Genomic DNA, 252,223 nt, shown 5'->3' with positions numbered 1-252,223 from the left:
ATTAAACCATCTTAAACCTGTCACTGCTGAAGCGTTTGCATAGAGAGAGTGTTTTACATGAGCGACACACGCTTCAGTGCTCTGCATGTGTTTATAACTCTGTCAAACATCAAACATGATCAACAACTGTTTTTCACTAGAACTGAACCTACAACCAACAAAAATGACTTTCAGCACCATATTGATCTGGACGCTGGCAGTATTATGTCGAGGTTTGTGTCAGTAAAGATTACAGACATTATTTACTTGTTATTTTTATGTGTTGTGAAGATATATGGTTGTTAAAGTGTTTGTGATTTCTAATCTTTCTCTCTTGTCAGAATCTGTTGGTCAGGTGACAGTGACTCAAACTCCCTCAGAGCTGCTCTCTCAAACTGGACAATCAGTCACTGTGACCTGTAAATTTAACAGTGATGTTAACTGCTGTCACAATGGACACCATTTTCTTAGCTGGTACTTAAAAAAACCTGGAGAAGCTCCTAAACTCCTGATTTATGGAGCAATCAGTCGGCAGTCGATAATTCCATCTAGATTCAGTGGCAGTGGATCTAACAGTGATTTCACTCTGACCATCAGTGGAGTCCAGACTGAAGATGCTGGACATTATTACTGTATGAGTGAACACTACATCAGTGGCTATGTGTTCACACAGTGATAAAGAGTCGTACAAAAACCTCCGTCAGTCAGAGTCACAGTGACTGAACTGATACTGCAGCTGCTCAAAACAACATCGTCACACAAACATCTGAAATAAAATCATCTAAATTAATCTTTTTTTATAAATTATTGAGGTCAGAATTCAAAGCATTAGATGAGAGAAACAACTAGACAAAGTCCATCAGTGTTACTGTTAAATTTCCTCATATTCATACCCTCTTCAGACTAAAAATGTTGTGGAAAATGTATATCTGCCTTGAGATTTTGTGCTCTTATAGATCAGTGACATGATTGAGATCTACATGTGAGTCGTCCACCATATTGGATCGGTCAGATCTGGTCCGTGAACACTGGAGAGCAAGTGAACTCCTGACTGCATCTGCAACCTCTGTAATAAAGTTTCATGAGAACTAGTTAAATAGTAAAATCACTGTGGGGCATCGATTATAAAACACAAAGTTCCATTAATTGCTTTTATTTGAGATATGGATCAACATGTGGATCAAGGTGTGGTTATTATACAAAAGAACAACAATACTGACATAAATCACAAGTATAAAAACATCAAACACTCATAAATAGTGGCAGAAACAAGCAGGTTCTGCTCCTTATAAAACAATCAGTACAGAAACAACTTACACTTGATTAAAACACATGGTCAGAATACAGTCCAGTAGTGATGGATGATTTCAAAACACTTGGTTCATGAAGCTTCGAAACCTTTATGAATCTTTTGTTTTGAATCTTCTTCTTCGGTAACACTTTACAATAACAGTACATGAATAACCATGAACTAATACCTGAGTTAATAGTTACTTCAACATGAACTCATGATTAGTTAAGATATGAACTAATGAAGAGTGATCCTTAACTACGACAGGAGTCATAGGGATTCATGCATGAAAACAGAAGCCTTAACTACGCGTTAATACATGTTTGATAATTAATGAATTAATTAAATTTAGGGTAAACTAAATCAAAGAGTCTCTATAAGAAGGAATAATACATATTTGGACTTTGAAATAAATTTAAACAATTTATTAATGTCAGAATTTAAACTACTGACATCAGCAGCTTCATTATAAACATCACTGAAAGGCACAGGATTAGTTTGTAATTATTTTCACTGACCCTCCTTATCAAACATATAAAATACTAAATACACTATTTATCTTAAGAGGTCTTAATCTGTTTTGTGATATTCTTTCCTATCAAACTAAACTACTGTGACTTACATCAGTTCCTGAGGAATCGGTTCCCAAAAAAATAACCAAACAGGAAACATGAACTAAGGTCAGGGAGTGTTTGCTGGGATCAGATTCAGAAGTTCACTCTCCATCCAGACACAGGCCGTGATCATACTGTACCTCCATTCTCTGACTTTTTGAAAAGTCACACAACATCACTTAACTGGGCTGATTACTTATATAGTTGTGTTACTACAAGTGTATTTGATAGTAAGTTAATGATAATAATGAGCTGAATTTGGTAAGTAGTTAACAGTGAATTAATTATGATTGTGCCCCCTCAAGTAAAGTCATGACATAAGTATACATTAACAAACCATTAGTTGATGTTAGTATATGCTTAGTTAATAATGAGTTAATTATGATTGTGCCCCCTCAAGTAAAGTCATGACATGATGCACATATCACACATCATTAACTAATATATGAATAATCACTAAGAGTGCCATCCTTAATCCTTTACACCCCGGTACAAAAAAACTAAAATAAAAAGTAGGGGAGACCGGGTATAGTTGTAACACGGGGAGAGTTGTAACACTACCAATTCCACGAATCAGGGATAAGATAGGAGTCATGTGACAGTTTCAGTCTCATCAGGCTTCCTTTACGATCCCACACGGAGGTTTTCCAGTCTGTGTTGCTATCTCTCCTGAAGCTACAGCAGAAAATCTAATTCTGAGGTAAGAAAGTTAAAAAAATTAACAAGATAATATTTTGTTTAGTACTTCTACCATTGTAGATAATGTTGTATGAGTTATATCAGGTCAAACTGTAGTTTCTCTTGTAAAGAATCGTGTATCAACATCCTGCCAATTTCAAAGCACCATGCTAATACAGCTAGCTAAACAATGGGTGACAGTGGCGGGGTAGGTTGTAACACTTGTTTTAACTGAGGTCTGAAAACGCGCCGGCGCGTTTTGCAGGTTTTTTTCACATTGCAGCAAAACTTAAAATACTCCGTCATTTTTTGTCATAGAGACATAAGTAATACATCAACTGAAACTATAGAATATCTCCTTTTATTTGTATACACTCAGAGTAAAAACAAAATGTTGTGATTTTTGTAAAATAAAGAAAACTAACATGATGCGTGATCTCTCGTCTCCCTCTGAACGAAGTCCAATCTGATAGTTCTCAGAAAATGAACTGTAACTTAGTGAATACTACTGACAAAAAAATTACACTTATGTCTAAAGAAACGTTGAAATGTCAGGTTTTAAATTGTGTAAGTCAAATCGAAAACAAACATTCTGTGTTTATTTAATCTGTATGAAAAGAGAGCCATGTCAGAAGTCCGTGATTCAGCTCATTACCCGCTAATGTGGCCACGCCCACGGAGCCAGCGCTATTCAGAGGCAAATTCAGAGGCAATACATGCATACATCGTCTCAATCGTGTATTTATTGTCTTGAAAAGTGTTTATCTGGATGTAAAAGCCATGGTTAGCGACCTCTGGAAGACATGCAGTTAGTTCCTGTTTTCTTTTCTTCTATTGATGAATTTTAGATGAGTTTTTGTTTCTTTAGCGCCCTCCGGCTGCAGTATGAATTGAAAAACACCATTCATGGAATAGCCTCTTCTTCTTTAGATGAATTTGTGGACTAAAAATGCGCAGAGAGCGCCCTCCGGCTGCAGTATGAATTGAAAACACCAGCGCTCATAGAGATAACAATGAATATTAAATAAATATAACTCCTCTGTATAGAAAATTGACATAAATATAGAATATTGACATTTGTGCTGAATACAGTGTAATGACACTTGTGTCATTAATATGTTTATGAACAACTGAAAAAAGCACAAATGTCAGGGCATATCAAAACTTCTCCAGGCCCCAAATCAGCCTCAGACTCCAGAGGGTTAAAAGTGTTACAACCATCCCCTTATATACAACTAAGAACATTTTTGTGATTTTAATAATTTTACAGAATGCCTAGAACTTGGGTGAGAAAAACAGATCGTGGAGTCGATGCCAGCCTTTTAAAAAGAGCAGCAGAGGAAGTTAGGAAAGGAAGGTCTGTTAGGGCAGTGGCAAAATCCCATGGAATCTGCCATGTAACCTTGAACAGATATTGGCAGAAATATAAAGAACTGAAAGAGCAGGGATCGAGGGACCTTCCTCGTGTAGGATACTACAGTCCTCACCAGGTCTTCACTAGGGAGCAGGAGGAGACTTTGTCACAGTATATAAGCCAGGCAGCCGATATATACTATGGGCTAACTCCACGTGAGGTGAGCATGATGGATAAGCATCTTGATAACAGGGTAGAAAAGGCAAGATTCAAGACCTCTTAATGTGTATTAGACCTTTCATGCAAACGCAATTTAATGTTTGTGAATGATGAATAAAATATTTAAAATCAGGTAAAAGTTAAATTAATACCAACACATACATTTAGACAATTTCTAAAAAATGTGTGTCCCTACTCAGACATCATGTTATGATTTCTTTTAGATCAGAAAGTTTGCCTATCAACTCGCGGTGGAATTCAACATACAGCATCCACAAACCTGGGATGAGAAGAAAATGGCGGGGCCTGATTGGTTTAGCTCGTTTATGAAGCGGAACCCCAGACTTTCAGTGAGGAGTCCACAGGCAACTAGCCTTTCAAGAGCTACCAGTTTTAATCGTGCTAATGTGGAACTCTTCTTCAGTCAACTGGGGGAGGTGATTGATAAAAATGGGTTTGATGGCAGTGACATATGGAATGTCGACGAAACCGGCGTGACAACTGTCCAGGCACCATCCCGAGTCGTAGCACGCCGGGGTATGAAGCAGGTTGGTGCCATGACGTCAGGGGAGAGGGGCACACTTGTTTCAGTTGCATATGCTGTGCAAGCTCTGGGGAATACCATTCCTCCATTCTTTGTGTTCCCTCGTAAGAATTTTAAAGATCACTTTGTTCAGAGCGGGCCATTGGGGAGTGCAGGAAGTGCTAATTCATCAGGCTGGATGCAGGAAGAGGATTTTCTATCATTCCTCGTTCACTTTGTGAAGCATACAAAGGTCAGTCCAGAAAGAAAGGTGTTGCTTCTGCTTGATAACCACTCTTCCCACATCTCTGTGAGAGCTGTGGATTTTTGCAAAGGCCATGGAATTGTACTACTTACGTTCCCACCACATTGCAGCCATAAACTCCAACCACTTGATCGTAGTGTGTTTGGTCCGTTTAAAAGGATGGTGTATTCGGCGAGCGATGACTGGATGAGGGGGAAATCCAGGTAAAACTATGAGTATTTACGACATTCCAGGCATTGTGAGGATCGCCCTGCCTACAGCCGCAACACAGAAAAACATACAGGCCGGCTTCCAGTGTACAGGCATATGGCCATACAATTGTAACATTTTTCAGGACTATGACTTTGCGCCTTCTCAAGTCACAGATCGTCCTGATCCATCTGGGGCTCTTCAACAGAACTCCTCTCCAGCTCACCTGCCACCCGGCTCCTCTCCAGCTCACCTGCCACCCGGCTCCTCTCCAGCTCACCTGCTGCCTGGCTCCTCTCCTCCTTACCTGCCGCCCGGCTCCTCTCCAGCTCACCTGCCGCCCGGCTCCTCTCCAGCTCACCTGCTGCCTGGCTCCTATCCAGCTCACCTGCCTCCCGGCTCCTCTCCAGCTCACCTGCCGCCCGGCTCCTCTCCAGCTCACCTGCCGCCCGGCTTCTCTCCAGCTCACCTGCTGCCTGGCTCCTATCCAGCTCACCTGCCGCCCGGCTCCTCTCCAGCTCACCTGCCGCCCGGCTCCTCTCCTCCTTACCTGCCGCCCGGCTCCTATCCAGCTCACCTGCCGCCCGGCTCCTCTCCAGCTCACCTGCCGCCCGGCTCCTCTCCAGCTCACCTGCCGCCCGGCTCCTCTTCAGCTCACCTGCCGCCCGGCTCCTCTCCAGCTCACCTGCCGCCCGGCTCCTCTTCAGCTCACCTGCCGCCCGGCTCCTCTCCAGCTCACCTGCCGCCCAGCTCCTCTTCAGCTCACCTGCCGCCCGGCTCCTCTTCAGCTCACCTGCCGCCCGGCTCCTCTCCAGCTCACCTGCCGCCCAGCTCCTCTTCAGCTCACCTGCCGCCCGGCTCCTCTCCAGCTCACCTGCCGCCCAGCTCCTCTTCAGCTCACCTGCCACCCAGCTCCTCTTCAGCTCACCTGCCACCCAGCTCCTCTTCAGCTCACCTGCCACCCAGCTCCTCTCCAGCTCACCTGCCACCCAGCTCCTCTTCAGCTCACCTGCCGCCCGGCTCCTCTTCAGCTCACCTGCCACCCAGCTCCTCTTCAGCTCACCTGCCACCCAGCTCCTCTTCAGCTCACCTGCCGCCCGGCTCCTCTCCAGCTCACCTGCCGCCCAGCTCCTCTTCAGCTCACCTGCCGCCCGGCTCCTCTTCAGCTCACCTGCCACCCAGCTCCTCTTCAGCTCACCTGCCACCCAGCTCCTCTTCAGCTCACCTGCCGCCCGGCTCCTCTCCAGCTCACCTGCCACCCAGCTCCTCTTCAGCTCACCTGCCGCCCGGCTCCTCTTCAGCTCACCTGCCACCCAGCTCCTCTTCAGCTCACCTGCCACCCAGCTCCTCTTCAGCTCACCTGCCGCCCGGCTCCTCTCCAGCTCACCTGCCGCCCGGCTCCTCTCCAGCTCACCTGCCGCCCAGCTCCTCTCCAGCTCACCTGCCGCCCAGCTCCTCTTCAGCTCACCTGCCGCCCGGCTCCTCTCCAGCTCACCTGCCGCCCAGCTCCTCTTCAGCTCACCTGCCGCCCGGCTCCTCTCCAGCTCACCTGCCGCCTGGCTCCTCTCCAGCCATTCATGCTGTCCACCTGCACTCTGATGAGATGCCGAGCACCTCAGGGTCTATCGTAGGTCAGTCGTTCAGCCCATCACTCATTAGGCCATTTCCAAAAGCAGGCCCAAGGAAAGAGACAGGTAGGGGTAGGAAGAAGAGGCGCTCGGAAATCCTCACTGATACACCAGTGAAGCTGGCATTGGAAGAGGAGGAGCGTCGAAAAGGGAAAAACATCAGAAAATAATCTTGGGGAGTGAGAAAAGCAAAAACAAGAAGGTAAAAAAACCTGCCGGGAAAAGGGTGAAGGCTGATAACTCCTCTTCAGAAGAGGAAGATTTCTGTGTCGTCTGCATGGAACCATTCAGAAATTCAAGATCCAAAGAAGTGTGGGTCAAGTGTGTTTTATGTAGCTTTTGGGCCCACCAGGCATGCACTCCAGGCCTGACCAATTTTATTTGTCACCATTGTGACTCTGATTAAGTATGCATTTAATTTGTTTGTTCTTGTCACCATTGTGACTGATAAAGAATGCATTTCATTTGTTCATTCTGTGGAGTGGGGGTAAATATGTTTATGTTAATTTGCTCTCACTCACACACACAGACATGCACACACAAACGTACACGTGTGCATGCACAAAAACACACAATGTGCTCATACACTCCCCATATTCACACATATTTTATTGTTGCAGCCATTCATTTAAAATAAAACGGTTGTTGTGGCATATCACTTGGAGTACCCTTAGTTTTTGTGCATTTTGTCTACCTGTTACAACTTACCCCAGTATGTGTTACAACCTACCCCAGTAGTGGGGTAGGTTGTAACAAAGGACCACCTTGTATTTGTCATCATCTCACAAAGTCTGTGACGTAGTTGAATATCACTTGATATTCACACTGAAAAAAGTGCAGGCAAGACGGACAATTCTCCGTTCTCGTAGTGCATCAGACACCTGCGAGATTAAGGCGGATATCGCGGGATTCACACTTGTGTGCTGTGTTGCTGATAAACTGGATGTAATTTACGTTCTGTTGCTTTTATATGAAAATAAACATAATGAAGAAGCCACCCAAAGTACTTGTTATTTATTTCCATTCGAAGGATGTGTGTATCAATCATTTTTATTTTAATTACAGACATGTTTTTATATATTTTTATAAATATGATAACAATCACATAGAGAGATCACACTGTCAGAGACTTTTGGAATATTCACACATAATTTATACGCGTAAAATCATGGTGTTAGTGTTTTAAAATCAAACATTTTTTAAAAGAGATCAATACATCACGGTTGTTTAAACCAATAAGCTTTAAGCTGTGTCGTCAGCAAGTCGTTTCCCATCATGCTTTTGGTCAGCGCAGTCGGTGGAGAGCAACTGTGCTCGACTGCAGAATCCGATGAGGCCGCCTCGCCCTCGCGAGAGGTTTTTGACACACGTCAGCATGACATCAGAGCAAGGCGGCCCACCCTCGGACACATTTCTAACCGGCATGCATCTCGCGATGATCACCGGTGATCGGTTCTGCGCAGAATTTGCTCATCTCAAACAAGCCTATTGTGATAATAACAAGATTGTGATGTCACACAGATGATGTTCTGTTCCTGTCTGTGGAAAAACATCATCTCCAGGGGCATGTACCATGATAGTAGTTGAACAAACTAAGGGTTATAGGATAAGTTTCGAGTTGACAAAACCAAACCGATGCAATCAGGGATAATTGGTACCATGACACAGCTCATCAACTTTCTCTGTCAACTCAGGCTTTGATTCTTAAAGTACACATGAAAGTAAAATTGACCTAATTTATTTTGTTAACTGAAATTGCTAGTTTGTTTGGTGAACAATTAATCCGTGCAAGTAAATCCACACAAAAAAATTGTTAGGCTTCGTAATCTTTAATCAGAACCTGAAAATGCTCCTCCCCTCTGCAACGATGCCCCTTCTCTAATGACGTCAGTTTGACGGCTTGGGTTGAAAACGCTTAAACCACTCCCCTCCAACCGTTAGTCTGCTATGAGCAAGAGATGGAGAGGAGGAGCACTGAAGTGAAACCTTGCCCTCTATTCAATATTCCGTTTCATTTGGAAATACGTCACAACACTGGAGAAAAGTCGTTTGCAACTTCCGGTTCACGTGCACTTTAACTCTTGTTCAATATGGAAAGAGCAAGAGCATTGTATGTATATATATATATATATATATATATATATATATAGATATATATATATATATATATAGTATATATGTATATACAGAGTGTGTAAATTAATATGTAGATTCATACACTACACTACACTAAAGTCATGGTGTATCAGTAACATGCAGATGTTTTTCAAGCAGCTCCTTCATCTAAAGCTGTTTCTAAATGTATTACTCATAACTCATTTCTCATGAGCAGAAGTGAAAGTGTTCCAGTTGAGAGCGTTGAACCAATCAAAGAGTGAAACTGTGAGTTTGAGGTGAAAATCACATTTGCATTGGCAGGTTTAGTGATTGTGATCCTCTCAGAATAGAGCAGCTCCGTCTCCAGTGACCATGTTCAAACCCCAAGAGCTTCATTTGACATTTCCTGCTAAATGCAGCTGTTCTCAACTATTACAATCAATCAAAAGCAGCTGAAACTTTAGTGCAGGACTTTGAATGAACGACACACTGATCAATGATGCAGTCGGACACAAATGTAACGCGTTCAGAAGCTTTATTGAATGAACAGCAATGGCAGCACATTGAAAGACTGCTTCAGTATTGAGCTGTAAATCACGTGACTGCTGCGAATCCTGCCGGATGCTCGGATACGGCTCGTCTGGACCGGAGAAACATCAGCACTGGGAGCTCTTGAGGAACGAGGCCTCGTGATCAGCTCCGTCATGTCTTACTCTGCAGACGAAGCGATCCGCGCCTTCCCAGCGTGCTTTGCTGAGGCTCAGGACGCTGCTGCGGCTGTAGCGTCCGTCCCGCTCGCTCTCTGCGCTGGTCTGAACCCCCTCGGTGACCTCTGACCCGTCCAGCGTCCAGCTCACCGTCGCCCCCTGTGGAGAGTAAGAGCTGAGCAGGCAGAGCAGTGCGGCTGAGTCTCCAGAGATCTGCAGAGAAGAGGGCGGCAGCAGAGACACGGAGGGCTTCACTGCGGGACCAGCTGCACAAACACACACAAACAACACCAACGTCTTTAGATCATCAATTAGTCAGATGTCACACACAGTAATGGAGGAAAAATCACAATCATTTCATCTTTACAGAAATTCCACATCACTGCTTTCTTTCATAAACCACATAGTAATGATCCTGCATTTACATTTCAATATTCTCAGTTCAAATAAAATATTCACTGCTACTAAATATATGAAGTATAAGATATTTGAAAAAATATAAATCAGTTCTCTGAAGCAGACATGATATACAGCAAATATTACAGTCATTTCATCTTTTCTGAATAAGGTTCAGTTTAATCTCAAACTGATTTTAAAAACATTGTCCACAAACTGATGATTTATATGTAGAAAACAAATTTAAATGATCATTTCATTATTAACTTAAGACACTCACAATCATAATTATCAGCAAATGTAAGATAAAATTATGGTTTGTTTCAAATCTTTCTCTCTGTCTGATGAAGACGCCTACAAAATTATAATTATTTTGTCAGTATCATCAAACTTTTGTTTCATGCATTACAAAATGTCTGAATTATTAAATTTACCAAGAATTATGGACACAATTAAGTATTTTAAGAAATAATTGAAAATGTCAGAAAATATTGCAATCAATATATTAAAATACAAACAATGTTAGTTAATATAATATCTGAAATTACTCTTGTAAAAAGAAATATATATATAAAAGCAACATAAATTATACCTTGCAATGAAAAAAGATAAATATCATGAAATATCACTGAATATAAACATGTATTTGTAAAACAGCAGACAAATTTAAAGAAGTTATGAAACAATTAAATTCACCATGAAATATTGCAGCAGTTAATATTTTTTTTAATTTAAACTATTTTATAATATTTAAAACCCTGTTGCAAAATGCTTGCATGAATAATCTAAAAACAAAACAATTATATATAAACATTTTTTAGAGAATTTTAGAGACTTACTGATGGTTAGTTTAGTTCCTCCACCGAAAGTGTACCACAGTGCTTCATTCTAGTGAAAGCGTCGTACAAAAACCTCCGTCACACTCAAATGAACACAAACTCCAGCAGAGAAAGAGACGAACGACACTCACACACACTGATATGAGACTCAACAGCAGCTCTTCTCAACATCAACATGATTGAGCTGAAAACACACACTAAATATTCATCTTTAAATGAAATACTTGTTATTGCATGAAGGAGGAAATTTTATAATCAGTTAAAAACTACATTGATCACATTTACAAACACGTGTGATTTAAACTCTGCTAATTCTAATGATCTGCTTTATAATGAAATCTTCAGCCAGATTGAGATGGTCATTCTCTATTGGATGCCCTTTGACCTGTTCTACAGTATCATGATGATATCAAATCTGCAGCACAGGTATTAAATGCTCTCAGCATCAAAGTCTGAATGAAACTGATCATTAAAACAGTGTTTAGAGGGAGAAGATCCACCCAAAATAACATGAAGTAAATCAGGAGTGTCTGTTTCTGAAAATGATCAATAGAAATTTATTAGCAAAGATACTAAATGACAAAACAGTGTTTCTGCTGTCTTCAGGTAAATGATCTGGAGTGTGTTTGCATATTGATCAGATGCTTCAGTGCTCTGAGAGTGTTTATAGTGCTGTGAGTTTAACACTTCATCACTGACACACACAACAATCTTCATCAACATGACCTTCATCATCATCTGGACGCTCTTATACTGCTTTATACTACAAGGTGAACAGTATGTATTTGGAAGAAGTTAAATTATATAATTTTAACACAATTTTAAAATGTGAAAAATAATATATATTTTAATGACTGATAAATGATTTGTTTTTCAGGCTGTAGAGCTCAGATCACAGTGACTCAGACTGCAGTGAAAACCTCCGTCAGTCAGAGTCACAGTGACTGAACTGATACTGCAGCTGCTCACACACTTTCACACACTTTCACACACTTTCACACACACTCAACAGTGAAGATTTTCATTAGTATTAAATTAAATATGAAGCTTTCATTAAGTTTTTTCACAAGGTAAATACTTAAACTATAACACTCTTTATCTTATTAAATGAATCTAACACTGTATCTGTGAGGTTCATAATTTGGCCAAATGAAAGACCTGAAACAAAAATGACACAAAAAAGGACACACTGACATAAAGCTACATTTGTATTTTATTTATTTACTGAATATAACAGTGACTGAATGATAAAGCACTGACAAATGCGAATGGACCACAGCTATCAATCAGTTGTTAAAAGGAATGGAGATGTGAGGATTTGTGGAGATTTGAAGGTAACAGTGAATCCGGGCCTTTGTGTTGAACGTTACCCGATTCCACGAATAGAGGATTTATTCACATCATTGGCAGGGGCCAACGCTTCACCAAACTGAACCTCTCCAGTGCATACTTACAAGTGCCCTTGACAGAAGATTCACACAAATGCCTCACTATCACCACATCAAAGAGGCTCTTCTGTTACAATCGATTACCAATTCACGAGTTCACACTTACAAATAATCAGATAGTAAATAGTATGTGTAGTAGTATGCGTATTTGGCATGCTGTCTGAGGAGAGGGCTCCGAGCTCGCTATTTTGGCCCGAACCCAGAGTACTCCCCCCTATTCTGGTTAGGAAATCAGGCAGATGTGAGGAGACGGGGTGGTGGAGGAATGCTGTCAAACTGTCAGGTGATATGGGTGAGTCGACCGTGTCTTATATATATGCTTTCACTCATGCTGATTGGGTAGATATGTTGATTACTGTTTGCTGACAGCTGGACGAAATGACGTAATGATTAGTCAGATTATTTGAATGTTGCTCCTCCCGAATTTTGTTTACTAAACATCATTTGGTATTGCTTCGGCTCCTGCAATTTTTCCCAATGTTCATTGCTATCTAAATGATATATTAGTGACTAGATCAAATGACAAGCAACATCTCAAGAGTGTAGACGCAGTCCTCAGTCGTCTGGATGAGTTTGGGCTGTGTGTCCAACACAAGAAATGTGAATTCTTTAAAGATTTGCTGCAGTATTTGGGGCACATCATTCATGCTCAGGGTCTTCATAAGATACCAGAAAAGGTCAGGACAATCGTGGATGTGTCTGCACCGAATAACGTCAGTCAACTTCGTTCATTTCTGGGACTATTATAGTCGATTTATCCCTAACCTTGCATCAGTGTTAGCAAGAAATAACACAAGAAAGTACTGAATTTCTACCAATATCTGTACGGGTGAAAGTTTACAACGCTTACAGACCACCGTCTGCTGACAACAATCTTCAGTCCAACAAAAGCCATTTGGATGCAGAGAAAGACAAATACATCATTCACCTGTTAAAGTCACCATGAAATCAAAATTGACAATTCTTGTTTTGTTTTGTTTTTTCTCTTTTTTTATGGGATGTTGCAGTATTTATTATAAAAGGCTTATCAATGTACATCAATATTTTTTAATATTCAGTTTTTAAAGTTCACACTTATATTTGATGTTGTGATTGACAGGATGAGATGAACGAGCTCCTCCTGAACCTTCATTTAGAGCCTCATTTAAATACAGAATGAGTTCATTTGCATATTGATCAGATGCTTCAGTGCTCTGAGAGTGTTTATAGTGCTGTGAGTTTAACACTTCATCACTGACACACACAACAATCTTCATCAACATGACCTTCATCATCATCTTCATCTGGACTCTCACAGCGTTTGCTCAAGGTTTGTGGAGCACAAGTTTGATATCAATTCATTTCTTCAAGTATATTGTCAAAGTTTTGAGTTGATTTTCTTCTTGTTGTGTGTTTCAGAGTGTAGAGGACAGATCACCGTCACTCAGAGTCCCTCAATGACAGCAGCTCAACCAGGACAAACTGTCAACATCAACTGTAAAACCAGCAGTAATGTGTACAAGGATAGGTGGGGGGACGAATCTTTAGCCTGGTACTTACAGAAACCTGGAGAAGCTCCTAAACTCCTGATTTATGAAGCAAAAAAACTCCAGTCAGGAACTCCATCTAGATTCAGTGGCAGTGGATCTAACAGTGATTTCACTCTGACCATCAGTGGAGTCCAGACTGAAGATGCTGGACATTATTACTGTCAGAGTTTCCATTGCAGAAAAAGTGGTAGTTCTTGTGTGGGTGATTATGTGTTCACACAGTGATAAAGAGTCGTACAAAAACCTCCGTCAGTCAGAGTCACAGTGACTGAACTGATACTGCAGCTGCTCACACACTTTCACACACTTTCACACACACTCAACAGTGAAGATTTTCTTGGATATTAACTAAAATATAAAGAATTAACTTCAGTTTTTCAAGTTAAGTATTTTAACACTTTATCTTATTAAATCAATCTAACACTATATCTGTGAGGTTCATAATTTGGCCGCATGTTCTCGTTTCATCATGTATCTGCAGGTGTTTTCATGCTCCATTGAGTGAAGTTTATTTATAAAATATGAGCTAAAGCCCTGATCCAATGAAAGAGCCGAAACAAAAATGACACAAAGAAGAGCTCAAAGACACAATTATATTTTATTTAATGACTGAAGTTTAATAAAATCACACACATAGTCTTGTGTGAAAGGCAGAAAGCAGATGCAGATGAAGCGACTGAAGCTGATGGAGAATGAATGAGTCCCTCATGTGCTGCAGAGAAACACACTGTTGGTCTCCATGAGTGAGAAGAGCAGCAGATCTCCTCTGAACACTGCCGTCTCCTCACACAGGCCGGCCGCTCCGTGTGTCCTCACAGTGTCTCCATCCACTCCTGCTGCTGCTCCAGCTGTACAGACCGTCCTTCTCCAGGAGCCCAGCGCTGCTCTCCTGAGACCTGCTGCTCCCGTCCACCTTCAGCTCAGGCTCCAGTCTGACGGGAAGCCCTTGTTGGCCACACACACCAGTGTCGCTGTGTTCAGAGAGGAGATCTCTGCGCTGGAGGGCGGCAGGACGCTCACTTTAGGAGGAGTGACGCCTGAGAGAAGCACAGAGAAATCAGTTACCAGTGGCTTTCCATTAGGATTCAACAGAAAACTAGGAGAAATTCTCCAACAGCGAGAGAAACAACATGAAGAAAACAGTCAAAGAAAATCCCATCATTATTCCTTTAACACATTAATGCTCACAAACTCCTGCACATGAAAAGAGAAAATGTTCAGAATTCATTTCACATTCTGGTAAATATGCTGATTCATTATTAAAGCTGCAGTCTGTAAGTTTGCCTCTTTGTCTCCATCTCTGTTTGAAACCTGCAATTGCAGTTATTTGTGGAATGATCTTCCTCACATGGGTTGTGCGTCGGCACGGCTCCTCAGCGCGGACGAATCTGATGTTTTGAGGTGTTTGTGTGGCTGTCAGTCACCGCACCAGTGTGGATCTTCACTTACTTCACAATTACAGATTCACGTCTTGGAAGTTTGTTCAAAATAATAAGTTTCACCGGAAAATGTCATCTGAACAAGTACGAAACATGTCTGCCACTTTTGTTCTGAACGACTGAGGAAAAAAAGTTTTATGATAAACCACGCTACCAATGGCAGGGCTCTACAGTGCGACCATTTCAGTCGAAATTACTGTGTGTGACTGTGAAAAAGTATTTAGAAGTACCAGTGCGACAGACCCGGTTCTACAGGAGTGCTAGAGGGTACAAAACAGGACAAAAAGATTTTGCAAACACGATGCGTCAGTGTGTATTTGTGTTTTCAGTCTGGAGAGTGTGGAGAGAAAACGTGTTGTTGCAGCGCTGAGCAATGTAGCCAATCACTGATGATTTCTTGAATACAGTGGCCAATCAGAGGCATTTAAGTTATACTGTTCAAAACGCTGGGGTTTTGAATACAAAATTATATAAAAAAAAAAAATTCTTTTGTTTTAACAAGTTGGAAAAAGAAAATTTTGACTGAGAAAAAAAACGACTTTTCAGGTCATTGTGCATCAATTTTACAAACAAGAACCTACAGTGTCTGTCTTCAGATAAATGATCTGGAGTGTGTTTGCATATTGATCAGATGCTTCAGTGCTCTGAGAGTGTTTATAGTGCTGTGAGTTTAACACTTCATCACTGACACACACAACAATCTTCATCAACATGACCTTCATCATCATCTGGACGCTCTTATACTGCTTTATACTACAAGGTGAACAGCATGTATTTTGAACAAGTTAAATTAATAATAATAATTTTAACACAATTTTAAAATGTGAAAAATAATATATATTTTAATGACTGATAAATGATTTGTTTTTCAGGCTGTAGAGCTCAGATCACAGTGACTCAAACTGCAGTGAAAACTGCAACATCAGGAGAAACTGTTACGATGAGTTGTAAATTCAGTACAGCTCCAGGCTGCAGCCCGAATCCCTGTGTGTCCTGGTACTTACAGAAACCTGGAGAAGCTCCTAAACTCCTGATTTATAGAACAAGCACCCTCCAGTCAGGAACTCCATCTAGATTCAGTGGCAGTGGATCTAACAGTGATTTCACTCTGACCATCAGTGGAGTCCAGACTGAAGATGCTGGACATTATTACTGTCAGAGTTATCACTACATCAACAGTAAAGATGTGTTCACACAGTGATAAAGAGTCGTACAAAAACCTCCGTCAGTCAGAGTCACAGTGACTGAACTGATACTGCAGCTGCTCACACACTTTCACACACTTTCACACACTTTCACACACACTCAACAGTGAAGATTTTCATAAATATTAAATTATATATAAAGCATTCAAGTTTTTTCTCATTGTACATATTTAAACTATAAAACTCTTTATCTTATTAAATGAATCTAACACTGTATCTGTGAGGTTCATAATTTGGCCGCATGTTCTTGTTTCATCATGTACCTGCAGGTGTTTTCATGCTCCATTGAGTGAAGTTTATTTATGAAATATGAGCTAAAGCCCTGATCCAATGAAAGAGCCGAAACAAAAATGACACAAAGAAGAGCTCAAAGACACAATTATGTTTTATTTAATGACTGAAGTTTAATAAAATCACACACATAGTCTTGTGTGAAAGGCAGAAAGCAGAGCAGATGAAGCGACTGAAGCTGATGGAGAATGAATGAGTCCCTCATGTGCTGCAGAGAAACACACTGTTGGTCTCCATGAGTGAGAAGAGCAGCAGATCTCCTCTGAACACTGCCGTCTCCTCACACAGGCCGGCCGCTCCGTGTGTCCTCACAGTGTCTCCATCCACTCCTGCTGCTGCTCCAGCTGTACAGACCGTCCTTCTCCAGGAGCCCAGCGCTGCTCTCCTGAGACCTGCTGCTCCCGTCCACCTTCAGCTCAGGCTCCAGTCTGACGGGAAGCCCTTGTTGGCCACACACACCAGTGTCGCTGTGTTCAGAGAGGAGATCTCTGCGCTGACGCTCACAGAGAAATCACACTGACCAGCGGCTTTCCTTTAGGATTCAACAGAAAACTGACATGGGAGAAATTCTCCAACAGCGAGAGAAACAACATGAAGAAGAAAATAACATCATTATTAGATAAACACATTAATGATCACAAACTCCTATATATATGAAAAGAGAAAATATTCAGAATATGGTTCATATTCTGGTAAATATGCTGATTGATTATGAAATAACTTAAAAAGGAAAATATCATTGAGTTTCAAACTGATACTTGAGATCTTAAACTGTTCCTAAAATACGATTCAATAATCACGTTTAAAGCAATAAAGTGTATTTAAGATGAAGAAACCTTCATTTAACACAATTCTGCCACCATATTTTATTTTCACCTTTTTATATCTTCTATTTAATATACTTCACCAGCTAACACATTTTTGTTCTGAGAACGTTTTCCTCCAACGTTATGAGAACATTTAAAACTCTTCTGCAAACAATGTATAAATAATGTTTTTGTGCTAACCTTTTGAGAACATTATTAAAGACCAGATAACGTTGAACAAACACTCTATTAATGTTACTGGAAGAACGTTTGTTCATAACTTTGAGAGAACATTGCCAGAACGTTAGCCAAAGTTACGAGAGCGTTGCCTGTTAGCTGTAGGAGCTTGTTCGAGTTCACTGAGAGAGCTCCACTGATCGGAGAAAGAGGTTTACCAAATCACCAAACAAATAACTAATCTAAGCACATATATGCAGTATAAAGCAGTAGTGCAGTTATAGTCCACAATAATCACAAGACTGGAATACTGTGTTTCACACTCACACACCCTTCTGATGAAACTGACCATCCTTTCCTCACTTTCTCCTCAACTGAAACTTTGTGCACAATGGTGCAAATACCAGTAAATTGACTAGCACAAACCTTAGTAAATCACCTTGCGTGATTCATTTAAATATTCTCCTCCCATAAATGTCTGAAAGGGAAACTCCTACAAATGCATGTGCAATAATGTCAGGTGCAGAAATAACTGTGTTAACGCTTTTCGGCTCTAATTTTTCCACTGCGTGTCTTTAGTAAATCCTGACAGTAGTGTTTTAACACCAAAAGAGGGTTTGCGCTTGTGCTAGCTGTTAGTAAATCTGACCCTTACTGTGATCTGATCTGTGACAGACGGGTTTGACTCAACTAGAATCAGAGAAACTGAGAGAGTAAACTGATATCAGATCAAACAACCATAGCTTATTTTTTTATTTATTTATTTATTTTTTTGTACATCAAACTCTGCACTGATCTGAACCTTCTCTGTGACCTCTGACCCCTCCAGCATCCAGCTCACCTGCATGTAAGGGAATATGTGTGTGTTTTCAATGTTCAATGTTGTGATCACGTTATCTGACATGACACAGTTCAGAAAGACTCAGAGAAGGTCTGATGATGTTCTTTCTACAGAATAAACTCCACCTGTATTCAACCCCTGATGTGTTTTATACACGTTTGTTTCTCACAGCTATAGAAAGTGTTTCTGGATTGATGTTTCTGAGCTGTAAAGGATCCCAAAGACAATTCAAGCTACATGCTAAACCTATTATGCTAGGTAGTGTACACGTACATTGAAGCTATCCAAAGGCCAAGAGTTTGTCTTATGTTGGCCATATACCCTGTTAAGTACACTTTGCAGGGCTTGTACTCTTTGGCTCAAACAATGACTCTAGGTCAGAACTAAAGTACTGTTTGTGACTTTTGCAGTCGTTACAGTTACACACACAGGAGCCCCATTGAATAATTCATCACTGTATTAACGGTAACACTTTACAATAACAGTACATGAATAACCATGAACTAATACCTGAGTTAATAGTTACTTCAACATGAACTCATGATTAGTTGAGATATGAACTAATGAAGAGTGATCCTTAACTACGACAGGAGTCATAGGGATTCATGCATGAAAACAGCAGCCTTAACTACGCGTTAATACATGTTTGATAATTAATGCATTAATTAACATTTAGGGTAAACTAAATCAAACAGTCTCTATAAGAAGGAATAATACATATTTGGACTTTGTAATAAATTTAAACAATTTATTAATGTCAGAATTTAAACTACTGACATCAGCAGCTTCATTATAAACATCACTGAAAGGCACAGGATTAGTTTGCCATTATTTTCACTTATCCTCCTTATCAAACATATAAAATACTAAATACACTATTTATCTTAAAAGGTCTTAATCTGTTTTGTGATATTCTTTCCTATCAAACTAAACTACTGTGACTTACATCAGTTCCTGAGGAATCGGTTCCCAAAAAAATAACCAAACAGGAAACATGAACTAAGGTCAGGGAGTGTTTGCTGGGATCAGATTCAGAAGTTCACTCTCCATCCAGACGCAGGCCGTGATCATATACTGTACCTCCATTCTCTGACTTTTTGAAAAGTCACACAACATCACTTAACTGGGCTGATTACTTATATAGTTGTGTTAGTACATGTGTGTTTGATAGTAAGTTAATGATAATCATGAGCTGAATTTGGTAAGTAGTTAACAGTGAATTAATTATGATGTGCCCCCTCAAGTAAAGTCATGACATAAGTATACATTAACAAACCATTAGTTGATGTTAGTATATGCTTAGTTAATAATGAATTAATTATGATTGTGCCCCCTCAAGTAAAGTCATGACATAAGTATACATTAACAAACCATTAGTTGATGTTAGTATATGCTTAGTTAATAATGAATTAATTATGATTGTGCCCCCTCAAGTAAAGTCATGACATAAGTATACATTAACAAACCATTAGTTGATGTTAGTATATGCTTAGTTAATAATGAGTTAATTATGATTGTGCCCCCTCAAGTAAAGTCATGACATGATGCACATATCACACATCATTAACTAATATATGAATAAATACTATAGAGTGCCATCCTTATGCCATCCTTATTCCTTTACATCCTAAACAGTTTCTGTTTCTGTACAAAAAAACTAAAATAAAAAGTATTTGTATTTTATTTTTATTTATATAATTAAACATATATGGACTTGAAAGCAAGCCATAAACATACCTGTAAAGACACACATAAGGCACATTTACATGTAAAATAGCGCGCATCCACAAGCTAAAGTTAATCAAAGCATATACATTTAAATGACAAAAATACAAATACAGTTAATAACTGCACATAACCTCCTGAAAATCCCAATAAAACATACACGTAAATATGTCTTAAATTATTAATTCGGCTTACCAAAGCAGTCAACATTTATTAGTTTAAAATGCCAGCAACACAACAAACGCGCCAAGAGAACACCTAGCGTGCGCCACTAATGAGTGTCCCGCCAGAAACAAACCCTACATACTTTAGTTCCGGGAATAAACTAGGCCTATGACTATTTAGCTATGACTAAATATAAATGAACTGTAAAAATCAGAAAACAGTTTAGATCAAATTAAATTTATTAGTGGTAGTTAGTCTATTTTCCACATTTGATTAGACAGATCTATGTAATTAATGGCTAAATAATCATGTGCCATTGCAATTATTTGTCACAAAGCTGCAGATGGCAGATTATGATATTACAGTGTAAATTATGACAGCATTAAATCACGTTTAATTCAAATTCAGAGTACTTCTTGTTTACTCTTATTTAGGATGATTTATTTAGTTTACCCCTAAATGTTAATTAATGCATTAATTATCAAACATGTATTAACGCGTAGTTAAGGCTGCTATTTTCATGCATGAATCCCTATGACTCCTGTCGTAGTTAAGGATCACTCTTCATTAGTTCATGATTAGTTCATATCTTATCTAATCATGAGTTCATGTGGAAGTAACTATTAATTTAGCCATTAGTTCATGGTTATTCATGTACTGTTATTGTAAAGTGTTACCGTATTAACTGTCCTTGTTAATCTCTTTATGATCCTGTTCTTCAGTGTGTCTGTCTGTTCACACCGCCCTCTAGTGGCACAGTGATGTAGTGCAAGATAACATGAATAAAACTGTTGAAGGGTTTCTGTCATCAGTACAGCTGTGATCACCTGCGGTCTCGTACCTGCAGCCGAATTACAGTCGAGCTGATGATGCTTAGATGATGATAATATAGTTTTAAAACATTTCATCTTCACAATTTAAATTGGTCCTAAATTGTATGCTACATTTAGAGCCTCATTTAAATACAGAATGAGTTCATTTGCATATTGATCAGATGCTTCAGTGCTCTGAGAGTGTTTATAGTGCTGTGAGTTTAACACTTCATCACTGACACACACAACAATCTTCATCAACATGACCTTCATCATCATCTGGACGCTCTTATACTGCTTTATACTACAAGGTGAACAGAGTATATCTTAAATAAATTATTTAAATATGATTTTAACACAACCTTAAAACTGACTAATAAAGAATAAACTCTATGGACTAATAAATGATTTGTTTTTCAGGCTGTAGAGCTCAGATCACAGTGACTCAGACTCCTGCAGTGAAAACTGTTAAACCAGGAGAAAATGTTGAGATGAGTTGTAAACTCAGTACTGCTGCTACAAGCTGTAGCCCAGCCTGTGTGAGCTGGTACTTACAGAAACCTGGAGAAGCTCCTAAACTCCTGATTAAATATGTAAACACCCTCCATTCAGGAACTCCATCTAGATTCAGTGGCAGTGGATCTAACAGTGATTTCACTCTGACCATCAGTGGAGTCCAGACTGAAGATGCTGGACATTATTACTGTATGAGTGAACACTACATCAACAGTAAAAATGTGTTCACACAGTGATAAAGAGTCGTACAAAAACCTCCATCAGTCAGAGTCACAGTGACTGAACTGATACTGCAGCTGCTCACACACTTTCACACACTTTCACATACACTCAACAGTGAAGAAAACTCAATATGAGTTATTAACATCACTTTTGTTGAGCTTCATCATTATACTTTTTGATTATGATTTTTCAGCAGTAATTTTTGTCTCCTCTTATCCTATTAGATCCTTTATGTAGAAATTCAGTCACTTTTGATCTTCGCTTCAGTGGATATTTTTTCCCATTCTTCACCACATTTTTGATTTTCTGCATTTATAATTTATCCTCATTCTTCTTTCTAAACTGAATCATCATCATCATCATAAACATGTTCTGCTTGATCAGTTTAATAATCTATTGATTTATTCGCTTCATCCCTCATAATGCAGATATTAACAGCATCATATAAACACATTCCTCAACTTCAGAAAAGATGATAATAATTTATATTAATATCTATGTATAGAGGAATTATCAGTTATATTTAAAAAAAAAATTAAAGACCAGATTACCCAACAGGTGTTGTCCATGATCAAAAACAGCACATGTATGTCACCAAAAATGTTTTTTTTTTTTTGGATGAAGAGACAGGATTTAGTGCCAGACACAAATCCAAATAAATTAAAAACTAATTATTAGATTAAATGAATTTTTAAAGCTTTGAATACATTATGGGTATGATTATAATGTTTATGTATCATTATATCTATTTCCAGTGTGATCAATGTCAGTATATTATAATAATAACAATGCATTGATGAAGGATTGATCCCGACTTTATTTGAGGCCTCTTGATAATAAATTCTTGTGAGCTTTTATGGCCATTTTTCATGTGCATTTTTCATGTTTTTTCTTTGCGTTTAAAAAAGATAAAAGAAATTAATCCAACACCATGGTACAGTGAGCACACTCGGGCCCTAAAAACTGCAGCCAGAAAAATGGAGCGCAGCTGGAAGAAAACAAAACTAGAAGTATTTCGCATTTCGTGGAAAGAGAAAATGATTGAGTACAGAAAGGCCTTAAAAACTGCTAGATCTGCCTATTTTTCAAAACTCTTAGAAGAAAATAAACACAACCCTAGGTATTTATTTGATACAGTGGCTAAATTAACAAGAAATAAAGCTTCAACTTCTGATGTTCCCAAAGAGCACAGCAGTTACGACTTTATGAACTTCTTTACTTGCAAGATTGATCATATTACACTCTAAAGAAAAATGGTGCTATATAGCACCAAAAATGGTTCTTTGGCACGTAATCATAGCGGAACCTTTTTTGGTGCTATATAGCACCTATCTTTAAAGGTGCTATATGGCACCTTGTCGTATGGTGCTATATAGAACCAGCAGTGGTTCTTTGGCTCGTTATGATAGGGGAACCTTTTCTGGTGCTATATAGCACCTATTCTTAAAGTTTTCTAGCACATTTGTCAAATTAGAGGTGCCATATATTGTTTTTTGAGCTAGCAGGGCCTGTTATCATGCCAGGTACTACTGTAGATGAGTCAATATGCTTCTAAATTACACTTTTATGAATGATAATTAATAATTTCTTACCAAATCATGACTTCAAAGATTCAAAATCATGTACTAAATGCTTACTGAAAAACAAAATGAAATTATAACCATGCAACCGTCTACTACAGTCTTGTGTCAGACAGTGCATTGTAGTGTCCCTGAGGAAAAATTCATTTCATTTACTGCTTTAGGAGAGGAAGAATTGTCTAAACTTGTTAAATCATCAAAATCAACAACATGTATGTTAGACCCATACCAACTAAGCTATTGAAAGAGATGCTTCCAGAGGTCATAGATCCTCTTCTTAATATTGTTAATTCATCTTTATCATTAGGATACATACCAAAAACCTTTAAGCTGGCTGTTATTAAACCTCTTATTAAAAAACCACAACTTGAGCAATCTAATGTGCTGGAAAAGACAGAGGCAATAGTTTTTGTTGCAACATCGAGGTCTTCTAAGCTGTCTGGTATGCTAAGGCGATGAAACTGATCAGGAAGATTATTTATAAAGCAATCTTTAGTGGTAGAAGTGATGGTTCTACCATATTTATGGCAGGGAGGCAGTTTAGCCGCTTTCACTAAATGTAGTATACACGAGACTAGATAATGATCTGAGATGTCGTCACTCTGCTGCAGAATTTCAGCAGCATCAATATCGATTCCATGTGACAATATTAGATCTAAAGTATGATTACGACAATGAGTGGGTCCTGACACGTGTTGTCTAACACCAATAGAATTTAGAATGTCCGTAAATGCCAATCCCAATGAGTCTTTTTTATTATCTACATGGATATTAAAATCACCAACAACAAGGACTTTATCTGCAGCTAGTACTAACTCTGATAGAAAATCAGCAAATTCTTTGATAAAGTCAGTATTGTGTCCTGGTGGCCTGTATACAGTAGCCAACACAAATGTCAACTTACATAATGTTACGTAAAGCACCATCACTTCGAAGGAATTATATTTGAAAGACTTTTGACTAATACTGTAAATATTACTATAAATTACAGCAAAATTACTTTTCCTTTCTGTCGAGGATTGTGTCGATAATCATAACCTTGAGGACTAGACTCATTTAAAGTAGTGTAATCGTCCGGTTTTAGCCAGGTTTCTGTCAAACACAGCACATCTAGATTATTGTCTGTGATAATATCATTTACAATAAGTGCTTTTGAAGAAAGTGATCTAATATTTAACAATCCAAGCTTTATCATTTGTTTATCATTATTATCTCGATTTTTTATTTGTTGAACATCAATTAAATTTTTACCATTTTTTTGCATGATGCACCCAGAATGCATTGTGTCATGAAGCATGTAACCATTGTTGAGATTCATACGCTGATTCTAGATGTCTGTGTGTGAGGAAGTTCTGTTGGAGTTTTAAAGTGTTTAGTGTACAATGTGTTTAAAACTCATTCAGTTTTTCTGATTAAAACCGTTTTATCATTGTATTTCTAGAAGAGATCCAACACAAACACAACATTTTACTCATATAAATCTCAGTCATTAGTGAATTAAGCCACTACATGACAATTATATTCTTATCATAAAGCAGTTGACCACATTTTCTCTTGTCATTATTGCCATAAAAAACAGCTACAACAACCAGAGAGAAACTTACACTAATAAAATCAAGAGTAAAACTGCCTAACTAAAGCAAACACTGACCTCGATCATGATATTATTTTCAACAAATCATCAACATCTAAACCTCTGGTAATTCTCAATAAGAGCTTCTGTAAAAAAAAAAAAAAAAAAAAAAAAAACTAACATTAACTAACAAGGAACAATACAATCGTAATGGTATTTAATCATCTTTGTTAAAGTTAATAAAGAAAAATACAACTGTTCAAAAAAAATAAAAAAAAAAATAAGAGCTTCTGTAGACATCTAACAAAAATAAAGTCAGTCTGGTTAGTAACAAGTGAAGCTGGTAATGCTGTTTGTGGAGATGTTTAATCAGATCTTCAGTGATTTAATGTCTTTTATCTTCAGTTGATTTCATTGAAGGCTGTGGCTGAAGTCGTAGTTCTTGTTGTTTCTCTGTCCTTCAGTGATTCTGCTCGTTATCACCTAATTATCTCATTAACTCCAGCATGTTTCTGTGTTACATTTAACAGCCTGTAGTGTGCACACTGAGCAGTTCAGTTCATCTGGGCAAACCCATGTGCTAAACATGGGTGTGCTGGTTGGGAGGCGTCCGGCCAGCGGGACCGTGAGGGTTAAAGGGGTCATAACATGAGAAATTATTCTTGGTCTTCTGGCATATAAGAGGTCTTTTTATCATTATTACATCCTGCAAGTTCCATAACTTAAAACATCCTCATCGTCAATAAAAATAATTTATATAATCAAGCTGTAAAAAAGCTTCGTTTGGAACAGAGGTGCGTGTGACGTCACATGGGCACAATCATTTGCATACGACTTTTACATCATCACGTCATTGGCCCCGCCCACTGGTGTTCAGCCGATCAGCAGCGAGTGGATCTAAAGTAGGCCGAGATGTTTACGATAAGATTGTGATAATAACAAGATTGTGATGTCACACAGATGTTGTGCTGTTCCTGTCTGTGGAAAAACATCATCTTTACATAAGCTGCTGAAGGCTCCTGATGTCAGAGAAAAATGAATTCAGTTTATTTTAACGAAGTTTATCAGTTTATCAGTCACATCAGCGCTGACTTGTTTGTATTGTACATTTTACCAGCGACTGTTGTGATTGATGGTAAAAATCAGCCTAAGAAGGACCAAACCAGTTCCTCAACACCAAAACAAAGAGACTTCCATGTGGAATCAAAGAAATCTCATGGAAAATACTGATAAACTAAGAGGAGTTAAGCGTGTTGACGTCCACACAAGAGAAAATACATCATTCACCTCTCTGTGTTTAAAGTCACTGAGAAATCGAAATGGACAATTATTGTTTTTATGGAATGTTGCAGTATTTATTATAAATGATTTATCAATGCACATCATTATTTGTTAATATTCAGCTAAATTTTTAAAGTTCACACTTACATTTGATGATGTGATTAACAGGATGAGATGAACGAGCTCCTCCTGAACCTTCATTTAGAGCCTCATTTAAATACAGAATGAGCTCATTTGCATATTGATCAGATGCTTCAGTGCTCTGAGAGTGTTTATAGTGCTGTGAGTTTAACACTTCATCACTGACACACACAACAATCTTCATCAACATGACCTTCATCATCATCTTCATCTGGACTCTCACAGCGTTTGCTCAAGGTTTGTGGAGCACAAGTTTGAGATCAATTCATTTCTTCAAGTATATTGTCAAAGTTTTGAGTTGATTTTCTTCTTGTTGTGTGTTTCAGAGTGTAGAGGACAGATCACCGTCACTCAGAGTCCCTCAATGACAGCAGCTCAACCAGGACAAACTGTGAACCTCAACTGTAAAACCAGCAGAGATGTGAACAGTCTTTATGGAAAGTACATTTTCAACTGGTACTTACAGAAACCTGGAGAAGCTCCTAAACTCCTGATTTATAATACAAACACTCTCCGGTCAGGAACTCCATCTAGATTCAGTGGCAGTGGATCTAACAGTGATTTCACTCTGACCATCAGTGGAGTCCAGACTGAAGATGCTGGACATTATTACTGTCAGAGTTTTAATTGCAAAAAAAATAATTATGGTCATTGTGTGGGTGACTATGTGTTCACACAGTGATAAAGAGTCGTACAAAAACCTCCGTCAGTCAGAGTCACAGTGACTGAACTGATACTGCAGCTGCTCACACACTTTTACACACTTTTACACACACTCAACAGAGAAGAAAAACTCAATATGAATCAGTTTTTAACCTTTTTGATTATGATTTTTTAGAATTCATATTTGTCTCCTGTTATCCTATAACATCCTTTATGTAGAAATTCAGTCACTTTTGATCTTCACTTCAGTGGATATTTTTCCATTCTTCACCACATTTTTGATTTTCTGCATTTATAATTTATCCTCATTCTTCTTTCTAAACTGAATCATCATCATCATCATAAACATGTTCTGCTTGATCAGTTTAATAATCTATTGATTTATTAACTTCATCCCTCATAATGCAGATATTAACAGAATCATATAAACACATTCCTCAACTTCAGAACAGATGATAATAATTTATATTAATATCTATGTATGGAAGAATGATCAATTATATTAAAAAAAGTTAAAGACCAGATTACCCATCAGGTACTGTCCATGATCAAAAACAGCACATGTATGTCACAAAAATTGTTTTGTTTTTTTGGATGAATATAGTTCCAGACACAAATCCAAATAAATTAAAAACTCATTATTAAATTAAATTAATTTTTAAAGCTTTGAATACAGTATGGGTATGATTGTAATGTTTATGTATCATTGTATCTATTTCCGGTGTGATCAATGTCAGTGTATTATAATAATAACACGGCACTAATGAAGGATTGATCCTGAAAACATTTTGCATTCTTTGTACTTTATTTGAGGCCTCTGGATAATAAACTCTTGTGAGCTTTTATTGCCATTTTTCATGTGCAGATCTTATTTGTTTTTTAATCTTGGAGCTATTTTTGGATCTACACACCGCCAGAAGTTTTTTAGACTTAATGTATGTCTTTTGCTATGCTTTTCCAGTCACATGCTCACACTCCTCTCCAATCATCATCTGCCACATCCACCCTTGCACACCACACTAATCACCACACCCAGCTGCAGCTCATTACCAGGACTATAAAGGACTGTCACACACACCACCTCACCGCGAAGTCTTGATTACCCAGTGTGTCATTTCTGAGCGTTTCCTTGTTTCCTGTCTGCCTGTGTTTGATCTTGCCTGTTCCTGTTTATTGACCCGTTGCTGCCTGTCCTGACTTTTGCCTTGTATACTGTTCTGTGAATGATATCCATCTGCCTCGATCTACTGCCTGTACCCTGACTACGTTTCTGCCTGTTCCTTACTGTTCCTGTTTGCCCCTGATCGACCCAGCCTGTACGACTATGCTCACTGTAAATAAAAGCTTGCATATGGATCTCTGCCTCAGTCCCGCTACGTTACATTTTTATTATTTTATAAAGATTTCTAAAAGTGAAGATGTTTCTATCATGTGACTCACAATCAAACTCAGTTGATTCAGTGATTGACAGAGACTCGTGTGTGATGATCCTCATGTCTGTTCAGAAACTGCAGGAACACACATGGATTTGGTGTAAATTTGGGGATTAACAGTGATGTTTCAATCCAACTAAAATATTCTCAGAGTCTCACAGCAGATATTCAGATTAATAAACTGAAGTTGGTCTTGTAGATTTATTCAGAATTGAATTATACATTTTTTAAATAGTTTGCTATTAGAAGATTGAATGATATGAAAAAGACTGATTTTTACTAGATGTTCACTTCAGTAATTGTATTTTGTGTCTGTTAATGAGTGTCTGTCTTCAGGTAAATGATCTGGAGTGTGTTTGCATATTGATCAGATGCTTCAGTGCTCTGAGAGTGTTTATAGTGCTGTGAGTTTAACACTTCATCACTGACACACACAACAATCTTCATCAACATGACCTTCATCATCATCTTCATCTGGACTCTCACAGCGTTTGCTCAAGGTTTGTGGAGCACAAGTTTGAGATCAATTCATTTCTTCAAGTATATTGTCAAAGTTTTGAGTTGATTTTCTTCTTGTTGTGTGTTTCAGAGTGTAGAGGACAGATCACCGTCACTCAGAGTCCCTCAATGACAGCAGCTCAACCAGGACAAACTGTGAACATCAACTGTAAAACCAGCAGTAATGTGTTTTATTATAGTTCTTATGGACATTATTTAGCCTGGTACTTACAGAAACCTGGAGAAGCTCCTAAACTCCTGATTTATTATGCAAGCACCCTCCAGTCAGGAACTCCATCTAGATTCAGTGGCAGTGGATCTAACAGTGATTTCACTCTGACCATCAGTGGAGTCCAGACTGAAGATGCTGGACATTATTACTGTCAGAGTTATCACTACATCCACAGTAAAAATGTGTTCACACAGTGATAAAGAGTCGTACAAAAACCTCCGTCAGTCAGAGTCACAGTGACTGAACTGATACTGCAGCTGCTCACACACTTTCACACACTTTCACACACTACTGACACACAGAGGACAAACACAGGAACTACACATGTGCTCAAAACTGACGTATGACTGAAATCAGCTCTATTAGACAGTGATCTGTCCTGTGACAGACGGGTTTGACTCAAATATGCTCAGAATCAGAGAAAACAGAGTGTGTAAATTAATATGTAGATTCATATGTTGTTTTGTTTTTGTACATTAAACTACACTAAAGTCATGGTGTATCAGTAACATGCAGATGTTTTTCAAGCAGCTCCTTCATCTAAAGCTGTTTCTAAATGTATTACTCATAACTCATTTCTCATGAGCAGAAGTGAAAGTGTTCCAGTTGAGAGCGTTGAACCAATCAAAGAGTGAAACTGTGAGTTTGAGGTGAAAATCACATTTGCATTGGCAGGTTTAGTGATTGTGATCCTCTCAGAATAGAGCAGCTCCGTCTCCAGTGACCATGTTCAAACCCCAAGAGCTTCATTTGACATTTCCTGCTAAATGCAGCTGTTCTCAACTATTACAATCAATCAAAAGCAGCTGAAACTTTAGTGCAGGACTTTGAATGAACGACACACTGATCAATGATGCAGTCGGACACAAATGTAACGCGTTCAGAAGCTTTATTGAATGAACAGCAATGGCAGCACATTGAAAGACTGCTTCAGTATTGAGCTGTAAATCACGTGACTGCTGCGAATCCTGCCGGACGCTCGGATACGGCTCGTCTGGACCGGAGAAACATCAGCACTGGGAGCTCTTGAGGAACGAGGCCTCGTGATCAGCTCCGTCATGTCTTACTCTGCAGACGAAGCGATCCGCGCCTTCCCAGCGTGCTTTGCTGAGGCTCAGGACGCTGCTGCGGCTGTAGCGTCCGTCCCGCTCGCTCTCTGCGCTGGTCTGAACCCCCTCGGTGACCTCTGACCCGTCCAGCGTCCAGCTCACCGTCGCCCCCTGTGGAGAGTAAGAGCTGAGCAGGCAGAGCAGTGCGGCTGAGTCTCCAGAGATCTGCAGAGAAGAGGGCGGCAGCAGAGACACGGAGGGCTTCACTGCGGGACCAGCTGCACAAACACACACAAACACACACAAACACACATGAACAACTGCAGAAATGATGATTTGACTTCAAATATAAGTTCAAATTTAAATGATCCTCAGAATGATTTTGAAAAACATTATTCAAGTAAATTGATGATTATATTGTGATGTCGTTATAAGAAAACAAATTTAAATGATAATTTCAGTATTAATTATTAAAATATTCTGCTATTCAAACATCAGATTCAAATTTGATATTTTAAATAGTTTAAATGACAAATTTTCAAAATGCTCTTCAACTAAGTTTCTTTTTGTCTGATGACCCTAACAAAATTATATTTTTGTCCATATTATAAAACTTTTTTTCATGCATTTAAAAAACTCTTAATTTTTAAATTTACCAAGAATTACATAAAGAAAATTATGTATATAATGTTAGCAATAATACGGTTTTAAATTATTCATGTAAAATTAAAAATCACATTTAAAAACTATATGAAAATATAAAATTTAAATAATGAAAAGAATGAAAAAATATATTAATATGATTTTTTTCAGAAGTTACAAAACTTTTTAATATCAATCTATTTTTTAAAAACATTGTCCAAATGAAAAATGATTAATATATTGTGATTTCTTCATAAGATTTGGAAAAAAAAAATCATTATTTCAGTATTAATTACATATATACACATATATATATATATATATATATATATATATATATATATATATATATATATATATATATATATATATATATATATATATATATTAAAATTCTTCATGTTTTTTTTGATACAATCAATCATAATTTTCAACAGTTTCAATAACACATTTTTCATAATTTTGTTAAGACACACAATCATAATCATCATTAAACTTAATAATTTAAATGATTGATTTTTAAAAGGCTCAATAATTAAATTTGTCTTTGTCTGACGATGACACACAATTAAATTTATTTTGTCTGTATTATTAAACTTTGGTGTCATGACTTTAAAAACCCTTAATTTAAATTTACCATTAATTATAGACATAATTACATATATCAAGAAATAATTATAATATAATTAATATTAATATAATTAATTAATAATATCATATCATAAAATACTGCAATCCATACATTAAAATACAATCAAATGTTACCAATAAGTTAAATTATTCATGTAAAATGAAAAATAACGTAAATGAATTATTAAGGAACCTTTTCAAAAACCTATTTTTCTCTAATAAATGAATAATCTTTTTAACAAATGTTTGCTGAAATAATCAAAAAACAAAATAAAACTAATTAATTAAAATATCATGAATTTTTTAGATAATTTAAGAAAGACTTACTTCTGATCACCAGTTCAGTTCCTCCACCGAAAGTCCACCACAGTGCTTCATTCTAGTGAAAGCGTCGTACAAAAACCTCCGTCACACTCAAATGAACACAAACTCCAGCAGAGAAAGAGACGAACGACACTCACACACACTGATATGAGACTCAACAGCAGCTCTTCTCAACATCAACATGATTGAGCTGAAAACACACACTAAATATTCATCTTTAAAAGAAATACTTGTTATTGCATGAAGGAGGAAATTTTATAATTAGTCAAAAACTACATTCATCACATTTACAAAAACGTGATTTAAACTCTGCCAATTCTAATGACCTGCTTTATAATGAAATCTTCAGCCAGATTTAGATGGTCATTCTCTATTGGATGACCTTTGACCTGTTCTACAGTATCATGATGATATCAAATCTGCAGCACAGGTATTAAATGCTCTCAGCATCAAAGTCTGAATGAAACTGATCATTAAAACAGTGTTTAGAGGGAGAAGATCCACCCAAAATAACATGAAGTCAATCAGGAGTGTCTGTTTCTGAAAATGATCAATAGAAATTTATTAGCAAAGATACTAAATGACAAAACAGTGTTTCTGCTGTCTTCAGGTAAATGATCTGGAGTGTGTTTGCATATTGATCAGATGCTTCAGTGCTCTGAGAGTGTTTATAGTGCTGTGAGTTTAACACTTCATCACTGACACACACAACAATCTTCATCAACATGACCTTCATCATCATCTTCATCTGGACTCTCACAGCGTTTGCTCAAGGTTTGTGGAGCACAAGTTTGATATCAATTCATTTCTTCAAGTATATTGTCAAAGTTTTGAGTTGATTTTCTTCTTGTTGTGTGTTTCAGAGTGTAGAGGACAGATCACCGTCACTCAGAGTCCCTCAATGACAGCAGCTCAACCAGGACAAACTGTGAACATCAACTGTAAAACCAGCACAGATGTGGCCAGTTATTCCGGAACATACTTTTTCAGCTGGTACTTACAGAAACCTGGAGAAGCTCCTAAACTCTGGATTTATGGAACAAGCACCCTCCAGTCAGGAACTCCATCTAGATTCAGTGGCAGTGGATCTAACAGTGATTTCACTCTGACCATCAGTGGAGTCCAGACTGAAGATGCTGGACATTATTACTGTCTGAGTGAACACTACATCAACAGTAAAGCAATGTTCACACAGTGATAAAGAGTCGTACAAAAACCTCCGTCAGTCAGAGTCACAGTGACTGAACTGATACTGCAGCTGCTCACACACTTTCACACACTTTCACACACTTTCACACACACTCAACAGCAGAAGGTTTTCAAACACACAGATCTAAACATTCTTCTACAAACGTTTTCTCTCTCATAAACTTTCATCAAGTCAAGTCAGCAGACCAAACACATCTGAAACCTGAAAATGGACCTGATGGACTTCTGTTTATGATAATCATTTATCTTTGGCCACATTAAGCATATGACAAAGATTGGGTATGTGAATGTGTTCAGAGATTTTGACTATAGGAAAAAGAAATATTGAATTTAACTCTATTCAAATAAACAAAATGAACAAAATGACTGAACATAATCTGTTCATGTTCAGTAAAAAGCCTGTACCACACATCAGGAAAACAGATTGAGAAAACAGATTGAGAAAGTGAACAATCTAATGAAATGATCTTGAAGTAATTAAATCCACAATTTCTTTTATGGCTTAATTTAAACAGATTTCAGATGAGGTCGTGTGAAAACAACAACGTCACATACTATCGTTTGCAAAGATTACTTTCAGGTTTATACTTCGTAGTATTCAGTAGGTTCTCCTCATCTTTTGATCAATGAATTTCCATGACTTTTCATCTGTCATCATGAAAATCATATTTGCACTCATTCATTCACATAAAGCAAATTCTAACCACTAAAATATTTAGAGTTCAGTCTTTGGCTTTGTTTTACATTAACATACTTTTATCTTCTCTGTTCCTGATTATTGGTTTTTGCTGCCCCCCTGTTGGTCATTGGTCCCATGAGCACCACATATTCACAATGCATGCATTCAAACAAAAATTAAGACATTTTTCAAAATTATGCAGTAGAAATGAAAATCATACAGGTTTGGAACATGCATATGAGAGAGAATAACAGATTTTTAGGTTAAATATCCCTTCAAGACTCTGAGAAGAACCTCTTCTCTGTTTGAACCCTTCACTGTTCCCTACATTACTCCACCCAAATGTGCCGCACAAGTCCTGAAAAGTGAAGCCAAAGCATCTCGATGGCTGGATGCAGTATAGATCATAAACCCCGCCCTCTCCATGTAATCAAATGAGACGTGAGACAAACTAAACAATGAAATTACACTTAAAATAATTTTTTCCAAAGATGGTTCCTGTCATTTTATATAGACATAATGGGTTGTTCTGCAGTAAAGGAGGACAAAACAGGACAAACAAAAACAGTGAAAATACTGCAGAGCTCAAAACAAGCAGTCATCTTGATACCAACTCTCTGCAGGATCACTTCTGCATTTTGTCTCAGCTCAGTAACATCTGGCACAGCGCTGGAAGCTGTTTTCACTAGTGGTTAATTGTGGATACATCACAGAAGAATATGATATTTTACACTCGCTGTTTAAAGGGGTCATGACATGAGAAATTATTCTTGGTCTTCTGGCATATAAGAGGTCTTTGTATCATTATTACATCCTGCAAGTTCCATAACTTAAAACGTCCTCATCGTCAATAAAAATAATTTATATAATCAAGCTGTAAAAAAGCTTCGTTTGGAACAGAGGTGCGTGTGACGTCACATGGGCACAATCATTTGCATACGACTTTTACATCATCGCATCATTGGCCCCGCCCACTGGTGTTCAGCCGATGAGCAGCGAGTGGATCTAAAGTAGGCCGAGATGTTTTTGATAAGATTGATAATAACAAGATTGTGATGTCACACAGATGTTGTGCTGTTCCTGTCTGTGGAAAAACATCATCTTTACATAAGCTGCCGAAGGCTCCTGATGTCAGAGAAAAATGGATTCAGTTTATTTTAACGAACGTCCTATAGTCACATTAGCGTACATTTTACCAGCGTCTGTTGTGATTGATGGTAAAAATCAGCCTAAGAAGGACCAAACCAGTTCCTCAACACCAAAACAAAGAGACTTCCATGTGGAATCAAAGAAATCTCATGGAAAATACTGATAAACTAAGAAGCTTTGAGTGTGTTGACGTCCAAGAGAAAATACATCATTCACCTCTCTGTGTTTAAAGTCACTGAGAAATCAGAATGGACAATTATTGTTTTTATGGAATGTTGCAATATTTATTCTAAATGATTTATCAATGCACATCATTAATTTTTAATAATCAGCTAAGTTTTTAAAGTTCACACTTATATTTGATGTTGTGATTGACAGGATGAGATGAACGAGCTCCTCCTGAACCTTCATTTAGAGCCTCATTTAAATATAGAATGAGTTCATTTGCATATTGATCAGATGCTTCAGTGCTCTGAGAGTGTTTATAGTGCTGTGAGTTTAACACTTCATCACTGACACACACAACAATCTTCATCAACATGACCTTCATCATCATCTGGACGCTCTTATATTGCTTTATACTACAAGGTGAACAGCATGTATTTGGAACAAGTTAAATTATATAAATTTAACACAATTTTAAAATGTGAAAAATAATATATATTTTAATGACTGATAAATGATTTGTTTTTCAGGCTGTAGAGCTCAGATCACAGTGACTCAGACTGCAGTGAAAACTGCAACACCAGGAGAAACTGTTACGATGAGCTGTAAACTCAGTAGAGCTGCTACAGACTGCAGCCCACCCTGTGTGTCCTGGTACTTACAGAAACCTGGAGAAGCTCCTAAACTCCTGATTTATTGGACCAACACCCGTCAGTCAGGAACTCCATCTAGATTCAGTGGCAGTGGATCTAACAGTGATTTCACTCTGACCATCAGTGGAGTCCAGACTGAAGATGCTGGACATTATTACTGTCAGAGTTACCATGAAATCAACAGTAAAGATGTGTTCACACAGTGATAAAGAGTCGTACAAAAACCTCCGTCAGTCAGAGTCACAGTGACTGAACTGATACTGCAGCTGCTCACACACTTTCACACACTTTCACACACACTCAACAGCAGAAACACAAATATGATCTTAATATCATCTTTGTTGAGCTTCATCAGTATTTGTTCAGATAATTAGAAATTCTTTTGATGTTATCATCATTTTTAGATCATTTATGGTTTATTTATCCTCATTTCCACTCACTCAATATTTTAAAGTCATTGATATTTTTGATCATGTACTTTTATTATTTTTTCTTCCTAATCTTAGTTATACAGTAAAGATCTGAGGAACTGAAGCTGTCGATCACACAGCGAGAGTTTATCTGGACACTTCCCAAAACTCCTGTTATAATCAGTGACGCTCTTACACTACACAATCAATCTCTGACTGGATTTACATCGTGTTTGCATTGTTAGTTATGGTGAAAGCATTTCTGGAGTGCAGAAATTTAGTTGTAATGACGAGATCACTGCATTCACACCATCAACAGACTGTCTGTCATCTGCTCAGTTTCTCATCACTGCAACCTTCCCTGTGATGAACAGATCGAAATATAAGGCAATAATCAACACTTTTCACCATTCGTTCATTTAGACAGCTGTAATAGTAAAAATGTAGTGATAGTATTCGAGAAGGTTTCACATGTAAACAATCAGAGCGCTAAAATCAGAGTGAAAATAGCCATTTATTTCTAAATTATGACAATTATTTGATGTAAAAATCATATTAACATTATAAGTGCACCTCAGGAAACATTATAAATAATCATAAATCAGTTGGTGAAGCGACTCAGACGCCTGCAGTGAAATCTGTTCATCTAGGAAACACATTCACCATGTCCTGTAAAAGCAGTCCTGATGTCTATCAGAGTTGGGATCATCAACCTCTATACTGGTTCAGTGATAAAGAGTCAAAAACCTCCGTCAGTCAGAGTCACAGTGATTTGTGCTAGAAACACTGAATAAGTTCATTCACAAATATGAGGGCTGCAGCAGATGAGAAGATTTGAAGTCAATAACATCATTTTAGTGCTTCAGACGACTGAGAATATCGAGCACAGGTGAGATTATCAGAGATCCAAACACTGAAGGGTTCATCCTAGACCATTTGTCTATTTAACCCCAAATTTATCTGTGTATCATCTAGATACCCTGAAGACATCAAACAAGTGATCAACAGAATTTGGATTCATCAGATTGTTGAAGAATATAGTTTCATAAGTATATTGAGCCATGGCTAAATGAACTATCTTCTAAACGCTTTGACTAATTAAAATCCTTTTGATAACTTTTGTCATTAGAGTCTATAGATGACGTGCAAAATTTCGTGTGAATCAGTCAAGTGGTTTAGGAGATCAAAAAAAGTTTTAGCAACTCAAAATGGCTGACGGACTACAACATGTTGTACTAATGTTGTCCACTAGAGGGAACCACAGGAGAAGAAATCTATTTTTCTATCAGTTTCCATCAGTTTGAATCCAAAATTCACAGAACTTCATACACATGGACAACAAGACTTTCTGAGTAAACATGACGAGTTCCAGGAACTTTTTTTTTTTTTAAATCAGTCATTTATATGAATGGGATTCAGAGATGAAGGTCATAACACTAATGCTGTCCACCAGAGGGAGCCACAGGACAACAAATCCTTTCAGATCTCTTTATGAAAGTCTGTGTAAATGGTTCAATAGATTGACTTGTAGTATAAAAAATGCATATAGGCCTAAATTCATTATAGTTTCATAAAGTTTAATAAAGACCAATATAATTAGTTTGCAAAAAAAAAAAAAAACTGTAATCTCCAAAATACTTACAGATCATTCATTTTTATATTAATATTCATTTTATACTATACTATTGAAAACATATTTGTCAAGTTATCAGATGCGACTGAATGTATTGCCGTCCGATTGAAGGAAAGAGACAATATTTTTTTGTCTATTTTAATATAGTACATAGAATAATACTTCCATAAAGAGACACTTAAAGACTCATATTTTATTTGGAAAGACACATGGCCATCGCTGTACCATCTACTACACGATTCAAAGTGTTTCTGGATTGAAGTTTCTGAGCTGTAAAAGATCCCAATAACAATTCAAGCTACAAGTTAATCCTATTATGCTAGAGGATGTTCATGTGCATTAAAGCTGTCTAAAGACCAAGAGTTTGTCTTACATTGGCCATATAACCTGTTACGGCCAGAACTACAGTACCTGTTTGTTACTTTGGCTGGCGAAATTGCATATAGTGCTATAATATATAAATATATATATATAAGTCATTGAATAAACTTCCTGTTCATCAGTGTGTCTGTCTGTTTACACCGCCCTCTAGTGGCGCAGTGATGTAGTGCAAGATAACATGAATAAAACTGTTGAAGGGTTTCTGTCATCAGTACAGCTGTGATCACCTGCGGTCTCGTACCTGCAGCCGAATTACAGTCGAGCTGATGATCACTAAAGCACTTTTGCTCATGTGATTTTGATTAGATGATGATAAGTTTCATCTACATTTCATTTTCACTGTTTTTTCACACGTGGTTTGAATTGTTCTAAATGTTATGCTATTTTATGCTTTTTAAAGTTCACACTTATATTTGATGTTGTGATTGACCTGATGAGATGAACGAGCTCCTCCTGAACCTTCATTTAGAGCCTCATTTAAATACAGAATGAGTTCATTTGCATATTGATCAGATGCTTCAGTGCTCTGAGAGTGTTTATAGTGCTGTGAGTTTAACACTTCATCACTGACACACACAACAATCTTCATCAACATGACCTTCATCATCATCTTCATCTGGACTCTCACAGCGTTTGCTCAAGGTTTGTGGAGCACAAGATTGATATCAATTCATTTCTTCAAGTATATTGTCAAAGTTTTGAGTTGATTTTCTTCTTGTTGTGTGTTTCAGAGTGTAGAGGACAGATCACCGTCACTCAGAGTCCCTCAATGACAGCAGCTCAACCAGGACAAACTGTGAACATCAACTGTAAAACCAGCAGTAGAGTGTATGGTGGTGATCGTTTAGCCTGGTACTTACAGAAATCTGGAGAAGCTCCTAAACTCCTGATTTATTTAGCAAACACCCGTCAGTCAGGAACTCCATCTAGATTCAGTGGCAGTGGATCTAACAGTGATTTCACTCTGACCATCAGTGGAGTCCAGACTGAAGATGCTGGACATTATTACTGTCAGAGTTTCCATTGCAGAACAAATTCTTATAATCAATGTGTGGGTGACTATGTGTTCACACAGTGATAAAGAGTCGTACAAAAACCTCCGTCAGTCAGAGTCACAGTGACTGAACTGATACTGCAGCTGCTCAAAGGAGGATCTGAAACAACATCGTCACACAATCAACTGAAATAAAACCATCTAAATTAACCTCCTTTATATATTAAGATCTTTTATATTGAGGTCAGAAATCAAAGCATTAGTTGAGAGAAACAACTAGACAAAAGAGTCGCTTCCCGAATCTCCCGAACTAACAGATTTTTATTATAAGAACGTTCTCCAAATATTCAGTGTTGGTTCTGGGAATGTAAAACATGTCCAGTTTTCTTGACGTTAGAGAAACGTGTTTTAAAAGGTATGATGTTCCTCAAACGTTCTTTCAACTTAATTTTGATTAACAATTTAACATTCTTTCAATCATTCAAACACCTGCTGTGAACAAACACTGAAAGAAAGAGAAATAAGAACACAAACTTTCTTCAGCCACAGCCTTAGATGAAATCAATTGAAGATAAAAAATACACATAAAATCTCTGAAGATCTGATTAAACAATTTCACAAACAGCATTGTTTTTTATGTTTTTTTCATCTAAGGCTGTTGCTGAAGAAAGTTGTAGTTTGTGTTTTTATTTCTCTTTCTTTCAGTGCTTGTTCAGAAGGTGTTTGAATGATTGAAAAAATGTTTCAGGAGCATCATATTACATTTTCATTCAACATCCAGTAAGACGAGACCCGGTCTGACATTTATCTTGTTTCATGAGTTCACATATCCATATAATTAAATAGAGTAAAGTTATGCGTATTTGGCATGCTGTCCGGGGAGAGGGCCGCCTCTGACGGGATCGTGCATCGCCAGGTAGACGGGCCCTCCCGACCAATTGACGGGGAGCGCGTGATTTGGAGCGGCCGATTGGGAGGGCTCTGGTTATGTCCGACAGGAGACCAATGCTCAGTGTCAAACGGGTGAGCCCTACCAACCGAAAGACGAGGGGCAACGTGGTTTAGGAATGACCAGCCAAAAGGGACACACTCAGCTTCTGCCGGGAGCGGCCCCCAGCAACAGGTGAGTGGGTTCCTTTGGCTGATGGCGGGATGAAAGAAATAGGAATGCCTGGCCAGGAGAGCTCTCGCAGCATCCGATGGGAGACCAAGGCTCCAGGAGACTAATGCTCATGGCATCGGATGGGTAAACCTCACTAGCACACAGGGGTAAAGTAAAGAGCAGAGGCTCGACCGGGCGACTCTCGCGGCGTCCGACGGGAGACCAAGGCTCCAGGAGACCAATGCTCAAGGCCTCGGATGGGTAAGCCTCGCCGGATGAGGAAAGAAGCACTGACCGGGAGGCTCTCGCAGCGTCAGATGGGAGACCAAGGCTCCAGGAAAGCAATGCTTGTGGCATCAGACGGGTAAGCCTCGCTGGACAGAGAAGGATAGCAAGATGGAAGCTGACAGGGAGGGCTCTCGCTGCATCCGACGGGAGATCAAGACTCACTCTGTCGGACGGGTAAGCCTCATTGGACGGAAGAAATTAAAAAGATGGAAACTGACCGGGAGGGCTCTCGCTGCATCTGACAGGAGATCAATACTCATGGCATAGGACGGGTAAGCCTCGCCGGACAAAGGAGGAGAAAAGATGGAAACTGATCAGGAGGGCTCTTGCAGCATCTGATGGGAAATCAAGACTCGCAGCATCAGATGGGTAAGCCTCATCAGCAGTGGAGAGAAAGGTTTTTTTTTTTTCCCCTCTTCTTCTCCTTTCCTTTCCCTCCTCAGAAAACTGAGCTCCAGCAGAAGCAGAGGGGACATTACTGCTGCAGCAGAGGACAAATTTAGCTATAGAACTGGGCTCCTATGGGAGTGGAGGGGACATCATTGCTGCTGCAGTGGAAGGATCAGCCAGACATACTGAGCTCCTGCGAGAGCATGGAGATAACGTTGCTGCACCGTGAAGGCAAGGTTTGCCAGGGAAGGAGCTCCTGTGGGAGCGGCAATGTAAGAACAGAGTGGGCTCCTGCGGAATCAGGTGAGAAGATGCTGCTGCAGAGAGACTATTTTAGTGGATTGATGGTGTTAATTGCGGTGGATATGGTGAGCTTGTAGGATTGAGCGAGAGAACAAACTGAAGCTGAAGAATTTGGTTGGAAAAGGTTTGCTGAGCTTCTTTAACATGGAAGCGATTGGATTAGATAGGATATAGATCTTTAAAGCCTCTGATGGAAAGCGACTAGAGTGTTTGAATCTGATGCTTGGAGAGGCCTTTTGGGGGAGCTGTGGTTCCTTGCCACTGTTGCTTCTGGCTTGCTTAGATGGGGACACTTGATATTCAACAATGTTTTGATCTGCCTTGATTGTCTTCACTGCACACCACTGTATGCAAACTGAACTATTTGGAAAAGTGAATAGGTTGGGTCAGGGTCCACCTTTGGAGCCAGCGGCCTGAATTTCAGATCAAATCTGTGCTCTGATCTTGCTGGCGACCTTCATAAAGCAAACAAAACAAGATAATTGTAACAACAATTTAATAAAATAACACATAATACTGACATTTCATATTCATTATATCTTTATATAAGAATGAATTCTCAATTTTCCTGCTGCTCATTTGACCACTTCTGGAACAGGTGTAATTGTTTATTTATAAAAACATCTTTGCTAAGACGATTCAGACAAATGCAATTCCATTCATCAATATAGCGGCTTTGCACTCGTTATTTTTATTTATTTATTTATTTTTAATATATATATATATAAACGTATTATGTTTTAGTACTGCTCTCCAGTCAAGGTTGGAAATTTCATGCCATGTTGGGTGCTTTCTTCAGTTACCAGTTTAGTAACCGTAGCTTTCTGCCAGCAGCAGATGTCATCAGGTGGTACCCAACCTTCCTTGAGTGTTTCGACCCTTAACCACAACACTCTCCAGTTGGTGGGTCGGCAGTGGTGGCCAAATCACTGCCCATCTACTCCTGGCTTCCAGCTTTCTTCCTCTCTCTTACTCCATATCCAGCATGAAGCTCGTTCAGCCTCCTATCCCATCCTATGAGTCACATGCTTCTTGCTCCTCTCATCCATGCCTAAAGCTGACAGCAACCGCCATGCTGATTTGGCAGGAAAGCCTCTACAACCTATTTCCACAGGGAACAACCATGCCTGCCACCCTCTTGTTTTTGCAGTCTTGGATTAACGGCTGATATTTCAAGGCTTTTCCCTCATGTGCATCCTCACAGCCCTCCTCCCATGGCACGGTCAGCTCAACTAGGATGATTTTATGATCTTTGTCTGACCACAGAGCGATATCCGGGCGAAGAGCTGTGTGGACCACTTCCGGGAACTGCAGCCTCCTTCTGACATCAACTCTCATTTCCCAAGAGTTTGTGGCCTGTAGCAGATTGGGTTTTGCTGACACATTAGGGCCTAGATCCCTCCTTGATGAAGGTGATAATTTTCCCCTCACCTGTGCCACTTGGCCTCTTCTTGCACCTCTCTCGCTCTGTTGTGTCAGCGAGGGACAAGAGTACCTTGTTGTGGCGCCACCTATAGCGCCCTTGGGTTAAAGACGTTTTGCACCCTGACAGTATATGTGCCAGTGTCCCCAATTGACCGCAGAGCTTGCAGTAGGGGTCGTCCCTCAGCCGCATGTGTGCAGATGAGATGGTGAAAAAGTAATAGTTATACTTTACAAAAAGTGTGATGCATATTTTTTACACATTACTGGAGCTCCTCTCTTGCCTGCCAAACTCCCATTGCAAGTTTTCAGAAACTCACAGATTCTGTTGCATTTAGTCACCATGAAATCAAAAAGGACAATTTATGTTCTTTTATGGAATACTATGATATTGTTATAAAAGATTTATGAATGCAAATCATTATTTTTTAACTTCATGTGCCTTGTAATCTACATGCAGCGACATCTGTTCTCTGAAAGGAGAATGGGGCAACCTGTCACTCACATGAGATCCACCAACAGCAAACCACAACCATCCAATCAATTCCCCACAGACAAAATCAAGCCCCGCCCTACATTTATTAACTTCATTAGGATATATATCACAACAATAGGGAAGAAAATATGAGAGCAACATTTTAATGTTGCAAGGTTCATCATTTATGAAGCAAACTCAATTCAAATAATAATAAAATGGTACAGTAATGAAATGAGAATAGCACATAAATATTAATAAAAACATTATCTATGAACTTATTTCAGAATCTTGATGATTTGATATATTTGATGTTGTGATTGACAGGATGAGATGAACGAGCTCCTCCTGAACCTTCATTTAGAGCCTCATTTAAATACAGAATGAGTTCATTTGCATATTGATCAGATGCTTCAGTGCTCTGAGAGTGTTTATAGTGCTGTGAGTTTAACACTTCATCACTGACACACACAACAATCTTCATCAACATGACCTTCATCATCATCTTCATCTGGACTCTCACAGCGTTTGCTCAAGGTTTGTGGAGCACAAGTTTGATATCATTTCATTTCTTCAAGTATATTGTCAAAGTTTTGAGTTGATTTTCTTCTTGTTGTGTGTTTCAGAGTGTAGAGGACAGATCACCGTCACTCAGAGTCCCTCAATGACAGCAGCTCAACCAGGACAAACTGTGAACATCAACTGTAAAACCAGCAGAGATGTGTCCAATTGTAGTGGGAATGATAAATGTATATCCTGGTACTTACAGAAACCTGGAGAAGCTCCTAAACTCCTGATTTATTATACAAAAAGCCTCCATTCAGGAACTCCATCTAGATTCAGTGGCAGTGGATCTAACAGTGATTTCACTCTGACCATCAGTGGAGTCCAGACTGAAGATGCTGGACATTATTACTGTCAGAGTTTCCACTACATCAACAGTAAAGATGTGTTCACACAGTGATAAAGAGTCGTACAAAAACCTCCGTCAGTCAGAGTCACAGTGACTAAAATGATACTGCAGCTGCTCACACACTATCACACACTACTGACACACAGAGGACAAACACAGGAACTACACATGTGTTCAAAACTGACTTATGACTGAAATCAGCTCTATTAGACTGTGATCTGTCCTGTGACAGACGGGTTTGACTCAAATATGCTCAGAATCAGAGAAAACAGAGTGTGTAAATTGATATGTAGATTCATATGTTGTTTTGTTTTTGTACATTAAACTACACTAAAGTCATGGTGTATCAGTAACATGCAGATGTTTTTCAAGCAGCTCCTTCATCTAAAGCTGTTTCTAAATGTATTACTCATAACTCATTTCTCATGAGCAGAAGTGAAAGTGTTCCAGTTGAGAGCGTTGAACCAATCAAAGAGTGAAACTGTGAGTTTGAGGTGAAAATCACATTTGCATTGGCAGGTTTAGTGATTGTGATCCTCTCAGAATAGAGCAGCTCCGTCTCCAGTGACCATGTTCAAACCCCAAGAGCTTCATTTGACATTTCCTGCTAAATGCAGCTGTTCTCAACTATTACAATCAATCAAAATCAGCTGAAACTTTAGTGCAGGACTTTGAATGAACGACACACTGATCAATGATGCAGTCGGACACAAATGTAACGCGTTCAGAAGCTTTATTGAATGAACAGCAATGGCAGCACATTGAAAGACTGCTTCAGTATTGAGCTGTAAATCACGTGACTGCTGCGAATCCTGCCGGACGCTCAGATACGGCTCGTCTGGACCGGAGAAACATCAGCACTGGGAGCTCTTGAGGAACGAGGCCTCGTGATCAGCTCCGTCATGTCTTACTCTGCAGACGAAGCGATCCGCGCCTTCCCAGCGTGCTTTGCTGAGGCTCAGGACGCTGCTGCGGCTGTAGCGTCCGTCCCGCTCGCTCTCTGCGCTGGTCTGAACCCCCTCGGTGACCTCTGACCCGTCCAGCGTCCAGCTCACCGTCGCCCCCTGTGGAGAGTAAGAGCTGAGCAGGCAGAGCAGTGCGGCTGAGTCTCCAGAGATCTGCAGAGAAGAGGGCGGCAGCAGAGACACGGAGGGCTTCACTGCGGGACCAGCTGCACAAACACACACAAACAACACCAACGTCTTTAGATCATCCATTAGTCAGATGTCACACACAGTAATGGAGGAAAAATCACAATCATTTCATCTTTACAGAAATTCCACATCACTGCTTTCTTTCATAAACCACATAGTAATGATCCTGCATTTAAATTTCAATATTCTCAGTTCAAATAAAATATTCACTGCTACTAAATATATGAAGTACAAGATATATGAATAAATATAAATCAGTTCTCTGAAGCAGACATGATATACAGCAAATATTACAGTCATTTCATCTTTTCTGAATAAGGTTCAGTTTAATCTCAAACTGATTTAAAAAACATTGTCCACAAACTGATGATTTATATGTAGAAAACAAATTTAAATGATCATTATTAATGTTAATCATAATCATAATTATCAGTAAATGTAAGCTCAAATTATGATTTTTTCAGATCTTTTTCTTTGTCTGATGATGACGTCTACAAAATTATAATTATTTTGTCAGTATCATCAAACTTTTGTTTCATGCATTACAAAATTTGTAAATGATTAAATTTACCAAAAATTATGGACACAATTATGTATTTTAAGAAATAATTGAAAAGATCAGAAAATATTGCAATCAATACATTAAAAAACAAACAATGTTAGTTATTATAATATCTGAAATACACATGTAAAAATAAATAAATATATAAAAGCAACATAAAATATGCCTTGCAGTGAAAAAAGATAAATATCATGAAATATCACTGAATATGAATATGTATTTCTTAAATAGTAGATAGATTATTATGAAACAAATTCGCCATGAAATATTACAGTTAATATTTTTTATTTAAACTATTTTATAATTTTTAAAACCTTGTTGCAAAATGCTTGTTTGAATAATCTAAAAACAAAACAATTATATATGAACATTTTTAGAGAATTTTAGAGACTTACTGATGGTCAGTTTAGTTCCTCCACCGAAAGTGTACCACAGTGCTTCATTCTAGTGAAAGCGTCGTACAAAAACCTCCGTCACACTCAAATGAACACAAACTCCAGCAGAGAAAGAGACGAACGACACTCACACACACTGATATGAGACTCAACAGCAGCTCTTCTCAACATTAAATAATGATTATTGGACTGAAGTGACTTTCACAGAAACAGCCTCATCATCTCTAAATGTCTCTTGATGCATGAAAACTATTAAATCTGAATTAATAATATAATCAGAAAGACTCTGTACTGATCATCACACATCTGAACTGTGAGTTTCTAAATGATCATGTGTTTCTCAAAGCATTTTAATAAGTTTTGATGACCTGTGACCTCTGGAATGACCTTTGACCTCTCATGGAGTTCACAGTGAAATACTTGTTTCTTTTAGAGATTCAACTCTGTCATTTGATTCATCAGAAAGCTGTAGTCTGAACCAGAGACTGAATGAAAAAGAAATGATTTATGAAAACACTCGTCTGTTGGATCATGAGAATAAAACACATTTAAAGCCTCAAAACTGATCAGTTTCATCTGCTTGTGCTCATTTTCACGTGTGTTTTACTCCAGCAGGGTTTTTGCTCAGAGAGTCACTTTGCATCGGCTCATGCTTCAGCGCTCCGAGTGTTTATAGCGTTCAGACTCAAACACTTTATAACACACTGCTGTTTACCACGGTACAAACCCAACAAACACCATGAATCTCTTCAGCAGCTTCATCTGGATTCTGGCAGCTTTTATTCCAGGTAACAGACGTGAAAGCTCGTCATTTTTGAGTCTTTAATGTTCATTTCATCTGATTAAACACATTAATGTTGTTGTCGACAGCATCCAGAGGAATCACTGTGACTCAGCCTGAAGCTGTGACTGTTTCTGAAGGACAAAACGCCAAAATAGAGTGTAAAACTGATACTGGGATAGATGGCTGGGGTTTAGCTTGGTATCAGCAGAAACATGGAGAAGCTCCTAAACTCATTATTTATGCTGTAAATGATCGATATGGTACCAGTTTCAGTCGATTCAGTGGGAATGGAAGATCTGGAGGGACTGATTTCACTCTGACCATCAGTGGAGTCCAGACTGAAGATGCTGGACATTATTACTGTCAGAGTTTACACAGTATCAGTGGTAACTATGTGTTCACACAGTGATAAAGAGTCGTACAAAAACCTCCGTCAGTCAGAGTCACAGTGACTGAACTGATACTGCAGCTGCTCAAAGGAGGATCTGAAACAACATCGTCACACAATCATCTGAAATAAAACCATCTAAATTAACCTCCTTTATATATTAAGCTCTTTAATATTGAGGTCAGAAATCAAAGCATTAGTTGAGAGAAACAACTAGACAAAATCTGTCAGAGTCGCTTCCCGAATCTCCCGAACTAACAGATTTTTGTTATAAGAACGTTCTCCAAATATTCAGTGTTGGTTCTGGGAATGTAAAACATGTCCAGTTTTCTTGACGTTAGAGAAACGTGTTTTAAAAGGTATGATGTTCCTCAAACGTTCTTTAAACTTAATTTTGATTAACAATTCAACATTCTTTCAATCATTCAAACACCTGCTGTGAACAAACACTGAAAGAAAGAGAAATAAGAACACAAACTTTCTTCAGCCACAGCCTTAGATGAAATCAATTGAAGATAAAAAAAACAAAAAACACATCAAATCTCTGAAGATCTGATTAAACAATTTCACAAACAGCATTGTTTTTTTTTTGTTTTTTCATCTAAGGCTGTTGCTGAAGAAAGTTGTAGTTTGTGTTTTTATTTCTCTTTCTTTCAGTGCTTGTTCAGAAGGTGTTTGAATGATTGAAAGAATGTTTCAGGAGCATCATATTACATTTTCATTCAACATCCAGTAAGATGAGACCCAGTCTGACATTTATCTTGTTTCATGAGTTCACATATCCATATAATTAAATAAAGTAAAGTTATGCGTATTTGGCATGCTGTCCAGGGAGAGGGCTCCGAGCTCAAAATTTTGGCCCGAACCCAGAGTACTCCCCCCAGTGTAATAAAAGTAGATAGAACTATATGAGGAGATGGGGTGGAGGAGGGATGCTGATAAACTCTCAGATGAAGTCAGTCTGCTGAATTTATACCTTTTGACATTGGTTGAGTTGATTAACTGAATGCTCACCACCTGTGCTTAATTAGGTTAATTATCTGAACTTGCTCCTCCCGAATTTTGTTAATAAACATCATTTCACGAGATCACATATCCATATAATTAAATAGAGTAAAGTTATGCGTATTTGGCGTGCTGTCCAGGGAGAGGGCTCCGAGCTCAGAATTTTGGCCTGAACCCAGAGTACTCCCCCCAAAAAGCAAAACAGCAAAAAGGACAGCTGCGAGACTAAAGACCCCCAAAAGACACCGAGAATAGGCGGACTGGCATTTCAAGAAGCCCATGTTGCCACTGACAGGAGCGCATCACTGTACCAGGTGGACGGGGCCTACTAGCCGACAAAGGATGGGTAGCTGAAATTTGGAACGACCGATCGGGAGGGTTCTTGTGACATCTGATGGGAGACCAAGGCTCCAGGAGACCAATGCTCATTGTATCGAATGCGTAAAGCCCAATGCTCAGTGTCAAACGGGTGAGCCCTACCAACCGAAAGACGAGGGGCAACGTGGTTTAGGAATGACCAGCCAAAAGGGACACACTCAGCTTCTTTCCGGCAACAGGTGAGTGGGTTCCATTGGCTGATGGCGGGATGAAAGAAATTGGAATGCCTGGCCAGGAGAGCTCTCACAGCATCCGATGGGAGACCAAGGCTCCAGGAGACTAATGCTCATGGCATCGGATGGGTAAACCTCACTAGCACACAGGGGTAAAGTAAAGAGCAGAGGCTCGACCGGGCGACTCTCGCGGCGTCCGACGGGAGACCAAGGCTCCAGGAGACCAATGCTCAAGGCCTCGGACGGGTAAGCCTCACCGGACAAGGAAAGAAGCATGGACCAGGAGGCTCTCACGGCATCAGATGGGAGACCAATGATCATGACATCAGATGGGTAAGCCTCGCTGGTAGACGGCAGAAAGTAAAGCACAGAAGAACGACCGGGAGGCTCTCGCGGCATCCAACGGGAGACCAAGGCTCCAGGAGACCAATGCTCAAGGCCTCGGACGGGTAAGCCTCGCCGGATGAGGAAAGAAGCACTGACCGGGAGGCTCTCGCAGTGTCAGATGGGAGACCAAGGCTCCAGGAAAGCAATGCTTGTGGCATCAGACGGGTAAGCCTCGCCGGACAAAGAAGGATAGCAAGAAGGAAGCTGACAGGGAGGACTCTCGCTGTATCCGACGGGAGATCAAGACTCACTCTGTCGGACGGGTAAGCCTCACTGGACGGAAGAAATTAAAAAGATGGAAACTGACCGGGAGGGCTCTCGCTGCATCTGACAGGAGATCAATACTCGTGGCATCGGACGGGTAAGCCTCGCCGGACAAAGAATGAGAAAAGATGGAAACTGATCAGAAGGGCTCTCGCTGCATCCGACGGGAGATCAAGACTCAATGTGTCGGATGGGTAAGCCTCACTGGACGGAAAAAGTTAAAAAGATGGAAACTGACCGGGAGGGCTCTCGCTGCATCTGACAGGAGATCAATACTCATGGCATAGGACGGGTAAGCCTCGCCGGACAAAGGAGGAGAAAAGATGGAAACTGACCGGGAGGGCTCTCACAGCATGATATGGGAAATCAAGACTCGCAGCATCAGATGGGTAAGCCTCGTCAGCGGTGGAGAGAAAGGTTTTTTTCTCCCCCTCTTCTTCTCCTTTCCTTTCCCTCCTCAGAAAACTGAGCTCCAGCAGAAGCAGAGGGGACATTACTGCTGCAGCAGAGGACAAATTTAGCTATAGAACTGGGCTCCTATGGGAGTGGAGGAGACATCGTTGCTGCTGCAGTGGAAGGATCAGCCAGACATACTGAGCTCCTGCGAGAGCATGGAGATAACGTTGCTGCACCGTGAAGGCAAGGTTTGCCAGGGAAGGAGCTCCTGTGGGAGCGGCAATGTAAGAACAGAGTGGGCTCCTGCGGAATCAGGTGAGAAGATGCTGCTGCAGCGAGACTATTTTAGTGGATTGATGGTGTTAATTGCGGTGGATATGGTGAGCTTGTAGGATTGAGCGAGAGAACAATCTGAAGCTGAAGAATTTGGCTGGAAAGGGTTTGCTGAGCTTCTTTAACATGGAAGTGATTGGATTAGATAGGATATAGATCTTTAAAGCCTCTGATGGCCAGCGACTAGAGTGTTTGAATCTGATGCTTGGAGAGGCCTTTTGGGGGAGCTGTGGTTCCTTGCCACTGTTGCTTCTGGCTTGCTTAGATGGGGACACTTGATATTCAACAATGTTTTGATCTGCCTTCATTGTCTTCACTGCACACCACTGTATGCAAACTGAACTATTTGGAAAAGTGAATAGGTTGGGTCAGGGTCCACCTTTGGAGCCATCCTGAATTTCAGATCAAATCTGTGCTCTGATCTTGCTGGCGACCTTCATAAAGCAAACAAAACAAGATAATTGTAACAACAATTTAATAAAATAACACATAATACCGACATTTCATATTCATTATATCTTTATATAAGAATGAATTCTCAGTTTTCCTGCTGCTCATTTGACCACTTCTGGAACAGGTGTAATTGTTTATTTATAAAAACATCTTTGCTAAGACGATTCAGACAAATGCAATTCCATTCATCAATATAGCGGCTTTGCACTCGTTATTTTTATTTATTTATTTATTTTTAATATATATATATATATATATATATATATATATATATATATATATATATATATATATATATATATAAACGTATTATGTTTTAGTACTGCTCTCCAGTCAAGGTTGGAAATTTCATGCCATGTTGGGTGCTTTCTTCATTTACCAGTTTAGTAACCGTAGCTTTCTGCCAGCAGCAGATGTCATCAGGTGGTACCCAACCTTCCTTGAGTGTTTCGACCCTTAACCACAACACTCTCCAGTTGGTGGGTCGGCAGTGGTGGCCAAATCACTGCCCATCTACTCCTGGCTTCCATCTTTCTTCCTCTCTCTTACTCCATATCCAGCATGAAGCTCGTTCAGCCTCCTATCCCATCCTATGAGTCACATGCTTCTTGCTCCTCTCATCCATGCCTAAAGCTGACAGCAACCGCCATGCTGATTTGACAGGAAAGCCTCTACAACCTATTTCCACAGGGAACAACCATGCCTGCCACCCTCTTGTTTTTGCAGTCTTGGATTAACGGCTGATATTTCAAGGCTTTTCCCTCATGTGCATCCTCACAGCCCTCCTCCCATGGCACGGTCAGCTCAACTAGGATGATTTTACGATCTTTGTCTGACCACAGAGCGATATCCGGGCGAAGAGCTGTGTGGATCACTTCCGGGAACTGCAGCCTCCTTCTGACATCAACTCTCATTTCCCAAGAGTTTGTGGCCTGCAGCAGATTGGGTTTTGCTGACGCATTAGGGCCTAGATCCCTCCTTGATGAAGGTGATAATTTTCCCCTCACCTGTGCCACTTGGCCTCTTCTTGCACCTCTCTCGCTCTGTTGTGTCAGCGAGGGACAAGAGTACCTTGTTGTGGCGCCACCTATAGCGCCCTTGGGTTAAAGACGTTTTGCACCCTGACAGTATATGTGCCAGTGTCCCCAATTGACCGCAGAGCTTGCAGTAGGGGTCGTCCCTCAGCCCCCATGTGTGCAGATGAGATGGTGAAAAAGTAATAGTTATACTTTACAAAAAGTGTGATGCATATTTTTTACACATTACTGGAGCTCCTCTCTTGCCTGCCAAACTTCCATTGCAAGTTTTCAAAAACTCACAGATTCTGTTGCATTTAGTCACCATGAAATCAAAAAGGACAATTTATGTTCTTTTATGGAATACTATGATATTGATTATAAAAGATTTATGAATGCAAATCATTATTTTTTAACTTCATGTGCCTTGTAATCTACATGCAGCGACATCTGTTCTCTGAAAGGAGAATGGGGCAACCTGTCACTCACATGAGATCCACCAACAGCAAACCACAACCATCCAATCAATTCCACACAGACAAAATCAAGCCCCGCCCTACATTTATTAATTTCACTAGGATATATATCACAACAATAGGGAAGAAAATATGATGTTTTAATGTTGCACACACTACTGACACACAGAGGACAAACACAGGAACTACACATGTGCTCAAAACTGACTTATGACTGAAATCAGCTCTATTAGACTGTGATCTGTCCTGTGACAGACGGGTTTGACTCAAATATGATCAGATTCAGAGAAACCAGAGTGTGTAAATTGATATGAAATCAAACTAACAATAATGGCGTCATATGTTGTTTTGTTTTTGTACATTAAACTACACTAAAGTCATGGTGTATCAGTAACATGCAGATGTTTTTCAAGCAGCTCCTTCATCTAAAGCTGTTTCTAAATGTATTACTCATAACTCATTTCTCATGAGCAGAAGTGAAAGTGTTCCAGTTGAGAGCGTTGAACCAATCAAAGAGTGAAACTGTGAGTTTGAGGTGAAAATCACATTTGCATTGGCAGGTTTAGTGATTGTGATCCTCTCAGAATAGAGCAGCTCCGTCTCCAGTGACCATGTTCAAACCCCAAGAGCTTCATTTGACATTTCCTGCTAAATGCAGCTGTTCTCAACTATTACAATCAATCAAAAGCAGCTGAAACTTTAGTGCAGGACTTTGAATGAACGACACACTGATCAATGATGCAGTCGGACACAAATGTAACGCGTTCAGAAGCTTTATTGAATGAACAGCAATGGCAGCACATTGAAAGACTGCTTCAGTATTGAGCTGTAAATCACGTGACTGCTGCGAATCCTGCCGGACGCTCGGATACGGCTCGTCTGGACCGGAGAAACATCAGCACTGGGAGCTCTTGAGGAACGAGGCCTCGTGATCAGCTCCGTCATGTCTTACTCTGCAAACGAAGCGATCCGCGCCTTCCCAGCGTGCTTTGCTGAGGCTCAGGACGCTGCTGCGGCTGTAGCGTCCGTCCCGCTCGCTCTCTGCGCTGGTCTGAACCCCCTCGGTGACCTCTGACCCGTCCAGCGTCCAGCTCACCGTCGCCCCCTGTGGAGAGTAAGAGCTGAGCAGGCAGAGCAGTGCGGCTGAGTCTCCAGAGATCTGCAGAGAAGAGGGCGGCAGCAGAGACACGGAGGGCTTCACTGCGGGACCAGCTGCACAAACACACACAAACACTATGAAATTCCATATCTCTGCTTTAATTCATTAAGCAATTCATACAAACTATCTCAAATTAATTTTAGAAATATTCTCCATTAAAAATTCTCCATATAAAATATTCACAATTTCACAGCTACTGAATATATATCTATACTTAAAAGATATATGTATAGATCTAAGTTAGACCAGTTCTCTGAAGCAGACATGATACTGTAAAATATATTTTAATTTGTACTTTTATGAATTAAGTAAAATGTTTAATCTAATTTTAAAAAACATTTTTTTTCCCATTGCAAATGGATAATTTTATTACAGTATTTTTGAGATATAGGAAAAAAAAATGTAAGGATCATAAAATAATCACCATTCATGACAGAATTAAAGTAAACTTAATTGTATAAAATCATTAATTTGAACATGTTTATCAAATGAATTTCTTTTTGATGACACAGATTCATTTAAATGTGTCTATACTATCCAACTTTTGTATCATGCACAAAATAAAATTAATTAAGAAATCATTTTAAATATTACATTTAGTTAAATACAATGAAATATTAGCATACATTTGGGGTGAATTTATTAATGTAAATCATGAAATATGCCTTGCAACATAAAAAAAATACCAAATATGCCATATTTATAATATAGCAGACAAATTTAAATATTTAAATACTTCAGTTTGTGCAATTAATCAATACAATAGTGTGACAGTAAGATTTGAAATGTAAGTAATGCTTTTCAGTAATACATTTTTGTAGTAAATTACAAGGTAACACTTTATAATAAGGTTCATTAAACATTAATGTATTAACTAACATGATCTAACCATGAGCAATATGTGTTACTGTATTTACTAATCCTCATTGACGTTAGTTAATGAAAATACTCTTGTTTATTGTTCATGTTAGTTCACAGTGCATTACTAATTTTAACAAGATTTTAATAATGTATTAGTAAATGTTGAAATTAACTGTCACGGTTTTCAGATGCATTGTTTCCTTCTTGTCACGTGTTCTTTGTTTTGACAGTTGTGCGCGTGTTGAGTGTGTGCGAGTGTGTTTGTGGGTGTGTCCAGGCCACGACAATCATCATTGGATCCAGCTGCCACTCATCACCTTCCCCACCTGATGCTCATTCAGTCACCCTTCAAATACTCACCTCATTCCCCCATCCATTGTCAGATCGTTGTTTGGTGTCCTGTCTTGTGGTGTCCGTTCATGACCGATATTCCTGTGTTCGTCGTTCCAGTTCCTGTTCTCTTCTTCGTGTCTTCGTTCACCGTCTGGATTGGATTATCACCGTCACCACGCTTCATCACACCAGCACCATCCACGCAGCGATCACCTCAGTTCCTGTTGTCTGCCACGCCTGCCTGTCTCAGACCATTATTGTCTATCTCCTTCAATATTATAATAAACGGAGTTAACTTGCACTTGCTTCCTGTGATTCATCATGACAGAACGATCTGACCAAGGAACGGAAGCAGCAAGCTCGTCACAGTCTACGCTGGAGGATTTTGTCAACGGTAGCATCCGCCGCATGGAGTCGCAGGAGAGAGACCTGAACAAGACAGGTAGAGCAGTGCAGGCGTTGGCAGCGCAGGTGTCCGAGCTCACCCAGCAATTCCAGCTGTTTCGTGGTCCCGCTGCGCCACCCACACCGCCTGTTCGCTCACCATCACCAGAGGGCGCCCCCAGTTTGGAACCACGTCTTCCGATCCCGGAGTCTTATGGAGGTGAACCCAAATATTGCAGAGCGTTTCTCACACGCTGTTCTATGTACTTTGCTTTGCAGCCACGGACTTTCAGTACGGAGCAGAGTAAAGTGGCGTTTGTTCTCACCCTTCTGACGGGGAGGGCAGCCCTCTGGGGAACGGCAGTGTGGGAGAACCAGGACATCTGCTGCACCTCGTTCCAGGCACTTTCGGCTGAGATGAGAGGAGTGTTCGATCGATCGGTCGCGGGGAAAGAAGCCGCTAGACAACTAGCTGAACTGCACCAAGGAGAGAAGTCGGTGTCTGATTATTCCATCGAATTTCGCACACTTGCAGCTGAGTGCCATTGGAACGAGGAAGCGCAGTGGGACATGTTCCTGCATGGGCTGGCTGATCGCGTCCAGCGGGAGATCTACGCGCTGGACCTCCCCCGACTTTCAATGGACTCGTGGATTTGGCACTTCGGGTGGACGCTCGGCTGACCAGGGCCGAGCAGCGTGACCCGATTCTAAGGAACACGGAGTATTTGAGGTCCAGCAGCGGGGACGCGGTCAGCCCAGCTCAAGATCCCGAGCCCATGCAGGTGGGTCGAGCTCGGCTTTCCCGGGAGGAGCGGGAAAGGCGGAGGTCCCAAGGACTGTGCCTATATTGTGGTAGACCTGGACATGTTGCGTATAGTTGTCCGTTAAAAAGGGCTAACCCGGCAGTAAATTTGAGGCTACTGTCGGGTGGGATCTCCGCCGGGAAGTCCTCAACCACCTCCACCCTCCTCCCGGTGAGACTGGGGTGGTCCACTCACGTTCACCAGTGTCGTGCACTTCTGGACTCGGGGGCAGAGGGTAATTTTCTGGACAGAGCTCTTGCTAACAAGCTTCACATCCCACTCAAACCCCTCTCCGACAGGATTACAGTTCACGCACTCAATGGACAACGCCTACCCACCATTTCGCACATCACAGATGACATCACCATGACCATCGCCGGCAACCATTCAGAACTCACCTCATTTTTTGTTTTTGATTCCCCCAACTCTCCGGTTGTACTTGGTCACCCCTGGCTCACGAAACACAATCCCCGGGTAGACTGGATCCAGAACTCCATCGTGGCCTGGAGCGAAAGCTGTCATAAGTCTTGTCTCGTTTCTGCCTGTTCGTCTGTCTCTGGTTCTGTGTTGCAGGAGGAAGCGGTGGATCTGTCTAACGTGCCTGTCGAGTACCACGACCTGAAGGAGGTGTTCAGTAAGTCCAGGGCTGCTTCTCTCCCTCCGCATCGTCCCTATGACTGTGCTATAGATTTATTACCAGGTAAATCTCCGCCTAAGGGCAAGTTATATTCACTTTCAGTTCCTGAAAGAGAGGCTATGGAGAAATATATTTCTGATTCACTAGCAACCGGGTTTATTCGCCATTCCTCTTCTCCAGCGGGGGCGGGATTCTTTTTTGTGGGGAAAAAGGATGGATCTCTGCGACCTTGTATTGATTACCGGGGGTTGAATAACATTACGGTAAAGAATACTTATCCTTTGCCGTTAATGTCTTCGGCCTTCGAGAGATTGCAGGGAGCCTCCGTTTTCACAAAATTGGATTTAAGAAATGCTTATCATTTGGTCCGCATCAGGGAGGGCGATGAATGGAAGACTGCTTTTAATACCCCTAGGGGGCACTTTGAATACTTGGTTATGCCGTTCGGGCTTTCCAACTCCCCAGCAGTCTTCCAGGCACTCGTCAATGACGTGCTGAGAGACATGGTCGATCAGTTCATATATGTCTACCTGGACGACATATTGATTTTTTCCTCGTCTCTCCAGGAGCATGTTCAGCACGTTCGACGAGTACTTCAGAGGTTGCTAGTGAATGGGCTTTTTGTCAAGGCGGAGAAATGCGTTTTTCATGCACAGTCTGTTCCTTTTCTAGGGTACATCGTGTCGACTGAGGGAGTGCGCATGGATCCTGAGAAAGTAAAGGCTGTGGTAGATTGGCCAAGTCCAGATTCCCGTAAGGCCCTACAGCGGTTTCTGGGGTTCGCCAATTTTTACCGTCGGTTTATCCGCAACTTCAGCCAACTAGCCTCACCTCTGACTGCCTTGACCTCCCCCAGGACTACGTTCAGGTGGTCAGACGCAGCAGAGGCTGCGTTTGCCAAACTGAAGGCTCGCTTTGTTTCGGCCCCCATTCTTGTTGCCCCTGATCCATCACGGCAGTTTGTGGTGGAGGTCGACGCGTCAGAGGTGGGGGTAGGTGCAGTGTTGTCCCAGCGCTCTTCTTCAGACGATAAGATGCATCCCTGCGCGTTTTTGTCTCATCGTTTGTCTCCTGCCGAACGTAATTACGACATTGGTAACAGGGAGTTGCTGGCAGTCAAGTTGGCCTTGGAAGAGTGGCGTCACTGGTTAGAGGGTTCTGGGGTACCCTTTATAGTCTGGACCGATCACAAGAACCTGGAATATATTAGAACAGCCAAAAGATTGAACTCCAGGCAGGCTCGGTGGGCACTTTTTCGGACGTTTTGATTTTACCATCTCGTACCGCCCGGGTTCCAAAAACATCAAACCCGATTCTTTGTCACGTATTTTTGATCGTTCCGAACGCCCGTCTACTCCCGAGTGTATTTTACCTGAGACATTAGTGGTCTCCACTCTGACATGGGAGGTCGAAGAGAGAGTCAAAGCGGCTCTAGAAGGGGTAACGCCTCCGCCCGAGTGTCCACCTAACCGCTTATTTGTGCCGGAGGAACTACGGTCCAGAGTTATCCAGTGGGGTCATTGTTCCAATGTAGCGTGTCATCCAGGAGTCTGTCGAACTAAATTTTTAGTCAAGCAACGATTCTGGTGGCCCCGCATGGCTCGTGACGTTCGTGATTTTGTGTTGGCTTGTTCAGTCTGCGCTGTTGGTAAGACTTCCAATCGTGCTCCAGATGGGTTGCTCCAACCGCTGTCAGTCCCTTCGAGACCCTGGTCCCACATTTCGCTCGATTTTATCACCGCCCTCCCACCCTCCCAAGGGTATACGGTTGTTTTGACCGTAGTGGACCGGTTCTCGAAGGCAGCTCATTTTATCCCCTTGCCCAAATTACCATCAGCCAAGGAGACAGCGGTTACCGTCATTGACCACGTCTTTCGGCTTCATGGCCTCCCGGTAGACGTGGTCTCTGACAGGGGTCCCCAATTTGTATCCAAATTTTGGCAGGAGTTTTGTAGATTGCTGGGGGCGACTGTTAGTTTGTCCTCTGGGTTCCATCCCCAGAGCAATGGTCAGACTGAGAGAGCCAATCAAGATTTGGAGCGAACGTTACGATGTTTGGTCTCTAAGAATCCTTCCTCGTGGAGTCAGCAGCTCTCAATGGTGGAGTACGCCCACAATACGTTACCAGTGTCGTCCACGGGCCTTTCTCCGTTTGAGTGTAGCGTAGGTTACCAGCCACCAATCTTTCCCGGTCTGGAATCCGAAGTCGCGGTCCCCTCCGCACACGCCTTTGTCCAGAGGTGTCACCGTACCTGGACGAGAGCCCGTGAGACTCTCCTCCGGGTAAGGGAGCGCACCAAGGCCAAGGCCGATCGCCACCGGTCAAGGCCTCCCGTGTACGTCGTTGGTCAAAGAGTGTGGCTTTCTACTAAGGATATTCCTCTCCGCTCCGTCTCTAACAAGCTTGCTCCTAAATTTATTGGTCCGTTCACTGTTACCAAGATTGTTAGCCCGGTAGCAGTCCGCCTCAAACTTCCTCCTGCGTACAGGAGGGTTCATTCCGTCTTCCATGTGTCCAAGATTAAGCCCGTTTTTCACTCGGCCATTAATCCGCCTGTTCCGGTTCCCCCACCGCCGCGACTCGTAGATGGGGAACCGTCTTATTCGGTTAATCGGATTCTGGACTCTAGGCGGAGGGGACGCGGATTTCAGTACTTGGTGGACTGGGAAGGTTACGGTCCGGAGGAGAGGAGTTGGGTACCTGCCAGGGACATTCTGGATCACACCCTTATCGATGATTACAATCGACAGGTAAGGGAGTCGGGGAACGCCGGGAGGCGTTCCTAGGAGGAGGGGTACTGTCACGGTTTTCAGATGCATTGTTTCCTTCTTGTCACGTGTTCTTTGTTTTGACAGTTGTGCGCGTGTTGAGTGTGTGCGAGTGTGTTTGTGGGTGTGTCCAGGCCACGACAATCATCATTGGATCCAGCTGCCACTCATCACCTTCCCCACCTGATGCTCATTCAGTCACCCTTCAAATACTCACCTCATTCCCCCATCCATTGTCAGATCGTTGTTTGGTGTCCTGTCTTGTGGTGTCCGTTCATGACCGATATTCCTGTGTTCGTCGTTCCAGTTCCTGTTCTCTTCTTCGTGTCTTCGTTCACCGTCTGGATTGGATTATCACCGTCACCACGCTTCATCACACCAGCACCATCCACGCAGCGATCACCTCAGTTCCTGTTGTCTGCCACGCCTGCCTGTCTCAGACCATTATTGTCTATCTCCTTCAATATTATAATAAACGGAGTTAACTTGCACTTGCTTCCTGTGATTCATCATGACATTAACATTAACAAAGATTAATAAATGCTGTAGAAGTGCAGATCATTATTAGTTCATGTTAACTAATGAACTTTATTGTAAAGTGTTACCAATTACAAATATTGTTGCCAAATCTTCTTCAAAAACCTTAAACCTCCATTTAAAACACACACATCATACATTTTTAATTAAACAGTTTAAGAAAGACTTACTTCTGATCACCAGTTCAGTTCCTCCACCGAAAGTCCACCACAGTGCTTCATTCTAGTGAAAGCGTCGTACAAAAACCTCCGTCACACTCAAATGAACACAAACTCCAGCAGAGAAAGAGACGAACGACACTCACACACACTGATATGAGACTCAACAGCAGCTCTTCTCAACATTAAATAATGATTATTGGACTGATTTTCACAAAAACAAGCTTCTAAATCTCTAAATGTCTCTTGATGCATGAAAAATAAGAATTTAACTGTAAATAATTAACAAATCAAAGTAAATAAATGTTTTTAAACTAAATTAAATAATTGAGAAAATATGTTCTGATCACACATTAGATATCCTAATTATGGGTTTTTAAATGATCATGTATTTCTCAAAGTAATTTTTAATGATTAAAGCAATTTTAAGTTTTGATGACCTGTGACCTCTGGAATGACCTTTGCCCTCGCATGGAGTTCACAGTGATGTTGTTTCTTTTAGTGATGCAACTTCAGAAAATCCTCAGAAAGCCTCTAAACTCATAATTTCATGTTTCTGAATCATAACATGAGAAAAGATCCTAAACACTGTTAGTTTTATTTGCATTATCTGTTGTAACCCTTACACAGATTTACATAGAGATTATTTGCATCGCAGCACAAGCTTCAGGAGGATTTATAACTCTGTTTTTATAAGAACTTTATAACTCTGTGAATCTGAACCAACAGCAACCATGAGCTTCATCACCATCTTCATCTGGATATTAACTGTCTACTGTTTCACAGGTGAGGAAATCTGAAGTTAAACAAACTCTATTAGAACTGATTATTTGTGCTAGAAATATTGTGAAAATATTTAAATCTGAATTCTTCTTGATGTAGAATCAAGAGGTGAAGTGACAGTCACTCAGACGCCTGCAGTGAAATCTGTTCGTCCAGGAGACTCAGTTACTGTATCCTGTAAAACCAGTCCTGACGTCTATCAGGGTTGGAGTGTTCAGCCTCTACACTGGTACTTACAGAAACCTGGAGAAGCTCCTAAACTCCTGATTTATTTAGCAAGCACCCTCCAGTCAGGAACTCCATCTAGATTCAGTGGCAGTGGATCTAACAGTGATTTCACTCTGACCATCAGTGGAGTCCAGACTGAAGATGCTGGACATTATTACTGTCAGAGTTTCCACTACATCAACAGTAAAGATGTGTTCACACAGTGATAAAGAGTCGTACAAAAACCTCCGTCAGTCAGAGTCACAGTGACTGGACTGAACTGATACTGCAGCTGCTCACACACTTTCACACACTTTCACACACACTCAACAGTGAAGATTTTCATAAATATTAAATTATATATAAAGCATTCAAGTTTTTTCTCATGGTACATATTTAAACTATAACACTCTTTATCTTATAAAATAATCTATAATCTAACACTACATCTGTGAGGTTCATAATTTGGCCGCATGTTCTCGTTTCATCATGTATCTGCAGGTGTTTTCATGCTCCATTGAGTGAAGTTTATTTATGAAATATGAGCTAAAGCCCTGATCCAATGAAAGAGCCGAAACAAAAATGACACAAAGAAGAGCTCAAAGACACAATTATATTTTATATAATGACTGAAGTTTAATAAAATCACACACATAGTCTTGTGTGAAAGGCAGAAAGCAGATGCAGATGAAGCGACTGAAGCTGATGGAGAATGAATGAGTCCCTCATGTGCTGCAGAGAAACACACTGTTGGTCTCCATGAGTGAGAAGAGCAGCAGATCTCCTCTGAACACTGCCGTCTCCTCACACAGGCCGGCCGCTCCGTGTGTCCTCACAGTGTCTCCATCCACTCCTGCTGCTGCTCCAGCTGTACAGACCGTCCTTCTCCAGGAGCCCAGCGCTGCTCTCCTGAGACCTGCTGCTCCCGTCCACCTTCAGCTCAGGCTCCAGTCTGACGGGAAGCCCTTGTTGGCCACACACACCAGTGTCGCTGTGTTCAGAGAGGAGATCTCTGCACTGACGCTCACAGAGAAATCACACTGACCAGCGGCTTTCCTTTAGGATTCGAGAGAAAACTGGGAGAAATTCTCCAACAGTGAGAGAAACAACATGAAGAAGAAAATCACATCATTATTCCATAAACACATTAATGCTCACAAACTCCTACACATGAAAAGAGAAAATGTTGAAAATAACTTTCACATTATGGTAAATATTAATTATGATATAACATAAAAAGTATCTATCATGGAGTTTTGAATCACCACAAAAAATGCAGGAATTCATGCAATTCAGGACTACAACATTTAAAATTGTGGGTAAAACTTTGTTTAAAATCACAAAGGAAACATTGTGTGTCTCATCCATTATAACTTTTAATTTCCTCAAATATAAACCTTTTTTTCTCCTGATGTATCCGACAGAGCTGCTTCATTAAGACAAAATACAATAATGAACATAATTTGCAGTTTGGAAATATTAAAGTTAATTTAACAATCTATTAAATCTATTAAAAAATCCATCAATTTGCACTTTTAAAACAGCTTTAGTAAAAAATCAACACACTAAAATTGACATTTTAAGTTTAATTGTTGTCAAGTGGTGCCAAAATACCAGGTGTTATCCTGGTGTTATTTTCTTTCAGTTTTAACCATTTATAATTTTTAAATTATCTGTGAGGAAAAAAGAGCTGAAAATTCATACAATCAAGTAGAAATGACAGAAATGATTGTTATTAGTTCAGAATGAAAACAAAGATCCAATGAAAATAAAAAAAATCATCTTTACAGTGTTTACTGACAAACATTCAATGTGTAACTGCATAAAAAATATTTAAAAATATGAACAAGCTGAAAGTGCTTCATTTCTATAAAGTGCTACAAAGTATTTATTGTTGTATTAATAATATTGATATTAATATCTGATGATTTACTTACTGCCAACATCCAGTTTGGTTTCTAAATATCTCACAGCAGATATTCAGATTAATATACTGAAGTTGGTCTTGATCTGTTCAGAATTGAACTGAATGATTTTATAACAGTTTGTCTATTAGAAGATTGAATGATATTAAAAAGACTGATTTTTACTAGATGTTCACTTCACTGTTAATGAGTGACTGTCTTCAGGTAAATGATCTGGAGTGTGTTTGCATATTGATCAGATGCTTCAGTGCTCTGAGAGTGTTTATAGTGCTGTGAGTTTAACACTTCATCACTGACACACACAACAATCTTCATCAACATGACCTTCATCATCATCTTCATCTGGACTCTCACAGCGTTTGCTCAAGGTTTGTGGAGCACAAGTTTGATATCGATTCATTTCTTCAAGTATATTGTCAAAGTTTTGAGTTGATTTTCTTCTTGTTGTGTGTTTCAGAGTGTAGAGGACAGATCACCGTCACTCAGAGTCCCTCAATGACAGCAGCTCAACCAGGACAAACTGTGAACATCAACTGTAAAACCAGCACAGATGTGTATTATAGTAGTTCTTATGGACATTATTTAGCCTGGTACTTACAGAAACCTGGAGAAGCTCCTAAACTCCTGATTTATTTAGCAAGCACCCTCCAGTCAGGAACTCCATCTAGATTCAGTGGCAGTGGATCTAACAGTGATTTCACTCTGACCATCAGTGGAGTCCAGACTGAAGATGCTGGACATTATTACTGTCAGAGTTATCACTACATCAACAGTAAAGATGTGTTCACACAGTGATAAAGAGTCGTACAAAAACCTCCGTCAGTCAGAGTCACAGTGACTGAACTGATACTGCAGCTGCTCACACACTTTCACACACACTCAACAACAGACACTAAATCATAAAGAGATTCTCTCAGAAAGGTTTCTTTAGATCACTGTAAACTGAACACAATCACAAACTTCAGCAAATGTAGTTGTAAACAGAAGCATGTATGTTCATTCATCTTCAGCTGTCAATCATAACACAAGAGCAGCATATATAAACAGCAGCTTACGTCACTCCAGTGAGAATAAGTTCGTTCTGAAGATCAACCAATGAAATGATCCTTCACAGCCGCACTGAAATGTTATTGGTTCACGCTATAGTCAGTCTCTGAAATCAACTCCTTTTTTCCCCTTATTAATTTAATTATTGCCTCCAGTCCTCTTGACATCATAAAATTTAATATATTAAATTATCTAAAATATTTTATTTCATATATATATGGCTCAGAATATGAAGTCAAACAGTGAAACTGAGTGGAGTTAAACTCATTTGCGTCACATTTGTGATTGTGTTCCTCTGAGAATTGAGCAGATCTCGTTTCATCATGTATCTGCAGGTGTTTTCATGCTCCATTGAGTGAAGTTTATTTATAAAATATGAGCTAAAGCCCTGATCCAATGAAAGAGCCGAAACAAAAATGACACAAAAAAGGACATAATGTTACAATTATGTTTTATTGACTGAATTGTAATAAAATCAAGAGTGAAAAAGCACACATATAGTCATCAGATCTACTCTGAACACTGCTGTCTCCTCACAGTGTCTCCAGTGGACGCAGACTGGCCGCTCCGTGTGTCCTCACAGCTCACCGAGACGCTCTTCATCCACTCCTCCTCAGAGAGAGTCAGGCTGCTGCTCCAGCTGTACAGACCGTCCTTCTCCAGGAGCCCAGCGCTGCTCTCCTGAGACCTGCTGCTCCCGTCCACCTTCAGCTCAGGCTCCAGTCTGACGGGAAGCCCTTGTTGGCCACACACACCAGTGTCGCTGTGTTCAGAGAGGAGATCTCTGCGCTGGAGGGCGGCAGGACGCTCACTTTAGGAGGAGTGACGCCTGAGAGAAGCACAGAGAAATCAGTTACCAGTGGCTTTCCATTAGGATTCAAGAGAAAACTAGGAGAAATTCTCCAACAGCGAGAGAAACAACATGAAGAAAACAGTCAAAGAAAATCCCATCATTATTCCTTTAACACATTAATGCTCACAAACTCCTACACATGAAAAGAGAAAATGTTCAGAATTCATTTCACATTCTGGTAAATATGCTGATTAATTATTAAAGCTGCAGTCTGTAAGTTTGCCTCTTTGTCTCCATCTCTGTTTGAAACCTGCAATTGCAGTTATTTGTGGAATGATCTTCCTCACATGGGTTGTGCGTCGGCACGGCTCCTCAGCGCGGACGAATCTGATGTTTTGAGGTGTTTGTGTGGCTGTCAGTCACCGCACCAGTGTGGATCTTCACTTACTTCACAATTACTGATTCACGTCTTGGAAGTTTGTTCAAAATAAAAAGTTTCACCGGAAAATGTCATCTGAACAAGTACGTAACATGTCTGCCACTTTTGTTCTGAACGACTGAGGAAAAAAAGTTTTATAATAAACCATGCTACCAATGGCAGGACTCTACAGTGTGACTGTGAAAAAGTGTTTAGAAGCACCAGTGCGACTGACTCGATCAGACCCGGTTCTACAGGGGTGCTAGAGGGTACAAAACAGGACAAAAAGATTTTGCAAACGCGATGCATCAGTGTGTATTTGTGTTTCAGTCTGGAGAGTGTGGAGAGAGAAGGTGTTGTTGCAGCGCTGAGCAATGTAGCCAATCACTGATGATTTCTTGAATACTGTGGCCAATCAGAGGCATTTAAGTTACTGTTCAAAACGCTGGGGTTTTGAATATAAATTTATAAATTATTTTTTTTCTTTTGTTTTAACAAGTTGGAAAAAGAAAATTTTGACTGAGAAAAAAACGACTTTTCAGGTCATTGTGCATCAGTTTTACAAACAAGAACCTGTCCTATACTCTAAAAAATGTTTTTTTTTTTTTTGAGTGACTGTCTTCAGGTAAATGATCTGGAGTGTGTTTGCATATTGATCAGATGCTTCAGTGCTCTGAGAGTGTTTATAGTGCTGTGAGTTTAACACTTCATCACTGACACACACAACAATCTTCATCAACATGACCTTCATCATCATCTTCATCTGGACTCTCACAGCGTTTGCTCAAGGTTTGTGGAGCACAAGTTTGATATCAATTCATTTCTTCAAGTATATTGTCAAAGTTTTGAGTTGATTTTCTTCTTGTTGTGTGTTTCAGAGTGTAGAGGACAGATCACCGTCACTCAGAGTCCCTCAATGACAGCAGCTCAACCAGGACAAACTGTGAACATCAACTGTAAAACCAGCAGAGATTTGTACAGTTTTTCTGGGATATACTTATTCAGCTGGTACTTACAGAAACCTGGAGAAGCTCCTAAACTCCTGATTTATAAAGCAAGCACCCTCCAGTCAGGAACTCCATCTAGATTCAGTGGCAGTGGATCTAACAGTGATTTTACTCTGACCATCAGTGGAGTCCAGACTGAAGATGCTGGACATTATTACTGTCAGAGTTTCCATTGCAGAACAAGTGGTAGTTCTTGTGTGGGTGACTATGTGTTCACACAGTGATAAAGAGTCGTACAAAAACCTCCATCAGTCAGAGTCACAGTGACTGAACTGATACTGCAGCTGCTCACACACTTTCACACAATGCAAAGTGCATTTGCAGCTTTTGACCGCTGAGTGGCGCTTTAACCACATGTTATCCAACAAATGCATCAAAGCACATTTATCGTTATGCAAAATGTCAATTTACTCACATATTAAGCCTATATTTATCACAAATACATTTTTTATTTATATTTTAAACTCCTTTAATAAAACAACATGCATTTTTGACACACACATGCTTTGTTGTCCTTTATTTTAACAGATAACTACTTGGGAAAAATATATCTGTTTGGACACTGATTAAGAAATTGTTGCATGTTTCATGAATTATACCCTTTATTTTAGTAAAACGTGAGTCACTGAATAATTTTGCTCCCATTATTAAGGCCTAACTAAAACAAGAAACGAAATAAATTACACCTGCACGATTTAGCTAAATCATTGAAACTAAAAAGAATGGACGGTTTAATAAAACGTCATAAAAAAACTGCAACTCCTGCAGCCGCATTTAAATGCAGGAGTGTATTCTATTCCTCCGCGCACTTTGAAAAACAATTAAAACAATTAGCTTTAATGCATATTCAAAATGTGAATTTTATTCGCAATCAATAGCATTTTGTAATTATTTGTACATTCATATTTACGCAAATATTTGTACTTATATACGCAAATTTGTGTCTAACTTAGAATTTAGACCAGCTAAAATATATTGTTAGACCAAAAACATCTTATCAATTAATGAAGTAATAAAGACATGTAATAAAGTTGTCACAGATACGTCAGTCTGCACCCAGCCAGTCACGTCACACTCCCTCACCAGAATACTGATCACTTGCACCTGACACTCATCACCAGTCCAATCAGCAGCACCATAAAAGACACTCACAGTCACTCAGTCATTGTCCGGTCTCGTTAATGCATCCTAACCTGCATGCTTACCTTACGGACTCCTTACCTTACGGACTCCTTACCTTACGGACTCCTTACCTTACGGACTCCTTACCTTACGGACTCCTTACCTTACGGACTCCTTACCTGTTTCCAGTGTGTTCCCGTTCTCCTCCACGTCTCCAGTCCTTCGTGAGTGTTTCCCTGAAATCTCTGCTCTCAGCCTCCTATCATCGTTGAATCTGGTGTGAAGATCAAGTGCAGTTCTCCTGTCTTGATATATCCTCTGTCTGGCTCCTCGTCTCTCCGCTTACGTCAAACCTGGTGTGAAGATCAAGTCAACTATTACTGTCTTGATATATACTCTGTCTGGAAAACTCCATCTGCACAACTCACCTGATACTGCTCTGGTTGTCTCAATAAACACCATAACCTTTACCTGTGTCTGTGACCTCCTGTGTACTGTAACAAAAGTAATAAATAAATGTAATAAAAGAAGAAAGACGTCTATCGCTTCAGCCTTATTCAAAGGCCGTGGAAACATGGGTTCGTTTGGTACGCACTTCAATCCATTCCACACCTGACGTTTTTGGTTTTCATCCTATTTATTAAATATAGGCAATTGGTTGATGAAACATTGATTGAAATTAAGATACAATTTCTACAAAATGAAATTCACTTCAAAGAAATACTTACTATAAAACAAAACTTAATGAAGTGGTCAAACTCATGTCTGACCCGCTACATGTCTCCCGACATTGCGCATCCGTCATGCTATTCACTTTTCATAATCAACATAGGTGACATTTAAAAAATAATAATATTAGGCTATAGCCCAATATTTAAATATATGAAACTAAATTGGCTACATTTTTATCACTCTGGCCGACGAACGCGCCGGCGCTTTCTGATGGATTTTTTCCTCATGACAGAAATGACTTAAAACAGGCCTTCCGTCATTTTTGGCGATAGCCTACAGATTAGTGCAAGACTACAAATTTTCTACTTTTATTTGTGTACGCTCACAATAACAACAAAACCTTGTACTTGGCAAATAATTGTACCTAAAAGAAAGAAGCATCTCCATTCGACAAGAAATTCATAGGTCTGTGTTAAATAAGAGGCGATCTATCTGCTGGAATGTGTTGTTCAAAGTATAAAAAATTCTTATATCGGTCATACTTTCAAGATGTAGAATCTGTGATTCTGAAGTACAGTATCCACACCGGTGTAGTGATTGACAGCAAACATTAGATTCATCTGCTGAGGAGCCGTGCCGATGCACAACGCATGTAACGATAACTATTCCACATATGACTGCAATCGCAGGTTTCAAACAGAAGATGGCGACAAATAGGAAAAATGGCGGACTGCAGCTTTAAATATCCCTTCAAGACTCTGAAAAGAACCTGATCTCTGTTCGAAATCGCCCTTTATTCCCTACATTACTCCACCCAAATGTGCCACACAAGTCCTGAAAGCATCTTGATCGCCCCCAGGTGGCTGGATGCAGTATAGATCATAAATCCGCCCTCTCCATGTAATCAAATGAGACATGAGACAAACTAAACAATTAAATTACACTTCAGATATATTTTTTCAAAAGATGGTTTCTGTCATTTTATGTAGACATAATGGGTTGTTCTTCAGTTCTTCAGCCGTTTTCGCTAGTGGTTAATTGTGGATACATCGCAGAAGAATATGATATTTTACACTCGCTGTTTAAAGGGGTCATGACATGAGAAATTATTCTTGGTCTTTTGGCATATAAGAGGACTTTGTATCATTATTACATCCTTAAATGTACATAACTTAAAACATCCTCGTCATCAATAAAAAAGCATTTATATAATCAAGCTGTAAAAAAGCTTTGTTTGGAACAGAGGTGGCGTGTGACGTCACATGGGCACAATCATTTGCATAAGACTCTCTGGACCTCGGGAGCAAGAGTGATTGATGGTAAAAATCAGCCTAAGAAGGACCAAACCAGTTCCTCAACACCAAAACAAAGAGACTTCCATGTGGGATCAAAGAAATTTCATGGAAAATACTGATAAACTAAGAGGAGTTAAATGTGTTGATGTCCAAGGGAAAATACATCATTCACCTCTCTGTGTTTAAAGCCACTGAGAAATCAAAATGGACAATTATTGTTTTTTTTTCTGGAATGCTGCAGTATTCATTATAAATTATTTATCAATGCACATTCATTTTTAATATTCAGCTAAGTTTTTAAAGTTCACACTAATATTTGATGTTGTGATTGACAGGATGAGATGAACGAGCTCCTCCTGAACCTTCATTTAGAGCCTCATTTAAATACAGAATGAGTTCATTTGCATATTGATCAGATGCTTCAGTGCTCTGAGAGTGTTTATAGTGCTGTGAGTTTAACACTTCATCACTGACACACACAACAATCTTCATCAACATGACCTTGATCATCATCTTCATCTGGACTCTCACAGCGTTTGCTCAAGGTTTGTGGAGCACAAGTTTGAGATCAATTCATTTCTTCAAGTATATTGTCAAAGTTTTGAGTTGATTTTCTTCTTGTTGTGTGTTTCAGAGTGTAGAGGACAGATCACCGTCACTCAGAGTCCCTCAATGACAGCAGCTCAACCAGGACAAACTGTGAACATCAACTGTAAAACCAGCACAGATGTGTACAGATGGAGTGGTGGGGAGGAAGGTTTATTCTGGTACTTACAGAAACCTGGAGAAGCTCCTAAACTCCTGATTTATTATGCAAACCGCCTCCAGTCAGGAACTCCATCTAGATTCAGTGGCAGTGGATCTAACAGTGATTTCACTCTGACCATCAGTGGAGTCCAGACTGAAGATGCTGGACATTATTACTGTCAGAGTTATCACAGTGGTGGTGTGTTCACACAGTGATAAAGAGTCGTACAAAAACCTCCGTCAGTCAGAGTCACAGTGACTGAACTGATACTGCAGCTGCTCAAAGGAGGATCTGAAACAACATCTGAAATAAAATCATCTGAATTAATATTTTTTTTATAAATTATTGAGGTCAGAAATCAAAGCATTAGATGAGAGAAACAGACAAAGTCCATCACTGTCACTTAAATTTCCTCATATTCATACCCTCTTTAGACTAAAAATGTTGTGGAAAATGTATATCTGCCTTGAGATTTTGTGCTCTTCTAGATCAGTGACATGATTGAGATCTACATGTGAGTCGTCCACCATATTGGATCAGTCAGATCTGGTCCGTGAACACTGGAGAGCAAGTGAACTCCTGACTGCATCTGCAACCTCTGTAATAAAGTTTCATGAGAACTAGTTAAATAGTAAAATCACTGTGGGGCATCGATTATAAAACACAAAGTTCATTAGTTGCTTTTATTTGAGATATGGATCAACATGTGGATCAAGGTGTGGTTATTATACAAAAGAACAACAATACTGACATAAATCACAAGTATAAAAACATCAAACACTCATAAATAGTTGCAGAAACCTCAAGCAGCAAAACAATCAAATCAACTTCCACTTGATGAACACACACAGTCCTCTATCAGAACACAGTCCAGACCTCAACTCTCATTCTAGTGATTTCCAGCATGTCCACGAGCTCCAAGAGGAAGATGTGTGGCAGATATTTGAGGAATAATCAGTATCGCCCTCTACTGCCTCATTCCCTTCATAACCTCATTCACATATGAATATCTATATATGCAATAGACATTAGCTGCTATTTTCACAGCATTTAGTTGATCATTAATGTGATTTTACATATTGAGTTATACTAAAACACAAACCAGCACATCCTCACCTCTGAAAGGTTTTCCTCTGTCCGTCTGGAGTTTAAAGCTCAGTGGTTTATATGCTGCACAATGCTGTGATATTTTTGATGAAAGTCATTGATTTGTAAGTGATGACCAGCGTCATGTTGACCGTTGTGTCGATGTGTCCGGAGCGGTCGAATGGGCCTCTATGACACCACCTTATGTTTAACATCATTTTTAAATTCAGTGTGTGTCTTCCGGTATGATCCGCTTACACTTATTTTTAGATGTATAAAACAGCTCATTGTGCTGCTTGATATTGCAAACTGCTGTATTATTTTAATGTATTGTCTTAATTATAAACACACTGGTCTGTAGTGTGAATAGTTTCACTGTTTACTGCACTTTATTATTCTTCTCGTTATTTCACTAATGAATCTGAAATCTTGTTCATTCACAGAAAACAGTCTATATCTGCACTGAAAAATAAGAAGGATACATATCTAAGCCTCTGAAATAATTACTTTATTTATGTATGCATGCATTCATATTTATGCAATTATTTATGCATAACTATACAAATTAAATATATAAATGCATTATTTATGGACTTAACTAGACATGTATTTATTTAAGCATGTATTTTGTGTTTTATTTAACTTACTTACACCAAGTTTTAACTGATAAGCAAGATAAGAATATTAATTTACACTTTTAACTGAATTTATGTTTCAGATGTAAACTAATAAATATGAACAAACCTCGTCTCTCTGTTAGTCAAACTCAACTGTCTCAAAGTTTGATGATCCTGTGACACCAGAAACACTCAAAATAACTATAAATGTGTTTGTCATGCATGTGTACCTAAAAAAATACATTTATATATTCTCTGTGAGGTTCATAATTTGGCCGCATGTTCTTGTTTCATCATGTATCTGCAGGTGTTTTCATGCTCCATTGAGTGAAGTTTATTTATGAAATGAAGGTGGCTTTAAAATAATAAATGTAATCGTGAGAGTCAAAATAAAGACAAAAATTTCCAAATTTAGTTTTAAACATCCAGTTTGCTGCAGCAGTGTTTGATCAGGGAAATTTAATTTCTTAACATTTCTGCTCTGCTGTCAGTGACTGAGACACATTTGAGAGGAAACGCTTTGAATTTGTGTCCCACCCCTGTGATTGGAGCTCAATATCAGAGCGTCTGTCAGTCCGACTGTAAATCCATCATCACTGTCCTTCAGTTTCACTCATTCCCAGTAAAGATGAGGACACACGCTCTGATCATCTGCTCTCTGCTGCTGCTGCTCAACGGTGACACTCACTTTACTGCATTTACTACATTTACTACAGTACATGAACTTGTTCTGGTAAAGATCATTAATGTCTTCTGCTGATTTTCTTCTTGTTGTGTGTTTCAGAGTGTAGAGGACAGATCACCGTCACTCAGAGTCCCTCAATGACAGCAGCTCAACCAGGACAAACTGTGAACATCAACTGTAAAACCAGCAGTGATGTGTACAGATCGAGTGGTTATGATTTTTTAGCCTGGTACTTACAGAAACCCGGAGAAGCTCCTAAACTCCTGATTTATTATGCAAACACCCTCCAGTCAGGAACTCCATCTAGATTCAGTGGCAGTGGATCTAACAGTGATTTCACTCTGACCATCAGTGGAGTCCAGACTGAAGATGCTGGACATTATTACTGTCAGAGTGCACACAGTATCAGTGGCTGGGTGTTCACACAGTGATAAAGAGTCGTACAAAAACCTCCGTCAGTCAGAGTCACAGTGACTGAACTGATACTGCAGCTGCTCACAGGAGGATCTGAAACAACATCGTCACACAAACATCTGAAATAAAATCATCTATATTAAGCTGTTTCTCTGAATAATCATAGTGTCACGTTCCCTGTCATTCCCGGACTACATTTCCCACAATCCTTCCTGGCAATCACCTGCACTCACTTCACCAATCAGTAATCACCACACACAGCTGCAGCACATTATCTGGAATATTTAAGTCTCTCACTTCCCGTCATACTTTGCAAGGTCTTGTTAACGTACTCGGTTACTAACGTAACCTCGGTTCCCTGAGATACGGAACGAGTACTGCGTATGGGGAAAGGTCTCCTTTTTCCCCGTTACTGAAGCCTTTTTCAATAACGCAGTGTAACTGCATCGTCATTGGTTCACTCATAGACAAGTTGTTGAACCAATGACGGCGCGGCATAGCTGCGCAACCTATGGCGACAGAGCACGCGAATATTCCCGCCGAAATGGGCGGGGTTTAGGGCTATATAAGCGGGCGTTTCGCCATAGGATTTCAGGTCATTCGACTGAAGCGACGACACTGAAGCCGCAGCCTCGTGGCACGGCAAGTAACGCAGTACTCGTTCCGTATCTTTGGGAACCGAGGTTACGTTAGTAACCGAGTACATTCCCTTTCGATACTTCACTCGTACTGCGTATGGGGAACGAATTCAACCGCGACGTGCCACAGCAGGGAACTACTGGACTTGTCTTGGGCACCGTGAGGGAACCAGAGGACAAGTGAGAAGGCCGGAGCCGTCGAACCCTCGTTACACTACAAAAAGGTAGTTAACTCCCAGAGTGGCATGAAGCGGAGCTCGATAGAGGCCGCTGGATCATACCGAGAGGACCCGAGCTTGTAAGGTCGGAACGTCCAAATGATAAAATCTGACAAAAGTAGACGGCGAGGACCAGCCGGCCACCTCACAGATGTCTTTAATCGAAACTCCACTAGACCAGGCCCAAGAGGAAGCCATTCCTCTAGTAGAGTGAGCTCTAACTCCTATGGGGCAGTCGAGGCCCATAGAGGTGTAACAAAGAGCAATAGCGTCGACTATCCAACGCGAAAGACGTTGCTTTGAGACCGAAGACCCCTTGGTGCAGCCACCAAAGCAGATAAAGAGCTGATCAGATTGCCGAAAAGGCTGTGATCGATCAACGTAGATCCTTAATGCCCTGACAGGGCAGAGTAGTTCCAACTCTCGCTCGTCCGACGAGGGAGGAAGCGCTGAGAGGGAAATAACCTGTGCTCTGAATGGAGTCGAGAGCACCTTAGGCACGTAGCCATGCCTAGGTTTCAAAACGACTTTGGAGTCGTTGGGCCCGAACTCAAGGCATGCAGGGCTCACGGAGAGGGCCTGCAAGTCACCAACTCGCTTAACTGATGCTAATGCAAGTAGCAGAGCGGTTTTGAGCGTCAGGGGCCTGAGGTCAGCTGAACGCAGTGGCTCAAAGGGAGGCCCTTTAAGAGCTCTGAGGACCAAAGAGAGGTCCCAGGTGGGAACAGTGAGAGGACGAGGAGGATTTAATCGCCTAGAACCTCTCAAGAAACGCACCACGAGGTTGTTTCATCCCACTGCTTGGCCAGCGATAGGAGCGTGAAACACTGCAATGGCTGCTACGTAAACTTTGAGCGTTGAAGGGGTGCGACCCAGATTCAAACGCTCCTGGAGAAAAGACAGTATCGGGGATACGTCACACTCCACTGGGTCTATGTTGCGTGTAGAACACCAGTATACAAAGACCGACCATTTCTGGGCGTAGAGGCGTCTTGTGGACGGAGCTCTCGCCTGAGAAATGGTATTCAGCACGTCCCCGGGGAGGTTGGCAGGCTCCCGTTGAGGGACCAGAGGTGCAGAGCCCAGAGTTCTGGCTGGGGATGCCAAATCGTCCTGTTCGCCTGAGAGAGGAGGTCCCGTCTCAGGGGGATCGGCCACGGAGCTTTTGTGGAAAGCCTGAACAGCTCTGAGGACCAAACTTGGCTCCTCCAGAGCGGGGCCACCAGGAGGACTCTGTGCTTGTCTTCCCGGATTCGTCTGATGACCTGTGGGATCAGAGCGATCGGGGGAAAAGCGTAAAGGAGGGTGCTGGGCCAGACATGGGCCAGCGCATCTTTCTCCTTCGAGAAATAAATTGGGCAGTGAGAGTTGCCTTCTGAAGCGAAGAGGTCTACCTCTGCCTTCCCGAAGAACTCCCAGATCATGAGAACCGTCTGGGGGTGGAGCATCCACTCGTTTGTTCTCCCGGGTATGTGAGTCGCCCTGAGCGACTGAAACCTCGGTGATGCCCATTCCAGAAGACGCTTCGCCAGAGCGCATAAGCGGCTGGACGAAAGACCGCCCTGGTGATTTATGTATGACACCACTGTCATGCTGTCCGACTGGACTAAGACGTGGCGCCCTGTCAGGTGTTCCTGGAATGCATGAAGGGCTCGAATCACTGCCAACATCTCGAGGCAGTTGATGTGCAGATGGCATTCCTCGTGAGACCACGAGCCGAAGGCCGGTCTGCCCTCGCAAAGAGCGCCCCAACCTGTGTTGGACGCATCCGTTGAGAGCACCGTCCTTCTGGACACCGCCTGTAGGGGTACTCCTTGGCTGAACCATACAGGGTTCATCCAGGGTTTCAGAGCTGCCAAACAGGCCTGATTGACCCTGAGACGCAGGCGGCCGTGCCGCCAGGCGTGAGGAGGGACCCGGAACTTCAACCAGTACTGCAGAGGCCGCATCTGAAGAAGGCCGAGCTGCAGAACCGGGGAGGCGGAAGCCATCAGCCCTAGCATCCTCTGGAAAAACTTCAGAGGGAAATAGGCTCTGTTCCTGACCGATGCCGCGAGCTACTGAATGGCCAGAGCGCGCTCTGGAGATACTACAGCCATCATACGGACTGAGTTGAAAACTGCACCCAGGAACGTTATACGCTGGCTGGGGAGCAGTGAGCTCTTGGCAAAGTTGACCCTGAGACCCAGGCACTCCAAGTGGCTGATAACACGGATCTGTGATGCTCCAGCTCGGCTCGTGACTGGGCTAGGATGAGCCAGTCGTCGAGGTAATTGAGAACCCGGATTCCCATCTGTCTCAGTGGGGAAAGCGCAGCGTTCATGCACTTGGTAAAAGTGCGAGGAGCTAGGGACAGTCCGAAAGGAAGGACTGTATATTGGTAAGCCACACCCTCGAACGCGAATCTCAAGAATCACCTGTGATGGGGGGCTATCTGGATGTGAAAGTACTCTTTCAGGTCTAGCGAGCAGAACCAGTCCCCGGGGCAAACCTGCGCGAGGATCTGCTTCAGCGTTAGCATCTTGAACTTCCGTCTCATGAGGGAGAGGTTCAAGAGCCTGAGATCTAAGATGGGTCTGAGACCGCCATCTTTTTTGGGAACTAGAAAATAACGGCTGTAGAACCCCGAATTGCTCTCTGAGGGGGCCCGTGCACTGGAGAGAGTGGAAGAGGAACTTTGCTCTTTCTTAGAGAAGGTAGAATATTCATAGTGTTCGCCATAAGAATAGCGTTTTGCATGGACCCAGCACTGGGCCCAGTTAGCACAACACTGAACATATCTCCTACACCCGGAGCTGAACGAGGCGGAGGGGGGGTGGAACGAAAGAGCTTTTGGGGTGGTCCGGCTGTGGCGAGACTTTGCCCCATCCTCTTCCTTCCTGAAATATCAGGAGGGCTTAGGAGGCGTCGGGTCCAGCGTAATCTTAGGCCGGGGTCCCTGACATTGCCTCGGGAAGGAGGAGCGCTTACAATGGCGCTGCTCCTTGAGTGGTGCTGCCTGAGAGGTAGAGGGGGCAGGTTTGTTCTGCTGAGCCGGCGCAGACTTGGGGTGGCTGGAAGCAGACGTGGAGCTAGGGCGTTTAGGCAGGAAGTGTCGCATAGCCTGAGACGACTCTTGTGCTGCAGTAAAACGCTCTGTAAAGCCCTCTACTGCTGGCCCGAAGAGACCAGAAGGAGAGACCGGGGCATCCAAAAAGGCCGTCTTGTCCATCTCCTTAATCTCGGTCAGGTTGAGCCACAAATGGCGCTCAAGCACGACCAGGCTGGCCTTGGATCGTCCAATAGCCTGAGCTGTGGCTTTTGTGGCACGCAGGGCTAAGTCAGTGGCGCTGCGGAGGTCACGGAAGGCAGGTGCATCGACGCCAGACTCATCCAGAGAACGGAGGAGCTTCGCTTGAAACACCTGGAGAATAGCCATGGCGTGCAGCGCTGAGGCAGCTTGGCCCGCGGACGTATATGCTCTGCCAGCCAGGGCAGAAGTGGTCCCGCAGGGCTTGGATGGAAGGGCCCTCTTAGTGTTCCAACCCACAGCCGTGGGGGAACAGAGGTGAGCCGCCACCGCTTCGTCCAGGGGCGGTAGATGCTTGTAACCCTTCTCTTCAGAGCCATCCACAGAGGTGAGAGCTGAATAATTCATAGTACATAGGCGGGCAGAATACGGGGCGCGCCACGACTTCGTCGGCTCGTTGTGAACCTCTGGGAAAAACGGCACGGCGCGTTGACGAGGGGCCTGGCGGGAACCCGGCAGGAACCACTCATCGAGCCTGCTCCATGATGGCTCCTCTGGCGGAGCCCATTCGAGGTCCAAAACCTCTACTGCTTTTGAAAGGATCCCGTTGAGCGCGGCCTCTGCATGGGGTCAGCAGTCCGCTGCGGGAGCCTCTTCGACGGCGGCGAGAGCTTCTTTCCAGGCGAGCTTCTTCCAGGCGGCGAAGGCTTCAGCCGGAGATCAGTGAGGAGCGATGTGAAGTCGTCGCTGAAGGAGAGAGAACTGAAATCCTATGGCGAAACGCCCACTTATATAGCCCTAAACCCCGCCCATTTCGGCAGGAATATTCGCACGCTCTGTCGCCATAGGTCGCGCAGCTATGCCGCGCCGTCATTGGTTCAACAACTTGTCTATGAGTGAACCAATGACGATGCAGTTACACTGCGTTATTGAAAAAGGCTTCAGTAACGGGGAAAAAGGAGACCTTTCCCCATACGCAGTACGAGTGAAGTATCGAAAGGGAACTCGTTACATTTCTGAGCGTTCATCATTCTTGTTTGTCTGCCTGTTTCTGATCCTCCCTGCGTTCCATTCGGAAGGGCTCATCCCTATGCCCTAATCCCTTCAGAGGGTTTACCCTCTGGAGTGAGAGCTTCGAAGGGATGAAGGGTGTAGGGGTAACAAAAACTGTTCTTTTGGAACGCACTTCAGCGTCATCTTAACGAGACAATCAAGGAGGATAAATTGTGCAAGCTGCGCCTTTTGTTTAACGTTATTATTTATTTATTTATTTTAGGTGAAACATTTGAATGGACTGATAAATGAGCTGTAAAGTATTTTTTTTTTTGAAGTACAATGTCATTTTGACCATAATAATGTACCAAATCTAACTCGTATAAATATTACAGTAGTACAGAAAAATATTATACATACATTTATAGTTAAAATCGAACTCCTAACCTCCTGTACCCATTCTGTGATGTCAAACAACTTCCCTGTGCAAAGGATCATGGGGGCCCGAAGTGTCCATCAGTTGTTCCCTTCGAAATCCTTCATTCCGAAGGGCCCTTTGAAGTGGCCAGTTTTGAGCACTTTGGTTTGGAACGACCCTTCAATATGGCGGCCATGATTATTTTCACTCCGAAGTGCCCTTCGGAGGGCGATATATCCCGTTTGGAACGCACCGCCTGTCTGTTCCCTGTGTATATGATTCTCTGCTGCCTGCCCTTTGGACCTTTTGCTTTGTTTTGGATTTACGATTGTTATCTGCCAGCCCTGACCCATTGCCTGTTCCTCGACTACGATTCTGCCTGCTCTCTGCCATACCTGTTTGCCACTGTTTGACCGTTGCCTGTTTTACTATGAACATTGTTTAATAAAAGCTTGCAGATGGATTTTACCCTGAGTCCCACCTTGTTACAGATAGAGGTCAGAAGTCAAAGTATTAGTTGAGAGAAACAGCAAGACAAAAAGTCCATCAATGTCTCTATCAGACTCACTTATATTGTTTTATTATTATTATTATTATTATTTGTGTCTTTTCCTTCTCTTATACTTTGAATTTGTTTTGTTTGTGAGATTTTGTGCTCTTATAGATCAGTTACATGATTGAGATCTGAGTGATTTCAGTTTGTCCTAATTACCTCTTATTATCAATAACACTTTCATTTTCATGATATTCAAGAGTGAAAAAATCCAATCATGAAGCAATAAAGGCACAGAAATATCTAAAAATGACTAAATGTTAAATTATGGTGTAAAATTGTGTTTTCAGAGCCGTCAAGCACTGTCACATCTTCAACTTGACCTGTGACCTCTGAGATGACCTCTGACCTCTGCCAAAACAGAGTTCGTCATGATGCTTGTTTTACAAATCCTTAAATCCTCACAGAAGGACTGAGATCAAAGTTTATAGTTCAGATATAACGGTAGAGATTAAAAAAGAGCAAATCACCTTTTGAAAGTCACTTGATGCTTCAAATAACGATTGCATCGATTAGATTGTTACACCAGCAGATGGAGACAAGAGACTGTTAAAAATGAATTCATCACTGAATCATTCAAGAGATTCATTCAAAAATGCTGAATCATCCAGTAATGAAACAAGTGAAGCATTTATGCGAATCATTTGATTCAAAACCAATTATTTAAAAAATAAATAATTAAACAATTTTAAATTCATATTTTGTAAGAACCTCTAGTAGTCTACATTGTATGTTATTTTGTTTAGTTGTCTGTTCAGAATGGTGGAAGAATTTCTATTTTAAACAAAAGAAGATTGTGATTCTCAATATATCTAGAATCGTGTCGCTCTAATCAAACATTGATTTATTCAGGAATGTGTTGAACCATTTCAGCTGGACTGAAAAACAAAGTTACTACTCTTAATACTGAGTCTAAAGAGTAAATTACTCATTAGTAACTTTGTGTTTTCTGAACTATTGTAGAAAAGCAATATCATCGTTGTGCTGTTGATCTGACAATCACACTAAACAGAGCTCTTGCTCATTATACTGCTTTATATCAATAAATGATTATATTATTGTGAACTCATGAAATGTTTTGTGAAATCTCAATGAAACCACATTAAACCATCTTAAACCTGTCACTCCTGCAGCGTTTGCATAGAGAGAGTGTTTTACATGAGCGACACACGCTTCAGTGCTCTGCATGTGTTTATAACTCTGTCAAACATCAAACATGATCAACAACTGTTTTTCACTAGAACTGAACCTACAACCAACAAAAATGACTTTCAGCACCATATTGATCTGGACGCTGGCAGTATTATGTCGAGGTTTGTGTCAGTCAAGATTACAGACATTATTTACTTGTTATTTTTATGTGTTGTGAAGATATATGGTTGTAAAAGTGTTTGTGATTTCTAATCTTTCTCTCTTGTCAGAATCTGTTGGTCAGGTGACAGTGACTCAAACTCCCTCAGAGCTGCTCTCTCAAACTGGACAATCAGTCACTGTGACCTGTAAAACTAGCAGTGATCCAGCCTGCTGTTATAGTAATGGACAACCCGGTCTGAGCTGGTACTTACAGAAACCTGGAGAAGCTCCTAAACTCCTGATTTATGCAACAAACAGTCGCCAGTCAGGAATTTCATCTAGATTCAGTGGCAGTAAATCATCTAGGAGAGATTTCACTCTGACCATCAGTGGAGTCCAGACTGAAGATGCTGGACATTATTACTGTCAGAGTGAACACTACATCAGTGGCTATGTGTTCACACAGTGATAAAGAGTCGTACAAAAACCTCCGTCAGTCAGAGTCACAGTGACTGAACTGATACTGCAGCTGCTCACACACTTTCACACACTTTCACACACACTCAACAACAGACACACTAAATCATAAAGAGATTCTCTCAGAAAGGTTTCTTTAGATCACTGTAAACTGAACACAATCACAAACTTCAGCAAATGTAGTTGTAAACAGAAGCATGTATGTTCATTCATCTTCAGCTGTCAATCATAACACAAGAGCAGCATATATAAACAGCAGCTTACGTCACTCCAGTGAGAATATTCTTCCTGCGTCCCTCCATCACTCCATCTCCACCTTTATGTCCTTTTTAATTCATTTCAGAAGTCCTGATGTTCATAGTCGAGTCTTGTGACAGAAACAGCTCCTCCATCATGGACATGACAGATGTGTTTACCTGCAGCATTAGTGCTGGTGATTTACAGACTCTTTCTGCAAGTTACATCGTTACGCCAGTAGATGGAGACAAGAGACTGACTTTATGAGTGAATCAATCAATTATTAATCAACTGATTTGTTCAAAACACTGAATCATTCAGGAAAGAAACAAGCATATTTGATGGCTCTGTCCCAATGAAGAGGCTGCATGTTCGTTCTGAAGATCAACCAATGAAATGATCCTTCACAGCCGCACTGAAATGTTATTGGTTCACGCTATAGTCAGTCTCTGAAGGAAGGAAATCAACTCCTTTTTTCCCTTATTAATTTAATTATTGCCTCCAATCCTCTTGACATCATATCATTTTATTTTCTTTCATATATATATGGCTCAGAATATCAAGTCAAACAGTGAAACTGAGTGGAGTTAAACTCATTTGAATCACATTTGTGATTGTGTTCCTCTGAGAATTGAGCAGATCTCGTTTCATCATGTATCTGCAGGTGTTTTCATGCTCCATTGAGTGAAGTTTAGTTATAAAATAATAAGCCCTGATCCAATGAAAGAGCCGAAACAAAAATGACACAAAAAAGGACATAATGTTACAATTATGTTTTATTGACTGAATTGTAATAAAATCAAGAGTGAAAAAGCACACATATAGTCATCAGATCTACTCTGAACACTGCTGTCTCCTCACAGTGTCTCCAGTGGACGCAGACTGGCCGCTCCGTGTGTCCTCACAGCTCACCGAGACGCTCTTCATCCACTCCTCCTCAGAGAGAGTCAGGCTGCTGCTCCAGCTGTACAGACCGTCCTTCTCCAGGAGCCCAGCGCTGCTCTCCTGAGACCTGCTGCTCCCGTCCACCTTCAGCTCAGGCTCCAGTCTGACGGGAAGCCCTTGTTGGCCACACACACCAGTGTCGCTGTGTTCTTAGAGCTGAAACATGACAAACCAGGGCCCAGATCAGGACGCAGACAAACTGGCTAAACCGACCGTCTGCTAGCCGCCTCACGTCACAGAACTCAGATAATTCACAGCACATAGAAACACTTTCACCTAGATATTATCACATAGAGACTGTGTCTGTACCTCGAACTAGTAAATACAAAAAACTTCCAAAACCTTTTAAGGGTAAAAATTTAATTGATGTTCAAAAAATGAAAATCACAGATAAATCAGATAAACAAATGATAAAGCTTGGGTTACTGAATATTAGATCTATTTCTTCAAAAGCACTTATTGTAAATGAAACTATCACAGACAATAAACTAGACTTGCTGTGTTTGACAGAAACCTGGCTAAAACCAGACGATTACATTACTTTAAATGAATCTAGTCCTCAAGGTTATGATTATCGACACAATCCTCGACAGAAAGGCAAAGGGGGAGGTGTTGCTGTAATTTATAGTAATATATTCAGAATCATTCAAAAGAATTTCAAATATAATTCCTTTGAAGTGATGGTGCTTTATGTAACATTATGTAAGTTGACATTTGTGCTGGCTACTGTATACAGGCCACCAGGGCACCATACTGACTTTATCAAAGAATTTGCTGAGTTTCTATCAGAGTTAGTACTGGCTGCGGATAAAGTCCTTGTTGTTGGTGATTTTAATATCCATGTAGATAATAATAAAGACGCATTTGGATTGGCATTTGCAGATATTTTAAACTCTATTGGAGTTAAACAACACGTGTCAGGACCCACTCATTGTCGTAATCATACCCTAGATCTAATACTGTCGCATGGAATAGATATTGATGCTGTTGAAATTCTACAGCAGAGCGATGATATATCAGATCATTATTTAGTCTCGTGTATAATACAATTAGCCAAGGCTACAAAACCACCACCCAGCCATAAATATTATAGAACAATCACGTCTGCCACTAAAGATTGCTTTATAAATAATCTCCCCGAGCAGTTTCATCGTCTTAGTATACCTGACAACTTAGAAGAACTCGATGCTGCAACAGAAACTATTGGCTCTCTCTTTTCCAGCACATTAGATGCGGTCGCTCCTTTACGTCTAAAGAAGATTAAGGAAACTAATCCAACGCCGTGGTATGATGAGCACACTCGGGCTCTAAAACGAGCTGTTAGAAAAGCTGAACGTAGTTGGAAGAAAACAAAACTAGAAGTTTTTCGCCTTTCGTGGAAAGAAAAAATGATTGAGTACAGAACAGCCATAAGAAATGCTAGATCTACTTATTTTTCAAATCTCTTAATAGAAAACAAACATAATCCTAGGTATTTATTTGACACAGTGGCTAAATTAACTAGAAACAGAGATTCAACTGCTGACGTTTCCATAGAGCACAGCAGTAATGACTTTATGAACTTCTTTACTTGCAAGATTGATAATATTAGAGAGAAAATTATAAACATGCAACCGTCTACAGTTTCTCTTCAGACAGTGCACTGTAGTGTCCCTGAGGTAAAACTAGAATCATTCGCCGCTATAGGAGAGGAAGAATTATCTAAACTTATCAAATCATCAAAATCAACGACATGTATGTTAGACCCAATGCCGACTAAACTACTGAAAGAAATGCTTCCAGAGGTCGTAGGTCCACTTCTTGATATAATTAATTCATCTTTAACACTAGGACACGTGCCAAAAACCTTTAAGCAGGCTATTATCAAACCTCTTATTAAAAAACCTCACCTAGATCCGAGAGATTTAGTAAATTACAGGCCAATCTCGAATCTACCTTTTCTGTCAAAGATACTAGAAAAGGCAGTTTCAACACAACTGTGTTCCTTTTTAGAAAGAAATGGAATCTGTGAGGATTTCCAGTCAGGATTTAGACCATACCATAGTACTGAGACTGCTCTCGTTAGAGTTAAAAACGATCTACTCCTATCATCCGATCGTGGCTGTATTTCTCTATTAGTGTTATTAGATCTCAGTGCTGCTTTTGACACTATCGATCATAACATTCTTTTAAAAAGACTTGAAAACTATATTGGCATTAGTGGAATTGCTTTGGCATGGTTCAAATCATACTTATCTGACCGTTATCAGTCTGTGGTAGTTAATGAAGAGATGTCGTATCGATCACAGGTTAAATATGGGGTACCACAAGGCTCAGTATTAGGACCGTTGCTTTTCACTCTGTACATGCTGCCCTTAGGAGAGATAATTAGGAAGCATGGTGTTAGTTTTCACTGCTACGCTGACGATACTCAGCTCTATATTTCCTCGCGCCCTGACGAAACCTACAAATTCACAAAACTAACAGAATGCATAGCTGACATTTTTTTTTCTTTTTTCTTTTTTTTTTTTCTGTGCTTCTAATATGTAAAGCTGCTTTGAAACAATTACCAATTGTAAAAGCGCTATATAAATAAATTTGACTTGACTTGACTTGACTTGTTCAGAGAGGAGTCATCACTAGATGTTCACTTCAGTAATTGATTTTTGTGTCTGTTAATGAGTGACTGTCTTCAGGTAAATGATCTGGAGTGTGTTTGCATATTGATCAGATGCTTCAGTGCTCTGAGAGTGTTTATAGTGCTGTGAGTTTAACACTTCATCACTGACACACACAACAATCTTCATCAACATGACCTTCATCATCATCTGGACACTTTTATACTGCTTTATACTACAAGGTAAACACTATAAATTTAAAATAAATAATTTAAGTTGTATAGCCTAATTTAATACATCTTAAAAATGTCAAATAATTTATTTTTTGGACTCATAAATGATTTGTTTTTCAGTGTGTAGAGCTCAGATCACTGTGACTCAGACTTCTGTGAAAACTGTTAAACCAGGAGAAACTGTTGTGATGAGTTGTAAACTCAGTAGAAGTGCTGCTGGCTGCAGCTCAGCATACTGTGTGTCCTGGTACTTACAGAAACATGGAGAAGCTCCTAAACTCCTGATTTATGCAACAAACCTCCTCCAGTCAGGAACTCCATCTAGATTCAGTGGCAGTGGATCTAACAGTGATTTCACTCTGACCATCAGTGGAGTCCAGACTGAAGATGCTGGACATTATTACTGTCAGAGTTACCACAGTGGTGGTGTGTTCACACAGTGATAAAGAGTCGTACAAAAACCTCCGTCAGTCAGAGTCACAGTGACTGAACTGATACTGCAGCTGCTCACACACTTTCACACACTTTCACACACAGAGGACAAACACAGGAACTACACATGTGCTCAAAACTGACTTATGACTGAAATCAGCTCTATTAGACTGTGATCTGTCCTGTGACAGACGGGTTTTGCTCAGCTATGTTTAGAATTTGAGACTAACTGATATCAAATCAAACAAAAAAATAATTTTCATTATTCTTGCCTTATAAAACTACAACTGAAACTCTATAACGGTCTCATCACTCCATGAGCAGAAGTGAAAGTGTTCCAGTTGAGAGCGTTGAACCAATCAAAGAGTGAAACTGTGAGTTTGAGGTGAAAATCACATTTGCATTGGCAGGTTTAGTGATTGTGATCCTCTCAGAATAGAGCAGCTCCGTCTCCAGTGACCATGTTCAAACCCCAAGAGCTTCATTTGACATTTCCTGCTAAATGCAGCTGTTCTCAACTATTACAATCAATCAAAAGCAGCTGAAACTTTAGTGCAGGACTTTGAATGAACGACACACTGATCAATGATGCAGTCGGACACAAATGTAACGCGTTCAGAAGCTTTATTGAATGAACAGCAATGGCAGCACATTGAAAGACTGCTTCAGTATTGAGCTGTAAATCACGTGACTGCTGCGAATCCTGCCGGACGCTCGGATACGGCTCGTCTGGACCGGAGAAACATCAGCACTGGGAGCTCTTGAGGAACGAGGCCTCGTGATCAGCTCCGTCATGTCTTACTCTGCAGACGAAGCGATCCGCGCCTTCCCAGCGTGCTTTGCTGAGGCTCAGGACGCTGCTGCGGCTGTAGCGTCCGTCCCGCTCGCTCTCTGCGCTGGTCTGAACCCCCTCGGTGACCTCTGACCCGTCCAGCGTCCAGCTCACCGTCGCCCCCTGTGGAGAGTAAGAGCTGAGCAGGCAGAGCAGTGCGGCTGAGTCTCCAGAGATCTGCAGAGAAGAGGGCGGCAGCAGAGACACGGAGGGCTTCACTGCGGGACCAGCTGCACAAACACACACAAACAACACCAACGTCTTTAGATCATCCATTAGTCAGATGTCACACACAGTAATGGAGGAAAAATCACAATCATTTCATCTTTACAGAAATCCCACATCACTGCTTTCTTTCATAAACCACATAGTAATGATCCTGCATTTAAATTTCAATATTCTCAGTTCAAATAAAATATTCACTGCTACTAAATATATGAAGTATAAGATATATGAATAAATATAAATCAGTTCTCTGAAGCAGACATGATATACAGCAAATATTACAGTCATTTCATCTTTTCTGAATAAGGTTCAGTTTAATCTCAAACTCATTTTAAAAACATTGTCCACAAACTGATGATTTATATGTAGAAAACAAATTTAAATGATCATTTCATTATTAATTTAAGACACTCACAATCATAATTATCAGCAAATGTAAGATAAAATTATGAATTTTTCCAAATCTTTCTCTTTGTCTGATGATGACGCCTACAAAACTAAATTATTTTGTCAGTATCATCAAACTTTTGTTTCATGCATTACAAGATTTCTGAATTATTAAATTTACCAAAAATTATGGACACAATTATGTATTTTAAGAAATAATTGAAAATGTCAGAAAATATTGCAATCAATATATTTTATAATATCTGAAATTACTCTTGTAAAAAGAAATAAATATATAAAAGCAACATAAAATATGCCTTGCAATGAAAAAAGATAAATATCATGAAATATCACTGAATATAAACATGTAATTATGAAACAGCAGACAAATTTAAAGAAACTATGAAACAATTAAATTTACTATGAAATATTGCAGTTAATTTGTTTTCAAACTATTTTATAATTTTTAAAACCTTGTTGCAAAATGCTTGTTTGAATAATCTAAAAACAAAACAATTATTTATAAACATTTTTAGAGAATTTTAGAGACTTACTGATGGTCAGTTTAGTTCCTCCACCGAAAGTGTACCACAGTGCTTCATTCTAGTGAAAGCGTCGTACAAAAACCTCCGTCACACTCAAATGAACACAAACTCCAGCAGAGAAAGAGACGAACGACACTCACACACACTGATATGAGACTCAACAGCAGCTCTTCTCAACATTAAATAATGATTATTGGACTGAAGTGACTTTCACAGAAACAGCCTCATCATCTCTAAATGTCTCTTGATGCATGAAAACTATTAAATCTGAATAAATAATATAATCAGAAAGACTCTGTACTGATCATCACACATCTGAACTGTGAGTTTCTAAATGATCATGTATTTCTCAAAGCATTTTAATAAGTTTTGATGACCTGTGACCTCTGGAATGACCTTTGACCTCTCATGGAGTTCACAGTGAAATACTTGTTTCTTTAGAGATTCAACTCTGTCATTTGATTCATCAGAAACCTGTAGTCTGAACCAGAGACTGAATGAAAAAGAAATGATTTATGAAAACACTCGTCTGTTGGATCATGAGAATAAAACACATTTAAAGCCTCAAAACTGATCAGTTTCATCTGCTTGTGCTCATTTTCACGTGTGTTTTACTCCAGCAGGGTTTTTGCTCAGAGAGTCACTTTGCATCGGCTCATGCTTCAGCGCTCCGAGTGTTTATAGCGTTCAGACTCAAACACTTTATAACACACTGCTGTTTACCACGGTACAAACCCAACAAACACCATGAATCTCTTCAGCAGCTTCATCTGGATTCTGGCAGCTTTTATTCCAGGTAACAGACGTGAAAGCTCGTCATTTCTGAGTCTTTAATGTTCATTTCATCTGATTAAACACATTAATGTTGTTGTCGACAGCATCCAGAGGAATCACTGTGACTCAGCCTGAAGCTGTGACTGTTTCTGAAGGACAAAACGCCAAAATAGAGTGTAAAACTGATACTGGGATAGATGGCTGGGGTTTAGCTTGGTATCAGCAGAAACATGGAGAAGCTCCTAAACTCATCATTTATCTGGTAAATGACCTCTATGATGAGAGTTTAAGCCGATTCAGTGGGAATGGAGAAGAAGATGGCACTGATTTCTCTCTGACCATCAGTGGAGTCCAGACTGAAGATGCTGGACATTATTACTGTCAGAGTTATCACAGTGGTGGTGTGTTCACACAGTGATAAAGAGTCGTACAAAAACCTCCGTCAGTCAGAGTCACAGTGACTGAACTGATACTGCAGCTGCTCACACACTTTCACACACACTCAACAGTGAAGAAAAACTCAATATGATCTTATTGAACATCACTTTTATTGAGCTTCACCAGTTTTTAACCTTTTTTTTGATTGTGATTTTTAGAAGACATGTTTTTCTCCTGCTAACATTCTTTATGTAGAAATTCAGTCACTTTTGATCTTCATTGATCTTCGGATATTTTCCCATTCTTCACCACATTTTTTGATTTTCTGCATTTATAATTTATCCTCATTCTTCTTTCTAAACTGAATCATCATCAGCATCATAAACATGTTCTGCTTGATCAGTTTAATAAGTCTATTGATTTATTAACTTCATTCCTCATAATGCAGATATTAACAGCATCATATAAACACATTCCTCAATTTCAGAGCAGATGATAATGAATATAATTGATATAAATATCTATGTATGAAAGAATTAACAATGATATAAAAATTAATTTTAAAATTAAAGACCAGATTACCCAACAGCTGTTGTCCACCATCAAAAACATATGCATGTCACCATATATTTTTACATTTATTTTATAAAGATTCATAAAAGTGAAGATGTCAAAGTCATGGATTTGATGTAAATTTGGGGATTAACAGTGACTTTTCAATCCAACTACAGTAAAAATATTCTCAGAGTCTCACAGCAGATATTCAGATTAATATACTGAAGTTGGTCTTGATCTATTCAGAATTGAATGATACATTTTTTTAACAGTTTGTCTATTAGAAGATTGAATGATATGAAAAAGACTGATTTTTACTAGATGTTCACTTCAGTGATTGTATTTTGTGTCTGTTAATGAGTGACTGTCTTCAGGTAAATGATCTGGAGTGTGTTTGCATATTGATCAGATGCTTCAGTGCTCTGAGAGTGTTTATAGTGCTGTGAGTTTAACACTTCATCACTGACACACACAACAATCTTCATCAACATGACCTTCATCATCATCTTCATCTGGACTCTCACAGCGTTTGCTCAAGGTTTGTGGAGCACAAGTTTGATATCAATTCATTTCTTCAAGTATATTGTCAAAGTTTTGAGTTGATTTTCTTCTTGTTGTGTGTTTCAGAGTGTAGAGGACAGATCACCGTCACTCAGAGTCCCTCAATGACAGCAGCTCAACCAGGACAAACTGTGAACATCAACTGTAAAACCAGCAGTAATGTGTACAAGACTAGTTATGGGGAGCGTTTGGCCTGGTACTTACAGAAACCTGGAGAAGCTCCTGAACTCCTGATTTATTCCACAAACTGCCTCAACAGTGTCATTTACTGAAGTCAAACAGTGAATCTGAGCGAGTTAAACTCATATTTCATCATCAGGTGGAGTGATTGTGTTTCTCTCAGAATAGAGCAGATGTTCATCGTCCTCAGAGGAGTTTGATGATCCTGTGACTCCAGAAACACTCAAAATAACTATTGAGCAGAAAAACATATAGAAAAATGTTTTTCAAACTCAAATCAAATCAAACTTTATAAAGCACTTTAAAACAACCGAAGTTGACCAAAGTGCTGTACAGAAAAATATATAAAACATAAAATACTCAACTCATGCAAGACATAAAAACAAAAACAAATTAAGAAACAAATGTCAAAATCAGTCAAAGGCCAAAGAGAAAAGGTGGGTTTTAAGAAGTGACTTAAAAGAAGACAATGAAGAGGCCCGTCTAACGGGCAGAGGCAGATCATTCCACAGTTTAGGAGCTGCTGCAGCAAAGGCACGGTCCCCTCTGAGCATCCGTTTGTTTTGGGCACATTCAGGAGCAGCTGATCAGCTGACCTGAGAGAACGGGTGGGTGTATAAGGGTGTAGCAGCTCAGAAACGTAGGGTGGAGCAAGACCATTTAGAGATTTAAAAACAAATAAGAGAATTTTAAAATGGATCCTAAAGTGAAGTGAGGCTAAAATAGGGGAAATGTGCTCGTATTTGCGTTAACAGACGTGCTGCAGCGTTTTGAACCATCTGCAGACGAGCAACAGAAGACCCACTAACCCCCACATACAGTGCGTTACAGTAATCCAGCCGAGTGGTAACAAAGGTGTGGATTACTGTCTCAAAGTGTTGCCTCGAAAGAAATGGCTTTACTTTGGCCAGCTGCGTCAATTGAAAAAAGCTTGATTTAACGACTGCCCTGATCTGACTGTCAAGCTTGAGGTCAGCATCGATTTTAACCCCTAGGTTAGTGATTGTTTGCTTGTTGTACTGGGCCAAGGCCCCCAAATCAACAGAAGGGGTCCCAATGGTGCCACCAAAAACCATCACCTCTGTCTTTTTTACATTAAAACTTAAAAAAGTAAGAGACATCCAGGCCTGTATATCAGCAAGACACTCGAGTAACGGTCCGACAGTGTCGTTCTTTTTAAGAGGCGCATAAATCATCTGCGTAAAAGTGGAAAGACATGCCATGCTTCCTGATTATTGAACCTAGTGGGAGCAAATACAAAGAGAAGAGAAGTGGGCCTAAAACTGAGCCCTGTGGGACCCCACACACTCAAAAAAATAACTTGTTGGTCTAACTTAATTCAATTATGACACCTATTTCCACACAGTTGAACTGATTTATTTGAACTTAAGCTAGGTTAATTGTACTAATGAGTGAAATTCATCCTAATTGAATGAGATCACACCAGTTTCATTTGACGTATTCTGTGTATGTTTCCTGAACATAATTCATTCTTGTTGATCCAACCAGTGCTTTTTTTTTTGTTACCATCATGGTGAAGATGTGCGCTTGTGCTTAGGTTTTGAGTAGCTGTTGTACACAGACATACATGTTTCATGACCATTGAGAGGGGAAAAGCTGATGACCATATGTAGACTGTGTAAAATTTGTGCTGGCCCTCCAAGTAATTTATTTATATTTCTATAAAAACTAAACTAAAATAACACTTATTCATATGCTAAGTAACATTTATAGCATGCAAGTAATGATCAGATAAAGAACTTCTCATTACTGGCTTGAGCACAGTTAATGCTCGTTGAAAACAATATAAATTTGTTTTACATAGCCACCTAGAGCCTAACCACAAGGTCTACACTTCAGCATAATGGTAACCTCAAAAAATCGACATAACATAAACTCTTTTAAATGTCAAATATAACTGAACTTCAAACTTTAAAAGGTATTTCCCTTTACTAAAAAACACATTAAACAGCACTTAAGTTCAACATTTACTGTCCCAATCTTTCCCTATGCAAAGCATGCTGGGAACTAGAAATCCACTGCCCAGGTTCAATCAATGCAACATAAATGATTCATGTAGTCCCAACACAAATGGTTTAGGTTGACCTAACATTTTGCAAATTTAATTTCATTTAACATAATACAATTGAGTGCGAATGCCAATTAAGTAAAAAACTAAAGATTTGTGTTGGTTCAGCTTATTTTATTTAAATAAACTGAACAAGCAGCTAGAATCATTTTTTTGAGTGCAAGAGAGAGGAGCAGAGGAGGACTCAGAGTCACCACAACTGACACAGAAAGTCCAACCATCCAGGTAGGACCGAAACCATTCAAGTGCTAATGCTTGATGCCCACCCACTGCTCCAAACGTGAGATCAGCATTTCATGGTCCAGCAGTTAAATCAAGAAGCACAAGAACAACACAATCACCAGAGTCAGTAGCTAAAAATATATCATTAAACACTTTTAAAAGAGCAGATTCTGTGCTGTGCAAAGTTTTAAAACCGGACTGGAACATTATTACGGCTTTCAAAAAGGCCATTAATTGACTGCAGACTATCTTTTCAAGGATTTTTGAAAGAAAAGGTAGTTTGGAGATAGGCCTAAAATTTGCAAGATCTACAGGATCCAGACCAGGTTTTTTAATCAGAGGTTGCACTACTGCATGTTTAAAATTTTTAGGAACCACACCTGAAGACAGACTGCTATTAACAACTGCAAGAACATATGGCCCTACAGTAGGAAAGACCTCTTTAAAAAAGCCGAGGAGGAACAGCATCATGTGGAGAACCTGAGGGCTTCAAATGATCAACAGTCTCCTGTAACACAGACAAGGTCACAGGCTCAAACCTGTCAAGAACAGAGGACAGGGATTGAGGGGTCATAAGCAGAAGGTGAAATAAGAGCTCTAGTAGTAGTGACCTTATGTCACGGAATAATAAGGCGGATGCAAATGCAAGTACAATCTCATTTATTGAGCTTCACTCCAGAAAGTAAACACAAGATACAATGGGCTGGCAGCAGGAGAGGGGTGATCACAGGGACTTCGATGGGCCGTGAAGCAGATGAGATGAGGTGGTGAAACAGGTCCGTGGTGATGCAGATCAGTGGAAGTCCGGGGAGAGTGTAATCCAGCGTGGGTGCGTGGAAACAGGAACACGAAGACACGAAGACTCCACTCACAGGCAAACTCACGAGGAACACGAGGGGAAAACACACGCGGGACTCCAAACAACGATCTGACAACAAGAGACGAAAGACAGGGCATTAAGTAGGCTGAGGTGATGAGATACAGCTGATGAGGTATCTCACTATCTCATCACCTCATCACACGAACAGATTACGTGACAAACCACACTGACGCCAGCAGTCCCTTAGCATTTGAAGTGATACATGCAGTCTGTCTTTTTTCCATTTGCGCTCAGCTCTACGGCACTCGCGTCTGACAGCACGAGCCGTGTCATTCAACCAAGGCTCAGATTTAGTTTTAGGTTGCCTAATTTTTTGCATTTTGAAATGTAGAATCTATAAATGTTCAATAATATAAAAGCAATATCACACTTGTAATCGTGATGTTGGTCTGATATTGGGATTAAACAGCGCTCCTGTTCATCTGATGTTGCTTTATCAATAAAGGATTATATTAACATGTGAAATGTTTTGTGAAATCTCAATGAAACCACATTAAACCATCTTAAACCTGTCACTGCTGAAGCGTTTGCATAGAGAGAGTGTTTTACATGAGCGACACACGCTTCAGTGCTCTGCATGTGTTTATAACTCTGTCAAACATCAAACATGATCAACAACTGTTTTTCACTAGAACTGAACCTACAACCAACAAAAATGACTTTCAGCACCATATTGATCTGGACGCTGGCAGTATTATGTAGAGGTTTGTGTCAGTCAAGATTACAGACATTATTTACTTGTTATTTTTATGTGTTGTGAAGATATATGGTTGTAAAAGTGTTTGTGATTTCTAATCTTTCTCTCTTGTCAGAATCTGTTGGTCAGGTGACAGTGACTCAAACTCCCTCAGAGCTGCTCTCTCAAACTGGACAATCAGTCACTGTGACCTGTAAAACTAGCAGAGATCCAGAATCCTGGTGTAGTGGACAGTGTCTCAGCTGGTACTTACAGAAACCTGGAGAAGCTCCTAAACTCTTGATTTATGGAACAAACAACCTCCAGTCAGGAACTCCATCTAGATTCAGTGGCAGTGGATCTAACAGAGATTTCACTCTGACCATCAGTGGAGTCCAGACTGAAGATGCTGGACATTATTACTGTCAGAGTTATCACAGTGGTCCAGTGTTCACACAGTGATAAAGAGTCGTACAAAAACCTCCGTCAGTCAGAGTCACAGTGACTGAACTGATACTGCAGCTGCTCACACACTTTCACACACTTTCACACACAGTCAACAGCAGAAACACAAATATGATCTTAATATCAGCTTTGTTGAGCTTCATCAGTATTTCTTCAGATAATTAGAAATTATTTTGATATTATCATCATTTTTAGATCATTTATGGTTTATTTATCCTCATTTCCACTCACTCAATATTTTAAAGTCATTGATATTTTTGATCATGTACTTTTATTATTTTTTCTTCCTAATCTTAGTTATACAGTAAAGATCTGAGGAACTGAAGCTGTCGATCACACAGCGAGAGTTTATCTGGACACTTCCCAAAACTCCTGTTATAATCAGTGACGCTCTTACACTACACAATCAATCTCTGACTGGATTTACATCGTGTTTGCATTGTTAGTTATGATGAAAGCATTTCTGGAGTGCAGAAATGTAGTTGTAATGACGAGATCACTGCATTCACACCATCAACAGACTGTCTGTCATCTGCTCAGTTTCTCATCACTGCAACCTTCCCTGTGATGAACAGATCTAAATATAAGGCAATAATCAACACTTTTCACCATTCGTTCATTTAGACAGCTGTAATAGTTTTGCAGTAATTTATTTCTAAATTATGACAATTATTTGATGTAAAAATCATATGAACATTATAAGTGCACCTCAGGAAACATTATAAATAATAATAAATCAGTTGGTGAAGCGACTCAGACGCCTGCAGTGAAATCTGTTCATCTAGGAAACACATTCACCATGTCCTGTAAAAGCAGTCCTGACGTCTATCAGAGTTGGGATCATCAACCTCTATCCTGGTTCAGTGATAAAGAGTCAAAAACCTCCGTCAGTCAGAGTCACAGTGATTTGTGCTAGAAACACTGAATAAGTTCATTCACAAATATGAGGCTGCAGCAGATGAGAAGATTTGAAGTCAATAACATCATTTTAGAGCTTCAGACGACTGAGAATATCGAGCACAGGTGAGATTATCAGAGATCCAAACACTGAAGGGTTCATCCTAGACCATTTGTCTATTTAATCCCAAATTTATCTGTGTATCATCTAGATACCCTGAAGACATCAAACAAGTGATCAACAGAATTTGGATTCATCAGATTGTTGAGAAGATATAGTTTTATAAGTGTATTGATCCATGGCTAAATGAACTATCTTCTAAACGCTTTGACTAATTAAAATCCTTTTGATAACTTTTGTCATTAGTGTCTATAGATGACATGCAAAATTTCGTGTGAATCGGTCAAGTGGTTTAGGAGATCGAAAAAAAAAAAAAAAGTTTTAGCAACTCAAAATGGCCGACGGACTACAACATGTTGTACTAATGTTGTCCACTAGAGGGAACCACAGGAGAAGAAATACATTTTTCTATCAGTTTCCATCAGTTTGAATGTTCGAATCCAAAATTCACAGAACTTCATACACATGGACAACAAGACTTTCTGAGTAAACATGCCGAGTTTCAGAAACTTTTTTTAAATCAGTCATTTATATGAATGGGATTCAGAGATGAAGGTCATAATACTAATGCTGTCCACCAGAGGGAGCCACAGGACAACAAATCCTTTCAGATCTCGTTTTGAAAGTCTGTGTAAATGGTTCAATAGATTGACTTGTGGTATAAAAAATGCAATCCTAAATTCATTATAGTTTCATAAAGTATAATAAAGCCCAATATAATTTGTTCGCAAAAAAACTGTAATCTCCAAAATACTTACAGATCATTCATTTTTATATTAATATTCATTTTATACTATACTATTGAAAACATATTTGTTGTTGCCAGACGTGACTGAATGTATTGCCGTTCAATTGAAGGAAAGAGACAATATTATCTGTCTATTTTAAAACAGTACAGTAGAATAATACTTCATAAAGACTCATATTTTATTTGGAAAGACACATGGCCATTGCTGTACCGTCTACTACACGATTCAAAGTGTTTCTGGATTGAAGTTTCTGAGCTGTAAAAGATCCCAATAACAATTCAAGCTACAAGTTAATCCTATTATGCTAGAGGATGTTCATGTGCATTAAAGCTGTCTAAAGACCAAGAGTTTGTCTTACATTGACCATATAACCTGTTATGGCCAGGACTACAGTACCTGTTTGTCACTTTGGGTGGCGCAATTGCATATAGTGCTATAATATATAGTGTTTAACCATTTAAATACACACTGGAGCCCCATCGAATAAATTCATCACTGCATTAACTCATTATTATTCACCTCGTCCGTTCCTGTTCTTCAGTGTGTCTGTCTGTTCACACCGCCCTCTAGTGGCACAGTGATGTAGTGCAAGATAACATGAATAAAACTGTTGAAGAGTTTCTGTCATCAGTACAGCTGTGATCACCTGCGGTCTCGTACCTGCAGCCGAATTACAGTCGAGCTGATGATCACTAAAGCACTTTTGCTCATGTGATTTTGATTAGATGATGATAAGTTTCATCTATATTTAATTTTCACTGTTTTTTCACATGTGGTTTAAATTATTCTAAATTTTATGCTACATTTTTAAAGTTCACAGTATATTGATGATTACATGATACATATTTGATGTTGTGATTGACAGGATGAGATGAACGAGCTCCTCCTGAACCTTCATTTAGAGCCTCATTTAAATACAGAATGAGTTCATTTGCATATTGATCAGATGCTTCAGTGCTCTGAGAGTGTTTATAGTGCTGTGAGTTTAACACTTCATCACTGACACACACAACAATCTTCATCAACATGACCTTCATCATCATCTGGACACTTTTATACTGCTTTATTCTACAAGGTGAAATAAATAATTTAAATTGTATAATTTTAACACAGCTTAAAAATATACTGAACAATATATATTTTTATGGACTAATAAATTAATTGTTTTTCAGGATGTAGAGCTCAGATCACAGTGACTCAAACTCCTGCAGTGAAAACTGTTAAACCAGGAGAAAATGTTGAGATGAGCTGTAAACTCAGTACTGCTTCAACCTGCAGTACACCCTGTGTGTCCTGGTACTTACAGAGACCTGGAGAAGCTCCTAAACTCCTGATTTATTATGCAAGCACCCTCCAGTCAGGAACTCCATCTAGATTCAGTGGCAGTGGATCTAACAGTGATTTCACTCTGACCATCAGTGGAGTCCAGACTGAAGATGCTGGACATTATTACTGTCAGAGTTATCACTACATCAACAGTAAAGATGTGTTCACACAGTGATAAAGAGTCGTACAAAAACCTCCGTCAGTCAGAGTCACAGTGACTGAACTGATACTGCAGCTGCTCACACACTTTCACACACTTTCACACACACTCAACAACAGACACTAAATCATAAAGAGATTCTCTCAGAAAGGTTTCTTTAGATCACTGTAAACTGAACACAATCACAAACTTCAGCAAATGTAGTTGTAAACAGAAGCATGTATGTTCATTCATCTTCAGCTGTCAATCATAACACAAGAGCAGCATATATAAACAGCAGCTTACGTCACTCCAGTGAGAATATTCTTCCTGCGTCCCTCCATCACTCCATCTCCACCTTTATGTCCATTTTAATTCATTTCAGAAGTCCTGATGTTCATAGTCGAGTCTTGTGACAGAAACAGATCCTCCATCATGGACACGACAGATGTGTTTACCTGCAGCATTAGTGCTGGTGATTTACAGACTCTTTCTGCAAGTTACATCGTTACGCCAGTAGATGGAGACAAGAGACTGACTTTATGAGTGAATCAATCAATTATTAATCAACTGATTTGTTCAAAACACTGAATCATTCAGGAAAGAAACAAGCATATTTGATGGCTCTGTCCCAATGAAGAGGCTGCATGTTCCTTCTGAAGATCAACCAATGAAATGATCCTTCACAGCCGCACTGAAATGTTATTGGTTCACGCTATAGTCAGTCTCTGAAGGAAGGAAATCAACTCCTTTTTCCCCTTATTAATTTAATTATTGCCTCCAATCCTCTTGACATCATATAATTGTATTTTATTTCATATATATATGGCTCAGAATATCAAGTCAAACAGTGAAACTGAGTGGAGTTAAACTCATTTGCATCACATTTGTGATTGTGTTCCTCTGAGAATTGAGCAGATCTCGTTTCATCATGTATCTGCAGGTGTTTTCATGCTCCACTGAGTGAAGTTTATTTATAAAATATGAGCTAAAGCCCTGATCCAATGAAAGAGCCGAAACAAAAATGACACAAAAAAGGACATAATGTTACAATTATGTTTTATTGACTGAATTGTAATAAAATCAAGACTGAAAAAGCACACATATAGTCATCAGATCGACTCTGAACACTGCTGTCTCCTCACAGTGTCTCCAGTGGACGCAGACTGGCCGCTCCGTGTGGCCTCACAGCTCACCGAGACGCTCTTCATCCACTCCTCCTCAGAGAGAGTCAGGCTGCTGCTCCAGCTGTACAGACCGTCCTTCTCCAGGAGCCCAGCGCTGCTCTCCTGAGACCTGCTGCTCCCGTCCACCTTCAGCTCAGGCTCCAGTCTGACGGGAAGCCCTTGTTGGCCACACACACCAGTGTCGCTGTGTTCAGAGAGGAGATCTCTGCGCTGGAGGGCGGCAGGACGCTCACTTTAGGAGGAGTGACGCCTGAGAGAAGCACAGAGAAATCAGTTACCAGTGGCTTTCCATTAGGATTCAAGAGAAAACTAGGAGAAATTCTCCAACAGCGAGAGAAACAACATGAAGAAAACAGTCAAAGAAAATCCCATCATTATTCCTTCAACACATTAATGCTCACAAACTCCTACACATGAAAAGAGAAAATGTTCAGAATTCATTTCACATTCTGGTAAATATGCTGATTAATTATTAAAGCTGCAGTCTGTAAGTTTGTCTCTTTGTCTCCATCTCTGTTTGAAACCTGCAATTGCAGTTATTTGTGGAATGATCTTCCTCACATGGGTTGTGCGTCGGCACGGCTCCTCAGCGCGGACGAATCTGATGTTTTGAGGTGTTTGTGTGGCTGTCAGTCACCGCACCAGTGTGGATCTTCACTTACTTCACAATTACAGATTCCACGTCTTGGAAGTTTGTTCAAAATAATAAGTTTCACCGGAAAATGTCATCTGAACAAGTACGAAACATGTCTGCCACTTTTGTTCTGAACGACTGAAAAAAGACGTTTACAATAAACCTCGCTACCAATGGCAGGACTCTACAGTGTGACCATTTCAGTCACAATTACTGCGTGTGACTGTGAAAAAGTGTTTAGAAGCACCAGTGCGACTGACCCGATCAGACCCGGTTCTACAGGGGTGCTAGAGGGTACAAAACAGCACAAAAATTTAGCAAATGTGACGCGTCAGTGTGTATTTGTGTTTCCAGTCTGGAGAGTGTGGAGAGAGAAGATGTTGTTGCAGCGCTGAGCAATGAAGCCAATCACTGATCAGAGGCCAATCAGACGCATTTAAGTTCAAACGCTAGGGTTTTGAATATAAAATTATAAAAAAAAAAAAATTTCTTTTGTTTTAAAAAGTTGGAAAAAGAAAATTTTGGCTGAGAAAAAAATGACTTTTCAGGTCACTGTGCATCAGTTTTACAAACAAGAACCTACAGTGTCTGTCTTCAGATAAATGATCTGGAGTGTGTTTGCATATTGATCAGATGCTTCAGTGCTCTGAGAGTGTTTATAGTGCTGTGAGTTTAACACTTCATCACTGACACACACAACAATCTTCATCAACATGACCTTCATCATCATCTGGACACTCTTATGCCTCTTTATACTACAAGGTGCAGCATGTATTTGGAACAAGTTAAATTATATAATTTTAACACAATTTTAAAATGTGAAAAATAATATTTTAATGACTTATAATTTTTTTTTTTTTCAGACTGTAGAGCTCAGATCACAGTGACTCAGACTGCAGTGAAAACTGCAACACCAGGAGAAACTGTTGAGATGAGTTGTAAATTCAGTACAGCTCCAGCCTGCAGTCCACCATGTGTTGCCTGGTACTTACAGAAACCTGGAGAAGCTCCTAAACTCCTGATTTATTGGACCAACACCCGTCAGTCAGGAACTCCATCTAGATTCAGTGGCAGTGGATCTAACAGTGATTTCACTCTGACCATCAGTGGAGTCCAGACTGAAGATGCTGGACATTATTACTGTCAGAGTTATCACAGTGGTTATGTGTTCACACAGTGATAAAGAGTCGTACAAAAACCTCCGTCAGTCAGAGTCACAGTGACTGAACTGATACTGCAGCTGCTCACACACTTTCACACACTTTCACACACACTCAACAGCAGAAACACAAATATGATCTTAATATCAGCTTTGTTGAGTTTCATCAGTATTTCTTCAGATAATTAGAAATTCTTTTGATGTTATCATCATTTTTAGATCATTTATGGTTTATTTATCCTCATTTCCACTCACTCAATATTTTAAAGTCATTGATATTTTTGATCATGTACTTTTATTATTTTTTCTTCCTAATCTTAGTTATACAGTAAATATCTGAGGAACTGAAGCTGTCGATCACACAGCGAGAGTTTATCTGGACACTTCCCAAAACTCCTGTTATAATCAGTGACGCTCTTACACTACACAATCAATCTCTGACTGGATTTACATCGTGTTTGCATTGTTAGTTATGGTGAAAGCATTTCTGGAGTGCAGAAATGTAGTTGTAATGACGAGATCACTGCATTCACACCATCAACAGACTGTCTGTCATCTGCTCAGTTTCTCATCACTGCAACCTTCCCTGTGATGAACAGATCTAAATATAAGACAATAATCAACACTTTTCACCATTCGTTCATTTAGACAGCTGTAATAGTGAAAATGTAGTGATAGTATTCGAGAAGGTTTCACATGTAAACAATCAGAGCGCTAAAATCAGAGTGGAAATAGCCATTTATTTCTAAATTATGACAATTATTTGATGTAAAAATCATATTAACATTATAAGTGCACCTCAGGAAACATTATAAATAATAATAAATCAGTTGGTGAAGCGACTCAGACGCCTGCAGTGAAATCTGTTCATCTAGGAAACACATTCACCATGTCCTGTAAAAGCAGTCCTGACGTCTATCAGAGTTGGGATCATCAACCTCTATCCTGGTTCAGTGATAAAGAGTCAAAAACCTCCGTCAGTCAGAGTCACAGTGATTTGTGCTAGAAACACTGAATAAGTTCATTCACAAATATGAGGGCTGCAGCAGATGAGAAGATTTGAAGTCAATAACATCATTTTAGAGCTTCAGACGACTGAGAATATCGAGCACAGGTGAGATTATCAGAGATCCAAACACTGAAGGGTTCATCCTAGACCATTTGTCTATTTAACCCCAAATTTATCTGTGTATCATCTAGATACCCTGAAGACATCAAACAAGTGATCAACAGAATTTGGATTCATCAGATTGTTGAGAAGATATAGTTTTATAAGTGTATTGAGCCATGGCTAAATGAACTATCTTCTAAACGCTTTGACTGATTAAAATCCTTTTGATAACTTTTGTCATTAGTGTCTATAGATGACGTGCAAAATTTCGTGTGAATCAGTCAAGTGGTTTAGGAGATCGAAAAATAAAGTTTTTGGCAACTCAAAATGGCTGACGGACTACAACATGTTGTACTAATGTTGTCCACTAGAGGGAACCACAGGATAAGAAATACATTTTTCTATCAGTTTCCATCAGTTTGAATGTTTGAATCCAAAATTCACAGAAATTCATATACATGGACAACAAGACTTTCTGAGTAAACATGCCGAGATTCAGGAACTTTTTTTTTTTAAATCAGTCATTTATATGAATGGGATTCAGAGATGAAGGTCATAACACTAATGCTGTCCACCAGAGGGAGCCACAGGACAACAAATCCTTTCAGATCTCTTTATGGAAGTCTGTGTAAATGATTCAATAGATTGACTTGAATGAATGGCCTAAATTCATTATAGTTTCATAAAGTTTAATAAAGCCCAATATAATTAGTTTTGCAAAAAAATGTAATCTCCAAAATACTTACAGATCATTCATTTTTATATTAATATTCATTTTATACTATAATATTGAAAACACAATTCAAAGTGTTTCTGGATTGAAGTTTCTGAGCTGTAAAAGATCCCAATAACAATTCAAGCTACAAGTTAATCCTATTATGCTAGAGGATGTTCATGTGCATTAAAGCTGTCTAAAGACCAAGAGTTTGTCTTACAATTACAGTCGCGCTGATGATCACTAAAGCACTTTTGCTCATGTGATTTTGCTTAGATGATGATAAGTTTCATCTACTTTTCATTTTCACAGTGTTTTTTCACATGCTTTGAATTGTTCTAAATTTTATGCTACATTTTAAAGTTCACAATTATTGATGATTACATGATTCATCTTTGATGTTGTGATTGACAGGATGAGATGAACGAGCTCCTCCTGAACCTTCATTTAGAGCCTCATTTAAATACAGAATGAGTTCATTTGCATATTGATCAGATGCTTCAGTGCTCTGAGAGTGTTTATAGTGCTGTGAGTTTAACACTTCATCACTGACACACACAACAATCTTCATCAACATGACCTTCATCATCATCTTCATCTGGACTCTCACAGCGTTTGCTCAAGGTTTGTGGAGCACAAGTTTGATATCAATTCATTTCTTCAAGTATATTGTCAAAGTTTTGAGTTGATTTTCTTCTTGTTGTGTGTTTCAGAGTGTAGAGGACAGATCACCGTCACTCAGAGTCCCTCAATGACAGCAGCTCAACCAGGACAAACTGTGAACATCAACTGTAAAACCAGCAGTAGAGTGTATGGTGGTAATCATTTAGCCTGGTATTTACAGAAACCTGGAGAAGCTCCTAAACTCCTGATTTATTACACAAACACCCTCCAGTCAGGAACTCCATCTAGATTCAGTGGCAGTGGATCTAACAGTGATTTCACTCTGACCATCAGTGGAGTCCAGACTGAAGATGCTGGACATTATTACTGTCAGAGTTTCTACTGGCCTGAGAGCATTCGGTGGTTCACACAGTGATAAAGAGTCGTACAAAAACCTCCGTCAGTCAGAGTCACAGTGACTGAACTGATACTGCAGCTGCTCAAAGGAGGATCTGAAACAACATCGTCACACAAACATCTGAAATAAAATCATCTAAATTAAGCTTTTTTATAAATTATTGAGGTCAGAATCAGCTGAGAAACAACTAGACAAAGTCCATCAGTGTCACTGTTAAATTTCCTCATATTCATACCCTCTTTAGACTAAAAATGTTGTGGAAAATGTATATCTGCCTTGAGATTTTGTGCTCTTATAGATTAGTGACATGATTGAGATCTACATGTGAGTCGTCCACCATCTTGGATCAGTCAGATCTGGTCCGTGAACACTGGAGAGCAAGTGAACTCCTGACTGCATCTGCAACCTCTGTAATAAAGTTTCATGAGAACTAGTTAAATAGTAAAATCACTGTGGGGCATCGATTATAAAACACAAAGTTCATTAGTTGCTTTTATTTGAGATATGGATCAACATGTGGATCAAGGTGTGGTTATTATACAAAAGAACAACAATACTGACATAAATCACAAGTATAAAAACATCAAACACTCATAAATAGTTGCAGAAACCTCAAGCAGCAAAACAATCAAATCAACTTCCACTTGATGAACACACACAGTCCTCTATCAGAACACAGTCCAGACCTCAACTCTCATTCTAGTGATTTCCAGCATGTCCACGAGCTCCAAGAGGAAGATGTGTGGCAGATATTTAAGGAATAATCAGTATCGCCCTCTACTGCCTCATTCCCTTCATAACCTCATTCACATATGAATATCTATATATGCAATAGACATTAGCTGCTATTTTCACAGCATTTAGTTGATCATTAATGTGATTTTACATATTGAGTTATACAAAAACACAAACCAGCACATCCTCACCTCTGAAAGGTTTTCCTCTGTCCGTCTGGAGTTTAAAGCTCAGTGGTTTATATGCTGCACAATGCTGTGATATTTTTGATGAAAGTCATTGATTTGTAAGTGTGAGTGATGAACAGCGTCATGTTGACCGTTGTGTCGATGTGTCCGGAGCGGTCGAATGGGCCTCTATGACACCACCTTATGTTTAACATCATCTTTAAATTCAGTGTGTGTCTTCCGGTATGATCCGCTTACACTTATTTTCAGATGTATAAAACAGCTCATTGTGCTGCTTGATATTGCAAACTGACATATTATTTTAATGTATTGTCTTCATTATAAACACACTGGTCTGTAGTGTGAATAGTTTCACTGTTTACTGCACTTTATTATTCTTCTCGTTATTTCACTAATGAATCTGAAATCTTGTACATTCACAGAAAACAGTCTATATCTGCACTGAAAAATAAGAAGGATACATATCTAAGCCTCTGGAACAATTACTTTATTTGTTTATGTATGCATGCATTCATATTTATGCAATTATTTATGCATAACTCTATAAATTAAAAATATAAATGCATTATTTATGGATTTAACTACACATGTATTTATTTAATCATGTATTTTGTGTTTTATTTACTTACTGACACCAAGTTTTAACTGATGAGCAAGATAAGAATTGTAATTTACACTTTTAACTGAATTTATGTTTCAGATGTAAACTAATGAATATGAACAAACCTTGTCTCTCTGTTAGTCAAACTCAACTGTCTCAAAGTTTGATGATCCTGTGACACCAGAAACACTCAAAATAACTATAAATGTGTTTGTCATGCATGTGCACCTCAAAAAAAAATACATTTATATATTCTTTTATCTGTGAGGTTCATAATTTGGCCACATGTTCTTGTTTTTTCATCATGTATCTGCAGGTGTTTTCCTGCTCCTGTAAGACTGATGCCAGAGTGCCTGGACCAAGAAAGGGCTACTCTTTGAGAAAACAAAGGAAATTAACATTTGAACTCTCTCTTGCAAAATTAGCGTCCCCATTCGAGACGCAATCACCCTGAGTCGATCACACCTCAGCAATGCCTTAATCTACATGTCCCTTCCTTCACCCTCTTCCCCATCTCTTCTCTCTACATATGGAGATGACCTGAAATTCACCCAAAATCTATATGGCTCAATGTGAACAGTTATCATACAATACTATACATGTTTGGTATCATTTGAAATGTCTCAGTGCGACTGGTACAAGGGTCTCATTCCCATAGAAGTAAACCAGAAGGTAATAAAGGTTTAAAGACTTTAGAGATATTTTGCTCTCTGTAATGGGTGTGTCCACCTTCACCGGGTCTTTCATGCAAATGGACTTCTGTCCCTAAAAGGTGTAAACTACTCAGTCTGGGACCCTGATTAATGCAAATTACCATTGTGAAGTCATGTTTCCATTTGAAAGAAGTTTCTGTCTTGGTCTGAGTATTTAAAGAGATGTTGCAGGAGGCTCAGGGCTTGATCCTGTGCAGATGAGCCCACATTGCAATGTGCATTTTTCTAATGTCAGGTATTCATCTTTTACTCTGTTTCTGAGCATTTGATGTTTGTATTGATCATCTTTGAGATGATTATGTAATTGGCATGATACATTTACCTGACTAATAAATTGTCACATTTGACTTTATTCTGACTTACTCTGAAATTATTGACTCCAGTAGATTACGTTAAGTCCATAACCCCACTAGTCTACGCTCAGGTTAGTAACGGACTAAAGTACAGTTTAGGTGGAGCAGTGGGGCACACCAGCTGATGTTTTAGAGCTCCGACTAACACATTGGCATTAGTTAAGTATACTTAGACTGTGTAGGCTAATAATGGGTTTTTTCCTTTTAGAGCAACAGAGTGTTGCTAGATCAATCTAAACAGGATGAGCCTCAACCTCTGGTTATGGTGAGATTACTCTAAGTGTCTGTGGGTAAACCACTGCGTGATTATGTAAAGTTACCACTAGAGGAAGCTAAATTGGTCAGCCTGATTTTATGGTAATGGTCACGGCCCCTAGTTAAAGTAATCTTACCTTAATTCGGTGTGTTCAGATCTATGGGGACTAAATAAACATATTCTAGAATGAGCAAAGTGGGTACGGCCTCTAGAATATTAGTCATCGCCTCTGTCTAATGACCAAGACTGACGAGATTGTGCGTATGAGATCGTGCCCGAGACTCAAAGCGTTATAGGAATCCGAGTACAAAAAAGAGTAAAGAGTTAAATAGAGTAATCAAATGTATAGCTAAATTGTTATACAAATGACCAATAATCAATTGACATTCTAAACTAAATTCGAGGTCATAATAACATGGAGTCAGATAAAAGTTTACTTGGAATTAAACTACTTTGCCACAATGAAAAGACTGAATGCACAAGAAACCTTCCCCGCCCGGTGGAAAACTGCCATCAGGCCAATTGGGCGGGCCTTACACTACATTTGAATTCAAACTTATTTTGCGATCATTCAAAAAGTATGTTTTATATGTGTAGTATTAATTTAATCCAGAAGTACTACATTCGCCATGTTGTCATTATCATGTGACCTACCAGCGTCAGTTGCGTCACTTCACCTCCATTCATAAATCCTCTCCCGTGGCCTCATGGGATAGTAAAGTGTCCATCGAATGCACACAACAGAATCTCGCTGGAAGTAGTAGGTCATCCAGGGACTTTTCGCCTAGAGATTTTCAAATACTATGTATTCGGACATAACATGTTGGTGTACTGTTTTTCACCTACTATATAGGGAAGTATTCGATTTCAGACGCAGAGCATCTTTGTATATTTCATTTCACAGGAAATGAAGGACGCATTCGAAGGAGCCTTCGTTGCACAGCAGAGACGCAACTGACCTCTGAATGTGGCCTTTGAAGGATGCAGCCTCTGAATTGGGACACAGCCATAGGGTTCTTCTCATTTATTATTTTTGCATCCTCATTTCCTCCTCTCACTACTTTTCCTCACGTCTTAGCTCCACCCCTCAGGATGCGAGGGAAGGATACACCTGTGTATCTTCACTCATGACTCCTCATGGAAGGTTCCTCGCTCCTTATTCCTCGCCTCCTTGAGCTGTTCGATCGGTTTCCGGGTCACGGGCTGGAGGATGGAGGAGTGAGGAAATGAGGAAGCATCAATTTTTAGTATTGAGAAGCACCAATTATGTCTTTGGAAACAAGGGACAGTCTTCATGAGTGAATAATTGATTCATTCACTCAAATGATTCATTCAAAACACTATTTCATTCAGGAACTATTATGAGTCGCACTGCGGTTTTTTTGCAAATATTTCAGTTGGCCGTACAAAAACAGACCAAGTAACTGTTAATATTGTGTCTAAATTTTAAGCTTCTTGTTTATTGAACTGTTGTACAGCAGCAAATTCACAATTAAAGTTGTGCAGATTTTCTGAAAAAAAAGGGGCTCTGGATTATTAACATGTTTCTGAAGTCTGAATGAAACCGAATATTAAACCATCTTGAACCTGTCACTGCTGAAGCATTTGCATAGAGAGAGTGTTTTACATGAGCGACACACGCTTCAGTGCTCTGCATGTGTTTATAACTCTGTCAAACATCAAACATGATCAACAACTGTTTTTCACTAGAACTGAACCTACAACCAACAAAAATGACTTTCAGCACCATATTGATCTGGACGCTGGCAGTATTATGTCGAGGTTTGTGTCAGTCAAGATTACAGACATTATTTACTTGTTATTTTTATGTGTTGTGAAGATATATGGTTGTAAAAGTGTTTGTGATTTCTAATCTTTCTCTCTTGTCAGAATCTGTTGGTCAGGTGACAGTGACTCAAACTCCCTCAGAGCTGCTCTCTCAAACTGGACAATCAGTCACTGTGACCTGTAAAACTAGCAGAGATCCAGAGTGCTGTTATGCTTTAGCCTGGTACTTACAGAAACCTGGAGAAGCTCCTAAACTCTTGATTTATGCAACAAGCACCCTCCAGTCAGGAACTCCATCTAGATTCAGTGGCAGTGGATCTAACAGTGATTTCACTCTGACCATCAGTGGAGTCCAGACTGAAGATGCTGGACATTATTACTGTCAGAGTAGACATTACATCAACAGTAAACATGTGTTCACACAGTGATAAAGAGTCGTACAAAAACCTCCGTCAGTCAGAGTCACAGTGACTGAACTGATACTGCAGCTGCTCACACACTTTCACACACTATCACACACTACTGACACACAGAGGACAAACACAGGAACTACACATGTGCTCAAAACTGACTTATGACTGAAATCAGCTCTATTAGACTGTGATCTGTCTTGTGACAGACGGGTTTGACTCAAATATGCTCAGAATCAGAGAAAACAGAGTGTGTAAATTAATATGTAGATTCATATGTTGTTTTGTTTTTGTACATTAATCTACACTAAAGTCATGGTGTATCAGTAACATGCAGATGTTTTTCAAGCAGCTCCTTCATCTAAAGCTGTTTCTAAATGTATTACTCATAACTCATTTCTCATGAGCAGAAGTGAAAGTGTTCCAGTTGAGAGCGTTGAACCAATCAAAGAGTGAAACTGTGAGTTTGAGGTGAAAATCACATTTGCATTGGCAGGTTTAGTGATTGTGTTCCTCTCAGAATAGAGCAGCTCCGTCTCCAGTGACCATGTTCAAACCCCAAGAGCTTCATTTGACATTTCCTGCTAAATGCAGCTGTTCTCAACTATTACAATCAATCAAAAGCAGCTGAAACTTTAGTGCAGGACTTTGAATGAACGACACACTGATCAATGATGCAGTCGGACACAAATGTAACGCGTTCAGAAGCTTTATTGAATGAACAGCAATGGCAGCACATTGAAAGACTGCTTCAGTATTGAGCTGTAAATCACGTGACTGCTGCGAATCCTGCCGGACGCTCGGATACGGCTCGTCTGGACCGGAGAAACATCAGCACTGGGAGCTCTTGAGGAACGAGGCCTCGTGATCAGCTCCGTCATGTCTTACTCTGCAGACGAAGCGATCCGCGCCTTCCCAGCGTGCTTTGCTGAGGCTCAGGACGCTGCTGCGGCTGTAGCGTCCGTCCCGCTCGCTCTCTGCGCTGGTCTGAACCCCCTCGCTGACCTCTGACCCGTCCAGCGTCCAGCTCACCGTCGCCCCCTGTGGAGAGTAAGAGCTGAGCAGGCAGAGCAGTGCGGCTGAGTCTCCAGAGATCTGCAGAGAAGAGGGCGGCAGCAGAGACACGGAGGGCTTCACTGCGGGACCAGCTGCACAAACACACACAAACAACACCAACGTCTTTAGATCATCAATTAGTCAGATGTCACACACAGTAATGGAGGAAAAATCACAATCATTTCATCTTTACAGAAATTCCACATCACTGCTTTCTTTCATAAACCACATAGTAATGATCCTGCATTTAAATTTCAATATTCTCAGTTCAAATAAAATATTCACTGCTACTAAATATATGAAGTATAAGATATATGAATAAATATAAATCAGTTCTCTGAAGCAGACATGATATACAGCAAATATTACAGTCATTTCATCTTTTCTGAATAAGGTTCAGTTTAATCTCAAACTGATTTTAAAAACATTGTCCACAAACTGATGATTTATATGTAGAAAACAAATTTAAATGATCATTTCATTATTAACTTAAGACACAATCATAATTATCAGCAAATGTAAGATAAAATTATGAATTTTTCAAATCTTTCTCTCTGTCTGATGATGACGCCTACAAAATTATAATTATTTTGTCCGTATCATCAAACTTTTGTTTCATGCATTACAAAATTTCTAAATTATTAAATTTACCCAGAATTATGGACACAATTATGTATTTTATTAAATAATTGAAAATGTTAAAAAATATTGCAAACAATATATTAAAAAAAAGAATGTTAGTTATTATAATATCTGAAATTACTCTTGTAAAAAGAAATAAATATTTAAAAGCAACATAAAATATGCCTTGCAATGAAAAATAAAATAAATATCATGAAATATCACTGAATATAAACATGTAATTGTGAAACAGCAGACAAATTTAAAGAAACTATGAAACAAATAACTTCACCATGAAATTTTGTAGTTAATTATTTTTCAAACTATTTTATAGGCCTAATTTTTAAAACCTTTTTGCAAAATGCTTGTTTGAATAATCTAAAAACAAAACAATTAAATATAAAGATTTTTAGAGAATTTTAGAGACTTACTGATGGTCAGTTTAGTTCCTCCACCGAAAGTCCACCACAGTGCTTCATTCTAGTGAAAGCGTCGTACAAAAACCTCCGTCACACTCAAATGAACACAAACTCCAGCAGAGAAAGAGACGAACGACACTCACACACACTGATATGAGACTCAACAGCAGCTCTTCTCAACATCAACATGATTGAGCTGAAAACACACACTAAATATTCATCTTTAAAAGAAATACTTGTTATTGCATGAAGGAGGAAATTTTATAATCAGTCAAAAACTACATTCATCACATTTACAAACACATGTGTGATTTAAATTCTGCCTAATCTAATTAATGGCTTTATGATTAAATCTTTAGCCAGATTTAGATGGTCATTCTCTATTGGATGACCTTTGACCTGTTCTACAGTATCATGATGATATCAAATCTGCAGCACAGGTATTAAATGCTCTCAGCATCAAAGTCTGAATGAAACTGATCATTAAAACAGTGTTTAGAGGGAGAAGATCCACCCAAAATAACATGAAGTAAATCAGGAGTGTCTGTTTCTGAAAATGATCAATAGAAATGTATTAGCAAAGATACTAAATGACAAAACAGTGTTTCTGCTGTCTTCAGGTAAATGATCTGGAGTGTGTTTGCATATTGATCAGATGCTTCAGTGCTCTGAGAGTGTTTATAGTGCTGTGAGTTTAACACTTCATCACTGACACACACAACAATCTTCATCAACATGACCTTCATCATCATCTTCATCTGGACTCTCACAGCATTTGCTCAAGGTTTGTGGAGCACAAGTTTGATATCAATTCATTTCTTCAAGTATATTGTCAAAGTTTTGAGTTGATTTTCTTCTTGTTGTGTGTTTCAGAGTGTAGAGGACAGATCACCGTCACTCAGAGTCCCTCAATGACAGCAGCTCAACCAGGACAAACTGTGAACATCAACTGTAAAACCAGCACAGATGTGTACAGATGGAGTGGGAATGATTGTTTAGCCTGGTACTTACAGAAACCTGGAGAAGCTTCTAAACTCCTGATTTATTTTGTAAACACCCTCCAGTCAGGAACTCCATCTAGATTCAGTGGCAGTGGATCTAACAGTGATTTCACTCTGACCATCAGTGGAGTCCAGACTGAAGATGCTGGACATTATTACTGTCAGAGTTTACACAGTGGTCCAGTGATCACACAGTGATAAAGAGTCGTACAAAAACCTCCGTCAGTCAGAGTCACAGTGACTGAACTGATACTGCAGCTGCTCACACACTTTCACACACTTTCACACACACTCAACAACAGACACTAAATCATAAAGAGATTCTCTCAGAAAGGTTTCTTTAGATCACTGTAAACTGAACACAATCACAAACTTCAGCAAATGTAGTTGTAAACAGAAGCATGTATGTTCATTCATCTTCAGCTGTCAATCATAACACAAGAGCAGCATATATAAACAGCAGCTTACGTCACTCCAGTGAGAATATTCTTCCTGCATCCCTCCATCACTCCATCTCCACCTTTATGTCCATTTTAATTCATTTCAGAAGTCCTGATGTTCATAGTCGAGTCTTGTGACAGAAACAGATCCTCCATCATGGACACGACAGATGTGTTTACCTGCAGCATTAGTGCTGGTGATTTACAGACTCTTTCTGCAAGTTACATCGTTACGCCAGTAGATGGAGACAAGAGACTGACTTTATGAGTGAATCAATCAATTATTAATCAACTGATTTGTTCAAAACACTGAATCATTCAGGAAAGAAACAAGCATATTTGATGGCTCTGTCCCAATGAAGAGGCTGCATGTTCGTTCTGAAGATCAACCAATGAAATGATCCTTCACAGCCGCACTGAAATGTTATTGGTTCACGCTATAGTCAGTCTCTGAAGGCAGGAAATCAACTCCTTTTTTTCCTTATTAATTTAATTATTGCTACAATCCTCTTGACATCATATCATTTTATTTTATTTCATATATATATGGTTCAGAATATCAAGTCAAACAGTGAAACTGAGTTAAACTCATTTGCGTCACATTTGTGATTGTGTTCCTCTGAGAATTGAGCAGATCTCGTTTCATCATGTATCTGCAGGTGTTTTCATGCTCCACTGAGTGAAGTTTAGTTATAAAATATGAGCTAAAGCCCTGATCCAATGAAAGAGCCGAAACAAAAATGACACAAAAAAGGACATAATGTTACAATTATGTTTTATTGACTGAATTGTAATAAAATCAAGAGTGAAAAAGCACACATATAGTCATCAGATCTACTCTGAACACTGCTGTCTCCTCACAGTGTCTCCAGTGGACGCAGACTGGCCGCTCCGTGTGTCCTCACAGCTCACCGAGACGCTCTTCATCCACTCCTCCTCAGAGAGAGTCAGGCTGCTGCTCCAGCTGTACAGACCGTCCTTCTCCAGGAGCCCAGCGCTGCTCTCCTGAGACCTGCTGCTCCCGTCCACCTTCAGCTCAGGCTCCAGTCTGACGGGAAGCCCTTGTTGGCCACACACACCAGTGTCGCTGTGTTCAGAGAGGAGATCTCTGCGCTGGAGGGCGGCAGGACGCTCACTTTAGGAGGAGTGACGCCTGAGAGAAGCACAGAGAAATCAGTTACCAGTGGCTTTCCACTGGGATTCAAGAGAAAACTAGGAGAAATTCTCCAACAGCGAGAGAAACAACATGAAGAAAACAGTCAAAGAAAATCCCATCATTATTCCTTCAACACATTAATGCTCACAAACTCCTACACATGAAAAGAGAAAATGTTCAGAATTCATTTCACATTCTGGTAAATATGCTGATTAATTATTAAAGCTGCAGTCTGTAAGTTTGCCTCTTTGTCTCCATCTCTGTTTGAAACCTGCAATTGCAGTTATTTGTGGAATGATCTTCCTCACATGGGTTGTGCGTCGGCACGGCTCCTCAGCGCGGACGAATCTGATGTTTTGAGGTGTTTGTGTGGCTGTCAGTCACCGCACCAGTGTGGATCTTCACTTACTTCACAATTACAGATTCACGTCTTGGAAGTTTGTTCAAAATAAGAAGTTTCAACGGAAAATGTCATCTGAACAAGTACGTAACATGTCTGCCACTTTTGTTCTGAGCGACTGAGGAAAAAAAAGGTTTTACAATAAATCGCACTACCAGCCTTCTTTATGAATACAGACGTGACGTAATGACGCAAACTCCAATTTCCCACAGAAACTGACCCGAACCTCAAATCACAAAACATTATTACAATCTTACCGCTGTGAATCGAGCTAATGTAAGAATAGTTTTCAACACTGATTGGTTATGTACTTGCTCAGTAATTGATTTGGGATAAATTTTAACCAAAAAAAGATACGGACAGCAGCTTTAAATAAATTTAAATGAAAATATCATGAAGTTTTGAATCGCCACAAAAACTCAAGCTTTCAGTCTATATGGAAACTTAAAAGAAACGCAGCATTTTTAGAGTGAAAAAGACAAATAAGAGTCTGAACAAAACAACAGATTAGAAACAGAAGTACTATTATTTCTCTATAATGTTTGTACTTGATTCACTTTATCAGCATTAAACTTTCAATAAGTTGATCTGAATGTTTTTAGAGAAGAATTTGATGAAAGTCATATTGCAGTAATAGATTTGAAGTGTCATTTTCATGATCAACTTCACTGAAACTCGCTTTGGTTAAAAGAGTCAAAGATCAGATGTGAAGAAACACAAGAACTGCAGGAATTCACTACAATTTAAGATGGACAAAGAAATCATGAAGGAAACATTGTGTGTCTCGTCCACTAGAACTTTAAACTTCATTTCCACAAATATAAACCTTTTCACTCCTCAGACAGAGACGCTTTATTAAGAGAAAATACAGTCAAGAGTTTGGAAATATTGAGTTCATTTAACAACAGACTAAAACAATTATCATTTTTGTCCACCGAAAGTCCACCACAGTGCTTCATTCTAGTGAAAGCGTCGTACAAAAACCTCCATCACACTCAAATGAACACAAACTCCAGCAGAGAAAGAGACGAACGACACTCACACACACTGATATGAGACTCAACAGCAGCTCTTCTCAACATCAACATGATTGAGCTGAAAACACACACTAAATATTCATCTTTAAATGAAATACTTGTTATTGCATGAAGGAGGAAATTTTATAATCAGTCAAAAACGTCTCGGGTTACGAGTGTAACCCTTGTTCCCTGAGTAAGGGAACGAGACGCTACGTCGGATGACGTGATGGGAACCCTCTGTATTTTTGTGTTCGTGAAGCACCTCTGTATCCAACCAATGAAAAGACGCGACGTCAGAGGCGGGTGACGTCACGGATCAGGAAGCTATAAAGCACACCTGAACACAAAGCACGCCAGCTTCTGTAGGTTGTCTGAAGCAAGCGCACCAGGTATGCAGGAGATACGGCCACGTGACGTAGCGTCTCGTTCCCTTACTCAGGGAACAAGGGTTACACTCGTAACCCGAGACGTTCCCTTTCGTGGGAACTATCGACGCTACGTCGGATGACGTGATGGGAACGCAATCCCAACTACGCCGTCTCTCCAAGTGTCTGGCTGCTATCTTGTAGCACCCTGGCCCCCGGAGTGATATTAAGGTGAAGATTGTAAAATCTGATAAAGGTGTGCTGGGATGACCATCCAGCCGCACCACAAATGTCGTCCATAGAGACACCAGATAGAAGAGCTCTGGACGCGGCCATACCTCTCGTGGAGTGAGCCCGCACCATCAAAGGACACGGGCGCCCCACCGTCTCATATGCAAGTGAGATGGCCTCGACCACCCACTTGCTCATCCGCTGTTTAGATGCTGGGCCCCCCTTCTTAGGGGACCCATAACACACAAACAATTGTTCTGTTTTTCTCCACAGGGCAGCTCTGTGGACATACGCATCTAACGCTCTTACAGGGCAAAGCAGATTCTTCCTTTCCTGATCCAAGTTTGCAAAAGGAGGCGGGCAGAAAGCCTCAAGTACAATGGGGCCTGGGACCCTCGTCGGAACCTTTGGAACATAGCCCGGCCTGGTATGCAAAAAGGCTTTCACCATACCAGGCGCAAACTCAAGACAAGATGGAGCTATTGACAGCGCTTGTAAATCACCAATTCTCTTCAAAGAAGAGACGGCCAAGAGAAAGATGGTTTTAAGTGTCAGGAATTTGTCTGACACCTCCTCTATTGGCTCGAAGGGAGCCTCAGCCAGCCCTTGGAGCACAATAGTGAGGTCCCAGGTCGGGGTCTTTGTGCGCACCACAGGCCTCAACCTGAGTGCACCACGGAGGAAGCGTACTACTAGAGGGTCTCGACCCAGCGAGGAGCCCCCTACAGGAATATGATGAGCCGAAATAGCGGCCACATATACTTTCAGCGTGGAAGGGGTTAAACCTTCCGAGAACTTTTCCTGAAGGAACCGAAGCACGTCTGAGACTGAAGAATGGACCGGGTCCAAATTATGTTGTTCACACCACACAGAGAACAATTTCCATTTGTATAAGTACAACTTCCTCGTGGAGGGAGCTCTGGAATGAAGGATGGTCTCCACAACCTCAGTTGGGAGACCAGATCCTATGAGCCTTGCCCCCTCAGGGGCCAGGCCCACAGTTTCCACATTTCTGGGCGGGGATGGAGAATCGTGCCGCCCACTTGAGACAGGAGATCCTGCCTGAGGGGAAGCTCTAAGGGAGAGCCGTGCAGAAGAGACATTATGTCCGAAAACCATATTCTGGTCGGCCAGTAAGGGGCCACCAATATTAGGTCGACCTTCTCCTGGCGAACCTTTTCCAGAACTCCCGGGAGCATTGAGACTGGGGGAAATGCATACAGACGTAGCCTCGGCCACGTCTGTAGCATGGCATCCAGCCCTAGAGGTGCTGGGTGTTGAAGTGAGTACCACAGAGGACACTGAGCTGACTCCTCTGTGGCAAAAAGATCGACTTGAGCTCGACCGAAAGTTTTCCATATTAACTCCACCACCTTGGTGTGGAGTTTCCATTCCCCGATCTCGCGCCCTGCCTCGACAGGGCGTCCGCTCCCACATTCAACCGCCCGGGGATGTAGGCTGCTCTCAGCGAGAGGAGCTTTCCCTGGGACCAGAGGAGGATGCGACTGGCCAACTTTGATAATGGGCGAGACCGCAAACCCCCCTGATGGTTGATATACGAGACCACCGTAGTGTTGTCCGTTCGGACCAGCACATGATGGTCTCTCAGGTCGGGGAGGAAGTGTTTCAGTGCAAGAAGCACCGCCATCATCTCCAGCCGATTTATGTGCCAGGAGAGCTGATGGTCCTCCCAAAGACCCTGAGCCGAGCGACCACTCATGATCGCCCCCAGCCCGTGAGGGAAGCATCTGTCGTAAGCATTACACGACGACCAGAAGTCCCCAGCACGGGTCCCTGGGTTAGGAACCAAGGCTTCTTCCACATGACCAGAGCACGAAGGCATCGCCGCGTGACTTTGATCATGCGAAAAGGATTTCCCCTCGGGGAAAACCCCTTGGTCCTGAGCCACCACTGTAAGGGTCTCATGTGCAGGAGGCCAAAAGTAATGACGTTGGACGCAGCTGCCATCAAACCCAACAGTCTCTGACACTGTTTTACAGTGAGTGACTGGCCTAATTTCACCCCTTTCACGGCCCCGAGAATGGAACTCACACGAGCAGGGGACAACTGCGCCTGCATCGTGGTGGAATCCCAGATTACACCTAAATAGTTTGCAACCTGACTTGGGACCAGCACACTCTTTTTGGCGTTGAGCCTCAGCCCAAGCCTTTTCATGTGCGACAGAACAACATCTCGATGTTGAACTGCCAATTGTTCTGTTTGAGCTAGTATCAACCAATCGTCGATATAGTTCAGCACGCGGATGCCCTGGAGTCTCAGCGGAGCCAGCGCTGCATCCACGCACTTCGTGAACGTGCGGGGTGAGAGGGATAGGCCGAACGGAAGAACCCTGTATTGGTAAGCTTCGCCCCCGAAAGCAAACCTGAGGAACTTCCTGTGTGAAGGATGGATGGATACATGAAAGTATGCGTCTTTCAGATCTATCGCTACAAACCAGTCCTCGGACCTGATCTGAGGGATGATCTGTCTGAGTGTAAGCATTTTGAACTTCAACTTCCTTACTGATCGATTTAACACACGTAAATCTATGATCGGACGCAACCCTCCATCCTTCTTCGGAACAATGAAGTAGCGGCTGTAAAAGCCCGACATTTTGCTGGGAGGGGAAACCCTTTCTATAGCCCCTTTTTGCAAAAGCGTCGTTACTTCTTGCTCCATCACCAGAGACTGCTCTGGGGTTACCACCGTAGGAAGCACCCCATTGAACTTGGGCGGTCGTGAACCGAACTGAATTCTGTAGCCCTGTTCTACCATGAGCAGTACCCACTTCGAAACATTCGGGAGATTTTTCCACTCTTCCAAATATTCTACTAAGGGAACCAGTCTCTCGAGACTGGTCTCTGGTGTTTTTTGAGCACTTGGCTCGTCCATCTGACGCGGCGCACCGGCAGACAGGCGAATCACGTGCTGGCCAACCCTCCTCGGAGGATCGGCGGAGACCGCTGTGCCCTGACGCACGCTGGGTGGCAGGGTTGACAGGACGGTCCCCTGAGGGCACCGGGAGGGACCCGATATCCGAATCCCCCCGGAGGGGCTGCCCTCGAGAGATCCTGCACTATAAAGGTCAGGACCTCTTCTTTGAAGCCTTCCGGGAGATAATGACGGTCCTCAGATCCGTCCTACCTCCGGAAGGCTTCGCCTGTGCCACCCGCCCCGGCCCCCCAAATCTTTGTGGGGGAGCGCGGGAGGCGACACTGGCTCTTTGTTGCACCCTGTGTGCTGAGGAGCTGGCTGTCGGCCGAGGCTGCTCCCGCCCAGCAGCCTCGGGGGGATGAGAGCGGCGGGGAATAATTTTAGAAAATGCCGCTGTCTGCTTTCGTGTCTCCTGAAACCTGTCGACGACAGTTGACACTGCGTCGCCGAACAGGCCATCAGGAGACAGCGGCGCGTCCATGAGAACATTTTTATCTCTCTCCTTGATGTCTGAGAGGTTGAGCCAGAGATGCCTCTCCGTGGCCACCAGGGCTGCCATAGAGCGGCCGATGGATTTGGCCGTCTCCTTGGTGGCCTGGAGAGCTAAATCTGTTGCCTTTCTGAGCTCGTGAATAGCCTCAAAGGACGCTTCCCCAGTGTCATCAATTTCCCCCAGCAGGTCGGCTTGGTATGCCTGTAAGATAGACATGGTATGAAGGCATGCCGCCGCCTGACCTGCCGCCGAATAAGCCTTGCCCACCAAGCTGGAAGTTGTCTTTAGGGGCTTGGTGGGCAGCGTCGGGGTCTTAAGGGACGATGTGGGCTCGGGTGAGAGATGGCTCGCGAGCGTCTCCTCGACCCGAGGCATCGCCCCATAGCCGTGACGTTTCAGCCCAACTATATTGCTATATAGTGACGTCTGCGGGCTGTACAGTCTGTATTGTACTGGCCTCTTCCACGACCTCGACACCTCGGTGTGGAGGTCGGGAAAACGGCAGACCCCGGCGCTGAGGTAGTGACCGCGCGGGAAGAAACCTTTCATCAAGCTTACTTTTTGGTTTATTTTCAGCTTTTTCCGCGGGCCAGTCGATTTTTAACTTTTCTACTGCCCTGGTCACTACCTCTAATAGCTCCTCATAAGCAGGGGATGAGGATGGCGGTTCCTCATCGACGCTCTCCACATCAACCTCCTCGGAGGAAGATATGTTAAGCATCGGTGCCTCTCTTCGGGGGGAAGAAACCGCTACGCGTGCTTCCGCCACCAAAGGAGAGACACTGGGTCTAGCAGGTAAGGGAAGCGATAGGGCAGTGCCCGTCTCTTCCCCCTCTGCTAGATCCATCTGTGAACCCCACGAGTGCAGCCTTCGCTGTGCCTCGGCAACAGCGGGACCAGACCCGCGGGGAACACTCGCCTCGGCGCCCTCCTCAAAGAGCGCCCGGCGAGATCGCAGCACTCTGAGGGTGAGCTGATCGCAGTGTACACAGACGGCTCCCTCGAGAGCCGCCTGTGCATGCTCAACCCCCAGGCATTTCACACACATATCGTGTGAATCTCCTGTCACTATGTAGCGTGGACAAGGAGGAGTACACTTTTTAAACTGTTGCTGCTTTTCCGCCATAATGCTTTTTGTCTTATTTTTGTGCTTTGAAACTCTTGTCCTCGGACGAAGAGATCACTGTGTGAATATGTATATATATATATCAGACAGACAACAATAAATAAGACAGACAAGATACAGAGAACGCTTGCTGAAGACAACAGAAGCTGGCGTGCTTTGTGTTCAGGTGTGCTTTATAGCTTCCTGATCCGTGACGTCACCCGCCTCTGACGTCGCGTCTTTTCATTGGTTGGATACAGAGGTGCTTCACGAACACAAAAATACAGAGGGTTCCCATCACGTCATCCGACGTAGCGTCGATAGTTCCCACGAAAGGGAACTACATTCATCACATTTACAAAACATGTGTGATTTAAATTCTGCCAAATCTAATTAACAGCTTTATAATGAAATCTTCAGCCAGATTTAGATGGTCATTCTCTATTGGATGACCTTTGACCTGTTCTACAGTATCATGATGATATCAAATCTGCAGCACAGGTATTAAATGCTCTCAGCATCAAAGTCTGAATGAAACTGATCATTAAAACAGTGTTTAGAGGGAGAAGATCCACCCAAAATAACATGAAGTCAATCAGGAGTGTCTGTTTCTGAAAATGATCAACAGAAATTTATTAGCAAAGATACTAAATGACAAAACAGTGTTTCTGCTGTCTTCAGGTAAATGATCTGGAGTGTGTTTGCATATTGATCTACATACAGACTGTCTGTCATCTGCTCAGTTTCTCATCACTGCAACCTTCCCTGTGATGAACAGATCGAAATATAAGGCAATAATCAACACTTTTCACCATTCGTTCATTTAGACAGCTGTAATAGTAAAAATGTAGTGATAGTATTCGAGAAGGTTTCACATGTAAACAATCAGAGCGCTAAAATCAGAGTGGAAATAGCCATTTATTTCTAAATTATGACAATTATTTGATGTAAAAATCATATTAACATTATAAGTAACTCCTGAACCTTCATTTAGAGCCTCATTTAAATACAGAATGAGTTCATTTGCATATTGATCAGATGCTTCAGTGCTCTGAGAGTGTTTATAGTGCTGTGAGTTTAACACTTCATCACTGACACACACAACAATCTTCATCAACATGACCTTCATCATCATCTTCATCTGGACTCTCACAGCGTTTGCTCAAGGTTTGTGGAGCACAAGTTTGATATCAATTCATTTCTTCAAGAATATTGTCAAAGTTTTGAGTTGATTTTCTTCTTGTTGTGTGTTTCAGAGTGTAGAGGACAGATCACCGTCACTCAGAGTCCCTCAATGACAGCAGCTCAACCAGGACAAACTGTGAACATCAACTGTAAAACCAGGAGTGATGTGCAGAGATGGAATAATGGGAATGAAGGTTTAGCCTGGCACTTACAGAAACCTGGAGAAGCTCCTAAACTTCTGATTTATTATGCAAAAATACTCCACACAGGAACTCCATCTAGATTCAGTGGCAGTGGATCTAACAGTGATTTCACTCTGACCATCAGTGGAGTCCAGACTGAAGATGCTGGACATTATTACTGTCTGAGTCTTCATTGCAGAAAAGGTTCTGATGGTGGTTGTGTGGGTGATGTAACATTCACACAGTGATAAAAAGTCGTACAAAAACCTCCGTCAGTCAGAGTCACAGTGACTGAACTGATACACATCACACATCACACATCACACATCGCTGCACTGTTAAAAAATAAACGTTAAAAAACAGTGAAATGCAGGGCAGCACAGGGCGACAAACATTTATCATTAATGAAAATAACGGTCAATGACTGGCAAAAGTGTCTGCCAAACAAAAACATCCTAATTCATATCCTAATTTTCTTTGAAGATTTTTCTAGAATTAATTTTGTGAAACATTCTCTGCAAAAAGTACATCTCTTGCACTTAACCATTAGCCAACAACAGCACACACGAGCTGATATAACTATCACTGCATCAACAACTATACAGTTACCGCTTTTAAATAAGACAAAACAACATCCCTAACTTTCATTCCTTTGCTGGACTGAAGCACAGGCTCTACTCTTCTGCACAATGATGACCTAAAAATCTCAGACATCAGAACATTAAACACTAAGGCTGAAAAGGTAACACTGAATCAGTGTTGAAGTAAAGTAGATAATTATGTGATTAATTAAGTAATGATTGAGCATTAGTGATGAACACCTGCTGTTAACAAGCAGAATCACTGAAGGAAAGAGAAACACAAGAACTATAACTGATTTCAGTCAGATGAAATCAACTGAAGATAAAAGACATTAAATCTCTCAAGATCTGATTGAACATCTCTACAAACAGCATTACCAGCTTCATTTATTACTAACCAGACTGACTTTATTTCTGTCAGATGTCTACAGCAGTTCTTATTGAGAATTAACAGAGGTTTAGATGTTGATGTCTTATTGAAAATAAGTTCTGGTTGAGGTCACCATTATGGTTGTTAGTGCTTGCTTTAGTTAAGCAGTTTGACTCTTGACTTTTTAATGTTACTTTTTCTTTGGCTGTTTTAACTGTGTTTGTAATGGCAAGAACAGCAAAAGAAAATGTGATCTGATGATGCTGGCTTGATGATAAGAATGTAATCAACATGTAATACTCTCATTTACTGATCTCATTCAGAGTCTAGTTTCTGATTATATAGGCTATGTTTTAAAAACTACACATCATTGATAACAGTAGCCTTGTGACTGCATCTCTTGATACTCATCCCTGGTGATCATAACTTGAAAAATATGAATAATTGTTCATTTTTTTTTTTTAAAACAGACACTCTGAATACACATAGATATCAAGAATCAGCATACGAATCTCAACAATGGTGACATGTTTCATGCCTAAAACATATGGCTCCAGTGATACATAAAGCTTGAGTTGAGTTTCGTGACAGAAACAGATCATCACAGGACAGATGTGTTTACCTGCAGCATTAGTGCTGATGATTTTATAGTGATTCTTTCTGCAAGTTACATCATTACACCAGTAGATGGAGACAAGAGACTGACTTTATGAGTGAGTCAATGGATCATTAACTGAACTGATTAAAAACAGGAATTATTGTGTTTCTCAGAGTCGCTGCAGTTTGTTCTTCTCTGGCTTCGTTTGGAAATATTTCAGTTAGCCGAACAAAAACTGACAATATAAATTACTAAAATGTAAAATACTCAATAATAGATTCCTGTTCATTAAACTGTTGTATAAAAGCAATATCACACTTGAAATCGTGATGTTGGTCTGATATTCAGATTAAACAGCGCTCTTGTTCATCTGATGTTGCTTTATCAATAAAGGATTATATTAACATGTGAAATGTTTTGTGAAATCTCAATGAAACCACATTAAACCATCTTAAACCTGTCACTGCTGAAGCGTTTGCATAGAGAGAGTGTTTTACATGAGCGACATACGCTTCAGTGCTCTGTGTGTTTATAACTCTGTCAAACATCAAACATGATCAACAACTGTTTTTCACTAGAACTGAACCTACAACCAACAAAAATGACTTTCAGCACCATATTGATCTGGACGCTGGCAGTATTATGTCGAGGTTTGTGTCAGTAAAGATTACAGACATTATTTACTTGTTATTTTTATGTGTTGTGAAGATATATGGTTGTAAAAGTGTTTGTGATTTCTAATCTTTCTCTCTTGTCAGAATCTGTTGGTCAGGTGACAGTGACTCAAACTCCCTCAGAGCTGCTCTCTCAAACTGGACAATCAGTCACTGTGACCTGTAAAACTAGCAGTGATCCAGCCTGTTGTTGTAATAGCAAACAGTGTCTCAGCTGGTACTTACAGAAATCTGGAGAAGCTCCTAAACTCCTGATTTATGGAACAAGCACCCGTCAGTCAGGAACTCCATCTAGATTCAGTGGCAGTGGATCTAACAGTGATTTCACTCTGACCATCAGTGGAGTCCAGACTGAAGATGCTGGACATTATTACTGTCAGAGTGTACATGTCATCAACAGTCAAAATGTGTTCACACAGTGATAAAGAGTCGTACAAAAACCTCCGTCAGTCAGAGTCACAGTGACTGAACTGATACTGCAGCTGCTCACACACTTTCACACACTTTCACACACTACTGACACACAGAGGACAAACACAGGAACTACATTAACTACATTTGGAACTACATTTGTACATTAAACTACACTAAAGTCATGGTGTATCAGTAACATGCAGATGTTTTTCAAGCAGCTCCTTCATCTAAAGCTGTTTCTAAATGTATTACTCATAACTCATTTCTCATGAGCAGAAGTGAAAGTGTTCCAGTTGAGAGCGTTGAACCAATCAAAGAGTGAAACTGTGAGTTTGAGGTGAAAATCACATTTGCATTGGCAGGTTTAGTGATTGTGATCCTCTCAGAATAGAGCAGCTCCGTCTCCAGTGACCATGTTCAAACCCCAAGAGCTTCATTTGACATTTCCTGCTAAATGCAGCTGTTCTCAACTATTACAATCAATCAAAAGCAGCTGAAACTTTAGTGCAGGACTTTGAATGAACGACACACTGATCAATGATGCAGTCCGACACAAATGTAACGCGTTCAGAAGCTTTATTGAATGAACAGCAATGGCAGCACATTGAAAGACTGCTTCAGTATTGAGCTGTAAATCACGTGACTGCTGTGAATCCTGCCGGACGCTCGGATACGGCTCGTCTGGACCGGAGAAACATCAGCACTGGGAGCTCTTGAGGAACGAGGCCTCGTGATCAGCTCCATCATGTCTTCCCAACATGCTTTGCTGAGGTTCAAGACTCCTACATTACAGCAGCCAAATAAACTCTGACATTAAAATATCAAGTCAAAGTACCCGACTAAAGAAAACGTACTCGGTTACGTACGTAACCTCGGTTCCCTGAGATACGGGAACGAGTACTGCGTATGGGGAAAAGCTCCTTTTTCCTCCTTGCTGAAGCCTTTTACAATAGCGCAGTGAAAACTGCACGTCTATTGGCTCAAAGGAATGAAACTCTTTGAGCCAATGACGAAATAGCGCGCCAACAAGCCCGCCAAAACGGGCGTGGCTTATGGCTATATAAGCCGACGTTTCGCCGTTGGATTCAGTTTTAGCTCGACTGAAGCGACGATACTAAGCCGCAGTGTCAGGGCACGGCATAATACGCAGTACTCGTTCCCGTATCTCAGGGAACCGAGGTTACGTACGTAACCGAGTACGTTCCCTTTCGATACTCTCACTCATACTGCGTATGGGGAACGAATACAATCACGCCGTGCCGCGACAGGGAACGACAAAACATAACTTGAGCGCCGAGGGGCCCAGAGGATATGTGAAGGGCTGAAAGCCGTTGAACCCTGGACACAGGGGGCCCCTGAGAGCGTGTGATGACAGTGCTCAGGGAGGGCGTCTTTTCACACTGAGAGGACCCGAGCATGTAAGGTCGGGATGTCCAAGTTATAAAATCTGACAAAAGTGGACGGCGAGGACCAGCCGGCCGCCTCACAGATGTCTTTGAGAGAAACGCCACTAGACCATGCCTCTAGTGGAGTGGGCTCTTACTCTTATGGGGTAGTCCAGGCCCATAGAGGAGTAGCATAGAGCAATTGCGTCGACTATCCAATGCGAGAGGCGTTGCTTTGAGACCGGAGACCCTTTGGTGCGGCCGCCAAAGCAGATGAAGAGCTGGTCTGACTGCCTGAATGGCTGAGACCGCTCAGTATAGATTCTCAATGCCCTGACGGGGCAGAGTAAATGCACCTCTTGCTCGTCCGTGGAAGGAGGTAGCGCTGAGAGGGAAATAACCTGGGCTCTGAACGGGGTTGAGAGCACCTTGGGGACATAACCATGTCTGGGTTTTAGAACGACTTTGGAGTCGTTGGGCCCGAACTCAAGGCATGCAGGGCTCACAGAGAGGGCCTGCAGGTCGCCGATGCGCTTAACCGATGCTAGCGCAAGTAGAAGAGCTGTTTTAAGCGTTAAGGGCCGAAGGTCAGTTGACTGCAGTGGCTCGAAGGGCGGACCCTTGAGGGCTGCAAGGACAGTGGAAAGGTCCCAAGAGGGAACAGTAAGTGGTCTAGGGGGATTAAGCCGCCTAGCGCCTCTTAGGAAACGGACAACGAGGCCGTTTCTGCCCATCGTCTGGCCAGCGATAGGTGCGTGAAACGCTCCAATGGCTGCAACGTAGACTTTGAGCGTGGAAGGGGTGAGACCGCTATCCAGCCGCTCTTGGAGGAAAGACAGTATCTGGGATACGTCACTCTCCACAGGGTCGACGCTGCGCGTTGAGCACCAGTCAACAAAGACAGACCATTTCTGGGCGTAGAGACGCCTGGTGGACGGAGCTCTAGCCTGAGAAATGGTATGTAAAATGTTCCCGTGCAAGGGACTCCCATCGAGGGACCATAGGTGCAGAGCCCACAGCTGGGGCTGGGGGTGCCAGATTGTCCCGTTCGCCTGAGAGAGGAGGTCTCTTCTCAGGGGGATAGGCCATGGATCTCTTGTGGAGAGCCTGAACAGCTTCCGGTTCGGGTCCTCCAGAGTGGGGCCACCAGCAGGACTCTGTGTTTGTCCTCCCTGATTCGTCTGATCACGCAAGGGATCATTGCAATCGGGGGAAAAGCATAAAGGAGGAGCCTGGGCCAGGTCTGGGCCAGGGCATCCGTCTGTTTTGAAAAGAAGGTTGGGCAGTGAGAGTTGTCTTCTGAGGCGAAGAGGTCGACCTCTGCCTTCCCGAAGATCTCCCAAATCTTTCGTACCGTTTGAGGGTGGAGCATCCACTCATCTGAGGGGACGTTGCTCCGCGATAGCATGTCTGCCCCAAGGTTCGACTTGCCAGGAATGTGTGTCGCTTTGAGCGACTGCAACCTGGGTGTTGCCCATTCGAGGAGGCGCTTTGTCAGGGCGCAAAGGCGGCTGGACGAAAGGCCTCCTTGGTGGTTTATATACGACACGACCGTCATGCTGTCCGACTGGACTAGGACGTGGTGTCCTTTCAGGAACACCTGAAAAGAGTTCAGGGCATGCTCTACTGCCAGCATCTCGAGGCAGTTGATGTGCAGATGGCTCTGATCGCGAGTCCACGAGCCGAAGGCTGGTCTGCCCTCGAAAACGGTGCCCCAACCCGTGTTGGAGGCGTCCGTCGAAAGCACCTTCCTTCTTGTTACCGCCTGAAGGGGGACTCCATGCTTGAACCAGCTGGGGTTCGTCCAAGGTCTCAGGGCTGTAACGCAGGCCTGATTGACCCTGATAAGGAAGCGGCTGTGCCGCCAAGCATGTATTGGAACCCTGAGTTTCAGCCAGTGTTGCAGAGGCCGCATTCGTAGGAGGCCGAGCTGCAGTACTGGGGAGGCGGAAGCCATCAGCCCTAACATCCTCTGGAAAGTCTTCAGAGGGTGACGGGCATTGTTCCTGACTGATGCCGAGAGCTTCTGAATCATCAGAGCGCGCTCTGGAGAGACTACAGCCCTCATGCGGACTGAGTCGAAGACTGCGCCCAGGAACGTGATACGCTGGCTGGGGAGCAGTGAGCTCTTGGCAAAATTGACCCTGAGTCCCAGGCACTGAAGGTGGCTGAGGAGCACGGATCTGTGGTATTCTAGCTCGGTACGAGACTGGGCCAGTACGAGCCAGTCGTCGAGGTAATTGAAAACTCGGATCCCCATCTGCCTTAGAGGGAGAAGCGCCGAGTCCATGCACTTGGTAAACATGCGGGGAGCTAGAGACAGCCCGAAGGGCAGGACCTTGTATTGATAAGCCACACCCTCGAAGGCGAATCTCAAGAAAGGCCTGTGGCGAGGGGCTATTTGGATGTGGAAGTACGCATCCTTCAGGTCCAGTGAGAAGAACCAGTCCCCGGGGCGTATTTGCACGAGGATCTGCTTCAATGTCAACATTCTGAACTTCCGTCTCATGAGGGAGAGGTTCAGAAGTCTTAAGTCTAAGATGGGTCTGAGACCGCCATCTTTCTTGGGGACAACAAAGTTGGGGAGTCGGGGGGAACGATTTCTATGGCTCCCTTCTGTAGCAGAGACGTCACTTCTGCGCGGAGGACATGAGCATCGTCCGTTTTGACCGAAGTGGTGACCACACCGCTGAAGCGCGGCGGCCTGCAGGCGAACTGTAGGGAGTAGCCATTGGATATAGTCCCGATGACCCACTGTGACACTCCGGGGATGGCTTGCCAGGCCTCGACCCGTGTGGCCAGGGGTTGAATAGCGTCCGGTGACAGACCGCTGTGCAGGGGTCTTTGCACCGTCGTTATAGGATGAGGAAATTTGCTCTCTTTTTGGTAATGTAAAAATATTGGGTTCGCCATTAGAACGGCGGTTTGTGTGGGCGCAGTCATTGTGGGCCCAGGGGACATAACCCGATGAATTCCAGCACCCGGAGCTAAGCGAGGTGGTAGGGAATGTAAGCGAGAGAGCTTTTGGGGCGGTCCGGCCGTGGCGAGACCTAACCCCATCCTCTTTCTTCCTGCGTGATCAGGAAGACGCCGGAGGCGTTGGGTCCAGCACTATCTTAGGGCGGGGACCCTGGCGTCTCGGGAGCGTGGAGCGTTTCGCTGGGCGGGCCCGTAGGCGCTGCTCCTTGGGTGGCGCTGGCTGTGATGCGGAAGGGGCAGGCTTGCTCTGAGGCTGGGTCGGTGCAGGTTTGGACCGACTTGCAGCAGAAGAAGAGCTGGAGCGTTTCGGCAAGAAATGTCGCATTGCCTGGGACGATTTCTGCGCGGCCGAGAAGCGCTCAGTGAACCCCTCCACGGCTGACCCGAAGAGACCTAAGGGCGAGACAGGGGCATCTAAGAAGGCCATCTTGTCTGCGTCTTTGATCTCTGTGAGGTTAAGCCAGAGATGGCGCTCCAACACAACCAGGTTGGCCATGGACCTGCCTATGGCCTGGGCCGTGGTCTTCGTGGCGCGCAGGGCCAGGTCTGTGGCGCTGCGGAGGTCACGGAAGGCCGGCGCGTCGATTCCAGACTCGTCCAGGGAGCGGAGGAGTTTGGCCTGGAAGACCTGGAGGACGGCCATTGAGTGGAGCGCTGAAGCCGCTTGCCCTGCGGAGGAGTACGCTCGGCCGGCAATGGCGGAGGTCGTACGGCAGGGCTTAAAGGGAAGGGCCCTCTTGCTCTTCCAGCCCATGGCAGCGGGCGGGCAGAGGTGAGCGGCCACGGCTTCGTCGAGCGGCGGCATCTGCTCGTAGCCCTTCTCACGGGAGCCGTCAACCGAGGTGAGAGCCACGGGTGAAGAAGTGCGAAGGCGGGCGGAGTAAGGGGCGCGCCAGGACTTCGTGAGCTCTGAGTGGACCTCGGGGAAGAAGGGCGCAGATTGCTGGCGAGGGGTCTGGCGGGGCCCCGGCAGAAACCACTCGTCCAGCCTGCTGCGAGTCGGCTCTTCAGGTGTGGCCCATTCCAAGCTCGGCGTCCGATCCAGGCCTGGAGTCAATGGGCTCTAGTGACGGCAGGGGGGCTGGCTCTTCGTCGCCGACCCACTCCTCCGCTTCAGATGCCGCGAGCGACATGGAGTCGTCGGGCTGCTCATCCTCCGAGCCGCCGAAGGAGATGAGGTCACTTGCTTCCACTGAGGGACGCTGCTCCGGGCGTGCGAAGAGGACAGGGGACGGCTCTCTCACAGAAGAGGGAGAGGTCGGCGGGCGCTGGGCCGGCGTAAGCTCTCCCATCTCTGAGCGCTGAACTCCTCTGCCTCGCTGTCTTTTCCTTGCCGGCTCACGGGAGGAAGAAGACGGGAAGGCGCGGGAGGCGGAAGCGCTTTCAGTGAAGAAAGCGATCCGAGCGCGGAGAGAAGCGAGACTCATGCACTCGCAGTGCGGGCATGAAGTCCCAGTGAGCGCGGCGTCAGCGTGGGGCTTGCCCAGACATCCGACGCACTCACCATGGCCGTCGTCGTCCTGCAGAGGGGCTCTGCAGGTGCCACAGGCGTGGCGCGGCATACTGGGACACCGCCGCCGTAAAAACGGCGCTTGGGGGGGCTCTTTTAGAGCGGTATAGACCGCGAACGGAAGCTCTGAAGCAGCAGCGGTGAACCGCGTTGGTGCGTTGGAAAACGCTCGCCGGATGGCAGCAGGAGACTCGCTGAAAGCGAAACCAGAAGCTCGCGGCGGGCAGCGAGAGCAGCGCTCTGGGCGGCAGTCTTCGGCGGCGCTGGCGGGAGCAGGTGGCGGATTCAGCTGTCCTCTGCGGGGCCTCTTCCACGGCGTAGAGAGCTCGTTCCAGCGGTGAAGGCGATCAGCAGGATCCAGCGAAGCGTAGATCGTCGCTGAAGGAGAGAGAACTGAATCCAACGGCGAAACGCCGGCTTATATAACCATAAGCCACGCCCGTTTTGGCAGGCTTGTTGGCGCGCTATTTCGCCATTGGCTCGCGCGACTATGCCGCACCGTCATTGGCTCAAAGAGTTTCATTCCTTTGAGCCAATAGACGTGCAGTTTTCACTGCGCTATTGTAAAAGGCTTCAGCAAGGAGGAAAAAGGAGCTTTTCCCCATACGCAGTATGAGTGAGAGTATCGAAAGGGAACACTGATTACCGTGATGGTGATATCAAAAACCCAAACAAATTTCAATAAAATTTCAACAACAACAAAAAAACCTCTGTTAAGCAAGCTTCTGTAGATTTAAAACAGATCTGCTGAGATCTTGAGAGATTTAATGAATTATTTTATCTTCAGTTGATCTTATCTAAGGCTGTGGCTGAAGTCAGTTGTGGTTCTTGTTTCTCTGTCCTTTGTTGATTCTGCTTGTTAACAGCAGCTATCTTCAATAAAGCACAATCATTTCTTAATTATCTCATTAAATCCTACACTGATTCTGTGTTACATTTAACAGCCTGTAATGTGCACACTGAGCAGTGTTCATTTCATCTGGGCTAACCCATGTGGGGCCTCCATGGAAACTGCAGACAAAACTGACGGTGCCCCAGTTATACAGCAGGTCAAACCCTTCTAGGCCACACAGGGCTGTGTTGGTTGGGAAGCTTCCCGCTAGTGCAGGGGTCCTCAACTCCGGACCTCGGGATCCACATTCCTGCAGAGTTTAGCTCCAACCCTAACAGTTAATGAATTAAGTGATTCATTAAGGGATTATTAAGCTTTAATGATGAACATGTGCTGTTAACAAGCAGAATCACTGAAGAAAATATAGAAACACAAGAACTACAACTGACTTCAGCCACAGCCTTAGATTAAATCAATTGAAGATAAAAGACATTAAATCACTCAAGATCTGATTAAACAACTCCACAAACAGCATTACAAGCTTCACTTATTACTAACCAGACTGACTTTATTTCTGTCACATGTCTACAGAAGTTCTTATTGAGAATTACCAGAGGTTTAGATGTTTATGTCTTATTGAAAATGTTTGGTTTGAGGTCACCATCAGGAAGATCAGCATTTGCTTTAGTTGAGCTCTTGACCCTTTACTTTTGTTGAGATGTTTCTTGTTTCAGTATGTCAGAAATAAAGTCAGTCTGGTTAGTGATAAGTGAAGCTGGTAATGCTGTTTGTGGAGATGTTTAATCAGATCTTCAGAGATTTAATTTTAATTTCTTTTATCTTCAGTTGATTTCATCTAAAGCTGTGGCTGAAGTCAGTTGTAGTTCTTGTGTTTCTTTCCTTCAATGATTCTGCTTGTAAATGGCAGGTATTAATTCTGATCAGTTTGCAATTGCAATTTTTTGTGCCATAGTGCATGCTGGGAGCCATGATTGAGTTTCATATGCTGGCGTGAAGTATGTCACCATTGTTGCATTTCACTCGCTGATTGTTGATGTCTGTGTCTTGATAACACTGTAGTTAATAAAATACTGCTCACAAAGTTTTCTGAATATATGATTGGCACAATAGTGCTGAAAATCAGCCAATAGTACCACAATGTTGACGGCAATGCATAATGTTTAATTGTATCAACAAAACTACCTTCTGATCAGTGATTAGACTTTTTTATTTGATCAGTGAAGTTACTTAATACATAAGCTACTTCATAATGAGATCAGCATTAAATACAAGAAATATTATATAATGTTATTTTGGTACAACATCTTCAACTGCCATAAAAGTGCCATTAAATCAGCCACAGAAAAAGCTAACATAAGAAGTCAAGAGTGAAGAGCCCAACTGGGAATAATGATCACCATAATGGTGACTTCAAATGTTTGTTCCTCTTTCCTTCAGTGGTTCTGTTTGTTAACTTCAGGTGCCATCAGCCGTTCTGAGTGACAGTTTCAACGCAAGTTCATTTTGAATGCATTTTGTTAAAATTTAACCTGAGGAAATCCTGATGTTGTACTTTGACCCGTTTCAACACACCCTATGTTGTACTTGACCCTCTTAACACTTATCAGGAAGAGATTGACTTGTTATTTCTCCTTTCTTTCATACTGACTCGCTTCTTTTTTGACAAAAGCAAAAGAATCAGAGATCAATGAAGAACGGAGAGAAAAACGTCCAACAATGATTTATGAGTAGTTCAGTTCTGAGCAGACAGCAGATCTTATTTGAAACTATCGTTCACAAGTAAAGTTTAGATAGCTGGAGCTCAAACTGTCAAAATGGCGTCACTGCATGTTTCTTCAGAAGAACTTTCTTGTCCCGTGTGCTGTGAAATCTTTAAGTCTCCTGTTCTTCTGTCGTGTAGTCACAGTTTCTGTAAAGAGTGTCTTCAACAGTTCTGGAGAACCACCAAAACTCAGGAGTGCCCTGTCTGCAGAAGATCCTCAAAACTCGAACCTCCAGTTAATCTTGCACTAAAAAACTTGTGTGAGTCGTTCCTGAAGGATATCCGTTCATCAGGGTCTGAGGAGATCTGCAGTTTACACAATGAAAAACTCAAACTCTTTTGTCTGGAGGACAAACAGCCTGTGTGTGTAGTGTGCAAAGATTCACTGAAACACGCCAAACACACATTCAGACCCATCAGTGAAGTTGATCCATCATACAAGGTAATAGATATTTATTTCTGAGGATTAAAGCTTGTCATAAATATACAAATGTATCAATACCATTTTATTCATATAGTGTGTTACATATATAAGCATATTGATATTACAGAAATCTGTGGTGTCCTTAAAAGTCCTGAAGTCCTTAAAAGGGAAACATAAAAACAAAGAAAACATTTTAACACATCAGACCATGGGGGTGGGATTCCATTTGTCATTATAGCTTTCAGAAGGATGCTCACTATTGCCCCATTTGTGGTTGATTCTTTTGACATATTCACAATTAGAATTGTTTAGTCTGACATTACATGTTCCATTATTGGAGAACACACTCAACCATTAACTGGGGGATCTGAGGGTTTGATTCTAAATTAGTCTGACTCTAATTTTGCAGAAGGAAAGTCACAATAAATAGCTGTGGTCTTTATTGCCACCCAGCCATCATATTAAACACCATAATTATTGTCTTAAAAGGTTCTTAGACAGGATATTAAAAATAAACACAATACATACAATAATATACACGTATTGACTGTTGTTTCTGCGACAGCTCCAGCTTACGCAAAGTGTAATGCTTCCGGATACCTCGGTTCATTTCGTTCACTTCTTGCTGATATACTGCCATGCACTATATTAGGAATATTATATTAGGAATAGAGAATCATCTGAACAAGTGAGTGATCATGTATGCAGAAACAGAGGCCCTGTCCTAGTTGACAACTAGAGTGGATTCCTGTGCTGAAATTGACCCCGACTCTAGGGGGATTCAGAGTTGAGGAATAGACTCTTTTGGAGTTAACTCTCCATAGGCTCAAGCCCCTGCTCTTTTTCAAATCTAATAAAAAGTTCCCACTCTCAACAATTAATACAATTACAATCAGTTTAAAAGTCCAGTGCGATTGAAAATGCTCAAACTCCTCCATTGGAATAAAAAAGCCCAAACAAATTAAAATTTCTGTCGCATAACACTATGTTTGGAATTATGAATTAATTCCAATCTAAACAGCATAATAACCCACATGTGGTTTGAATATCCTCTTTTGATTCACAGGTCAGTTCTTCTCTACTCTGCCCCAACATCACCTCTAAGGACTCCTGTTTACAGTGTTGGTCATCCCGTAAGTCACTGCACGTTTGTCCACTTTTTTCTGTAAATTTCACAACAAACTTTTAAGACCAGACAGCTCCCAGGATTCATAGCAAAACAGATCACATTTTTTAATTAAATGAAAACTAATAGACTTTCAAATCACATGAGCCAATATTTTATTCACAATAGAATATAGATAACATAACAAATGTTTAAACTGACACATTTTTACAATTTTATGCACAAAATGAACTCATTTCACATTTGATGCCCGATACAGGTCTCAAAATAGTTGGGACGGGTGCATGTTTACTGTGGTGTGGCATCTCCTTTTCTTTTCAAAACAGTGTGAAGATGTCTGGGCATTGAGGTTATGAGTTTCTGGAGTTTGAGTGTTGGAATTTGGTCCCGTTCTTGCCTGATATCGGTTTCCAGCTGCTGAAGAGTTCAAGGTCATCTTTCGTTTAATGATGCGCCAAATGTTCTCTATAGATGAAAGATCTGGACTGCAGGCAGGCAAATTCAGCATTCGAACTCTTCCACGACAAAGCCATGCTGTTGTAATAGCTTTAGTATGTGGTTTTGCATTGTCCTGCTGAAATACACAAGGCCTTCCCTGAAATAGACGTTGTCTGGAGGGGAGCATATGTTGCTCTAAAACCTTTATATACCTTTCAGCATTTAAAGTGCTTTCCAAAACATGCAGGCTGCCCATACCGTATGCACTTATGCACCCCCATACCATCAGAGATGATTGGCTGTTGAACTGAATGCTGGAAGGTCTCCCTCCTTTTTAGCCCGGAGGACACGGCTTCCAACAAGAATGTCAAATTTAGACTCTAAACACAGAACACTTTTCCACTTTGAAACAGTCCATTTTAAATGAGCCTTGGCCCACAGGACATGACGGGGCTTCTGGACCATGTTTACATATGGCTTCCTTTTTGCACGATAGAGTTTTAGTTGGCATCTGCAGATGGCACGGCGGATTGTGTTTACCAACAGTGGTTTCTGGAAGTATTCCTGGGCCCATTTAGTAATATGATCAATGTGTAATGAGACAATGAGTAATGTGACAATTATGCCAATGAGTGATGCAGTGTCGATAAAGGTCCAATAAAGGTCTTCAGCCTTGTCCCTTACACACAGAGATTTCTCCAGCTTCGTGAATCTTTTGATGATGTAATGCAGTGTAGATGATGAGATTTGCAAAGCCTTTGCAATTTGACATTAAAAACAATGTTCCTCAAAGTATTCAACAATCTTTTTACGCACTCTTTCACAGCTCTTTACTTCTGAGAGACTCTGCCTTTCTAAGACATCCCTTTTATAGCTAATGATGTTACACACCTGATATCAATTAACTTAATTAGTTGCTAGATGTTCTCCCAGCTGAATCTTTTCAAACTTTCTTGCTTTTTCAGCCATTTGTTGCCCCCGTGCCAACTTTTTTGAGACATGCGGCAGGCATCAAATTTGAAATTAGCTCATTTAGTGGATAAAAGTGTAATATTTCTCTGTTTAAACATTTGTTATGTTATCTATGTTCTAATGTGAATAAAATATTGGCTCATGTGATTTGAAAGTCTTTTAGTTTTCATTTTATACAAATTTGTCCCAACTTTTCCAGAATTTGGGTTCTATTGTAATCTGTTATTTGGTTTAATTTGCTTATTTTACAAAAATGTAACAAACCGAATTTATTAATTAAATATTTAATTGAACAAAATGCTAATAACACTTATTTGTTACAGTTTTAATGTAAATAATATATTTTGATCAATAATAACAATAGCACTGAAGTTAGTTCATTATAAACATGTTTTTGCTTCTTAAATAAAGCAATAAAACAAAACATCAAATGTATACATTTATTTGTGTGAATTAACATTTTCTGTTTTAACACCACAGGCAAAAATATGATCAGTTTAAATAAAATTGATGAAATACGCAAGAAAAGCATCTTAATTGAAGATGGAAATCCTGCTCGATACCGTCTGCAAAAAAATGCAGACAATTTGGATCATCCTGAACCATATAGAAAAATCACCTTTGGGAACAGAGACAGACAGAAACCCCATAAAATCATTCTGATGGTGGGAGAAACAGGAACAGGAAAAACAACCCTGATCAATGCGATGATCAACTACATGTTAGATGTTCAGAGAGAAGACAAGATTTGGTTTGAGATCACAGATGATCAGAGTGACCGAACATCAGTTCACAGTCAGACCTCCAACGTCACTGTTTATGGGTTTTATCTGCAAGAGAGTCAAGTCGATTTATCAATCATCGACACTCCAGGATATGGAGACACTCGTGGAATCGATCTTGAAAAAAAGATCACCAAGAGTTTGCTTAGTTTAAGTAAATCTGCTGAAGTGATCCATGAAATACATGCAGTGTGTCTGGTGATTAAAGCAACACAGAATCGACTCTCTGACAGACAAATATACATATTTGATGCTGTTCAGTCTTTATTTGGAAGAGATATTGCTGAAAACATTGTCCTGCTCTTCACATACTCAGATGGAGCTCCACCTAAAAATGCCCTGACGGCTGTTAAAGAGGCTAAAATCAAGTGTGCAGTGAATGACAAGAATCAGCCAGTGTATTTCCGGTTTAACAACTGTCAGTCAAAAGCTGATGAAGATGATGATGAAGATGAGGAAGACCGTGAACAGAGGCTGAATCAATCATGGAATCTCAGTTTTAAAGGAATGATGCAATTATTCAAGTTTCTTGACACAATACAACCAAAATCCCTAAAGATGACCCGAGATGTGTTGCAGAAACGGAAGCAGTTGGAGGCAAATATTTCCAATCTAAAAGCACGTGTTCAAACGACAGAACTAAAGCAAAATGAGCTGAAACAAACTCAAGAGGCTCTCGAGGAGAACAAGGAACCTGCAAACTTTAAATATGAAGTTGAAGTGCCCTACAAAGAATGGGTTGATATTGATACTTCTGTAGCCAAAGCAGCGATGTGCTGCACCGTCTGTGAGGAGAACTGTCATTATCCAGGATGCTGGTGGACCAGTGATCTTTCATGGTGCAGTTCGATGAGAAATAATCACTGTACAGTGTGTACAAATAAATGCCACTTCAGCAAACACATCAAAGCAGCGAAAATATATGTAACAAAGACAAAGAAAGAGAAGAGAACATATGAAGATTTACAGAAGAAATATGATGGTAAGATTGGAGACGACAAATGTGTGGTCAAAATGCTGGAAGAAGAACTGCAAGAATTAGAGTTTGAGAAAATAAAGCTGGTGAATGAAGCTTTTCACTGTGTGGAAACTCTGGAGAAGATCGCACTCAATGCTGATTCTCTACTCACACTTCAGCACATTGATTTTCTGATTGAGAAGCTGAAGGAAATAAATGAGTCTGAAAAAGCTGGAACACTGGAAAACATCAAGAAGAGAGCAGGAGAAAGAAAGCAAGGACCCCTGGGATACTTGGCAAGATTTTTCAAAAAATAAACACAAATCATGCCTTTGTTCAAATTATGCTGAAAACTGGATCCTAAAAATGTTTGTGCTTTGTTCAAAAGCATGTCCTTCGTGTGATGTTAAGCGATATTATCATCGATCATAATTGCAATATTATATTAATCTACAAATGCCTGCATTTCCCATTTGTAAGTTGCTTTGAATTAGCTAACTGCATCTGCATCAATTAACTAAGGTGATATTCGTTTATACAGTAAGATGCTATTGAAAATATAGCAGTGAAACTGTGAAAGAACATTGTTATTCATCGTAAAATTATGTGCATGTAATCATTGTCAGGCTGTTTTAACTGTATATCAAGCACTGCCATCTAGAGGCCATATGAGAAACTGTTGAGTTTCATCCAACAGGAAAAAAAGGTCCATTTCTAAGCTCTGCTTAACTATAAATCTGGACTGTGCTTGTCATAAAGAGATTATGAAATTCTTCCACTCGTATTTCACTTTTATCAATAAAGCTTTTTTAAAGATGCTTATATGTGTTCATTTAACCCTGTTGAAATCAAGATTAGTTTTAGATAGCTCTTTTTTTTTTATTTTTTACAAAAGAGATCTCTAGGAGGATACATAAAATATTTTCTAAAACATTTTGATATGATGGGAGTGAAAGTGATAGTAGAGGAGAACTAGACCATGAAAGGACCAAGTAAGAACTCAGGTCACTTAAACTTTATGTCGGAAATTATTCGGAACTATTATTTGAACTATTATTTGATATTATGAAATAATATTTCACCCCAAAATGAAAACATACAGATTGGAATCACATGATTGTGAGTAAATGACAGAATTTTTTGGGTGAACTGTACCTTTATGAGTACAGTATGTCAATCAAGAAATACACTCATAGAAAATCTGAAATATGATCCTGAAATTCATCACACTTGCAAGGGTCAAGAGCCTAACTAAAGCAAATGCTTGCCTCCATATCGGTGACTTCAAACTTTATTATTTTCAATTAAACAGCACTAAGGCTTCACGGAGGCTAAGTGAGGGCTGCCCGTGCAGGGCCAGTGCTAAGGGGCCAACATTTTGGCAGCCCTAAGTGGGGCCGTAAAGGGCCAGTGGAGGCTTGTTTGCAGGGGAACTTTATCTCGATTCAGTGGCATCAGTGGAGTCCAGACTGAAGATGCTGGACATTATTACTGTCAGAGTTCACACAGTGGTCAAGAGTCATAGAAATCCTCCGTCAGTCAGAATCACAGTGACTGAACTGATACTGCAGCTGCTCACACACTTTCACACAGTCAACAACACACTCAAAATTCTCTATGAAAGGTTTCTGTAAATCACTGCAAAGAAAAACACCATCACTAAAATTTTATACGTGTAGCTGTGAACTGATTGTTGTATTCTATGAACAAAGAGCATGTTGATCTGAACCTGGCTGGTCAGTAGATGTAGGTCATACCAGCAAATGTTGTACCCCTTGAAAAGGGGGAAAATATATATTAATAAAAGAGACACGGACTCGTGCTGTTGTCTGCGTGCTGAGCTGTATTGGCTGTGACGCACAGCATAGTTCAGCGTCAGCTACTCCCGGCAGCCTTTGAGTTCCCCCTACTGGACACTCCTTGAATTACATCTAATTTTTAGTTAACCAACAGAATTAGAACAATACAGTTTTTCTCAGTCGCTTTGGTGCATTTCTCACATCACTTTTTACATTTGCACAACAGTTAATGCAGTTCTCAAAACAATTAGTACAAACTGCAAAACCTAGTTGATAACCTGCAAGAGCATGTCACTTGCTCAAAATGGATAGATCATTCCTCAAAAGCACGTATTCGTGTCAATGAAAGTGTCAGTGTCATCAAGATGAAAAGTCCTGACACCATTGTTTATGAACAAGATATTCAAATGGCTTTGTCATGTTTTCATTATGACAGTTTACTCTGTCAGTGTTTTCCAATGCAAAAAAAGTCAGATCTTGGTGACACTACCTGAAAATGCTCAAGACAGCACTATATACTATTTGCACAGCCATTTGAAAAATACAGTAAAGTTACACATTACTGTATTTAGTGAGGTAACGGAGTACAAGACACTGAATATGTATGTTTCACATTTTTACTGCATATGCTCTTTAATTTGTTCACAGCATTGTGCAAAAGAAAAAATACACCCTTATTTGCAACAAACATAAACTCCCTTTGGGTAGAGCTGTGCACAACTGTAAACAATATTGCAGTACATATGGCAAATCTTTACTGTAACACTACTGTTCACTAAAATACACTAAATGTGTGATGCAGTAAAGCTGTACGTCTAAATGTAAAACGTACAGTGACAAGTTCTTGTCCCACTGCAAGCTTCATGTATGACACAATGACAGTAGTGCAGTGTAGATTGTTTAGTGCTGAATTACTGTCCATTTATACACACCTGTTCTCCCGACGAAATGTTTGAATAATTGAATTTACAGTGGTTCTCCCAACATTTGGCTGCACCCTTCGACCAGCCTCAGCCATTGTGAGGCTGTGATTGACAACATGATCCACAATTGTAGCCCTGATTTCATCAGGGATCTGCCTATTGGCCTCTTCTTCTTCCCCTGTTTTGTCCCCTTCCCCTTCTTCCCCTTCCCCTTCCCCTTCCCCCTCTTCCCCTTCCCCTTCCCACTCTTCCCCTTCCCCTTCCCCCTCTTCCCCTTCCCCTTCCCCTTCCCCTTACCCCTCTTCCATGAGGCTGACCTTCCATTTCTGTGTCACAGTATTGTAGAAATGGTACACACTATGTCCTGCTTGGTTCGTATATGCTTGTAAAATGGGGGTTTATGGGATTCACCTCTGACAGTGATTGTATAGAAGTGGCTTATCATTGGTTGCAACTAATGCTTCACACACCCCTTCTCATCAGTGAAAGTTGAGATTAACCTGAGAGAAATTGTTCAATTTAGGAGACATTTTCAGGAAAAAAAAAAAGATTTTAAAAAAATGTGTAAAATTTGCTTGACAGATTTTGACAACTAGTTCAACATTTTTGTATGTAATGACTCAAGCAATGAAATGAGGACTATTTGTTTTATATGGAATGACTATTCAGCATTCACAAGTATAGTTAATTTAGACTGACATGACATAAGCAAATGATAATGTTATAAAAAAGCAGAGAGTTGTATGAAAGCAATTGATGCATGTTCAAAAGCATTTGCAATTTGTTCGAAGGAATGAGAAACTGCTACTATTGTCACGGCTACACAATCTGCACCTTCTGACACGAACACTTACGCCACGCCCACTCGTTCACAATCACCTGAATACTGAACACCTGTGCATCATCACCAGAGCCACATATAAGCACGCCAGTCCCATTCACTCATTGTCTGGTCTTGCACCGATCCCTACACGTCACTCGACCTCGTCTTACCTGAACATTGTACCTACTGTTGTCTTCATCGTCTTCATCTCCAGTCCTGAGTCCTCCGTCATCATCTGTGTCACCATCGTCATCTGCCAAGGAAAGTTTTCATTGTTATACCATTCGTCAGTTCTACGTGTCAAGATTCTTCACCTGTGTCTGAAACCTCTTTTAATAAATACTGTTGCACTTACCTCATCTGTGTCCTCGTCTGTGTCTGACAGAAGACCAGACCAGATGCAGAGCTCTTCAGGTACAGGCGGGGACCGCACCACGGATCCCTTCCTGGAACTGGTCAAAGCTGTACGGTCCTCACTCCTTCAAAATACCACAACCACCGCACCGTCATCATCAACACCTTCTCCACCACTCACTTCTTCAGCTGCCCCTGCGAGTCCCATGGCCAAGACCAGCGACATACAGCGGCGCGGCGGAGGATTGCAGCGGGTTCCTACTACAATGCTCTCTTTTCCTGGAAGCCAATGCTCATCTGTTCACCACCGAAAGAAGCCGGGTGGCGTTCATCATTAATCTATTATCAGGTAAAGCCCTGCAATGGGCCCAATCATTATGGGAAGCTAATTCTGCGATCCTTGGTTCTGTATCCTCATTCTGTTCCCAGTTAAAGGAAGTCTTCGGCCAGCAGACAGCTGATTTATCCATTCACGATCAGCTATTCAACATTCGCCAAGAAAGGAACGAAACTGTAAGTTCATATGCTGTGCGCTTCCGCACCCTCGCTTATATAAGCGGCTGGAATGAAACCGCTCTCATCACAGCTTTTCGTCATGGATTACGTGAAGAAGTTAAACAATGGATCGTGGTATATGAAGATTCCCTGGGGTTAGAGAATCTTATCCAAAAATCCATCCGGGTTTCCCAACGACTCGCTGCTTGCAGTCACACCGCTCCCGCTGTAAATCCTCCGCCCGTCTCACCATCTGCCGCGCATCCAGCACCTGAACCCATGCAAGTTGATACATACCATCTCACCACCTCAGAACGACAACGCCGCATCAACTTAAGGTTGTGTTTGTATTGTGGGGGAGATGGACATCAACTACCCACCTGTCCAGTTCGACCTCCTCGTCCAGCGGTGAGTACCATTCAATTACCTCCTCAAACAGCACGCTTAACTAAAACCTGGGAGAACCTAAGACATTGTCAATCTTCTGTTTCAGTACAAGCCCTCCTCGACTCCGGGTCGGCGGGGAACTTCATCAGCCAACAAACCCTCAATCTCCTGAATGCCAAACGTCAACGCAGCCCCGTCGACCTGGAAATAACGACCATACAGGGAAAACCGCTGGGCCGAGGTCATGTCCGTTACTTCTCCCCCACACTCATCCTTCGCGTCGGTCACTTGCATGTGGAGGACATCACATTTATGGTGCTGGAGGAGTCAACCGCTGACATTATCCTGGGACGCCCATGGTTAAACCAACACCAACCTCACATCCATTGGCCAACTGGTGAAATCCTCAAGTGGGGTAAGAACTGCCATGAACACTGCATCACCTTACCTGTAAAAGTTCTTCAGTGATCTTCTTCATCCAGAGAACCACCACTACTGATCCAATCTACCTCAGTTGAAAGTCCAGAAACCCAAGTCCAAGTAACCATTCCTTCAGCTTATCGGGCGTTCCAGGATGTCTTCAGTAAGCGGTTGGCAACTCAACTTCCACCTCATCGGCCATGGGACTGCGCCATCGACCTCCTGCCTGGGGCCACGTTACCCTTGTCCATCCCGGAGCAGAAGGCCATGGAGGAGTACGTCCAAGAGGCTCTTCAGCAGGAATTCATACGACCATCGACTTCCCCTGCCGTGTTGAGTTTCTTCTTCGTGGCCAAAAAGGACGGAGGCTTGCGGCTGTGTATTGACTATCGCCATCTCAATTCACAGACAGTTAAGTTCAGCTATCCCCTTCCTCTGGTCCCAGCTTCCCTGGAACAATTACGTGGAGCCACCATTTTCTCAAAACTGGACTTGAGGAGTGCATACAACCTGATTCGCATACGGAAGGGGGACGAGTGGAAGACAGCGTTCATCACCCCGTCCGGGCACTACGAATATCAGGTGATGCCGTATGGGTTGTCCAATAGTCTGTCTGTGTTCCAGAATTATATGAATGAAGTTTTCCGAGATTACCTGAACAAGTTCGTCATTGTATACATCGACGACATCCTCATCTACTCTCATCGTAATGAAGACCATGTCAAACTCGTCCTCCAGAAGCTCCGTGAACACCAACTCTACCTTAAACTGGAAAAATGCGAATTCCACACCTCCTCAGTCCAGTTCCTAGGTTATGTCATCGATTCCAATGGTGTGAAGATGGACCAGGGGAAGGTGGAAGCCATCACTCACTGGAAACAACCCAACACCATTAAAGAGCTTCAGAGATTCCTGGGCTTTGCTAACTTCTACCGCCATTTCATCAACAACTACAGCATGCTCAGTTCACCACTCACCTCTCTTCTCCGTAACCGGCCCAAGTCTCTGTCCTGGAACCCCACGGCCACGAACGCCTTCCATCAGTTGAAACTCGCTTTCAAGTCCGCTCCGATCCTGGTCCATCCCGATCCAAACCGTCAGTTCATCGTCGAGGTAGATGCCTCTTCCACCGGGGTCGGAGCGGTACTGTCCCAGCGGCAGGGGAATCCTCCACAACTCCATCCATGCGCCTTCTATTCCAAGATGCTATCCCCGGCGGAGCAGAATTACGACATTGGCAATCGTGAGCTCCTGGCGATCAAGCTCGCATTGGAGGAGTGGCGACATTGGCTGGAGGGAGCAAAGGAACCGTTTGAAGTTATCACTGACCACCGCAACCTTGAATATCTACGAGACGCAAAAAGACTCAACCATCACCAAGCCCGATGGGCCTTATTCTTCACCAGATTCTACTTCAAAGTCACCTACCGTCCAGGAGATCAGAACAACCGTGCCGATGCTCTATCTCGTCTTCATCAAGCAGATCCCAATCCTGAACCTCCAGAGCCTATCCTCCCTCCAGCCATGATCGTAAGCCCAATCCAGTGGACCATCAACCAACAGATCCAACAAGAGAACCTCCTCCAACCTGCTCCACCGGGAGGTCCAGAGGGTAGGATATACGTACCACCTCAGCACCGTATCACCCTCTTGGACTTGGCTCACTCATCTCTGGGCTCTGGACACCCAGGCAGGAGAAGGACCCTCTCGCTCCTTCAACAACGTTACTGGTGGCCATCCATGCTTCAGGACATCTCCCGGTACATCAAGGGTTGCTCAGTCTGTGCCATCGCGGATACCCCTAGGAGATTACCTGAGGGAAAGCTTGTGCCTCTGCCCATCCCAGAACGACCCTGGACCCACATTGGAATAGACTTTATGACAGATCTTCCTTCCTCGCAAGGATTCACCTGTATACTCGTTGTGGTGGATAGATTCTCGAAATCCTGTAAGCTCATTCCTCTCAAAGGACTACCAATGGCCTTCGAAACGGCAGAGGCACTCTTTCACAACGTCTTCCGCCACTTCGGTTTACCTGAAGACATCGTTTCTGACTGCGGACCACAGTTCATCTCCCGAGTCTGGACCACATTCTTTCGCCTCCTAGGGGTATCCGTCAGCCTCTCGTCAGGATACCACCCTCAGACCAACGGCCAGACTGAGCGGAAAATCCAAGAAATCGGGAGGTTCCTGAGGGTCTACTGTCACCATAACCAGGACTGTTGGAGCCAGTATCTGCCCTGGGCCGAATACGCCCAGAATTCCCTCCAGCAGTCCACCACAGGGCTCACCCCATTCCAGTGCGTGTTAGGATACCAACCTCCCTTGTTTCCATGGTCGGGTGAGCCTTCGGAGATCCCAGCGGTAGATCACTGGTTCCGACAGAGCGAGAGGGTCTGGGACTCAGCTCACGTGCACCTCCAGCAGGCAGTCCAGAGGCACAAGGAGCAAGCTGACGCCCGCCGACGACCCACTCCTCAATATCAACCAGGACAAGTTTGGCTCTCCACTCGGGACATCCGCCTCCGGCTGCCTCGTCGTAAGCTGAGTCCCCGGTACATCGGACCATTCACCATCGAGAGGCAGCTGAATGAAGTGACCTACCGTCTCCAACTCCCAGCACAGTACCGCATCTCACCATCGTTCCATGTTTCTCTTCTCAAACCCTTCACTGACCCTTTGTCTCCTCCTTCCACAGAGCCTGGTGATGATGCCGTACCTCCTCCTCCTGCCATCGATGAAGACACCAACATCTACCGGGTGAGAGCTATCCTTGACTCGCGGCGACGTGGGTCCCAACTGGAGTACCTAGTGGACTGGGAGAACTACGGCCCAGAGGAGCGACGCTGGGTCAACCGCCAGGATATCCTTGACCCCAGTCTACTTACCGAATTCCACCATGAACATCCCGACCGTCCCGCTCCTCGAGGCCGTGGTAGACCCCGTCGCCGCCGTCGTTCCCAGCCGTCAGGAGCTGCCCGTGGAGGAGGGGGCACTGTCACGGCTACACAATCTGCACCTTCTGACACGAACACTTACGCCACGCCCACTCTTTCACAATCACCTGAATACTGAACACCTGTGCATCATCACCAGAGCCACATATAAGCACGCCAGTCCCATTCACTCATTGTCTGGTCTTGCACCGATCCCTACACGTCACTCGACCTCGTCTTACCTGAACATTGTACCTACTGTTGTCTTCATCGTCTTCATCTCCAGTCCTGAGTCCTCCGTCATCATCTGTGTCACCATCGTCATCTGCCAAGGAAAGTTTTCATTGTTATACCATTCGTCAGTTCTACGTGTCAAGATTCTTTACCTGTGTCTTCACCTGTGTCTGAAACCTCTGTTGCACTTACCTCATCTGTGTCCTCGTCTGTGTCTGACAACTATGATGTGCACAAATGACTAAATGTTGTGGAGGTTGAACTAACTGTTGCAAATGTAAATAGTGATGTGAGAAATGCACCAAAGCGACTGAGAAAAACTGTAATATACTTCACATGAATTAATCATTTTGACTTAGCACTTTTTATGTTGCAGTTAACAAACTGATAATAGTTATGAACTGTAAAAGTTAATTATATTGATCTTTTTAAACCACTACACAAACACACTGTGCGGTGATCATGCTGAATTTCTGACACTGTCAGAAAATAATCGTAGGCTATCTTTGATCGCAAGTCCAGGAAAACAGCCGTCTTTGAACCTCTCTCACTGTACAACATAGGACCACCAATTAAATGCCACGATCACAGAAATCGCCACGATTGTTTCACAATGACAATCTTTCTTCTGGGACAGCCAAAAATAGTGCAGTGTATCCCGGGCTTTAGAAGCAGGGAAAAAAGGGATTTGAGCGAGTTTGACAAGGACCAATATATATATATATATAAACATCTTCTCTCTATTAGTCAACCACAGCAGGCTCAGAATATCAAGTCAAACAGTGAAACTGAGTGGAGTTAAACTCATTTGCATCACATTTGTGATTGTGTTCCTCTGAGAATTGAGCAGATCTCGTTTCATCATGTATCTGCAGGTGTTTTCATGCTCCATTGACTGAAGTTTATTTATGAAATATGAGGTAAAGCCCTGATCCAATGAAAGAGCCGAAACAAAAATGACACAAAAAAGGACATAATGTTACAATTATGTTTTATTGACTGAATTGTAATAAAATCAAGACTGCAAAAGCACACATATAGTCATCAGATCTACTCTGAACACTGCTGTCTCCTCACAGTGTCTCCAGTGGATGCAGACTGGCCGCTCCGTGTGGCCTCACAGCTCACCGAGATGCTCTTCATCCACAGTAGAGTATCATATACACTGTGTCAGAATGATGATTTATTACCCTAATTTATGGCTTAATTTATGACCCAAATTTCTGTGTGTTGTCAGTCAAGCTGGCTGGACAGTGGATGTCAAATATGTTTTATGAGGGCTGTGAGCCTTGATTGGCAGGTCAGTGGTTGTCAATGGTTGTTTTTTATGGCTGAATTTATAGCTGTTGTCCCCTGATTGGCAGGTCAAGAGTGTCAATGAGATATAGAGTGAGTTGGATTTATAGTTAGATATATGGGTAAATTTATGGTGGTTGTATCTCAGCCCCAGATTTGGCATTTTTATGACACTTTGGTGAATCCTGGGTATCTGGCTCCTTTCAGTCTGTTGGGAACTGATGGTTGCCATGTTTTTCCTTTGATTGTGGGGTGGAAGTCACCCTAGCAAATTTCACACCTCAGTGTTAAAATCAGTGCTGTTTGGGGTCAAAGGGGTATATGTTAATTAAGTCAGAATATCTGAGTCAAGACATTAAGGATGTATTACCCCTACTACACACTGGCTATATTTATTTAAAATTACATGTCTGGGCATGTTCTTTTTTAGAACAACTGTGTGTGTGTGTGTGTGTGTGTGTGTGTGTGTGTGTGTGTGTGTGTGTGTGTGTGTGTGTGTGTGTGTGTGTTGTCACCATAGGATGATCAGTATTACCAAAACTATAGATTAATGTTAGTTCCTAAGACAAAGAATCAGAAATATTCATCAAGCCAAAGAGTCCTCATTAACCACACACCCCAGAATAGGTGTTGTTTGGGAGATGTTCTTTCTGGAGCATCTGTATCTGTGTTTCCAAACTCACCGATATGATCTATGTTAAAAAGACAAAAGAATGAAAAACATTTATTTAACTCACAGTAAAGGTGATTCTGAGTCAACCCGGTGGGGGGATCCTCTGTGTTTGTGTTAATGGTTTTACGACATTGCTTAGATGTCTTCATCAAAACCTTTCTGGTAATTCACTGGGCTCTCACACAAAAACATCTTATGCTGATTTAGTCTACATAACATTATTCAATTCAATTCACATTTATTTGTATAGTGCTTTTCACAATATGCATTGTTTCAAAGCAGCTTTACAGGGAGTGCATGTCAACGTTTCAATAATCTGGTATCAGAGTGTGCAAGTTGTGCAATTTCAGAAATGTATATACAAATCACCCAGTTAGCTAACAATTTATTAATTTAAACAATGTATTAAATTATGGAAGAAACAATGTGCTTACTGAAGTTATGAAAATATGTTAACAAATGATTAGGATATATAGAAAAATTTAGCACTGGTGCATGTTGATCCAGAGTTTGGGGTCCTTGCAGGGGGTTGGGGTCATATCTCCACAGGAGTTGAGGCATCTGAAGTCTTCTTCAGATCTGAATGTGTCTTTACTTTTGATACATTTGAAAAGTTTTAGTTTTAATAGTTAGTGTGTGTGTGTGTGTGTGTGTGTGTGTGTGTGTGTGTGTGTGTGTGTGTGTCTGTGTGTCTGTGTCTGTGTGTGTGTGTGTGTGTGTGTTGCAAAAGAACAAATACATACAAATACAGTAAAATAAGACACACAATTTTAAACGTTTAAATATTTACACATTTGTTTGCCACAAAAGCAAGACATGTTGTCTATTTTCTTTAAACTTTTTACTTTTATTTTATTTTTTAATTTCTTTTAAAACAGTCTGATGACCAGCATTTTTATAGCTAATGGAGCTGAGTGGTTTCCTCACACGAGCAAAAACTAATCAGAACACAAAAGTTTGTGTTGAGTGATCAAGATTCATACTAAAAGAAAACTGTGAGTATGCTTAAACATGTAATTATACAATATTCTCAATTATACAACATTTTCAATAGGAATATTATGTTTTCATGTTGTCAAGTTTAGCTTGTTTGTTTTTTACTATCAATTTTTTTAACTTCAACATACAGCACAAAATTAAAGAGATGAGTGTAGAATGTTTCAACTATTACCATCGTCTTTGACCCCAAATAAACAGGTGTTTTTCTCTATGTGTGTGTGTGTGTGTGTGTGTGTGTATGTGCATGCATGCATATGTGCGTGTGTGTTGCAAAAGAACAAAAACACATTTACTTCAAATTTCTGAGTTAAATAAGTGATTTTAATCATTTAAACATTTATACATCTGTTTGCCATAGAAAGCAAGGCATGTTTAAACAAAACTTTTACTTTATTTTATTCTTTAATTTCTTTTAAAACAGTCTGATGACCAGCATTTTTTATTACTAATGTAGCCAAGTGGTTTCCTCACACGAGTAAAAACTCTTTGAATTTGTTTGTGACAAATACATAATTCCCACTTAGAAAACTTTTTTAAATGTATGGATGAACCTTTTTTCTTTTGACAAAACTACATTTAAAATTATTTACTTGAGGTGTTTAACAACCACAAGGGAATCATGTTGATCATTAAGTTTTAAGCATATAGTACAAACTTGCAAGGCTCAAGAAAACTCTTCTAGGTGTGATCTTTTTGAGGTCGGAACAAAAAACTTTGTGTTGGGTGATCCAGTCTTTATACTAAAAGAAAATACTATGGAAGTCATTTTCAAACTGAAAGTATGCTTCAACATGTAATTATATAACTCAATTATACAACATTTTCAATAGGGATATTATGGTTTCATGTTGCTTTTAAAGTTTAGTTTGTTTGTTTGTTTTTTACTAACACTTTTTTAACTTCAACATCCAGCACAAAATAAAGAAAGTAGCTTAGTATGTTTCAGCTATTTCCATTTTCTTTGACCCTCAAATAAACAGGTAATGGAATGTTCAATGAAAGTGACAATATACAGTTAGATATTTTTCTGTGTGTGTAAATAGTTGTGCTAAAATCTATGTGTGTATTTTTACACATGGACATATTTTATCACGGCTATGTCACACCTCTGTGATGCAAAGTTCCACACTTCTGCAAAAGCTATAGATAATTTTCAAACATAATCTTTATATAGAATTATATGTATCCAAAACACCAAAAAAGAGGAAATCACTAATACAGGGTACAGCACACATTGAAAAGTATAGTTATAATAAAAATACAGAAACACATTCGTGAGCAGTTGTGACAATTTGTAAATGTAGTTTTGCAAATTTTTATTACTCTCCTAGTTTTAGTCATCTTGTTCAGATAGCAGATGACACTGTTCACATTATGTTTGTTAGACTGTGTTTTGTTTTTTGCTGTCAACATTCAGAATAGGAATAAAAATGAAGAATTTAAGTGATAATCTTTCTGCTTGAGAGTGTTTGATTAAATTGATGTTTCTTTTAGTGCAACTTTCCAGCTATCTATGATATGGGATCACATGAAGCATCAACACGAAAAGTAAGTCTTGCTGTTTCACACTTAAGTACACTAACACTTACACTAAGCAACGCCCTGAAAGCTGCACATTCATTAAAGTTTGAGGTTGTTCAACAGCTTTTCACACTCTGGTAAAACTCAAAGATAAAATTAAAAAATATATGCACAAATCACCATGTAAATTCAAGTGTCAAATCACTAAGAAAAGGGTACAACATACAAGAGAAGCACCATTTATAATAAATACAGAAAACACAAAAAGCCATTTGTGAGCAATTTCTAAGGTTGTTACAAGTTTGTAAATCTGGTTTTGTCAATGACGTTTTTATTATTCCACTAAATTTAGTCATCTTGTTCAGATAGCAGATGACACTATTCGCATTGTATTGGTTGGGATGTGTTTTTGTTTTAGGTGAAGACAAACCAGTGTAAGTGCTTTTCCTCACATGGGAAAGCATGTGTGATGAAACTTTTTAAATATATGACTGAACTTTCTTATTTGACAAACCAGCATTTCAAATTATTTTCCTAAGTTCTTTAATGTCTGCAGAATAATTTCTTTCAACATCCCGCTTGAGGTGAAAGATTATAGTATGTTTTCAACTATTATCACCATCTTCTCTGTCTCAAATAAAGCTACTGTATGCGCTAAAAATCTTTGTACATTTTTGCTCTTCTGTCAGGTTTGTTAGAGGGACTATGCTGCAAACACATTAAGAACCATAAAGTTACATGTCCTTGTAAAGGCTATATATAAAATCAAACAATCTTTATACAGGTATTATATTTGCATAAAAGTACATTCAAGAGACTAAGTTACTATGAACATGTGTAAGGCATATAGGAAAAAAACAATTAGCTATAAAGAATACAGAAATCCTCTCTCCTGGTCTATTGTGAAAGTTTTTTTTTTTTTTTTAAATGACATTTTTCCACTAGTCGATGATGTTTACATTTTGTTTCTTTGTTTTTGTATGTTTGTACAGTTTGTAAAGACTACTCTCAGAATGTGGTCAAACATGTTCACAGGAGTTAATGAAAACACTATCGAATACATCATAAAGAGAATTAAACGGCTTCTTCTAGTTCTTCGACATGACACTGCTTAAGACTAAACAAATGATATTTCTTTTAGGTCATCTTTCTGGTCTGTCTACAATGTGGGGTCACAAGACACAACACCCCAACATGAAAAGTGAGTCTTGCTGTTTTTCTCTTATACAGTTATTACACTTCAAACTTTTCTAACTATTACACTTAAAGCTGTCAGTTTCATGGCACAGTCATAGATACACAGTTCTTTTGTGTTTGTCTTTAAGTAAATTAATTACACTTGATAAGTAGTAGTTTTAAGTGAAGGGTGGGATAATTCAAGCCCCTTTTTATTCTGTCAACACCAATAATTTGACACCAGTGTTTTTTGGTGTCTGTCCTTTAGATCTGATCCAGAAAACAGACATTGTGTTTTTTGTCTATACCATTTGTTATTCTTTTTATGAAAACGTGATAAGCAGTTTTTGTCCTCAGCACCAAAATACTAAAATGTTCTAGCATATCGTAAATGTTAATAGTTATAACCAGTGAAAATGCAAGTGAACTGTTTTTACTGAGATAATTTACAGTTATATGTGAAACAAACTCAGTCTCATGCAGTCAGTTGGATTCTTCTTTCTATTGAACATTGTTATTGTACCGCATGTTTAACAATGCTGGTGTTCTCGGCCTCATCCAACTTCACACAAGTCGCAAGGTTTTTCCCAGCAGTCAACTGACTCTGAAACCAGCTCAAATATTAGGATGCAACAGTTTGGAGACATTTGTGTTTATTATGCTTCTTCGATTTGTTTGCACTTTTCCTGAAACACACAGCTTTCGAAATTGTTTACCAATTTTTAATATCAACATTTCAGCGTATTGCTGTGTGCTTGTATTGTTTGTGTGTGTGTGTGTGTGTGTGTGTGTGTGTGTGTGTTTGTGTGTGTGTCTGCTTTCCTTACACATGGCAAAACAACTTTGAAAAACAATTTTTTTCCTTGAATCTGGTGTAATGTTAGTGAACTCTAGGTGTTCTTGGCTTGTTTGTCCATGTACGTTCCCCATGAATTTGCATGACTTAATAAAATAATGGTTTAAATCTTCGTCTTCGTCATCCGAGTTTTTAAATAGCGCTGAAATAGATTTTTTTTGGGGGCGGTATGTGGATACTGAATATAGCACAAGGAACTCTGAAATATGTTATCTTGTAAAACACCTAAGTATTGGCTGTTTCACACCTACAGGCCCTATCTCCTGAATTTGCCATTTAAATAAGGTTTAAGATAAAGTAACTAAAACACAGAGACATTCTACAGCTCTAGCATTACAACGGCTACTCCAAAAACTCTTGAAACATCTGTGATGTCTGTAACACCGACAAGAAGTTCTGTTGAAACGGATCAGTTTCATATAGATGTCCCAATCTCTGTGTTCATTGCTATATGTTTGTTTTTGTTTAATAAAACTGTGATCAGATCTAATGTCCCTGACTTCTAAGAATCTCTATGTTATAGAAATAATAATGGTTTATTCAGATTGCAGAATATTGTTTAAAAGTGTTTGTATATTTTGAAAAACACTAAAATTACCAATATGTAGTGTTATATTCAATATGTACGGTGCATTTTAATTTTTCTCAAAAAAATTTAATATGACAATGTTACTAAAAGTCTTAAACTGAACATCTTACCATTATCTTCAGTATAGATGTTAACTTAAAGTTGCCATAGAATGAAACTCCATCCTATCTACATGTTATGGATCTTATTGTGAACAATTCATAAGCGCTTGTTTTGTTTGTTTTGTTTTGATCATTTTATTTCGTTTTTTACCAAATATAGAATCAGGATTGCAAGTTTTGTCATACTGTTTTTTTAATGAACTCAGACATTGTGTCGTAAATAACAACAAGTGATTCAAACTTTTATTTCAACAATGTTGAATATACATTGAAGTTTGAAGAATGACATTACATACACAAGTAAAACAGTAATCATGAAATTACAAGTGGTCTAACCATAAAAGAAAATCTCGGCAGGCTATCATGTTTCGGTCTAGGGTGTAATTGACCAGTGTTTCAACAATTTTGCCGATGATAGTATCAACAGCATTGTTTGAACACAGTGAGACACAAACATCTGTAACAATTGTACACATACAGAGAATCACAGTAACTCCTAACTCTTCAGTACATCCAGACATCACATCCAGAACTTTTCTTATTATTACACAGATTGGCTCTTTGGTGTAAACACACATGCTTAAGACATCAGAATACCATGAAATTTGTCAGGGCTCTTACGACATCCATTAACTTTTTGAGATTTGTTACACGTTTGGTATCCCCCTCACAGTCCTTATTCGAATCAAATGCAGCATTGATGATCTGTTGCATCAAGCTAACCATCTGTCCTCTGAAATAATCTTTAAACATACGGTCCAAGATCCCTTTTAGAGGGCACTCATTGCCCGTGGCGCACTGGCACGTGGGTGTCGGTGCACAGCCTCATCAGAACTCAAAGGTGGGTCGTTCTCCATCAGCTTTTGCGTAGACATTTCAGAAATCTGCTGCGTTGAAGATGGATTTTTCAGAACTCAACTTGGTGGATGGTATAAACTTTGTCCCCTATTCGATGCTGAAAGATTCTAATAGTTCCTGGAATCTCCTGTGATTCAGTCCTTAAATGTAGGTCTTCCGCATTCACGGTTTGAAGTTTAGGTTTTTGGGTCTGATCCCCCAAAGTGTGAGTCGAAGAAGCGTCAGGCTCAGACAGACAGGAATGTTGAAATTGATTTTGGCGGTCCATGTGACAATCAGACAATGTTCCCTCAAATTTTGCTCAAAGAGATGTTTGCAGTAGCACAGCAGTCCACGTTGGTACAGTTGTCTATAGGTTCCAGCACCAGCTCCCTCACACAGATTGTTACAGACATCACAGATGTTTTAAGAGTTTTTGGAGTAGCCGTTGTAATGCTAGAGCTGTAGAATGTCTCTGTGTTTTAGTTACTTTATCTTAAACCTTATTTAAATGGCAAATTCAGGAGATAGGGCCTGTAGGTGTGAAACAGCCAATACTTAGGTGTTTTACAAGATAACATATTTCAGAGTTCCTTGTGCTATATTCAGTATCCACATACCGCCCCAAAAAAAAATCTATTTCAGCGCTATTTAAAAACTCGGATGACGAAGACGAAGATTTAAACCATTATTTTATTAAGTCATGCAAATTCATGGGGAACGTACATGGACAAACAAGCCAAGAACACCTAGAGTTCACTAACATTACACCAGATTCAAGGAAAAAAATTGTTTTTCAAAGTTGTTTTGCCATGTGTAAGGAAAGCAGACACACACACAAACACACACACACACACACACACACACACACAAACAATACAAGCACACAGCAATACGCTGAAATGTTGATATTAAAAATTGGTAAACAATTTCGAAAGCTGTGTGTTTCAGGAAAAGTGCAAACAAATCGAAGAAGCATAATAAACACAAATGTCTCCAAACTGTTGCATCCTAATATTTGAGCTGGTTTCAGAGTCAGTTGACTGCTGGGAAAAACCTTGCGACTTGTGTGAAGTTGGATGAGGCCGAGAACACCAGCATTGTTAAACATGCGGTACAATAACAATGTTCAATAGAAAGAAGAATCCAACTGACTGCATGAGACTGAGTTTGTTTCACATATAACTGTAAATTATCTCAGTAAAAACAGTTCACTTGCATTTTCACTGGTTATAACTATTAACATTTACGATATGCTAGAACATTTTAGTATTTTGGTGCTGAGGACAAAAACTGCTTATCACGTTTTCATAAAAAGAATAACAAATGGTATAGACAAAAAACACAATGTCTGTTTTCTGGATCAGATCTAAAGGACAGACACCAAAAAACACTGGTGTCAAATTATTGGTGTTGACAGAATAAAAAGGGGCTTGAATTATCCCACCCTTCACTTAAAACTACTACTTATCAAGTGTAATTAATTTACTTAAAGACAAACACAAAAGAACTGTGTATCTATGACTGTGCCATGAAACTGACAGCTTTAAGTGTAATAGTTAGAAAAGTTTGAAGTGTAATAGCTGTATAACAGAAAAACAGCAAGACTCACTTTTCATGTTGGGGTGTTGTGTCTTGTGACCCCACATTGTAGACAGACCAGAAAGATGACCTAAAAGAAATATCATTTGTTTAGTCTTAAGCAGTGTCATGTCGAAGAACTAGAAGAAGCCGTTTAATTCTCTTTATGATGTATTCGATAGTGTTTTCATTAACTCCTGTGAACATGTTTGACCACATTCTGAGAGTAGTCTTTACAAACTGTACAAACATACAAAAACAAAGAAACAAAATGTAAACATCATCGACTAGTGGAAAAATGTCATTTAAAAAAAAAAAAAAAACTTTCACAATAGACCAGGAGAGAGGTTCCCTTTCAGTCGGTCACGTTCGACGTACGTCAGTAGTGACCGACGAATTGGGATATCGCTTAGAGAGCCCTATCATCTTCGTGTAAACTAAAACAAGCCAATGGAATTGGCGTGCGATATTTGCATAATGCGCACCGCCCCCGACAGGTGTATATAAATAGGAAGCAGATGCAATCGCACTCTGTCTTTCGCTTCGGAGCCATTCACTGGTGTCCTGTTTTAGAAGACTCCTTTCTTCGTTTGTTTTATTCTAAAACATTGCCTCAGAAGAGGATTTACAGCGAGCTTTCAGTGCTGGTGAAAGGGCACGTTCAGCGAGGTCGCGAGTCTCCGAGGAGCTGAGCTATAAGCTCGAAAACTGCTGTTTTCACAGCAACACAAAGAGTGTGTGCGTGTGTAGCGATTTGGGCCGGTTCCTCGGTGTGTCAGGGAGTGGTGTACCTGACACATCGCGTCGCTCCCTGGGTGCTTCAGCACGAGTGAGTTGACTTCCCCTTCTAAAAGAGCTTTACAGACGAACCCTGACAGTATGTCATTTCGTCTGTGCGTTAATGGGTGCGGTCGTTCCCTGGTCCCTGCTGATGGGCACAATCGTTGCATCTCGTGTTTGGGCATTCTGCACGCTGAAGCAGCTTTTGTGGATGGTTCATGTTCCCATTGCGGGAACATGACTATCGCGATGCTGAGGTCGAGACTCTCCTTCCTGAAGTCTCAGGAAGCGGGGGTCCCCTCTCCTATGCCGCGTACGACCGTTTTTTCCGGCCCCGGGAACAGGAATGACGGTACGGCGCTGTATAGGAAGGGTGACCGGAGGATTACGGTCAGGGCTTCCCCGCCGAGCGGAAACGCTCCTCGGGCCCCTGCCGCCTCATCAGCACCGCAACCCATCGTGCCACCGTTGGTTTCCGCTGGGCCCTCTACGGACTGTCCAGCCGTTACCTTTGGTGTGCTGGCGGCGGATCGGATGTCGATCGCTGCATCGGAAGGTGAGCCTGAGTCCTCGGGGGAGGATTCGGACGCGCTGCCGCCCGGGACGGTAGCGTTGCCCGAGTCGGATCCCGAGCTCACGGCTGTGCTCTCCCGGGCCGCCTTGTGCGTCGGGCTTGAGTGGAACCCTCCACCCTGTCCCGGCATATCTCGGTTGGACGATTGGTACTTGGCGGGGGGTCGCGCTGGTCAAATCCAGCGTCCCGCCCCAATGCCTTTCTTCCCGGAAGTACACGATGAGGTGACCAGGTCTTGGCAAGCTCCGCATGGGGCTCGTACAGGGCCTGGTCCCTCGTCCGCCTTCACCTCCCTGGACGGCGGGCTAGCCAGGGGGTACGCGAAGATCCCGCCAGTCGAGCGGTCTGTTGCGACGCAGTTGTGTCCAACGGCCGCTGGCTGGCGCGGTGAGCCGCGTCTCCCGTCCCAGGCCTGTGAATTCTCAGCCGGTCTGACTGAGAAAGCTTACAGTGCCTGTGGGCAGGCTGCCTCTGCCCTGCACGCGATGGCCCTTTTGCAGGTCTATCAGGCAAAAGCGCTGTCGCAGATGCCCCAGGAAGGTCCTGACCAACAGCTGCTTGGGGAGCTGCGCGCTGCCACTGACCTTGCCCTCCGGGCAACGAAGGTGACAGCGCGTTCTGTTGGCCAGGCGATGTCTACTCTGGTAGCCCAGCAACGCCACCTCTGGCTGACTTTGGCAGACATGAGGGAGACCGACAAACATCGGTTCCTGGATTCCCCCGTGTCTCCGGTCGGCCTTTTCGGCGACGCGGTGGAGAGCTGTGCCCAACAGTCCTCCGCTGCACAGAAGCAGGCTGAGGCTATCAGACATGTCATGCCATGGCGGTCCGCTGCTGCCTCCACCCAGCCGCCCGTGGCTCAGCCTCAGCCCGCTCGTCGCCGAGGGCGCCCGCCTGCGTCTTCCTCCGCCCCTGCTAAGTTGGCAAAGCAGCAGCCTACACCAGCCAAACAGCAGGGTGCCGGGCGTGGACGTGGTGCCCAGCCCGTCTCTGCCAGCCAGGTGGCAAGCGGTCGGGGAAAACTCGGCCCTGAGACGGGCGACCTGGAGCGGAAGGTTCCTGCCCTTTGGGAGAGTATTCCATCTGCTCTCCCAACCCCGGAGGAGGGCCGGGGGGGATTTTGTGGCGGCTGTCCATCTACCGCCGCTGGCTCTCCGGAGTCCAGCGGTACCCACTTTGCCACAAAAAGAGCAGTTTCCTCAAACTCCAGGTCACAACAAGGGGTGTCTGCCAGTGTGCCAGGCTCCGCCTCGCTGCTGTCAGCTCCCTCCCCATTCGCCAGCAGGTGGCAGTGTGATGGTGCAGACCGCGTCCCGTGCGGTGTCTCCCATGCACACTGCTGCCTCGCAGAGTCCGACCCCACTCCGGGCCGCCCTCAAGCCGTCCGAGTCGGGTCCCTCTCTGCCTTGCTGCCCCACCCCCGGTGCGTCTGTGGTGCCTTTGGTCCCGCTGGCTCAGTGTCTGGAAGCGTGGATAGCGCTCCCCAGCCTGTCCAGTTGGCTCATTCGTACTATCAGACTCGGCTATGCGATTCAGTTCGCCCGGCGTCCCCCGGTCTTCAGGGCTGTCCACTTCACTCAGGTGTCGTTGGACAGTGCTCCTGTTCTCCGGGTGGAGATTGCTGTCCTCCTGGCGAAGGGTACAATCAAGCCGGTCCCTCCAGCCGATATGAAGTCGGGGTTTTACAGCCCCTACTTCATTGTACCGTAAAAGGGCGGTGGGCTACGGCCAATCCTGGACCGTCCCCAGGATTGGTTTGCAGCAATAGACCTGAAGGACGCATACTTTCATGTCTCGATTCTGCCTCGACACAGACCCTTCCTAGGTCGGTCTGCGTTCGAGGGTCGGGCATGTCAGTACAAAGTCCTACCCGACATGGTTGTAGCTCCCAACCGGTTGGGTCTTCAGGTCAACTGGGACAAGAGCAAACTCGCCCCCGGGTAGAGGATCTCTTGTTTCGATCTCGAGCTAGACTCGGTCGCACGGACTGCGCGTCTCACCGAGGTGCGCGTCCAGTCGGTGTTGAACTGCCTGAGCTCGCTCAAGTGCAGGACAGCGGCTCCACTGAAAGATTTTCAGAGGCTCCTGGGGCATATGGCATCTGCAGCCGCGGTAACGCCGCTCGGATTGCTTCATATGAGACCGCTTCAACACTGGCTCCGCGGCTGGGTCCCGAGATGGGCGTGGCAGTGCGGCACGCTCCGTGTCCCCGTGACACCGAGCTGCCGTCGCACCCTTGTCCGGTGGTTGGACCCTTCGTTCCTGTGGGCCGGAGTACCCCTCGAACGAGTGTCCAGGCACGCTGTGGTCTCCACAGATGTCTCTGCCACGGGATGGGGGGCCACGTACAACGGGCATGCAGTGACAGGTCTTTGGACGGGGCCTCAGCTGCATTGGCATACCAATTGCCTCGAGTTGCTAGCGGTTCGTCTTGCGCTGGCCCGCTTCAAGGAGCTGTTGTCAGGCAAGCACGTTCTAGTCCGCTCACTAAGCACTGCGGCCGTTGCGTACACCTACCGTCAAGGTGGTCTACGCTTCCGTCGCATGTTGCAACTCGCCCGCCATCTCTTGTTGTGGAGTCAGAAGGATCTGAGGTCCCTTCGGGCCACTCGTGTCTCAGGTGTGCTCAACCGTGCAGCCGACGAGCTGTCACGGCAGCATCTACTTGCGGGCGAATGGCGGCTCCACCCCCAGGCGGTCCAGCTGATTTGGCAGCGTTTCGGCGAGGCCCAGGTAGTCCTGCTTGCCTCCCCGGAAACTGCCCTCCGCCAGTGGTTTTATTCCCTGACCGGCGGCACGCTCGGCACGGATGCCCTGGCACACAGCTGGCCCCCGGGTCTGCGCAAACATGCGTTTCCCCCAGTGAGCCTTCTCGCACAACTCATGTGCAAGGTCAGGGAGGACGGGGAGCAGGTTCTGTTAGTGGCTCTGTACTGGCCCACTCGGACCTGATTCTCAGACCTCATTCTCCTCGTGACAGCACCTCCCTGGCCGATTCCTCTGAGGAAGGACCCCCTGACTCAGAGACGGGGCACCCTGTGGCACCCGCGTCCCGATCTGTGGAACCTCCACGTGTGGTCCCTGGACGGGATGCGGAGGTTCTGAGTGATCTCCCGCAAGCGGTCGTAGACACCATCACTTCCGCTAGAGCTCCTTCCACTAGGAATCTCTACGCGCTGAAGTGGAACCTGTTCGTCGAATGGTGCGCCTCTCGCCGAGAGGACCCCCAATCATGTTCGGTCGGATCCGTGCTTTCCTTTCTGCAAGATGGGTTGGAGCGAAGGCTGTCTCCCTCCACCCTCAAGGTGTATGTTGCCGCCATTGCCGCACATCACCATGCAGTTGAGGGTAAGTCCCTGGGGAAACACGATCTGATCGTCAGATTCCTGAGGGGGCCAGGAGACTGAATCCTCCTCGCCCTTCCTCCGTACCCTCTTGGGATTTGACCCTGGTTCTCACAGCTCTCCGGGGTCATCCCTTCGAACCTTTGCAATCAGTCGACCTGAAACTAATGTCTCTTAAGACGGTTCTTCTGGTTGCATTGGCTTCCCTGAAGAGGGTAGGGGATCTGCATGCATTTTCGGTCGACGAAACGTGCCTAGAATTCGGGCCCGGTGCTTCTCACGTCATCCTGAGACCCCGGCCTGGATACGTGCCCAAGGTTCCTACCACTCCCTTCAGAGATCAGGTAGTGAACCTGCAAGCGCTGCCCTCGGAGGAGGCAGACCCAGCCCTAGCTTTGCTCTGTCCCGTCCGCGCTCTGCGCGTTTACGTGGACAGAACGCGAAGCTTTAGGACCTCAGATCAGCTCTTCATCTGTTACGGAGGCCAGCAGAAGGGAAAGGCTGTCTCCAAGCAGAGGATGGCCCACTGGATAGTGGATGCCATCGCCTTGGCGTACGAATCCCAGGGCGTGCCTTGCCCGCTCGGGTTGAGAGCCCACTCCACCAGAGGGGTGGCCTCTTCCTGGGCGCTGGCTCATGGCGCCTCGCTGACAGATATCTGTAGAGCTGCGGGCTGGGCGACACCTAACACGTTCGCTAGGTTTTATAGCCTACGTGTAGAGCCGGTATCCTCGCGTGTACTCGCATCCACTAGTCGGTAGACGTGTTGTACCCACTCTAAGTGTCGGCTTGCAATGCCATTCCCGCCACTGGCCGGATACGTGCATACTTTCACTCCAGTCGCGTTCCCCGCTTGGCGAACCCTGTCGAGTTCCTCCGCCTCCCCCTTCGGCTCGGACATTGCGGAGTGTCTGATGCCAGGCCTACATCCGTCGCTGACGCTGTCTGTTGGCTGGGGCCCATATGTCGTGACCCCTCTACGTGAGCGGTCCCATATGTGTATTTTCCACGGTTTAAAACTCCCTACGGGCCGAGTCCGTGTCTTTCCCTTAGCAGAGCCAGCTCTGCTGTCACCTGTCAGATGAGTCTCCCCTAACCAGGTGGAGCCATCCCAGGGACTCCATATGCGTACTGCCCCCCCGGGCCAGTCCATGTGTGTATTCCCACGTAAACTCCTCCCCCATTGGGTAGGTAGTGGTTTCCGCAGCGTCCCTTACGGGTTCGCTTCCCCAGTGTGTCTAGTTTACTTAGTGGGTAGTGGTTAGACAGCAGTAGACTCTCTCGGTGTAAGCTCGCCCCTTCACCGCCAGCCGGTGCTATGGGCGGCTGAGCTTGTGCTGGGCACTGGAAGGGGTTTCGTAACTGTGGCGCTTTAGTTGGGATCCCAATTCGTCGGTCACTACTGACGTACGTCGAACGTGACCGACTGAAAGGGAACGTCTCGGTTACGTATGTAACCCTCGTTCCCTGAAGGAGGGAACGGAGACGTACGTCCCGTCGCCACAGTTTCTGTACCCTCGCTGTAGTGCGGACACCAGTTGTCTCCTCAGCGAAAAACAGAGTGCGATTGCATCTGCTTCCTATTTATATACACCTGTCGGGGGCGGTGCGCATTATGCAAATATCGCACGCCAATTCCATTGGCTTGTTTTAGTTTACACGAAGATGATAGGGCTCTCTAAGCGATATCCCAATTCGTCGGTCACTACTGACGTACGTCTCCGTTCCCTCCTTCAGGGAACGAGGGTTACATACGTAACCGAGACGATTTCTGTATTCTTTATAGCTAATTGTTTTTTTCCTATATGCCTTACACAAGTTCATAGTAAATTAGTCTCTTGAATGTACTTTTATGCAAATATAATACCTGTATAAAGATTGTTTGATTTTATATATAGCCTTTACAAGGACATGTAACTTTATGGTTCTTAATGTGTTTGCAGCATAGTCCCTCTAACAAACCTGACAGAAGAGCAAAAATGTACAAAGATTTTTAGCGCATACAGTAGCTTTATTTGAGACAGAGAAGATGGTGATAATAGTTGAAAACATACTATAATCTTTCACCTCAAGCGGGATGTTGAAAGAAATTATTCTGCAGACATTAAAGAACTTAGGAAAATAATTTGAAATGCTGGTTTGTCAAATAAGAAAGTTCAGTCATATATTTAAAAAGTTTCATCACACATGCTTTCCCATGTGAGGAAAAGCACTTACACTGGTTTGTCTTCACCTAAAACAAAAACACATCCCAACCAATACAATGCGAATAGTGTCATCTGCTATCTGAACAAGATGACTAAATTTAGTGGAATAATAAAAACGTCATTGACAAAACCAGATTTACAAACTTGTAACAACCTTAGAAATTGCTCACAAATGGCTTTTTGTGTTTTCTGTATTTATTATAAATGGTGCTTCTCTTGTATGTTGTACCCTTTTCTTAGTGATTTGACACTTGAATTTACATGGTGATTTGTGCATATATTTTTTAATTTTATCTTTGAGTTTTACCAGAGTGTGAAAAGCTGTTGAACAACCTCAAACTTTAATGAATGTGCAGCTTTCAGGGCGTTGCTTAGTGTAAGTGTTAGTGTACTTAAGTGTGAAACAGCAAGACTTACTTTTCGTGTTGATGCTTCATGTGATCCCATATCATAGATAGCTGGAAAGTTGCACTAAAAGAAACATCAATTTAATCAAACACTCTCAAGCAGAAAGATTATCACTTAAATTCTTCATTTTTATTCCTATTCTGAATGTTGACAGCAAAAAACAAAACACAGTCTAACAAACATAATGTGAACAGTGTCATCTGCTATCTGAACAAGATGACTAAAACTAGGAGAGTAATAAAAATTTGCAAAACTACATTTACAAATTGTCACAACTGCTCACGAATGTGTTTCTGTATTTTTATTATAACTATACTTTTCAATGTGTGCTGTACCCTGTATTAGTGATTTCCTCTTTTTTGGTGTTTTGGATACATATAATTCTATATAAAGATTATGTTTGAAAATTATCTATAGCTTTTGCAGAAGTGTGGAACTTTGCATCACAGAGGTGTGACATAGCCGTGATAAAATATGTCCATGTGTAAAAATACACACATAGATTTTAGCACAACTATTTACACACACAGAAAAATATCTAACTGTATATTGTCACTTTCATTGAACATTCCATTACCTGTTTATTTGAGGGTCAAAGAAAATGGAAATAGCTGAAACATACTAAGCTACTTTCTTTATTTTGTGCTGGATGTTGAAGTTAAAAAAGTGTTAGTAAAAAACAAACAAACAAACTAAACTTTAAAAGCAACATGAAACCATAATATCCCTATTGAAAATGTTGTATAATTGAGTTATATAATTACATGTTGAAGCATACTTTCAGTTTGAAAATGACTTCCATAGTATTTTCTTTTAGTATAAAGACTGGATCACCCAACACAAAGTTTTTTGTTCCGACCTCAAAAAGATCACACCTAGAAGAGTTTTCTTGAGCCTTGCAAGTTTGTACTATATGCTTAAAACTTAATGATCAACATGATTCCCTTGTGGTTGTTAAACACCTCAAGTAAATAATTTTAAATGTAGTTTTGTCAAAAGAAAAAAGGTTCATCCATACATTTAAAAAAGTTTTCTAAGTGGGAATTATGTATTTGTCACAAACAAATTCAAAGAGTTTTTACTCGTGTGAGGAAACCACTTGGCTACATTAGTAATAAAAAATGCTGGTCATCAGACTGTTTTAAAAGAAATTAAAGAATAAAATTTTTGTTTAAACATGCCTTGCTTTCTATGGCAAACAGATGTATAAATGTTTAAATGATTAAAATCACTTATTTAACTCAGAAATTTGAAGTAAATGTGTTTTTGTTCTTTTGCAACACACACGCACATATGCATGCATGCACATACACACACACACACACACACACACACATAGAGAAAAACACCTGTTTATTTGGGGTCAAAGACGATGGTAATAGTTGAAACATTCTACACTCATCTCTTTAATCTTGTGCTGTATGTTGAAGTTAAAAAAATTGATAGTAAAAAACAAACAAGCTAAACTTGACAACATGAAAACATAATATTCCTATTGAAAATGTTGTATAATTGAGAATATTGTATAATTACATGTTTAAGCATACTCACAGTTTTCTTTTAGTATGAATCTTGATCACTCAACACAAACTTTTGTGTTCTGATTAGTTTTTGCTCGTGTGAGGAAACCACTCAGCTCCATTAGCTATAAAAATGCTGGTCATCAGACTGTTTTAAAAGAAATTAAAAAATAAAATAAAAGTAAAAAGTTTAAAGAAAATAGACAACATGTCTTGCTTTTGTGGCAAACAAATGTGTAAATATTTAAACGTTTAAAATTGTGTGTCTTATTTTACTGTATTTGTATGTATTTGTTCTTTTGCAACACACACACACACACACACACAGACACAGACACAGACACACACACACACACACACACACACACACACACACACACACACACTAACTATTAAAACTAAAACTTTTCAAATGTATCAAAAGTAAAGACACATTCAGATCTGAAGAAGACTTCAGATGCCTCAACTCCTGTGGAGATATGACCCCAACCCCCTGCAAGGACCCCAAACTCTGGATCAACATGCACCAGTGCTAAATTTTTCTATATATCCTAATCATTTGTTAACATATTTTCATAACTTCAGTAAGCACATTGTTTCTTCCATAATTTAATACATTGTTTAAATTAATAAATTGTTAGCTAACTGGGTGATTTGTATATACATTTCTGAAATTGCACAACTTGCACACTCTGATACCAGATTATTGAAACGTTGACATGCACTCCCTGTAAAGCTGCTTTGAAACAATGCATATTGTGAAAAGCACTATACAAATAAATGTGAATTGAATTGAATAATGTTATGTAGACTAAATCAGCATAAGATGTTTTTGTGTGAGAGCCCAGTGAATTACCAGAAAGGTTTTGATGAAGACATCTAAGCAATGTCGTAAAACCATTAACACAAACACAGAGGATCCCCCCACCGGGTTGACTCAGAATCACCTTTACTGTGAGTTAAATAAATGTTTTTCATTCTTTTGTCTTTTTAACATAGATCATATCGGTGAGTTTGGAAACACAGATACAGATGCTCCAGAAAGAACATCTCCCAAACAACACCTATTCTGGGGTGTGTGGTTAATGAGGACTCTTTGGCTTGATGAATATTTCTGATTCTTTGTCTTAGGAACTAACATTAATCTATAGTTTTGGTAATACTGATCATCCTATGGTGACAACACACACACACACACACACACACACACACACACACACAGTTGTTCTAAAAAAGAACATGCCCAGACATGTAATTTTAAATAAATATAGCCAGTGTGTAGTAGGGGTAATACATCCTTAATGTCTTGACTCAGATATTCTGACTCAATTAACATATACCCCTTTGACCCCAAACAGCACTGATTTTAACACTGAGGTGTGAAATTTGCTAGGGTGACTTCCACCCCACAATCAAAGGAAAAACATGGCAACCATCAGTTCCCAACAGACTGAAAGGAGCCAGATACCCAGGATTCACCAAAGTGTCATAAAAATGCCAAATCTGGGGCTGAGATACAACCACCATAAATTTACCCATATATCTAACTATAAATCCAACTCACTCTATATCTCATTGACACTCTTGACCTGCCAATCAGGGGACAACAGCTATAAATTCAGCCATAAAAAACAACCATTGACAACCACTGACCTGCCAATCAAGGCTCACAGCCCTCATAAAACATATTTGACATCCACTGTCCAGCCAGCTTGACTGACAACACACAGAAATTTGGGTCATAAATTAGGGTAATAAATCATCATTCTGACACAGTGTATATGATACTCTACTATCCACTCCTCCTCAGAGAGAGTCAGGCTGCTGCTCCAGCTGTACAGACCGTCCTTCTCCAGGAGCCCAGCGCTGCTCTCCTGAGACCTGCTGCTCCCGTCCACCTTCAGCTCAGGCTCCAGTCTGACGGGAAGCCCTTGTTGGCCACACACACCAGTGTCGCTGTGTTCAGAGAGGAGTCATCATCACTAGATGTTCACTTCAGTATTGATTTTTGTGTATGTTAATGAGTGACTGTCTTCAGGTAAATGATCTGGAGTGTGTTTGCATATTGATCAGATGCTTCAGTGCTCTGAGAGTGTTTATAGTGCTGTGAGTTTAACACTTCATCACTGACACACACAACAATCTTCATCAACATGACCTTCATCATCATCTTCATCTGGACTCTCACAGCGTTTGCTCAAGGTTTGTGGAGCACAAGATTGATATCAATTCATTTCTTCAAGTATATTGTCAAAGTTTTGAGTTGATTTTCTTCTTGTTGTGTGTTTCAGAGTGTAGAGGACAGATCACCGTCACTCAGAGTCCCTCAATGACAGCAGCTCAACCAGGACAAACTGTGAACCTCAACTGTAAAACCAGCAGTAATGTGTATGGTGGTAATTATTTATTCTGGTACTTACAGAAACCTGGAGAAGCTCCTAAACTCCTGATTCGTTATGCAAGCACCCTCCAGTCAGGAACTCCATCTAGATTCAGTGGCAGTGGATCTAACAGTGATTTCACTCTGACCATCAGTGGAGTCCAGACTGAAGATGCTGGACATTATTACTGTCAGAGTTACCACAGTAGTTATGTGTTCACACAGTGATAAAGAGTCGTACAAAAACCTCCGTCAGTCAGAGTCACAGTGACTGAACTGATACTGCAGCTGCTCAAAGGAGGATCTGAAACAACATCGTCACACAAACATCTGAAATAAAATCATCTAAATTAATCTGCCACTCTTAATAATTATAGAGTTCAGAAAGAGATTTTGTGCTCTTATAGATCAGTCACACGTTTGAGATCTGAGTGATTTCAGCTGCTGCCTTTTATTAATAATAGATGTTAATTTTCATAATTCTCCATGGTTATTTGATTTGAGTATCTCATCCTAACATGTCATTTGTTCACTATACACTGTATTCATACTATATACTGCAGACAGTGAGAGTTTTATATCAGCTGCTGTTTTAATTGTAAGTAGTATTTAACCTACACCAACTGACAAAAAGTTTGATTGATGACATTTAACCTGACCTTTGACCTGACCTATGACACTTACGACCTTATGAATTATGATATTAGCCCTCGGGATATTACCCCTCCCTCTAAGGTTGACCTTTGACATGGGGTATGATGAATGTGTCCATTGATTCCCGGGGGTTTTTGAAATACCTCAGACGTTGATCTGTAGGTCATTAATGATGTGGAACAAATTGATAATTTTTGAACTATGACCGTGCAAATTGGACATCCTGAGGTTAATTTTCGGGGTTGAGGGTAACACATGTGTTGAGCAGATTTATTGAGCAGATATCTGCATTCTGGCTCATCTCTGCGTATGTGACAAAAATAAGATTTTAATGAAGAAACAGCCAGATCAAAATAACAAAAGAATAAACATGGTACATTTTATAAAATAGAACACACACACACACACACACACACACACATACACGCATTTCAAAAAGTGAAAAACATTCATATCTCCAAAAGATTATAACACGCCGAATAATAAAAAACAAAATTTATTTTTACTAAATTTACTGAAACTGATTATTATTTATATAAAAACTTCAAAGATGTCAGAATGGGTTAACAATTGCTTTTAGTTTGAAATATAAAACACCCAAAATGTGGACATATAAGTAAAGGTATATTCATTTTAACAAGGCCATCACAAAAGGAATTTTATGTGTAGACATGTCCAGACATGTTGGGGTTTCCATGGTTTATGTAGGGTTTACATAGACTTTTTTAGTTTTCTGTATAATCTGTCCCCATGTACCGTAGTAAACGTTTTCTTCTTTATATTTTCAAAAATATCATTTTGTATAATTTCAAAAGGTGTTTTGCAAATGGGGGGTGCATTTTGGTAGTTAATTAAAAAAAATCAAAAAAAAAAATTGCTTTTAGTTTATACTGAAATCTAAATCTCTCTCTCTCTCTCTCTCACACACACACACACACACACACACACACACACACACGCACACACACACACACACACACACACACACAAACACACACACAGAGCCTTGCATAAGACTCAAAAGTGAAAAACATTTGTATCTCCAAAAGTCTCTAGCAGACTGAATAATAAAAACACTTACTAAATTTACTGAGACTTAGTTTATAATAAAATTAAATTAAATTAAAATTAAAATATCTTACAGTTTTCAGTGAGTAGGGTAAAGTGTTCCTTCTTGATGTCCTTAACACTAAATGGTTTTCTCATTGTCTCTCCAAGTTACTTGCAACAATGCATGATAGTGTCAGAGACAGAGGGGGGAGAGCACCCAGCCAGCAATGACATGTGGGGCCCAGATGAGGGCTTCATGGGCGGCAAATGTGGGCCCCATTATGGGCTTGCACCCGGGATCCACATTGGGGCAAGCCGTGGAAGCCCAGACGTACTAAAAGTGGGACCTGTAAGGGTACTGCATGGGTCTTAATTGGGCAATTCATGTCAGACCCATTTGGGCCCCACCTGCCCAAAGGGGTCCAAAGTGGGCTTTGCAACATGGCTACACAGATGGGCTTTAAATGGGATCTGTAAGAGTCTTATGTGGGTCCTAACTGGGCAATTCATGCCAAACCCATTTGGGCCCCACCTGCCCAAAGGGGTTTAAAGTGGGCTTGCACCCGGGATCCACATGGGGGCCAGCCGTGGATGCCCAGATGGGTTTTAAGTGGGATCTGTAAGGGTCTTATGTGGGTCCTAACTGGGCAATTCATGCCAAACCCATTTGGGGCCCACCAGTCTGAAGGGGTTTAAAGTGGGCTTGCACCCAGGATCCACATGAGGGCCAGCCGTGGATGCCCAGGTGGGTTTTAAGTGGGATCTGTAAGGGTCTTATGTGGGTCCTAACTGGGCAATTCATGCCAAACCCATTTGGGGCCCACCAGTCTGAAGGGGTTTAAAGTGGGCTTGCACCCAGGATCCACATGGGGGCCAGCCGTGGATGCCCAGATGGGTTTTAAGTGGGATCTGTAAGGGTCTTATGTGGGTCCTAACTGGGCAATTCATGCCAAACCCATTTGGGGCCCACCAGTCTGAAGGGGTTTAAAGTGGGCTTGCACCCAGGATCCACATGGGGGCCAGCCGTGGATGCCCAGATGGGTTTTAAGTGGGATCTGTAAGGGTCTTATGTGGGTCCTAACTGGGCAATTCATGCCAAACCCATTTGGGGCCCACCAGTCTGAAGGGGTTTAAAGTGGGCTTGCACCCAGGATCCACATGAGGGCCAGCCGTGGATGCCCAGGTGGGTTTTAAGTGGGATCTGTAAGGGTCTTATGTGGGTCTTAACCGGGCAATTCATGACAGACCCATTTGGGCCCCACCTGCCTAAAGGGGTTTAAAGTGGGTATGCACCAGGATTCAACCGTGAATGCCCATATGGGCTTAAAGTGGGCTCTGTAAGGATCTTATGTTGGTCCTAACTGGGCAATTCATGCAAGGTAAGCCCAACCATCCATTTAAGGAAACAATCTAAGAAAAATTAAAAATGAAGAATGAATGTAAGTACAAGATAAATACAAGACACTTGATGCTTTGAACTGCAAGAAATATATTAAATTGAACAACAAAAATTATCTTTAAAAAACAATGTCACAACATACGGTAAACTAAAAAATATATTTTAAAAAAATCTCTGAAAAAAACCCCTCCAAAAATACAATACAAAATACACTCATTATATAATACATTGTACAACAAACATAATCTTTAACAATTAAAATTTTACAACGTACTGGTAAATAAAAAAATATATATATATATATTTTTTAAAAATGTCTGAAAAAAAGAAAACAAAACATCTCTCCAAAAAATACATCCAAAACAGTCATGGCGTTTTTGTTGTCGATGTTCTTTTTTACCCATAGATATATGAGCAATATCACACTCGTAGCCGTGCGATATGGATGTATATCAGCACTCTGTGATTCGTCCGTAGGTAATCACTGCGTGCTGATATACAGCCATATCGCACGGCTACGAGTGTGATATTGCGTTTATACAACAGTTCGACGGCAGGACTTCGGTAAAGTTGGTTTTATATTCGCACATTCGGACTTATGATAAATTCAAACTTTCCAATAAATGTGCAATAAATTATCCCATACGGTAAAAAAAATTATTTTCAAATATATTTTTAAATATATTTCAAAACATACAAAAAATGGCCAAAAAATATATTCGCTATAAATATATTTTCACATATAAATATATTTTCTAAAAATATATTTTTTGGCCATTTTTTGTATATTTTAAAAAAATATATTTTCAAATATATTTATATAAATATATTTTCCTAAAATGTATTTTTTGGCCATTTTTGTATATTTTTTAAAAATATATTTTCAAAATATATTTTACAAAAGCATTTAAAAATATATTTTGCCCTACATATATTTTAACCCAAGAAAATACATGTCACATTTGAAAAACTTTTATTTGTTGTCTATAACACGTGAACATTTGAATAAAAATCAGCAAGGAACATACTTTACAATGTTCAAAAAATTAACTTTTTTGCTTTCAAGAAGTCTCAGTTTCCCCACGTCAAATCCTCAAAGCCTCTTTGGACACATTTGGAAATCTCTTCTTGACTGTGAGACAAAAATCAGTTATTTTTTTAACTTAATGTTTCTAGTAAATTTTCCTTTCACTAAGTATTAACTTACCGTATATATGGCTGCCATGGTTTCCTCATCAAGGGCACTTCTTCTCTGTCTCTACCACTGTACTCATACAAAAGACAAAACACAATTACTGAACATCAGTACAGGTACAGAGGGCATGCACTTTGTCCTCTAACTAGTTTTGGATTTCCTGATATTTTTGTTTACACTGGAACTAAAACAATTACAGGTATACTGGATTTTAAAGATATTTAATGGGCATATTTTTAGACAGTACAGTAAAGAAACTGATGATTGAGGAGAGGTCGAATTAGCCTTTCTTTACACTTCTGCATTGCATTTTAACTTTTACAAATGAAGGGATAGTGGAATATCACAAAGTCACTCAGTTAAGCTAACTTAACAAAGGGATACTTACCCTCATGCTGTTCCAGTTGATTATGACATTCTCTTTGTCTGTGGAATACAAAGAGATATTTAGAAAAATAATCCATCTCTGTGTGTTCACGCAAGAAGGTCAAAAACCAAAGTGAACATGACGGTAATCCACATGACCTCAGTTGATTAATCAACTTCTTCTGAAGTGAAACAATAGGTGTGTTTTTGGAAAATACTGTTATGTTAAATTTGTTACATTACAGATTTGCCAACTGTCCAATATGGGCTCAAAGTCAACATGTTGTAATTTGTGATGTGTTTTAAAGCTTGAGGAATCATTTGGATGTACAGACTTTAAAATATTAGTATTTTTCTAACACACACCTAGTGTTTCACTTCAACTAGGGTCATGTTGACTATTTCATGTTTATTACTGTGAAGCTGTTTTGTATAAAGTGCCACAGAAATGAAGATGACTTGACTATGAACATTATCCTGTACCTGTGACTTGTGGTTCTCCAGCACAATCGTTGGGCTGGTGGGGCGGACAGCAAGTGGACAAGCGTCTTGACAGATGGTTTTGACCCGCACCTGTTCCAGACAGAAACAGATATTGACACAAGTGCAGAGAACATATGAATTCATAAATTACACAAATAAAATAATATAATTTGCTTAACAGTGCTTAATTTAAAAAAAAAAAAATCTACTTCTTAAAGTGTCTCATCATTCTCACCTTGTTGCTGTTGCACAAACCGTCTCTGCTTCTGCTACTGAAAATAAAAAATAGATTTTTTCAGTAATGAATGACACATGTAAACCTGTAAGTCGTGACAAATAAGCATCTTCTGTTACAAGCAACTTACTGAATCACTGGCTCAACTGGATAATCGAAAACAGCTTGTCATTCAGCAGAAAGTGAATAAAAATTATATTATAGTAAGGCTATTAATAATGACAATAATAATAGTAGAAAAATTGAGCGTATGAAATGCCATTAATGCCAAACCAGCATATGCCTGAACTTTAATAACGAGAAAATAACGTGTGCCTAATTAACAAGTTTAGTAAAACATTAAATTTAGCCCCCCCCCCAAAAAAACTTATGTTACAGGCGACTATCAGTGACAGGAGCATCATAGATCGACAACAGCAGGCAGCACGGTCTCCCAAACACTCTACAGCTGAAATAAATAAAAAAATATTAAACATTTTTTGTGTGTAACGTTAGTTTTCACTAGTGTCCAAATTAAAAACAACTAACTTTATAACGGAAATCTGAAAATATCAAATGCGTCTCATGTGAGCAAATAAACAAACAGGGCATTAATTTGACAAATAAAGTTAAAAAAAAAAAACCTTGACAATAAAACATTATACATTCAAAGTAGCAATGAACATTACATATGTGAAAAATGACGACTAAAAATAAAGTTATAACGTTAGCTCTTACCTTTTACTCCGAGAACTTCCGGTTGACTGACGACCGTTACAGTTCAAAATGACGCGCATGCGCAGTACTCCAAAAGTCCGTGAGCGCTGCTAGTGGTTTCTCATTCAAATTACGTCACAGTTAACATCCTACATCTAGCGATTTTATTAATCTATTGTATTTGATGTAGCTCTAAACGCTATATTACACTGACAATAAATTACAATTAAATAAATAAATTAATTAATTAAGTAATAGACTAAAACACACATTTGTGAGGTGCCATGATTACACAGATCTGTATTTTTTGGGAAGATATGTGAACAAAGTGTCAATGTGGAAAATATGTGTAAATTCATGTTTTTCTGTAAGTGTTTAAAATTCCTCAAACATAATGGATAGTTCGCAAGGCTTTCTTCCACGCACATTTGCATTGTCGACTGTAAGATTGAAATGTATTTTCTTGCGCCCTGAAATACATGTTTAAATATATTTTAAGTATATGAAGGTTGAAACAAAATATATTTTCAGTTTCAAAAAATATTTTGGCCAGATAAAATATTTTTTTTACCGTATGGGAATGTTTGCAAATTTTAAGCAGTGACATATATTGACAACCAACAATTGTCAACTTACAACATTTTTCACAGCCGATCAAAATAGGCAAGTATTGTTTTAATGGCATATTTACTTGTGAATGTCCACTGAATGTCCAATGTAGTGTGATTAACAAGGCTATTGAATACGGATGTCTGAATAGGCCAATTTCACACTTCCGGGTTTTTGGCTTCCGGAACGATCCACGCAGTGTAAAAGCTTTTCCGGTTACAGTGATAGATAGCCTCGATCAGAACCAGCTCGGGAATCAAAGTCGTTTTACGAATTAAATGTCATGAAAATGTTTGAACGTTCTTGGTGAATTATTGGTGAGACTACAGAGCTCTCATTAAGAGAATAAACAACTACATTCTCGCCTAAAAACTATTAAAACTACAGTTTGTGGTACAACAAGTAGTATTTGTAAAAATTGCGGTTGATTTGGTTGGCCGCCATGACGGTCACTTCAAATGGAGTGATACAAATGGTGAAAAGATAGGAGGAGTGCTGTTATCGCTGAAATATCGCATGGCTATCAGCCAATCAGATTCGAGAACCAGACAGAACTGTTGTATAAATATATATAAGACCCATATATGTGTTCCCAGTTCAAACCCATGCCCACTTGACCCATAAAAATTCTATGCAGGACCCATATGTGCATTCCCAGTTCAAACCCATGCCCACTTGACCCATAAATATGCCATTCAAGACCCATATATGTATTCCCAGTTCAAACCCATGCCCACTTGACCCATAAATATGCCATTCAAGACCCATATATGTGTTCCCAGTTCAAACCCATGCCCACTTGGCTCATAAAAATTCTATGCAGGACCCATATGTGCATTCCCAGTTCAAACCCATGCCCATTTGGCCCATAAATATGCCATTCAAGACCCATATATGTGTTCCCAGTTCAAACCCATGCCCATTTGGCCCATAAATATGCCATTCAAGACCCATATATGTGTTCCCAGATCAAACCCATGCCCACTTGGCTCATAAATACGTCATGCAAGACCCATATATGTGTTCCCAGTTCAAACCCATGCCCACTTGGCCCATGCCTGTCCCTTGTGGGGCCCATGTAATCAGCTCATATGGGCTTCCTATGTGGGACTCGTAGTACAAAACCTACATGGGACCCGCTGATTTCACCCAGCCAAAGCCCATGCCCACACAGTACCCATCGAACCCGTAGTTAACGCATCTGGGCCCCACGTGTCATTGCTGGCTGGGCTGTTTTTCACATGGCCTACTATATAGTAAAGAAGTATTTGCAGTGACAGTCTTCATGAATGAACCATTGAATCATTCCCTCAAATGACTCATTCAAAGCACTGATTCATTTTAGACACTTTATTCTACTGTGACTTCAATTGGAAATATTTCAGTTGGCCATACAAAGAAACTGTGAAAATTAAAATTACTAAAATGTAAGTTACTCAATAATAGCTTCTTGTTTATTAAACTGTTTTACAGTAAAAGCAAAATCACATTCACAATCATGATGTTGGTTTGATAATTAGAAAAACATCTTGCTCATGTGATGTTGCTTTATATCAGTAAAGGATTTTAACATGAACTTGAAATCTCAATGAACTCACATTAAACCATCTTAAACCTGTCACTGCTGAAGCGTTTGCATAGAGAGAGTGTTTTACATGAGCGACACACGCTTCAGTGCTCTGCATGTGTTTATAACTCTGTCAAACATCAAACATGATCAACAACTGTTTTTCACTAGAACTGAACCTACAACCAACAAAAATGACTTTCAGCACCATATTGATCTGGACGCTGGCAGTATTATGTCGAGGTTTGTGTCAGTCAAGATTACAGACATTATTTACTTGTTATTTTTATGTGTTGTGAAGATATATGGTTGTAAAAGTGTTTGTGATTTCTAATCTTTCTCTCTTGTCAGAATCTGTTGGTCAGGTGACAGTGACTCAAACTCCCTCAGAGCTGCTCTCTCAAACTGGACAATCAGTCACTGTGACCTGTAAAACTAGCAGTGGTCCAACCTGTTGTTGTAGTGGCAAACAGTGTTTTAGCTGGTACTTACAGAAACCTGGAGAAACTCCTAAAGTCCTGATTTATGGAACAAGCACCCTCCAGTCAGGAACTCCATCTAGATTCAGTGGCAGTGGATCTAACAGTGATTTCACTCTGACCATCAGTGGAGTCCAGACTGAAGATGCTGGACATTATTACTGTCAGAGTTATCACTACATCAGCAGTCAATATGTGTTCACACAGTGATAAAGAGTCGTACAAAAACCTCCGTCAGTCAGAGTCACAGTGACTGAACTGATACTGCAGCTGCTCACACACTTTCACACACTTTCACACACACTCAACAGTGAAGATTTTCATAAATATTAAATTATATATAACACATTCAAGTTTTTTCACATGGTAAATACTTAAACTATAACACTTTTTATCTTATTAAATGAATCTAACACTGTATCTGTGAGGTTCATAATTTGGCCGCATGTTCTCGTTTCATCATGTATCTGCAGGTGTTTTCATGCTCCATTGAGTGAAGTTTATTTATGAAATATGAGCTAAAGCCCTGCAGCAGATCTCCTCTGAACACTGCCATCTCCTCACACAGGCCGGCCGCTCCGTGTGTCCTCACAGTGTCTCCATCCACTCCTGCTGCTCCAGCTGCTCTCCTGAGACCTGCTGCTCCCGTCCACCTTCAGCTCAGGCTCCAGTCTGACGGGAAGCCCTTGTTGGCCACACACACCAGTGTCGCTGTGTTCAGAGAGGAGATCTCTGCGCTGACGCTCACAGAGAAATGACACTGACCAGTGGCTTTCCTTTAGGATTCATGAGAAAACTGGGAGAAATTCTCCAACAGCGAGAGAAACGACATGAAGAAGGAAATCACATCATTATTCCATAAACACATTAATGCTCACAAACTCCTGTATAAATGAAAAGAGAAAACGTTCAGAATATGGTTCACATTCTGGTAAATATGCTCACTGATTATGAAATAACTTAAAAAGGAAAATATAACTGATCAAACTGATACTTGAGATGTTGAGATGTTCCTAAAATACGATGCAATAATCACGTTTAAAGCCATAAAGTGTATTTAAGATGAAGAAACCTTCATTTAACACAATTCTGCCACCATATTTTATTTTCACCTTTTTATATCTTCAATTTAATATACTTCACCAGCTAACACATTTTTGTTCCAAGAACGTTTTCCTCCAACGTTATGAGAACATTTAAAACTCTTCTGCAAACAATGTATAAATAATGTTTTTGTGCTAACCTTTTGAGAACTTTATTAAAGACCAGATAACGTTGAACAAACACTCTATTAATGTTACTGGAAGAACGTTTGTTCATAACTTTGAGAGAACATTGCCAGAACGTTAGCCAAAGTTACGAGAGCGTTGACTGTTAGCTGTAGGAGCTTGTTGGAGTTCACTGAGAGAGCTCCACTGATCGGAGAAAGAGCTTTACCAAATCACCAAACAAATAACTAATCTAAGCACATATATGCAGTATAAAGCAGTAGTGCAGTTATAGTCCACAATAATCACAAGACTGGAATACTGTGTTTCACTCACACACCCTTCTGATGAAACTGACCATCCTTTCCTCACTTTCTCCTCAACTGAAACTTTGTGCACAATGGTGCAAATACCAGTAAATTGACTAGCACAAACCTTAGTAAATCACCTTGCGTGATTCATTTAAATATTCTCCTCCCATAAATTTTGTGTCTGAAAGGAAACTCCTACAAATGCATGTGCAATAATGTCAGGTGCAGAAATAACTGTCCTCACGCTTTTCAGCTCTAATTTTTCACTGCGTGTCTTTAGTAAATCCTGACAGTAGTGTTTAAACACCAAAAGAGGGTTTGCGCTTGAGCTAGCTGTTAGTAAATCTGCCCCTTACTGTGATCTGATCTGTGACGGACGGGTTTGACTCAACTAGAATCAGAGAAACTGAGAGAGTAAACTGATATCAGATCAAACAACCATAGCTTGTTTTTTTTTTTGTTTTTTTTTTTGTGTATCAAACTCTGCACTGGTCTGAACCTTCTCTGTGACCTCTGACCCCTCCAGCGTCCAGCTCACCTGCGCCCCCTGCATGTAAGGGAATATGTGTGTGTTTTGGTTCAATGTTGTGATCACGTTATCTGACATGACACAGTTCAGAAAGTCTCAGAGAAGGTCTGATGATGTTCTTCCTACAGAATAAACTCGACCTGTATTCAACCCCTGATGTGTTTTATACACGTTTGTTTCTCACAGCTATAGAAAGTGTTTCTGGATTGATGTTTCTGAGCTGTAAAGGATCCCAAAGACAATTCAAGCTACATGCTAAACTTATTATGTTAACTTATTGTGCTAGAGAGTGTACATGTGCATTAAAGCTATCCAAAGGCCAAGTGTTTGTCTTATGTTGGCCATATACCCTGTTAAGTAAACTTTGCAGGGCTTGTACCCTTTGGCTCAAACAATGACTTTAGGTCAGAACTAAAGTACTGTTTGTGACTTTTGCAGCCGTTACAGTTACACACACAGGAGCCCGACTGAATAATTCATCACTGTATTAACTGTCCTTGTTAATAACTGTCCGATCCTGTTCTTCAGTGTGTCTGTCTGTTCACACCGCCCTCTAGTGGCACAGTGATGTAGTGCAAGATAACATGAATAAAACTGTTGAAGGGTTTCTGTCATCAGTACAGCTGTGATCACCTGCGGTCTTGTACCTGCAGCCGAATTACAGTCGAGCTGATGATCACTAAAGCACTTTTGCTCATGTGATTTTGCTTAGATGATGATAAGTTTCATCTACATTTCATTTTCACACAGTATTTTTTCACATGTGGTTTGAATTGTTCTAAGTTTTATGCTACATTTTTAAAGTTCACACTTATTGATGATTACATGATCCATATTTGATGTTGTGATTGACAGGATGAGATGAACGAGCTCCTCCTGAACCTTCATTTAGAGCCTCATTTAAATACAGAATGAGTTCATTTGCATATTGATCAGATGCTTCAGTGCTCTGAGAGTGTTTATAGTGCTGTGAGTTTAACACTTCATCACTGACACACACAACAATCTTCATCAACATGACCTTCATCATCATCTTCATCTGGACTCTCACAGCGTTTGCTCAAGGTTTGTGGAGCACAAGATTGATATCAATTCATTTCTTCAAGTATATTGTCAAAGTTTTGAGTTGATTTTCTTCTTGTTGTGTGTTTCAGAGTGTAGAGGACAGATCACCGTCACTCAGAGTCCCTCAATGACAGCAGCTCAACCAGGACAAACTGTGAACATCAACTGTAAAACCAGCAGAGATGCGCTCATTTGGAACGGGATATACTATTTCAGCTGGTACTTACAGAAACCTGGAGAAGCTCCTAAACTCCTGATTTATTATACAAACCGCCTCCAGTCAGGAACTCCATCTAGATTCAGTGGCAGTGGATCTAACAGTGATTTCACTCTGACCATCAGTGGAGTCCAGACTGAAGATGCTGGACATTATTACTGTCAGAGTTTTAATTGCAGAACAGATTCTAGTGGTCTTTGTGTGGGTGATTTTGTGTTCACACAGTGATAAAGAGTCGTACAAAAACCTCCGTCAGTCAGAGTCACAGTGACTGAACTGATACTGCAGCTGCTCAAAGGAGGATCTGAAACAACATCGTCACACAAACATCAGAAATAAAATCATCTAAATTAATCTGCCACTCTTAATAATTATAGAGGTCAGAAAGAGATTTTGTGCTCTTATAGATCAGTCACACGTTTGAGATCTGACTGATTTCAGTTGTCGCCTTTTATTAATAATAGATGTTAATTTTCATAATTAACTGATTTTTTAACTGATTTTTTATTGAAAACTTGTTTACTAAACTGGTATCTGATGATAACATGAGCTGATAAACCTCAGTGTAACTGATGAATATGAACAAACCTCTGATCCAATGGAGAGAAACTGGAACAGGAGAAACTTCTTCAGCTGGTCCTTACAGAAACCTGGAGAAGCTCCTGAACTCCTGATTTATTCCACAAACTGCCTCAACAGTGTCATTTACTGAAGTCAAACAGTGAATCTGAGCGAGTTAAACTCATATTTCATCATCAGGTGGAGTGATTGTGTTTCTCTCAGAATAGAGCAGATGTTCATCGTCCTCAGAGGAGTTTGATGATCCTGTGACTCCAGAAACACTCAAAATAACTATTGAGCAGAAAAACATGTAGAAAAAACTCAAATCAAATCAAACTTTATTTATAAAGCACTTAAAAACAACCAAAGTTGACCAAAGTGCTGTACAGAAAAATATATAAAACATAAAATACTCAACTCATACAAGACATAAAAACAAAAACAAATTAAGAAACAAATGTCAAAATCAGTCAAAGGCCAAAGAGAAAAGGTGGGTTTTAAGAAGTGACTTAAAAGAAGACAATGAAGAGGCCCGTCTAACGGGCAGAGGCAGATCATTCCACAGTTTAGGAGCTGCTACAGCAAAGGCACGGATCCCTCTGAGCATCCGTTTGTTTTGGGCACATTCAGGAGCAGCTGATCAGCTGACCTGAGAGAACGGGTGGGTGTATAAGGGTGTAGCAGCTCAGAAACGTAGGGTGGAGCAAGACCATTTAGAGATTTAAAAACAAATAAGAGAATTTGAAAATGGATCCTAAAATGTATGGGCAGCCAGTGAAGTGAGGCTAAAATAGGGGAAATGTGCTCGTATTTGTGTTAACAGACGTGCTGCAGCGTTTTGAACCATCTGCAGACGAGCAACAGAAGACCCACTAACCCCCACATACAGTGCGTTACAGTAATCCAGCCGAGTGGTAACAAAGGCGTGGATTACTGTCTCAAAGTGTTGCCTCGAAAGAAATGGCTTTACTTTGGCCAGCTGCCTCAAGTGAAAAAAGCTTGATTTAATGACTGCCCTGATCTGACTGTCAAGCTTGAGGTCAGCGTCGATTTTAACCCCTAGGTTAGTGATTGTTTGCTTGTTGTACTGGGCCAAGGCCCCCAAATCAACAGAAGGGGTCCCAACAGTGCCACCAAAAACCATCACCTCTGTCTTTTTTACATTAAAACTTAAAAAAGTAAGAGACATCCAGGCCTGTATATCAGCAAGACACTCGAGTAACGGTCCGACAGTGTCGTTCTTTTTAAGAGGCACATAAATCATCTGCGTAAAAGTGGAAAGACATGCCATGCTTCCTGATTATTGAACCTAGTGGGAGCAAATACAAAGAGAAGAGAAGTGGGCCAAAAACTGAGCCCTGTGGGACCCCACAAGAGAGAGGAGCAGAGGAGGACTCAGAGTCACCACAACTGACACAGAAAGTCCAACCATCCAGGTAGGACCTAAACCATTCAAGTGCTAATGCTTGATGCCCACCCACTGCTCCAAACGTGAGATCAGCATTTCATGGTCCAGCAGTTAAATCAAGAAGCACAAGAATAACACAATCACCAGAGTCAGCTAAAAATATATCATTAAACACTTTTAAAAGAGCAGATTCTGTGCTGTGCAAAGTTTTAAAACCGGACTGGAACATTATTATGGGCTTTCAGAAAGGCCATTAATTGACTGCAGACTATCTTTTCAAGGATTTTTGAAAGAAAAGGTAGTTTGGAGATAGGCCTAAAATTTGCAAGATCTACAGGATCCAGACCAGGTTTTTTAATCAGAGGTTGCACTACTGCATGTTTAAAATTTTTAGGAACCACACCTGAAGACAGACTGCTATTAACAACTGCAAGAACATATGGCCCTACAGTAGGAAAGACCTCTTTAAAAAAGCCGAGGAGGAACAGCATCATGTGGAGAACCTGAGGGCTTCAAATGATCAACAGTCTCCTGAAACACAGACAAGGTCACAGGCTCAAACCTGTCAAAAACAGCAGAACAGAGGACAGGGATTGAGGGGTCATAAGCAGAAGGTGAAATAAGAGCTCTAGTGGTAGTGACCTTATCAATAAAAAGTGCATCAATACAGACTGTTTGCGGAGCATTAAGAACTGAATCAATAGTCTTAAACAAAACACGAGGCTTGTTACAGTTTGACAGAATAATTCCAGATAAATACTGTCTTTTAGCATCTTTCACAATTGTCTGATAATGACGCCAGCAGTCCCTTAGCATTTGAAGTGATACATGCAGTCTGTCCTTTTTCCATTTGCGCTCAGCTCTACGGCACTCGCGTCTGACAGCACGAGCCGTGTCATTCAACCAAGGCTCAGATTTAGTTTTAGGCTGCCTAATTTTTTGCATTTTGAAATGTAGAATCTATAAATGTTCAATAATATAAAAGCAATATCACACTTGTAATCGTGATGTTGGTCTGATATTGGGATTAAACAGCGCTCCTGTTCATCTGATGTTGCTTTATCAATAAAGGATTATATTAACATGTGAAATGTTTTGTGAAATCTCAATGAAACCACATTAAACCATCTTAAACCTGTCACTGCTGAAGCGTTTGCATAGAGAGAGTGTCAGATTTAGGTGTCATAACCGCAGTCAACCGCAGCTGATCGAGCCAGTTGTTAAAGGAATGGAGATGTGAGGATTTGTGGAGATTTTAAAGTTAACAGTGAATCCGGGCCTTTGTGTTGAACGTTACCTGATTCCACGAATAGAGGATTTATTCACATCATTGGCAGAGGGTCAACACTTCACCAAACTGAACCTCTCTAGTGCAGACTTACAAGTGCCCTTGACAGAAAAATTCACACAAATGCCTCACTATCACCACGTCAAAGAGCCTCTTCTGTTACAATCGATTACCATTTGGTTTTGCTTCGGCTCCTGCAATTTTTCAAAGAGCCATGGATCAGATTTTACAAGGCCTTCCCAATGTTCATTGCTATCTAGTGACATCTCAAGAGTGTAGACGCAGTCCTCAGTCGTCTGGATGAGTTTGGGCTGTGTGTCCAACACGAGAAATGTGAACTCTTTAAAGATTTGCTGCAGTATTTGGAGCACATCATACATGCTCAGGGTCTTCATAAGACACCAGAAAAGATCAGGACAATCGTGGATGCGTCTGCACTGAAGGACGTCAGTCAACTTTATTCATTTCTGGGACTTGTAAACTATTACAGTCGATTTATCACTAACCTTGCATCAGTGTTAGCAAGAAATTACACAAGAAAGTACTGAATTTCTACCAATATCTGTACGGGTGAAAGTTTACAACGCTTACAGACCACCGTCTGCTGACAACAATCTTCAGTCCAACAAAAGCCATTCTCCATCCATGGCTGCGGCTCTGATATAGAGAAAGACAAATACATAATTCACCTCTCTGTGTTTAAAGTCACCATGAAATCAAAATGGACAATTCTTGTTTTGTTATGGAATGTTGCAGTATTTATTATAAAAGGTTTATCAATGCACATAATTATTTTTTAATATTCAGCTAAGTTTTTAAAGTTCACACTTATATTTGATGTTGTGATTGACAGGATGAGATGAACGAGCTCCTCCTGAACCTTCATTTAGAGCCTCATTTAAATACAGAATGAGTTCATTTGCATATTGATCAGATGCTTCAGTGCTCTGAGAGTGTTTATAGTGCTGTGAGTTTAACACTTCATCACTGACACACACAACAATCTTCATCAACATGACCTTCATCATCATCTTCATCTGGACTCTCACAGCATTTGCTCAAGGTTTGTGGAGCACAAGTTTGAGATCAATTCATTTCTTCAAGTATATTGTCAAAGTTTTGAGTTGATTTTCTTCTTGTTGTGTGTTTCAGAGTGTAGAGGACAGATCACCGTCACTCAGAGTCCCTCAATGACAGCAGCTCAACCAGGACAAACTGTGAACATCAACTGTAAAACCAGCAGAGATGTGTTCAGACATACTGGGACTTATCGTTTTGTCTGGTACTTACAGAAACCTGGAGAAACTCCTAAACTCCTCATTTATTATACAAGCACCCTTAAGTCAGGAACTCCATCTAGATTCAGTGGCAGTGGATCTAACAGTGATTTCACTCTGACCATCAGTGGAGTCCAGACTGAAGATGCTGGACATTATTACTGTATGAGTCTTCATTGCAGAAGAGGTTCTGATGGTGGTTGTGCAGGTGATGTAACATTCACACAGTGATAAAGAGTCGTACAAAAACCTCCGTCAGTCAGAGTCACAGTGACTGAACTGATACTGCAGCTGCTCACACACTTTCACACACTTTCACACACTTTCACACACACTCAACAACAGACACTAAATCATAAAGAGATTCTCTCAGAAAGGTTTCTTTAGATCACTGTAAACTGAACACAATCACAAACTTCAGCAAATGTAGTTGTAAACAGAAGCATGTATGTTCATTCATCTTCAGCTGTCAATCATAACACAAGAGCAGCATATATAAACAGCAGCTTACGTCACTCCAGTGAGAATATTCTTCCTGCGTCCCTCCATCACTCCATCTCCACTTTTATGTCCATTTTAATTCATTTCAGAAGTCCTGATGTTCATAGTCGAGTCTTGTGACAGAAACAGATCCTCCATCATGGACACGACAGATGTGTTTTCCTGCAGCATTAGTGCTGGTGATTTACAGACTCTTTCTGCAAGTTACATCGTTACGCCAGTAGATGGAGACAAGAGACTGACTTTATGAGTGAATCAATCAATTATTAATCAACTGATTTGTTCAAAACAAGCATATTTGATGGCTCTGTCCCAATTCAGAAGCTGCATCCTTCATCAGCATATAATAAAGAGTATAAACTATATCTTTATCGCAACTTAGTAAGATATGTCGAATGTTGAAAGTTGAAATCCAGTACTTGTGATTAAATGTGTAATTCAAATTTCTCTCAAAAAAAAAATCCTGTCGTCACTGGTGCACAATGAGTTCTGGGGTAGGAAAGGCTGCAAAGGACGTGTATCCGCCATGCTGTCATTGTCATGTGACCTACCAGAGTCAGTTGCGTCACTTCATTTCGAATCCTAAATCCTCTCCCGTGGCCTCATGGGATAGTAAAGTGTCCATCATATGTACATCTCAGAAGAGTTTTTCAAATACTGTGTATTTGGACATACTATGTTGGGGTACTGTTTTTCACCTACTATAAAGGGAAGTATTCGATTTCGGACGCAGAGCATCTGTTGTATTATCATATTTTGAATTTAATTTCACGAGAAATGAAGGACGCATTTGAAGGAGCCTTCGTCGCACAGCAGTGACGCTACTGACCTCTGAATGTGGCCTTTGAAGGATGCAGCCTCTGAATTGGGACACAGCCATAGGGTTCTTCTCATTTATTATTTTTGCATCCTTGTTTCCTCCTCTCACTTCCTTTCCTCGCGTCTTAGCTCCACCCCCTCAGGATGCGAGGGAAGGATACACCTGTGTATCTTCACTCATGACTCCTCATGGAAGTATCCTTGCTCCTTATTCCTTGCCTCCTCGAGCTGTTCGATCAGCTTCCGGGTCACGGGCTGGAGGATGGAGGAGTGAGGAAATGAGGAAGCATCAGTTTTTAGTATTGAGAAGCACCCATTATGTCTTTGGAAACAAGCGACTGTCTTCATGAGTGTATAATTGATGCATTCACTCAAATGATTCTTTCAAAACACTATTTCATTCAGGAACTATTGTGAAATATTTGGAAATATTTCAGTTGGCCGTACAAAAACAGACCAAGTAACTGTCGATATTGTGTCTAAATTTAAGCTTCTTATTTATTAAACTGTTGTACAGCAGCAAATTCACAACTGAAAAAAAGGGCTCTGGAGTATTAACATGTGAACTTGTGAAATGTTTCTGAACATGAAATGAAACAGAATATTAAACCAGCTTAAACTTGCCCACAATCTCCTGAAGTGTTTGCATAGAGAGAGTGTTTTACATGAGCGACACACGCTTCAGTGCTCTGCATGTGTTTATAACTCTGTCAAACATCAAACATGATCAACAACTGTTTTTCACTAGAACTGAACCTACAACCAACAAAAATGACTTTCAGCACCATATTGATCTGGAAGCTGGCAGTATTATGTCGAGGTTTGTGTCAGTAAAGATTACAGACATTATTTACTTGTTATTTTTATGTGTTGTGAAGATATATGGTTGTAAAAGTGTTTGTGATTTCTAATCTTTCTCTCTTGTCAGAATCTGTTGGTCAGGTGACAGTGACTCAAACTCCCTCAGAGCTGCTCTCTCAAACTGGACAATCAGTCACTGTGACCTGTAAAACTAGCAGTGATCCAGAATCCTGGTGTAGTGGACAGTGTTTTAGCTGGTACTTACAGAAACCTGGAGAAGCTCCTAAACTCCTGATTTATGGAACAAGCACCCTCCAGTCAGGAACTCCATCTAGATTCAGTGGCAGTGGATCTAACAGTGATTTCACTCTGACCATCAGTGGAGTCCAGACTGAAGATGCTGGACATTATTACTGTCTGAGTTTACACATCATCAACAGTAACAGGGTGTTCACACAGTGATAAAGAGTCGTACAAAAACCTCCGTCAGTCAGAGTCACAGTGACTGAACTGATACTGCAGCTGCTCAAAGGAGGATCTGAAACAAGTTTGTCACACATGCATCTGAAATAAAACCATCTAAATTAACCTCCTTTATAGATTAAGCTCTTTTATATTGAGGTCAGAAATCAATCAAAGCATTAGTTGAGAGAAACAAAAATCCATCAGTGTCGCTGCCCGAGTCTCCCCAGCTAACAGATTTTTGTTATAAGAACGTTCTCCAAATGTCCAGTTTTCTTGACGTAGAAGAACGTGTTTTAAAACATATGAAGTTTCTCAAACGTTCTTTCAACTTAATTTTGATTTAAAATTCAACATTCTTTAATCATTGAAACACCTGCTGTGAACAAACACTGAAAGAGAAATATGAACACAAACTACAACTTTCTTCAGTCACAGCCTTAGATGAAATCAATTGAAGATAAAAAGATCTGATTAAACATCTCCACAAACAGCATTACCAGCTTCACTGAAAAAGAAGCAACAAATCATCAACATCTAAACCTCTGTTAATTCTCAGTAAGAGCTTCTGTAGACGTGTGACAGAAATAAAGTCAGTCTGGTTAGTAATAAGTGAAGCTGGTAATGCTGTTTTTGTGGAGATGTTTAATCAGATCTCCAATATGATGTTCCTGTTCCATTTTCATTTAACATCCAGTAAGATGAAACCCGGTTTGACATTTATCTTGCATCTTTTTTCAATCCTTTGACTCTTCCTTAAACAGGGTTTGGGATGAAGGTACATAAAATATGTAATGTTTAAATGTAATAGTTATACTTTACAAATGTGATGTATATTTTCTACACATTACTGGAGCTCCTCTCTTGCCCACTAAACTTCCATTCCAAGTTTTCAAAAACTCACAGATTCTGTTACATTTATGAAATCAAAATGGACAATTTATGTTTTTAAATGGAATACTACGGTATTGATTATAAAAGATATATGAATGCAAATCATGATTTTTTTAAATTCATGTGCCATGAAATCTACATGCAGCTCTGAAGATGAGAATGGGTCAACCTGTCACTCACATGAGATCCACCAATAGCAAACCACAACCATCCAATCAATTCCCCACAGACAAAATCAAGCCCCGCCCTACATTTGTTAACTTCACTAGGATATATATATATATATATATCACAACAATAGGGAAGAAAATATGAGCGCAACATTTTAATGTTGTAAGGTTCATCATTTATGAAGCAAACTCAATTCAAATAAATATAAAATAGTGGTACATTAATTAAGTGAGGATAGCACATAAATATGAATAAAAAAGTTATCTATGGACTTATTTCAGAATCTTTATGTTTGTATATATTTGATGTTGTGATTGACAGGATGAGATGAGATGGGGCATCGATTATAAAACACAAAGTTCATTAGTTGCTTTTATTTGAAATATGGATCAACATGTGGATCAAGGTGTGGTTATTATACAAAAGAACAACAATACTGACATAAATCACAAGTATAAAAACATCAAACACTCATAAATAGTTGCAGAAACAAGCAGGTTCTGCTCCTTATAAAACAATCAGTACAGAAACAACTTACACTTGATTAAAACACATGGTCATAATACAGTCCAGTAGTGATGGATGATTTCGAAGCACTTGATTCATGAAGCTTCGAAACCTTTATGAATCTTTTGTTTCGAATCTTCTTCTTCTTCTTCTTCTTTTTTAACGGCGGTTGGCATCCAGCTTAATGGTGCATTCCCGCCATCTTCTGTTCTGGAGTGTGGATCAGTCAGTAAGTTCACAATATAAATCTACAATAACTCAGGGATAGAGGAGGGAAGGAGGGGGGACAAAAACAACAACAACAACAACAACAACAAAAACCCTTCCTTACCATCATAGCCTATAATAAAGCCCAGTATCCCTTAAAAAACCTAACAACTCTCTCACCTGTGCTCTAACATTCATACTTAGTATTGTTTTTAAAGTGAGATTCAGCACCCCTAATTCCTTCAGTTTATTATCCATTATCACCCTCTCCCTCTGATATTTCCTACAATGTACACTGTAAAAAAAAAAAATGCTGTATAAAACGACCTGATTTTGACAGTAACTTGCTGTTTTCCTTTAAAACAGTAATATACTGTACAAACAATGCATTCTGGGTAATATTTGACATATTTGAGAAAGTAGCCTACATGAATATACTGTGAGTTAACAGCACTCAAAGTCGACACTCACAGGCTGTGTTCAAAATCACACCCTATACCCTCATTCACCATTCCCTACATTAGTTCACTAATAGTACACTTCACAGAGTAAATGGAAACACATGTGAATTCAGACAATGATGAACACCTGCTGTTAACAAGCAGAATCAATGAAGGAAAGAGAAACAACAGGAACAGAAAAAGATTAAATCAACAGAAATGAAGATAAAAGAAGACATTAAATCTCTCAAGATCTGATTAAACAACTCGGTGAGTGGTGAGTTTCCCAAAGCAAGTTCCGTTGTTAGAGTTCAATGGGACTTACAACCATAGTTAACTATGGTTTCGGGAAATGCACCCCATTTCTGTCACACATCTACAGCAGTTATTGAGAATTAACAGAGGTTTAGATGTTGTTTTTTTCATTTGATGTTACCATGAAGGAGGTCAGCGTTTGCTTTAGTGCTTTTGGCTCTTGATTACTTCACATTAGTTTTCAGACTTGACATATTGGTCTAATATATGTATAAGAAGATTGATCAAAAAGGACATAATGACATAAATTAAAAGCAAATAACATTTTGAATTTGAATTATTAATGTTAGTTAAAAACATTAAGGTTATGATAACTTCAGCTTTAACAGTTGTAACCCAAACTGAACTGGAGAGTTAAAGTTATTTACTTCACACAGCCTGACTGTATTGACTGCATTGGTTTAGAGTATGGGTCTGTCACGTGATTAACGAACAACTCAAAAACCCGAAAGACTCACGGAAAGAACTAATCAGTTCTCTTTCCGGCTCAGACTGCATTGACTGAAACAGGTGAACTACTACTAGCAGTACAGAACCAACAGAATATTGCACATGCGCGACTGAACGAATCACCCCCCCGAGACTACTTGTTCTTCCCGAGTCACATTAAAGATTCGTTCAAAATGAACAAATCGTTCAAAATGAGCGAATCGTTCAAGAACGACACATCACTAATATTGTCAGGTGTTTGTCACTATAATTCTCAATTATCACTTAATTAATCACTGAATTATCTCGCTAACTTCAACACTGCTTCAGTGTTACTCTAACACTCTGTAGTGTGGACACATATGTTCATTAAAGGAATAGTTCACTTTTAAATAAACTTTTCCTGATAATTTACTCACCCCCATGTCATCCAAGATGTCCATGTCTTTCTTTCTTCAGTTGAAAAGAAATTAAAGTTTTTGATGAAAACATTCCAGGATTTTTCTCCATATAGTGGACTTGAATGGGCACCAAACAATTTAAGGTCAAAAGTACTTTCACTGCTGCTTCAAATTGTTCTACATGATCCCAGATGACAAATAAGGGTCTTATCTAGTGAAACCATCGCTCATTTTCTGAAAAAAATTGAAAATTATATAATTTTTAACCTTAAATGCTCATCTTGAACTAGCTCTTTTCTTCTTCTCTATTTGAATTCCAGCAGTGTAGATGCAGCTAAGCGTATTACTGCCCTCCACAGGTCAAAGTTTGAACTAATTTTTATATGCAATATGCTAGTTCAATAGTATATAACAATTAGTACAATTAGGACAACCCGGTCTGAGCTGGTACTTACAGAAACCTGGAGAAGCTCCTAAACTCCTGATTTATTATACAAACAGCCTCCAGTCAGGAACTCCATCTAGATTCAGTGGCAGTGGATCTAACAGTGATTTCACTCTGACCATCAGTGGAGTCCAGACTGAAGATGCTGGACATTATTACTGTCAGAGTTTCTACTACAACTACATCAACAGTGAATATGTGTTCACACAGTGATAAAGAGTCGTACAAAAACCTCCGTCAGTCAGAGTCACAGTGACTGAACTGATACTGCAGCTGCTCACACACTTTCACACACTTTCACACACTTTCACACACACTCAACAGTGAAGAAAAACTCAATATGATCTTATTGAACATCACTTTTATTGAGCTTCATCAGTTTTTAACCTTTTTGATTGTGATTTTTTTTTTAGAGGACATGTTTTTCTCCTGCTACCTGTTACATTCTTTATGTAGAAATTCAGTCACTTTTGATCTTCACTTCAGTGGATATTTTTCCATTCTTCACCACATTTTTGATTTTCTGCATTTATAATTTATCCTCATTCTTCTTTCTAAACTGAATCATAATCATCATCATAAACATTTTCTGCTTGATCAGTTTAATAAGTCTATTGATTTATTAACTTCATCCCTCATAATGCAGATATTAACAGCATCATATAAACACATTCCTCAACTTCACAGCAGATGATAATGAATATAATTGCTATAAATATCTATGCATGAAAGAATTAACAATGATATAAAAATTAATTTTAAAATTAAAGACCAGATTACCCAACAGCTGTTGTCCACCATCAAAAACATATGCATATCATCATATATTTTTACATTTATTTTATAAAGATTCATAAAAGTGAAGATGTCAAAGTCATGGATTTGGTGTAAATTTGGGGATTAACAGTGACTTTTCAATCCAACTACAGTAAAAATATTCTCAGAGTCTCACAGCAGATATTCAGATTAATATACTGAAGTTGGTCTTGATCTATTCAGAACTGAATTATACATTTTTTTAACAGTTTGTCTATTAGAAGTTTGAATGATATGAAAAAGACTGATTTTTAGATGTTCACTTCAGTAATTGTATTTTGTGTCTGTTAATGAGTGACTGTCTTCAGGTAAATGATCTGGAGTGTGTTTGCATATTGATCAGATGCTTCAGTGCTCTGAGAGTGTTTATAGTGCTGTGAGTTTAACACTTCATCACTGACACACACAACAATCTTCATCAACATGACCTTCATCATCATCTTCATCTGGACTCTCACAGCGTTTGCTCAAGGTTTGTGGAGCACAAGTTTGAGATCAATTCATTTCTTCAAGTATATTGTCAAAGTTTTGAGTTGATTTTCTTCTTGTTGTGTGTTTCAGAGTGTAGAGGACAGATCACCGTCACTCAGAGTCCCTCAATGACAGCAGCTCAACCAGGACAAACTGTGAACATCAACTGTAGAACCAGCAGTAATGTGCACAGATGGAGTGATGGAGATGAAGATTTAGCCTGGTACTTACAGAAACCTGGAGAAGCTCCTAAACTCCTGATTTATTACGCAAAAAAACTCCAGTCAGGAACTCCATCTAGATTCAGTGGCAGTGGATCTAACAGTGATTTCACTCTGACCATCAGTGGAGTCCAGACTGAAGATGCTGGACATTATTACTGTCAGAGTCGCCACTGCACAACAGATTCTAATAATTATTGTGTGAGTAACTACGTGTTCACACAGTGATAAAGAGTCGTACAAAAACCTCCGTCAGTCAGAGTCACAGTGACTGAACTGATACTGCAGCTGCTCAAAGGAGGATCTGAAACAACATCGTCACACAAACATCTGAAATAAAATCTAAATTAATCTGCCACTCTTAATAATTATAGAGGTCAGAAAGAGATTTTGTGCTCTTATAGATCAGTCACACGTTTGAGATCTGAGTGATTTCAGTTGCCGCCTTTTATTAATAATAGATGTTAATTTTCATAATTCTCCATGGTTATTTGATTTGAGTATCTCATCCTAACATGTCATTTGTTCACTATACACTGTATTCATACTATATACTGCAGACAGTAAGAGTTTTATATCAGCTGCTGTTTTAATTGTAGTCCTGATCAACAGTTCAGTTCAGACACGCCTCTCCCTCCTCTGCACCAATCACAGCTCTGATCAGAAAGAGCAAGATAAGAATATTGATTTGTGCTTTTAACTGAATTTTTATTGAAAACTTGTTTACTAAACTGGTATCTGATGATAACATGATCTGATAAACCTCAGTGTAACTGATGAATATGAACAAACCTCTGATCCAATGGAGAGAAACTGGAACAGGAGAAACTTCTTCAGCTGGTCCTTACAGAAACCTGGAGAAGGTCCTGAACTCCTGATTTATTCCACAAACTGCCTCAACAGTGTCATTTACTGAAGTCAAACAGTGAATCTGAGCGAGTTAAACTCATATTTCATCATCAGGTGGAGTGATTGTGTTTCTCTCAGAATAGAGCAGATGTTCATCGTCCTCAGAGGAGTTTGATGATCCTGTGACTCCAGAAACACTCAAAATAACTATTGAGCAGAAAAAAACATGTAGAAAAGGGTTTTTCAAACTCAAATCAAATCAAACTTTATAAAGCACTTTAAAACAACCGAAGTTGACCAAAGTGCTGTACAGAAAAATATATAAAACATAAAATACTCAACTCATACAAGACATAAAAACAAAAACAAATTAAGAAACAAATGTCAAAATCAGTCAAAGGCCAAAGAGAAAAGGTGGGTTTTAAGAAGTGACTTAAAAGAAGACAATGAAGAGGCCCGTCTAACGGGCAGAGGCAGATCATTCCACAGTTTAGGAGCTGCTACAGCAAAGGCACGGTCCCCTCTGAGCATCCGTTTGTTTTGGGCACATTCAGGAGCAGCTGATCAGCTGACCTGAGAGAACGGGTGGGAGTATAAGGGTGTAGCAGCTCAGAAACGTAGGGTGGAGCAAGACCATTTAGAGATTTAAAAACAAATAAGAGAATTTGAAAATGGATCCTAAAGTGAAGTGAGGCTAAAATAGGGGAAATGTGCTCGTATTTGCGTTAACAGACGTGCTGCAGCGTTTTGAACCATCTGCAGACGAGCAACAGAAGACCCACTAACCCCCACATACAGTGCGTTACAGTAATCCAGCCGAGTGGTAACAAAGGCGTGGATTACTGTCTCAAAGTGTTGCCTCGAAAGAAATGGCTTTACTTTGGCCAGCTGCCTCAATTGAAAAAAGCTTGATTTAACGACTGCCCTGATCTGACTGTCAAGCTTGAGGTCAGCGTCGATTTTAACCCCTAGGTTAGTGATTGTTTGCTTGTTGTACTGGGCCAAGGCCCCCAAATCAACAGAAGGGGTCCCAATGGTGCCACCAAAAACCATCACCTCTGTCTTTTTTACATTAAAACTTAAAAAAGTAAGAGACATCCAGGCCTGTATATCAGCAAGACACTCGAGTAACGGTCCGACAGCGTCGTTCTTTTTAAGAGGCGCATAAATCATCTGCGTAAAAGTGGAAAGACATGCCATGCTTCCTGATTATTGAACCTAGTGGGAGCAAATACAAAGAGAAGAGAAGTGGGCCTAAAACTGAGCCCTGTGGGACCCCACAAGAGAGAGGAGCAGAGGAGGACTCAGAGTCACCACAACTGACACAGAAAGTCCAACCATCCAGGTAGGACCGAAACCATTCAAGTGCTAATGCTTGATGCCCACCCACTGCTCCAAACGTGAGATCAGCATTTCATGGTCCAGCAGTTAAATCAAGAAGCACAAGAACAAAACAATCACCAGAGTCAGTAGCTAAAAATATATCATTAAAAACTTTTAAAAGAGCAGATTCTGTGCTGTGCAAAGTTTTAAAACCGGACTGGAACATTATTACGGCTTTCAAAAAGGCCATTAATTGACTGCAGACTATCTTTTCAAGGATTTTTGAAAGAAAAGGTACTTTGGAGATAGGCCTAAAATTTGCAAGATCTACAGGATCCAGACCAGGTTTTTTAATCAGAGGTTGCACTACTGCATGTTTAAAATTTTTAGGAACCACACCTGAAGACAGACTGCTATTAACAACTGCAAGAACATATGGCCCTACAGTAGGAAAGACCTCTTTAAAAAAGCCGAGGAGGAACAGCATCATGTGGAGAACCTGAGGGCTTCAAATGATCAACAGTCTCCTGTAACACAGACAAGGTCACAGGCTCAAACCTGTCAAAAACAGCAGAACAGAGGACAGGGATTGAGGGGTCATAAGCAGAAGGTGAAATAAGAGCTCTAGTGGTAGTGACCTTATCAATAAAAAGTGCATCAATACAGACTGTTTGCGGAGCATTAAGAACTGAATCAATAGTCTTAAACAAAACACGAGGCTTGTTACAGTTTGACAGAATAATTCCAGATAAATACTGTCTTTTAGCATCTTTCACAATTGTCTGATAATGACGCCAGCAGTCCCTTAGCATTTGAAGTGATACATGCAGTCTGTCCTTTTTCCATTTGCGCTCAGCTCTACGGCACTCGCGTCTGACAGCACGAGCCGTGTCATTCAACCAAGGCTCAGATTTAGTTTTAGGTTGCCTAATTTTTTGCATTTTGAAATGTAGAATCTATAAATGTTCAATAATATAAAAGCAATATCACACTTGTAATTGTGATGTTGGTCTGATATTGGGATTAAACAGCGCTCCTGTTCATCTGATGTTGCTTTATCAATAAAGGATTATATTAACATGTGAAATGTTTTGTGAAATCTCAATGAACTCACATTAAACCATCTTAAACCTGTCAGTCCTGAAGCGTTTGCATAGAGAGAGTGTTTTACATGAGCGACACACGCTTCAGTGCTCTGCATGTGTTTATAACTCTGTCAAACATCAAACATGATCAACAACTGTTTTTCACTAGAACTGAACCTACAACCAACAAAAATGACTTTCAGCACCATATTGATCTGGACGCTGGCAGTATTATGTCGAGGTTTGTGTCAGTCAAGATTACAGACATTATTTACTTGTTATTTTTATGTGTTGTGAAGATATATGGTTGTAAAAGTGTTTGTGATTTCTAATCTTTCTCTCTTGTCAGAATCTGTTGGTCAGGTGACAGTGACTCAAACTCCCTCAGAGCTGCTCTCTCAAACTGGACAATCAGTCACTGTGACCTGTAAATTTAACAGTAATCCAGCCACTCTTAGCTGGTACTTACAGAAACCTGGAGAAGCTCCTAAACTCCTGATTTATGAAACAGGCACCCTCCAGTCAGGAACTCCATCTAGATTCAGTGGCAGTGAATCTAACAGTGATTTCACTCTGACCATCAGTGGAGTCCAGACTGAAGATGCTGGACATTATTACTGTCAGAGTTTCTACTACAACTACATCAACAGTGAATATGTGTTCACACAGTGATAAAGAGTTGTACAAAAACCTCCGTCAGTCAGAGTCACAGTGACTGAACTGATACTGCAGCTGCTCACACACTTTCACACACTTTCACACACACAGATCTAAGTCTAGTCAACAGACCAAATACATCTGAAACCAGACAAAATGGACCTGATGGACGTATTTCTGTTTATGATAATAATTTATCTTTGGCCACATTATGATTTCCACATTTGGCATATGACAAAGATTGGGTACGTGAACATGTTCAGAGATTCAGACTATAGGAAATAGAAATATTTAATTAACTTCATTCAAATAAACAAAATGACTGAACATAATTTGTTCATGTTCAGTAAAATGCCTATAACACACATCAGGAAAACAGATTGAGAAAGTGAACAATCTAATCAAATAATCTGGAAATAATTAAATCCACTATCTCTTTTATGGCTTAATTAAAAAAGATCACAGATGAGGTTGTGTGAAAATAACAACGTCACATACTATCTTTACATAGATTACTTTTAGATTTATATTTCATATTATTCAGTAGGTTCTCCTCATCTTTTGATCAATGAATTTCCATGATTTTTCTGGTCATCTGTCATTTGTTTTATATTAACATACTTTTATCTTCTCTGTTCCCGATTATTGGTTTTTGCTGCCCCCTGTTGGTCATTGGTCCCATGTGCACCATGTATTCACAATGCTCGCATTCAAACAAAAATGAAGACATTTTTCAAAATGATGCAGTAGAAATGAAAATCATACAGGTTTGGATCATGCATATGAGGGAGAGTAACAGATTTTTAGGTTAAATATATCTTCAAGACGCTGAGAAGAAGCTCTTCTCTGTTCGAAATCGCTCTTGACTATTGTTTCATGTGACGTCACTGTATTCTATCGCCGCCATATTTGTGTCCGGTCACAGCTGCGCGCCCTGTTAAAGTCTATGGTGACAGCAGCTACAACTACCAGAGGAAGGCCAACAAAACGCTCTCAGAAGGTTCACAACAAGTTTATAATATATCTTGGATATGTGGTGCTGTTAGCCGTTTCAACAGTCGTCAGAACTACAAATTTATTTGATCCCAAAGTAGTTAGATCGGCTGAATTATTGGCTTCATTCAGAAGGGACCACACCACTGGCAGCCAAACAGCAACGCACAACATTAATAACTGCTGGGACTGTCATTTACATAACATTATAACGAGAACAATATTGTAATAAAATGTTGTGAATTCTCTGTGTTGTTGTTTCAGCGTGTTGTTGTGGTAAGAGCGCGTCGACTGAGATAAACATTGATTACATAACTTGTTCAAATGTGCATTCGCGTCATTTTGTACAGATAAAACTTTAATTTTATGAAGTATAAATATCTGATTATTCTCATAAAGGATGTGTTTCGTTGAGGTAAATAACCCACAGAGCTGATGATCATCTAGCTTCAGCGCGAGCGCTCAAAAAGTAAGACAAAACATTATTGGGACTGTCTTCTTCTTATACATGATATTATAATCGTATTTACTTGTAAAATAATGTTGTGAATTATTTGGGCTTATTTGCTGTGTTTCGGAGTTTCAATGACGTTACTTCAAGTTCATCTGTGCGTGATTTTGTGCAAATACTAGTTGTAATATTATTTTTATTTTGTGTTAATATCTGGATTATTTTATATAGGATGTGTTCCGTTGAGTTAATTAACTTTCAGTTTATGGGTTTTTTTATTCTCTTCAGCTTCAGCGTGCGCAGCTCAAACAGCAATGATTAAGTCATTAAAATGTTTAACGTTACTACACAGTAATATTAAAACTTTAATATTTCTTTTAGAAAATGAATGCATTATTTTTAATAACTAGCTCTTATATTGTTCTAGTATTATTTTCATCAACACATAGTGTGATTAATAATAAGGATCATGAACAATAACAGATTTTTTTTCTCAAATCATCTCATTTTGATAACAGTATTATTTGAGCTGCGCGCGCTGAATGAACACCCGTAAACTGAAGCGCTTTGCTAGAAGGTTAATTAACTCAACGGGACACATCCTATATAGGGTAATTCATAGATATTTATACAAGATACATAAAATTACAACTTATATTTGCACAAAATCATGCACGCATGTACTTGAACTAAGTAATGTAGTCAGCTGGTGTCGTGAATTTGTTCATCCTGTAACAACACGCCGAAACACAGCAACTAGAATTCACAATATTTTCAAATAAATCAAATAAATTTGTAGTTCTGACGACTGTTGAAACGGCTAACAGCACCACATATCCCAGATATATTGTAAACTTGTTGTGAACCTTCTGAGAGAGTTTTGTTGGCCTTCCTCTAGTAGTTGTAGCTGCTGTCACCATAGACTTAAACAGAGCGCGCAGCTGTGACCGGTCACAAATATGGCGGCGGGCATAGCGGAAGTGACGTCTTTGAAACTATAGAGGGTATGCACGTGACGTCACCGTCGACCGTTACGACTGTGGTCACGCCCACTGAGTGGCAAAAAGACTGCGAGGGGCTCGCAAACCAGACGCGAAGCTCAGCGCCCCGACACGTCTTAAATTCGAACGCATTGTTTTCTGGCCGCCGAATGTCGCCGCCGGTGTGCGTACACTCATAGAAAACAATGCGTTTGAATTTTAAAGACGTATGGTGGCGCTGTGCGGCGCTGAGCTTTGCGTCAGGTGTGTGAGCCCCAAGCAGCAGCATTGGTTTTCAGCGTGAATGTCGCGAAAAACACACAAAACACATCCAAACCGAGAAAGAGCTTTGTGATTGACTGTACAAATAGCTTTGACACAAACCCTGAGGTATATATTTAAAAACTGCAGAAAGTTCAGGGAAAAAAGCAAATGGATCACTGCAATTCACAGAAACAGCTGGACTCCAGGCAGAGAAACATGGATTTGCAGTTATCATTTTGTGTCAAATTGTTGGATTTTAAGGTAAAATCATACCGTATATATTGCATTGTTATATATTATGTTGACAACTCATCAATTAAATATTTTCCATCTTATATTCTTCTGCATAATTTGGTGTTTTTCAATAAACAACACTGACAAAAACTATAAAACTAGGGCTGGACAATATGACGATATAGCATTGATATAAGTGATTATGCAGATTTAAACTTACCTTGTAGTTATATAAAATATTCACAGGCAGATTTGCTTCATGTGTCTCCCCGCCGTCGAAATCAGGCATAAATGTCAGGAAACATGACTCCAGGCTGCATGTCAATATCCATGGATTAGGTTTATTTGACAAGTTGTAAGGAACACATTCAATTCCAACTTTTAGTGTAATTCGTTAGTTTTACTGCCGCTTTCGCAGTTTCCCTGTTAAATCCAGTCAAGCAGCAGTTCTTTTGCCACTCAGTCCAGCTGAGGGAGCGTGTTTTCGGCGGGAAAGTGATGCATACCCTACATTGCACAAGTCCTGAAAAGTGAAGCCAAAGCATCTCGATCGCCCCCAGGTCGCTGGATGCAGTATAGATCATAAACCCCGTCCTCTCCATGTAATCAAATGAGACGTGAGACAAACTAAACAATGAAATTACACCTCAAATACATTTTTTTCAAAGATGGTTTCTGTCATTTTATATAGACATAATGGGTTGTTCTGCAGTAAAGGAGGACAAAACAGGACAAACAAAAACAGTGAAAATACTGCAGAGCTCAAAACAGAAGCAGTCATCTTGATACCAACTCTCTGCAGGATCACTTCTGCATTTTGTCTCAGCTCAGTAACATCTGGCACAGCGTCAGAAGCCATTTTCACTAGTGGTTAATTGTGGATACATCACAGAAGAATATGATATTTTACACTTGCTGTTTTAAGGGGTCATGACATTAGAAATTATTCTTGGTCTTCTGGCATATAAGAGGTCTTTGTATCATTATTACATCCTGCAAGTTCCATAACTTAAAACGTCCTCGTCGTCAATAAAAATAATTTATATAATCAAGCTGTAAAAAAGCTTCGTTTGGAACAGAGGTGCGTGTGACGTCACATGGGCACAATCATTTGCATACGACTTTTACATCATCACATCATTGGCCCCGCCCACTGGTGTTCAGTCGATGAGCAGCGAGTGGATCTAAAGTAGGCCGAGATGTTTATGATAAGATTGTGATAATAACAAGATTGTGATGTCACAAAGACGTTGTGATGTTCCTGTCTGTGGAAAAACATCATCTTTACATAAGCTGCCGAAGGCTCCTGATGTCAGAGAAAAATAGATTCAGTTTATTTTAACAAACATCCTAGAGTCACATTAGCGTACATTTTACCAGCGACTGTTGTGATTGATGGTAAAAATCAACTTAAGAAGGACCAAACCAGTTCCTCAACACCAAAACAAAGAGACTTCCATGTGGAATCAAAGAAATCTCATGGAAAATATTGATAAACTAAGAAGCTTTGAGTGTGTTGACGTCCACACAAGAGAAAATACATCATTCACCTCTCTGTGTTTAAAGTCACTGAGAAATCAGAATGGACAATTATTGTTTTTATGGAATGTTGCAGTATTTATTATAAATTATTTATCAATGCACATTCATTTTTAATATTCAGCTAAGTTTTTAAAGTTCACACTAATATTTGATGTTGTGATTGACAGGATGAGATGAACGAGCTCCTCCTGAACCTTCATTTAGAGCCTCATTTAAATACAGAATGAGTTCATTTGCATATTGATCAGATGCTTCAGTGCTCTGAGAGTGTTTATAGTGCTGTGAGTTTAACACTTCATCACTGACACACACAACAATCTTCATCAACATGACCTTCATCATCATCTTCATCTGGACTCTCACAGCGTTTGCTCAAGGTTTGTGGAGCACAAGTTTGAGATCAATTTATTTCTTCAAGTATATTGTCAAAGTTTTGAGTTGATTTTCTTCTTGTTGTGTGTTTCAGAGTGTAGAGGACAGATCACCGTCACTCAGAGTCCCTCAATGACAGCAGCTCAACCAGGACAAACTGTGAACATCAACTGTAAAACCATCAGTAATGTGTATTATTATAGTTCTAATGGACATTATTTAGCCTGGTACTTACAGAAACCTGGAGAAGCTCCTAAACTCCTGATTTATTTTACAAACCGCCTCCAGTCAGGAACTCCATCTAGATTCAGTGGCAGTGGATCTAACAGTGATTTCACTCTGACCATCAGTGGAGTCCAGACTGAAGATGCTGGACATTATTACTGTCCACTACATTAACAGTAACTTAGTGTTCACACAGTGATAAAGAGTCGTACAAAAACCTCCGTCAGTCAGAGTCACAGTGACTGAACTGATACTGCAGCTGCTCACACACTTTCACACACTTTCACACACTTTCACACACACTCAACAGTGCAGAAACACAAATATGATCTTAATATCAGTTTTGTGAAGATTCATCAGTATTGCTTAAGATAATTAAAAATTCTTTTGAATTTTATCATAATTTTTTAGATCATTTAAGGTTTATTTATCCTCATTTCCACTCACGCAATATTTTAATTTGAGTGAAAATCAGAGTGAAAATGGCCATTTATTTCTAAATGATGACAATTATTTGATGTAAAAATCATATTAACATTATAAGTGCACCTCAGGAAACATTATAAATAATAATAAATCAGTTGGTGAAGCGACTCAGACGCCTGCAGTGAAATCTGTTCATCTAGGAAACACATTCACCATGTCCTGTAAAAGCAGTCCTGACGTCTATCAGAGTTGGGATCATCAACCTCTATCCTGGTTCAGTGATAAAGAGTCAAAAACCTCCGTCAGTCAGAGTCAGGCACGTGCACACATAGACAAAAAAGGGGCTTGAGCACCTGCCCTTTTTCTTTCTCGAGAGAAAGTGCCCTTTTTTTTCTAGGGTGCTTTTTTTTAAATAAATTAATATTCCTCTTTGCGCACAGCTTCCCTGTCAAACAAATATATTTACTGAATAAAACAAATTAAAAAAATACTATATCAGGTCGGCATTGTCGAGTTCAGATGCCCTCACTCCGCGACGCGCCATTCATGCCCGCACGCTCGCGCGCCCCGCCCTTCCTCACCCCACCTCGAGTTTGCTGCTGGCTGAAAACTTGTGACAGCTATTCCCGTGAAAATGCAACTGCTGTCTGGCGATGAGAAGCGAAAAAGAAAAAAAGCTCTAGATGGATGCATCCCGTGCATTTCTTTCAGGTAGGCTAGCCTATGTTCACAAACCTGAAATTTTGGCTATTTATGGTTATTTTTACATGTAACGCTGCATTAATAGTTTGACCACCATCAACGCATCTGCCTGATTTGATACTAATTTATGTTATATTATAATTTCAATTATTTTACTGTGCTATGCATTGCGTTTTGAACCATGGTGAAGATAACTGTAGGGCTGTCAATACCAGAAGAGGATCATTCCATGGACGCACATGAACCGCATTATTAGACAGTTTTCTAAGGATGCATGGTTTATTAAAACTATTTAAAAATCATAATACAGCATTAGCTACATAATTATATTCTTAAATCTACGCACATGATAATACATCAACAAAAGTTTAAACCCTCGCTCTGTCTTTGCATGTTTGGTGTCCACATATTCTTGTTGAAGAAATTACAGTGGCTGTTGCATTTCTATCACAAAGAAGTGGCCGAATATTATTTTTTGCTAATAACATATTTTGAATCATGGTTGGCTTTGATCGTGTATTTGATTGTGCTGTGCTGTCTAACAACAACAATCAGCACGCTTTTGGTGCCCTCTGCCGGCATTTGTTATAATATATAATGCATTAACAGTTCAGGAAAACAAATTATTGATGTGTTTAAATATGCAGATTAGCTTATTTTGGTTAATTTAGAATAAATCTACAGATGCAAACAGATGGAGGGTATAGGCTTAAAACAAACACCATCTAAATGTGTAGGTTAGGGTTGAGTTTTCTTTCCATTAGAGTAAAAGACATGGCAGCAAAAATGGACCACAATCTTAAAACTGTCCACTTCATGAAAGAAGTATTAATACCAAAAAAAAAAAAAAAAAAAAAAAAAATTAAAATGATTTATTGATTTAAACAAATTATTAGTGAAACTATGTCCCTCTCCTAGATGCAGTCATTTATTCTAAATATATAGCTTGAAAATAGTTGCTGTTGCCTTCTCTTGTGATAAACCTAGTGAATACTAAAGAAGACCATGGTCTCTATATGTGAATTAATTATTTTGTAGAAATCTGTGGAGTATAAAACAATTGCATGAGTGTAAGGGAAGTCAGGAGTTGTCTTAATATATTTAAGGGTTTATTTTTTTTTTTTAATAAATATAAGTGCCCTTTTTTTCCACTTGAGCCCCTGCCCCCCAAAATGTCTGTGCACGTCCCTGGTCAGAGTCACAGTGATTTGTGCTAGAAACACTGAATAAGTTCATTCACAAATATGAGGCTGCAGCAGATGAGAAGATTTGAAGTCAATAACATCATTTTAGAGCTTCAGACGACTGAGAATATCGAGCACAGGTGAGATTATCAGAGATCCAAACACTGAAGGGTTCATCCTAGACCATTTGTCTATTTAACCCCAAATTTATCTGTGTATCATCTAGATACCCTGAAGACATCAAACAAGTGATCAACAGAATTTGGATTCATCAGATTGTTGAAGAATATAGTTTCATAAGTGTATTGAGCCATGGCTAAATGAACTATCTTCTAAACGCTTTGACTAATTAAAATCCTTTTGATAACTTTTGTCATTAGAGTCTATAGATGACGTGCAAAATTTCGTGTGAATCAGTCAAGTGGTTTAGGAGATCAAAAAAAGTTTTAGCAACTCAAAATGGCTGACGGACTACAACATGTTGTACTAATGTTGTCCACTAGAGGGAACCACAGGAGAAGAAATCTATTTTTCTATCAGTTTCCATCAGTTTGAATCCAAAATTCACAGAACTTCACACACATGGACAACAAGACTTTCTGAGTAAACATGACGAGTTCCAGGAACTTTTTTTTTTTTTAAATCAGTCATTTATATGAATGGGATTCAGAGATGAAGGTCATAATACTAATGCTGTCCACCAGAGGGAGCCACAGGACAACAAATCCTTTCAGATCTCTTTATGAAAGTCTGTGTAAATGGTTCAATAGATTGACTTGTAGTATAAAAAATGCATATAGGCCTAAATTCATTATAGTTTCATAAAGTTTAATAAAGACCAATATAATTAGTTTGCAAAAAAAAAAAAACTGTAATCTCCAAAATACTTACAGATCATTCATTTTTATATTAATATTCATTTTATACTATACTATTGAAAACATATTTGTCAAGTTATCAGATGCGACTGAATGTATTGCCGTCCGATTGAAGGAAAGAGACAATATTTTTTTGTCTATTTTAATATAGTACATAGAATAATACTTCCATAAAGAGACACTTAAAGACTCATATTTTATTTGGAAAGACACATGGCCATTGCTGTACCGTCTACTACACGATTCAAAGTGTTTCTGGATTGAAGTTTCTGAGCTGTAAAAGATCCCAATAACAATTCAAGCTACAAGTTAATCCTATTATGCTAGAGGATGTTCATGTGCATTAAAGCTGTCTAAAGACCAAGAGTTTGTCTTACATTGGCCATATAACCTGTTACGGCCAGAACTACAGTACCTGTTTGTTACTTTGGCTGGCGAAATTGCATATAGTGCTATAATATATAAATATATATATATAAGTCATTGAATAAACTTCCTGTTCATCAGTGTGTCTGTCTGTTCACACCGCCCTCTAGTGGAGCAGTCATGTAGTGCAAGATAACATGAATAAAACTGTTGAAGGGTTTCTGTCATCAGTACAGCTGTGATCACCTGCGGTCTTGTACCTGCAGCCGAATTACAGTCGAGCTGATGATCACTAAAGCACTTTTGCTCATGTGATTTTGATTAGATGATGATAAGTTTCATCTACATTTCATTTTCACTGTTTTTTCACATGTGGTTTGAATTGTTCTAAATGTTATGCTATTTTATGCTTTTTAAAGTTCACACTTATATTTGATGTTGTGATTGACCTGATGAGATGAACGAGCTCCTCCTGAACCTTCATTTAGAGCCTCATTTAAATACAGAATGAGTTCATTTGCATATTGATCAGATGCTTCAGTGCTCTGAGAGTGTTTATAGTGCTGTGAGTTTAACACTTCATCACTGACACACACAACAATCTTCATCAACATGACCTTCATCATCATCTTCATCTGGACTCTCACAGCGTTTGCTCAAGGTTTGTGGAGCACAAGTTTGATATCAATTCATTTCTTCAAGTATATTGTCAAAGTTTTGAGTTGATTTTCTTCTTGTTGTGTGTTTCAGAGTGTAGAGGACAGATCACCGTCACTCAGAGTCCCTCAATGACAGCAGCTCAACCAGGACAAACTGTGAACATCAACTGTAAAACCAGCAGTAGAGTGTATGGTGGTGATCGTTTAGCCTGGTACTTACAGAAATCTGGAGAAGCTCCTAAACTCCTGATTTATTGGACCAACACCCTCCAGTCAGGAACTCCATCTAGATTCAGTGGCAGTGGATCTAACAGTGATTTCACTCTGACCATCAGTGGAGTCCAGACTGAAGATGCTGGACATTATTACTGTCAGAGTTTCCATTGCAGAACAAATTCTTATAATCAATGTGTGGGTGACTATGTGTTCACACAGTGATAAAGAGTCGTACAAAAACCTCCGTCAGTCAGAGTCACAGTGACTGAACTGATACTGCAGCTGCTCAAAGGAGGATCTGAAACAACATCGTCACACAATCAACTGAAATAAAACCATCTAAATTAACCTCCTTTATATATTAAGATCTTTTATATTGAGGTCAGAAATCAAAGCATTAGTTGAGAGAAACAACTAGACAAAAGAGTCGCTTCCCGAATCTCCCGAACTAACAGATTTTTATTATAAGAACGTTCTCCAAATATTCAGTGTTGGTTCTGGGAATGTAAAACATGTCCAGTTTTCTTGACGTTAGAGAAACGTGTTTTAAAAGGTATGATGTTCCTCAAACGTTCTTTCAACTTAATTTTGATTAACAATTTAACATTCTTTCAATCATTCAAACACCTGCTGTGAACAAACACTGAAAGAAAGAGAAATAAGAACACAAACTTTCTTCAGCCACAGCCTTAGATGAAATCAATTGAAGATAAAAAATACACATAAAATCTCTGAAGATCTGATTAAACAATTTCACAAACAGCATTGTTTTTTATGTTTTTTTCATCTAAGGCTGTTGCTGAAGAAAGTTGTAGTTTGTGTTTTTATTTCTCTTTCTTTCAGTGCTTGTTCAGAAGGTGTTTGAATGATTGAAAAAATGTTTCAGGAACATCATATTACATTTTCATTCAACATCCAGTAAGACGAGACCCGGTCTGACATTTATCTTGTTTCATGAGTTCACATATCCATATAATTAAATAGAGTAAAGTTATGCGTATTTGGCATGCTGTCCGGGGAGAGGGCCGCCTCTGACGGGATCGTGCATCGCCAGGTAGACGGGCCCTCCCGACCAATTGACGGGGAGCGCGTGATTTGGAGCGGCCGATTGGGAGGGCTCTGGTTATGTCCGACAGGAGACCAATGCTCAGTGTCAAACGGGTGAGCCCTACCAACCGAAAGACGAGGGGCAACGTGGTTTAGGAATGACCAGCCAAAAGGGACACACTCAGCTTCTGCCGGGAGCGGCCCCCAGCAACAGGTGAGTGGGTTCCTTTGGCTGATGGCGGGATGAAAGAAATAGGAATGCCTGGCCAGGAGAGCTCTCGCAGCATCCGACGGGAGACCAAGGCTCCAGGAGACTAATGCTCATGGCATCGGATGGGTAAACCTCACTAGCACACAGGGGTAAAGTAAAGAGCAGAGGCTCGACCGGGCGACTCTCGCGGCGTCCGACGGGAGACCAAGGCTCCAGGAGACCAATGCTCAAGGCCTCGGACGGGTAAGCCTCACCGGACAAGGAAAGAAGCATGGACCAGGAGGCTCTCACGGCATCAGATGGGAGACCAATGATCATGACATCAGATGGGTAAGCCTCGCTGGTAGACGGCAGAAAGTAAAGCACAGAAGAACGACCGGGAGGCTCTCGCGGCATCCAACGGGAGACCAAGGCTCCAGGAGACCAATGCTCAAGGCCTCGGATGGGTAAGCCTCGCCGGATGAGGAAAGAAGCACTGACCGGGAGGCTCTCGCAGCGTCAGATGGGAGACCAAGGCTCCAGGAAAGCAATGCTTGTGGCATCAGACGGGTAAGCCTCGCTGGACAGAGAAGGATAGCAAGATGGAAGCTGACAGGGAGGGCTCTCGCTGCATCCGACGGGAGATCAAGACTCACTCTGTCGGACGGGTAAGCCTCATTGGACGGAAGAAATGAAAAAGATGGAAACTGACCGGGAGGGCTCTCGCTGCATCTGACAGGAGATCAATACTCATGGCATAGGACGGGTAAGCCTCACTGGACAAAGGAGGAGAAAAGATGGAAACTGATCAGGAGGGCTCTTGCAGCATCTGATGGGAAATCAAGACTCGCAGCATCAGATGGGTAAGCCTCATCAGCAGTGGAGAGAAAGGTTTTTTTTTTTTCCCCTCTTCTTCTCCTTTCCTTTCCCTCCTCAGAAAACTGAGCTCCAGCAGAAGCAGAGGGGACATTACTGCTGCAGCAGAGGACAAATTTAGCTATAGAACTGGGCTCCTATGGGAGTGGAGGAGACATCGTTGCTGCTGCAGTGGAAGGATCAGCCAGACATACTGAGCTCCTGCGAGAGCATGAAGATAACGTTGCTGCACCGTGAAGGCAAGGTTTGCCAGGGAAGGAGCTCCTGTGGGAGCGGCAATGTAAGAACAGAGTGGGCTCCTGCGGAATCAGGTGAGAAGATGCTGCTGCAGCGAGACTATTTTAGTGGATTGATGGTGTTAATTGCGGTGGATATGGTGAGCTTGTAGGATTGAGCGAGAGAACAAACTGAAGCTGAAGAATTTGGTTGGAAAAGGTTTGCTGAGCTTCTTTAACATGGAAGCGATTGGATTAGATAGGATATAGATCTTTAAAGCCTCTGATGGCCAGCGACTAGAGTGTTTGAATCTGATGCTTGGAGAGGCCTTTTGGGGGAGCTGTGGTTCCTTGCCGCTGTTGCTTCTGGCTTGCTTAGATGGGGACACTTGATATTCAACAATGTTTTGATCTGCCTTCATTGTCTTCACTGCACACCACTGTATGCAAACTGAACTATTTGGAAAAGTGAATAGGTTGGGTCAGGGTCCACCTTTGGAGCCAGCGGCCTGAATTTCAGATCAAATCTGTGCTCTGATCTTGCTGGCGACCTTCATAAAGCAAACAAAACAAGATAATTGTAGCAACAATTTAATAAAATAACACATAATACTGACATTTCATATTCATTATATCTTTATATAAGAATGAATTCTCAATTTTCCTGCTGCTCATTTGACCACTTCTGGAACAGGTGTAATTGTTTATTTATAAAAACATCTTTGCTAAGACGATTCAGACAAATGCAATTCCATTCATCAATATAGCGGCTTTGCACTCGTTATTTTTATTTATTTATTTATTTTTAATATATATATATATATATATATATATATAAACGTATTATGTTTTAGTACTGCTCTCCAGTCAAGGTTGGAAATTTCATGCCATGTTCGGTGCTTTCTTCATTTACCAGTTTAGTAACCGTAGCTTTCTGCCAGCAGCAGATGTCATCAGGTGGTACCCAACCTTCCTTGAGTGTTTCAACCCTTAACCACAACACTCTCCAGTTGGTGGGTCGGCAGTGGTGGCCAAATCACTGCCCATCTACTCCTGGCTTCCAGCTTTCTTCCTCTCTCTTACTCCATATCCAGCATGAAGCTCGTTCAGCCTCCTGTCCCATCCTATGAGTCACATGCTTCTTGCTCCTCTCATCCATGCCTAAAGCTGACAGCAACCGCCATGCTGATTTGGCAGGAAAGCCTCTACAACCTATTTCCACAGGGAACAACCATGCCTGCCACCCTCTTGTTTTTGCAGTCTTGGATTAACGGCTGATATTTCAAGGCTTTTCCCTCATGTGCCTCCTCACAGCCCTCCTCCCATGGCACGGTCAGCTCAACTAGGATGATTTTACGATCTTTGTCTGACCACAGAGCGATATCCGGGCGAAGAGCTGTGTCGACCACTTCCGGGAACTGCAGTCTCCTTCTGACATCAACTCTCATTTCCCAAGAGTTTGTGGCCTGCAGCAGATTGGGTTTTGCTGACGCATTAGGGCCTAGATCCCTCCTTGATGAAGGTGATAATTTGGCCTCTTCTTGCACCTCTCTCGCTCTGTTGTGTCAGCGAGGGACAAGAGTACCTTGTTGTGGCGCCACCTATAGCGCCCTTGGGTTAAAGACGTTTTGCACCCTGACAGTATATGTGCCAGTGTCCCCAATTGACCGCAGAGCTTGCAGTAGGGGTCGTCCCTCAGCCGCATGTGTGCAGATGAGATGGTGAAAAAGTAATAGTTATACTTTACAAAAAGTGTGATGCATATTTTTTACACATTACTGGAGCTCCTCTCCTGCCTGCCAAACTCCCATTGCAAGTTTTCAGAAACTCACAGATTCTGTTGCATTTAGTCACCATGAAATCAAAAAGGACAATTTATGTTCTTTTATGGAATACTATGATATTGTTATAAAAGATTTATGAATGCAAATCATGATTTTTTAACTTCATGTGCCTTGTAATCTACATGCAGCGACATCTGTTCTCTGAAAGGAGAATGGGGCAACCTGTCACTCACATGAGATCCACCAATAGCAAACCACAACCATCCAATCAATTCCACACAGACAAAATCAAGCCCCGCCCTACATTTATTAACTTCATTAGGATATATATCACAACTATAGGGAAGAAAATATGAGAGCAACATTTTAATGTTGCAAGGTTCATCATTTATGAAGCAAACTCAATTCAAATAATAATAAAATGGTACAGTAATGAAATGAGAATAGCACATAAATATTAATAAAAACATTATCTATGAACTTATTTCAGAATCTTGATGATTTGATATATTTGATGTTGTGATTGACAGGATGAGATGAACGAGTTCCTCCTGAACCTTCATTTAGAGCCTCATTTAAATACAGAATGAGTTCATTTGCATATTGATCAGATGCTTCAGTGCTCTGAGAGTGTTTATAGTGCTGTGAGTTTAACACTTCATCACTGACACACACAACAATCTTCATCAACATGACCTTCATCATCATCTTCATCTGGACTCTCACAGCGTTTGCTCAAGGTTTGTGGAGCACAAGTTTGATATCATTTCATTTCTTCAAGTATATTGTCAAAGTTTTGAGTTGATTTTCGTCTTGTTGTGTGTTTCAGAGTGTAGAGGACAGATCACCGTCACTCAGAGTCCCTCAATGACAGCAGCTCAACCAGGACAAACTGTGAACATCAACTGTAAAACCAGTACAGATGTGCCCAATTGTAGTGGGAATGATAAATGTATATCCTGGTACTTACAGAAACCTGGAGAAGCTCCTAAACTCCTGATTTATTATACAAAAAGCCTCCAGTCAGGAACTCCATCTAGATTCAGTGGCAGTGGATCTAACAGTGATTTCACTCTGACCATCAGTGGAGTCCAGACTGAAGATGCTGGACATTATTACTGTCAGAGTTTTCACAGTGGTGGTGTGTTCACACAGTGATAAAGAGTCGTACAAAAACCTCCGTCAGTCAGAGTCACAGTGACTGAACTGATACTGCAGCTGCTCACACACTTTCACACACTTTCACACACTACTGACACACAGAGGACAAACACAGGAACTACACATGTGCTCAAAACTGACTTATGACTGAAATCAGCTCTATTAGACTGTGATCTGTCCTGTGACAGACGGGTTTGACTCAAATATGCTCAGAATCAGAGAAAACAGAGTGTGTAAATTAATATGTAGATTCATATGTTGTTTTGTTTTTGTACATTAAACTACACTAAAGTCATGGTGTATCAGTAACATGCAGATGTTTTTCAAGCAGCTCCTTCATCTAAAGCTGTTTCTAAATGTATTACTCATAACTCATTTCTCATGAGCAGAAGTGAAAGTGTTCCAGTTGAGAGCGTTGAACCAATCAAAGAGTGAAACTGTGAGTTTGAGGTGAAAATCACATTTGCATTGGCAGGTTTAGTGATTGTGATCCTCTCAGAATAGAGCAGCTCCGTCTCCAGTGACCATGTTCAAACCCCAAGAGCTTCATTTGACATTTCCTGCTAAATGCAGCTGTTCTCAACTATTACAATCAATCAAAAGCAGCTGAAACTTTAGTGCAGGACTTTGAATGAACGACACACTGATCAATGATGCAGTCGGACACAAATGTAACGCGTTCAGAAGCTTTATTGGATGAACAGCAATGGCAGCACATTGAAAGACTGCTTCAGTATTGAGCTGTAAATCACGTGACTGCTGCGAATCCTGCCGGACGCTCAGATACGGCTCGTCTGGACCGGAGAAACATCAGCACTGGGAGCTCTTGAGGAACGAGGCCTCATGATCAGCTCCGTCATGTCTTACTCTGCAGACGAAGCGATCCGCGCCTTCCCAGCGTGCTTTGCTGAGGCTCAGGACGCTGCTGCGGCTGTAGCGTCCATCCCGCTCGCTCTCTGCGCTGGTCTGAACCCCCTCGGTGACCTCTGACCCGTCCAGCGTCCAGCTCACCGTCGCCCCCTGTGGAGAGTAAGAGCTGAGCAGGCAGAGCAGTGCGGCTGAGTCTCCAGAGATCTGCAGAGAAGAGGGCGGCAGCAGAGACACGGAGGGCTTCACTGCGGGACCAGCTGCACAAACACACACAAACAACACCAACGTCTTTAGATCATCAATTAGTCAGATGTCACACACAGTAATGGAGGAAAAATCACAATCATTTCATCTTTACAGAAATTCACATCACTGCTTTCTTTCATAAACCACATAGTAATGATCCTGCATTTAAATATTCTCAGTTCAAATAAAATATTCACTGCTACTAAATATATGAAGTACAAGATATATGAATAAATATAAATCAGTTCTCTGAAGCAGACATGATATACAGCAAATATTACAGTCATTTCATCTTTTTTGAATAAGGTTCAGTTTAATCTCAAACTGATTTTAAAAACATTGTCCACAAACTGATGATTTATATGTAGAAAACTAATTTAAATGATCATTTCATTATTAACTTAAGACACTCACAATCATAATTATCAGCAAATGTAAGATAAAATTATGAATTTTTCAGATCTTTCTATTTGTCTGATGATGACGTCTACAAAATTAGAATTATTTTGTCCGTATCGTCAAACTTTTGTTTCATGCATTACAAAATTTCTGAATTATTAAATTTACCAAGAATTTTGGACACAATTATGTATTTTGAGAAATAATTGAAAATTTCAGAAAATATTGCAATCAATATATTAAAATACAAACAATGTCAGTTAATATAATATCTGAAATTACTCTTGTAAAAAGAAATAAATATATAAAAGCAACATAAAATATGCCTTGCAATGAAAAAATATAAATATCATGAAATATCACTGAATATAAATATGTATTTGTAAAAAAACAGACAGATTTAAAGAAATTAGGAAACAATTAAATTTACTATGAAATATTGTAGTTAATTTTTTTTCAAACAATTTTATAATTTTTAAAACCTTGTTGCAAAATGCTTGTTTGAATAATCTAAAAACAAAACAATTATATATGAACATTTTTAGAGAATTTTAGAGACTTACTGATGGTCAGTTTAGTTCCTCCACCGAAAGTGTACCACAGTGCTTCATTCTAGTGAAAGCGTCGTACAAAAACCTCCGTCACACTCAAATGAACACAAACTCCAGCAGAGAAAGAGACGAACGACACTCACACACACTGATATGAGACTCAACAGCAGCTCTTCTCAACATCAACATGATTGAGCTGAAAACACACACTAAATATTCATCTTTAAAAGAAATACTTGTTATTGCATGATGGATGAAATTTTATAATTAGTCAAAAACTACATTGATCACATTTACAAAACATGTGATTTAAACTCCACTAATTCAATTAAACTGCTTTATAATGAAATCTTTAGCCAGATTTAGATGGTCATTCTCTATTGGATGACCTTTGACCTGTTCTACAGTATCATGATGATATCAAATCTGCAGCACAGGTATTAAATGCTCTCAGCATCAAAGTCTGAATGAAACTGATCATTAAAACAGTGTTTAGAGGGAGAAGATCCACCCAAAATAACATGAAGTCAATCAGGAGTGTCTGTTTCTGAAAATGATCAACAGAAATTTATTAGCAAAGATACTAAATGACAAAACAGTGTTTCTGCTGTCTTCAGGTAAATGATCTGGAGTGTGTTTGCATATTGATCAGATGCTTCAGTGCTCTGAGAGTGTTTATAGTGCTGTGAGTTTAACACTTCATCACTGACACACACAACAATCTTCATCAACATGACCTTCATCATCATCTTCATCTGGACTCTCACAGCGTTTGCTCAAGGTTTGTGGAGCACAGGGTTTGATATCAATTCATTTCTTCAAGTATATTGTCAAAGTTTTGAGTTGATTTTCTTCTTGTTGTGTGTTTCAGAGTGTAGAGGACAGATCACCGTCACTCAGAGTCCCTCAATGACAGCAGCTCAACCAGGACAAACTGTGAACATCAACTGTAAAACCAGCAGTGATGTGCGCAAATGGAGTGATGGAGATGAAGGTTTAGCCTGGTACTTACAGAAACCTGGAGAAACTCCTAAACTCCTGATTTATTTGGTAAAAAAACTCTACACAGGAACTCCATCTAGATTCAGTGGCAGTGGATCTAACAGTGATTTCACTCTGACCATCAGTGGAGTCCAGACTGAAGATGCTGGACATTATTACTGTCAGAGTTATCACTACATCAACAGTAAAGCAGTGTTCACACAGTGATAAAGAGTCGTACAAAAACCTCCGTCAGTCAGAGTCACAGTGACTGAACTGATACTGCAGCTGCTCACACACTTTCACACACTTTCACACACTTTCACACACACTCAACAGTGCAGAAACTCAAATATGATCTTAATATCAGTTTTGTTAAGATTCATCAGTATTGCTTAAGATAATTAAAAATTCTTTTGAATTTTATCATAATTTTTTAGATCATTTAAGGTTTATTTATCCTCATTTCCACTCACTCAATATTTTAATTTGAGTGAAAATCAGAGTGAAAATGGCCATTTATTTCTAAATTATGACAATTATTTGATGTAAAAATCATATGAACATTATAAGTTCACCTCAGGAAACATTATAAATAATAATAAATCAGTTGGTGAAGCGACTCAGACGCCTGCAGTGAAATCTGTTCATCTAGGAAACACATTCACCATGTCCTGTAAAAGCAGTCCTGACGTCTATCAGAGTTGGGATCATCAACCTCTATCCTGGTTCAGTGATAAAGAGTCAAAAACCTCCGTCAGTCAGAGTCACAGTGATTTGTGCTAGAAACACTGAATAAGTTCATTCACAAATATGAGGCTGCAGCAGATGAGAAGATTTGAAGTCAATAACATCATTTTAGAGCTTCAGACGACTGAGAATATCGAGCACAGGTGAGATTATCAGAGATCCAAACACTGAAGGGTTCATCCTAGACCATTTGTCTATTTAACCCCAAATTTATCTGTGTATCATCTAGATACCCTGAAGACATCAAACAAGTGATCAACAGAATTTGGATTCATCAGATTGTTGAGAAGATATAGTTTCATAAGTGTATTGAGCCATGGCTAAATGAACTATCTTCTAAACGCTTTGACTAATTAAAATCCTTTTGATAACTTTTGTCATTAGTGTCTATAGATGACGTGCAAAATTTTGTGTGAATCAGTCAAGTGGTTTAGGAGATCGAAAAAAAGTTTTTAGCAACTCAAAATGGCTGATGGACTACAACATGTTGTACTAATGTTGTCCACTAGAGGGAACCACAGGATAAGAAATCTATTTTTCTATCAGTTTCCATCAGTTTGAATGTTTGAATCCAAAATTCACAGAACTTCATACACATGGACAACAAGACTTTCTGAGTAAACATGCCGAGTTTCAGGAACTTTTTTTTTTTAAATCAGTCATTTATATGAATGGGATTCAGAGATGAAGGTCATAATACTAATGCTGTCCACCAGAGGGAGCCACAGGACAACAAATCCTTTCAGATCTCTTTATGAAAGTCTGTGTAAATGGTTCAATAGATTGACTTGTAGTATAAAAAATGCATATAGGCCTAAATTCATTATAGTTTCATAAAGTTTAATAAAGCCCAATATAATTAGTTTGCAAAAAACTGTAATCTCCAAAATACTTACAGATCATTCGTTTTATATATTCATTTTATACTATACTATTGAAAACATATTTTGTTGTTGCCAGATGTGTCTGAATGTATTGCCGTTCAATTGAAGGAAAGAGACAATATTATCTGTCTATTTTAATATAGTACATAGAATAATACTTCCATAAAGAGATACTTAAAGACTCATATTTTATTTGGAAAGACACATGGCCATTGCTGTACCGTCTACTACACGATTCAAAGTGTTTCTGGATTGAAGTTTCTGAGCTGTAAAAGATCCCAATAACAATTCAAGCTACAAGTTAATCCTATTATACTAGAGGATGTACATGTGCATTAAAGCTGTCTAAAGACCAAGAGTTTGTCTTACATTGGCCATATAACCTGTTACGGCCAGGACTACAGTACCTGTTTGTCTCTTTGGGTGGCGCAATTGCATATAGTGCTATAATATATAAATATATATAAGTCATTGAATAAACTTCCTGTTCATCAGTGGTGTGTCTGTCTGTTCACACCGCCCTCTAGTGGAGCAGTCATGTAGTGCAAGATAACATGAATTTAGAGCCTCATTTAAATACAGAATGAGTTCATTTGCATATTGATCAGATGCTTCAGTGCTCTGAGAGTGTTTATAGTGCTGTGAGTTTAACACTTCATCACTGACACACACAACAATCTTCATCAACATGACCTTCATCATCATCTTCATCTGGACTCTCACAGCGTTATCACTTCTCGCGTGTGTTTGGTTGTGAAACGTAGTTTGCGGACCAGAAAGAGTTGAGTAAAGTCATGTCCCCCTGTCCCCCTTGTCGTCGATCCATCATGTAGTGTGCACAGCAGAGACTAACGCTACAGTTGTGCAGTGTGAAAAAACAGAGATCTGACAAATTTAAAATCGTGCAGTGTGAACTCGGCGTAAGGCTACGTTTACACTGTCAGTCTAAATCTGATTAATTGTGTATCCAATTTAAATCTGATCTAAAATTATTGACATCCACACTGTGTTTCACAACTGTTCAGATCCGATTTGTGTGTCCATGAGGCTGTGGCGAGGGGGGCGTGGTTCAGCGAGGTCTGCGGCGGGAGAGAGCATCGGGAGATCTTTGGTGAGTGAGCGAGTTAAATGTAAATCACGAACACCTGTTTCTCATTTCAGTAATTGGCGCGGAGACAGGTTAAAACGCCGCGAGAAGCAGGAGTCGGGGAGAGAGAGGGGAACTGCTGACTGAGCAGCTGGTGCACGACTAACTGGAGTGAAGCCCATTGTGGATTGTACAGCCGTGACCAGGAGTGAAGCCCTTTGTGGATTGTAGATGCCGTGACTGGAGTGAAGCCCTTTGTGGATTATTTTATTTGCTGTTGTGCCTTGCACAGTTTTTGTTGGACGTTTCTAATTCTTGAAATAAAGCTCAGTCAGCAGTTGAACGCCGACCCTGTCCCCTTCCTTCCTACACATAAGAACGTTAGTTGTATTACACTGGTGCCGAAACCCGGGAAGGAAGCTGGGTGGCCGCTGCCATGCAATCTTCGTCCTCCCCATCGACATTTGCGGAAGTCATCGCGTCCCTCGCGGTCCTGCATCAGGAACAACATCGAGCCCTGCTGGACCTGCGCACCGACCAAGAACGTCGCTTCCAAGCCATCGTGCAGGCCCAGCAGGAGGACCGCGAGAGGTTCCGGAGCTGGATTGACCGGGAGGTTCACCAGGAGACCATCGGGCAGCCGGCTGCGCCTACCCACCTGCCATTGAACAAAATGGGGCCGTCGGACGACCCCGAGGCCTTCCTCGACTTATTTGAGCGGTCAGCCGAGGCAAGTGGCTGGCCGCGGGACCAATGGGCCATGAGGCTGGTCCCCCTCCTCTCGGGGGAATCGCAGGTGGCGGCGCAGCAGCTGCCAGCAGAGAACCTCCTGGTCTTTGACGACCTTCGGCGGGCCATCGTTCAGCGGGTCGGCCGCTCCCTGGACCTGGGTGAGTCCGGCCGGCCCTTCGTGTTGGCCCAACAGCTCCGGGACTCGTGCCGCAAATGGCTACTGGCTGAGGGAAGCGACGTGGACCGGATTATCGATCGCGTGGTACTGGAGCAGTTTATCACTCGGCTCCCCAAGAAAACAGCCGAGTGGGTCCAGTGCCACCGCCCCACGTCGCTGGACTCAGCCATCGAACTGGCGGAGGACCACATGGTGGCGTGCCAAGGGGTCGGCGAACCCCTACCATCCGCCTCTCTCTCTCCTTCTTTTAATTCCCCCTCTCTCTCTAAACCTGTCCCTCTACCCAGGTCTCGTCCGCCCGGCCCACCACGTGTTCCGCCCCGGGGGAACAGGGCCCGTATTATGAACAAGAGCCCCGCCCAGGGGGGCGGGACTCCCTGCTGCCGGGCCGGACTCCGCTCCTGCTTCTCCCCTCTCTCCGCGTCAACCATTTAACCCGCTCCCTGCCGGCGGGCAGGTCTGGGCCAGCCTGTTGGCATTGCGGGGACCCGGAGCACTTTGTGGACAGGTGTCCAGTGATGGAGGTTGGGACGTTGATCCGGGTCCCGGACGATCCGCAGGCTGCCCCCGGTCAAGCTGGCGACTACCAAATACCTGTGAGTGTCAAGGGGGGTACCTATCAGGCTTTGGTGGACTCAGGATGTAACCAAACCTCGGTGCATCAAAGCCTGATTTCGTCCGGGGCATTGGATACAGGCCGCTTGGTTAAGGTGAGGTGTGTGCACGGGGATGTGGTGAAATATCCGTTAGTGCCCGTCATTATTCAATTTAGGGGTCAAAAGCATAGTGTGGAGGTGGCAGTTAATCCGCACCTCCGGCATCCGATAATTTTGGGGACGAATTGGCCTGCATTTAATAAATTATTGGGGTGTTTATGCTCGGATGCCTCTTGGGGGGAAAAATCGCGGGATAAGGAGGTGCGAGTGCAGGCGGGAGAGACTGATCAGGGACCGGTGAGTTCAGCTTCAGGGGAACAGAGCGAAATTGGAAGACTTATTCTTTCGGATCGCGATGACTTTCCCCTGGAACAGTCTCACGATGAGACGCTAAAAAACGCGTTTGAAAAGGTCAGCACCATCGATGGTCAGCCTCTCCAGCCTGGGCGTCCACTTTCTTATCCGTATTTTGCGATCATAAAAGATAGGTTGTATCGAGTGACCCAAGACACTCAGACAAAAGAAGATACGACCCAATTATTAGTTCCAAGGAGCCGCAGGGAAATGCTTTTCCACGCGGCTCATTCTAATCCGATGGCTGGGCATTTAGGACAAACGGCAACACTAAATCGTCTCATGACCCGATTCTTTTGGCCGGGCATTCACGAGAATGTGCGCAGGTGGTGCGCGTCTTGTCGGGAATGTCAGTTGGTTAACCCACCGGCCACCCCAAAAGCGCCGTTGCGCCCCTCCCATTAATGCAGGTCCCCTTCGAAAGAATTGGTATGGACCTCATCGGGCCATTAGAGCGATCAGCAAGAGGGCATCGCTTTGCATTAGTCATTGTGGATTATGCAACGCGATATCCTGAAGCAGTGCCACTCCGCAACATTTCTGCTAAGAGTGTTGCGGATGCACTGTTTAGTTTAATCTCCCGAGTGGGGGTTCCGAAAGAAATCCTCACTGATCAAGGCACGGCGTTTATGTCACGCACGTTACGCGAACTTTACGAATTGTTGGGCATTAAATCCGTGCATACCAGCGTCTTTCACCCACAAACGGACGGCCTGGTCGAACGGTTTAATCGCACGCTTAAATCCATGATTCGTAAATTCGTTCAAGAAGACGCCAAAAATTGGGATAAGTGGTTAGAACCTCTGTTATTTGCAGTGCGAGAGGTCCCGCAAGCCTCCACGGGGTTTTCCCCCTTCGAGCTTCTCTTTGGACGCCAGCCCCGGGGGGTATTAGACGTCCTAAGAGAGACTTGGGAGGACGGACCATTTCAGGCCAAAAATGAAATTCAGTATGTGCTGGACTTGAGAGCAAAACTCCACACGTTGGGGCGGCTGTCTATGGAGAATTTGTTACAAGCCCAGCACAGACAGAGCCAGCTGTATAACAGGGGAGCTAACTTGCGCAAATTTTCACCGGGAGATAAAGTACTTGTATTGCTTCCCACTTCAAGCTCGAAATTACTTGCAAAGTGGCAAGGACCGTTTGTGGTGACACGGCAAGTCGGTGAGCTCGATTATGAGGTTGTGCGTTCCGATAGGAGAGGAGCACGTCAGATTTACCACCTCAATCTCCTTAAAAAATGGAATGAGGCGGAATCAGTGATGCTGGCGACGGTGATTAGCGGAGAGGATGATCTCGGGCCAGAGGCGAATGTCAAAAAACAGTCCCTCGCTCTGGCCCCAGGGGGAGATCACCTCTCGCCCTCACAGCTCACTGATTTATCCAAGTTACAAGCAGAGTTTGCAGACGTGTTTTCTCCCCTACCGGGCCGTACAAACCTCATTCAGCACCACATCGAGACAGAGCCGGGCGTGGTGGTTCGCAGCCGGCCGTATAGATTGCCTGAACACAAGAAAAATGTAGTGCAGGCAGAATTAGAAGCTATGCTTGAAATGGGAGTAATAGAAGAGTCCAGCAGTAACTGGGCGAGCCCGATAGTTTTGGTTCCCAAGACGGACGGTTCAGTTTAGTTCTGTGTGGACTATCGCAAGGTGAACGCAGTGTCGAAATTCGGCGCGTATCCAATGCCTCGGGTGGACGAGTTGCTTGACCGGCTAGGTACGGCTCGATTTTATTCGACACTGGACTTAACGAAAGGGTATTGGCAGATCCCCTTGTCGCCATTATCCAAAGAAAAGACGGCTTTCACGACGCCGTTTGGATTACACCAATTCGTCACCCTTCCGTTCGGCTTGTTCGGGGCACCGGCTACCTTTCAGCGTCTCATGGATAAAATTTTGCGGCCCCATGGTGCATATGCTGCTGCCTATCTGGACGATATTATTATCTTCAGTAATGACTGGCAGCGGCATATGCAGCATTTGAGGGCCGTCCTGAGATCGCTGAGGGGGGCCGGGCTCACGGCCAACCCGAAGAAGTGTGCGATTGGGCGCGTGGAAGTAAGGTATCTGGGCTTCCACTTGGGGCATGGACAGGTGCGTCCCCAAATTGATAAGACGGCAGCGATTGCGACCTGTCCGCGCCCCAAGACCAAAAAGGAGGTTAGACAGTTCCTCGGGCTGGCGGGATATTATAGGAGGTTTGTTCCTAATTATTCGGCCCTCACCAGCTCGTTGACTGATCTAACCAAAAAGGATGCGCCAGATACGGTCCAGTGGACGGAGCTGTGCCAGCAGGCCTTCACCCAGGTGAAGGCTGCTCTATGTGGCGGGCCATTGCTTCACTCTCCTGATTTTTCTCTCCCTTTTCTGTTGCAGACTGACGCGTCGGACAGGGGGCTGGGTGCTGTCCTGTCCCAGGAGATAGAGGGTGAGGAACGGCCGGTGCTGTACATTAGCCGTAAGCTCTCAAAGAGAGAAGCTAAGTACAGCACCGTTGAGAAAGAGTGTTTGGCTATTAGATGGGCCGTCCTCACCCTCCGCTATTATCTCCTGGGGCGGGAATTCACTCTCTGTTCGGACCACGCTCCCCTGCAGTGGCTCCACCGCATGAAGGATACCAATGCGCGGATCACTCGTTGGTATCTGGCATTACAGCCTTTTAAGTTCAAGGTGGTCCACAGGCCGGGTGTTCAGATGGCTGTGGCCGATTTCCTCTCCAGAAATGGGGGGGGGGCTGCAGGCCGGACGGCTCCCCGGCCTGAGTCGGGCGGTGGGGGTATGTGGCGAGGGGGGCGTGGTTCAGCGAGGTCTGCGGCGGGAGAGAGCATCGGGAGATCTTTGGTGAGTGAGCGAGTTAAATGTAAATCACGAACACCTGTTTCTCATTTCAGTAATTGGCGTGGAGACAGGTTAAAACGCCGCGAGAAGCAGGAGTCGGGGAGAGAGAGGGGAACTGCTGACTGAGCAGCTGGTGCATGACTAACTGGAGTGAAGCCCATTGTGGATTGTACAGCCGTGACCAGGAGTGAAGCCCTTTGTGGATTGTAGATGCCGTGACTGGAGTGAAGCCCTTTGTGGATTATTTTATTTGCTGTTGTGCCTTGCACAGTTTTTGTTGGACGTTTCTAATTCTTGAAATAAAGCTCAGTCAGCAGTTGAACTCCGACCCTGTCCCCTTCCTTCCTACACATAAGAACGTTAGTTGTATTACAGAGGCTCTTTCGTTTTCCTGAATATCTGCATTGATTTCTATGGCAATGACGTTGCATTAGTAGACATACGTCAAAAACAACAACAACAACCAGCATGGAGGGGTTTGCAATACAGATGTTGTCTTATTTACAACATGACATTGTGAAGCTACTACATTTTATGAAGCAGCGGAGGGAGGCTGGGAGACTTTATTCCACACCGTCGTCTTCACTGGCCTCAAAACGTGTCTCCGTTATATTGTCATTTTCTGCTTGTCCCACATTTTGCAACAACACAACCTTCTTTCTGAAGCGACTTTCAGCAAGACTCCTATAACAACTTCTGACATTTACGTTTTACATTGTGTGAGAAAGTTACATAAACCATGCAAAATATAATCAGCTAAAACGGATTTCCAGAATTTGAATAGGATTTCAAACCAAAAATTGCATTTCATGTGATTTTTGGCTGTTCACACCTGCTAAATCTGATTGGATTTAAATTGCACAAAAATTGGATTTGGACTGACAGTCTGAACGTAGCCTAAGTCAACCGATTCAAAACATTGATTCATCCAGAAACTATTAGGTTTGTTTGAATTGAACAGCGTTGTGCAGACCGATGGGTGTGTGACATCGAAGTACAGGAAGAGATTAGACAGCAGATGGCTCTGTATGATTTCAAATGGCTCTCGTGATACTTTGATGTCATACACCAATCGGTCAGTGCAGCTCCGCTTCCAGTCGAACACACCTGAGTGAGTCATTGAATCATTCACTGAAATTATTTGTTGAAAACACTGACTCATTCAGGAATGTGCTGTTTGTTTGAAACTATTTCAGATGAATGAACATAAACAAAGTAACTATTGTCAATATTGAGTTTAATAAGTAAATTACTCATAAGTCACTGTTGATCTGACATTCAGACCATCTGATGTTTCTTTATATCAAACATGGACATGTGGACATGTGTTTTGTGAAATCTCAATTAACTCACATTAAACCATCTTAAACCTGTCACTCCTGAAGCGTTTGCATAGAGAGAGTGTTTTACATGAGCGACACACGCTTCAGTGCTCTGCATGTGTTTATAACTCTGTCAAACATCAAACATGATCAACAACTGTTTTTCACTAGAACTGAACCTACAACCAACAAAAATGACTTTCAGCACCATATTGATCTGGACGCTGGCAGTATTATGTCGAGGTTTGTGTCAGTAAAGATTACAGACATTATTTACTTGTTATTTTTATGTGTTGTGAAGATATATGGTTGTTAAAGTGTTTGTGATTTCTAATCTTTCTCTCTTGTCAGAATCTGTTGGTCAGGTGACAGTGACTCAAACTCCCTCAGAGCTGCTCTCTCAAACTGGACAATCAGTCACTGTGACCTGTAAATTTAACAGTGATGTTAACTGCTGTCACAATGGACACCATTTTCTTAGCTGGTACTTAAAAAAACCTGGAGAAGCTCCTAAACTCCTGATTTATGGAGCAATCAGTCGGCAGTCGATAATTCCATCTAGATTCAGTGGCAGTGGATCTAACAGTGATTTCACTCTGACCATCAGTGGAGTCCAGACTGAAGATGCTGGACATTATTACTGTATGAGTGAACACTACATCAGTGGCTATGTGTTCACACAGTGATAAAGAGTCGTACAAAAACCTCCGTCAGTCAGAGTCACAGTGACTGAACTGATACTGCAGCTGCTCAAAGGAGGATCTGAAACAACATCGTCACACAAACATCTGAAATAAAATCATCTAAATTAATCTTTTTTTATAAATTATTGAGGTCAGAATTCAAAGCATTAGATGAGAGAAACAACTAGACAAAGTCCATCAGTGTTACTGTTAAATTTCCTCATATTCATACCCTCTTCAGACTAAAAATGTTGTGGAAAATGTATATCTGCCTTGAGATTTTGTGCTCTTATAGATCAGTGACATGATTGAGATCTACATGTGAGTCGTCCACCATATTGGATCAGTCAGATCTGGTCCGTGAACACTGGAGAGCAAGTGAACTCCTGACTGCATCTGCAACCTCTGTAATAAAGTTTCATGAGAACTAGTTAAATAGTAAAATCACTGTGGGGCATCGATTATAAAACACAAAGTTCATTAGTTGCTTTTATTTGAGATATGGATCAACATGTGGATCAAGGTGTGGTTATTATACAAAAGAACAACAATACTGACATAAATCACAAGTATAAAAACATCAAACACTCATAAATAGTGGCAGAAACAAGCAGGTTCTGCTCCTTATAAAACAATCAGTACAGAAACAACTTACACTTGATTAAAACACATGGTCAGAATACAGTCCAGTAGTGATGGATGATTTCAAAACACTTGGTTCATGAAGCTTCGAAACCTTTATGAATCTTTTGTTTTGAATCTTCTTCTTCGGTAACACTTTACGATAACAGTACATGAATAACCATGAACTAATACCTGAGTTAATAGTTACTTCAACATGAACTCATGATTAGTTAAGATATGAACTAATGAAGAGTGATCCTTAACTACGACAGGAGTCATAGGGATTCATGCATGAAAACAGAAGCCTTAACTACGCGTTAATACATGTTTGATAATTAATGCATTAATTAACATTTAGGGTAAACTAAATCAAACAGTCTCTATAAGAAGGAATAATACATATTTGGACTTTGAAATAAATTTAAACAATTTATTAATGTCAGAATTTAAACTACGGACATCAGCAGCTTCATTATAAACATTACTGAAAGGCACAGGATTAGTTTGTAATTATTTTCACTGACCCTCCTTATCAAACATATAAAATACTAAATACACTATTTATCTTAAGAGGTCTTAATCTGTTTTGTGATATTCTTTCCTATCAAACTAAACTACTGTGACTTACATCAGTTCCTGAGGAATCGGTTCCCAAAAAAATAACCAAACAGGAAACATGAACTAAGGTCAGGGAGCATTTGCTGGGATCAGATTCAGAAGTTCACTCTCCATCCAGACGCAGGCCATGATCATACTGTACCTCCATTCTCTGACTTTTTGAAAAGTCACACAACATCACTTAACTGGGCTGATTACTTATATAGTTGTGTTAGTACATGTGCATTTGAAAGTAAGTTAATGATAATCATGAGCTGAATTTGGTAAGTAGTTAACAGTGAATTAATTATGATTGTGCCCCCTCAAGTAAAGTCATGACATAAGTATACATTAACAAACCATTAGTTGATGTTAGTATATGCTTAGTTAATAATGAGTTAATTATGATTGTGCCCCCTCAAGTAAAGTCATGACATGATGCACATATCACACATCATTAACTAATATATGAATAATCACTAAGAGTGCCATCCTTATTCCTTTACACCCCGGTACAAAAAAACTAAAATAAAAAGTAGGGGAGACCGGGTATAGTTGTAACACGGGGAGAGTTGTAACACTACCAATTCCACGAATCAGGGATAAGATAGGAGTCATGTGACAGTTTCAGTCTCATCAGGCTTCCTTTACGATCCCACACGGAGGTTTTCCAGTCTGTGTTGCTATCTCTCCTGAAGCTACAGCAGAAAATCTAATTCTGAGGTAAGAAAGTTAAAAAAATTAACAAGATAATATTTTGTTTAGTACTTTTTGTAAAATAAAGAAAACTAACATGATGCGTGATCTCTCGTCTCCCTCTGAACGAAGTCCAATCTGATAGTTCTCAGAAAATGAACTGTAACTTAGTGAATACTACTGACAAAAAAATTACACTTATGTCTAAAGAAACGTTGAAATGTCAGGTTTTAAATCGTGTAAGTCAAATCGAAAACAAACATTCTGTGTTTATTTAATCTGTATGAAAAGAGAGCCATGTCAGAAGTCCGTGATTCAGCTCATTACCCGCTAATGTGGCCACGCCCACGGAGCCAGCGCTATTCAGAGGCAAATTCAGAGGCAATACATGCATACATCGTCTCAATCGTGTATTTATTGTCTTGAAAAGTGTTTATCTGGATGTAAAAGCCATGGTTAGCGACCTCTGGAAGACATGCAGTTAGTTCCTGTTTTCTTTTCTTCTATTGATGAATTTTAGATGAGTTTTTGTTTCTTTAGCGCCCTCCGGCTGCAGTATGAATTGAAAAACACCATTCATGGAATAGCCTCTTCTTCTTTAGATGAATTTGTGGACTAAAAATGCGCAGAGAGCGCCCTCCGGCTGCAGTATGAATTGAAAACACCAGCGCTCATAGAGATAACAATGAATATTAAATAAATATAACTCCTCTGTATAGAAAATTGACATAAATATAGAATATTGACATTTGAGCTGAATACAGTGTAATGACACTTGTGTCATTAATATGTTTATGAACAACTGAAAAAAGCACAAATGTCAGGGCATGTCAAAACTTCTCCAGGCCCCAAATCAGCCTCAGACTCCAGAGGGTTAAAAGTGTTACAACCATCCCCTTATATACAACTAAGAACATTTTTGTGATTTTAATAATTTTACAGAATGCCTAGAACTTGGGTGAGAAAAACAGATCGTGGAGTCGATGCCAGCCTTTTAAAAAGAGCAGCAGAGGAAGTTAGGAAAGGAAGGTCTGTTAGGGCAGTGGCAAAATCCCATGGAATCTGCCATGTAACCTTGAACAGATATTGGCAGAAATATAAAGAACTGAAAGAGCAGGGATCGAGGGACCTTCCTCGTGTAGGATACTACAGTCCTCACCAGGTCTTCACTAGGGAGCAGGAGGAGACTTTGTCACAGTATATAAGCCAGGCAGCCGATATATACTATGGGCTAACTCCACGTGAGGTGAGCATGATGGATAAGCATCTTGATAACAGGGTAGAAAAGGCAAGATTCAAGACCTCTTAATGTGTATTAGACCTTTCATGCAAACTCAATTTAATGTTTGTGAATGATGAATAAAATATTTAAAATCAGGTAAAAGTTAAATTAATACCAACACATACATTTAGACAATTTCTAAAAAATGTGTGTCCCTACTCAGACATCATGTTATGATTTCTTTTAGATCAGAAAGTTTGCCTATCAACTCGCGGTGGAATTCAACATACAGCATCCACAAACCTGGGATGAGAAGAAAATGGCGGGGCCTGATTGGTTTAGCTCGTTTATGAAGCGGAACCCCAGACTTTCAGTGAGGAGTCCACAGGCAACTAGCCTTTCAAGAGCTACCAGTTTTAAGCGTGCTAATGTGGAACTCTTCTTCAGTCAACTGGGGGAGGTGATTGATAAAAATGGGTTTGATGGCAGTGACATATGGAATGTCGACGAAACCGGCGTGACAACTGTCCAGGCACCATCCCGAGTCGTAGCACGCCGGGGTATGAAGCAGGTTGGTGCCATGACGTCAGGGGAGAGGGGCACACTTGTTTCAGTTGCATATGCTGTGCAAGCTCTGGGGAATACCATTCCTCCATTCTTTGTGTTCCCTCGTAAGAATTTTAAAGATCACTTTGTTCAGAGCGGGCCATTGGGGAGTGCAGGAAGTGCTAATTCATCAGGCTGGATGCAGGAAGAGGATTTTCTATCATTCCTCGTTCACTTTGTGAAGCATACAAAGGTCAGTCCAGAAAGAAAGGTGTTGCTTCTGCTTGATAACCACTCTTCCCACATCTCTGTGAGAGCTGTGGATTTTTGCAAAGGCCATGGAATTGTACTACTTACGTTCCCACCACATTGCAGCCATAAACTCCAACCACTTGATCGTAGTGTGTTTGGTCCGTTTAAAAGGATGGTGTATTCGGCGAGCGATGACTGGATGAGGGGGAAATCCAGGTAAAACTATGAGTATTTACGACATTCCAGGCATTGTGAGGATCGCCCTGCCTACAGCCGCAACACAGAAAAACATACAGGCCGGCTTCCAGTGTACAGGCATATGGCCATACAATTGTAACATTTTTCAGGACTATGACTTTGCGCCTTCTCAAGTCACAGATCGTCCTGATCCATCTGGGGCTCTTCAACAGAACTCCTCTCCAGCTCACCTGCCACCCGGCTCCTCTCCAGCTCACCTGCCACCCGGCTCCTCTCCAGCTCACCTGCCACCCGGCTCCTCTCCAGCTCACCTGCCACCCGGCTCCTCTCCAGCTCACCTGCCACCCGGCTCCTCTCCAGCTCACCTGCCACCCGGCTCCTCTCCAGCTCACCTGCTGCCTGGCTCCTCTCCTCCTTACCTGCCGCCCGGCTCCTCTCCAGCTCACCTGCCGCCCGGCTCCTCTCCAGCTCACCTGCTGCCTGGCTCCTATCCAGCTCACCTGCCGCCCGGCTCCTCTCCAGCTCACCTGCCGCCCGGCTCCTCTCCAGCTCACCTGCCGCCCGGCTTCTCTCCAGCTCACCTGCTGCCTGGCTCCTATCCAGCTCACCTGCCGCCCGGCTCCTCTCCAGCTCACCTGCCGCCCGGCTCCTCTCCTCCTTACCTGCCGCCCGGCTCCTCTCCAGCTCACCTGCCGCCCGGCTCCTCTCCAGCTCACCTGCCGCCCGGCTCCTCTCCAGCTCACCTGCCACCCGGCTCCTCTTCAGCTCACCTGCCGCCCGGCTCCTCTGCAGCTCACCTGCCGCCCGGCTCCTCTTCAGCTCACCTGCCGCCCGGCTCCTCTCCAGCTCACCTGCCGCCCAGCTCCTCTTCAGCTCACCTGCCGCCCAGCTCCTCTTCAGCTCACCTGCCGCCCGGCTCCTCTCCAGCTCACCTGCCGCCCAGCTCCTCTTCAGCTCACCTGCCACCCAGCTCCTCTTCAGCTCACCTGCCACCCAGCTCCTCTCCAGCTCACCTGCCACCCAGCTCCTCTTCAGCTCACCTGCCGCCCGGCTCCTCTTCAGCTCACCTGCCACCCAGCTCCTCTTCAGCTCACCTGCCACCCAGCTCCTCTTCAGCTCACCTGCCGCCCCGCTCCTCTCCAGCTCACCTGCCGCCCAGCTCCTCTTCAGCTCACCTGCCGCCCGGCTCCTCTTCAGCTCACCTGCCACCCAGCTCCTCTTCAGCTCACCTGCCACCCAGCTCCTCTTCAGCTCACCTGCCGCCCGGCTCCTCTCCAGCTCACCTGCCACCCAGCTCCTCTTCAGCTCACCTGCCGCCCGGCTCCTCTTCAGCTCACCTGCCACCCAGCTCCTCTTCAGCTCACCTGCCACCCAGCTCCTCTTCAGCTCACCTGCCGCCCGGCTCCTCTCCAGCTCACCTGCCGCCCGGCTCCTCTCCAGCTCACCTGCCGCCCAGCTCCTCTTCAGCTCACCTGCCGCCCGGCTCCTCTCCAGCTCACCTGCCGCCTGGCTCCTCTCCAGCCATTCATGCTGTCCACCTGCACTCTGATGAGATGCCGAGCACCTCAGGGTCTATCGTAGGTCAGTCGTTCAGCCCATCACTCATTAGGCCATTTCCAAAAGCAGGCCCAAGGAAAGAGACAGGTAGGGGTAGGAAGAAGAGGCGCTCGGAAATCCTCACTGATACACCAGTGAAGCTGGCATTGGAAGAGGAGGAGCGTCGAAAAGGGAAAAACATCAGAAAATAATCTTGGGGAGTGAGAAAAGCAAAAACAAGAAGGTAAAAAAACCTGCCGGGAAAAGGGTGAAGGCTGATAACTCCTCTTCAGAAGAGGAAGATTTCTGTGTCGTCTGCATGGAACCATTCAGAAATTCAAGATCCAAAGAAGTGTGGGTCAAGTGTGTTTTATGTAGCTTTTGGGCCCACCAGGCATGCACTCCAGGCCTGACCAATTTTATTTGTCACCATTGTGACTCTGATTAAGTATGCATTTAATTTGTTTGTTCTTGTCACCATTGTGACTGATAAAGAATGCATTTCATTTGTTCATTCTGTGGAGTGGGGGTAAATATGTTTATGTTAATTTGCTCTCACTCACACACACAGACATGCACACACAAACGTACACGTGTGCATGCACAAAAACACACAATGTGCTCATACACTCCCCATATTCACACATATTTTATTGTTGCAGCCATTCATTTAAAATAAAACGGTTGTTGTGGCATATCACTTGGAGTACCCTTAGTTTTTGTGCATTTTGTCTACCTGTTACAACTTACCCCAGTATGTGTTACAACCTACCCCAGTAGTGGGGTAGGTTGTAACAAAGGACCACCTTGTATTTGTCATCATCTCACAAAGTCTGTGACGTAGTTGAATATCACTTGATATTCACACTGAAAAAAGTGCAGGCAAGACGGACAATTCTCCGTTCTCGTAGTGCATCAGACACCTGCGAGATTAAGGCGGATATCGCGGGATTCACACTTGTGTGCTGTGTTGCTGATAAACTGGATGTAATTTACGTTCTGTTGCTTTTATATGAAAATAAACATAATGAAGAAGCCACCCAAAGTACTTGTTATTTATTTCCATTCGAAGGATGTGTGTATCAATCATTTTTATTTTAATTACAGACATGTTTTTATATATTTTTATAAATATGATAACAATCACATAGAGAGATCACACTGTCAGAGACTTTTGGAATATTCACACATAATTTATACGCGTAAAATCATGGTGTTAGTGTTTTAAAATCAAACATTTTTTAAAAGAGATCAATACATCACGGTTGTTTAAACCAATAAGCTTTAAGCTGTGTCGTCAGCAAGTCGTTTCCCATCATGCTTTTGGTCAGCGCAGTCTGTGGAGAGCAACTGTGCTCGACTGCAGAATCCGATGAGGCCGCCTCGCCCTCGCGAGAGGTTTTTGACACACGTCAGCATGACATCAGAGCAAGGCGGCCCACCCTCGGACACATTTCTAACCGGCATGCATCTCGCGATGATCACCGGTGATCGGTTCTGCGCAGAATTTGCTCATCTCAAACAAGCCTATTGTGATAATAACAAGATTGTGATGTCACACAGATGATGTTCTGTTCCTGTCTGTGGAAAAACATCATCTCCAGGGGCATGTACCATGATAGTAGTTGAACAAACTAAGGGTTATAGGATAAGTTTCGAGTTGACAAAACCAAACCGATGCAATCAGGGATAATTGGTACCATGACACAGCTCATCAACTTTCTCTGTCAACTCAGGCTTTGATTCTTAAAGTACACATGAAAGTAAAATTGACCTAATTTATTTTGTTAACTGAAATTGCTAGTTTGTTTGGTGAACAATTAATCCGTGCAAGTAAATCCACACAAAAAAATTGTTAGGCTTCGTAATCTTTAATCAGAACCTGAAAATGCTCCTCCCCTCTGCAACGATGCCCCTTCTCTAATGACGTCAGTTTGACGGCTTGGGTTGGAAACGCTTAAACCACTCCCCTCCAACCGTTAGTCTGCTATGAGCAAGAGATGGAGAGGAGGAGCACTGAAGTGAAACCTTGCCCTCTATTCAATATTCCGTTTCATTTGGAAATACGTCACAACACTGGAGAAAAGTCGTTTGCAACTTCCGGTTCACGTGCACTTTAACTCTTGTTCAATATGGAAAGAGCAAGAGCATTGTATGTATATATATATATATATATATATATATATATATATATATATATATATATAGTATATATGTATATACAGAGTGTGTAAATTAATATGTAGATTCATACACTACACTACACTAAAGTCATGGTGTATCAGTAACATGCAGATGTTTTTCAAGCAGCTCCTTCATCTAAAGCTGTTTCTAAATGTATTACTCATAACTCATTTCTCATGAGCAGAAGTGAAAGTGTTCCAGTTGAGAGCGTTGAACCAATCAAAGAGTGAAACTGTGAGTTTGAGGTGAAAATCACATTTGCATTGGCAGGTTTAGTGATTGTGATCCTCTCAGAATAGAGCAGCTCCGTCTCCAGTGACCATGTTCAAACCCCAAGAGCTTCATTTGACATTTCCTGCTAAATGCAGCTGTTCTCAACTATTACAATCAATCAAAAGCAGCTGAAACTTTAGTGCAGGACTTTGAATGAACGACACACTGATCAATGATGCAGTCGGACACAAATGTAACGCGTTCAGAAGCTTTATTGAATGAACAGCAATGGCAGCACATTGAAAGACTGCTTCAGTATTGAGCTGTAAATCACGTGACTGCTGCGAATCCTGCCGGACGCTCGGATACGGCTCGTCTGGACCGGAGAAACATCAGCACTGGGAGCTCTTGAGGAACGAGGCCTCGTGATCAGCTCCGTCATGTCTTACTCTGCAGACGAAGCGATCCGCGCCTTCCCAGCGTGCTTTGCTGAGGCTCAGGACGCTGCTGCGGCTGTAGCGTCCGTCCCGCTCGCTCTCTGCGCTGGTCTGAACCCCTCGCTGACCTCTGACCCGTCCAGCGTCCAGCTCACCGTCGCCCCCTGTGGAGAGTAAGAGCTGAGCAGGCAGAGCAGTGCGGCTGAGTCTCCAGAGATCTGCAGAGAAGAGGGCGGCAGCAGAGACACGGAGGGCTTCACTGCGGGACCAGCTGCACAAACACACACAAACAACACCAACGTCTTTAGATCATCAATTAGTCAGATGTCACACACAGTAATGGAGGAAAAATCACAATCATTTCATCTTTACAGAAATTCCACATCACTGCTTTCTTTCATAAACCACATAGTAATGATCCTGCATTTAAATTTCAATATTCTCAGTTCAAATAAAATATTCACTGCTGCTAAATATATGAAGTATAAGATATATGAATAAATATAAATCAGTTCTCTGAAGCAGACATGATATACAGCAAATATTACAGTCATTTCATCTTTTCTGAATAAGGTTCAGTTTAATCTCAAACTGATTTTAAAAACATTGTCCACAAACTGATGATTTATATGTAGAAAACAAATTTAAATGATCATTTCATTATTAACTTAAGACACTCACAATCATAATTATCAGCAAATGTAAGATAAAATTATGGTTTGTTTCAAATCTTTCTCTCTGTCTGATGAAGACGCCTACAAAATTATAATTATTTTGTCAGTATCATCAAACTTTTGTTTCATGCATTACAAAATGTCTGAATTATTAAATTTACCAAGAATTATGGACACAATTAAGTATTTTAAGAAATAATTGAAAATGTCAGAAAATATTGCAATCAATATATTAAAATACAAACAATGTTAGTTAATATAATATCTGAAATTACTCTTGTAAAAAGAAATATATATATAAAAGCAACATAAATTATACCTTGCAATGAAAAAAGATAAATATCATGAAATATCACTGAATATAAACATGTATTTGTAAAACAGCAGACAAATTTAAAGAAGTTATGAAACAATTAAATTCACCATGAAATATTGCAGCAGTTAATATTTTTTTTTAATTTAAACTATTTTATAATATTTAAAACCCTGTTGCAAAATGCTTGCATGAATAATCTAAAAACAAAACAATTATATATAAACATTTTTAGAGAATTTTAGAGACTTACTGATGGTCAGTTCAGTTCCTCCACCGAAAGTGTACCACAGTGCTTCATTCTAGTGAAAGCGTCGTACAAAAACCTCCGTCACACTCAAATGAACACAAACTCCAGCAGAGAAAGAGACGAACGACACTCACACACACTGATATGAGACTCAACAGCAGCTCTTCTCAACATCAACATGATTGAGCTGAAAACACACACTAAATATTCATCTTTAAATGAAATACTTGTTATTGCATGAAGGATGAAATTTTATAATCAGTCAAAAACTACATTGATCACATTTACAAACACGTGTGATTTAAACTCTGCTAATTCTAATGATCTGCTTTATAATGAAACCTTCAGCCAGATTGAGATGGTCATTCTCTATTGGATGCCCTTTGACCTGTTCTACAGTATCATGATGATATCAAATCTGCAGCACAGGTATTAAATGCTCTCAGCATCAAAGTCTGAATGAAACTGATCATTAAAACAGTGTTTAGAGGGAGAAGATCCACCCAAAATAACATGAAGTCAATCAGGAGTGTCTGTTTCTGAAAATGATCAATAGAAATTTATTAGCAAAGATACTAAATGACAAAACAGTGTTTCTGCTGTCTTCAGGTAAATGATCTGGAGTGTGTTTGCATATTGATCAGATGCTTCAGTGCTCTGAGAGTGTTTATAGTGCTGTGAGTTTAACACTTCATCACTGACACACACAACAATCTTCATCAACATGACCTTCATCATCATCTGGACGCTCTTATACTGCTTTATACTACAAGGTGAACAGTATGTATTTGGAAGAAGTTAAATTATATAATTTTAACACAATTTTAAAATGTGAAAAATAATATATATTTTAATGACTGATAAATGATTTGTTTTTCAGGCTGTAGAGCTCAGATCACAGTGACTCAGACTGCGGTGAAAACTGCAACACCAGGAGAAACTGTTACGATGAGCTGTAAATTCAGTAGAGCTCCAGCCTGCAGTCCATGTGTGTCCTGGTACTTACAGAAACCTGGAGAAGCTCCTAAACTCCTGATTCGTCGTGTAAGCACCCTCCAGTCAGGAACTCCATCTAGATTCAGTGGCAGTGGATCTAACAGTGATTTCACTCTGACCATCAGTGGAGTCCAGACTGAAGATGCTGGACATTATTACTGTCAGAGTTTCCATTGCAGAACAGATTCTGATGGTTATTGTGAGGGTGACTATGTGTTCACACAGTGATAAAGAGTCGTACAAAAACCTCCATCAGTCAGAGTCACAGTGACTGAACTGATACTGCAGCTGCTCACACACTTTCACACACTTTCACACACTTTCACACACACTCAACAGTGAAGATTTTCATTAGTATTAAATTAAATATGAAGCTTTCATTAAGTTTTTTCACAAGGTAAATACTTAAACTATAACACTCTTTATCTTATTAAATGAATCTAACACTGTATCTGTGAGGTTCATAATTTGGCCAAATGAAAGACCTGAAACAAAAATGACACAAAAAAGGACACACTGACATAAAGCTACATTTGTATTTTATTTATTTACTGAATATAACAGTGACTGAATGATAAAGCACTGACAAATGCGAATGGACCACAGCTATCAATCAGTTGTTAAAAGGAATGGAGATGTGAGGATTTGTGGAGATTTGAAGGTAACAGTGAATCCGGGCCTTTGTGTTGAACGTTACCCGATTCCACGAATAGAGGATTTATTCACATCATTGGCAGGGGCCAACGCTTCACCAAACTGAACCTCTCCAGTGCATACTTACAAGTGCCCTTGACAGAAGATTCACACAAGTGCCTCACTATCACCACGTCAAAGAGGCTTTTCTGTTACAATCGATTACCAATTCACGAGTTCACACTTACAAATAATCAGATAGTAAATAGTATGTGTAGTAGTATGCGTATTTGGCATGCTGTCTGAGGAGAGGGCTCCGAGCTCGCTATTTTGGCCCGAACCCAGAGTACTCCCCCCTATTCTGGTTAGGAAATCAGGCAGATGTGAGGAGACGGGGTGGTGGAGGAATGCTGTCAAACTGTCAGGTGATATGGGTGAGTCGACCGTGTCTTATATATATGCTTTCACTCATGCTGATTGGGTAGATATGTTGATTACTGTTTGCTGACAGCTGGACGAAATGACGTAATGATTAGTCAGATTATTTGAATGTTGCTCCTCCCGAATTTTGTTTACTAAACATCATTTGGTATTGCTTCGGCTCCTGCAATTTTTCCCAATGTTCATTGCTATCTAAATGATATATTAGTGACTAGATCAAATGACAAGCAACATCTCAAGAGTGTAGACGCAGTCCTCAGTCGTCTGGATGAGTTTGGGCTGTGTGTCCAACACAAGAAATGTGAATTCTTTAAAGATTTGCTGCAGTATTTGGGGCACATCATTCATGCTCAGGGTCTTCATAAGATACCAGAAAAGGTCAGGACAATCGTGGATGTGTCTGCACCGAATAACGTCAGTCAACTTCGTTCATTTCTGGGACTATTATAGTCGATTTATCCCTAACCTTGCATCAGTGTTAGCAAGAAATAACACAAGAAAGTACTGAATTTCTACCAATATCTGTACGGGTGAAAGTTTACAACGCTTACAGACCACCGTCTGCTGACAACAATCTTCAGTCCAACAAAAGCCATTTGGATGCAGAGAAAGACAAATACATCATTCACCTGTTAAAGTCACCATGAAATCAAAATTGACAATTCTTGTGTTGTTTTGTTTTTCTCTTTTTTTATGGGATGTTGCAGTATTTATTATAAAAGGCTTATCAATGTACATCAATATTTTTTAATATTCAGTTTTTAAAGTTCACACTTATATTTGATGTTGTGATTGACAGGATGAGATGAACGAGCTCCTCCTGAACCTTCATTTAGAGCCTCATTTAAATACAGAATGAGTTCATTTGCATATTGATCAGATGCTTCAGTGCTCTGAGAGTGTTTATAGTGCTGTGAGTTTAACACTTCATCACTGACACACACAACAATCTTCATCAACATGACCTTCATCATCATCTTCATCTGGACTCTCACAGCGTTTGCTCAAGGTTTGTGGAGCACAAGTTTGATATCAATTCATTTCTTCAAGTATATTGTCAAAGTTTTGAGTTGATTTTCTTCTTGTTGTGTGTTTCAGAGTGTAGAGGACAGATCACCGTCACTCAGAGTCCCTCAATGACAGCAGCTCAACCAGGACAAACTGTGAACATCAACTGTAAAACCAGCAGTAATGTGTACAAGGATAGGTGGGGGGACGAATCTTTAGCCTGGTACTTACAGAAACCTGGAGAAGCTCCTAAACTCCTGATTTATGAAGCAAAAAAACTCCAGTCAGGAACTCCATCTAGATTCAGTGGCAGTGGATCTAACAGTGATTTCACTCTGACCATCAGTGGAGTCCAGACTGAAGATGCTGGACATTATTACTGTCAGAGTTATCACTACATCAACAGTAAAGATGTGTTCACACAGTGATAAAGAGTCGTACAAAAACCTCCGTCAGTCAGAGTCACAGTGACTGAACTGATACTGCAGCTGCTCACACACTTTCACACACTTTCACACACACTCAACAGTGAAGATTTTCATAAATATTAAATTATATATAAAGCATTCAAGTTTTTTCTCATTGTACATATTTAAACTATAAAACTCTTTATCTTATTAAATGAATCTAACACTGTATCTGTGAGGTTCATAATTTGGCCGCATGTTCTTGTTTCATCATGTATCTGCAGGTGTTTTCATGCTCCATTGAGTGAAGTTTATTTATGAAATATGAGCTAAGGCCCTGATCCAATGAAAGACCAGAAACAAAAATGACACAAAGAAGAGCTCAAAGACACAATTATGTTTTATTTAATGACTGAAGTTTAATAAAATCACACACATAGTCTTGTGTGAAAGGCAGAAAGCAGAGCAGATGAAGCGACTGAAGCTGATGGAGAATGAATGAGTCCCTCATGTGCTGCAGAGAAACACACTGTTGGTCTCCATGAGTGAGAAGAGCAGCAGATCTCCTCTGAACACTGCCGTCTCCTCACACAGGCCGGCCGCTCCGTGTGTCCTCACAGTGTCTCCATCCACTCCTGCTGCTGCTCCAGCTGTACAGACCGTCCTTCTCCAGGAGCCCAGCGCTGCTCTCCTGAGACCTGCTGCTCCCGTCCACCTTCAGCTCAGGCTCCAGTCTGACGGGAAGCCCTTGTTGGCCACACACACCAGTGTCGCTGTGTTCAGAGAGGAGATCTCTGCGCTGACGCTCACAGAGAAATCACACTGACCAGCGGCTTTCCTTTAGGATTCAAGAGAAAACTGGGAGAAATTCTCCAACAGCGAGAGAAACAACATGAAGAAGAAAATCACATCATTATTAGATAAACACATTAATGATCACAAACTCCTATATATATGAAAAGAGAAAATATTCAGAATATGGTTCACATTCTGGTAAATATGCTGATTGATTATGAAATAACTTAAAAAGGAAAATATCATTGAGTTTCAAACTGATACTTGAGATGTTAAACTGTTCCTAAAATACGATGCAATAATCACGTTTAAAGCAATAAAGTGTATTTAAGATGAATAAACCTTCATTTAACACAATTCTGCCACCGTATTTTATTTTCACCTTGTGATATCTATATTTAATATACTTCACCAGCTAACACATTTTTGTTCTGAGAACGTTTTCCTCCAACGCTATGAGAACATTTAAAACTCTTCTGCAAACAATGTATAATGTTTTTGTGCTAACCTTTTGAGAACATTATTAAAGACCAGATAACGTTGAACAAACACTCTATTAATGTTACTGGAAGAACGTTTGATCGTAACTTTGAGAGAACATTGCCAGAACGTTAGCCAAAGTTACGAGAGCGTTGCCTGTTAGCTGTAGGAGCTTGTTGGAGTTCACTGAGAGAGCTCCACTGATCGGAGAAAGAGCTTTACCAAATCACCAAACAAATAACTAATCTAAGCACATATATGCAGTATAAAGCAGTAGTGCAGTTATAGTCCACAATAATCACAAGACTGGAATACTGTGTTTCACACTCACACACCCTTCTGATGAAACTGACCATCCTTTCCTCACTTTCTCCTCAACTGAAACTTTGTGCACAATGGTGCAAATACCAGTAAATTGACTAGCACAAACCTTAGTAAATCACCTTGCGTGATTCATTTAAATATTCTCTGAATGTCTGAAAGGGAAACTCCTACAAATGCATGTGCAATAATGTCAGGTGCAGAAATAACTGTGTTAACGCTTTTCAGCGCTAATTTTTCACTGCGTGTCTTTAGTAAATCCTGACAGTAGTGTTTTAATGCCAAAAGAGGGTTTGCGCTTGTGCTAGCTGTTAGTAAATCTGACCCTTACTGTGATCTGATCTGTGACAGACGGGTTTGACTCAACTAGAATCAGAGAAACTGAGAGAGTAAACTGATATCAGATCAAACAACCATAGCTTATTTTTTTATTTATTTATTTATTTTTTTGTACATCAAACTCTGCACTGGTCTGAACCTTCTCTGTGACCTCTGACCCCTCCAGCGTCCAGCTCACCTGCATGTAAGGGAATATGTGTCTGTTTTGGTCCAATGTTGTGACCACGTTATCTGACATGACACAGTTCAGAAAGACTCATAGAAGGTCTGATGATGTTCTTTCTGCAGAATAAACTCCACCTGTATTCAACCCCTGATGTGTTTTATACACGTTTGTTTCTCACAGCTATAGAAAGTGTTTCTGGATTGATGTTTCTGAGCTGTAAAGGATCCCAAAGACAATTCAACAAAGCTACATGCTAAACTTATTATGTTAACTTATTATGTGCACTGAAGCTATCCAAAGGCCAAGTGTTTGTCTTCTGTTGGCCATAAAGTAAACTTTGCAGGGCTTGTACTCTTTGGCTCAAACAATGACTCTAGGTCAGAATTAAAGTACTGTTTGTGACTTTTGCAGTCGTTACAGTTACACACACAGGAGCCCCATTGAATAATTCATCACTGTATTAACGGTAACACTTTACAATAACAGTACATGAATAACCATGAACTAATACCTGAATTAATAGTAACTTCAACATGAACTCATGATTAGTTAAGATATGAACTAATGAAGAGTGATCCTTAACTACGACAGGAGTCATAGGGATTCATGCATGAAAACAGCAGCCTTAACTACGCGTTAATACATGTTTGATAATTAATGCATTAATTAACATTTAGGGTAAACTAAATCAAACAGTCTCTATAAGAAGGAATAATACATATTTGGACTTTGAAATAAATTTAAACAATTTATTCTTGTCAGAATTTAAACTACTGACATCAGCAGCTTCATTATAAACATCACTGAAAGGCACATGATTAGTTTGCCATTATTTTCACTGACCCTCCTTATCAAACATATAAAATACTAAATACACTATTTATCTTAAAAGGTCTTAATCTGTTTTGTGATATTCTTTCCTATCAAACTAAACTACTGTGACTTACATCAGTTCCTGAGGAATCGGTTCCCAAAAAAATAACCAAACAGGAAACATGAACTAAGGTCAGGGAGCATTTGCTGGGATCAGATTCAGAAGTTCACTCTCCATCCAGACGCAGGCCATGATCATATACTGTACCTCCATTCTCTGACTTTTTGAAAAGTCACACAACATCACTTAACTGGGCTGAATACTTATATAGTTGTGTTAGTACAAGTGTATTTGATAGTAAGTTAATGATAATAATGAGCTGAATTTGGTAAGTAGTTAACAGTGAATTAATTATGATTGTGCCCCCTCAAGTAAAGTCATGACATAAGTATACATTAACAAACCATTAGTTGATGTTAGTATATGCTTAGTTAATAATGAGTTAATTATGATTGTGCCCCCTCAAGTAAAGTCATGACATGATGCACATATCACACATCATTAACTAATATATGAATAATCACTAAGAGTGCCATCCTTATGCCATCCTTATTCCTTTACATCCTAAACAGTTTCTGTTTCTGTACAAAAAAACTAAAATAAAAAGTATTTGTATTTTATTTTTATTTATATAATTAAACATATATGGACTTGAAAGCAAGCCATAAACATACCTGTAAAGACACACATAAGGCACATTTACATGTAAAATAGCGCGCATCCACAAGCTAAAGTTAATCAAAGCATATACATTTAAACGACAAAAATACAAATACAGTTAATAACTGCACATAACCTCCTGAAAATCCCAATAAAACATACATGTAAATATGTCTTTAATTATTAATTCGGCTTACCAAAGCAGTCAACATTTATTAGTTTAAAATGCCAGCAATACAACAAACGCGCCAAGAGAACACCTAGCGTGCGCCACTAATGAGTGTCCCGCCAGAAACAAACCCTACATACTTTAGTTCCGGGAATAAACTATGACTATTTAGCTATGACTAAATATAAATGAACTGTAAAAATCAGAAAACAGTTTAGATCAAATTAAATGTATTAGTGGTAGTTAGTCTATTTTCCACATTTGATTAGACAGATCTATGTAATTAATGGCTAAATAATCATGTGCCATTGCAATTATTTGTCACAAAGCTGCAGATGGCAGATTATGATATTACAGTGTAAATTATGACAGTATTAAATCACGTTTAATTCAAATTCAGAGTACTTCTTGTTTACTCTTATTTAGGATGATTTATTTAGTTTACCCCTAAATGTTAATTGATGCATTAATTATCAAACATGTATTAATGCGTAGTTAAGGCTGCTGTTTTCATGCATGAATCCCTATGACTCCTGTCGTAGTTAAGGATCACTCTTCATTAGTTCATATCTTATCTAATCATGAGTTCATGTGGAAGTAACTATTAATTTAGCCATTAGTTCATGGTTATTCATGTACTGTTATTGTAAAGTGTTACCGTATTAACTGTCCTTGTTAATCTCTGTATGATCCTGTTCTTCAGTGTGTCTGTCTGTTCACACCGCCCTCTAGTGGCACAGTGATGTAGTGCAAGATAACATGAATAAAACTGTTGAAGTGTTTCTGTCATCAGTACAGCTGTGATCACCTGCGGTCTCGTACCTGCAGCCGAATTACAGTCGAGCTGATGATGCTTAGATGATGATAATATAGTTTTAAAACATTTCATCTTCACAATTTAAATTGGTCCTAAATTGTATGCTACATTTAGAGCCTCATTTAAATACAGAATGAGTTCATTTGCATATTGATCAGATGCTTCAGTGCTCTGAGAGTGTTTATAGTGCTGTGAGTTTAACACTTCATCACTGACACACACAACAATCTTCATCAACATGACCTTCATCATCATCTGGACGCTCTTATACTGCTTTATACTACAAGGTGAACATTGTATATCTTAAATAAATTTTTTAAATATGATTTTAACACAACCTTAAAACTGACTAATAAAGAATAAACTCTATGGACTAATAAATGATTTGTTTTTCAGGATGTAGAGCTCAGATCACAGTGACTCAGACTCCTGCAGTGAAAACTGTTAAACCAGGAGAAAATGTTGAGATGAGTTGTAAACTCAGTACTGCTGCTACAAGCTGTAGCCCAGCCTGTGTGTTCTGGTACTTACAGAAACCTGGAGAAGCTCCTAAACTCCTGATTAAATATGTAAACACCCTCCAGTCAGGAACTCCATCTAGATTCAGTGGCAGTGGATCTAACAGTGATTTCACTCTGACCATCAGTGGAGTCCAGACTGAAGATGCTGGACATTATTACTGTCAGAGTTATCACTACATCAACAGTAAATCTGTGTTCACACAGTGATAAAGAGTCGTACAAAAACCTCCGTCAGTCAGAGTCACAGTGACTGAACTGATACTGCAGCTGCTCACACACTTTCACACACTTTCACACACTTTCACACACACTCAACAGTGAAGAAAACTCAATATGAGTTATTAACATCACTTTTGTTGAGCTTCATCATTATACTTTTTGATTATGATTTTTCAGCAGTAATTTTTGTCTCCTGTTATCCTATTAGATCCTTTATGTAGAAATTCAGTCACTTTTGATCTTCGCTTCAGTGGATATTTTTCCATTCTTCACCACATTTTTGATTTTCTGCATTTATAATTTATCCTCATTCTTCTTTCTAAACTGAATCATCATCATCATCATAAACATGTTCTGCTTGATCAGTTTAATAATATATTGATTTATTCGCTTCATCCCTCATAATGCAGATATTAACAGCATCATATAAACACATTCCTCAACTTCAGAAAAGATGATAATAATTTATATTAATATCTATGTATAGAGGAATTATCAGTTATATTTAAAAAAAAAAATTAAAGACCAGATTACCCAACAGGTGTTGTCCATGATCAAAAACAGCACATGTATGTCACCAAAAATGTTTTTTTTTTTTTGGATGAAGAGACAGGATTTAGTGCCAGACACAAATCCAAATAAATTAAAAACTAATTATTAGATTAAATGAATTTTTAAAGCTTTGAATACATTATGGGTATGATTATAATGTTTATGTATCATTATATCTATTTCCAGTGTGATCAATGTCAGTATATTATAATAATAACAATGCATTGATGAAGGATTGATCCCGACTTTATTTGAGGCCTCTTGATAATAAATTCTTGTGAGCTTTTATGGCCATTTTTCATGTGCATTTTTCATGTTTTTTCTTTGCGTTTAAAAAAGATAAAAGAAATTAATCCAACACCATGGTACAGTGAGCACACTCGGGCCCTAAAAACTGCAGCCAGAAAAATGGAGCGCAGCTGGAAGAAAACAAAACTAGAAGTATTTTGCATTTCGTGGAGAGAGAAAATGATTGAGTACAGAAAGGCCTTAAAAACTGCTAGATCTGCCTATTTTTCAAAACTCTTAGAAGAAAATAAACACAACCCTAGGTATTTATTTGATACAGTGGCTAAATTAACAAGAAATAAAGCTTCAACTTCTGATGTTCCCAAAGAGCACAGCAGTTACGACTTTATGAACTTCTTTACTTGCAAGATTGATCATATTAGAGAGAAAATTATAACCATGCAACCGTCTACTACAGTCTTGTGTCAGACAGTGCATTGTAGTGTCCCTGAGGAAAAATTCATTTCATTTACTGCTTTAGGAGAGGAAGAATTGTCTAAACTTGTTAAATCATCAAAATCAACAACATGTATGTTAGACCCATACCAACTAAGCTATTGAAAGAGATGCTTCCAGAGGTCATAGATCCTCTTCTTAATATTGTTAATTCATCTTTATCATTAGGATACATACCAAAAACCTTTAAGCTGGCTGTTATTAAACCTCTTATTAAAAAACCACAACTTGAGCAATCTAATGTGCTGGAAAAGACAGAGGCAATAGTTTTTGTTGCAACATCGAGGTCTTCTAAGCTGTCTGGTATGCTAAGGCGATGAAACTGATCAGGAAGATTATTTATAAAGCGATCTTTAGTGGTAGAAGTGATGGTTCTACCATATTTATGGCAGGGAGGCAGTTTAGCCGCTTTCACTAAATGTAGTATACACGAGACTAGATAATGATCTGAGATGTCGTCACTCTGCTGCAGAATTTCAACGGCGTCAATATCGATTCCATGTGACAATATTAGATCTAAAGTATGATTACGACAATGAGTGGGTCCCGACACGTGTTGTCTAACACCAATAGAATTTAGAATGTCCATAAATGCCAATCCCAATGAGTCTTTTTTATTATCTACATGGATATTAAAATCACCAACAACAAGGACTTTATCTGCAGCTAGTACTAATTCTGATAGAAAATCGGCAAATTCTTTGATAAAGTCTGTATGGTGCCCTGGTGGCCTGTATACAGTAGCCAACACAAATGTCAACTTACATAATGTTACGTAAAGCACCATCACTTCGAAGGAATTATATTTGAAAGACTTTTGACTAATACTGTAAATATTACTATAAATTACAGCAAAATTACTTTGCCTTTCTGTCGAGGATTGTGTCGATAATCATAACCTTGAGGACTAGACTCATTTAAAGTAGTGTAATCGTCCGGTTTTAGCCAGGTTTCTGTCAAACACAGCACATCTAGATTATTGTCTGTGATAATATCATTTACAATAAGTGCTTTTGAAGAAAGTGATCTAATATTTAACAATCCAAGCTTTATCATTTGTTTATCATTATTATCTCGATTTTTTATTTGTTGAACATCAATTAAATTTTTACCATTTTTTTGCATGATGCACCCAGAATGCATTGTGTCATGAAGCATGTAACCATTGTTGAGATTCATACGCTGATTCTAGATGTCTGTGTGTGAGGAAGTTTTGCCGGAGTTTTAAAGTGTACAATGTGTTTAAAACTCATTCAGTTTTTCTGATTAAAACCGTTTTATCATTGTATTTCTAGAAGAGATCCAACACAAACACAACATTTTATTCATATAAATCTCAGTCATTAGTGAATTAAGCCACTACATGACAATTATATTCTTATCATAAAGCAGTTGACCACATTTTCTCTTGTCATTATTGCCATAAAAAACAGCTACAATAGCCAGAGAGAAACTAACACTAATAAAATCAAGAGTAAAACTGCCTAACTAAAGCAAAGACTGACCTCGATCATGGTGACATCAAACAAAACTATTATTTTCAACAAATCATCAACATCTAAACCTCTGGTAATTCTCAATAAGAGCTTCTGTAAAAAAAAAAAAAAAAAAAAAAACTAACATTAACTAACAAGGAACAATACAATCGTAATGGTATTTAATCATCTTTGTTAAAGTTAATAAAGAAAAATACAACTGTTCAAAAAAAAAAAAAAAAAAAAATAAGAGCTTCTGTAGACATCTAACAAAAATAAAGTCAGTCTGGTTAGTAACAAGTGAAGCTGGTAATGCTGTTTGTGGAGATGTTTAATCAGATCTTCAGTGATTTAATGTCTTTTATCTTCAGTTGATTTCATCGAAGGCTGTGGTTGAAGTCGTAGTTCTTGTTGTTTCTCTGTCCTTCAGTGATTCTGCTCGTTATCACCTAATTATCTCATTAACTCCAGCATGTTTCTGTGTTACATTTAACAGCCTGTAGTGTGCACACTGAGCAGTGTTCAGTTCATCTGGGCTAACCCATGTGCTAAACATGGGTGTGCTGGTTGGGAGGCGTCCGGCCAGCGGGACCGTGACAGTTAAGGGGTTAAAGGGGTCATAACATGAGAAATTATTCTTGGTCTTCTGGCATATAAGAGGTCTTTTTATCATTATTACATCCTGCAAGTTCCATAACTTAAAACGTCCTCATCGTCAATAAAAATCATTTATATAATCAAGCTGTAAAAAAGCTTCGTTTGGAACAGAGGTGCGTGTGACGTCACATGGGCACAATCATTTGCATACGACTTTTACATCATCACGTCATTGGCCCCGCCCACTGGTGTTCAGTCGATGAGCAGCGAGTGGATCTAAAGTAGGCAGAGATGTTTACGATATAATAACAAGATTGTGATGTCACACATACGTTGTGCTGTTCCTGTCTGTGGAAAAACATCATCTTTACATAAGCTGCTGAAGGCTCCTGATGTCAGAGAAAAATGAATTCAGTTTATTTTAACGAAGTTTATCAGTTTATCAGTCACATCAGCGCTGACTTGTTTGTATTGTACATTTTACCAGCGACTGTTGTGATTGATGGTAAAAATCAGCCTAAGAAGGACCAAACCAGTTCCTCAACACCAAAACAAAGAGACTTCCATGTGGAATCAAAGAAATCTCATGGAAAATACTGATAAACTAAGAGGAGTTAAGCGTGTTGACGTCCACACAAGAGAAAATACATCATTCACCTCTCTGTGTTTAAAGTCACTGAGAAAACAAAATGGACAATTATTGTTTTTATGGAATGTTGCAGTATTTATTATAAATGATTTATCAATGCACATCATTATTTGTTAATATTCAGTTACATTTTTAAAGTTCACACTAATATTTGATGTTGTGACTGACAGGATGAGATGAACGAGCTCCTCCTGAACCTTCATTTAGAGCCTCATTTAAATACAGAATGAGTTAATTTGCATATTGATCAGATGCTTCAGTGCTCTGAGAGTGTTTATAGTGCTGTGAGTTTAACACTTCATCACTGACACACACAACAATCTTCATCAACATGACCTTCATCATCATCTTCATCTGGACTCTCACAGCGTTTGCTCAAGGTTTGTGGAGCACAAGTTTGATATCAATTCATTTCTTCAAGTATATTGTCAAAGAGTTGATTTTCTTCTTGTTGTGTGTTTCAGAGTGTAGAGGACAGATCACCGTCACTCAGAGTCCCTCAATGACAGCAGCTCAACCAGGACAAACACTTATAATACACTGTAAAACTAGCAGTAATGTATACAGATGGAGTGGTGGGGAGGAAGGTTTAGCCTGGTACTTACAGAAACCTGGAGAAGCTCCTAAACTCCTGATTTATTTTATAAACCGCCTCCAGTCAGGAACTCCATCTAGATTCAGTGGCAGTGGATCTAACAGTGATTTCACTCTGACCATCAGTGGAGTCCAGACTGAAGATGCTGGACATTATTACTGTCAGAGTTTCCACTATCCAAACAGTAAACATGTGTTCACACAGTGATAAAGAGTCGTACAAAAACCTCCGTCAGTCAGAGTCACAGTGACTGAACTGATACTGCAGCTGCTCACACACTTTCACACACTTTCACACACTACTGACACACAGAGGACAAAGACAGGAACTACACATGTGCTCAAAACTGATTTAGGACTGAAATCAGCTCTATTAGACTGTGATCTGTCCTGTGACAGACGGGTTTGACTCAAATATGCTCAGATTCAGAGAAAACAGAGTGTGTAAATTGATATGTAGATTCATATGTTGTTTTGTTTTTGTACATTAAACTACACTAAAGTCATGGTGTATCAGTAACATGCAGATGTTTTTCAAGCAGCTCCTTCATCTAAAGCTGTTTATGAATGTATTACTCATAACTCATTTCTCATGAGCAGAAGTGAAAGTGTTCCAGTTGAGAGCGTTGAACCAATCAAAGAGTGAAACTGTGAGTTTGAGGTGAAAATCACATTTGCATTGGCAGGTTTAGTGATTGTGATCCTCTCAGAATAGAGCAGCTCCGTCTCCAGTGACCATGTTCAAACCCCAAGAGCTTCATTTGACATTTCCTGCTAAATGCAGCTGTTCTCAACTATTACAATCAATCAAAAGCAGCTGAAACTTTAGTGCAGGACTTTGAATGAACGACACACTGATCAATGATGCAGTCCGACACAAATGTAACGCGTTCAGAAGCTTTATTGAATGAACAGCAATGGCAGCACATTGAAAGACTGCTTCAGTATTGAGCTGTAAATCACGTGACTGCTGCGAATCCTGCCGGACGCTCAGATACGGCTCGTCTGGACCGGAGAAACATCAGCACTGGGAGCTCTTGAGGAACGAGGCCTCGTGATCAGCTCCGTCATGTCTTACTCTGCAGACGAAGCGATCCGCGCCTTCCCAGCGTGCTTTGCTGAGGCTCAGGACGCTGCTGCGGCTGTAGCGTCCGTCCCGCTCGCTCTCTGCGCTGGTCTGAACCCCCTCGGTGACCTCTGACCCGTCCAGCGTCCAGCTCACCGTCGCCCCCTGTGGAGAGTAAGAGCTGAGCAGGCAGAGCAGTGCGGCTGAGTCTCCAGAGATCTGCAGAGAAGAGGGCGGCAGCAGAGACACGGAGGGCTTCACTGCGGGACCAGCTGCACAAACACACACAAACAACACCAACGTCTTTAGATCATCAATTAGTCAGATGTCACACACAGTAATGGAGGAAAAATCACAATCATTTCATCTTTACAGAAATCCCACATCACTGCTTTCTTTCATAAACCACATAGTAATGATCCTGCATTTACATTTCAATATTCTCAGTTCAAATAAAATATTCACTGCTACTAAATATATGAAGTATAAGATATATGAATAAATATAAATCAGTTCTCTGAAGCAGACATGATATACAGCAAATATTACAGTCATTTCATCTTTTCTGAATAAGGTTCAGTTTAATCTCAAACTCATTTTAAAAACATTGTCCACAAACTGATGATTTATATGTAGAAAACTAATTTAAATGATCATTTCATTATTAACTTAAGACACTCACAATCATAATTATCAGCAAATGTAAGATAAAATTATGAATTTTTCAAATCTTTCTCTTTGTCTGATGATGACGCCTACAAAATTATAATTATTTTGTCCGTATCATCAAACTTTTGTTTCATGCATTACAACATTTCTGAATAATTAAATTTACCAAAAATTATGGACATAATTATGTATTTTAAGAAATAATTGAAAATTTCAGAAAATATTGCAATCAATATATTAAAAAACAAACAATGTTAGTTAATATAATATCTGAAATTACTCTTGTAAAAAGAAATAAATATCTAAAAGTAACATAAAATATGCCTTGCAATGAAAAAAGATAAATATCATGAAGTATCACTGAATATAAACATGTAATTGTGAAATAGTAGACAGATTATTATGAAACAAATTCACCATGAAATATTACAGTTAATATTTTTTATTTAAACTATTTTATAATTTTTAAAACCCTGTTGCAAAATGCTTGTTTGAATAATCTAAAAACAAAACAATTATATATGAACATTTTTAGAGAATTTTAGAGACTTACTGATGGTCAGTTTAGTTCCTCCACCGAAAGTCCACCACAGTGCTTCATTCTAGTGAAAGCGTCGTACAAAAACCTCCGTCACACTCAAATGAACACAAACTCCAGCAGAGAAAGAGACGAACGACACTCACACACACTGATATGAGACTCAACAGCAGCTCTTCTCAACATTAAATAATGATTATTGGACTGAAGTGACTTTCACAGAAACAGCCTCATCATCTCTAAATGTCTCTTGATGCATGAAAACTATTAAATCTAAATTAATAATATACTGATCATCACACATCTTAACTGTGAGTTTCTAAATGATAAAAGCATTTTAATAAGTTTTGTTGACCTGTGACCTCTGGAATGACCTTTGACCTCTCATGGAGTTCACAGTGAAATACTTGTTTCTTTTAGAGATTCAACTCTGTCATTTGATTCATCAGAAACCTGCAGTCTGAACCAGAGACTGAATGAAAAAGAAATGATTTATAAACTTGTTCAGAAGTGAAAACACTCGTCTGTTGGATCATGAGAATAAAACACATTTAAAGCCTCAAAACTGATCAGTTTCATCTGCATGTGCTCATTTTCACGTGTGTTTTACTCCAGCAGGGTTTTTGCTCAGAGAGTCACTTTGCATCGGCTCATGCTTCAGCGCTCCGAGTGTTTATAGCGTTCAGACTCAAACACTTTATAACACACTGCTGTTTACCACGGTACAAACCCAACAAACACCATGAATCTCTTCAGCAGCTTCATCTGGATTCTGGCAGCTTTTATTCCAGGTAACAGACGTGAAAGCTCGTCATTTCTGAGTCTTTAATGTTCATTTCATCTGATTAAACACATTAATGTTGTTGTCGACAGCATCCAGAGGAATCACTGTGACTCAGCCTGAAGCTGTGACTGTTTCTGAAGGACAAAACGCCAAAATAGAGTGTAAAACTGATCCTGGGATAACTAACTGGGGTTTAGCTTGGTATCAGCAGAAACATGGAGAAGCTCCTAAACTCATCATTCATTCTGTAGATGAGCTTTATGATAGCAGTTTCAGTCGATTCAGTGGGAATGGAGAAGGAGGTGGGACGGATTTCACTCTGACCATCAGTGGAGTCCAGACTGAAGATGCTGGACATTATTACTGTCAGAGTTACCACTACATCAACAGTAAACATGTGTTCACACAGTGATAAAGAGTCGTACAAAAACCTCCATCAGTCAGAGTCACAGTGACTGAACTGATACTGCAGCTGCTCACACACTTTCACACACTTTCACACACACTCAACAGTGAAGAAAGATTCAATATGATCTTATTGAACATCTTTTTTGTTGAACTGAATCAGTTTTTAAACTTTTTGTTTGTGATTTTTTAGAAGACATTTTTGTCTCCTGTTATCTTATTACACTCTTTATGTAGAAATTCAGTCACTTTTGATCTTCACTTCAGTGGATATTTTTTATCCTTCACTTTATGATGATATGATATGATATGATATGATATGATATGATATGATATGATATAATACTTTATTGTCAGAACGTGTCTGAAATTGTTCTTGCATAACAGTATGTGTTTGCAACAATCATCTCTTACACAACCTCACTTAATCCACACACTCAAAAAAAAAAAAAAAAAAAACATACCCTTACTACATCCCACTACACAACACAGCACATTTACAATACTCTTGATTTACAATTAAGTGCCTTATTTAGCTCAAGGATCACCTGATGCACAAACGAGTGTTTCAGTTTCAGTTTTTTGAATCTTGGGTTTCTGTACCTCCGATTTGATGGTAATAATTCAAACTCATTATGCAGGACATGATTAGGATCAGAAATTATATTATTAGCCAGTCTTAACAAATTATTATAATAAGTTGAGTCATATAGCTTCTCTAGAGGTTGGCCAGCAATCCTTGAGCAGATTTGTAATTGATTAAACAACTGTGTTTTTAGCTTAACAGACAGACTTTTATACCAAATAGAGTTGTAATATTGCAGTACACTCATTATCACAGACATAAAGAACAAAAGAAGAATCTTTACCTTTTTTTTTTTTTTTTGATTTTCTGCATTTATGATTTATCTTTGTTCTTCTTTTTAAACTAAATCATATCATAAACATGTTCTGTTTGATCAGTTTAATAAGTATATTGTTTTATTAAGTTCATTCCTCATAATTCAGATATTAACAGCATCATATAAACACATTCCTCAACTTCAGAACAGATGATAATAGTTTATATTAATATCTATGTATGGAGGAATTATCAATTATATAAAAATGAATTTAAAAAAAGTTAAAGACCAGGGAGTCATCTCCCTCCTCCAGGTTCAAAGGTCAATACGGAATGGATTAATCTGCCTTATTTTTTTTAACGCGTTATTTTTTCTCAGATTAATTAATCGAAATTAACGCGTTATTTTGACAGCCCTAAATATATATATATATATATTTTTTTTTTTTTTTTTGGATGAAGAGACAGGATTTAGTGCCAGACACAAATCCAAATACATTAAATACTCATTATTAAATTTAATTAATTTTTAAAGCTTTGAATAGATTATGGGTATGATTATAATGTTTATGTATCATTGTATCTATTTCCGGTGTGATCAATGTCAGTATATTATAATAATAACACGGCACTGATGAAGGATTGATCCCGAAAACATTTTGCACTCTTTGTACTTTATTTGAGGCCTCTGGATAATAAATTCTTGTGAGCTTTTATGGCCATTTTTCATGTGCAGATCTTATTTGTTTTTTAATCTTGGAGCTATTTTTGGATCTATGCACCACCAGAAGTTTGTGTATTTAATTTTTTTAGACTTATGTCTGTTGCTACGCTTTTCCAGTCTTTTTAACCATATTTTTAAAATTATTTTATAAATATTTCTAAAAGTGAAGATGTTTCTATCATGTGACTCACAATCAAACTCAGTTGATTCAGTGATTGACAGAGACTCGTGTGTGATGATCCTCATGTCTGTTCAGAAACTGCAGGAACACATATGGATTTGGTGTAAATTTGGGGATTAACAGTGACGTTTCAATTGAAATGATTTTTACTAGATGTTTTAATTTAATTTTAATTTCCCCTGTGTCCTGCTGGACCCACCTACCTCCGCTGGGTCCAGAAGAAGGAGGAAGAGGAAGAACGCCGAGCCAGCCGCTCCAGCCGCTGCCGAGCCAACCACGCCACATCCAGAGACCAACCATCCGCCATCAACTACGTGCACGATGGAGAAACGAGAGCCCACCACAGACCGCGGAGATCGACCTGCCGGGACGATTGAGACCAAACCTGAAGAGAGGACGGAAGGAGTTGTCGCCTCGGGGTGTGAACCGCTAGGTGTGTCTGACCAGGTGCGTGAGCCCGTTACATCGTGTGCCGTCGAGGGAGTGTTTGTGGAGTTCGAGGGCTGGGAAGAGAGCCCCGACCACAACATCACCACGGTGGATGGCATCGTCATGACCACAGAAACATTTCTGGACTTATTGGATTTGTTTGAGGAGGTAAATTCCCCATGCCTTGTCTCCCCGCTGGTCCCATCCAGTGATAAAGAGTCGAACAAAAACCTCCGTCAGTCAGAGTCACAGTGACTGAACTGATACTGCAGCTGCTCACACACTTTCACACACTTTCACACACACTCAACAGTGAAGATTTTCATTAGTATTAAATTAAATATGAAGCTTTCATTAAGTTTTTTCACATGGTAAATACTTAAACTATAACACACTTTATCTTATTAAATGAATCTAACACTATATCTGTGAGGTTCATAATTTGGCCGCATGTTCTTGTTTCATCATGTATCTGCAGGTGTTTTCATGCTCCACTGAGTGAAGTTTATTTATGAAATATGAGCTAAAGCCCTGATCCAATGAAAGACCAGAAACACAAATGACACAAAAAATGACACACTGACATAAAGCTACATTTGTATGTTATTTATTTACTGAATTTTAATATAACAGTGACTGAATGATAAAGCACTGACAAATGACATTGCAAATGAGAAACGAGTTGCGGTGTTGATGAGTGTAATGGGTTCATCTACATAAGGACGGCTGTGAAGCTTAATTGCTCCGGATAAGCCGGATGTGAAGTCATACGAAGATATTGTAACTGTTTTGAAAGAACATTTCTCTCAGAAACCGATCGTGATTGCAGAAAGATTTAGGTGTCATAACCGCAGTCAACAGGTCATCTCCACTGCAGTGAATGGATCACACCGATCGAGCCAGTTGTTAAAGGAATGGACAGAGGTGGAAAGTCCAGGGGTCAGAAAGTAAAAGTCCTGCCATATTTTTATTCCACCCACTGAAGCATTAATGAGATAATTAAGTGATTAATTGAGTGATGATTGACCATTATTGAAGACATTCAATAAAGGAGAAAATCACAGTTTTTAAGTTACCATCATCGAGGTCAGGGTTTGTTTTAGTTGAGCTCTTGACCCTTGAATTTTTAATATTAGAGTTTGTTTGAGCTGTTGTAACTGCATTAAAACCAACCAGACGAGCAAAGTTAAGAGATGATCAGGTGGCGTTGGTTATGTTTCCACATAATCATTATTTGACCTGAATCACTGAACTCATTTAGAGCCCAATCTCTGAGTTAGATTTACATTATTGATTACAGCAGCACTGAGATTCTACAGCACATATTTTCAAAATAATCCAAAGGTTTATCAAAATTTGTTCCAAATAAAAAAGGCTTATTTAGACACACATAGATCAAGAATCAGCCTGTGAATCTCAACAGTGGTGAGGATAATAAAGCATGTTGCAATGCATTCTGGGAGCCACCAATCAAAATTCATCCATGGCTCCCATCATGCATTGCTGCATGAATAAATTATGAGCTGAATTGTCTTAGTAATTTTCTTTATTCTCACTATTTTTTTTTTTTTTTTCTGTTTTTCTGTGACTTTTCAGAAGCTTGTTTTCTAATGTTCAGAGTTGATCTGTTGATCAGAATATGTTGCTTGTCACCGTTGTTGAGATTCATACACTGATTCTTGATGTCTGTGTGTTCCTAAAAGAAGGATTTTTTTTTTTTTGATCAGAACAACTTTTAAGATATCCTTCAGATTATATTGATAAAGCTGATCTTCTGCTGTAGGCTACTCAATAATGTAAATCTAACACAGAGATTGGGCTCTAAATGAGTTCAGTGATTCAGATCAAATAATGAGTATGTGAAAACATAACCAACACCACCTGATCATCTTTTATCTTTGCTTGTCTGGCTGTTATAACTCAGTTACAGCAGCCAAACAAATTCTAATATTAAAGAGTGAAGGGTCAAGAGCCCAACTAAAGCAAACCCTGACCTCTGTGATGGTGTCTTAAAAATTGTGATTTTCTCCTTTGGTGATTCTGCTTGTTATCATCAGGTGTCTTCAATAATGCTCAATCATCACTCAATTAATCACTTAATTATCT

General features: G+C 40.7%; 5 protein-coding genes and 29 gene segments (V, D, J or C); 28 read left to right on the top strand and 6 right to left on the bottom strand.

Annotated features, from left to right (window-relative positions):
* Nucleotides 1-9,449: 9,449 nt before the first annotated feature.
* On the bottom strand, nucleotides 9,450-12,874 carry LOC137013742 (Ig lambda-3 chain C region-like). The segment is given in 3 exon segments: nucleotides 9,450-9,810; nucleotides 10,780-10,828; nucleotides 12,752-12,874. Coding segments are annotated over 3 exon segments (489 nt in total).
* A 518-nt stretch (nucleotides 12,875-13,392) lies between these two features.
* On the top strand, nucleotides 13,393-16,478 carry LOC137013741 (uncharacterized). The gene is made up of 4 exons (XM_067377675.1): nucleotides 13,393-13,536; nucleotides 13,626-13,734; nucleotides 14,549-14,952; nucleotides 16,068-16,478. The coding sequence occupies exons 1-4, from the start codon at nucleotides 13,488-13,490 to the stop codon at nucleotides 16,394-16,396; spliced, it is 891 nt and encodes a 296-aa protein (XP_067233776.1). The 5' UTR covers nucleotides 13,393-13,487; the 3' UTR covers nucleotides 16,397-16,478.
* Nucleotides 16,479-26,718: 10,240 nt separating this feature from the next.
* On the top strand, nucleotides 26,719-27,259 carry LOC137013740 (Ig kappa chain V-III region PC 4050-like). The segment is given in 3 exon segments: nucleotides 26,719-26,767; nucleotides 26,857-27,144; nucleotides 27,210-27,259. Coding segments are annotated over 3 exon segments (387 nt in total).
* Nucleotides 27,260-29,077: 1,818 nt separating this feature from the next.
* On the top strand, nucleotides 29,078-29,553 carry LOC137013739 (immunoglobulin kappa variable 4-1-like). The segment is given in 2 exon segments: nucleotides 29,078-29,126; nucleotides 29,216-29,553. Coding segments are annotated over 2 exon segments (387 nt in total).
* Nucleotides 29,554-29,946: 393 nt separating this feature from the next.
* LOC137013738 (Ig lambda-3 chain C region-like) lies at nucleotides 29,947-32,184 on the bottom strand. The segment is given in 3 exon segments: nucleotides 29,947-30,683; nucleotides 32,005-32,056; nucleotides 32,143-32,184. Coding segments are annotated over 3 exon segments (411 nt in total).
* Nucleotides 32,185-32,726: 542 nt separating this feature from the next.
* On the top strand, nucleotides 32,727-33,199 carry LOC137013737 (Ig kappa chain V region 3547-like). The segment is given in 2 exon segments: nucleotides 32,727-32,775; nucleotides 32,865-33,199. Coding segments are annotated over 2 exon segments (384 nt in total).
* A 2,367-nt stretch (nucleotides 33,200-35,566) lies between these two features.
* Nucleotides 35,567-36,155, top strand: LOC137014393 (immunoglobulin kappa variable 1-8-like). The segment is given in 2 exon segments: nucleotides 35,567-35,626; nucleotides 35,734-36,155. Coding segments are annotated over 2 exon segments (378 nt in total).
* Nucleotides 36,156-38,873: 2,718 nt separating this feature from the next.
* On the top strand, nucleotides 38,874-39,358 carry LOC137013736 (Ig kappa chain V region K29-213-like). The segment is given in 2 exon segments: nucleotides 38,874-38,922; nucleotides 39,012-39,358. Coding segments are annotated over 2 exon segments (396 nt in total).
* Nucleotides 39,359-43,742: 4,384 nt separating this feature from the next.
* Nucleotides 43,743-44,218, top strand: LOC137013735 (Ig kappa chain V region 3547-like). The segment is given in 2 exon segments: nucleotides 43,743-43,791; nucleotides 43,881-44,218. Coding segments are annotated over 2 exon segments (387 nt in total).
* A 674-nt stretch (nucleotides 44,219-44,892) lies between these two features.
* LOC137013734 (Ig lambda-3 chain C region-like) lies at nucleotides 44,893-46,522 on the bottom strand. The segment is given in 3 exon segments: nucleotides 44,893-45,338; nucleotides 46,279-46,327; nucleotides 46,478-46,522. Coding segments are annotated over 3 exon segments (411 nt in total).
* Nucleotides 46,523-53,226: 6,704 nt separating this feature from the next.
* LOC137014314 (Ig lambda-3 chain C region-like) lies at nucleotides 53,227-60,513 on the bottom strand. The segment is given in 3 exon segments: nucleotides 53,227-53,543; nucleotides 59,985-60,036; nucleotides 60,413-60,513. Coding segments are annotated over 3 exon segments (402 nt in total).
* Nucleotides 60,514-60,641: 128 nt separating this feature from the next.
* Nucleotides 60,642-63,302, top strand: LOC137013480 (Ig kappa chain V region K29-213-like). The segment is given in 2 exon segments: nucleotides 60,642-60,758; nucleotides 60,855-63,302. Coding segments are annotated over 2 exon segments (387 nt in total).
* Nucleotides 63,303-69,726: 6,424 nt separating this feature from the next.
* Nucleotides 69,727-70,304, top strand: LOC137013482 (Ig kappa chain V region 3547-like). The segment is given in 2 exon segments: nucleotides 69,727-69,786; nucleotides 69,876-70,304. Coding segments are annotated over 2 exon segments (378 nt in total).
* A 1,663-nt stretch (nucleotides 70,305-71,967) lies between these two features.
* Nucleotides 71,968-73,114, top strand: LOC137014218 (immunoglobulin kappa variable 1-27-like). The segment is given in 2 exon segments: nucleotides 71,968-72,369; nucleotides 72,477-73,114. Coding segments are annotated over 2 exon segments (381 nt in total).
* A 6,990-nt stretch (nucleotides 73,115-80,104) lies between these two features.
* Nucleotides 80,105-80,857, top strand: LOC137013483 (immunoglobulin kappa variable 1-39-like). The segment is given in 2 exon segments: nucleotides 80,105-80,153; nucleotides 80,262-80,857. Coding segments are annotated over 2 exon segments (390 nt in total).
* Nucleotides 80,858-85,385: 4,528 nt separating this feature from the next.
* LOC137013732 (Ig lambda-3 chain C region-like) lies at nucleotides 85,386-87,296 on the bottom strand. The segment is given in 3 exon segments: nucleotides 85,386-86,116; nucleotides 87,053-87,101; nucleotides 87,252-87,296. Coding segments are annotated over 3 exon segments (411 nt in total).
* Nucleotides 87,064-88,497, top strand: LOC137013484 (immunoglobulin kappa variable 1-12-like). The segment is given in 3 exon segments: nucleotides 87,064-87,365; nucleotides 87,664-87,839; nucleotides 87,922-88,497. Coding segments are annotated over 2 exon segments (363 nt in total).
* A 705-nt stretch (nucleotides 88,498-89,202) lies between these two features.
* On the top strand, nucleotides 89,203-97,796 carry LOC137013731 (uncharacterized; the record flags this gene model as incomplete). The annotated part of the gene is made up of 3 exons (XM_067377673.1): nucleotides 89,203-89,571; nucleotides 96,566-96,665; nucleotides 96,763-97,796. Coding segments are annotated over 3 exons (798 nt in total), but the record flags the coding sequence as incomplete, so codon positions are not given.
* Nucleotides 92,739-95,108, top strand: LOC137013603 (immunoglobulin kappa variable 1-8-like). The segment is given in 2 exon segments: nucleotides 92,739-93,386; nucleotides 93,495-95,108. Coding segments are annotated over 2 exon segments (423 nt in total).
* A 4,516-nt stretch (nucleotides 97,797-102,312) lies between the features above and the next one.
* On the top strand, nucleotides 102,313-104,489 carry LOC137013607 (Ig kappa chain V region K29-213-like). The segment is given in 2 exon segments: nucleotides 102,313-102,485; nucleotides 102,575-104,489. Coding segments are annotated over 2 exon segments (375 nt in total).
* Nucleotides 104,490-107,174: 2,685 nt separating this feature from the next.
* Nucleotides 107,175-108,074, top strand: LOC137014390 (Ig kappa chain V region 3547-like). The segment is given in 2 exon segments: nucleotides 107,175-107,510; nucleotides 107,619-108,074. Coding segments are annotated over 2 exon segments (423 nt in total).
* A 553-nt stretch (nucleotides 108,075-108,627) lies between these two features.
* On the bottom strand, nucleotides 108,628-111,861 carry LOC137013605 (Ig lambda-3 chain C region-like). The segment is given in 3 exon segments: nucleotides 108,628-109,074; nucleotides 110,035-110,083; nucleotides 111,492-111,861. Coding segments are annotated over 3 exon segments (396 nt in total).
* On the top strand, nucleotides 110,041-113,017 carry LOC137013602 (uncharacterized). The gene is made up of 3 exons (XM_067377482.1): nucleotides 110,041-110,806; nucleotides 110,896-111,025; nucleotides 112,327-113,017. The coding sequence occupies exons 1-3, from the start codon at nucleotides 110,758-110,760 to the stop codon at nucleotides 112,781-112,783; spliced, it is 636 nt and encodes a 211-aa protein (XP_067233583.1). The 5' UTR covers nucleotides 110,041-110,757; the 3' UTR covers nucleotides 112,784-113,017.
* Nucleotides 113,018-122,667: 9,650 nt separating this feature from the next.
* On the top strand, nucleotides 122,668-123,290 carry LOC137013606 (immunoglobulin kappa variable 4-1-like). The segment is given in 2 exon segments: nucleotides 122,668-122,732; nucleotides 122,841-123,290. Coding segments are annotated over 2 exon segments (387 nt in total).
* Nucleotides 123,291-131,493: 8,203 nt separating this feature from the next.
* On the top strand, nucleotides 131,494-137,129 carry LOC137014060 (uncharacterized). The gene is made up of 3 exons (XM_067378173.1): nucleotides 131,494-132,101; nucleotides 133,150-133,216; nucleotides 135,100-137,129. Exons 1-3 carry the CDS (start codon nucleotides 131,712-131,714, stop codon nucleotides 136,674-136,676), a joined length of 2,034 nt encoding a protein of 677 aa, XP_067234274.1. The 5' UTR covers nucleotides 131,494-131,711; the 3' UTR covers nucleotides 136,677-137,129.
* Nucleotides 137,130-165,235: 28,106 nt separating this feature from the next.
* On the top strand, nucleotides 165,236-165,832 carry LOC137013997 (Ig kappa chain V region S211-like). The segment is given in 2 exon segments: nucleotides 165,236-165,394; nucleotides 165,484-165,832. Coding segments are annotated over 2 exon segments (366 nt in total).
* An 8,049-nt stretch (nucleotides 165,833-173,881) lies between these two features.
* Nucleotides 173,882-174,533, top strand: LOC137013996 (immunoglobulin kappa variable 1-8-like). The segment is given in 2 exon segments: nucleotides 173,882-174,069; nucleotides 174,178-174,533. Coding segments are annotated over 2 exon segments (435 nt in total).
* A 2,836-nt stretch (nucleotides 174,534-177,369) lies between these two features.
* On the top strand, nucleotides 177,370-177,910 carry LOC137013730 (Ig kappa chain V-III region PC 7210-like). The segment is given in 3 exon segments: nucleotides 177,370-177,418; nucleotides 177,508-177,795; nucleotides 177,861-177,910. Coding segments are annotated over 3 exon segments (387 nt in total).
* Nucleotides 177,911-188,857: 10,947 nt separating this feature from the next.
* LOC137013729 (immunoglobulin kappa variable 1-12-like) lies at nucleotides 188,858-190,297 on the top strand. The segment is given in 2 exon segments: nucleotides 188,858-189,849; nucleotides 189,939-190,297. Coding segments are annotated over 2 exon segments (408 nt in total).
* Nucleotides 190,298-203,212: 12,915 nt separating this feature from the next.
* On the top strand, nucleotides 203,213-203,697 carry LOC137013728 (Ig kappa chain V region K29-213-like). The segment is given in 2 exon segments: nucleotides 203,213-203,261; nucleotides 203,351-203,697. Coding segments are annotated over 2 exon segments (396 nt in total).
* A 4,575-nt stretch (nucleotides 203,698-208,272) lies between these two features.
* LOC137013809 (immunoglobulin kappa variable 4-1-like) lies at nucleotides 208,273-208,885 on the top strand. The segment is given in 2 exon segments: nucleotides 208,273-208,327; nucleotides 208,417-208,885. Coding segments are annotated over 2 exon segments (378 nt in total).
* A 16,557-nt stretch (nucleotides 208,886-225,442) lies between these two features.
* Nucleotides 225,443-227,164, top strand: LOC137013727 (putative uncharacterized protein ENSP00000383309). Its single transcript, XM_067377672.1, has one exon. The coding sequence runs from the start codon at nucleotides 225,443-225,445 to the stop codon at nucleotides 227,162-227,164; it is 1,722 nt and encodes a 573-aa protein (XP_067233773.1).
* A 6,889-nt stretch (nucleotides 227,165-234,053) lies between these two features.
* LOC137013726 (Ig kappa chain V region 3547-like) lies at nucleotides 234,054-234,529 on the top strand. The segment is given in 2 exon segments: nucleotides 234,054-234,102; nucleotides 234,192-234,529. Coding segments are annotated over 2 exon segments (387 nt in total).
* A 9,572-nt stretch (nucleotides 234,530-244,101) lies between these two features.
* Nucleotides 244,102-244,745, top strand: LOC137014153 (Ig kappa chain V region 3547-like). The segment is given in 2 exon segments: nucleotides 244,102-244,266; nucleotides 244,351-244,745. Coding segments are annotated over 2 exon segments (387 nt in total).
* The last annotated feature ends 7,478 nt before the right edge of the window (nucleotides 244,746-252,223 follow it).

The sequence above is a fragment of the Chanodichthys erythropterus genome, chromosome 23 (genome assembly GCF_024489055.1).
Source record: "Chanodichthys erythropterus isolate Z2021 chromosome 23, ASM2448905v1, whole genome shotgun sequence".
NCBI classification, from domain to species: Eukaryota; Metazoa; Chordata; class Actinopteri; order Cypriniformes; family Xenocyprididae; genus Chanodichthys; species Chanodichthys erythropterus.
This window is presented reverse-complemented; position numbering and strand designations above follow the sequence as displayed.

Excerpts from the sequence above, each read along its gene's own strand:
- LOC137013727 (XM_067377672.1), top strand. The coding sequence starts at position 225,443 with ATGAGTATTTACGACATTCCAGGCATTGTGAGGATCGCCCTGCCTACA.
- LOC137013741 (XM_067377675.1), top strand. The coding sequence starts at position 13,488 with ATGACCTTCATCATCATCTTCATCTGGACTCTCACAGCGTTTGCTCAA. Across the intron at positions 13,735-14,548 it reads AGTAATGTGTACAAGGATAG|GCCGGCCGCTCCGTGTGTCC; the intron begins GTGGGGGGACGA and ends CTCCTCACACAG. Across the intron at positions 14,953-16,067 it reads ATTAATGCTCACAAACTCCT|GCTGTAGAGCTCAGATCACA; the intron begins GCACATGAAAAG and ends TTTGTTTTTCAG.
- LOC137013602 (XM_067377482.1), top strand. The coding sequence starts at position 110,758 with ATGACCTTCATCATCATCTTCATCTGGACTCTCACAGCATTTGCTCAA. Across the intron at positions 110,807-110,895 it reads TCTCACAGCATTTGCTCAAG|AGTGTAGAGGACAGATCACC; the intron begins GTTTGTGGAGCA and ends TGTGTGTTTCAG. Across the intron at positions 111,026-112,326 it reads GGGAATGATTGTTTAGCCTG|TGTCTCCAGTGGACGCAGAC; the intron begins GTACTTACAGAA and ends GTCTCCTCACAG.
- LOC137014060 (XM_067378173.1), top strand. The coding sequence starts at position 131,712 with ATGGCGTCACTGCATGTTTCTTCAGAAGAACTTTCTTGTCCCGTGTGC. Across the intron at positions 132,102-133,149 it reads AAGTTGATCCATCATACAAG|GTCAGTTCTTCTCTACTCTG; the intron begins GTAATAGATATT and ends TTTGATTCACAG. Across the intron at positions 133,217-135,099 it reads TTTACAGTGTTGGTCATCCC|GCAAAAATATGATCAGTTTA; the intron begins GTAAGTCACTGC and ends TTAACACCACAG.